This window comes from Chelonia mydas, chromosome 14, assembly GCF_015237465.2.
Source record: "Chelonia mydas isolate rCheMyd1 chromosome 14, rCheMyd1.pri.v2, whole genome shotgun sequence".
NCBI classification, from domain to species: Eukaryota; Metazoa; Chordata; order Testudines; family Cheloniidae; genus Chelonia; species Chelonia mydas.
Window position 1 is genome coordinate 12,914,114 of NC_051254.2, and position 288,358 is coordinate 13,202,471.

Consider the following 288,358-nt stretch of genomic DNA (forward strand, 5'->3'; position numbering starts at 1 on the left):
ACTTAGATTCCTTCATGTCAGAAAAGGCGATTCAGTCTGGAAAAAATATGTCAGACCTTATTTCCTGGCTGCCTGAAAAATGACAAACAAGCTGCAGTAATGTTGGTGAATGACACACAGCAGAATTACCTACAGTAGGTGAAGAACTCCAGTGGAATGCAAAGCATGAGAGACACTGGCATAGCCCAGCCCATAATACGATCATCACAAGGATGTATGTAAATGTTATTATGTTTTTATTGTAATTCTTCTTACATCCATTTAAGAAAGAGACAACAAAAATCATACAGTTATTGTGCTGGACAATGTGCTGCAGTAGAGACTAATAGCACACTTGGCTCTTTTAAAATTTGGTAGCTAAGAAGAGCTTTAATACTGACTTTGTTTTTTGAAACTCGTCTATCAGGCTTTGCTTAAAATGTGCTTGTTGATGAATTGTATCCCAGACCGGGGTAAAACGAAAGGGTTTGATTCTCACTTACACTAAAGCCCCTTTACACTGCTCAGAAGCCTTAAGGTGGGTGAATGGCATCTTTAAGGCATCTTCATATTGCCAGAGTAGTGTAAAGGAGCCTTGGTGTAAATGAGTCAGGGCCTATATTTAAAAGTTGCGTCAGGCCATATTTAAAACATTCTTATTGTCCATTAAATTTCATCCTTGAAGTCTTTGTTGCCACTTGCAAAATATACAATATATGTAGGCCTTAGGGATTAGGAGTCTCCAGTGAAGTGCTTAAACCCAGCATCTAGCCAGGTAAACTTTTTACATGGACTTCCCCATGTCTCATTCATAATCAGACCCAACATACACGTGTGTGTGTGCATGTCAGCACCTTTTACCATCTAGAATGCAAAGCTTTAGCTACCTCCTGCTGGCTCTTGGATTAGCCAGTAGATGGCACCACAGAGTAATATTAACAACACCCTCTTACCTTTAAGCTAAAACATTTCTCGACCCAGACCATTGCTTGAACTGGTCTTTGTGCAACAGTAGACATTATTGATGGAGCTCACTTAAACAATTGAACAGAGACTAGTAATAATGATAAGAATGACATCTGTAAGCATACACACTCATAATCTCAGCTCACTGACATTCCTTAACAGAGGCATGGTATTTCTGAGATCACCCTTTTTGTTATTTAAAAATTGTGGATATGCAAATTTTACTTTTTAGACACATAAGTATTAGTAATGATCAATATTGTTTATACACACATGCATATTTCTTTCTCTTGCTGTATGTGTATTTATACATACACGTATATATAGTGGCCACACTTAGAATGTTTTAACTGATTTGAGAGAGATTTCCTATATATATATAATGGGGAATACTGTTTAGAATGGGGGAAGTTCAGATTAATTGAAGCTTTTAAAGTGCACCTACTGTGTGTTTGTTTATGAATGTGTCTATAATGTGTGTATACTGCTCTGTTTTTCTCTGTGTGTATCACATAATGGTTAGAATGTGTATGGCACTTTTCTATCTTTAATTTTATTCTGACTGCTATAATTTTACTCTGTTACCTGGAAAATCAGGCATGTTAACAATTAAGCAATAGATCCCCACACATGCTCAGGTGCAATGGCCTTCCAAAACCAAGATAGCAGACATCCCACTTCCAAAGACTCTTCATGTTAGCTTTACACCACATTTATTTAAAACAAAAATAGGAACGTGCATTGAAATGAGTGGTGTTGATGTTGGACTCAAAACATTGTGAAATTGTGGTTTTGGCTTTGGACATGTATTTGTTTTTGTGGCTAATAGACCCAGAATGATTGCCTAGTTTACTTCAATGTCTTTTTCCCGTGAGTAAGGACTGCAGGGCTTGTATTCATTGTATTCAAAATTGGCACAATCCAGAGAAAATTCCTTTGTGGATTTCTATGAAAAGGTGAGCACATTCATAATGCATAGATTGACTTGACATGTATAATTATAGTCAATATAGACAATAATTTACAGTTTTGTCTCTTTTAATGTACTTAATGTTACCATGAGGAAACAAAAGTTTGTGACTTATTTTTAATGATTTATCATAACATTTCCATGCTGTAAGTGAGACAGATTAAATCGACAGTACGTGCAATTTAGCTATGTATCAATTAGCTACAAAAATGCTAAGAATTTGGTCCTTTATGTTGGAAACTACACAAGAATTATATAATTATTGCAGTAAATCAGCTAGTTAAATGGCAATTCTATATAAACAGGTTGATTTCAAAGTAAGATTAATAGCCATTCATTGATATTTTATGTGATTGCCAAAGAGCATACTACATTGTTGCTAAGAATCATTAATGGATTAAAATAAGGGTTCTGCATATTACATACAATGTATCTTCAGACAGTAGCTTGTCTTTAGTTTCCACACTAGCCTTGCTTTTGTTAGCCCTATACAATACACAGAGCTGAAAGGCTGACTCACGTGAGTAAGGTTAGTGTAGTCCTAAGAATTCTTTCAGAAGCTCACAGGTTTTCTTGTGGATGACTTCACGGAGCTTTCGTACACGCCGGACACTGGAGATGCCCACAAAGCTGTCTGGCTGCAGGACGGCCATCCCATTGTGGACATCACCCATGATGATAAGCTGACCATCCACTGTGGTCATATTGGGGCATGGGCAGCTCCAGTCCATATTTAAAAGGGTGATTTCTAGAGGTTCCTTCCCCAGGAATTTTAATCCCATTTTTTCATCTTTTAGAATCTCCTCCACTGTCACCAAGGCGTGTCCCGAGTCTTGGTCTTCGGTTAGTTCCGTTATATGGCCCAGGATAACAAAGTCGCTTTTGCAGAAGCTCGTCACCAGCTTTTGGCGAGGTTTGCAGGCTTTGCAGTGCGTGTTCTTAGGGAAAGGGCACATCTCTTCGCAGGCCTCTTTGCTCTCAAAGTTATTCTCATTGCCTCCACAGCCACCATAAATGAAAGATTGGCATTGCTTTGTCAAACTGTTGTATGCCCATCTGGGCTCATAGGCTTTGCAATGACTCTGAAGGGCTGGCAGGTTGCAGATGTTGATTGGGCCATTCATACACGTTAACATACAGTTCTCATAGGTCTCAAAGTGGTTCAGGTTGCTATTACAGTTCCCATAGATGAATGTAAAGCAGTTGTTTTTCTTTGCATCATAATACCACCTGGTCTGCTCTTCCCCACAGTCTTCACTGTCTGGCTGCTTCAGACATTCATCGGTTGGGAAATGGGTTTTGTTTTGGGACGCTTCTTTTGATGTAGGTTCTCCTTTGACGACTGACAATGGGAAATCAACCCTGAGAAGGCCACCGATGTTTTTTGCAGTGCATGTGTAAATGCCTGCATCTTGCAGCTGGGTGTTATAGATTACCAGCTGGGCAATGTTGGTAACCACGACATTCCCCCTGACGTGATTCGGCCTCATAATGATTTTTTCCTTACTGTCTATTTGCTTCTCCCAAGTAATTTCTGGTTTGGGTCTGCCTGTGACATCGCAAAGAAAGCTAACAGTCTCTCCCACATACACTGACTGATGGACTGGATTGTTAACTAGAGCAGGTGGCAGGATATCAGTGATGGTTGTCTCTGAATAGGCTGTGGTAGGGCGCACTGTAGTCTCTGGTGGGATGGGGCTGGTATTTGGCCAGGTCAGATGGTACCGACAAGTGACTACATTTAGAGTAATGCCTTTGGTGCAAGCTTCTGCATCCATATAACACTTATTGTAATAGGTGAGTCCATCGGAGGCACAGGTAAAGCTGGGCTCTTTTTCACACCTATCTTTGCATTTGCATACAGGCTGTCCATCCCAGATATCACACTCTGAGCCTTGCTGGATACACATGAAACGGTCACAAGTTGCCTCTTTGGGCATCCCGACGGGTCCTTTCTTCCCCTTGATGTCCATGTACCGAGCTGCCACACAACTCTTTGTCCCACAGACATTAGGACAGCACTTCTCAAAGGTCTCGCATTCCTAAGACAAAACAAAACAACCAAACTGTTATTGGGATGGTTTATCCTTTGAGAACTACAAACAGATGGAGAAATTCCTTCTTGTGGCGACAGGGTGCTCTACTGGTTAAATCAAAGGGCTAGGCGCCAGGGGACCTAGGTTCTATTCCCAGCTCTGCTGAAGACATCTTGTATGACCTACGGTAAGTCATTTCATTTATTTGAATGTCCACTTGCCCATCAGGAATATGGGAATAGCATCACTTCTCTATCTCAGTGGGGATGCTGTGAGACTACGTTAATTGGATTTGTCAAGTGTTTTGAGATCTTTGAATGGAAGGTGTGAGAAGGGCAATGTATCATTATTTCTAAGCACCTAAAGCCATAGTAAATCCTTCACAAAATCATATCAAACATTTGGTTATAGAAGTAACAACGAACCCAAATGAACCCTCTTTTAGTGCCAAAGGACAAGCCTCCTGAAGTAAGAGCAGATGGAAAGTCTTATCATATGGTTATAGTCATTAATCCCTTTTATTGTCCTCAGAAGTATGTAGAGTATTATTTGAATTCCCTGAGACTAGCAGCATACTCTTGGAGTGGAAACTGCCAAACATCTTTAATTGTTCACAACATATTATAAATGGAATAGCTCAGAACTAAGGCAAAACTAAGTTCTTGCTCCAAAATTATTTTGTTTTCCATGGAAAACAAAGTATCCACTTATGGGCTAGCCGTCACTTATGCGTCTCTGTCAGTCTTAGTTTTAAGTGCAGCATCCGTGTTAAATATAATATTGGTTATGGTCATTTTTAAATTGTGGTTAATTATAGTAGTTGTTTGCCTTTCTAAACAGAAAACATATTTTTGTGTGGTTTGCAGAACTGTAGACAATATGTGGTTCATGGATTATTGTAATGAAACATGAACATTGTTACCCTATACAGAATAGGACAAATTCTGCCCTTAGTTACACGATTTTGATCTAATTGAAGCCAGTTGGGCATCTCTGTAACTGATGGCAAAATTTAGTCATGCTGTCTTTTAATGCCATCAGACTAAACAGTGATATGGCCATTATTCATGTGCAATATCCTTTCATTAACGGGAACCAGAGGATCTACTATTTTAGCTCCTTACCCATTTCTAACTATGCAGCGCTGTGGTCCAAAAGCAAATCTGCAAAACATAATGGACTAAACATAAGTCTGGTGTAGCTCTAATAAAGCCATGAAAGCTCGGCGGATTTACACCTGTAGAGGATCTGGCCCAAAGGCTCAGACGCTGAATGGGACTATGGTCTGCCACTCTGCAAACCTGACTTTTTTTTCCAAGTGGTTTCTGGATTTTCACTGTTTGACCGGGAACCTGTGAAAGGAATGCCCGCAACCTTTGAAAGAGAGTAGTAGTCATTCTTTAGTGTACCTGAGAGTTGAATTTAAAAGGCAACTTTATATGCCATTGTAACCAGAAAAGTAATATAAAAATAACATCCCAACATATCAGCTCCTTTTTTGTCTTTAAACAATATCTGCTTAATTGACTGCCACACATAAGTTTTTGCTTCTTTTAGCACTGCAGAAATGATCCAGGTAGTGGAAAGAGAGCCGAATCTTTTCCTGCATCATGACTGTCAGCTTGGTTCCGACTGCAAAATCTTTCCTGCTGAGGAAGTTGTAAGAAGCAGAAAGAGCAAGCATGGATTTTCAGATGCCATTGAGTGGCTATGAGGGCAGTTTTAAAAATGACCTTTTGACTTGTAAGCTATGTGCATTTTGATCTGGGGGCATCATATGAGAGAGCATCTGCATGGTTATTTTTACCATGTTATTTTTTGAACTACAGTCAGACATTACATTTCAAATGTAGCAAAGGCTGGTGATGTGTATGCCAACCAATAGGCATCATACAGAAATCTCTCTTGGGAAGCATAGCACTTGATGATGCCAATGAAGAATGATGAGGTTGGTGAAAATGCTAAAATGCAGTGAGCTGGCCCAATAACATGTCAAATTCCCGAGTCTAAGCTGATGAGGTTCTCTTTGGTGAGGCAGTGAGTGAGAAGGATGAACTATGAAAGCCATGTAGTCACAAAGTCATAGGGTCAGTTAAAGAAGTGACTCCATTAAAATACCTCTTGACTTAATCAACAGGTCATCAAACATTTTTATAAACACAGTTTCAGTTAAACACATGAGTTGTCTGGTTTGGATCACGTACACATTATCAGTGCTCTTCCATTTATAATTGAAATAGACTGCAACATCATGGAGTAAACAAACAAACCAACCAACAAAAAATCCATTTCCCATGACGAAGCATACAAAAATGTGCATCACTTACCAGGTCTGTATCACACTCTCTCTTGCAGGTGCTTTGGGCATCTACCCACAGGTTGGGGTTCATCTCATTTGGACATATCCCAGCGTGAGAATACCGTATTGGAGGTAAAGCTTTACCCTCTAGAGGAAGCTTCAGAAGCAACAGGACAGCGGTCTTCCCCAGCAAGATCCACATCCACCGAGTGAATAATGCCAACAACATCTCAGAACTTCTCCAGAGAAATGTCAACAATTGGGTTGGGTTTCGGTTTTTTTTGTGTGCCTTATATTTTCAAAGAAGTCCAAATCCACCTGCCCTCTATCAAACTTCCGCAGGTTTCCTTTCTGTCTTTGTTGGTAGTGCAGTCTGGTCTAGACTGCACTGGATTAAAGGTCTTAGGAAGCAACCCCTTATTTTAAGAGAAATGCTAATAGTCCGTACAGAGTTAGCGGTATTTATACCCTGCCTCCGTTTAACAAGTCGGAAAAGGTAAACTTGATTTCTTTGACAGGCACACGTTTCCTATGTCCTGGTGGCAGTCAGGCAGATTTGTTGCAAGAAAAAAAAGCTGGAAAGAGTTTAAAAGGCTGGAACTGGCACGGTGGGACCCCTGCATGTTTCTGAATGCAAGGAGGCCTTCTTAACCCCTTTAGACCTAAAGTACTTCCCTACGCTAGGAATGGCATTTACTACTGAAAGAGTGCTTGTCTAAATAATATGAAGCCACAATCAGAGGGATTTCTGTACACTAAAGGAATACACAATCACGTGTTTAAAAGAACAACTAATAGGATTGAAGCAATTAAAGCTAGGATATCACATTTTAACAAAGGAAGCGGGAGGAAAAATAACATATTTAAACTTAGGATCTGCAAAACAATATGTCTTTGCAATTTGCCCCTGGACTCCTAGGCTGCTTTCTTCTTTGCAGCACTGGGATTTCCAGTGTGCTTTTTTTATACTTCACTCCAACCCCACCATCTAGCCATTAAAAGTTTCTCTGAATTCCTCCACATTTCATAAAAGTGAAATCGCATTGTACAGAGCTTTGCTGACCTCTTTAACGAAAGAAAAAAAAAAAGAGTAACAGTTCAACTCTATGGAAACCTACGTAAAGGAATGTACAGCATTTTTGCATAGGGGAAAAAATGCAATCCAGCCACGGTCATAGTTCCTTAATTATTACAGTAAGGGGCTGATCCTGCAAAATGCTGAACACCTGCCAAGAGCTAAAGGGGAATCATGGAAGTCCATGGGAGATGAGGTTGCTCAGCACTTTGTAGAATTAGACCCTTTTGGGGCAAGATTCTTGTCTCGCTTAGGACCTGATCCTGCAAGATCCTGAGCACTTGGGAGGCCCTTAACTCCCATTTGATTTCAGTGGCTGAGGAGGGCTCTCAGGACTATGCAAGATTGTACCCCTCTACCAGACTTACACTGTTGTAACCCCATTGACTTCAGTCACGTTACTCCTGCTTTATGTTGCTACTAATGAGAGCAGCATCAGGTCCTGTGTCAGTAGGTTTTCCTATGGGACTTACCACCTGGATGTAGTTTTTCAGTGTACAGTTGTGTCTGATTCTCCTCTTGCTTACACTGGTTTCACACCAATCTAACACGGTCTCTGTGGTGTTATTCCTGAATATAGGCAAGCTGCCCAATAAATACAAGGCCTGCTCTTCAGCTTTTGTACATCAGCAGAGCTCCGTTGTCTGGAACGGAGCAGTATCTGTTTGCACTAGTTGAGGAGCTGGCGTAATTTTTTTTTTTAAAAAAAGGGGAAGGAGGAAAAAGCAAATTGGAAAAAATAAAATAAGACACAGCTGTGAAATGCTTGTTCTTCCCCATTCCTAGTAAACAGTTCTATCTGTTATGGATTGTGCAAAGCCACTTGATGATATGCATAAGATTTGAATTTCTGAATATTCAGAAAGAAGTGTTTTTTTTTTCTAAATTAGATATTCACAAGTAACTAAGTCAACTGTCATGCAACATTTTACATTTGATTTATTCCCTCTGAAACTTTACAAACCTACATGATGTTTGTACAAAACGTGGCTGGGATCAAAATGTTTTGTTCACTAGTCGTTTACAAAGACTAGTACAACACCCTGTGATGTCTAGAAAAGCCAACTGAAAATGACACACTTCCAAGAGAAAAGTACCAAGCGGTACTTAAAATTCTTACAGCTCTATTAACAACAAAATCACTTGTATTAGTGCTTTTGTTGACTAAACAAAGACACTTTATATTGTAAAACTGAGTCAGGAAGGAAACTTGGTAAGCTTTGTTTCAGAGTAGCAGCCGTGTTAGTCTGTATCCGTAAAAAGAAAAGGAGTACTTGTGGCACCTTAGAGACTAACAAATTTATTAGAGCATAAGCTTTCGTGAGCTACAGCTCACTTCACGAAAGCTTATGCTCTAATAAATTTGTTAGTCTCTAAGGTGCCACAAGTACTCCTTTTAGTAAGCTTTGAGACTGATGTTTATATGCAGAACTAGAAAGCAGTATAATAATTATGAGTTCTATTACAGGGCCACCTAGATGACCCAAACAAGATTTGGCTCCCTTCTCACCTAGTCATACAAACAGGAGAGTTTAAACGGGATTTAAGAGCGATTTGAGGATAGGGCAATAGACTGGAAAACTTGAAGGTTCCTGGCTCTGCCCTGATGTATCACCTTGGGTAAGTTATCTCACCTTTCCATGCTCAGTTTCCGCTGCTACCCTTTGACTGCCTTGTCTGTTTAACCTGTAAACTCTCTGGGAAAAGGACTGTCTCTGACAATGTGTCTGTACCCTGCTTAGCACAATGGGGCTCCTGTAATACAAACAATGACAATAAGTGCCTAGACCTTGTGTTGGTCTTCTACACAGGAGTGAATTTCACCCTATGTTTGGAGATGCTATATTTAACTTTTATGGTGCCCAAGTGTCCCACTCCAAGGTACAAACTGATCACTTCCTGAGAGTAGGAAGGAATAAAATTTCTTCCATATACAGTCCTGCCCAAGGGCATAATCTGTGGTTTGGGGAGAGGCAGAAAGTGTACCGTCCTCTAAAGAATCAGGCATTGGCCAGTGGATGCCAGACTTGGTTGATCAATAGTCTGCTTCATTGTGGCAAATCCTATGTCTCCCACAGAGTTTCTGAAAATACTCTACTGCCATAATGAAATATATCTCTGGGAAATATTTCATTCTTCTTAGAGGTGCCCAGATACTACTAGTGTATTAAAAATGCATAAATGGACAGACTGAGCTATACAGCTAGAGAGATTAGGTGGAACTCTGTAATACACAGAAGAATTCTATGGAATGTTTTGGGAATGTCTTGAAAAAATTCTAAAGATCAATGACTCCATTTGATGTGGTGATTGTATCAAATATCCAACCCAGCTGACTTAGCTGATTGTCTGTTGCAAGTCTATTGAAATTTTCAAGGAAAGTCCATTAAAATGTCTACACTTGATGTATTTATACCCATGATCTTGTGGGCTGCAGCACTATGGTTGTAAATGAAATATAGGAAATAGGTGTTTGCTGAGAAATCAGCCTTTTTTTGGAAAGCTTTTATAAAGGGAACCTGTGAGAGAATCAACTCACAGCCTATTCCTCTAAGATGCTGAGCATCTTCTACTTAGACTTACATGAGCTGACAGCTCTTGGATCTGTATCTCAGCTGATTTTTCCCCTGCTGGACTGGAGCAATAATAGAGATGCACTAACAGAGTGACCCAAAGGCCATTGACATCAATGGTATGTCTCCTGTTGTCTGTCTTGGGCTTTGGATCAGGCCCTTAGGCTCGGTGGCAGAGTAGTGATGAGTTCTGTTGAGCAGGTGTGCACTACTTGGGCATCTATCCAGCACTGACTAAACCTCCTCATAGTCCCTTCCCAGCATACTCCAGGTGATGTGTAAAAAATTAGGATGGTCATATGCAGTCTCTTCATTTGTTGGTCATGAATCTAGAGGGGGATCTTTGCAAGACATTTCACGCTGGAACATCAAAACTCCCTACTCAACACTTGATTGCCGTAGGAACACCACCTTCCCGAGTGATGGTAGCTAGGTCAACGGAAGTGTTCTGCCATCCAGCTAGCTGTGTGTACTTCACAGGTTAGGTCGACATAGCTGTGGTGCTCAGTTGTGTGGATTTTTCATATCTCTGCACACTGTAGCTATGTTGACCTTAAATTTAAGGGTAGACTGGACCTGTAATACAATGGCTGTCAAAGACAGGACGGGGCAAAAAAGTGGAGGAAGGAGAACAGGCCGATCCTCAGGGGTCCATTACGATGCAAATCATTTCTCTGTGTTGTTTGGAAACAAGATCCCTAAGACGGCCCTTGTGGCTCTCCACTCGTGACCTCGTTCCAGCCAGAAAAGCTGCTTTCCTGCTCCTGATGTGGAGCCAGATTTATTCTGACCAAAATTCTAGGTTACTCCCAATTCCACGGCTTCTTACGTGAGCCAGTAATCCTCACCCCAGGGAGTGCGTTTGAAGCTCCATAGCTGTAATGTCAGCAGTTGCAATTATACCTTCCTCAATGCCCTCCAAATGTCCCCCACCTCCCTGAAAGCTTGAATACCCTCTTCCATATCCACAAAGTTTCTTCAATCCGCACCATTACTGGGGCATCCTAATACGGATTTTCTCCCTCTTTACATTCATGAAGTCGCCAGATAAATATTCCCTTCTTTAAGTGAGGAGGCACCAGCCCCCAGGTAATGATGGATGGGCTACGCAGGTAGTATCAAGAGAGCTTGACCTGTGTATCTGCTCCCGAGGACTCACATACAGTGAAAAGGGGCTGAGGACAGTGGAGAAGAACCTATGCAGCATGTCCTATGTATTTTGCTGTCCGTATACCTGCTTAGGGCAAAGATCTGGCCTGTTCCTCACTGATGCTCTGGAGAGTAGGGGAAGTGGGGCGGAAGAGGGCCCAGGTGAAACCTCCCTCTCTATCCCCATCTGGGCAAGAGCAGGGCAAGATGAGGAACTACCATTTTCTGGAATACTAGGTGAGGAGATGACGAATGAGCCGGATGGTCCCTGAGGGTATGCCCAGCCAGCCCAGCAGTGTGACTGGGCCTCCAGCCTTCCTGCACCTGCCTCATCAGCAGGCACTTCTTGGAGCAGTGATGAAGGGCTGTAGAACACATTTCCCTCTTGGCTCTGGGGAGCCATCCTCTCCTTGCACATGCAGAAGGCCCCACGCACCCCTCAGTTTTCCACCCCAGTGTGGATGCCTCCCAAGAGTTTGCCCTTTGGCAGTGGTCCAGTCTAGTGCACAGCAAGAATAGAGAGCAGATGAAAGTTTAAGGCCTAAAAAGACTCTGGAGAAAAAAATATTTAAAAAAAAACTCTCTTTAGCTCATTTAAAAATTAAACATGTTCTGTTTTATATGATCATTTTATTGCATGTTAATGTTGAATCTATTGCTCAGGCACTCATAGAAAATGACACTGCCAGAGACCTCCTGGAGCACAGAGATGGTGAGGGAGCTACCAATCACTTTAAATGAGAGATGAACTTCAGCTTTGTGGATGGTGACAGCCCTCCCATGTGTGTGGGGAAGCATGGGAGACTCATGAAGGTCCATGTTTGAAAATGTAACAAGTGGGCAATGAAGGCTGGCATGGTGGGCTGATCAGAGGTGAGCAGTGACAGTTTACTAGTAAATGAGAGATGATTGGTAGCATGGGGAGTGACTGTGAAGGGCCTTGAAAGTGAATATAACCCCATTGAAGTGGCACATTTGTAACCGAGGGCAGATTTGGGCCCAATATACACAATAGGAATAGTGTGTCTGGGCCATATTTATGAGGCTGTTTGCATGTATAATTAGTGACAGAAGCATATTTCAAAATCCCCACATTTCAGATTTTGCAAGTGTTCGCTGTTAGCGCCCATAGCTAATAATTATTTGTTTCTGAATTCTAAAATAACTAATCTCAGCAGATAATGGTGTGTGAGGACAAACGGTGGGAACGGGGACATGTTTTAGAGCTGCAATCGCTCACTGAAATGAGGCTGATGTTTGTGTGTGTTCTGATGCTCAGTAAGCAGAAGTTAATATAGTTAGACAACAGGGCTCAGTTTGGGGGAAAAATCAATAATGTCAGGGAATTTATTACAGGGTTATGGGCCACCTGCTAGAACTCAGCATTAGGCCTGTATTACGTTACACTTCAACAGGATCTATTAACATTGCAGTAAGTCCACGCTAGTGCTAGAATTGTTATTTTATGCTTCACCAGATGGCTTCTGCTCAGGGGGATTTATCTTTGAGTGCAGACATATGACTAATCATCACTTGCTTTCTCTTTCTTTACTAACGCAAGTGGAGCAGGAAGCAATTGCCACTCTGATGATGGTTCATTATTGCTGGGTTTATTCTGTCTGAAACAGCACAGCAAGAGGTGAAGAGAGTACAAAAGAAGATAATCAACCACTTATCAATGAGATATGCGGGGAAGCTGGGCTCAGAAGAAATTCCAAGTTACCAGGCCTGGACTAGATGACCTCCTGAGGTCCCTTCCAACCCTGATATTCTATGATTCTATGATTCTATATCTCTCTCTTTGTTTTGTTTACATCTGGCCCCACCCTCCCCCCCAAAAAAGGTGGGGGGGGGCGGTAATAGAAAATACAGTTTTGGGGTTGAATTCAGAGAATAGTTTTGACTGAAAAAAATGGGGAAAAAATTTTGACAAAGTCAAAACATTTCATTTCAATATTTTCGAAACAAAAATGTTTTGACTCTATTCAAAATGACATTCTGAGGAACTTAGAGTTAAATAAAAAAATGAAAGAAAAGAAAAAAGGTGCATGAAATACCCCAAATGATATGAATAAAAATGTTTTGTTTTTTGTGTGTTGGTGATTGTCATTTTAGGTTTCAGAGTAACAGCCGTGTTAGTCTGTATTGGCAAAAAGAAAAGGAGTACTTGTGGCACCTGTAAGGAGACTGGTCAGTTTGGATGAGCTATTACCAGCAGGAGAGTGAGTTTGTGTGTGTGGGGTGGGGGGTGAGAAAACCTGGATTTGTGCTGGAAATGGCCCACCTTGATTGTAGGGAGAGTGGTCACTTTGGATGAGCTATTACCAGCAGGAGAGTGAGTTTGTGTGTGTATGGGGGTGGGAGGGTGAGAAAACCTGGATTTGTGCTGGAAATGGCCCACCTTGATTGTAGGGAGAGTGGTCAGTTTGGATGGGCTATTACCAGCAGGAGAGTGAGTTTGTGTGTGTGGGGTGGGGAGTGAGAAAACCTGGATTTGTGCTGGAAATGGCCCAACTTGATTATCATACACATTGTAAATAGAGTGGTCACTTTGGATGGGCTATTACCAGCAGGAGAGTGAGTTTGTGTGTGTGGGGTGGGGGGTGAGAAAACCTGGATTTGTGCTGGAAATGGCCCACCTTGATTGTAGGGAGAGTGGTCAGTTTGGATGGGCTATTACCAGCAGGAGAGTGAGCTTGTGTGTGTGGGGTGGGGGGTGAGAAAACCTGGATTTGTGCTGGAAATGGCCCACCTTGATTGTAGGGAGAGTGGTCACTTTGGAGAGCTATTACCAGCAGGAGAGTGAGTTTGTGTGTGTATGGGGGTGGGAGGGTGAGAAAACCTGGATTTGTGCTGGAAATGGCCCACCTTGATTATCATGCACATTGTAGGGAGAGTGGTCACTTTGGATAAGCTATTACCAGCAGGAGAGTGAGTTTTTGTGTGTGTGTTTTTGGGGGGGGGGGTTGAGAAAACCTGGATTTGTGCTGGAAATGGCCCACCTTGATTTTCATACACATTGTAAGGAGAGTGGTCACTTTGGATAAGCTATTACCAGCAGGAGAGTGAGTTTGTGTGTGTGGTTTTTGGGAAAAAAAAAAGGGGGGGGGGTGAGAAAACCTGGATTTGTGCTGGAAATGGCCCAACTTGATTATCATACACATTGTAAAGAGAGTGGTCACTTTGGATGGGCTATTACCAGCAGGAGAGTGAGTTTGTGTGTGTGTGTGTGGGGGGGGGGGCAGAGGGTGAGAAAACCTGGATTTGTGCTGGAAATGGCCCAACTTGATTATCATACACATTGTAAGGAGAGTGATCACTTTAGATAAGCTATTACCAGCAGGAGAGTGGGGTGGGAGGAGGTATTGTTTCATGGTCTCTGTGTATATAACGTCTTCTGCAGTTTCCACAGTATGAATCCGATGAAGTGAGCTGTAGCTCACGAAAGCTTATGCTCAAATAAATTGGTTAGTCTCTAAGGTGCCACAAGTACTCCTTTTCTTTTTGTCATTTTAGTGGACTCAAAATGAATTTTGTTTTTCAATGTACCCCACAAAATGAAAACTCGGTTTTTTGCCCAGCTCTAGTTTTCATGCCAAAGCTTCTGTCAACCTCCATGGGAATTTCTCGCACCGACCAATGATGGGAAATGGCCCTTTGATTAGGTTTTTGGTGTTCAAGGAAAACGTAAGCACTCCAAAGTAGACCTGAAACGCCAGACTTGGAAAGGAGAACTATGGGGGCAATGGTGGTGAGAAGCAAAATTAATAGTGAAAGGTCAAACTGGTTCCTCCTAGGGAAAAACCTGCAGCAGAAGGACTGAGGGGTGTGGGAATTCCATAATGTTGGCTTGGCTTTGTAGCCTTTCTCCAGTGATTGTTGCTTCAGATGATGGGGGGACACAGCCTCACCTTGTAGGAAATCTGCAGGGAAGAGAGGCCTGCATCTCTGATGGCAGGTGCATCCATGCAGAAGGCAGGCTTCCCATCTGAACCCTCTTCCCACATCTCCTCTTCCCATTCCCCACCAGCAGCAAAGCTCTTTCTGCATGCTACCTATTTGCTGCACATTAGCTTCCCATTGGATTTCCACAGGGAAATCTATGAGCTGACCAAGGGATAATGCCATGGGGAATGTCTGGTCCCCTGACCCACTCCCTATCACCTCGCCCTTAAAATCCTACAGAACTCAAGTAGAGTGGTGGAGTTTCTGTGGAGGTAGCACTCTTCCCTTCTGCATCTCCTCTAAGGAAGGTCTCTTCAACTCCCAGTAGCTCAGGGAACAATCCAATGAACTTAATGTGTTTTAAATAACAATAATAATCAGAAAATTGCTTTTCTCCTTTAGATTTCAAAAGGCTTTACAAATAAATCTTCATTTAACTGATGGGAAAACTGAGTCACAGAGCCATGAAATGACTTGCCAAGGTCATCCAGCAAGTTAGTGGAGGAGCCAAGAATAGAATTAACATCTTCTACCTCTGGTCCAGTGTCCTAGCCATTAGACTATGCTGCCTTTGAGGAGTAAAGGGGTTTACTTTGCTTGGGTAAGTGCTAAGTATTATATTTGATTAGCTATAAGTGCTAAGTATTATTATTTGATTAAGAGAAAATTAATGCTGAGCAAATCATGGAAAATATGTTCAACAAATGCTTGGTTTGTACCTTCCCATGAATTTGTTTCAGTTTTGCCCCATCTGTGTTTCTCCGAATTAATTTTACTGGCAGAAATGCCAAATGTCAAGGTTTTATGTGCAAGTATTCAGGACAGCAATCTGACACTAGCACATATAGATATTTCCTCTGGAAGCACTTGCTCACTTGCCCAATCAGGAAACAGAGACAATACTATGTACCTAATGTGACCAATCACAACTAAGCAATACAGTACAAATTTCAAATGACCCCAATAAACCCATAAAGGAAAGTATTTTTGAAAAGATAGTAAAATTAAAATTGTATTAATAATTAAATCAGAGGAAAACACAACCAGTTTGTGAATGTTCTGTGGACGGAAAAAGAGACTGAATTTGCCTAAGAAATCATAAGTTGTGAATTTGTCATTCAGCTGTACAGGAAAAATAAAGAAAAAACATGAAAGAAAATTTTCTAGGCCCCTCTCACTGTTACACCCTATATATCATTACACAGCAATTACCACAATATAATTCCAGATACTTTTAGACTATCAACAACAAACATAATAATAATACACATTACTTGTTCTATAGTAGTGCCAATGATCCGTAATTGAGACAGGGCCCCATTGTGCTAGACACTCACAGTAGTTATTTACATACCGTACCAAGGTAAATGAAAAGAGTGTTGAGGTCTGTCTAAGACTTTGTCTACACTGGAACTTCGTCGGCAAAACTTTTGTCATTCAGGGGTGTTAAAAACACACACACCCCGAACGACAAACGTTTTATCAATGAAAAGCGCCAGTGTGAACAGTGCTTTGTCGGCAGGAGCGCTCTCCGGCCGACAAAGCTGCTGCTGCTAGTGGGGGGTGGAAGTTTTTTGTCGGCAGAAGAGCTCTCTCCTGCCGACAAACAGCAGCTACACTGCATGGCTTTTAGCAGCACGGCTATAGCGGCACAGCCGTGTCGCGAAAAGTTGCGTGGTGTAGACAAAGCCTGAAACACAGCAACGTATGGGAATTCAAGGTTAAATATCAGCCCTTCTGTATCAAAACACAACAGGGGATCAGCTACCGTAGATAATGTTAAGGATGCTACCTTGTTTTGAGCAATGATCTGGGGTTTGAATATGAGCTGTAGTGCTTTAGTGAACTTAAGCCAAAATGCATAATGTTATTTTAATGATTTTTTTAATGTAAATGTCCTTTGGTTATTTTAATGTGGTTTTTATTGCAATATGATCTGTAGCATTAGAACAGTGCCATGCACTTTTATAGCATCTTTCATCCAAGCAAATCAGGGCACTCTACAGATATGCATTAACTTAGTCTGAAGCAGAGCCGTGACTATTATTAAGCCCATTTTGCAGATCAGTCTGGATACTCAAATGGCCCTTATGGATGCAGTGAGCACTTCTGTCTATTTACAGGTACTCGCAGTGAGGGAAACTGACATGTTAAGTGACTTGTTCAGTGTCACATAATGGCAGCTTTAGAAAGACTCCTGCTTCTAAGCACTTGACACACTACTTTCCTTTTTCAGAGCTTATGAGTTGCAAATACAATTGCCATGCTGGTTATTTGTGATATGATATTATCTAATGCAAGTATCTATTCTTTAATCTCTCCATCTTTAAAACTCTCACCTTTTCTAATTAAAACCCAACAGTTTCACCTCATTTTGCTTTGTAACTGGGAATTTCATATAATTTAGATACAATAACTATAAATCATCCCAGATTCACTCCAGACTGGGCCCTCTTGTTCCCTTGAAAGGTTTCTGAACCTTTTAATGAATGTGGTCTGAGTTGTATGTTTGTAAAGAAAGACAACACCGGCAGATCTTTGCCTGGTTTTGTGTTTCACTGCAACCTCAGCTCCAGTGGGAACTAGAGACTGGCTTGTACCAAACCACTGGACCCAAACTCCCCTGAATTTTGGAAAAGTTGGGAACCAGATTTGGATTCAAACTTTGCAGCTTGGGCATATCACATGCATCATTCTGAGTGATTGGGCTTAGTACCAAAATATGAACAGTGAGCACATATTTTTATATAGCTAGGCTGGGGTTTTCAAAGCAGCCTAAGGGAGCTAGATACCCCAATCCAAGCCTTAAACAATAACTAGTTTGCATCAAAAGGAAATATTTCAATTTCTGCAAATGTCATGGGATCCTTTTAGACTACGTTCCATCCTCTCGGATTTAAATATAAATGTGGTCAAAATCTTTTTCACTAAAGAGTTATTACATTCCCTTAGGCTTTCCTCCTTGTTAGTATTTCTGTATCAGTTGCACAACAAACACACTCAGCTCTCTGCTTCTGATCATGCTCACAGTATGTACTCTGGGAGTAATGATCCCCATAACTGGTAAGTTGAACATACTCGTAGCCTTTCCAAGAGGTGTCTTCATCCTGTAAGCTATTTTGTTTCAGTTTGCAAGAACCCTGCATACCTTTTCGCCATCAGACACCAAGACTTCACATTCTCAGCATAACACAAACCCAGATGAAGGCTGTCAGAAACAGTTAGCAAATCTGTTCAGGCTCCGCAAGACCTGGAGAGCAATAATACACAAAGAGGACCAAATTCAGATCTGGTGTTTCTCCATTGACACCAGATCTGAAGGTGGCCTGGGGGTTTTACATGTATTGCCTACCAGTCAAGTTTGATCTATTTTGATTGACCACTACATTAGTGAGATAATCCTAAATGCTCTGGTTATAAGATATTTATCAGCAGTCGAGCATTTAAGGGCCCTTAACAAAGTTGCTGTTTTCAATTTTCAGATAATTAAACTAATCTTTTATTTTAATCGCTTATTATTTATAGCATGTCTAGTCAATTTTCAGAAAGTATCATTGCAGTTTTGAATGATCTGTTGCTTTCAGCACTTTCTTCTAACCTGGAAAGTTCCAAGAAATCAGACCTTGACATCATGATGGTCATAGTGTATGGAGAAGCTATTTTCAATAATATTTGAAAGGGTCTTACACTTTATTAGTTATAATTTTTCTCTGCCTCCAAGGTCTGTACAGTGGGCTGATGGTATTAATAATCTATCCAGGTGGTAGCCCTGTATTTTAATGATCAGAGCAGCAAATCTTTGTGAGTGGACAGGTACAAAAATAGTATAATCAGAGAGTGAGTTTTGCAAAAGTGCTCTGTATTGGCCTAATTTTGCCCCCATTCATGTCAAATGATAAGACTCCCATTGACTTGAACGGGAGTCCATACAGCTTTCAGAGTAACAGCTGTGTTAGTCTGTATTTGCAAAAAGAAAAGGAGTACTTGTGGCACCCAAACAAACCCACTCTCCTGTTGGTAATAGCTTATCTAAAGTGATCACTCTCCTTACAATGTGTATGATAATCACACGGGGGGGGGGGTATGATTATCATACACATTGTAAGGAGAGTGATCACTTTAGATAAGCTATTACCAACGGGAGAGTGGGTTTGTTTGGGGGGGGGTGGGGGGGGAGAAAACCTGGATTTGTGCTGGAAATGGCCCACCCTGATTATCATACACATTGTAAGGAGAGTGATCACTTTACATAAGCTATTACCAGCAGGAGAGTGGGGTGGGGGGAGAGAAAACCTTTTGTAGTGATAAACACCCATTTTTTCATGATTTGTGTGTATAAAAACAAACATCTTCTGTATTTTCCACAGTATGCATCCGATGAAGTGAGCTGTAGCTCACGAAAGCTTATGCTCAAATAAATTGGTTAGTCTCTAAGGTGCCACAAGTACTCCTATCCATACAGCTTGACTCTCATTTACACAAAGGCCTCGTTACAGTGCTCTGGTGATATAGAGAGGGCCTTAAAAGTGTCCTGTTACACTAGCAGAGTGGTCTTGATGTAAAATGAGAATCAGGCTCACACTGTGTTAAAATCTCTACTTTTCTGAATCCTGTGGATTGCATATAGAATACCTGATGGTGTGGTATAAACAACTCAGATGCCCTACATAAATCATTCCTGCCTTTGTCACACATCCTAAACTCCTGTCAATAAAACCCTATATGATACCATCATGTATTTGCTTTCTGTGTCTCACATACTTTAGGCTGTAATCATTCTTCCTTCCACTGTAAATCGTGAATTCAAACCACTTCTATCTCTATCAAATACAAACACACAGAGCAAACAAAAGTTTGGTTATTTTTTTCTAAAAAAAAACCAACCACATTTTATTTATGGAAATTTGACAGATTTTACTCACCAAATAATTTTTTTTTAAAATGATATATTATACTGAAAAATGACAATCTATGCCCCCAAAAAATCACGATCCTTGTAAACCACTATTAAGAGAAGGGATGCAGATGGGAGAGAGAACAAAAATAGCCGATGGGTCAAAATCAGTGTCAGACTACATCAATTTGTTCTGCATTTGCAGAGTGCCCAGCACACGGGGGTCCTGTGCTATGGCTCTTGGACGGTGTGGTGATATGGATAGTAATTTTATTAGTAGTAAAAAGAAAAGGAGTACTTGTGGCACCTTAGAGACTAACCAATTTATTTGAGCATAAGCTTTCGTGAGCTACAGCTCACTTCATCGGATGCATACTGTGGAAAGTGTAGAAGATCTTATTATATACACATAAAGCATGAAAAAATACCTCCTCCCACCCCACTCTCCTGCTGGTAATAGCTTATCTAAAGTGATCACTCTCCTTACAGTGTGTATGATAATCAAGTTGGGCCATTTCCAGCACAAATCCAGGTTTTCTCACCCCCCCCCCCACACCTGGATTTGTGCTGGAAATGGCCCAACTTGGTTATCATACACATTGTAAGGAGAGTGATCACTTTAGATAAGCTATTACCAACGGGAGAGTGGGTTTGTTTGGGGGGGGGTGGGGGGGGAGAAAACCTGGATTTGTGCTGGAAATGGCCCACCCTGATTATCATACACATTGTAAGGAGAGTGATCACTTTACATAAGCTATTACCAGCAGGAGAGTGGGGTGGGGGGAGAGAAAACCTTTTGTAGTGATAAACACCCATTTTTTCATGATTTGTGTGTATAAAAACAAACATCTTCTGTATTTTCCACAGTATGCATCCGATGAAGTGAGCTGTAGCTCACGAAAGCTTATGCTCAAATAAATTGGTTAGTCTCTAAGGTGCCACAAGTACTCCTATCCATACAGCTTGACTCTCATTTACACAAAGGCCTCGTTACAGTGCTCTGGTGATATAGAGAGGGCCTTAAAAGTGTCCTGTTACACTAGCAGAGTGGTCTTGATGTAAAATGAGAATCAGGCTCACACTGTGTTAAAATCTCTACTTTTCTGAATCCTGTGGATTGCATATAGAATACCTGATGGTGTGGTATAAACAACTCAGATGCCCTACATAAATCATTCCTGCCTTTGTCACACATCCTAAACTCCTGTCAATAAAACCCTATATGATACCATCATGTATTTGCTTTCTGTGTCTCACATACTTTAGGCTGTAATCATTCTTCCTTCCACTGTAAATCGTGAATTCAAACCACTTCTATCTCTATCAAATACAAACACACAGAGCAAACAAAAGTTTGGTTATTTTTTTCTAAAAAAAAACCAACCACATTTTATTTATGGAAATTTGACAGATTTTACTCACCAAATAATTTTTTTTTAAAATGATATATTATACTGAAAAATGACAATCTATGCCCCCAAAAAATCACGATCCTTGTAAACCACTATTAAGAGAAGGGATGCAGATGGGAGAGAGAACAAAAATAGCCGATGGGTCAAAATCAGTGTCAGACTACATCAATTTGTTCTGCATTTGCAGAGTGCCCAGCACACGGGGGTCCTGTGCTATGGCTCTTGGACGGTGTGGTGATATGGATAGTAATTTTATTAGTAGTAAAAAGAAAAGGAGTACTTGTGGCACCTTAGAGACTAACCAATTTATTTGAGCATAAGCTTTCGTGAGCTACAGCTCACTTCATCGGATGCATACTGTGGAAAGTGTAGAAGATCTTATTATATACACATAAAGCATGAAAAAATACCTCCTCCCACCCCACTCTCCTGCTGGTAATAGCTTATCTAAAGTGATCACTCTCCTTACAGTGTGTATGATAATCAAGTTGGGCCATTTCCAGCACAAATCCAGGTTTTCTCACCCCCCCCCACACACCTGGATTTGTGCTGGAAATGGCCCAACTTGGTTATCATACACATTGTAAGGAGAGTGATCACTTTAGATAAGCTATTACCAGCAGGAGAGTGGGGTGGGAGGAGGTATTTTTCATACTTTATGTGTATATAATAAGATCTTCTACACTTTCCACAGTATGCATCCGATGAAGTGAGCTGTAGCTCACGAAAGCTTATGCTCAAATAAATTGGTTAGTCTCTAAGGTGCCACAAGTCCTCCTTTTCTTTTTGCGAATACAGACTAACACGGCTGTTACTCTGAAACCTTTATTAGTAGTAGTATTAGTTATGGTGCCCAACTTGGTGGGAGGACTCCTGGGTTCCCTTCCTGTCTCTGCCACTGACTCAGTCTGTGACTTTGGGCAAGCCCCTTAGTCTCTGTGCTGCAGTTTCCTCCTCTCTATAATGGGGATGATACACTATCACATAAATTGTAAACATACAATGACTGGATTTAGTATTTTATATTCCTTCTTGTTGCTGTTCCAGAAATTCAGACAGTGGAAGCAAAAATATAAACAGTCTCTCACCTTCATCCCAAAAATTGTTTTTCATAATATCCATATCCATTGCTTTGCATTTCTTAAATATATATATATATTTTTATTGAGAGATTTGAACTGATTTTGGTTACCAATGGGTAGTTACACAGAAAGTATTTGCATTCCAAAGTTCCCAGCACCTTTACAATGGTTAGCATTACAGTCACAACCCTCCCTTCCCCATTATGTTTTTTAACTTAACCAATATTCCTCAAGCTCTGGGAACCTAATGGCGGTAGCATCTAAGGGTACATCTACACTGCAAGTAAATGCTGGTGGCTGGCCCATGTGTACTGGCTTTGGCTACAGGACTGTTTAATTACACTACAGTGTAGATGCTTGGGCTGGAGCAGGCTCCGGACCCCCACAAGATGGGTGGTGGATGGGAGGGGGTGTCCTAGAGTCCGGGCTCCAGCTCCAGCCTGAATGTCTTCACCATAATTAAACAGCCCCTTAGCCCAAGCCAGCTGACATGGGCCAGCTGCCTGTGTTCAATTGCAGTGTAGACATATGCTCAGAATGTACATTTGGTTTCTAAGTTCCCAGTTCCTTCCTGATTTTTTTGAGGAATTTCTGCTGTACCAATGGGGTGGCACATAAAACCAAGTTAATGCACAGTAGAAGCTTTCATGGTCTCTAATCTTGATGACAAAACTACTCGAACAAACACGTCTTGTGTCACCAATATATATTATGTAAAACCTTGTGACTTTGATTATGTGTCTATAATACAGATTAGTCTGTTTGGGTGTTTGGTGCTGACCTCCGATAAGCTCCTAAAGTATTAGCAAGAATTTGCAAGTGACAGGCAGGCAGAGGCGCTACTCTGTCTAATCCTATTCTAGGAACGCCAATCATATTGTTCTAAACAGTTTGTTTCCCTCCTCATGGCATTGGATTATTTCTACCCCTCTGCCTCCCCACACACAACTGCTTTGATGTATCACACATATTGAAAGATTTAGCTAACGTTATGGACTCAAGCCAGGGTGACAGCAAAAACAACTTTGAAATAGGACACAGGGACTGTACCCGCAGGAAGGTAATGCTGTCAATCACCAAGGAGAGTACAAGCTGCCCTTTAGTTACAGCTCTGCTGATTACTGTATTGAATGGTATAGGGTCTGATCCAAAGCCCAGTCTAGTCAATGGAAAGAGTCCTATTGATTTCATTGGCCATGTATCAGGAACATGGAGAGGAATATCAGACATAGAGGTATAGTCCATAAATTTAAAACACTGTGATTCACATTTGTGATAGTTTTGCACACTTGCCTGAAAAGGTGAAGTGCTCTTTGCTCTATGCAGACAAGTAAGGCTTACGTGGTGCATGAATCTCACCCTGACCTTCTGCACAGGGGGTCAGTTTCATGTAAAGAAAATAAACCAGTTGAATCAAATTTAGGCCTCACCTCAACAAAGTACTTAAGCAGTTGCTTAACTTTATGCATGTGCTGAAATGCATTGCTGAATTGAGGCCCTGTCCTTGTTATAAGCAGCTACAACTCCCGGTGTAATCATAAGAACAGCCATCAGACCAAAGGTTCATCTAGCCCAGAGTCCTGTCTTCTGACAGTGGCCAGTGCCAGTTGCCCCAGAGGGTATGAATGGAACAGGTAATCATCAAGTGATCCATTCCCTGTCACCCATTCCCAGCTTCTGGCAAACAGAGGCTAGGGACACCATCCCTGCCCATCCTGGCTAATAGCCATGGATGGATCTATCCTCCATGAACTTACCTAGTTCTTTTTTTAACCCTGTTATAGTCTTGGCCATCCACAACATCAAAAGGCAGGGATGGATTTAGCCCTTAGTCATTTGTTGCCGTGACGGCTGTCATATATGGCTTGAGAGAGTCCAATGAGGGAAGGCAGTCTGGGGGGGAGAGGGGGACAAAATAATGTCAGAACTAGCGATGGGTCTCTGCCAACCCCTCCCCCCATGAACTCATGGTCCATCTTTTTATTCTGTGTGCATACAGCACCTAGCATAAGGGGATACTGGTCCATAACTGGGGCTCCTAGGTGCTACTGAAATACAAATAAATAATAATAATAATTAATAATAACTCTGAGAGGGGTTGGGATCCATATATTGCAGCTGAGACTTGCTATGAGTCTGAGCCAACCCAGTTTTAGACATTAATCCACTGAACAATTTTCAGTTGTTATCCAAACTTTTTGGACTTCTTAACATGAGCCTCTGAGCTGATGTACCACTACCCTTGGGTTCCAAATTCCCTGCCTTGGTGGTTCAGAAATTTTCTGTGCACGTCCCAAGGAACAGCAGAGCTCAGTGACTCATTCCGCCGCACTTAGTACAAACATTTCAAAGTGTGCAGATTGAGCACTGATGTAGATAAGACAATAATAAAATCACAAGGCCAACTGAGAATATGATTGAATGATATACACATATATTCATAGTAGTCACTTGTGTGGTGATGTTCTTCCCAACACTGCAGTCCTTACATAAGCAAAATTCCCCTTAAAGTCAATGGGAATTATACCTCTGGAAGGAGTGTAGGACCTGGCTTCAACTACATGTCCCATTGCAAGATGTGTCAGTTTCATGAGTCTGATGTAATCAGAAATCTATTCTATACAGGTTCTTATGTTGTGCTCATCACAAGAGTATCTGGTTACATGCGGTGGCTGTGACATCATAGCTGTGAAATAAGACAGTTTTAAAGTGTAAAAAAATCTCGAACAGCTCTCACATTTTAGCCAGAGTTCTGTATACAAATGAATTAAGATCAACTGAATGTTGATTGGCTGAGTCACATATGATGTCACAATTCAACCACACAAAACTTTGGAAAAGAATATTGGAAAAAAATATAGAAAAAACAACTTTGTTTATTTAGAACACTTTGGAAGGAAAACAACTTTGAAATTTTGATTTCCCCATCGCTTCCCTAAAACAGGTTTTTGACCAGCTCTATTCAAAGTTTCTCTAAGCAATAGCAACTTATACTGTATCCGCAAAAAGAAAAGGAGTACTTGTGGCACCTTAGAGACTAACAAATTTATCTGAGCATAATAAGACCTAAAAGTGGCAATTCGTCAACAAAAAAACTTCAAAAACAGACTCCAACAAGAGACTGCTGAATTGGAATTAATTTGCAAACTGGATACAATTAACTTAGGCTTGAATAAAGACTGAGAGTGGATGTGTCATTACACAAAGTAAAACTATTCCCGCCCCCCACTGTTCCTCACATGTTCTTGTCAAATGCTGGAAATGGCCCAGCTTGATTATCACTACAAAAGGTGTTTCTCCCCACCCCCCGCTCTCCTGCTGGTAATAGCTTCACCTTACCTGATCACTCTCCTTACAGTATGTATGGTAATACCCATTGTTTCATGTTCTCTGTGTATATAAATCTCCCCACTGTATTTTCCACTGAATGCATCCGATGAAGTGAGCTGTAGCTCACGAAAGCTTATGCTCAAATAAATTTGTTAGCCTCTAAGGTGCCACAAGTACTCCTGTTCTTTTTGCAAATACAGACTAACACAGCTGCTACTCTGAAACCTGTCATTATACTGTATTGTTATTTAGGTTGAAAGGAGTCAGAGAACCATAGCATAGTGGAACGTGAGGCCATTAATCAATGCCAACTTAGAGCCTCCATATCTCAGCTTGTGTTTATGGTCTAATTGATAAACACTGTGTCACTACCAAGGCAAAACTCGGGGATTTACGGGTTTGTTTTAGACCAGATTGGAGCAGCTAGAGGTCACAGCAGGATTTATTTTCTTGGATTGGTTTGCATGCATGGATTAAAAAAGAATATCCAAAAAAATATGTGGTGAATGACCAGCACCCGCACCTCATGTTAGAAACGTTACCTCAAGTCAAAGTTCCTCTGAGAACAAGCAGGCAGGAGCAGCTTTTAGTGGAAAATAGCATGGCAGAAGGTATGGTGGGTTTACCACACTAAGTTAATGGGATGGAGTGAGACAGGATGGACATCCCCAAAAGTTTTAGAGTGGGAATTTTAAAAGCACTCATCACGGGCCTAACCCTGCTCTCATTGGTGCCATGGCAGAACTCTCATTATCTTGAGTGGGAGAAGAGGCAGGTCAATACCAGGCACTTGTGAAAATCCAAGTGAAATCCACCCTTGTGTAGAGAACTGGCACTGTTTAAACCAGGCATAAGTGGAACTGAAGTGGCACCTAAGCCTCATGTATTTGGACTTTCACTTGAGATGGAGATGAAGCAAACAGCAGAGGTGACTAAATTGAGCCAACATAACTCGTTAGAAGACTTTTGGCCCCCCCACCGGATAAACACAAAACTTGAAAAGTTTCAGACTGACAGTGACCTGTTTTGAAGATCAGTGGTTTGTCAATCATACTATTGGGTGATTCTACGTAGCGCTGCCATAGTGCATTCCAATTGAGAAACTTTAGATACAGGAAGGGAATCTTTGGTTTCAGTGAAGTGCTTTTATTTAACGATCACATAAATGACATCATAGATGAAAATGAATTAAATATTTTACTCAGAGAGCCCCTAAACTGACTGACTCCACTTTCTTTGTAGCCAACTTCCTGTTACATACCTTCATGGTCCACAAGATGGCCACACTCACACCTTCATTAATTAAGCTTCACAACACCCCAGGGAGGTATTATTATGATTAATACTTACATTAAGGTAGCAGCCACAGGTGCCAATCAGGATCAAAGGCCCATTGCATGAGGTGCTGTACAAAACACAAAGATAGACACAGCTCCAGCCCCGCTGAGCTAATGATCTAAGAAAAGTGACCCAGGAACAGTGGGAAGAGGGTACAACCGAAACATGCCTCCTTTTTACTGGTTTTAGGAATGGGCAAAATGGGGTGCAACGAGGATATAGCGACAATTTTCAAACCTGGCTGCCTAAAGATAGGCAGTAACATCCATATTTAGGCTGCAAAGTTAAGCACATGTGTAAATCTTTGCTGCTTACATTGACTCTGTCTCTGTCACTCATTAGATTTTTAACCGAACTCCCCAACAGAGTTTAGATTTTCCTGCAGAGAGCTTTCTAGAAAAACCACAGGAGTGATGGGGACAGGGAAGTACCCCATCTTCCTCTGACCCCTCTTTATTCAAACACTCAAGTTTCTTCAAACACTCAAACTGGGCAGCACCAATCAGGTTAAATGCATGTTTTAATCTGGGCATTGATTTTTAGCTCCTCCCCTCTTCTCCCCACCAGACCCTTCATCCCCCCAGCCTTAAAGCCATAAGAGCTTTAAAAATGTTTTTTAAAAGTATAAATTTTAAGGTCCCTGGCTTTACCTAAATCATATTTCTAATCGCCTTAACCAAGCCTGGGGCATGTTCAAATTGTTATAAACATCATTTTGGGTGGGTTGGGGGGATTATATGTTTCAAATGTGATTATACAGCGATATATACGTTCCCTGTGTAATCAGAAATAAAACAATTATAATCCTCAGAAAGACATTTAACAACTATTCTAAACTACTGAGGATTTGATTAAGGGTGTTGGGGAATTAGAATTGAGATGTGAAAAGGGGGAAGGGAAAAGACTTCAAATGCTATTTTCAAAACAATAGGTCATGGTTTTCCAAAAAGGCTTATACAAGGAACAGAAAATGATTCAGTGAGGCTGCTTCATTTTTAAAACAATTGATACAGAGTTTGAGTTACATTAAGTAGTTCGCAGAAGATGTGAAGGTAAGAAACAATCAAACAACAAATCACAGGAGCCTTGATCTCAGACCAGAAAAGGCAAAAAGTAAGGCCCTGATCCTGCAAATACTTACCCGTCTGTTTAAGTAGGTGAGTAGTCCTACTGATGTCAATGCAATTACTCACGTGCATAAAGTTAAGCACGTGGTTAAATGTTTGCAGGATCAGGGCCTGAATGTTGCTCCCAAGGGTATATAGAAGAGCTGTATTCTGTTTTATTAATGGAGTTGCCAACATTATATTTAAAAAATATGGACCAGACCTCAGATGCCTCCAAGTTTGACTTGAACCTCTGGGGGCAAGTCCCTTCTCCCCACCCCCATGCTTTCTAGGGGTTCTCTCTCTCCAGCTCTGGATGCTGCAGAGAACCCAGGGACTCAGGTGCTGGGCCAGCAGCCGCTGCAACTCCTGTTTAGGTTGTGCACAGGTGCCAGGAGGAGCCGAGCTGGAGGCTGCAGTTGCTGGTCTTTTTCTGCTGCGCCACTTGCATGTGTTGTCGGGACTTGGAACCAGAACCTTATGATTCATAGCACAGATCTCTACCACTTGAACCAAAGGAATATCACCATTAGCGTGTAACTGCAGTAGGCTTCTATCCTTTGTGCAGACTAGCCATTGGAGTGGGACACAAGGCACACGGTGCAAGTGTGTTACATATCCTCAAGTCCCAAAAGTTTCCAGGGGAGTGCAGGGTGTACAGAACTTTACACAGAGCCTGATTCTCTGCTACATTGTATTACCATTTATTCCTGTGACAAATGCTTTCAGACCAGACCTCTCCACTCCCAGCAATGGTAGAATTTTACATTCACCCTGCAGAAACCAGTGGAGAACCAGATCGTGGATGAGCTCAGCACTTGACAGGCTTGGGCTAAAAATGAATGTAATATAGGGGTAGGGGGGCTGGGGGAGCATGTGATTTGGTCTGGTTTTTGTGGCATACATTTTGTTAGTTCCAGTGTTTAGGGGTATTAGATAAGTCAGTGTTTAGGGGTATTAGATAATTCCAGAGTACATGGGGAAAAGAGGGAAAGCTAGCGGTGGCAGGCTGGAGGCAAATAAACCCTCAGCTAATCCTCTCTTACATAGACTTTCATGAGAGAACCAGTCTCACCACTCTAAAGAACACTGTGTAATTATGGAGTGGTGAACCCGCGTAGCATTTAAGTATAGACATAGTAATTTGGGCATAAGGATCAGAGGTGAGGGTTCTAGCTCCAGATTCTCAAAGGACTATTATAGGCACCTAACACCAATTGAAATCATTTGGAGTTAGGCACCTAAATACCATTGAGAGTCTAGGCTTTAGTCCCAGCTGGGAAACTGTCTTGCTGAGTGCCCCGCTGTCCTGAAGTGCTCAGATACCACGAATGATGTGATGGGTGTGGTATAAAACCTTGAGTAGAATGAAACAGAATTCTGAACTTGGGCAGCCAGGGAACTGCTCTGTGCCTCAATTTCCCCCATTTTTAAAACGTTGCATAATATGCTCTTTACTGAGAAGTGCTTTGAAATCTGCTCTATGAAAATGCTGAGGCTGTTGGGTTTTGTTTGTTTTTTGCATTAAAGGCATATGACAGAGTATTACAGTACATAAGTGCAAAACTGGGTTCTGAAGCTCTTATTGTTGTTCTACTGCGACCCCTAGTGTCACAATATATTTTTACTAATAAAGCTGTTGATTATTTGGGGCCCACTCACGCAAGCCTTCCGCACACAGAATCCCCCTTGATGTCAATGGGAGTAACACAGAGGGAGACCTTTTAGAATAGGACCTTCTGTCCTTTTTTCCTTTTGGATGGAGCAGTAATTCTGCCCTCATCTTTATGGATTTTCCAGGCCCATATATGTTCAGATTTCTTGCGTTTTCAGAGCGCCGCAGAAAGTATTTGATGTTAGGAATTAACATTTATTGCCACTATTGCCTTAAATTTTAAACTTCTTTTTGGGTACATGTGGTATCGAATGATGTCAGAAACATTGAGGGCCATCCACTCAGCTGTCTGAAAGGGTCTGACAATGTGTTGGAACTGTGGAATTGAATCACTAGGCCAATGTGAAAGTCAAATTTTAATGCACAAGCCTGTGAGCAAGACTTAACAGATACATATGGCAATGAAGTTCACTGCAAGGGGTACAGGAGTAGGTGACCAGGGTTCTGTTTCTGGACTGACTTGTTGTGTGGCCTTGGAAAAGTCACTTGACATTGAGATAATCAGAAAGTGAATAAAAAGAGCCTAAAGCTTTATTAATGATTATTAATTAACTTGAGGGAGAGATAGCTCCCTGGTTTGAACATTATTCTGCTAAACCCAGGGTTGTGAGTTCAAATCCTTGAGGGGGCCATTTAGGATCTGGGGCAAAAATGGGGGATTGATCCCGCTTTGAGCAGGGGGTTGGACTGGATGACCTCCTGAGGTCCCTTCCAACCGTGGTACTCTATTATTATTATTTAAATCTCATGATTTTAAGCCCAGCTCGTGATTTTGTTTTGGGGGCTGGGGAGCCGACATCTGAACGCTTGCTTGGGGTTGGCAACCCAGACAAAGGGTGGGAGCTGCAAACTGCCGGCTGAACACGATGCCCTCCCCAGGGCTGACTGAGCCTCTGCACCAGCCCGGGAGAGGGGGCGGCTCGCGATCCCCGTGTCCCTCCCCACAGCCAGGCCCAAGGCGGCCCAAGGCCCTGTGACGGGCTAGGAACGAAAGGGCGAGGCGCGGGGTGTCACTGGGAATAGGGCCCCTGCGAGGCGAGCTCCGGAGCGGCGGGCGGGCAGTCCGCTCCCGGGGGCGGGAAGGGCCCTGGGCCCGGGCGGAGGCGGCCAGGCCAGGGGGGCCCTGGTCCCCAGCGGGAGAGCGATGAGCGGCCCCCTGGAGGAGCGGGAGCTGCAGGAGAGGCTGCGGGAAGCGGCCGCTCTGGGGGACCTGGAGGAGGTGCGGCGCCTGCTGCGGAGCGGGGCGGACGTCAACTCCCCAAATGAGATCAACGGCTGGTAAGTGCCGCCCCCCGGCTGCCATGACCTCCTGCGCCTCTCCCCCCCCCGGCTGCTATAACCTCCTGCGTCCCCCCCCCCCCCGGCTGTTATAATCCGCTGCACCCCCCCCCCCCCGCTATAACCTCCTGCGCCCCTCCCCCCCGGCTGTTATAATTCCCTGCACCCCCCCCCCCCCCCCGGCTGCTATGACCTCCTGCGCCCCTCCCCCCCGGCTGCTATAACCACCTGTGCCCTTCCCCCCTCTCCCCCGGCTGCTATAACCTCCTGTGCCCTTCCCCCCCCCCCGCTGCTATAACCACCTGCGCCCTTCCCCTCCCCCCCCCCCCCCCCCGCTGCTATAACCACCTGTGCCCCTCCCCTCACTGGCTGGGACAGCTCAGTCGGTCACCCTCTGCCAAGGAGGTCTCTGCTGGGAGGGCTGGGGCGCGCTGCCTGAGGCAGGGCTGTGTGTGAGCAGGGCCTGGCAGCCCGAGGGGTGGGTGTGTGGATGGCCGGTCAGCCAGCCGGCCCCCATCCCTGTTGGTATCAGAGGAGGGGTTTGCGCTGGTGCCCTTGTTCTAAGTCTCTCTGGCCCGCCCTGCTCTCCCGCCCCAGAAGTGGCTGCATGACTCATGCTAACGTTTGTAAGGTGCCTTGGCCTCCTCGGGATGAAAGGCTCAGCTCTGTGTAAGGGAGGCAAGCGGGGCCTGTGGATAGCGCACTGGACTGGAACGAAGGAGACTTGGATTCTGTTCCTAGCTCGGCCAGTGGCCTGCTGGGTGATCTAGGGAACCTCACGTCGGCGCTCTGTGCCTTGATTTTCCCCTCTGTAAAATGGGATAATTATATTGATCTCCTTTGTAAAGTGCTTAGAGACCGAGCCATGAGAAATGTTATATAAGGCTAAGCATTATTATTAACAAAAGTGTGAATGCATGTAGCCTGTAAGGTTGGCACCACGCTTTATTCAGTGTGATTGCGTTAACATGGTAGTACTCTGATTTGTAGTATCAGGGCTCGGATTTATCTGTGTAGATGGGACCAAACTGAGTTATCTCATGTTACTGAACCATGATAAAGCCCTGGGTCAAAATTTTCAAAAGTATAACCCTAAAATGGGGGTTCCAGAGTTCTTATTTAGGTGTCTTAAGTCAGTAGCTGGATTTTTCAAAAGTGTTGAGTATCCTGCATCTCCCATTGACTTTATCAAGAGTGGCTTGATGCACTGTAGTACTGAAAAAATCGGACAGTTTTTAGTGGAGAAGGGCATAAGAAGACTCAATAGTTGGGAGCTGAAGTACAAATTTTTAACAGTGCAGGTGCTTTATTACTGAAACAAACTACCAAAGGCAGTGGTAGATTCTCCATCTATTGATGTCTTCAACTATGGATGCCTTTCTGGAAGATTTGCTTTAATCAAACACATTTTGGACTCAATACCTGGCTGAAATTGAATGGCCTGTGATACACAGAAGGTCAGACTTGGTGATTTATAGGCCCTTATGGTCCTAAAAATCTATGAATATATAAAATTGGACTGCTCGTTTATATGACTAAATGCGGACTTAGGAGGTCTAACTTTAGGCCCTCGTTTTTGAATTTTTAGTCCAAGTCTTTACAGGGGTCTACTATTGTCTGCTTTAATTTTTATTGCACTATATTATATAACAGTTAACATTGCTCAAGTACAGGGACTGCCATCACTGTATTTTATTAATAGCATGAAGCAGTGTTATTTTTGTTTGTTTAGCACTGACAATGTACTCAGTGCACACTGACTGATCGAGGTAAAGGAAGTCCCTGCCCCAAGGAATTTACAACTGAATCATGTTCAGTTTGAACGTGGAAGCGATTCTGGTGTCTCCCAAGTCACCCTTATTCTACATGCAACCTGAGGCAAATGGATTATTATTGTTGTTGGCACATAATGGTTTAGAACTCTGGATTTTGTGGTCGGGGTATAGTTCATTGGAACTACAAAGTCACCAATACATTTTTTTTACACACAGGACTTGTTTGCACTGGGCATGCAAACGGAACCATGCTGAAGTGGTCTCTTGCCTGATTGATGCAGGTGCTGATAAGGAGATTCTCACAGCTAAAGGAGAACTGGCAGCCCAGTTAACGTCAAAGAAAGAAATCAGGAAGATTATGGGAGGTACAATTTACATATTTTGACATTTATTCTAAAATAGTTGGTCTTAGTATTTAGTGGTTTTTCCCTAGTTCAATAGACTGACAGCATTTCTATTATAAAGAGAGGGTCCAGTCTTGTCCTTAAGTCACACCAGTAATGCTTACTCATACAAGTAGTTTCATTGACTTCACTGGCATAATTCATGCAAGGAAGGATTGCAGGTTTTTCTAGGGTTTATATCTTTGCTGTGAACATGTTTTGTGCCAAGATGAAACTTGTGTTAGATGAATTTTGTGGCAGTGAATTTTATGAGTTTACTTTTTTACTCACTTTCCAAAAAAGTTTTGCTCTTCCAATTCAGTTACCTGTTTTAAAAATTTTTTTAGATGGAGTGTGCCTTTCTATAATTGGTAATCCCTTATCTATGTATAGTTTAAAAGATTATACCCCATGTAGGTAAATATGTTAACGTCTTTTGATCTTCCATGTGCACGTACCTAGTGCCTTGCAGATATTTGTAAATGTATTCTAATATGTTGTAAGAAATTGTTGGAATCAGGACTCCCGAATTTTACTCCTGGTTCTGATACTGATTCACTCTGGGCAAGTTACTTTGGCCTCAGTCATGCTCCCGCGGAAATCAGTATAAATATAAGTGGAAGAATATTTTATGTCAAGCAAAGCCTGAGACAGAGCAGGTCAATATGGACCTTGCTATAGAGAGGAGACAGAGAGTAAGAGGGTGTATGCCGTTTGATTTGCATGACACATTCAGGTTTAAAGGTGATTGCTGATGTATTTCCTCATATGATTTTCAAATTTGTTCAGTGTGGTTATTATTTCACTAGTTAGATAAACCTATTTTACTTTTTTTAGTATGATACTATAGACTGATGATTGCCAACTGCAGTTCAAAAACTCCTCTTGCTAGGAAAGTGCTTTCTTAAGGCTTGTCTATATTGTCTTTACTACAATAATTATACCACTGTAGTGAAAGCGACATAAGCTAAACTGAAAAAAGGTACTCCTATTCGGGAATAAAGAGTGTGTGCACTATAGCAATATAATTATACCGGTATAACTTTATCAGTAAATTTCCCTGTGTAGATAAGCCCTTTGAGACCTCTTTTAGTTACAGAACTCAGAATGAAACTGCTTTTCCAACTCTCATTGAAGTGTTTCCATTGACTTAAATGGAGTTGAATCAAGCCTCAAGCCAAAGACTTTTCTGTATAAGCTCAAATAGACCTGGTCAAGCTGAACCAAAAGTCTTACAAGGCCATTGTATACAGAAGCAACTGCTACGTTTTAGGAGTGATGGCTTCCCAGAATGTCATAGCTGTGTTATGACTTCCTGGCAGTAAAATTTAACCTTCTCCATACACACGACAAAACACGTTGGTATATTTAAAAAGCTTATGCCACACACATGCAGAGAAGCAAGCCCAAAATTAGATATGTGACACTCTTAGAAATAGTGCAGATATGTCTGATTGAGTCCAGTGTTTCTGTACCATAGAAATTTCACCTTTTGTAACTTTCAGTGGGCATGCGTGTATATGTTAATGATATTTGTATGGGGAATAGGCCTCTTTTAAATTCAGGCTGGTAACTGACAATCCACAGAGTGTGTAATAGCTGCATGATTGCTGTGTAAATGCATATGCAGCTAAGTACAGGCTTCCATTACTATTTTCACAGTCATTTGTGTGATTGGTATAATCTTTGAAAACTGGTTTTTCCTTTGTCTGGGCAAAAATCTGTATCTGTTATACACACGCACAGCAGGACAACATGACTTGGGTTCTGACTTTTGAAAGTTTAGGCTGACATGTCCAAGGGAAATGAGCTCCCACATAATTCCTGCCTGATATGTTTGTCTGGTCACTAATAATTCATGCCCAGCTTTTTAAAGGAATTTAGGTGTCTAGCTCCCATTGATTTCAAAGGAAGTTAGGTATCTAAATACCTATAAAACCTGGGCCTCACTTACCAGGTATGGGATATGTGTCACTTTCACCCTCCTAAACAAATTTAGTTGTGCATCCCCAGGAAAACTGAGAGCATCTTGTTTGGGCTGCCTTGGCATTCTTATTGTTAATGGGCCTACGCCTGCAGTTCTTATTCAAGCCAAATTTGTTGCAATAGTTCAGCGAATGTGAGGACTGCAGGATTGGACCCTATGTTGAACACCTGCCAACTGAGAAAAATGTTCCACTTCCTTTGCTGGCATCTATGAAAACCAATTATTTTAAATAATGTCTTTAAAAAAATCATATCAAAACTAAGATTTAGCGAAGAAACTACTTCTCAATCTGATCCTTTCAGAGATGGTGAACAGGCATTGCTGTATTTAAAGGCATCGCTTGTATCTGCTTTGATGGTTTAATTATTTTTCTTTGGCTTTTTTTTTGGCTTCCCACTCAGAGTTTGTACAAAAATTTCTTCCCTCTTGATTTTTATTCTTTTCTTTCATTTCACACTGCCAACATTTTGCCATGTTTCCAAGTGCCCATAGGCTCAAGCTACATTGGTGCAATTCTTGTGATTTTTTGCAAGATGATGTAATTTTGTGAGACACAGTAGGAAAACTCTAATTTTAAATTTAAATTGGGGAATATGGTAATATTTAAATAACAAGTTTTTCTCTCTCTCTCCCCCGCCCTGAAGTGGAGGAAAATGAATTTCAAGAAGTGGAAGACTTAAACTTGCCAATTGTTGCAAACTATTTGGCCAATCCACCCTTCCCTTATGTTTACACTAAAGAAAGCAACAGCATTCCAGCCATCTCAACAGCATCCCAGAATGAAAGCACTTCCGTCTCTTCTGTTTCTCTGTGTGAAACTAGTCCTTGCTCATCAGCAACTCATGTCGAAAGCATATGCACATCCATGTCGTCACACAGCGAAGATCGTTTTCCTGTGGTACGCTCTAAGGAAGGCCAGCCCATCCCATCAGCACCCATCGTGGTGCCAGAATATCCAAAACCTAGAGTCCAGAATGGCCCCATTTGTCAGCCATCTATGTCTCATAATAGAGGCCTCTTTTCTCCAGTAGCATCTAAACAGCCTGTACCTCAGCAACAGAATGGCTCTCATACTGGGGCTGCACCGACATTTCAGCCACTTTTCTTCACCGGAACTTTTCCATATAATATGCAAGGTAACAAAGTGTAATTTTCCAAGATTGTGCATCCATGTTTGCATCTCTAGTTGGGAACTGAAGTGAGGGTGTGTTTCATGTTGCTCTTGATCTCTCTTTCCATCCTCTAGGAGGAGAGGTAGAAATGTTGCGGGAAATGTCAAAGGGACAGTATGGTGGCAGAAAGAGCGATCTAGTCCTGCTCTGTTTCAAATGCTCTCCCCATTCTGCTAACTAGAATAATTGTTGTATTATTTATACAGTACTATAAATGTGTTACAGACAATTACATCTGCTTTTCCACTTCTGGAGAGATTCCAGTCTAAAACCCAAACAATATAAAAATCACAAACTTTGCCAAATATGATACAAGGTGTAATAACTCTCTTGTAAACCAATACAACTTGTAATTTAGGGCTTGTCTATAGAGGGAGTTATTCTGGAATAGCTGGAATAAGAGTTAATCCACTTCAAATTCACACCCTGCTTTATTCCCGATTATTTTGTGTGTAGACAAGCCCTTAGTAACAAACTTAGCTTCTTTTTCTGAGTTTCCTTTACATCTCCTAATACTGTTTTCAAATGAATTTCATTGCTGTTGAAACCAAACCCTTCATTAGTCATACTGGGTCTGCTCTGTTACACTGATGTGAATTCAGAAAACCTTTCTTAAAGTCAGTGGAATTATTCGCAATTTACTCTAGTGTAACTGACCAGAATGTGGATAATTACATGCATCCTGTTTGCTCTCACAAGTGGAAGATCTCATATATCATTATAACATGATTATGAAGCTGTGCTGCTGTTTGTGTTTAATCAGAAAAATCTGTTTTAATTCCCATTTCAGCCATAAACTGAATTGTTAGAACCCCCAAAATAGAAATTGTATTCCAAACCAGTCATTTTGTCCTGTCTCCCGCCACCACCTCTTTATCAGGCCCCGCTGCTCACTGTAGACACAAATATACCACAAACTCCTAACATTGCCATCTCATAGAGCATGTGCAAACTGATTCAGCATTTCTGGTAGTTAAGAGGGCTCAGATGAAGAGAGATGCAGATTTTCTTCACTTGAGTTGCTGAGTCAGATCCAGCTTGAGCCCCTGAGCCTGCAGGCGACTCCATGCTGGAAGACCCCTGAACCTGTGCAAGCCCCAGATGTCAGTGAGGTTCCATGCAGTCACACGGGTGTGAGAATTTGAGATTGGAACCTCTGAAAATTTTTCTGTTAATCCTTCAGTTTAATCTTTGTGGGCTTTGCAACATTACTTTGTCTGGCTGATGGACAGGTGTCCATATCACAAAACTAGCACTATTGTCCCCCTTGATGAAAGAGCAAAGACTGACTAGACTATCAATTCTCAACTACTTTCTTGCTTCCTGAGGTGGTCCCTCCAGCTTAGAGTTGAGTGTTAATAAGTTTGCACCACACTTGTCTCTGCTGTATCTGATCTGTGTGGAAGGCTTCCAGAGACCATGGTACATATCTGGCCCCCATTACAGTAGTTAGTCCTGAGGGCATTCTCACCAAAAAATTCTGTGGACATTTTAAAATTCTGCAAGTTTTATTTGTCAATAAATAAATACAGAGGCTTCAGCATGGCAGTGGGGAGCACAGGCTACTGGCTGGCAGGAGGTCTGGGTGCAGGAGGGCTCCAGATGCAGGGGTTGAGGTTCAGTGGGGTAGGGTTCAGGTATGGAGGGCTAGGGGAGTTCTGGATGTACCTGGTGAGGCTTGGCAGGGGTGTCTGGGTATGGGAAGTCCAGATGCATGGGGGTTCGGTGGATGGGGGAGCAGCTCCCCACACAGTGACCCTTTCCTCCCCAGTTGAGGCGCGATGAGGGCAGGAGGATGCTGAGCTGGGGGAGGTTTCTGGGGGTGGTTCTGACACAGCCCCAGACACTTCTTGCACGGGAACTGGAAGTCCTGTCCTTTCCTGCCTCCAGCTCAGCCACGACAAGCAGCTGATCCCGGGCTCAGGGTAGGAGCCACTGGCTGGGGTGTTCCCAGCCCTGCAGTGATTTACCTCTCTGCCGGCTGCTTGAAACAATGTACCTGATCTGCTAGGGAGTGGTGTGTGACTGCTCTTGCAGCTTCCCTGTCAGAAAGTCATTTTTCTGCTGGAAAGCAAAGAAATCTGGGGGGGACATGAATTCAGTGCACACGCAGTGGTGCAGAATTCCCGTAGGAGTATACAGTAGTATCTGTGCTATCATGAGCACTAAATTCACAGGGGAGAAGAAAGAGGAATCCATTCTGATAGAGACTTTAGAATATTGTATAATTTTCTTTTAAATAAGCCCATATCATTTTAAGGTTTCCTCTGTAGTTTTGGGTTGTTTCCTTCATTGTGGATATGTGTTACTGGACTTTATATGGGTATCTCAGGTTTAAATCCTTGTAAGAGTGACTCTGGTGTTATGCCAACAAAATCTGAATTCAAATAATAAAATGTAAATTCTCCCTCAGTTTCAGTCAAGATTATATCAGACCTCTTCCCACACCATAATTATTATTATTATTATTTTTTTTACTAGAACTGGTGCTTAAGGTAAGAATTCAGAACCTTAGGGAAAATGACTTCATTGAGATTGAATTAGACAGACAAGAACTGACCTATCAGGATCTACTCAAAGTCAGTTGCTGTGAACTGGGTGTTAATCAAGAGCAAGTGGAGAAGATTAGGAAGTTACCAAATACGTTGGTAAGAAAGGTAAGAGGAACTTCCATATTTAATTGCTTATCGGATATTATTCATTTCATTTCTCTGTTACCTTGGACTTTGGAGTACAAAGATCAGCTACTGACTTTAGACTCCAAAGAATTGCACTCTCTTCACGAACTGACGACCACATAATTTTTTTTTAAGTATTCAGGCCCAAAGAAATATTTCATAGGAAGGAAATAATGCAGTTTCATCATGATCTAGTAAAAAAGTATTTCTTTTTATCAAAGTGGACAATAAACTCTCAAAGCAGGTGAAATCACAGGCACCTATAGTTGCCAGGTATTTGAAACATAAGACTGAAAGCACAATGTGCATGTTTCTCTCTTGAGCATGTCATTAGTATGTGGAAATGGAAGTATCTTTGTGTGTGTGGCGGTGGGGGGGGGAGAATACCCTACCTCAGCTTTTGTTGCAAATAATGTATAAGGGTACCCCATCAGCAATGTAAACATTCCTTTGTGTTCAGACAACACAGCTCTCGTGGGGCTGTGTCTGAAATCAACTGGCCTTGTCTGCATGACTTTCAGTTAATCTGACACATGCACTGACCTTAGCAATGTTCCGGTCAGATCCTTTTACTGCTTAATTCAGTAAGTACAAACAGTGGGTACTTGAAGAATGGAAAAGTCATCTTAACGGTATTGAGAGATTCCATCATGGAGCAAAACAAATAATGACACATCTGTTAACTAGAAAAAATAGTACTTGTACCTCGGGGTGGGGCAAACTTTTTGGCCTGAGGGCCACATCTGGGTGGGGAAATTGCTTGCAGGGCCGGGGCAGGGGGTTGGGGTGCAGGAGGGGGTGCAGTGTGCAGGAAGGGGCCAGGGGTTGGGGCAGAGGAGGGGTGCGCGGTGTATGAGGGGGCTCAGGGAAGGGGGTTAGGGTGCAGGAGGGGTGTGGAGTGCAGGAGGGGGCTCAGGGCAGGGGGTTGGGGTGCAGGGTGCAGGAGGGATTCAGGCTCCAGCCTGGTGCCGCTTACCTGGAGTGGCTCCTGGGGGCAGCGGCATGCACTGGGGCCAGGGAAGGCTCCCTACCTGCCTGCCCTGGCCCCACGCTGTACCACTCCGGGGAGCGGCTGACACCTGTGTGGCCCCTTGGCGGGGTGAGAGGGCGCGCAGAGGGCTCTGCATGTTTCCCTCGCCTGAGGGTACCTCCCCCAAAGCTCCCATTGGCCGTGGTAACCCGTTCCTGGCAGAGCTCTCTGCCTCCTCCCCCCCCCCAAAAGCCCTGAGGGGCCGGATCCGGCCCACGGGCCGTAGTTTGCCCACCCATGTTGTACCTGGCAGTTGGTTAATGCTTGCTTTCACAGGCTTGACCTTGTTTATACACATTTGTAGACATTTGCTTTTTTTGTTTTCATCCTTTTAAGGACAAAGATGTTGCAAGACTTCAAGATTTTCAAGAACTGGAGCTGGTTCTAATGAAAAGTGACAACTCTCGTTTTAGAAATGCTGCATCAACACTGACGGAGAGGTCTTGCTACAATAGTAAAGCATCAAAGCTGACTTACTGAACTTTCTAGGATGTGAGAATTATATGCTGCTGTCTTCTGAAGCAGTGGATTAACTGTGTATGAAACCTTAAGTTATTGTTAGGGTTAATATTTTAACTAATAATAGTGTATCTTTGATATTTACTATCCCCTTTGCTTTTTTTTAACTTAATATTGTATTCAGATGAAGGGTACCTCATTTGTCTATTAAGCTGACATGCTTCAGATACAAGTCAATAAAGTTTACTGGTTGTATCTGGCATAAGAAGACAGCTGGTCAACTGTTGGCATGAAAAGTAAAGACTTCTGGAAAAATCAATCAGGCACAGTTAGATAGCTGTATCTTTTCTGCATAAATTTGGGCTTCTATGGCTTGTGGCAAAACTGTTGCCCCCTGAAAATGTAAATACTGCCCTTATTTCTCAGACTCCTCTGGGTGCAGTCTCTTTCTGCTGTCACCAAAACTTTTAAGTGAACTGATGAAGATATAAGGGTTTGTATTAGAGAGAGAGACAGTCTTCAAGAATTTGGTTTTGTACTGCTTTCTCCTTCCTCAGTCTATGAAGAGTCTCAAATCCATGTTTGGGAGTGGAGTTTAGCCATCTGATTACTGTACACAGTACCTGGCTCACTGAGTCTCTTACAACTGCTCTAAGTGTGAAGTAGCATGCCATGATGTCTTTTAGAGGAGTGGTCTTACTGCTCAAAGTGAAAAGGAGGACTTGTGGCACCTTAGAGACTAACCAATTTATTTGAGCCTAAGCTTTCGTGAGCTACAGCTCACTTCATCGGTGCATCACGAAAGCTTAGGCTCAAATAAATTGGTTAGTCTCTAAGGTGCCACAAGTACTCCTTTTCTTTTTGTGAATACAGACTAACACGGCTGCTACTCTGAAACCTGCTCAAAATGGTCCACAGAACTCACCCATTGTAACAACCACACAGGGACAGCTTGCTAAAATCAGGTTCCCAGATGTCAAAATGCCATTGATGTTTAGTAAATACCTTTATTTCTCTTCCCCAAACTAATATGTGACCCAACTGAACAAAATGGGATAACTTTTAATATTTTGTTCTTAAAATATTGATTTTTTTTTTAAAAGTAAACCTTAGCTGCACTGTTGAACAAATGTATTAGATCGTCAAAGCAAATGAAAGTTACATATGTGGTTGTGTTTAAAAGGAAACTGCCCTGTTTGACTGTATATTTAAATTTTTTTTGTGGGTATCAATTTCTTTTAAAAACCTATATACTTGTCCACTTGGCAAGCATTAATTATGCCCTATGATTCAAATAGTGCTTTAATGCTTTTTAAAAAAATCTCTTCTAGGAACTAGTCTCATTGATACTCACAGTTCAGGGAAGCTGGGTTAAATTCAGCGGCCTTTGCAGTAGGAGCACAATACTAGAAAATATTTGTTGTTGAGAAGTATCAACTCCAGAGGGGAGAGTCTGCTCTTGCTTAGCCAAACCCAATTAAGGGAACATGTGAATGGAAAAAGAGGCACCATCAGAAGCAATTAACATATGCACCTGGAGCTGTTTCTAAACTGATTCTGTATGACACATTCGTCCCACAACTGTTGCATTACATTGCATGAGCTGGTGTCACTTAAAGCGTGTCAAAAGCTACAGCCAATTGAGTAATCCAATAGCTTAATGTTGCTGGACGCTTTATAGCACTATGTTAAAAACTTGAATCTAAGCTACTTAAGCTCTTAATTTTTCAGAGCAAGTCTATAGACTTAGCCTGGGCAGTGTAAATTTAAAACATATATCACATTTGCGATCAAATACTATATTTTCAAGTTGTTTTTTCTCCCAAGGAGACTGGGTTTACTTTTGTTGCTGGGCGTACTAATCTCTAGCAGTTCTGAAAACACTTGACTACCCTGACTCTGATGAAGGCTAGGTGGATGTGCAGAAAAACTAGAAATGGCAATTCCAGATTGAGTAGGAAAGCTGGCCTTTCTTAGACTTAAATAAACATCTCCTACCGGAGTGACTTTCAATTAAAAATGTAACCTAATTTATAAGAGATCTAATATTGATTCCATCTCCAACTCTATTTCTTTATTAAGCTATATTAGAGCAGCTGCATTTAAATAGCTGCTTCTTGCACTACTACCCCAAGAAGAACGTGATAAACCATAGGGATTTTTTTATGTGGATTGCAGCGTATAATATTGGAAATGATTTAGTGTAATACACTGCATAGGGGATAGCTTCCCCTTGCAGTAACTAATGCTCTGTTTGACTAACATGTTTTCACACGCCATACAACTGATGGCACATATTGGTTTATATTTATACATTTCTGAATTTGACTAGACAATAACAGAATGTGGCAAATGCAACACAGATAAAATCCAAAACATAAAGATGAGTTAAAGTTACTAGCACTTTCCTTTTGATCACTGAGCTTTTGCTTAACTGGCTCAAAAATACATTACTGCATTCTAGGTCCTTTCCCTATTCTAACACTCCACCAATGAAAGCCTCCAGCGATATGCACCTGTGGTCTAATCCTTCTGCCTTCTAATTCAGTCTGACAGTACTCTCCCCTGTTCTGTCCATACAGTGGTTGGACTGCTCGTGAGGCCTGATTCAACTCCTACTCAACTGAAGGCCCCATCAGTACTTAGTCCAACCTGATACTCCCTGTGGTGGGGATTTGGCCTATGTACTTGCCACTGTAGTGTCGGGGTTATTTCAAAGTGAATGCTAAACTGTTTGGAAACAACAGTAGCTATGTAGATCAAAATTAAGAGTATTCACAGCTAGTTTTGCCGATCCTATGGTTTAATGCGTGTAGGACATTCACTTTTACATAAACAATGTAACAGAATTGTCCAGCAACTAATAGAAGTGATTCTATTTTAATAAGCTTTATTTTCTCTAATTCATGACAACTAACCATCAACTTGATATGCAACACAACCTTTGCTAAAGAACTACTAACTGTAAAAATATAGTGCTGGTAACTGAGCAGATCTATGCATTCAGAGAAATATTTTTGTATGTTTTATGAAGTTTGATAAAATTTAAAGGACACTAACTATGTTAATGGTGAATTTATTTCTGTTCATTGAATAATAAAGATGTCAGTGTAAAAAAAGTTTAAACTTCCAGGGATGATGATGATGATTTTTTTTGCATTACCAACTTGTATTGAAATGACAGGGCTACTTTTAAAGCTTGCAGATTTCTTTTAAATTTGTTTTTAGTCCTAGACCTCAGTTCCTAAAAGTCAATTAATGAGTACTTAACACCAAGCATGTAAGGTCAGGTGTGAGACCGCTGAGGAAAGAGGCTTGAGGCTGTTTACAAATCTGTGCATCTTGTCTTTAGCATACTGTATCAGTTAGTCAAACAAACAGCAGCTGAGCGTAACACTGGCAGAGCTTTCTTGCTTTCTATAAGGGCGGATCTGTGCCCAGTTCAGCTAAGGGGGTGTAAAAATGCTGACTGCTAAACAAGTGACATTTGCCTTTGTAAAAGACAACAAGGCTTAATGTAGAAAAGGGGTCAGGAATGATAAAAAAGTTGCTAAAAGAATTGACAGCAAAGTCTTCAAAAATAGGATTAAAATGCCTTTAAGTACCTCAACTCAGCCTCCAGGCCCTAAGAATAGTGATGGTGGGTCAGACCAACGGTCCCTCTAGCCCAGTAGCCTGCTGTCCAAAAGTGGCCAATGCCAGGTATGTCAAAGAGAATGACCAGAACAGGCACCTACTGTGTGATCTAGTCCATTGGTCACTCCCAGCTTCTGGCAATCAGAGGCTAGGAACAGCCAGAGCATGGGCATTGCATGCTGACCATCTTAGCTCATAGCCATTGCTGGACCTATCTGCCTTGAACTGATCTAGTTCTTTTTGGCCTTCACAACATGTTTCGTTGTGTGAAGATGTCCTTCCTTTTAAACCTCCTGTCTATTAATTTCAGTGGCAAAAAGAAAAGGAGTACTTGTGATGACATACATCCCCTCCCCACCATCCTGGGTCTTGAAGGGGTAAATAACACTTTCTCCACACTGGTCATGATTTTATAGACCTTTGTCCCAGTCTTTTTAATCTCTCCTCATATGGAAGCTGTTCCACACCTTCATCATTTTTGTTTCCCTTTTCTAATTCCACACATCTTTTTTGAGATGGGGCAACCAAAACTGCAGGTAGTATTCAGGGTGTGGACATACCATGGACTTCTATCATGGCATTATGCTATTGTCTTATTTATCCCCTTCCTAATGATTCCTAAGATTGTTTTTTTTTTGACTGCTGTTGCACATTGTAGAGTCATTGGGGCTAGTTCTCTGAAAACATCCGCTCAATCTTTTTAAGTGGTAAGAGCTAAATTAGATCCCATTATTCTGTATGTATAGTTGGGATTCTATTTTCCAATGTGCATTACTTAACGCTGAATTTCACCAGCCATGTTGTTGCATAATCACTGTTTTGTGAGATCCCTTTGTATTTTTTCAGACTGCTTTGGTCTTGAGTAATTTTGTCACCTCACTGTTTTCCAGCTCATTGGTGAGTATGTTGAATTCTACAGGGCCCAGTAGTTGGGGGTGGGCAGGGTGAGCGGTCACTACTCTCCATTATGAAAACTGACCATTTATTCCTACCCTTTGTTTGCTGTCGTTTACTGATCCATGAGCACACCCTTCTTATCCCATGATTACTTACTTGGCTAAAGAACTTTTGGTGAGGGACCATCTCAAAGGCTTTCTGAATGTCCCACTACACTGTATCCACTAGATCAGTGGTTCTCAACCACAAGTACATGTACCCCAGAGGTACACAGAGGTTTTCCAGGCGGTGTATCACCTAATCTAGATACTTGCCTAGTTTTACAACAGGCTACATAAAAAGCACTAGCGAAGTCAGTACAAACTAAAATGTCATACAGACAAAATGAGAAAGTCAACAATTTTTCAGTAATAGCGTGCTATGAAATGTATTTTTATGTCTGATTTGGTAAGCAAGTAGTTTTTAAATGAGGTGAAATTTGGGAGTAAATAAGACAAATCTGACTCCTGAATGGGGTACAGTAGGCTCAGAACCATTGTGCTAGATCACCCATGTCCATGTTTATTACATTCTTTGTGGTGATTAACAGATTGTAAAGTGAAATCATGACTCAACAAACACCACACTGACTCTTCTGCCAACAAATCATGTTCATCTAATGTGTCAGATAATTCTGTTCCTTACTATCGTTTCAACCTATTTGGTTTGTACTGAAATTGAGTTTAGCGGCTTGTAAGTGGCAGGATCACCTCTGGAGCCCTTTTTAAAAAATGTGTCACTTTAGCTATCCTGCAGTCATCTGATTTAAATGATAGATTACATAACCTCAGAAGTTCTGAAGTCTTGGGGGGGGGCTGACTATCTTCTCCTTGCCTCTGCAGAGTTTACAGACCAGTTCTTCACAGAAACCCTTAAGAGCTTTTAAGTTATACACCTGAACTGAAAAAATGCCCAGCTTCTGCCTTGTTCTTTGGAGAACTGGATCTGTAGCATTTGGACTGCCTGTTTTGAAGTTTATCAGAATCTGAAAGAGATGTTGCAACTGAGAAAGCATGTTTTACTGTGCATTTTTCCTTAGTATAGATCATACTGACTTAGAAAAGCTACAACCCCTTTTCTACGTTTCATAGTTTGCCATTAATCAGGCATTCAGCAAACTATGTACTTTCAGTGACAGCCTCCAGAGCACTGAGTTTGTGTAGTGCAGTAGAATTCCTCACCTTTTATAAGAAAATAGTTTGAGTTTCTTGTTCTACTCAGAATAATGGCCTAACTGATGTGTCTTAACATGAACTTTAGCATGTTAAGCTGCCTTTTCTTGACTAGTGTTTTAGAAGATATTAGATCAAGCTAGCGAGCTCAATTTAATTTTAAATCTTAGGCAAAACAAGGCCTAAGCTCATCTAGGGGCTGAAGTTCCACTGCCTTGCCTCCAAAGCTTGTTTAATCATTTTATAAAAATGTGTAAAGTGCAAAATGCTACTATATAACAGTGAGGTCACGGGCACTGAATGGGCAGGACAGATTGGAGCATCATGTCTACAGTTTCAACTACAGTGGCCAAAACCTAGAGATCAGATATCAGAATGACATTTTCAACATCTCCAATTTCTAAGGACAGAGAAAGTCCATTTGACATGAATCCTAATTAGAGCCATTTAAATTTTAATGATCACTCCCCCAAACTGTTAAATTCTGTGTGTGCAACTGCATAGAGCACTCAAAATGTGAGAGATTCTTTCCGAAACAATGTTTACTATAGAAGACTCACTTATCTGTATGCACAAGGGCAAATATCAGTATGAAGAGACACTGCTTTAGTAAGATTTGATCCACAGAATCAAAATGCAGTGTACAAATCACATACAATCAGAATTCCACTGTTTATCATTTCACCAAAAAAGTATCATTTTTGTGAATTCTCCATTTTCAAGATGAGATGCAATATGCTTAAAAAGGTATGAAGTCAGCTGAAACTGCTGAAAGGAAAAGGCACCATATTAACTTCTCTCAAGCCACAGGTTTTAATAAAAACATTTATCATTCCTTCATAGATTGGTGTTCAAGTCCAGGATTCATACAAGTAACATGAAGGAAAAGTCTGACATGGCCACAGCCACCATATTACCTTCTTGTGACTTCATTTTGAAGAGTGTAATGCAGCAAAATGTTTCCTTTAAACACATTTCTTTCAAAAAGCACCCTTATTATTTAATCAGTTGAGCTACCCTTTAATACAATAAAAGTATCACAAAAAAGCTGAGGAGGAGAGGGGAATGAAATGAACACGTTTACAATTGCTTTAATATACAAATTACATGCACTTGCTAATTATAACCACTCTCTAATGACGAGATTTTTAACTGCTAGTAGGATGCAAGTCTGAAGTCAGTGTGGTGCCTTGTACTAGAACAAACATTTGCACCAACATCTCTATTTGACACTGCTCTAAAAATTTAAAGAAACTCTAGGATTTAACTTACCCAAAACAGGATGAGGGAAAGACAGATCCCAGCCTGAGTTCCTCACTGATCCTATTCCCTATCACCCAGTTTAGGTAAAATAAAACCTAGATTTGTGCTCTAATCTCCATTTTTTTATTATGAAGGGCTGGCATTAAGAATTGGTGCATTAAGAGAAAAATTCAAAGACTTTCCAAAAATACTGGATATGAACCTTATTAGAGAATTGCAGCAGTATCTTTGTTCTGTGATTCTGTGTTTGACTGCTAAGAAAAATACATTGTGGCAAAAATCATGCCACTTGTGATAATAATGTGCATCTGTTCAATAAAGGACCAGGAGTTTGATGAAGGTGATCAGCTCAGTTTTAAAACATGAGACTAACTGGAGGAATCAAAAGCAAACACCAGCTGAACAAACTAAACAAAATCCATAAAAGCCAAATTAATGGACTAAGCTTGAAGATATGAATAAATTTATTAGGAAAAAAGTGTATTAATACTAAATGTTTAATGACAGACAATCAAATCTGTAACAGAAATTCAAAGATACTTTATTTCCATTTCTGGTATATCAAGCAGCTAGATATATCCTAGTTGTAAAAATGGGATTCAACTTAGTTTAATTCACACAAATACTAAACATTTATTCTTGTGTTTCAAAGTCCAAGAATGAAATCTTGCAAATAAACACTGAGCAAGCCATGGGTTCATGTTATGTTTGTTTCTTATCTTAAAAAGTCTTAAAGAAAAAAAATGATACAGGACTTATATTCTCAGTGGCATGTATGTTATTAACTCATCCCTCTGCACTCTGGGAGGTAACAACAGTCCTGAATTAATTTTATAAAAAAAATTCTAACCGAACTTTATATTTTTCTATGCCACTACAGCTTTCTTTCACCTCATTTAAAGCAGATCTTCATTGCAAGCTGTCTTCCGGATTCTTCGCAGATTCTTCATGTGGTAGCCCTGTAATGCAAAATTTTGGGAAAGCAAACAATTAGACAACGTAAAGCAAGGTTAGTTTGCCACTTCTAAATATCGGCCCAGTTCTTAGCTGTCATCTTACTCTACTAAAACTTCAACATTGAAAATTAGGGGCTCCAGAAGCAATAATGCAATCTTAATGGTCTAATGATCAAACCTTAAGTGTTTAAGAGTTCATAGTGTAAACACTGAAACTATACTAATAGTTTATATTGCAAGTAGCTAATTTATCAGCTGTCTTCTCCAATGTTAGCTCCTTATTTTAGGAATACATCAAAAACCATTTATGTACGCTTAAGTTAGGTCAAAAATGGAAAAACTTTTAAAGTTTTTTTAATATCTATATATTTCCTAATGTTTAGTTTCTTCATAATAAATGAGAATTGTCAGCATACATCCTTGCCATGTAATATTAAAAATTTTAGGCATCAGCCTTTGTATTTACATTTGCTTTACAAGTCTGGGATCAGCCATTATACTGCTCTGTACTATGGCTGACTGCAAATTCTCCTACACAGTAGGAAATATTAAACACATACCTCTTAAAGACTTGAATTGCATTGAATGTAACAAGGCGATTATTATGTAGTATTTATTGCATTTAAAACTCTTAAAGATATCTAATTCTGGGCAGCACTGCATCCCTACACACAGTTGAAAGAAAATTCCATTCTGTTAACATCAGATTTATAGTTTTCACACAATACACAAAAAATCCTTTTCACTTTCTTGTAAATAAAAACACAACAGTAAGCTTAAAGATTACAGGCAACAGCATTCAAACATGGATGTGGGTAGAGAAAGGAGTACCTGGCATGAGTACCTGCTTAGTTTGACTGAATCCTTGATTTTTAATTTGGCTTTTCATGGGCCGCTCACAACACCAACGCTGTGTGAGGTATGGTAGTCAGCTGCAATAATTCATAAACCCTACACTTCCATCAATCCAATGCTACTGGCTCTCGAGTTACAGAACAAACTGCATTAGAATGCAAGGCAATAAAGCAAAAAAACTAGAAACATCCTTGACAAAGAAATACTAGCAGTTTATATAAAAACAAAGTAGTCCAACATGTGCCTCAGAAATATTAAGTATTAAAGCAAATGTTTCTGCTGATGTACCAACACAATATGGACTTAAATACAAAAACAGTTCAATTTTTTTAAAAAAAACGACAAAATCCCTAAAAATAAAAAAAGGATAATTAAATTTTCTATGGAGACTATATTACAAATATGTTCCAAAGAGGCACACTAATGGGGGCATGAGTCTGCTACAAAATAGCTGAGACAAAACAATGTACCTCAAAATGTTTTGCAGGACTACACTGTCTTTTCCTTCAGAAGGTGCTTTAGTATGTCTTCTTACTTGGCTTAGCTCCATCTTCATCTGTGCATACTTACGCTGCACTGTTAAACAGTAACAAAAAGCCCTAATCAAAGTTTGAAATAATGCACTTACCTCTGTCTGATCTGAGGTCATATCAGATCAGTTTTAATTGGACTGAGTGTCACCTTCAGATTTAATGTCTTCATTGGTCCCATTGACCTCATTCTTAGTATCACTGTCCTTCGAGTCTGTATTTCTGTCTTCACTCTGTTTTTCTCGACTACTGGACTTCATACTACTTTTTTTATCATCAGATGCCCTCTTTTCTGCCATGAAAGAAGACATTAACCATGGATTTCAAAGTAGAACACATTGCACATGTGAGGAGTGGAACACAGGAGGTGGGACAATCTCAAATTGGAAACAGTAACCAAGTCACAGTTATAGACATAGGCTTTAGAGTAACACATTGAAGAGGGAAAAAGAAGCAAAATTAGAAGTGGTGAAAAGGAGGAAGGACAGCATAATAGCATTGTGACGATTACTCAACTTTACCATGAGATATATAAATTGGGAAAAAGTGTAACGAACAATGTATGTGGATGTGCTTCACGACTGCTTTACCACTGGATTCAGTATTATCCTCTGAATAGATTTGTGTGTGTGAGAGAAATGTGCCGAGGGAGGCTATTCAGTCCGTAATTAACCATAGTTGCAGAGGGAAGAAAATAAATCAACATCCAGGAAAAACAAGCAACCATAACTTAGCTACGTTTAAAATAAGAATCAAAGGGAATATCAAAGTCAACTTCAACAGGACAAAATGTAATGGTGCTTGTCTGAGGTATGTTATTAATCCTTCACCTTTAAATGATAAAAGACTGGGGAAGAAAGACTGCTAGAGATATAAAGGCACTATTTTACAAAACAAATGAGCAACAGATTGATGGGACCCCAGTTTCTTCAAGAACTAGGAGGGTGAATGGTGAATAAAGAATTAGATATATTGCTGAAAAATTGGTATTTTCTTTTCCTCTACAATCATCAGGTAGAGTGAAGAAAATGTAACAGAAGCAACAAAGTTTTCCAGGGAAAGAAAAAAAAAAAATTCACACATTTACAGTTGAAGTTTAAAATCCATATTGTCCGGAAACTGAATAATTGCAAATTTAAAAACAAAAAATTAACCTGTATCACTTCAAACCACAGGGCCAACCTTCTGCCCAGTAGATGGAGACTGCAAAAACAAACTCTTGGAAGTCAGTATATAGACAAGAACATTGACTCTCTCTCAGATTGGCACAGCAATTCTACACTTTATAAGACAGAAGGGAAAAAGTTAAGTTTGAAGAGAGAAGTAGTATATCTACACAGAGAAAGTTTGCACAAGTTTTATTAGGACAGACCACCAAACAGCAAGGAAAAACAGCCAAAAGCAAACCCACAAGAGGCAGGACAACTGCCTAAAAAACACTGGAACTGAAGAAGCACATCCTGCCTATAGTGCTTGGAAAGAGCATTTAGTGATGTCCAAATAGCTAACTGGAGAAGTTTTTTGATAGTGTTGCATATCTGTCTGCCCTCAGTATTGCAGCTACTCAGATGGATTGCACTCTAACTGACCTTGTTGAAAAGTCTTCTCTTTGTGCCTTAAAGGTATCTCCGATGCACACATAGATCCACTGAGGAACAGAAGTCTTGTTTCCCTGCAGAGGACTAGTAGTCAGTCCAATAATCTGATCTTCTATCCTATGTAAATATGATAGGTCATAATAGCCCTATGGATGTGCAGAGTGTGCAGTTTTTTGGGTTTGGACAGATAGGAAAGAACTTTTTTGGAAGATATAAACATTAACCTGTGATACAAAAGATGAAGCTATACAAAGAACCCCCGTCTTTGAGGACCTGAAGAACAAGAAAATTACATCATAGCTCCTGGAGTTTGCTAATGAGAACTGAGCAAATATTTGTAACAATTAATCTGTAATGAATTTAGCTTCCTTCGGCACCAGTGATATCTGCAAGCAGATAGTAAAGTAAGTTCCTTCACAGTTATTCAAAATTATCTCACAAAATTTTATTTATTGTTGTGGATAGATCACAAATAGTTCTCTGTAGATTTTTGTAGGCTCCTGTATGATTTATGTTGATTAGTTATGATTCATCAGGTAAGATCACCTAATATTGGTTGTTTCTTGACTGAATGGATGCACAAATATTTCTGGATGAATATTTGCATTGGCAACTGAAGCTTGCTTTCCAATGTAAATTCTTACCATTAAAACTCAAGTTACCTGTTGTTCATGGAAAGCACGGTCTGAATGAAATGTGCTCATTAGTCAATTTTTTTGTAGTAAATAAATGAACTCTGTCGCTAAGCTTGAACATTGGACACATCACTATCAAGGATGAATTTTTTTTTAAAAAAAATTTGTGAACCAGACCAATGAAAGTAGTGAGCAAACGTTTCAATATCAATCCCTCCTGACAAAGGCTGGTCAGAGAACGGAAGAAGCTCACAAAAATGGAAACAATTTTGTGGAAACTTAAGTTTTTTGACCAACTCCATCTATAACTATTAATTAGCTTAATTTCTTCAATGCAAGTCATAGTTTGGAGGTAAAAAAACTCCTTTGCAAGTAGTTGCATATCAAGAGTTTAGATTAAGCTAACTGTCAACCCATGTTTATGGTAATGTCATGTATTTCAAAGGAACAAGGAAAGGTGTAACTCAGATTTGATTAACCAAGGAAGAACCAGTTGTCTCAAATTTTAAATATAACTTTTTTCAGAACCTTAGCAACTTCACAGTACAGGCATTAGGGAATTGGAAGTCAGGGCTTCTGGGTTCTAGTCCAAACTCTGGCACAGATTTACTTTAGAACACTGAGTAAAAGTCTGTCAACTTGTGCCTCGGTTTACCCAGCTTCAAAAACCATTAGTAGCATGGGGCCTTAATTCATGTTTGTAAAGCAATTTGAGATTTCGAGATGAAAGGCACTATGTAAGTATTATTTTCAGGCAACCTTTGCTGCTCACTTTAAAATCCTGACCCACAGTAACTATGAAAACTACTGTAAAGTCACAAAAAAGAGCAAGAATTCAAATGGCAGGAGTCTTAGCATCCAGAACACACACTGTGCATGCACACAAAGTAGACTAAAGTCATGTCTACACTGAAACCTTTGGTTGATGAAAGCTGTGTTGGCGTACAGCTGCTGAAGTTAGTATATCGCTCCTACGTGTGCATACTTAGTTGCTTGCATCAGTGCTGTGCGTACTCACCAGGAGTGCTTGTGTCAATACAAAGCGTGGTGCACCATCGGTAGGTATTCCACTGTGCCATGTGCCACCATCCAGCACAATGCCTTTTGGGAAATTTTCACAAGGTGTTGTGGAATGAGTCATGCAGGGATCTCTGGGAGCTAGGAGGTCAAGTTCCCAGCATGCAACATTTGCCATCCCATAATGCTATCCACATCCCTTAATTTTCACACCTTTAAAAAAAAAAGGGTCCCACAATCCAACATGGCACTTTTCAGAGTTCACCACCTCCGACAGAATCATCAAGACTGCATAGCTCTGCACTGTGCTCATGAATGTTGCAAATACAGGATGCATGATCCTCTTGTATTTGCAAACCCGCAGGAAGAAACACAACAACGACATGATGATTTCTTCAAGGACAGAGTGCTAAGGGACACAGCAAAAGGTGGCATTCATAGAGCAGCTGCAGACAATGGAGTGTTGCTTCTGGGACCAAGAAATGAGCACTGAGAGCTGGCATCACATGAACAGTGTCTCTCTTTTCTTGCAATTCTGTTGCTTGGACCTTCAAAGCTAAATACTGAAGTACCCTACCCATAATGCATAATGTAATGTAATGTAAGTTTTGCAAAACTGGGGGTGGAGTAGACTATAGAAACATTTTACCTCGCAGCAAAATAAACTTCCCTGCTCTCTGCAGTGAATGCAGAATTCATTCTAGATTTTAGAGTGCACGTATCCCTCTACTGGAAAAACACGCATCACAACCTTGTTCCACAGTCCTATTCTGTTTATTAATACTATGATGGTTTACTGAACAGATCATTTATTTCCCCAAATCTAGTATTACACCTCTAAGGTTACCAGGAGCTGAAAAGACTTTGTAGTGCTGGGGAGGAGCTGGTTGTCGTGGTACACGTAGGTACCAATCACTTAGGGAAGGCTAGGAGAGAGGTCCTGGAGGCCAAATTTAAGCTGCTAGGTAAGAGATTGAAGTCCAGGACCTCCATGGTAGCATTCTCTGAAATGCTTCCAGTTCCACATGCAGAGCCAGTTAGACAGGCAGAACTGCAGGGTCTCAATGAGTGGATGAGATGGTGTAGGGAGGAGGGGTTTAGATTTATTAGGAACTGGTGAAACTTTTGGGAAAGGGTGAACCTATACAGGAAGGATGGGCTCCACCTAAACCAAAACAGAACCAGATTGCTGGCACTTAAAATTAAAAAGGTCATAGAGCAGTTTTTAAACTAAAGGCTGGGGGAAAACCAACAGATGTGGAGAAGCATGCGGTTTGGACAGACACATCCCTTAGGGGAGGATCTACAAATGGAAATTCTCTATGTCCTAGTAAGGAGGAGAGGATGGAAGATGATAAAATAAAGGTAGGATCTGACGAGAAACAGTCAAATGAAAAAAAGTCCCATTCCATTACATTATGTAATGGCAGACAGCTAAAAAGTGACAAGTTTTTAAAGTGCTTATATATGAATGCTAGAAGTCTAAATAAGATGGGTGAACTAGAGTGCCTTGTATTAAATGAGGATATTGATATAATAGGCATCACAGAAACTTGGTGGAATGAGGATAATCAATGGGACATAGTAATACCAGGGTACAAAATATATCAGAAGGACAGAACAGGTCATGCTGGTGGGGGAGTGGGACTATATGTGAAAGAAAGCATAGAATCAAATGAAGTAAAAATAGTAAATGAACCATAGAGACTCTATGGATACTAATTCCATGCTCTAATAATAAGAATATAGCAGTAGGGCTATATTACCGACCACCTGACCAGGACAGTGATAGTGACTGTGAAATGCTCAGGGAAATTAGAGAGGCTATTAAAATAAAAAACTCAATAATAATGGGGGATTTCAACTATCCCCATATTGACTGGGTACATGTCACCTCAGGATGGGATGCAGAGATAAAGTTTCCTGACGCCTTAAAGGACTGCTTTTTGGAGCAGCTAGTCCTGAAACCCACAAGAGGAGAGCCAATTCTTGATTTAGTCCCTAAGTGCAGCACAGGATCTGGTCCAAGAGGTGAATACAGCTGGACCGCTTGGTAACAGTGACCATAATATAATTAAATTTAACATCCCTGTGGCAGGAAAAACACCACAGCAGCCCAACACTGTAGCATTTCATTTCAGAAACGAGAACTAAACAAAAATGAGGTTAAACAGAAATTAAAAGGTACAGCGCCAAAAGTGAAATCCCTGCAAGCTGCATGGAATCTTTTTAAAGACACCATGACAGAGGCTCAACTTAAACGTGTACCCCAAATTAAAAAAACATAGAGAACCAAAAAAGTGCCACCATGGCTAAACAACAAAGTAAAAAGCAGTGAGAGGCAAAAAGGTATCCTTTAAAAAGTGGAAGCTAAGTCCTAGTGAGGAAAATAGAAAGGAGCATAAACTCTGGCAAGTGAAGTGTAAAAAATATAATTAGGGAGGCCAAAAATGAATGTGAAGAACAGCTAGCCAAAGACTCAAAAAGTAACAGCAAAAAATTTTTAAATACATCAGAAATAGTAAGCCTGCTAAACAATCAGTGGGGCCACTGGATGATCGAGATGCTAAAGGAGCACTCAAGGATGATACGGCCATTGCGGAGAAATTAAATGAATTCTTTGCATCTGTCTTCACGGCTGAGCATGAGGAAGATTCCAAAACTTGAGCTATTCTTTTTAGGTGACAAATCTGAAGAACAGTCCCAGATTTAAGTGTCATTGGAACAAATCAATAAACTAAACAGTAATAAGTCACTAGGACCAGATGGTATTCACCCAAGAGTTCTGAAGGAACTCAAATGTGAAATTGCAGAACTACTAACTAGTTTGTAACCTATCATTTAAATCCACTTCTGTACCAAATGACTGGAGGATAGCTAATGTAACACCAATTTTTAAAAGGGCTCCAGAGGTGATCCCGGCAATTATAGGCTGGTACGCCTGACTTCAGTACTGGGCAAGCTGGTTGAAACTATAGTAAAGAATAAAACTGTCAGATAGATGAACATAATTTGTTAGGGAAGAGTCAACATGGTTTCTGTAAAGGGAAATCATGCCTCACCAACCTACTAGAATTCTTTGAGTGGGTCAACCAACATGTAGACAAGGGGGATCCAGTAGACATAGTATACTCAGATTTTCAGAAAGCCTTTGACAAGGGCCCTCACCAAAGGCTCTTAAGCAAAGTAAGCTGTCATGGGCTTTGAGAGAAGGTCCTCTCATGGATTGGTAACTGGTTAAAAAATAGGAAACAAAGGGTAGGAATAAAGGGTAAGTTTTCAGAATGGAGAAAGGTAAATAGTGGTGTCCCTCAGGGGTCTGTACTGGACCAGTCCTATTCAATATATTCATAAATGATCTGGAAAAAGGGGTAAACAGTGAGGTGGCAAAATTTGCAAATGATACAAAACTACTCAAGATAGTTAAGTCCCAAGCAGACTGCGAAGAGCTACAAAGGGATCTCTCAAAACTGGGTGACTGGGCAACAAAATGGCAGATGAAATTCAATGTTGATAAATACAGAGTAATGCACATTGGGAAAACATAATCCCAACTATACAGATAAAATTATGGGGTCTAAATTAGCTGTTAACACTCAAGAAAGAGATCTTGGAGTCACTGTGGATAGTTCTCTGAAAACATCCACTCAATGTGCAGTGGCAGTCAAAAAAGGGAATAGATTGTTGGGAATCATTAAGAAAGGGATAGATAAGATGACAGAAAATATCATATTGCCTCTATATAAATCCATGGTAGGCCCACATCTTGAATACTGTGTGCAGAAGTGGTTGCCCCATCTCAAAAAAGATATATTGGAATTGGAAGCTGCTTCCATATGAGAAGAAATTAATAAGACTGGGACTATTCAGCTTGGAAAAGAGACGACTAAGGGGGGATATGATAGAGGTCTATTAAAATCATGACTGGTGCGGAGAAAGTAAATAAGGAAGCGTTATTTACTCCTTCTCATAACACAAGAACTAGGAGTCCCCAAATTAAATTAATAGGCAACAGATTTAAAACAAACAAAAGGAAGTATTTCTTCACACAACGCTCAGTCAACCTGTGGAATTCTTTGCCAGAGGATGTTGTGAAGGCCAAGACTATACCGGGGTTCAAAAAAGAACTAGATAAATTCATGGAGGATCGGTCCATCAATGGCTATTAGCCAGGATGGGCAGGGATGGTGTCTCTAGCATCTGTTTGCCAGAAACTGGGAATAGACAACAGGGAATGGATCACTTGATGATTATCTGTTCCGTTCATTCCCTCTAGGGCACCTGGCATTGGCCACTGTTGGAAGACAGGATACTGGGCTAGATGGACCTTTGGTCTGACCCAGTATAGCCACCTTATGTTCTCATGTATGTTCTCAGTCCTGAGGGAAGGAGGTAGTAAATAGCAAACAAAACGATGACCAGAAGCAAAATTTAACTAAATGAAATCACTACACCCCTATTTATAAAACTATCAAGAAGAACTGTGAAGCTATAAACCTAATTGAGAGCTCAATAATGGAAACAATTTGAGCAACTACTGCATAAAGTTATAAGTATACATACATACACACACAGTATTAGTGAAGGATTAAAGAGGGCTCCTCCAACTGAATACCAAAAGTCTGCTTTATAATCTAGGTCAATGAAATAATAAACAGACATATTAGGTGGTAAGAAAGTTACAAGTGGGTATACATTACAGGCCTAGCATGAGATCTAACCACGTGCAACAGTGAACAAGCAAGCAGCAAAGCATACAAGCTTGCAGAGTGCTCACAACTACGCAGAACAGACTGGAGAGGAAACCAAATAATGAAATGCATCACAGTATACATCAGAAAAGTTATACTGGCCTAGAAAAAAAAGTCAGGCAAAAGAACATCTGACGTGTTATCCATATTTTGAGAACCAATCCACAGAGTCTACTGAAGAAATGGAAAAATTAGAGCAGGGCAAATAGGCTAACCTATAATCCACATTTATATAGCACCTTTCACCCCAGAGGATCTCCAAGTACTTATAGATATATAGGAATAATTTTACCCACCACTTAAATGAAGCCGTTTCTATTGTGAAACGTGCCAGCCGTTTGAAAGCACACAGCAACCCAAAACGGCTTAGATCAGGAAGCGTATCCAAATGAAGTTGCAGAGAAAATTAAAAATGGGAATTTAGCGAGGATATGGAATTAACAGCTTTGTACTATGAAAAGTACTATGGATCTTTCATATTCACAAGTGGTCACGACCCGTTTTACATCTTTTATGAATGATGGAACCTCCGGTAGCATAGCACAAACAGCAGACTGTGTTTGAGCACTGAATCAGTACCGATCCACAGGGAAGAGAGCCACCTTCTAAACATTAATTTTATCACTCGACATAGCATGTATTGCCACAAAACAATTCTGAGGAACAATCTGGTGTTTCTTCAAGATCCTCCATATACCAGATCTTGCTTCATTTATGAAACCTGATGGAATCACAACCTAAGATGGTATGGATGCAGGCCAGGATGCTGAAAGCTCTCAGAAGTTAGGGAAAACTAAGGTTATGTTTATTAGACAAAGAAGATTAAGAGGATATGATTGAAGTATACAAAAAATGAAGATGTCATAAGACTGTCCAGCTAAAAAACCCAAAACAAAATACATACCAACGAGAGAAGCTAGTTAAGATTTACAGAAGTGTCCAAGGGTAATAAGGAGAACTCACTTCTAAAGGCAGCAGTAGAAGATGCAATCAAATATATTTAGAGAGTCAGAGTGATGTGTGGGGTTTTCCAAAGCCAAACAGCCAGCAGGTGTCAACGGGCTAAAATCCTTGGGAACTGCACAGTAGTGTCCTTTTCTTTGAGGATTACAACACTAGGTAAGTAAGCGAAACACATTTTGCAAGGAGGCAGGAGGGTATAAAGGGAAAGGGAAGAGTGCCTCAAAGTCATGTAGCAACACATACAGGCTGCTTACGAATCTCTAAAGGGATCGTAAGAGATCTTTCAGTCCTTGACTGAAAGTATAGGTCTCGGGGATAACATCAGTTCTGCATGTCTTAAGATCTCACACAAACTAACCTTTTTCTTTAGATTTCCTGTCTTGTTCTCGATCTCTGCTTTTGCTTCTGTGCTTGTACGATTTCCGATCTCGACTTTTTGATCGTCTCCTGTCCCGACTGCGAGACCTATGTTTTCTTTCTGACCGATCATGGCTTCTGCTTCTTCGTCGATCTCGACTCCTTACATTTAGAAGTAGTTGAAAGAGATAGAAAATATCAGCTGTTGTTTACAACTCAAAATAAAAAATCTTCATTAGTTTGTCACTAGGTTACCATTTTGCTCTAATGCCGGTTTATAAGAAAAGGTTGAATATTTATGAGGAATACTAAGTCTTTCTTATAAACTCTTTCCTTCCAGGAACATTTGTCAGTACTTCACAAGCTCTCTGTCCACCCTTTTCTGCCTTCTTCCCTTATTCAAACATCCACAGCTATAAGAAATAATTCTCAGGAAAAGCTTTAAAACTGATTTTTAAATCAAAGCTTTAAAAATATGAATACTTAAAACTTGATGGAAGTGTATGTCAATTATCATGCTTACAGCATCAACATATATAAAATCATGGTCTTTTCATCCACTTCCAATATGGAGGTGAGTTTTAATACATAGCAGTTTCTCTTTTGATTCATCCTTTGAAACAGCAAGAATTGGCCATCTCTGGAGAGGTTATATGGGACCTGATAGACAAGCAGTTTGATCCAGAGTGATGATTCCTAGAGCTTCCTCTAACTCAGGCCTGCACAATTTGTAGAGCGGCGAGGGCCATATTACTCCAAAGAAAACAGCTGAGGGCTGAAACCCCCCCTCCCCGTGGAAACAACCCTCCCTTCCCCAGCGCCACCCGCTCCGTGGAAACAACCCCTGCCCCGTCGCCGGCTCACCTGCCTCCGCCGCCTCATCATCCCCCCTCCCGCCCGGCTCGCCTACTCACCCCCTGCGGGCCAGTGAGCCCACGCAGGCCAAATGCGGCCCATATGTTGTGCAGGTCTGCTCTAACTGATTTCATATTTTTAGATCAACTAAGTCATATTCTGTTCAATGGTTTGAATGCACCTCCTGTTCTGGCTCACTTATTGTTTAATTTTTAATGGTACAAAATTAGATTTTTATTTTTAAAATCTGTATTTTGTGTTGGATATGAATTATAATAAAGTATTTTCTGGGGTTGAATGAGATTGATATCAGCCTATTCCATTATAGGGTTAGCAGTTTCTGATCAACTGAGAGGAACATCAACTGAGATGTAAATCAGAAAGGAAGCATGGTTCAGTAGTTATGGTGTAGCCCAGGACTGGGGGTGGGGGGGGGGGGAATGGAGAGGGGGACTTAGGTTCTATGCTATGCTCTACTACAAACTTCCTGTATGACTGCAAGCAAGTCATGTATCTTCTGTGTACATCAGTTTCCCATCTGTAAAAGGGAGATAATGGTACTTCCTTATGTTCCAAAACTACGAATACAGAGAAACTTAAGTGTTTTCATAAATAAGGCTAAACGTTTTGCAGTTATATACCACTAAAGGGTTGCAAAACTTTAGGAATGTCTACACTTAAGTGGTATGTAGATTACACCTGCTGCATGCCCAGCTAGCATGGGTATAAACAGTAGTGTAGATAGTGAGGCATGGCTGAGTCAAGTAGAGCGCCCTACACATCTGAACCTGAGGGTGTGTGTGTGTATATATATATATATATCATACATGGTGGCTTTTTGCATGCCCAAGTAGTGCTTCCTACATCCACACTGCTATTTTTAGCAGTGTAGTCTCTCACTGCCAGAGGCTCTCTCTGCCGCAGCAAAAGGCTCTGGCAGGAGGGAGGCAGTGGAGAAAAGCTCCAGCACCCTTCCACTGCCACACAGCTACAAATCAGTGACAAGCGTGGACACAGCCTGCCTTTCACTTTGGTGTGTAGCGCCTGTAATCTTCACACCACCGTAAGTGTACATAAGGCTTTTGTACATCAGTAGGCTGAGTACATTACACACAAGGGGCTCTTTGTGTTTCTTCATTCTCTCTCACAAGCTCCCTTTGTGCTACTCTCTCATATCCCTCTATTTCAAACAGTCCATGCAACACAACCCTACGCCAGGAGCTCAGTACACCTCTCCCCCCACCAATTCCACTCTCCTCATACCTTTGTCCCACATTCTTTCCCCATACTAGGGCTTCTGTGTGCCCCCATTCTTCATACAATTCTTATTTCTTTTCTGTCGGTACAGGAGATGTCTAGAACATTCCCTGAATTTTTTGGATCAACTGGATATGGTATTCAAAAGTTGTTACATACAGCAAAACAGAGAAATGCAATCAAGTTAGCATAGGTCCTTGTCTTGATCAGCCAACAAAATTCTTGACAGCAACCATTCCTTTACAGGTGGAAGCCTGAAATCATATAGTTTAGAGGTTCTCATATGCACGGAATGCAATTATAAATTCACTTGAAAAGTCAATAGTCCCTAATTAAGGTACCTGCTTCGCCTTCTCTCTCTGCTTCTTGATCTTTTGTGGTCCCGTGACCGGCTGCATCTTCTGTCAGATGTTCTGCTTGAATGTCTGCTACGGGAACGACTCCTCTTACGTCTTTCTCTGTCACGTGCCCTCTCTTTTTCCTTTTCTTCTTCCTCACGTCGTCTCTTCCTTTCCCTCTCTTCTCTTTCACGCTCCCTCTCTTTTTCTCTCTCTTCTCGCTCTTGTTTCTCTTTTTTTAACTTGTCATCACGTTCAGGTTCTTCAGTTCTTTTTCTTAACTTTTCCTTACAAAAAATAAGTGTTTACAGCAAGGATTTAATGAAGATAAAATTTATTCAGAGGAAACTATTCGGCATCACTAAACCGCTATAAAAGGACGAGGAGGCATATTAGATTTCAATGGGTTACACGTGATTGTCAAACCAAAGCGCAACCTGCCTAGTAGCACTTAAGTCAACTGGACAAGTCCTTTATTCATCAGGGTGGTTCATTCACTTGGGCAGTACCTAATATTTAATATTAAAAAAAAAGACTTGGGGACCCCACAAAGTAGGCCTTGCAGAAAGAAAGAAAATTTTCTGAATTCCAAACAAAAATAAACTCTCAGCTAACTAAAGTTGGATACATCCCATATTTCAGGCTCCAGCTGAGTGGCACTTTTAAATTTCACCAGGATGATGCTAAACTCTGTTGGAGTTCATAAATTCAGAGTTCCGTTGCAGTAGAGTTTAGCTTCAGTTCTTAAAAAGAAAAGGAGTACTTGTGACACCTTAGAGATACATCCGATGAAGTGAGCTGTAGCTCACGAAAGCTTATGCTCAAATAAATTGGTTAGTCTCTAAGGTGCCACAAGTACTCCTTTTCTTTCTGCGAATACAGACTAACACGGCTGCTACTCTGAAACCTTCAGTTCTCAGGAGCCTAACACCAACTCAAGGCTACCATTCCACGGTGCATCCCCAATTGCTTGGCATAATATTGATTTCCAGTGTCTGATAACACCCTGCTAATGTCAGGAGTTCTATGTTCGTATGTGATTAGCATATTTCCATTAAAGTAAAAACACACAAACAGGTATCCTTGTACACTGGATATTGTACATAGAAAATTGTTAGGTATGAAAACTCCATTCTTGTAGTTATTTTATATCACTCCAAATGTTTCATTATAGTGCGTCCCTGAGTAGACGTAAGATATTTTTGCAGTGATATCTCATGTATTTAAAAAGAGCTTGCTGGTCACACTCTTCTGTTCTGTCTATAGGGAAGAACCATAGGCAACTGTCTGTGGGCTGTCATAAACGAATGAACATAGAATATTTTAATTAACTTATTCCAGCGAATACTTTAACCAATATATTTGTACTATTCAGGATACTGCACACTGGGATATACCAGTGTGAACCAGGAAATATACCAAGAGCATTTCACACACACAAAAAAAATCATAAAAAAGTTAATTGAAACCATGTTGTGTTGAATACCTTCAGCAGCCTGGTTAGCGGGGGAATTCAGCACAAAAATCCAGACTTAATTTGAATTTCATTTTTTGTTTTGTACTTTAGGTAAAATGTGCAAAAGCACGTAAGTGATGTAGGAGTCTGAGTCCCATTTTCAAAAGGGACATAGGCACTTTGGAGCCTAAGTGCCACTGCTAAAATTACCTTTCACCTTTAAATAATGCAAAGCTGTCAATGCTTGGCTGCCAAAAAATGGATTTTGAGAACCTGAGTTTATGTATGTAAGCATTCTGCTAATGATTTGGTTCTCAAATAGTTTATATAGAAAGAATTTCAGTTTACCGTTAATTACAAAAGTTATACTCACTTTTAATTCTTCTACAGTAGCTTTAATTTTGGCATAACCCATGTGCTGTTTTCCCATCAAGTGGTCATCCACCCTGGACTGTGCATCTCCTACTATTAAAAAGGCTCCACAGACTTCACAAACTTCCATTTGCTTTTCTTGAGCTGCAAAGCTCTCAATTGTCTGGAAGAGAAGGTAGTGGTTAGAGCAAAGAACAACAGAAAAGTTTTAACCTGGAGCCAGTTAAGACACTTACTACTTCTTACTGTATCAACTGTTCTTCAGTGTTGTGAAATTACGAATTTCAACTTTAAAAAAGAGCTTATAATTACTTGCTTTAACTTGGCACTATTATGAAGTAGCCTATACATTATGCCTGGTATGAAAAATAACTCAAAAGAAAACAAATTCTCACAGACTGCAAGACTAACCATGCTAACTCAATGCAGATGAGTATTCAGAATCATACTAGGTTTTGAAAAGACTTCCATAAACTCCTGAATTATAGCCTTCTTGAACTATGCTATGGTTTTATAGGATGGCAGCCTCTCTGACTTCTGCACACAAGACCATTAGAATTAAAGAAAGTGATTTAGGAACTAGTGTAAATGCAACATCATACAAGGAAGACTTAAGAAAAATTAACTGCTTTTGTTGTTTTCAAATACAAGCTGGAGGGAATATCTCCTCTAATTTCTTTCTGGTGCTAGAACTGCTTCTAATCAGGTCCAGCTTTAAACATGTGAGCTTCCAGGAATCAAGTAGTCTAGTAGCTCAGAAGATAATCTGTTGCTTTTCTCTGAAATTATCTATTGAGATAAACTCCCTGTCATGGGGGAGATTTAAAGAAGAGAAGCTGCTGACAGCCAGGAATCTAAAGATCCTTGAACAGACTCTGGTTTACTAATCGTTGCTAGCAAGAAAGTTCTCAGTTATGGAGAGTTAAGTGTCTTCACCACAATAAAGGTTGTAGCCACATTTCCATTTCAAGCAGGATTTCTGACTTCCTCAAAATCTTTAAAATGCTTTGTGTCCCATTGGAGGGGTGCAAAAGGACTAATGGGGTAAGGGAGGGTCAGAGGTGACAATGGACAGATGTCAAACTTCAATTACCGTGTATACTTGTTCATAAGCCAAATATTTTTGGTAAAAACATGACGCATCAAAGAGCGGGGGTCGGCTTATAAATGGGTCTACACCAAAATTTGATGATTTTAAACTCTATGAAATCACTGAATTGAATATCTAATACATTGTCGTTTTGTTTACCTAGAGCATCTGCAGGCATGGAGCCCCGCAGTTCCCTGTGGCCACGGTTTGCCATTCCCAGCCAATGGGAGCTGCGGGGCTCCGTGCCTACAAATACTCCAGGTAAACAAAACATCTTGACCTGCCAGCAGGTTACCCCGACAGGCCAGGAGCCGAAGTTTGCCAACTCCTGAAATATAGGGTCAGCTTATGAAAGGGTCATACAGCTTTTACCATTTTTACTTATCCATCTTGGGGGGGTCGTCTTATATATAAAAAAAAAACCCAAAGTCTCTAAACTTTTATGGTTGAGAAGAAACACTCTGGCCATGTTTTGATTCAGTGATGTCTGACTGACTTTTCACAGTGCCAGCACGATAGCTATGAAAGGTGAATTGCTTCATTCATTTCAGTGGGGGCCAACTCAAATGGCCAATGATAGTTTAAAATGTTTGTATTGTAAATTATTTCACCGTTCCTTGATTCATGCAGGAAACAAAGGAAGCATCACATTATGAAGATCTCAACTAGTGTTGCTTAAAATGTGTGATGCACCCCAACATGTAGGGGTACAGAAGAAGGTGACTAGCTCACTAGCCTATCAACAATACATGATCAAGTTGAAGACGGATGCAAGTATTTTCATTTTTCTGAAGAGGGCTTGAAAATATTCTCAAATTTAAGATGTTTTGGCTCAAGCAATGCTTAGATGGAGAGGTTTAAAAGTTAAGAAACTTTTTTAGAAACTTCTAGAAACTTGGCAAAAAAAATTTAACACTTCATTTTCTGAGGTCTTGCATTTTTACATTTTCCAATTTAGTTTTCGTTTCAGGTTTTTACATTAACTTAGAATAAGTTTCCTGACTTTCTAATTTTTTAGCTATATAAGCATCTTTGATGTTTCATCTTCTGTAAATTACCAACACATATTCATTAATTCCCAACTCCAATTTAGTTTTGGCAAAGAACAGTAATCTAAATGAGTTTACAATTTAAATCCAAGATTTATTTATCTCACAAAGTACATGATATTGAGTAAGACTAACTGGAGTTTTAAATTAATGAATGTATTGTGTGAAATACAGGCTGGCCTCTCATAAGGAGTAGTATTTAAGCCTGTTAAGTTTGAATGTGAGAAACAGAAATTTTACAAGAAAGCAGTAACTGGATTGTTGTAACTTTTAAATCCTCTGATTACATAAGTGGCAAGCCTATTTGGTCAGGTTCTGCTTTTGCACTGAGCCTTGAAATAACCCTAACAGAGCCCACACAGATTTTACTTACTGAAGTTGTAGATCTCAGCAACTCTCTCTCTTCTTTTAACTGTTCAACAAGTTTCATCATTCCTTGCGCCTCTTCCACCTTTCCTTCAGAACCCAATTCTTCAATCTAAAGGAGAATAAAAACCCTGTCAGGGTCTTTTAATCTGAGCATTTGATTAATAATGTGTTAGAAGGTGACTTTTACCTGTTGTAGAAGTACATCAATTTTGTCAGTTAAGACCTGAATCTTCTCTTCGTTTTTACCAGTAGGTCCAGCTGCCTGCTAAATATTAAAAAAAAAAAAAAAAAAAAAAATTTCAGTCACTAATCAAAGGATTAAGAATGGGTGTTTTTAAGAAACTACACACCTATTAATATTTTTCTCTAGAATTACATACTTGATATCAGATAAATAAGTAGATCCAAGTACAGAGTAGTCCAAGTGCTGCAACATGTTGTACTATCACTTTGTGGGAGGAAAAGGAAATTTATTCACCTTTAATCCTATTTCTCTGAAGGCATCACACACAATTGTAACTCCTGAGTTTTAATTTGATAGCACAAGAATGGCAGAATACCGCTTACTCTTAACATTTGACCCCTGAGAACAGCAACAGCAGGGTGGAGCACGAGCTAAGCCCCTGGCTGACAGCCATATACCACCCTCTGCAGAGAATGTCTTTCAAATGTTTCTGACTCTGCATATTTTTATTTGGGGGAATCTCATGAACAGTACAGCAGGGGTTCAGGATCCCTCAGGGCGTCATTAGGTTATTATAGGGAGAGGGGTTGTGAGCTGTCAGCCTCCACCCTAAGCCCCGCTTTGCATCCAGCATTTATAACAGTGTTAACTATATAAAAAAGTGTTTTTAATTTATAACCGGGGGGGGGGGGGGAGGTCGCACTCAGAGGCTTGCTGTGTGAAAGGGGTAACCAGTAAAAAAAGTTTGAGAACCACTGCAGTACAGCTTCCAGGAAGGTGGACTGAAGTTCTAACCAAACTATTCCCCCAAAATAAGCATCATATCTAGATGCCAGGTTCAGAGAACAGTGCTGAGTCAATGTGTGACCAGAACTCCAGTTAGCAGCCCTACACATTTCTTGTGGCATGCTACTGACACTGCCTTGAGCCTAGTAGAGAATGTCCCAAGCCACTTAGTTACTGTTAGCCTAGCTAATGTAAAACAAAAACAATGTAAAACAGAGGGTAATCCACTTAGACATAAGTTGAATGGCAATGGCATTCCCTTTACACTGATTCCCCAAAGCTATAAAAAAGCCTAAGGACATGTCTACAGAACAAAGGCTACAGCGAGACAGTGACAGTGCTCAGATACATCAGTCGCATAGATGCTTGCTACAGCAACAAAGGGGTTTCTCCATTGTTGTAGTAAATCTGTCCCCAAGAGGCAGCAGTTAGGTTGACAGAAAAATTCTACCTAGCTGCATCTACGGTGGAGGTTGGGTCAACCTAATGTTGCACAGGGCACAAATTTTTCAAAACCATGAGCAATGTAGCAAGGTCAACTAAGTTTTAGGTGTAGACCAGGCCTAACTGATTTTCTAAACGCCCTGTCCGAATAGGAATGCATATCTCTTCTGACACCCAGAGTACTGAATTTGGCTTCCCTTGGTTGAGAATAATATTTTGTGAAGAACATTAGGAAATTAACGGTCTTATCAAAGCAGAACTCAGACTTCACTTTTGGTATTAATTTAGAAGGATGCAGGATGACTGTCTCTCTGGAATACAGTGAAAGGAGGATCACCCATTAAAATCTGCAATTCACTCTTGTTGTTACAAGTGCAATTAAAAACAGGAAGAGCCTTCCATTAGGCAAGTCCATCATCCTTGTAAAGTAACAACTACCCTGCTAATTAGTTATTTAACTACATAGAAGAAACCAAAAGGAACAGAGGAAGAGTGTGTGTGCAGTGAACATCCCACATTCAGAGTTCACTGTGAAGAACAATTCTTTGCTTCAATATAGGCTTTTGTACTTACACCTGATGACTGCTGGTTCTGTGACAGTGCCAAACGAGCATGCCCTCTTCGAATCCTCCGTTCCACCTCTGCAAGTAAGCTCTGTAAATACCGCAGGAAGTCTCTTTCATAGCCCACTTTCATAAAACGAGAGCTCTTCTCATATCTGATAAAAATACACAAAGTTTTTTACTGAATGATCATGTGTCTTTCTGTAATATAGAGGTGTGACAAACATGTAAAAACTGCTACGCTTTAACAGCTCCAGCAAAAATTACAACTTTGCAAATTATACTGGGGCTGCCTCAGAGCAGGGGAATGGACTAGATGACCTCAAAGTCCCTTCAAGCCCTGCATTTCTATGATTAATTTTTGAATTACTTTGTGATTTTTTAAATTACTTTTCATAAAGAAACAGACAAAGAAAAGTACAAGGTAAATGATTTACAGCTTATATATGAAGCTGCTCTTAAATTATCTCCTTGTCTGGTTTTATGAACACCAATTTGAACAAATTTATAATTGTTGCATTAACTTAGGCTAAAACAACTTAAATACTCACTGTTTACGCAGATTTTCATCATGAATTTTTTCACATGGACCTAAAAATAAAGGAAGGCAAGGCTGAGTGCATGCTCTAGGAAGCCACACAAACTCCTGAAGAGTTAGTCAGCATGTTTTTGGGGCTAGGTTCACAAAAAGACTTAGGCACCTAACTGCCACTGTAGTACCTAAATCCCAGAATCAGACTCCACTGGAATTCACAAAACCCTTGCTCAGCTGCCACCAAAACCTGTAGGTGCCAAATTACTGGGCCAGAAAGAGACAGAAAAAGCGCACACAAGCATGAAAATGATTCCGTAGTCTGGTGGCTACAAAATTCACCTGGGAGGTGGGAAACCCAGGGTCCAGTCCTCCTGCTTCCATGAATTTCCTGTTTATCCACAGTGGAACAGTTTCACAGTACAGACTAAGAAATCACCACATTGGAATACCAGAGCTCAGTGGTTAGGCATTCACCTGAGAAGAGGCAGACCCCTTCTCCCACTCAGGGCCAAGGGAGGACGTGAAGCAAGGATCTCCCACATCCCAGGTAAGTGTCCTAAATGTTGGGCTAGAAGTATGAGGGAGGTCCTCCTGACCTTCTTGCAAAAACAGCATAGAAAGGGGTTTGTAGCTGAGAATCCCAAGCAGAGGGAGGCATCTCTCTCTAGCCTGGACTAAGGCATAGTACTCCTTGAGAGGGATAGATCTTAAGACACACCCTTTACCTTAAAAAGAAAAGGAGTACTTGTGGCACCTTAGAGACTAACAAATTTATTTGAGCATAAGCTTTCATGAGCTACAGCTCACTTCATCGGATGCATGCAATAGAAAATACAGTGGGGAGATTTTATATACGCAGAGAACATGAAACAAAGAGTGTTACCATACACACTGTAACGAGAGTGATCAGGTAAGGTCAGCTATTACCAGCAGGAGAGGGGAAAAACAAAACAAAAAAACCCACAACCTTTTGTAGTGATAATCAAAATGGGCCATTTCCAGCCGTTGACAAGAACGTGTGAGGAACGGGGGCGGGGGGGGGGGAGGGGGAGAGGGAGAGGGAGAGGGAGAGGGAGAGGGAGAGGGAGAGGGAGAGGGAGAGGGAGAGAGAGAAGGGGCGGAGAATAAACATGGGGAAATAGTTTTACTTTGTGTAATGAGACATCCACTCCACTTCCAGTCTTTATTCAAGCCTAAGTTAATTGTGTCCAGTTTGCAAATTAATTCCAATTCAGCAGTTCTTGACGTCTGATTTGTGTCCATTTATTCTTTTACGTAGAGACTGTCCAGTTGTTTCATGTTGTCTGCGTATATAAAATCTCCCCACTGTATTTTCTACTGCATGCATCCGATGAAGTGAGCTGTAGCTCGTGAAAGCTTATGCGCAAATAAATTTGTTAGTCTCTAAGGTGCCACAAGTACTCCTTTTCTTTTCTCGTTACAGTGTGTATGGTAACACCCACTGTTTCATGTTCTCTATGTATATAAATCTCCCCACTGTATTTTCCACTGAATGCATCCGATGAAGTGAGCTGTAGCTCACAAAAGCTTATGCTCAAATAAATTTGTTACTCTCTAAGGTGCCACAAGTACTCCTTTTCTTTCTGTTGTGGTGTGGCAATACTGGAGATTTGTAACCATTGTAGCCCATTCTGCATGATCCTCTGCTAATCTCTTTGTGGATGAATAGTCCTTTTGATCCACCCAGGACACCACATCATCCACCCAGGATCTTCTTTTTCTGCCATCCACTTTACTTTCCAGTGCCCATAAACATGCACTGCCCGCTGAACTTCTGAAAATGTACCCTGCAAATCTAATCTTTCTTTTCATAAAATCTGACTAGATTTTGCTGAGTTCCAATAATCTCCAATACTTTTTCGTTGGTTATGCAGTCTATCCATGATATTATATCAACATTGCTATTGCTGAAATCAAGTTACTGGCAGACCTGAAAAAACTAGTTTTACAATGTGTTGACAGAATATACACTAAAGAAAATGAATATCCCATGTCACAGAAAAAAGGTCAATTGTAACTACTAATCTGGAAGCAGAAGGGAGTTATCAGGTGACATATCTTAAATTTCATTTTAATGACAGTGAATGACACAGCCCCTGCACAAACGAACACTTACCTAAGTCAGAACGGGTATTTGTAAATAATTCAGCTGGACAAAACCCACAAAGGTAGTATTTACAAACCTAAGAGAGAGAGAAAACAAATTAACTATTTTTCTTCTTATTTGGCACTAGCTTAATAATCACATCATATGTTCATTCTAAGGTAAAAAGTGAAACTTCCTTCTATACTTATTTCTATGCAGTCTACAAAGTTTCTTGGAACACAGAACGCGCACACAGACACGTGCTACTTGGCTACAGCAGAGACTACCCCACGCACATGGATAAATCCTCTTTTCCATTGCAACACACGGTGTTCCTTTATATTGTTGTTAAATAGTATGTTCCTGCATCCCAAAATAGCTGTCATAAATAGCCAGCTGACCATACTGGCTACACGCTCCAGACATGCTCCGGCTTGGAGTAGACAGGAGATAGTGGATGTCCTGGGCCTGTGAGGAGAAGAGACTGCACAAGCACAGCTACAGTGCAGAAACATGGACATCTACGAGCAGATTGCATGGAGGATACAGAAGGGGTACACAAAAGGGACCAGCACCCATGTCAAGTGAAAGCAGAGGAACTGCGTCAAGTGTATCAGAATGCCAGGGAGGTTGACAGTCAATCTGATGCCAGTCTGCACACCTGATGCCTTTACGAAGAGCCGCATGCTATACTTGGTGAAGACCTCCACACCCCCACAGGCTCCTCTGAGAAGCCCAAGTCACAGGCCCCTGGCATGAACAGCAAAGACTAAGAGGATACGGGACATGTGACTGGAAGGGGTATGCCTATGCTGTGAGCCAGGACCTGTTTGAGGCTCCACCACTGTCCAGTCAGTCGAGCATGGGTGAGCCTGATGCAGGGGACGGAATCTCAGGTAAGTGTGTAAATTTATTTCCCATTAAAGTGATGTCTGAACCAACTTAACAGGACAGTTATTGACTTTTCATTAATTTACTTGTACTAGAAGAGGTAGCGGTACAACAAAGGAGGTAGCACTTATCTGCTTTTCCTTCCTCCGTAGAGTTAGGCAAGGGCAGGGAGGTGTCAGGAGAGGCAGTTTGTTTATGTATACAAGGACGTCCTTTGAAACCTTCTGAGAGATCTCAATGGGACTTTCATGGAGGTGCTCTGTAATCCTCTTCCAGAGGTTTCTAGGGATGGCAGACTTATTTCTTTCTCCAAAGTACAACATTTTCCCATGCCAGTCAGCGATAACTTCGGCGGGAACTATTGCAGTACCTAGGCTAGCAGCATACTTGACTAGGCGGCTTCAAGATGTCAGCAGCAGCTGTGCTCTCTCTGCCTTTGCTATCCTGAGAAGTGAGGTATCAGCTAAAATCACCATTGCCTGAAGGTGCCAATATATTCATTGTTGTTGCCCTATACTCAGTTTCAGGCAGCTGAGCAATTCCCGCCTCATTTCCCTCACCCCTGGTGGACTATACTCACCACAGCTGTTGTGAATGGCACTGTGCACAAGCACTCAGAAGCAGAAGTGCCAGTAAGCATATTTTGTTGAAAACTGTAGGGGAGCAAGGGAAGGGAGTTCTGAAGATTACATTTCACTTTTTGTTGTGACTATGTGGACATATGTGTTTTATTTGCAGCTGCTGCAGCAGCAGCCTTGAGGGATTTCCCCTTCACACCTGAGCGAAGTAAGGAGGAAAAAGAAGAGGAATCAGGATGACATGTCCAATAAGATCCTGCAAGCCAATGCTGCGTCAGACCATGAGCAAAAGGCCTGGAGGGTCAACGCAGCAGACAGCCTGGAGAGGGAAAGAGCAGACAGGAGAAAGGCCCAAGGGTCCCTGCAGGAAAAGAAGAGTGAGATGCACAGGACATAATGGGGCTTCTCCAGTAGCAAACACAGATACTGCAAACTCTTGTGGAATCTCAGTTCAACAATCACGGGCTCACCTCCCTTTGCAGTCCATGAAGAACTGCATTATAACACCTACCTACACCCCCCCCCCCCCCCCCCCAACACTCCACATGGCATCAGGGGGGCATTAAGGACAACCACAACTTCATCTACAGCAACCGTGGCTTTCACAGGTCAGTATATGTGCAGGTAAAATGTACATGAATGTTCTTTCTCCTCATTAAGTTCTGTTCCAGTAATATATTAGTTTATGTATTTGCTTTTAAGTTGCACAGATTTTTTTTGCATTGGTTTTGTTACTGAATAAAATTCTATTATCTCGAAAACAAGTAATGTTTTAGTTCACAACATATGCTGCAGAGCACCTAGCAGCTCTGAGCCCACGTGTTACTAAACTGTGACAACCCACAGGATCAGTGACAGTGTAATAATCATAAATGTGCAACAAGCACAGGAAAATTAATAGGTGCACTGACAGTGGTACAGTCAGATGTACAAGAACCACACAATTTCTTACAGGCCCAAAAACAACACAGCAAGGTAGACCATAGTACACCAGAATGCATTACTGTGGCTCGCTGTTGAAGTGCTCTTTCAAAGACTTCCTGAACCACCTAGCTCCTCACTGAGCTCTTCCAGTAATCCTTGTGTCTGGCTGATCAAACTCAGAAGACAGCCACTCCACCTCTGCCCTTCACCCTGACAGCAACTTTCCCCCTTTGCTTCACGGATATTATGCAGGACACAGCAGGCAGCTATAGCCATTGGGATGTTTTTTCACTGAGATTCAATCTTTGTGAATAAACAACACTAGTGTCCCTTCCATCTACCAAAAGCGCATTCAATGTCATTCTGCACCTGCTGAGCTGATAGCGGAATCCTTCCTTGGTGCTGCCAAGGTGGCGGGTGTATGGCTTCATAAGCCAGTGGGTGCAAGGGTAGGTTGGGTCACCCAGGATCCCTACTGACAGGTAAACAACGACAATAGTAATCTGCTGGTTGGGAAAGGAAGTCCCTGGCAGTAGCTTTCTGAACAGTCCTGTGTTCTTAAAGACGCAAGCATCCCTGACCAGCCAACACTGATGTTTGTGAAACATCCCCAGTGATCCACCAATGCTTGCATAACCATAGAAAAGTAGGTTTCAGAGTAGCAGTCGTGTTAGTCTGTATCCGCAAAAAGAAAAGGAGGACTTGTGGCACCTTAGAGACTAATCAATTTATTTGAGCATAAGCTTTGGTGAGCTACAGCTCACTTCACTGTAGCTCACGAAAGCTTATGTTCAAATAAATTTTTTAGTCTCTAAGGTGCCAAGAGGGGAGGAGGGATAGCTCAGTGGTTGGAGCATGGGCCTGCTAAGCCCAGGGTTGTGAGTTCAATCCTTGAGGGGGCCGTCTAGGGAACTGGGACAAAAATTGGGGATTGGTCCTGCTTTGAGCAGGGGGTTGGACTAGATGACCTCCTGAGGTCCCTTCCAACCCTGATATTCTATGATTCTATGAAATAAGTACTCCTTTTCTTTTCATAGAAAAGTAGCCCTTTCTGTTGATGTACTCTGTGGGGGATACGGATGCCATCTATTGCGACACCACACAGTTCAGAGACTCCATTACTGCCAATCCTTCCACTATGTCCTGCACATTGCTCAGAGTCACAGTCCTGCATAGCAGGAGACGACTAATGGCCCTGCACGCTTACATGACAACGACCCCCAGTGGATATTCCAACTCCAAAATGATTTCCCACTGACCGGTAGCAATCCAGCATTGCAATTTTCTACACTACAATCACCACTTGCTTTTCCACTATCAATGAAGCTCTCATTCTGGTGTCCCTGTCCTGGAGGGCTGGAGCAAACTTGGCACACAGATCCAGGAATGTGGTTTTTCATATGCAAAAGTTCTGCAGCCAACGCTAACCACCCCAAGCCTGCATTATTATAGAATCCCAACAGTCAGTGCTTGTTTCTCAAGCCCAGAGGCAGTGCTCTATATTGGCAGCTGCTCTGTGAACACCACCGACTTTGAATTGGTCCTTGCTATGTCCCACAGCAATCTGTCATCCAAAAAATAGTCATATTCCATACTGATTCAGTTCTTCTTATGGCTCTGCAAATACCACAGGACCGTGCGTCCTATGCTTGTGATGCTTATGACAATAGTGCAGAGCTGTGCAGGTTCCATGCTTCTGTCAGGGATGGTGGACGGTGAGGAAGTCTGTGCAGGTCTGTGGGATTTTTTTTTTAAAAGGTGCAAAAATTATCAGACATAGATGACATGATGAGATAGAGACAACTGCATGCTGGGAAGTTGACTCCCTGCTCCCACACACCCCGTGTGACGCATTTCTGTCCCACTGCCAAAACTTCCCAAAAGACAGTGCCAGTGGTGGGTCAAACATTGGGATACCTTTCAACGGTTCACCGCACTATGCATCGCCACATGGAATCCTGGTAAGCATGTACAGCACCAACGCAAGGAGCCAAGTGTGCATGCACACTAATGATATACTAACAGCGGCTTTATGCCGACATAACTTGTGTCGATCAAAGTCTGTAGTGTAGAAGTGGCTTATGTGTAAAGGATATATATATATAGTTACAAATTAACATGTTTTCATGGTTACCAACCAACAAGAATCAACCTTTCCTTAGGGAAATAACTAAAAAGTACAACTGGAAAAAATATTTAAATCAAGATCTCCTCCTTACTGATTTAAAGCACTTTGATCTAATCAACCCACACTGACTCAAATCCAGCCTACTCCTTTGTGGTAAGTGGATTTTGAGCTGTGGTGGGGGACACTAATATTCAAAAAGTTACCTAGTTTATTATCCAGTTGTTTTTCCAGGCCTCACAGTAATGCCTTTAAAACCTTTATTTAAAGGTGACCTGCAATAAAAAAAGAAAAAAGAAAAAGAAAAAAAAGTGGCCTTTTTTACTTTTTAATTATGGAAAAATTAAGGCTGCAAACATTTTTTCTACATCCTCTGACAACAAAAGGTGCTAATAAAAGCTTGTGTTTTAGATTGGAAATTCAGCTCTTGACTAGGCTGGAAAGTTCTATCTTCTTGCTCCTTGTATAAACTTAAGATTCCTGAAAACCCCTCTTATATTCCATTTCTCCCAGCAAAGAAAGACCAATCTTGACATTCTTGATATTTGTAACGTAAAAGACACAAAAACTTTCAGACTCTTTATACATCATAAAGCAGCAAACAAAAATATCAAGCTCACTCAAATCCTCCTACCCCCACAAAAAGCCCAAAGGTCACCTTAATTAGTTTTTCACTAGAGATTTTACCTCTATCAAAATGACTGCCAATTAACTTGAATTGTTAACACATTTTTAAAAGGCTAGTCTGGACACTCTCCAGATATCTGTTCCAACCTACAAAAATTGTAGTTTACCTGAGGGGTTATCATGGGTATTTACTAGGGAACACTAGAAAGTAGCCTTTACAATTTAATTACTTTGAATTAACTGAAAGTCAATTAATTAAAGGTTTCAGAGTAGCAGCCATGTTAGTCTGTAGTCGCAAAAAGAAAAGGAGTACCTGTGGCACCTTAGAGACTAACAAATATATTTAAGCATAAGCTTTCATGAGCTACAGCTCACTTCATCGGATGTATTCCAAAAGTTTGCTACAGTGGTTTGCAAGCAATGTAAATAATTAGCACTTATTCAATTGTCTTGCAACTTTTTACTGTTATAACATGTGAACCTTCTAAAATCCCCCAACAGAAAGGAAAAGGTCCATTATACTGCTGAATTCTCTCTCTCTTAAGTCTCACATTTGAATAGACTCTAGAATGGCAGAGTGCCACAAAGAAATACTTAACACTTTACATCCAATTATCTCAAACCCGTTCAGAAATCTTAATCCTTGAACACCTCTATGCAGTAGGCAAGTATTACTCCCCATTTTACAGATGAGAAAACTGAGGCAGAGAAGTACCTCACCCATGGCTCCCACAGCAATTCAAGGGCTTGCCTACATAAAGAAATTAAATTTACTGGCAGAACTATCCCAGTATAGCTCCCTGCATAGACAGTTATTCCAGAATAAGAGTGTCCACATGGGGAGTTATACCACGAAAACTACAGCCGTACAATTATACTGGTATAGTTCTGCCAGTAAACTGTCCCATGCAGACAGGCCCTAAATGGAAGGGCTCAGAATAAAACCCAGTAACTTGAATGTCTGTACTGAAAACATTAGAAAAAATTCTCTCATATGAGGAAGTGCCATGGGGACCTTAATGTTCATGTATGTCAGAGGGAATTGTTTAAAAGAATCTTATAAAAAATAAAATCCTTATCAACCCTAGCAACATCAAAATTCTATAACTCGCAAAGAATTAAATACATCTCCCTTTGAGGAACAAAAAAAAAAAAAGATTAAAATCTGTGGTTTCAAGGGTTCTAAGTGCATCAAACCTACTTAGATCCTAAAACATCCCTCGTTAGCCACTAAGAAGCAAAATAAATTTAATGTTTAAACAGCTAAGGCCTTTATCAAAACTAAGTTTTCAGTATAAAGAGAATTTATGGTTCAGCCATTTGAGAAGGCTTGCTCTCTCAGTCATTACTACTCACATTTATTTGGCCATGCCTGTCTCCATCCTGACCCCCCAAATAGCTACATTTTCCTCGAAGAACCCAAGATCACCTCATTAGATGTGCAACATTTTATTCACACTTGAGAACCACAGGTTTGAGTATCATTGCTCTATAGCAGAGGTTCCCAAACATTTTTTTGCTGAGCAAGCCTTAGGAGCTTCATGCCCCATGTGTGCCCCCAGCTCAAGTGAGTGTGACAAGAACCTTACCAGGAAGCAGGTGGGCCTGGAAAGTGAGCCCACCCTAAAGACCTGGAGAACCAGGTTCTCTCAATTTCATTTCATTTTTTAACACAGGGCTCTACCTAACAGCAGTCAGATCCTTGCACGCCACTGATAACCTCGCTGTGCACCTCTACACCAGAGCCATGTTTTGTAATCCAGTTCCATAGCCTCACCAGAGAGTACAAGTTACAAATATACTTTATATTTTTGGTACCCTGCCTTCATGGGAGGATCTATAGAAATAAAAAATACATTCTGATTCAATGATTACGCAACAAACACCCAATTAGAACAGAAAGTAGGATTCTATTTAATGCTGACCAGGTTAAGATGAAAATACCTTAATATATTTAAGCTCTCACTGAGTTTCATCTTACATACAAAATAAAAAACTGATAGTCTTAAACCTAGAACTAACCTTATCTCCTGCTATTTTGAAATATACTATAGATGGCAACAGGAATCTCAAAGTTTTACATCAGTGTGCACTTTACTCTTGTCAAAGTTAAACAAAGTAAAAACCATAACTGTCTGACAAAAACAAAGAGGTGAAATCTGTCCTTGAAATGTTTGAAGATAAGCATGTTTTTCCACTGGAGTTTCAAACCAAGATCCAATTACCACACACAATTCAGTTCTTACTACATTATTTCAAAATAGCTTGAACAAATTATAAAGACATAAAAATGAGTAACCTCATGAGAACTATTATCACAGCGTTTAATGTTTTGTATTGTAATGCTTTCACTTTGTTCCCAAGTACTAAAACCCAAATACTTTGCAATGTTTTCCAACTCCAGTGAAATCACACACATTTCAAAATGCTAACAGTAGCCTATGCTTCGGACATGGTTCTTTTCATCCTCCTCCTACCAAAAACCAAAGGACTCTTGGCAATTACAGGATAATGGTTCCAAACTTCCAGAAGACAAGAGTACACTATTATCTAATAACAGTTTGATTATTTTTTCACTAAGCTGGCACGAGAGAGAAAAATCAGCCTTCTAATGGGAGCCTTGCTTTAACCCTACCTGAACTATGCAGAGATGCTAGACCTACAGATTATTGAGATCCATTGTTGTAAACGTACTCCTCTTGCACTACCTAATACCTTTCATTTAGATTGAGTCCAAAGCTCTTTATTTATGTTTTTACAATCAGTGACATTCATAAATGCAACAGAATTTGTATGCATTGTTAGGCTATGTCTATACAACGCAGCTTTTGGCAACACGACTGCGCTGCTACAGCCTTGCCACTAAAAGGCGTGCAGTGTAGCTGATGTTTGTTGGCAGGAGAGAGCTCTCCTGCCAACAAAAAACTCCCACCCCCCAATGAGCGGTGTTAGTGGTGTCAGCAGGAGTGCTCTCACCGTTGTTCACATTGGTTCTTGTCGTTAGCAAAACTTTTATCTTTCGGTGTGTGTGTTTTAATGCCTCTAAACGACAAAAGTTTTGTCGTTCACTTGGTTGGCAGTGTAGACAAAGCCTTAATGCCACACAGCTAAAATTTAAAAAACAAGAAACACGAAGTTCAAGATTTCTACAGCAATGTTAACGCTTTCATGTTGCGCAAGGAATATTAAATATCAGGGGGTAGCCGTGTTAGTCTATATCCACAAAAACAATAAGGATGCAGGAAGTGATTTTTTACCCATGAAAGGTTATGCCCAAATAAATCTGTTAGTCTTTAAGGAATATTAAATTTATTTCTTGATTTTTTTTTTAATTTGAACTGTACAACGTTAGACCTGTATTAGCATAGGAAAACACAGTAAAGAACACCCTTGTATTCTAAAAGAAGTAAGAGAAATTATATGGGTAGGCAGCTTCCCGGAGGCACAGCTATGTTTCTGATAAGTACATTACAATTGACTGCGAAGCACATGCTCCCTTAACTGCACTAACCTACATTTCAAGGAGTGTGCATTTAATAAAGACATTAGAGTGGTGCTTACATGAATTGCACAAATGCTTCTATGAAAGCAGGAAGGAAGCAGATTTAATAATTTTATTAAGATGATGTTGAAGTAAAAAGAAAACAGTACAGAGTTTAAGCATATAAGTTTCTGGTTATCAGGGAATAAGGTACAGATTATCAAGGGGTGTGAAATTCGGTTTAGGAACGGGTGGCATAAGGAATACATAATCTGCAATCTCTCTGATTGGGGGTAAAAGTTTAATGGGTCAAAGTCCAGACATTGAGATATGGGAGTATGTTGTCCATATAATGGCTATGTTCAGGTGTGGCGTATAATGAGTGGATACGATGATGAGGATGGATTTACCCTCATTTGGTGGGATTTAATGTTCAGTGAATTTTACTAAACACATTTCCTACCAGACTGAAAGGGTTCAAACAGCAGTCTGTGAACTTCCCACTGGCCAGGGGAACGGCAGCAGACCCCCCACTGCTCTCTAAACAATAAAGTTAAGTAGCAGCCTGAGGGCTGATCTTCAAGACCTTGTCTATATAGGCAAAAGACCTATGTTTTTCAATAGCATCAGTTTAACTCAAGTGAAAGTTCCCAAAGACCTTCTGTACTTTCCACAGTATGCATCCGACGAAGTGAGCTGTAGCTCACGAAAGCTTATGCTCAAATAAATTGGTTAGTCTCTAAGGTGCCACAAGTACTCCTTTTCTTTTTGCAAATACAGACTAACACGGCTGTTAGTCTGAAACCTTACTTGAATGAAAACACATACACTTCATCCCCTCAAAACATGTTTTTTACCTGCATAGATATGGTCCAATTCATCTATTTCAAAGTACCAGGATCTAGTACCACCAGTGCATTCTGAGCTCAAAACCACAGGGAAATTTTGAACTGAATGCCTGGCTGAATTACATGTTCAAATAAAATAAGAATATTATGAAAAACATGCATACTTCTTGAGTTGTGAATCCTTCCTGTAATACATACCTCTAGATGTAACATTTTGCACAAGTAATTTGTAAACGGATATAAACTTTTCTAAATCAACATTTCACACAAAGATGGACTACAAGCCGTCAGGAACAGTATCCCCGATAATGTCACGGCAAACCTGGTGGCTGAACTTTGTGACTTTGTCCTCACCCATAACTATTTCACATTTGGGGACAATGTACACCTTCAAATCAGAGTAACTGCTATGGGTACCCACATGGCCCCACAGTATGCCAACATTTTTATGGCTGACTTAGAACAACGCTTCCTCATCTTCCTAATGCCCCTACTCTACTTGCGCTATATTGATGACATCTTCATCATCTGGACCCATGGAAAAGAAGCCCTTGAAGAATTCTACCATGATTTCAACAATTTCCATCCCACCATCAACCTCAGCCTGGACCAGTCCACACAAGAGATCCACTTCCTGGACACTACGGTGCTAATAAGCAATGGTCACATAAACACCACCCTATATCGGAAACCTACTGACCGCTATTCCTACCTACATGCCTCCAGCTTTCACCCAGACCACACCACACGATCCATTGTCTACAGCCAAGCTCTACGATACAACCACATTTGCTCCAACCCCTCAGACAAACACCTACAAGATCTCTATCAAGCATTCTTACAACTACAATACCCACCCGCTGAAGTGGGGGAGGAATAGCTCAGTGGTTTGAGCACTGGCCTGCTAAACCCAGGGTTGTGAGTTCAATCCTTGAGGGGGCCATTTGGGATCTGGGGCAAAAATTGGGGATTGGTCCTGCTTTGAGCAGGGGGTTGGACTAGATGACCTCCTGAGGTCCCTTCCAACCCTGGTATTCTATGATTCTATGAAGTGAAGAAATAAACTGACAGAGCCAGAAGAGTACCCAGAAGTCACCTACTACAGGAAAGGCCCAACAAAGATAACAACAGAACGCCATTAGCCATCACCTTCAGCCCCCAACTAAAACCTCTCCAACGCATCATCAAGGATCTACAACCTATCCTGAAGGACGACCCATCACTCTCACAAATCTTGGGAGACAGGCCAGTCTTTGCCTACAGACAGCCCCCCAACCTGAAGCAAATATTCACCAGCAACCACACACCAGAACCACTAACCCAGGAACCTATCCTTGCAACAAAGCCCGTTGCCAACTCTGTCCACATATCTATTCAGGGGACACCATCATAGGGCCTAATCACATCAGCCACACTATCAGAGGCTCGTTCACCTGCACATCTACCAATGTCATATATGCTATCATGTGCCAGCAATGCCCCTCTGCCATGTACATTGGTCAAACTGGACAGTCTCTACATAATAAATGGACAAAAATCAGATGTCAAGAATTATAACATTCATAAACCAGTCGGATAACACTTCAATCTCTCTGGTCACTCGATTACAGACCTAAAGGTCGCAATATTACAACAAAAAGACTTCAAAAACAGACTCCAAGGAGAGACTGCTGAATTGGAATTAATTTGCAAACTGGATACAATTAACTTAGGCTTGAATAGAGACTGGGAGTGGATGTGTCATTAAACAAAGTAAAACTATTTCCCCATGTTTATTCTCCCCCCCTCCCTCGCTCCTCAGACGTTCCTGTTACCTGTTGGCAATGGCCCACCTTGATTATCACTACAAAAGATTTTCTCCCCCCCCTCCCCTTGCTGGTAATAGCTCATCTTAAGTGATCACTCTCCTTACAACGTGTATGACAACACCCATTTTTTCACGTTCTGTGTGTATATAAATCTCCTCACTGTATTTTCCACTGAATGCATCCGATGAAGTAAGCTGTAGCTCACGAAAGCTTGTGCTCAAATAAATTTGTTAGTCTCTAAGGTGCCACTAGTACTCCTTCTCTTTTTGCGAATACAGACTAACATGGCTGCTACTCTGAAATTTGTCTATCAGGGTGTCAGTGTTGTGATCAATCCATTAAATCCTAACCTACAAAAAATGGAAAAACCCGATCTTAAGCAAAGTTTTGAGCTCAAAATGGGAGAAGTATCAGAGACTCCATGAAATCCACTATGAACTTTGCTATTGATTTTATGGGGAAGGAGCTGATTCAGTTGACTGTGATGGGTGACAGTAAAAACTCTTAAGGTAGATACCACTGAGTAAAACAAGAAAGTATCTGGGAGGGAAAAAAACTCCTGAGCAGTTTAGTACAGGAAATTAACATGTCACAGCCACATATAAAGGAAATATGAAAGTATATTGCTAAATAGTAACAATATTGTAAATGAAAAATCCAGAAGTTCCAAGACAAATTTGATTTGGGGAAATAAAACTCTCACATCAGCAAAATCTTCATTTCCAAAGGATCTCAAGTTCTTCATTATCCTCTGTTCTTTAGGTAGTTAGCATGTCCTCTATACCAGGGGTAGGGAACCTATGGCAACCAGGGGCTCTGCTGCTGACCTGGGGTACTGGCTGCAGGCCACAGGTCCTGGCCACCGGTCCGGGGGCTCTGCTACTGGCCTGGCGTCCTGGCTGCTGGCCTGGGGCTCTGCAGTTGCCCACAGCTGTGGCCCACTGGCCCCAGCCTGGGGCAGTGAGGGGTGCAGCTCAGCACTCCCACATTAAAAATTGTTCCAGCACCACTGTACTGGGATTTTTAAAGTCCTGCTTACATCACTATCACGCCACATGGAACAGTGCACTGCATCTGAAGTTGAGACTAGAATGTACATGCAAGAACTGGAATCAGAATTTTCTGACACATTTCAAGATTTCCAGCGATTTGGCCCAATGCTTTCTTTTCTAATTAAACCCGAAAAGTTCAACGAAAGCTACTTGGATTTGTCTGTATTTCAGTGGATAGGTGTTGAAGATTTCGAAATGCAGCTCATTCAGTTAAAAAAGCTCAGAATTGTGGGCATCAAAGTTTGGAGATCTGCAGAGTGCACCTGAAGCTCCCAAGACAGATCATGGGGCCTCTATTCTGACCTGCTGGACATCCCTGTTGGTGAAATTTAACTGTTTGAAGAAAATTGTGATTGCAATGCTTTCAGCATTTGGTTCCACATACCTGTGTGAACAGATATTTTCACACATGAAATCTGTCTTCTGTCCCTCTCGGAGCCAGTTAACAACTCATCACCCAGAAGCCTGTGTGCAGCTTAAAGTATCCAAATACGTGCCAGACATCGGAAAACTCAGCAAGGAAAAGCAAGGGCAAGGATCACACTAAACTGATAAGACCTGCATTTTGATTTAATTTTAAATGAAGCTTCTTAAACATTTTAAATACCTTATTTACTTTACATACAACAATATTTAGTTATATATTATAGACTTATAGAAAGAGACCTTATAAAAACATTAAAATGTATTACTGGCATGCAAAACCTTAAATTAGAGTGAATAAATGAAGACTCGGCACACCACTTCTGAAAGGCTGCCGACCCCTGCTCTATACTATTCATCTCCCACGGCAGCACAACCAAACTGCAGTAAGACCTACCCAGAGACTTCCTCCTCCTCAAACTCAGGAACGACCCCTTAAAAAACCCCTCCACATGCCATGCACAGACAGGCTTTAAGAAACTTTTCCTTCCATCCGATGCAAAACAACTCTCTCCCGCATAAAGAGCTAAACACAGACCCTCCCACCTTCCTTCCTCCCCTCGGACTCCCGCCATAAGCAGACCCCCGCCGCCCCAAACCCTACGACCGACTCATTTTTTTTAACTAGTTATTTCTTTACCGGCATAAATCGCCTCACACAGTTAGCAGAAATCCCTGCACTAAGTTCCGAGCAGAGTCACGAGAGAGCTCCCCCCACCCCCAATCCTGGTGTGAGCAGACCCGTCCCTTTCCAATACTCCTCAGTCAGGCTACTACGGATCCCCTCCCTCCTCCCAGGCGAGTCCTCATAAGGGCTCCGGCCCCCCATCCAAGCCTAGCCAGGCCCACCGCACTTTCCTTCCCAACCTCCCGCCTGCTCCTCATCCCCCAGGGCCATGAAGGGCCCCAGCCCGATGCAGAACCTTGGCCCCAGCCTACTCCTCCCAGCCAGAGCCCCGCAGAAAGCCCCCCGCCTAGCTCCCTCGTCTCTGCGGCCACAGTCCCCTCCCCGGGCCGGCGGGGCCCCTTCGGTCCTCCGCGGCGCGTGTGGGTGATTACGGCAAAACCAGGCCTTGGGGGCCGGGAGGAGGCGGCTCCGTTTCACTCACGCTCTCGTGGTCCCACCGCACGTTGCTGCGCTTCTCATCCGGGGCCAGATTCCTGTCCCGGCCCATGAGCTCGTCGAGGAGCTGGGCGGCCGATATCATCGTGTCCTGATACCCGAGTGGCCCCTTGCCAAGCACCGCCGCCGCCTTCGCCCCCCTGCCCCACGCTCCTTCCCCGACCGACCGCGCGCTCGCGCTGCCGCCAGAGTGACAGAGACAAAATGGCGGCGGCGGCGCTCCTAGCTCTTCCCACAATGCAACGCGCGCCCGCCGCGGTCTCGCTAACTGCCCGTGGGGCCTGTCAGGGCTTGGGCCTCTCAGTCACATAGGCCTCATCCCCGGCCTTGCTCGCTGGCGCGCGGTGCTGTCTTTGTGACGAGGGCCTCGCTAAGCTGTCTCTCTCCCATGCACCCCGATGCAGAGGGTGGCAGTAAATGTGCTCAGAGCCCCCTCCGCGTGCAGAGAGCCCTTCGCATTGCAGTGCCTCTCTCTGAGACAGGCCACCGCGTCGGCCGTCCATCCCGCTATGGAGAGACACCTCCTCCGCCATGCAGGCCGGGGCTTCGCGGCAGCAGGGGAGGTGCCCTCCGACAGCGAGATCGGTGCAGAGGTTGTATGGAACCTTGGTGGAGCTAGTCGATGCCAAGCCTACATCCCCCAGCTGGGAGCGGTTTACCTCAGCTAGCTGCATGGAGGTACCACTGCCTGTGCCTTGTCTCCACTCAGGTCTGGTCTACGCTAGGAACTTACATCGGCATAGCTACGTCACTCAGGGGTGTGAAAATCCACACCGGAGAGACGCAGCTGTACCGACCTAACCCCTGGGTAGACAGCGCTAGGTTGACCGCGTTGACCTAGCTACCACCACTCGGGTCTGGTCTACACTAGACTTACATCAGCATAACTACATCACTCAGGGGTGTGAAAAATCTAAACCCTGAGCGACATAGTTATACTGACCTAACCCCCGGTTTAGACAGTGCTATGTCGGCGGAGAGCTTGTCCCATCAACATAGCTGTCGCCTCTCAGGGAGATGGATTTACTACACTCACAGGAGAGCTCTCTCCCGTCGGCATAGAGTGTCTTCATTAAAGTGCTACAGTGGCAGAGTTGTGCCTATGCAGCATTGTAAGTGTAGACCTGCTCTCAGGGCGGTGAATTACCTATGCTGATGGGAGAAACCCTCCCGTTGGCGTAGGTAGGGTCTGTACTTAAGCACTCGAGCAGTGATGCAGCTGCACTGCTGTAGCATTTTAACTGTAGACATACCCTCACTCCTGTTAACTGTCTCAATGTCAAGTCACAGGTGGTTTTGCAGAAAAGGCACAGTCACGCTGTTGGGAGACATTGTTGCACCACCGCAACACAACTAGACTTGGCACCTCTGAGGTCACAAAAACAGGACATCCCTGAGCTGGATTTGGGAAGGGGAGCACAAAACGAGGGAAAGGAGATGGTTCCTGGGAGGGAGCGGGCCCTCCTGGGCAGGGTGAGGAATGGGCGTTGGGGAGCTGATGTCATGAGCTCTTTTTTCTGCTCTCAGCAGCTTGTTGGTCAGGTAGAAAACAGCAGCTGTGGCTTAAGGGCTCCTGCTGGGGAGCCAGCGGAGCAGCCTGGCGGGAGGAGGAGCAGCATTAGCACCATGGAGGAGGAAGAAGATGCAGCAGCCTCAGATGTGACTCAGATGGCAAAACCCAGGACTTTAAATGTCTTAGGAGGACTTACAGATTTCCTAGGACACCATCTGAAAAAAGGTTTCAGAGTAACAGCCGTGTTAGTCTGTATTCGTAAAAAGAAAAGGAGTACTTGTGGCACCTTAGAGACTAACCAGTTTATTTGAGCATGAGCTTTCGTGAGCTACAGCTCACTTCATCGGATGCATAGCATATCGTGGAAACTGCAGAAGACATTATATACACACAGAGACCATGAAACAAAACTTCCTCCCACCCCACTCCCCCGCTGGCAACAGCTTATCTAAAGTGATCATCAAGTAGAGCCATTTTCAGCACAAATCCAGGTTTTCTCACCCTTCCCCCCCCCACACACACACATACAAACTCACTCTCCTGCTGGCAACAGCCCATCCCCCTTTGAAACCCCTTGGTTAAACTTGGATTATTGCTGTGCACATTGTAAGATGAGCTGTTGCCAGCAGGAGAATGAGTTTGTGTGTGTGGTTTTTGGAGGGGGGGCTGTGTGGGGGGGGGGGTGAGAAAACCTGGATTAGTGCTGGAGGTGACCCACCTTGATTATCATGCGCATTATAAAGAGGGGTTTCAAAGGGGGATGGGCTGTTGCCAGCAGGAGAGTGAGTTTGTGTGTGTGTGTGGGCGGGGGGAAAGGGTGAGAAAACCTGGATTTGTGCTGGAAATGGCTCTACTTGATGATCACTTTAGATAAGCTGTTGCCAGCGGGGGAGTGGGGCGGGAGGAAGTTTTGTTTCATGGTCTCTGTGTGTATATAATGTCTTCTGCAGTTTCCACGATATGCTATGCATCCGATGAAGTGAGCTGTAGCTCACGAAAGCTCATGCTCAAATAAACTGGTTAGTCTCTAAGGTGCCACAAGTACTCTTCATCTGAAAAAAAGGTCTGATCCTAGGAAAACCTGAACAGGTAGCAACCCTAACCAGAACACAGTGAAGAGATGTGTCACTGCAGAGCAATGAGGTGCCGTGGTCTCATGCGAGGCCACAGTGACATGGCACAGCATTGAGAGATGTCACTGACTTCAGATATCATTGTCTCTTAGACATATCCATCACTGTGATGTTGATTATTTATAATTATTACATTGATTATTGAGCATCAATATTATGTTCATCGTTGCATCAACACATCTGTCCTGATCAATGGTTAAAATAGATCAAATCAGGAAGAGGTTCTTTCATCAAGGAGGAAGGGGGAGATACGGAGGGAGTGCTGTGTACAAAAATCAGGGGGAGGAAGAGATTCTCCTCTCTAGTTTTAGGAAAGGAGGGGGAGTTGTGCTGTCCTCCACTACTTCTTTCTTTAAACCCTAGTCCTGACCTTGCCCTCAGAGCCACATTAATGCTGCCTTGTCCCATAGGAGAACTGGACAAGAACTGTCTCATTGATTACAGAGGCCTGGCATAACTCTACAACTGTTGGACTGTGTCAGGTACTGTATGTCTGGAGTGTAATAGAAGTTTGCTTATATATTTTTAAAATTACTTTTTGTTTTGCTTTCAAAATTCCCTTATAGTGTTTGCAATCCAAACATTGCAGCCTGATGCTAATGCGTGAGAACCAAAAAGTGACACTGAGAAACATGTAAAAAATGACTGTAGTCTATTTTAATGTTTCAAGTTGGATGAAGTGCAAAAAGTAAATACACATAATAAATGATGTAATGTGAGATAGACAATTACTATTATTTAATTAAATCTAAAATATTAGGTGTGATTCTGCTCTCGTGCTAGTGTATGCCGGGAGCACCTCCTCTAAAGTCAGTGTACTTACCAATATGAACTTAATGTAAAATCATAAGAATTAGGTCCATTACTCAAAACAGTGGTAAAAAAAGTTGTTTTTTAAAAATAAGATTTTTACGTGGATTGTGTCTCCATGTTTTGTAAAAAAGGTGGCTCTACTGATTTAATTAATTATTGGTCACATAGGCCCTGATTCTCTAAAGAGAATTACATCAGTAGACCCCCTGCACTTGCACAAAACCCTGTTGAAGTCACTGGGGTGTGTACAGGCCCAGGGCTCTGTCCCCACAGTTCTTCTTTCAGGATCAGGGCCATAGACGCTTTATTTTTACACTATCAGACATTACAGAACAAGTTATTTTAAATAGCTCTAAGTAATTGTTACAATCATGTAATTACTTACTTGAATAATTCTTACTAATGTTGAGATCCCATTACTTCAGTGAAACTATTTGCATGAGTAAGGATTAGGTCATTAAGTCTTTGAGTTTATTTTAGACTAAAGGCCAGATTCTGGCCCCCAATACAGCACCTTTGTGCTGGTCCTGTGGCCCAAAATTGCTTTAAAGGTGCTCTAGCTCAGCGTAGCTGTTATGAATTTTACCGGCATGTAGGACTCCCCAGATGCCATGATACAGCTGGTGCAGGTCAGCTGGATCTGAAGATGGAGTCCTAAGTGTTTATTTTAACTTGTGTTCTATAATAAGATAGTTGTGAAATAGTGTTTTTCTCACCCATATCTCTCATTATTTGACTTAGAATGAATAAAGAAAATTAGCACAATAGTAAAAACAATGTGAATTGGTGGAATCAATTGTGGCCCCAATCCTACAAATTGCTTTGCTGGATGGACCCATGTTCCCCACATGGAGACTTCACTTGATTTCAATGGGGTTACACATATGGTGCTGAGCTACCTAGGCAGAACAACTTGCACTTTGGGGTTGTAGGAATAAATAATGTTTGGTAGAAGATATTGTACATTCGAAATTCTTTGTATATTAAGCAATAATTCATTTTAGTTGAATAAAAATAGTCAAGTAGGAGCCTGAATATATCTGATGAATCATACAGCAAACAGGACAGCTACAGCCAGGAATTGCATGCAAGGCTGTTGGTAGGAACTAAATATCTAGGTCAGAGAGTTGTCACAGATAATAGAGTCCCCCTGAGAAGAGTTTAGGAAACAGCAACAATCTAGAGATACTGTACTATGCAGTTGTCTTTAATGTTCTTCTGAAACGTGTGACTCTATCTGATTTAAACGTAACAGACAGAAAGTAATCAATATATGAATTTAAAATTAAAAGAATAAGAGACACCTCTTGTTATGCAGGGTTAATTTTATCTTTGACTTGCTGCTCAGTATGTTAGCTTTATAAAATGTTAAATCACCTTCAGTTGGCAGCTGCTTAACAATAAAGTGACCTTAGAGAGATGACAACTTTTATAGAGGAGAAAGAACTCCAGGAGAGACTGAGAGAAGCAGCTGCTTTGGGAGACATTGGGGAGGTCCAAAGACTGGTGGAATTCGGAGTGAATGTCAACTCTCAAAATGAAATCAACGGCTGGTAAGCCTTTAACAGGAATGAATTACGTGTATTTTTAAAGGTTAATAAAACTGACAATTTCAGATACCGAGAAGAACATTTTAAGAGCCTTTTATTCTTTGTCTGCTAATGATATGGTGGATGTTATATATGTTTTTCATATGAAATATATTAATGCAAGGCTATCCAGTTTTGACAGTTTGAATTCAGAGTGTAATTTAAATGTCCTATTTAAACCCATTGCCTAATCCTCCCTCACTAGAGATGCTTTAAAATTATTCTAAAAGGAGGAAGTAATGGTACTGTTGATAATTGTTGTTCTGAGCTTACGTTATTTTGTTTCAGAAGTTTTGATCCTTGGTTTCTGATTTTCTATTAGTTCAACGTGTTGCCACCTTCTATTACGTATATTGATGGAATTAGGAAAGCTGGCTGAACAAACACAGCACAGTAAAATAACATTCAGAAGGTAAACCTCAGACTGGCCAAGCTCGCTCATTTTTAGAGAAGCTTATTCTGGATTACTTTTAAGGCAGCTTTTAAAATAACTTCCTGTTATGAGAAAAGATCTTGCAATGTGTTTCAGTGAGATACATAAAGCCTCACAGATTTTTTTGTTTTGACATTTCATTCAAATACCACTTGACAACCCTAAATCCTGAAACTCTTCTATGATGAACCATACTCAGACTAGTCATAAAAAATGTTGTTTTTTAAACATGATTTTAACAATTCAGGCATTCTTGAAGATTGTTTTACCTGGATTAGATTCAGTTTATATCTTTATGTGAATTACTGCGCTGTGCTTACATGAGTGAAAATAGGAAGTATGAAACAGAAAGGACAATAAACTAGAATTTTAAAAACTAAGGGCCTAATTTTCAGAAGTGCCAAGTTCCCACGACAGCTGTTACAGTCAGTGGGGGCTGTGGCTGTTCAGCACTTGTGATAATCAGGCCTTCTATGATTTGCTTTCTTTCTTTGTTAAAGAGTAGAATTATGTAGTGATTTTTCTCCCATTTCACTTTCTCATTATTTCCATATGCATAATAAACTGCTGCTCATTACCAAATCAGTTTGTTCAAAAAACTGGCATTAAGACAATAAACCAAAATCTGGCATAAAATATATTTTCAAAAAATTGCTTCTTGTTCTGTACTTTGGCTATAATCGTGTCTTCCATATCTTTGAGTCTGTGTGCAGAAGCTGCATCTCTGGAATGGGTCTCATGTATAGGTCTGATCCTGAGAAGTGCTGAATACTTGCAGCTGCTATTGACATAAATGGGATTTGTGGGTGCGCAATATCTCTCTGCTCTGTATTAGACTGCATGAAATCCTCGTGAAATGTTCAGAATAAAACCCTAAATTAGGCCAGAGTTGCTGAGGTTTACATACAATTGGAGAAAATAGTGGTTGCAATTGTGCACCGAGAACCATGTGGCTGTATCCATGCACTTGTGCAGAGCTCTGATGTTGTCATTGGGGCTCAGCATGGGCACAAGAGTGTATCTGTGGAGTTCTCAGTACAGGCTCATAATTTAAAGTGGAAGCTGTGTGAATCTAAGCATTTATATCAAACATCTCCTTAGTACCTGATGCTTTGTATTGGTACCTATTTTTTGGCCCAAACCCATCATAGGGCCTAATCACATCAGCCACACTATCAGAGGCTCGTTCACCTGCACATCTACCAATGTGATATATGCCATCATGTGCCAGCAGTGCCCCTCTGCCATGTACATTGGCCAAACTGGACACTCTCTACATAAAAGAATAAATGGACGCAAATCAGATGTCAAGAATTATAACATTAAAAAACCAGTCGGAGAACACTTCAATCACTTTGTCACTCGATTACAGACCTAAAAGTGGCAATTCTTCAACAAAAAAACTTCAAAAACAGACTCCAATGAGAGACTGCTGAATTGGAATTAATTTGCAAACTGGACACAATTAACTTAGGCTTGAATAAAGACTGGGAGTGGATAGGTCATTACACAAAGTAAAACTATTTTCCCATGTTTATTCCCTCCACCCCTACTGTTCCTCAGACGTTCTTGTCAACTGCTGGAAATGACCCACCTTTTGATTATCACTACAAAAGGTCCCCTCCCCCCCGACCTCCTGCTGGTAATAGCTCACCTTACCTGATCACTCTCCTTACAGTGTGTATGGTAACACCCATTGTTCCATGTTCTCTGTGTATATAAATCTCCCCACTGTATTTTCCACCGAATGCATCTGATGAAGTGAGCTGTAGCTCACGAGAGCTTATGCTCAAATAAATTTGTTAGTCTCTAAGGTGCCACAAGTACTTCTTTTCTTTTTGGATACAGACTAACATGGCTGCTACTCTGAAACCACAAAGCCTGGTGACTTGGTCAGAATTTTACTTCTGAACTCAAAGTGACATGCAGGGGACTTGAATTCAAACTAAGAAAAGGTTTTGCACCAAGTCCAAAGAAACAAAACAGCCAGAGCTTCACAGACCTCTTCTCAGATGCCATGGGATTTTTGTTGTAAATAATATAGGAGTTATAACAATTATTTCAGCACTCTTAAAAATAGTAGCTTTTACCTCAAATGCATAGTCCAGTTGTGGAATACAGTACTTTACAGTAACTGTCATGTCTTATGGCATTGTCTCCAGCTGAAAGCAGATGATTTGCAGTTAAATTCCTGTGAAAAGAAGGAAGTTATGGTGGGGGACATATCTTAGTCTTATCTAACTATCTTGAAAACTCCTATCTGTGCTGCTTTTATGTTTTTCCATCTTGTACCCATTCAGAGCAACCCCCCTCCCACCCCAAACATTAGTATATTAACACATTCTGGATATGAAGTTAAGCACACAAAATCAGGAAATTTTAAAATGATGGTCCTTGCATTGTAATATACATATCTATGTAACTTTTATGATTCTTTACATTAAATATATATATTGAGGCATACATCTAACAACATATGCTTAACATTGGGGCTATGGTAATACAAATAATAAATAATAATAACGTAGATACAAGGGAGCTGAGTCACAGACACTTGTTGTGCAACCTCCCCTTTCTGGCTTATCCATTGGGTTTTTTGATTGTTTGTTTTTTTAAAAAATGCCAGGTATTTCACAACCCTGACTCAGACACCTTTATGGGAAAGCAGCAGCAGCTGTTCAATGCAGCAGGGATGGAGGGATTAAAATTAAAAGTCCAAATCCCCAAAATTCTGCTTTTGAAAATATGACTGCTTCTTTCTAGATCTCTAAAAGGGAGCTGAACTCTTTTGAAAATCTTGTCCCAGTTGTGGACGGTGAGCATTTTTGAAAATCTGGCTCTTAACATTTCATATGGAGACTTATTCCGATCGCAGACAACACTGTAACATTTTGATTTTCACTCTCGGAATTTTTGTACAGGAACTAATTTCTGTACAGGATTTCCATTTCTAAGTGAGTTATCCATCAATTTAATCACATTTCTGTCTGCAATTTTTTCGTTTATCTACTATTGTTACAAGTAGCTCCTAAAATTACTACAACTAAAAGAGATTAAAAGGGGGGAAATTCTCTATTTCGTTTTCAGTTTACATTGTGCTTTTGTCATCACTTTGTGTTTAGTCATCTTTGACGGTTGTTTTTCTGGGACTTTGAAACAGCAATAGGATAAAAAATGTTTTAAAAATGGGAAAATAGTATAAAATTACTAAAATTGGCAAGTGATAAGTGTAGTTCTAGCAACCGTCTGTAACACAATTTTGAATTGAAAAAATATTAAAAATAGGTGAACCTCCTCAGGAACAAAAATTTGAGAATATTGTGTGGTTTTATAAAATATACACCAAAGATAACCAAATGATACTTGTTAAGACAGGCCCTAACTTGCTTCTATATAACCTTTGATAGGGACTAATTTTTGATATAATTAAAAAAAAACCCCACATTTGTTTTAACAGCTGTTATTTCTCCTAAAAAGAAACATTGCAAAGCACATCTGAATGACAAATGATCATTGAAAAATACTCATCAAGAGAGGTAGTGTGGGCTAATGAATAGGCAATCGGCTGGGAGACAAGAAATCAAGGTTTTGTTCCTGGCTCTACGACTGCTTGTGACCTTGCGCAACTCATTTCACCCCTCTGGGTTTCCATTTCTTTTCCCATCCTTTGATTGTCTTTTCTGTTTAGATTGTAAACCTTTTGAAGGAGGGACCTTTTGTCTCTTATTATGTATATTGTCTAGCACAATCAGGCCCCAGTCTCATCTGGGGACGCTAGGCACTACTATAATATATATATATATATATATTATTACAGTAGTGGGTTTTTTAATCAGGGCCCCAATTCTACACAACAGCACTTACTACAGTGAGTAATCCTATTGCCTTGTATTCTGTGGGGCTTCTTCCACAAAGAAATACTAAACCCAGTGATAAGAATTTGCACAATTAGGCCCTTTGTTTCTTGCAGGATAGTCTTAATCATACTGGCATATAAACAAGCAAGATTCTGTGTGTACTTTGCTTTCTCTTGCTTTAATTAGTCTGATTCTCACATGCATGCATCAGGTTTTATAGCTACTCTACTATTTCCTCCCATCAGACTCTTCTTCAGGAGTAAACAAAACCAACCAACCAAACAAAAAAACCAACAAGAGCAAAAACTCTTGATGTGTCAGAGGTGGTGCTGTTGGGCAGAACACAACGTGTTCTAAATTTTAAAGTCAGACAGGTGTGACCACACCTTTTCCTTAAAAAACAAATGCTTCCTGGAGAAGGACTTTGGACTGAAGTGAATCTTTTTAACCACATAAGTTTTCTAAGAGATTTTATACCACTTCTTTCTCACTCTTCTTGTATGTAACTCTAAACTCCTAAGATTCAACATCTTTTCCTCTCCTTGTTATTAGTCTGGGGAAGGATTAAGGGTTTTCATGCAGTTTAAAGAACAGCATTGGGAAGGATGGTGGAGAAACAGCATTAGAAAATCTTTGAAACTAGGGTACTGCTTTTAAGCTGTGAGATAGTGCTTTGTGGGGAAAATGGGATGGCCATACAGTTTTTGCATATTATAACATGCAGACACATTGTAAAATCTTATAAACATCAGGGAGACTGACCCTCCCCTACATTTCTTCAGGGGATCAACTCTGGGGAATTCCTCTAAAGAACAACCACTATCCAGGAAAATGTGCCTTTTGCCTGAACCAAAACCACAGACCTTCTCTGTGGGTGAATTCTTTCCTTCACCAAAATCTCTGTCTGTATGAAGTAGGGGTATGTTTTTTGGAGTATATTTTTTCTCCCTTGCCAGTATCTGAGAATTTCTTTCTTGCAGTTGTTATGCTGACAAATCCTATATTCCTTACTAGGGGTTTTGCCTGAGTAAGAATGCCAGGATCAGATCTGACTCTAATTGCATTATTCATTGTATCTCTGTAAAGCCACTAGGACTACAGTTTATATGAAAGTTGTAATGGAGAAAAGTGTTGAAATTGATCCACTAAAAAGTTAGAGTTCTGCAAAGCTATTTATTGGGAATTTACCAGTGTTTGTGTCAGTGTGATAATTTGGTGAAAACCAGTGTAATACGAAAGCTCAGTTCTTCTTTTGGTTGTAAGGTACCGCAAAATGTCCTGGTGAGGAGTTATTTCAGAAAATAAAAATTATTCTAGTCAGCTCTGTTTTGAGATTTAATCAAATTGAAATCAGTTTGGTTTTCTAAAGATCTTTGCTCAGGAACTAGTCTGTTTCATTTTGGTTGGAGTGGTGCAGAAAAAAAAATTCTTTTTCTTTTGATTAACAAAATTAAAACTATTTCTATGAATTTAAATGATCACTTGAAATATGGTTCTGCTGTTAAGCTTATAATATATTCTGTCATCTTCTTTTGAAAAAACAAATGTAAAAAGATACAGAAGGGTGACAGCTATTTTATATTTTTGAAATTAGTTTTAGTTTTTAAAAGCTAAAAGTGAGAGATTTAGTTAAACTTTAAAGCAAAAACCATCTGCTGTTGTCAAAAATAGTAACGTTGGTGGTAAAAGCATTACTGCAGGGAAAGACTATCAGCAGGTGTCACTGCAGACTACAAGAAATGTTCAAAGAATATATCTCAGCTTGGTAATGTATATTAGAAATGAATGTTGTTCTTTTTGGGGAAAGCTAGGCCTTGGCTTTTTTATACACAGTGGTATGAATAAAACTAATCTCCTGTAGCATGGTTATTTCATATAACACCAACATTTTCCTTGTGCAGGACTTGTTTGCACTGGGCATGCAAACGGAACCATGCTCAAGTGGTGTCTTATCTGATAGAGTCTGGTGCTGATAAGGAGATTCTCACAAGTAAAGGAGAAATGCCAGCCCAGTTAACCTCAAAGAGAGAGATTAGGAAAACATTGGGAGGTAAGTTGATTAGTTAATATAATAACTTTGAAGACTCTGGTAATGACCAATTCTAATAATTATGGTCATGTTCTGTTGTGCTTTTGCGCGGGTGCTGAATCTGTATTTAAAAGCTTACAATTCTGTGGCAAAAAGAAAAGGAGTACTTGTGGCACAACCTTCATCGGATGAAGTGAGCTGTAGCTCTCGAAAGCTTATGCTCAAATAAATTTGTTAGCCTCTAAGGTGCCACAAGTCCTCCTTTTCTTTTTGCGGATACAGACTAACACGGCTGCTACTCTGAATTCTGTGGCAGTAATTCCCATTTGGCCTTCAGAGTCTTTACTGAGAAAGAAACCACAACTTCAGGAATGTTGATTCCATGGGCTTTTATGGTGACAATTTTTTTTTGTATGTGGGAGGGAAAAAAGCTTAATTTTGAAAAATTAAACTGTCACAGAACATGTTCACTACAAACATTTGCGGCTTGATACATATTTTCAAATGGAGATAAGGGGAGGGAAATCTTGCTTTTATATATATAAAAAGTGTATATGTATGTGTATATGACTGATAATTCCATAAAATATCAGGAAGCTTATTTAAGGGGTTAACTGCATTGATCTCAATTGAAGATTAGTATTTTATTCCATAAAAGTATGGTGATAGAGTAGCAGCCCCAAGGGATCCGTTGGTATATTGTGCTTGTAACTGTCAAAGTAAGAATGTTGCTACTAAACATGAGAATTAGTTTGCAGCCTGTTCAGAATCTTTAAGTTTTTCCTACCTTTTGCACTCCTTTCTTTCTGATTTCTGCCTTTGTTAATATCTATCTGCTGTTGAGTCAGTAGTTCTTTCAGTTCTAAATATATTGTATACTTCCCGCCCCCCCCCCCACTCTTTTGGTATCCACAGCAAACCCGAAAATTTACTGCCCTCCATTTATTCCTCTGGTTTATGTCCATTATGAAGACAATGAAGTTATGCCAGCTGAGAATATGGCACAAAATATTGGCCACAGGACATTTTTCTTAAAAGATGGCAGATTCTATATCAAGTCCAAGTGTGTAGGGGGAAAGTAGAGGTGTTTGTGGAGTATCTTAGTCACACAAGCTTTGTTTTTATGGAACCCCTTAGCACAGTTATGTGTACTGTACATAGAGCTTTAGAGCTCTTTGTTTTGTTTCATATCCTCTGTGTGGGTGTGTGTAAATAGTCTGAATCTAAAAACCACGATGTACTAGGACAATTTTAAGTTCTCCTTAACCAGTTATAACTAATTTTGTTCACTGGACATTTTTTCCTTTCCTCTATAGTGGAAGACGAACTTGCAGATTTGAAGCAAGACTCAGACTTGCCAATTGTCCCGAATTATTTGGCTAATCCACCTTTCCCTTATGTTTATAACACAATGAGTAACAGCATTCCAGACCCTTCCACTGGCTCGCTGAATGGAAACTTCCCCATATCCTTAGAATTGCAAGCTGTAGATTATCCCACTTCATTACCTCGAGTCAAAGCATGCACTTCTGCAACATCACAACATGCAAATGCTGCTTCTGCAGTGGCTGATAATGAAGATATGTCGACATCCCCTGGAGCCTGTACCATGCCAGAATGCCCAAAGCCTGTAGTCCAGAATGGTCCCTTTCACCAGGCATCTGTGCCTGAGAGCAGAAGTTTCCCTTCTCCAGCTGCATCTAAACAGCCTGTATCTCAGCAACAGAATGGCTCATGTATGGGGCCTATGCCAACATTTCAGCCATTTTTCTTCCCTGGAGCTTTCCCATTTAATATGCAAGGTAACATTAAATTATTATTACAAATTTTAAAAATTAATTTTACTATTCCTTTTTTGCTCTGTTCTTCCTAGAAGCGGTCGTGTTCGAGAATGAAAATAGACTAGTCAATGTTATTCATGTCTATAGTACTTCTCTAGTCTTTCACTTTCATGTTCTTATGCATGAGGTATGATTCCATGTTTGTGTCTCAGGCATTTCAGGGAATGTTTAAAAAAATTGTATCCACTGGAATTTTTAATACAAATATCAATGAAAACATTTCTTACTCATCTAAGGTTTTGTAAAAACATACAGATGCGAGGGTAGTCTAACACCATAACTGTGGTACAGAACTCTAGACTCTAATACAAAACACAGGCCTATGTCTAATTAATTTGAAAGAGAAGCTTTGTTAGCTCAACCTGTACAGGTAGCTGACCACTTAAATGTACAGAGAGGAAGTATTATTTATCATTCCTTGGGGTTAATAGTATATATATTTAGTAAAATCACCCCATCAGTTCAGTGTAGCCAGTTCTGGAATTGCAGTTAAAAGGTCCAGACCTCTATTTGAATGGGAGCTGTGAGAAGATCCATATGAATTTTAATGTGCGATCACCAAAAACAGAGCACTGAGTTATGCAATATTGGATTGCTCAGAAAATTGGTAATAGAAGATAAAAATGTTGCCAGATGAAATTCAGTTCAGAGCAGTAGGAAGTGGGTTTTTTACCCATGAAAGCTTATGCCCAAATAAATCTGTTAGTCTTTAAGGTGCCACCGGACTCCCCGTTGTTCAGAGCAGTAGAAACTCAATTATACTATAATTTTATAAGTAATATTGTCTGTATTTGATTATTATGGGTGTCAGTCAAGTTTATTTTATATAGGCCAACAATCTCAGATCAGTTCCTAATGGGACTCCACAGAAACAGCTACAAATGGCACCTTTGCAGTAGCTTCTCTGTGAAGGAATGAAAAACATGGAGGCTGAGCTACCTCCTCTCCTCTAGAAGTTGTCCTTTCAGACATGGTGGTTGTGGGAAGTTGATGAGTTATGTGGAAGCTTACATGGCCAGTGCCTGTGCTGTTCTTGTCCTGAATAGGATTCCAGTCTCCAGAGCTCAGAATTCAGCTCTTTTCACCTACCTTTGCATTAAATAAAAATAAATCAAAAGTAATGAATGAAATGATTTTAGGGTAACATTTTGAGATTTATTATTATTACTGATGTAATGAAGTCACATTTATTTTTTTCCAGTTCTTATTTAGATGATCGTGCATACTTATATGTATATAGGTATTAATGTCTGTATGTTTATCTTTTACTAGAACTGGTGCTTAAGGTGAGAATTCAGAACCTTACTCTTAGAGAGAATGACTTCATTGAAATTGAACTGGACAGACAAGAACTAACATATAAGGAACTGCTCAGAGTGAGTTGCAGTGAACTGGGTATTAATCCAGAACATGTAGAGAAGATTCGAAAATTACCAAATACAGTATTAAGAAAGGTAAGAACCTTCAGCTTTAAGCAAAAGTTATTTTTATTGCTGTTGTGGGCATCATTAAAAATGCATCATTCATCCTTCAAGCAACCTGCAATATTCCTTATGTCTTTGAATATGAGATTTGGCTTACTGCTATTGTTGCAAAGTGGCAAACATCGTGTTTTTAACGGTGTTCCTTGTCTTAGAGAAATATAGTAGATCCATAACCAGTAATTAACTTTCTTATAATCCCCTGGCCATGGAATAAGTGGGCTGTTATTGAATGTTTCAGAATCTATAGAAGAAGAATAAAACTTCTCAGTCAGATGCATACAAGACTGGTGGGAGTACATCTGATGGTCAGATCAGCCAATCATGCATAGCTATGGCATAGTTTAGGCCTGCAGCACTGAAGAAAGAAGCAGAGTTTGGATGGAGGATAAGAGACCATCCAAGGGGCTGGGACAAGGGAGGCACTTGGCTATAACTGTACTGTCAGTTACTCTACTGTTTAACATCATGTAAAAGACATTAAGGAGAAGTCTTTGTATTTTATATGCCTTTCTTCCTCCTTTCCCTCCATCGACAAGTTAGGTCTAGGGGACAGAGCAGAAGAGTGGAAATCAGATCTGCATTCTGGTTCCCCGTCTGACTCCTTGTGTGACCTTGGGCAAGTCAATGAACTTTTCTGTGCATCAAGATAAGAGGGGGATTGTAGTAGTTGGGTAATTCAGAGGGTTGTGGTGTTTGTAAAGTGCTCGGAGATCCTCATATGACACCCTAAAATCAAGATATTCAACTTTACAGAATTACCTAATTTTCCCTCTTGCCTTCCAATCTTCAATTCATGTTTCCTAAACTAAAGGGTTGTTTCGACTGCAAAGCATCACAGATCCTGAATCCTACAGTTAATGATCCCCATCAGCGTATTTCTCAGTTTGGGATTGATCCATGATCAACCCTTGCACTCACTGATAACACTATATTGCAAATATTGTGTTGAACAGTATTCTTTCATATTGGGAGGTTACAGTCAGAGCATCAACTATAGCTGAATTGCCTTGTTTTATTGACATCACCTTACTTCTGTGCTTTGAAAGACCTGCACTGATTTTAGCTATACAATACTTGTAAGCCACTGAGAGTTGTGTGGTTAAATAAATCCTCAAGCAACTCTTTAAACCTTTATTTATACTGGATTTTTTTTTTTGGAAATAGGTTCCTCTCTGTAAATTGTACAGTGGAACATCTTATTAAATGAGAGTGCTTTGTTTGGGCTGCTGCCATTTTTCCTATTTAATAAAATAAGCTCTAAACCCTTAACTTCTTGATGGCTTTCCTGCACTGACATTCTGTACTGTGTGACTTATATTTAACTATGTTCAGAAATTCAGTGTAATAACATACTCCATGACGTACTGTCATGAATGGTTGAAAGGTTTATGATACTGAGGTGAGCCTTACTAATCTAATTAAACTTTAAACATTCCTTTTAAAAAGCAACTAAATTATAGGGAAAACGTTCTCAATTAGGAACAGTTTGTGCAGTCCTTACACAGGCCAATGTCCCATTGAAGGCAATGGGACGTGCCTGCATAATACATGGAAGACTTGGACTTTTTGTATCTGTTTTCCTAGTTCACTAGTGACCCTTCCTTCACCCTCAAATCCTTAGGACATTGTTGGCGTCAAATGGTGGAGCTAATCTGATTAGTGCTAGATTAACAGACTTCAGTGGACCGTACCTGCACCCAATATAAGAAGACATTCTGACTCTTTTCTTTTAAAGATTCATTTCTTGGGTTGCAAAGGAATAAGTAGTTCCAAAATATGCTAGCTAAGTCTGATTGTTCAAAGTGTCCTCTGTAAGAGTGTCGCTAATTCTTAGAGATTTTTGTCAGTAAAACTGGAGGACGCTTGTTTTCTGAGATTTCAAAAAATTTAATTCTTAATGCTTAATTCTAGTGACAAAGTATGGCCACTCAGGGGATCAGAGCCTGATCGCTTACTTACTGTTTGCGACTGCCTTCTTTTACTCTCTCTGACTTGCTTCAGCTAGGTCAGAAATGGGGGTGGTTGGTGTGCTGCTCCAGAAGAAGCTGGCTTCAGGGCCCCTTGGAGAGGAAGCATGGATCAATGTGAGAGGTTTTTAATGGGTTGGGGAGAAAGAAAGAAAGATTATTGGGGTGAGGGGTCCTAGAGGACCCTCTTCCAAGCTGTTTATAGATAGTATGCAATAGATCTTTAAAGCACATAATACAAGCTTTAATTCCACTAATAATTTTCATTGCCTGTCAGTAATATTGAAGAACTCCCTTGAACTATAAATCTTCCCTTCATCTATTGGTAACCTTAATTTTTTGTACTTGCTTGGCACATTAGTCTACAGTTGATACTGCATGTTGGAAACAAAAAGAATTAGAATTCCCGAAGAAGGATTCGGCCAAACCCAAATCACACGACAGTGAAGCCAAACAGACTGATCACATAGGGGTCAACTGAGCTTATTAATACTGTGAACTTGTCTGAGGATTTCATGCCCATTTGTATACATTTAGTTAACTAAGGGCTCGTCTACACTGGCACTTCACAGCGCTGCAACTTTCTTGCTCAGAGGTGTTAAAAACACCTAAAAACTTGAGCGCAGCAAGTTTCAGTGCTGTAAAGTGCTCGTGTAGACAGTGCACCAGTACTGGGAGCTGCACCCCTTGTGGAGGTGGTTTTTTTAGAGTGCTGGAAGAGCTCTTTCCTAGCGTTCTGCTGCGACTCCACAAGCCACCTTAAAACACTGCCACAGCAGCGCTTTAACGTTGCCAGTGTAGACTAGCCCTAGGCTCACGGCACTCCTGTGAGAGCCAAGATCTGCATCCATTTAACAGATCAGAACACAGAGGCAGAGAGCAGTAAAATGACTTTTTCAGAGTTACACAGTAGCAGAGCCAGGAGTCTCCAACTAGGAAACTTTCTCCCACTTAAAATAACTACATTTAAAAAAAAAAAGAAATCTAAAGTAAATAGAATGCTAAAGTAATGCAACATGCAATAGGAGTGCCTGCTTGATAGCTAGATAAGCAAAACGGAGTCAAACTGCTGGGTAAATACTTGCCCCCTGCTAGCATTCATCTGTTTTTTCCTCCTTAAATCTGCCTAACTGAACTCCTGTATAATATTTATTGTGGATGCTACTAACACACTGCATTTTTAATTTATTTATTTAAGGACAAAGATGTTGCAAGACTTCAGGATTTCCAAGAACTGGAGCTGGTCCTAATAATCAACGACAATAACTTTCTGTTTAGAAATGCTGCATCTACATTGACTGAAAGGCCTTGTTACAACAAGAAAGCATCAAAGCTGACTTATTAACTATTTAAAGCAGCATCAAACAAAATATTTGTATCTTGTGCTTTAAGCAATGGATTCAATGTTCAAGCATTGAACTTATAAGGGCTAATATCCTGAAAAAATCTATTTTATTACTTTTGAGATAAAGTAATTGACATGTTCTGCACAGTTACAGCCTACAGCTCATGTCAGACTAACTTGCTCTGATATGAAACTGTGCTTACGAAAAGAAAGCAATGGTAGAATTCTCAGTCTATTCATGTAGCTAGCATTCTGTTCCTTACCCAAAATAATCCCTGACTTCAATCACTGTAGAGTTAGAAGCTCTCAAGGAAAGGCTTAAATTGTTCTAATAATTGTTAGCTATGAAATAGCAGAAGCACTTATGCTAAAGGACAGAACATGAATCCCATTTAGTGTTTGTACCAAATTACTTAATGTGCACAGACATCCCACTGTCATTAATAGGAGATACATGCGTGACGTGACAAGCAAACACACCCCTTGTTTAGGAGGAAAATGGAAGGATTTAAGTCTGTGGAAGAAGCACAAAACTCCATTTGTCTCATTTCAGTATTAAAAAGTTACTAATTAGATGTGGTTTCTTAAACTGCATTTATAAATATTTCTCAGGTTGAAGATAAAATATTACAGTTGTTACCCAAATTGTAAATATACCATTGACCAAAATAGCTAGGGTTTTTTAAATCTCATGGTTGCTTGTCAACATACGGTATTGAAATGTTTGATAACAAAAGGTCCACTCCCTCTCTCTTTTGTTGCTTTATGATCAAGAAGTTTCTCTAATGCTTCTTTAAAATGGCAGTTATTTTTCACTCCATAGACAAGTCAATGTCATTTCCATATGAGAAAGGAGCACAAATATTGCAGTTCCATTTTCCTCCAACTCATCCTTTCATGAACAAGATCAATCCTTGAAACCGTAAATTTATTATGTAAAAAGGAAACTAATCAAATGCTTAGCATTTTAAAAACTGGGATGACATTTGAATCTTGGGCTTTCTAGGCATTTTTTTTCCTTTTTCAAAGACAACTATTTATGTTTCTGATTGCATGGTCACCTTTTCACATTCCTGCTAACTTAAATTCAGTATTATGCTCCTCTGAAATCCTGGAATAAATACATTGGAAAACATTAAAGTTGAGTAATCTGTTAAGGATTTTTTTATCCAGTTTATTCACTCTTTTTTTAATTTACAAAACCATCCTCTTTAGAAGAAAGGATCTAATCTGTTTACCTAGCTATAGAAGTATGTACTGTACTGAGAATTAGATGGATTAAAGCTCTAGATAACAGGGAGAACATAGTTGATTGCTGATTTGAACTCCCCACTATTAAGATTTTTTCTTAGTGCCTTTCTTTTCCAAAGAACCTAACTTCCTAACTCTTAGTTAATTGGATTTAAGCAGTACACATTAGCTTAGGGTTTATAAAATGGATAATATCAGTAGAACAGACTGTAACAAGATAAGTCTCTTCTCATGGCATAAATGTTAAAGTAGAGATGCAATGCAGCCTGATCCAGTGACAATCTATTTCTTTTATACCAGCTTACTGATGTTGATCTAACCACTGTGATGGAAGTTTATATAGTAGAACAATTGCTCACCATACAATTACTGACCTGCATTCTTACTCACTGACAGAAGAGACTATTTTAGGCTTTTGCCATTCAGAAGCCATTTTTTCTGTAAAAGTACTGTAGTTTTTATGAATAAACTGGTATGCTGTACCAGTGAAAAGATCAGCCATTGGATTGACTGAATTCATTTGCTATACTGATGATTATATTACGCAGTTGCTGGTAGCTATCTATGCATTCAAAGGAATATTTTTATACTTTATATCTTATGCAGTTTATAACTGAGCATATTAGCTTTGCTAACTGAATTAATTGGATAACTGTATCATGTGAACATTTTTGTGTATGACCATCAAGGATTCATTACCTTTGTGCATTGCTACATGAAAACGTTTAAGTATTATTTAAGTATTAAATGAATTGCTTGGCTCTAGATTCTTGTTTCTATTTAAGTTGTATTCTTTTTATAATTAATAAATTATTATTTTTATGTTCTCAAAGATGGACATAGAATTTTTCTTTAGAAAAAAATATTGCAACTTTTCTACTACATAAACTGCTTTCTGGGGTGGTTGGTGTAGTTGCATGAGTTAACTGTGATGAATCGACAGCCCTAGTACAGATTCCTACAGACTTCACCAGGCTTTCAATTGTTTGGTTCTATAAGTACAACTATTTGCAGGCCTTAGATTGGTGGAAGTAGAAAGGAATGTTACAGACCCTGATTCTGCACGTTGTTCTGGCCTGCTGGCCCAATGAAGCTCCACCAAGGCACTGGAACAGGCTGCAGTGTTGGGACTGCAGCGTCCAATGCTCTTGCCCCAGGGATATTTACTTACACAGGTGAAATATTCCTTGATTACTTTATTTTTAATGGCGTCATCACAGAACATTGTCAGTCTTCCCATTTTAAAACTGTGTTTCTGTACAGAAGACAGACACAGGTGTATTTTATATCACTGGTTTTACTTTACTAATGATAAACCAGAAAACAATACATGTTGGCTTGCGATACATACATTTCCTTGGCAGGATATTTGGCATTCTTTTAAGAAAAAATAAAAGCAGTTAATAAAATACTTTATGTATATATAAAATATTTTAAAAAATATAAAATTCATTTTCTCATCATTACGAGTGTGTAACAATTCACGTATCACAAGTTTAGTCTATTACAAAGACTGTTCTGTAAAATACAGTACATTCATGAGTCACTTTTTGGGATGAGTCAGTCATTCAATGGTATAAAAGTCTTGCTAAGCTAGTCCAGCATCTTTAGCCATACTGTAGAAGACACCCCGGGATTCTATAAGGCTTGAAGGTGTATCAAATTCAGCTACTGTTCCTTTGTCTAGAACGAGAACCCTGTAAAAAACAAAAGCAGAAAACTGATATTGCAGAAGCTTTCCTTATAGGGAACTCAGTTCCTTCAACCACAAAAATCAGGCATTTTTCCAAATCTTCTCTCCTTATGCTGAATCATTTTCACATGCTGCAACGCAACAGGCAAGACAGAATACCTCCGTGTGAGTTTATGCCTAATTTACAGAAGCACCAAACACCCACAGCCTCCAGAAAAGCCAGTCAGTACCTCAGCAATTAAGGCCATTAATTCCATGGTTTTACCAGTCTCCCAGTAGTAATAATCCATTTAAAAAACCTTTAACATGCAATAAATCTATCAGAGAACATTACACCCATTGCTGGTCACAACAGATCCATACAGGAGCTGGAGATGCATCAAAGGGGTTGTGAGACTTGTGCAGTGGTAAGTTAACTAACACAGGACCTGCTCCTAATTAAGTCAATGGAAGCAGAATCAGGCCCACCTATTCAGTTATACTGTTCATAACCTGATTTGTAGGTCTAGAAGCATAACAGTGTGACAGTGAGAATTTCTGGTAATATTTTGATGTTCCTATGCATGCCTCAGTTTTCCTCTGTGCTTAGCATTGTTATCCAGTGTCGGCTCACATAGCTATCTGGGGTGAAATGAATGGATTAAAGGACTGGCTGAAACTGACCCATATAAATGGAGAAGCTGGAAGACAATGGGGAATCCCAATGGCTAAGATGTTCACAACTAGCAACTAAACAAGAGGAAGGAGGTTTCTCTCCACCTCTTAGGAAAGCAGAACAAAGGGGAAAGGCGTCAGCTGGCTCGGATAAGAGTCACATCTGCTCTTCCTTTTGACTGACAAAAAGCCAGAAGGGATTCCATGGCAACTTGGCAAGGTAGAACGCTGGTGGCCAGAACGGACTGTGTCTGAACCATTATTGCTCTATACTAACCTAAAGCACAAGGTAAGCAGTGTGTCAGAGGATTAATAAATCCTACTCTGTTTTGAAAAGGCTGGCTGGTGTCACTGCAAATACTTGCCGAGGTGCACCGGTCTCTCAAGACAGCATCCCTTGAGGCTGCGTGGCCTACCCTTAAGGAGCAGTGGGATCCCTTGGGCATCTGGCATGCTGAAGGGGTTCCTTGGAGGGACTGTTTAAAAGCCGGGGCATAGCACAGATCCTGTAGATTTGTGATAACAGGATCATACAAATTCACTGAGAGGCAAACTGGGGCCCTTTTGAGTGTTTCTTCCTCCTCCAATTATATGTAGGGTGATCATATTTCTCAAAGTAAAAATGGGAGGGCCTGGGGCTGGCCCGGCCTGCCCCAACCTCCCCACAGGACTCATAAGAGCCGCCCTCCCTGTGCCACCCGTGGCTGGGGCTGACCCACCGAGCCCCGTGTCAGGTAGCAGCCACCGCGCTCCACTCTCCTGCTGGCAGTCAACGCTGCCTTCAGCTGACCTGCTCTCTGCTCTGCCTTACTGCTGGGACAATGCGCAGTTTTTGTGAAAAAGCAGGGACAGAGCTGAAAAAGGGGACTGTCCTGGCCAAAACAGGGATGTATGGTAACCCTAATTATATGTTAACATAGGAACATCATGTTCCACTCTGCATCATGAACAGACAGGAACACAGAGTGCACCCTTCAACTTCATGCAAGCCTGCTTTTATTTTTAAGAGGCGGAAGAGAAGAAAAGTTGGAGATCGACTTACAGAGAAGGGAAATAGTATAGAAGTTTCAGAGGTTTCCCAGCACTCAATACTCTTATCATTCCTATCTGCGTGCAGGGTTACTCTGAAACCTATCTTGTCAGTGTAACAGCCGTGTTAGTCTGTATTCACAAAAAGAAAAGGAGTACTTGTGGCACCTTAGAGACTAACCAATTTATTTGAGCATAAGCTTTCGTGAGCTACAGCTCACTTCATCGGATGCATCCATGAAGTGAGCTGTAGCTCACGAAAGCTTATGCTCAAATAAATTGGTTAGTCTCTAAGGTGCCACAAGTACTCCTTTTCTTTTTACTGACAAGATAACTCTTGGGAGAGATGGGCGGCACTGAATTTGAATTCTGGCACATTGCAGAGCAGGAAACAACCTATACCACATAGTTAATGCACGCTAAGGCTAACGCCTCTGCTGTGTGAAACAGTTCTGAGATAAGCCATCTGTTAATTCTGTTTGATACTGACTACTGAGCTTTTGATGAAATTACAAGTTTAGTTGATAGAATGAATAGCAACTTTGGTGATAATTTGCTTGATAAAGATAATAATGTTGATGTAATATAGTTATGCTTCTGTAAGGTACTTGGTACTAAAACACATTTTGATTAAACTTGAATGATACAAAAACCAACATGGCTAAAACCTGACTGACAGGTCTCAAAACATAATTGCAAATCATCATTGAGCAAGTGTATTTCACTTGGGGTCCGAAAGAAATCGGTTCTTGGCCCTACATTATTTAATCTTTTTATTTGTGATCTGTATGACAGCGTGCTAGCTAGGAAACCCTGAGCCAGCCCTCTGTCACACCAGCTCCAATCACGAAAGGAGAATTGGAGTAAGCCCAGGCCTAAGGGGCAAATAGGGAACAGCTGCCGGCCTTGTTAGCTGGGGCTATATAAAAGCTGACAGGAAGGAAGTCAGGGGGAGAGGAAAGGGAGAAGCCAGAGGCCACTCTCCCCTTTTGGCTGCAAGCCTGATACTGTCTGTAGCTACAAGGTGGTGGGAACTGGTACTGTAAATAAAGAGCATGGGTGATTGCACCAAAGCAGAGGTCTCTGGCTGGTTTGTGGGTGCAGAAGTGGCAGGAGATAGAGGGGTGCACGTGTGCCCTGTTACAATCTGGAAGAAGACATAAAATAATTACTGATCAAGTTTGCAAATGATACAAAGATTCAGGAAGTGGTAAATAAAGAGGACAGGTCACTGGTACAGAGTGATCTGGATCACTTGGTAAGAGTTGCAAGCAAACAATATGTGGCCAAATGTAAAATCAACAAAGAATGTAGGATAGAGGACTTTATCATGGGAAGCAAAGTCTCGAAAAGGACTTAGAGATGATGGTGGATAATCAACTAGACATGCGCTCTCAGTGTGACGTTGTGGCTAAAAGAGCTAATGCAGTCTTTGGACGTATAAATGGGAATATTCAGTAGGAGTAAGGAGGTTACATTCTCTCAGTATTGTCACTGGTACAACCGTTAATGGAATACTGTGTTATGGCAGGGGTGGGCAAACTTTTTGGCCCAATGGCCACACTGGGGTGCGAAACTGTATGGAGGGTTGGGTAGGGAAGGCTGTGCCCCCGAAACAGCCTGGACCCCGCCCCCTATTCGCCCCCTCCCACTGTCCCCCTCAGAACCCCTGACCCATCCAATCCCCCCTGCTTCTTGTCCCCAAACCGCCCCCCTGGGATCCCACCCCCTATCCAAACCCCCCTGCTCCCTGTCCCGTGACTGCCCTGACCTATCCACACCCCTGCCCCCTGACAGGCCCCCCCAGGACTCCCATACCCTATCCAACCCCCCCATCCTACCGCCCCCTGCTCCCTGTCCCCTGACTGCCCCCCGGGACCCCCCTACCCAACCTTCTCACTGCCGTGTGCGCGTGCCACCGCCACTCCCTTACCATGCCACTCAGAGCGGCAGGAGCTTGCAGTCCTGCTGCCCGCGTGGCGACACAGCTGCATGGGAGGGGGAACAGTAGGGGAGGGGCCGGGGGCGAGCCTCCTGCGCCAGGAGCTCAGGGGCTGGGCAGGATGGTCCCGCGGGCCAGATGTGGCCCATGGGCTGTAGTTTGCCCACCTCTGAGTTATGGTATCCCACTTCAAGAAAGATGTTGCAAAACTGGAGAGGGTTCAGAGAAGAACCAGGAGAATGACTAAAGGATCAGAAAACATACCTTATAGCTAGACACTCAAGGAGCTCAATCTATCTAGCTTACCAAAGAGAAGGCTACAGAGTGATTTAATCACAGTCTGTAAGTACCTACATGGGGAATTGTAATTTAATAATAGAGGGCTCTTCAATTTAGCAGAGAAAGGTATAATATAATCCAATAGCTGGAAGCTGAAGCTAGATAAGTTCAGAATAGAAATAAGACACACATTTTTAACAGTAAGAGTCATTAACCCCACACTGGAACAATTTACCAAGGGTTGTGGATTCTCCATCACTTGAATTTTTTAAATCAAAATTGAATGTTTTTCTAAAAGATCTGCTCTAGCTATTGGATTTGAGGCAGGAATTAATTCAGGGAAGTCCTATGGCCTGTGTTATACAAGGTCAGACTAGATGATCACAATGGTCCCTTCTGGCCTTAAAATCACTAATCAATCTACAAATTCCAAGGGAAAGCCGGTATTGGTGTTTAGAAATATGGATTGCAGAAATAAATATTCCTGATACAGGTCAGAAGACTTTATGACTTTCTTACGGATTTCAAAGAGGTGTTGATTAAAAGCTCTCTCTTAGATTTGTCAAAAATTTCTGCAGGGTGATCAGAAAAGTAACAATTTTTTCCCCCCAGAATTATGATGTTCATTCTATATATTTGCCATGAATCGCTCTGCTTTTAAATTTACCTTGTATAATCCATAATTGTGTTCAGCCGATGTGCTATTGTTAGTACAGTGCAATCTTCAAACTGAGTTCTTATCGTCATCTGAATGAGATCATCTGTCTCGAGATCAATAGCTGCGGTGGCTTCATCCAACACTAGGATTCTTGTTTTGCGAAGAAGGGCTCTTGCCAAACAGACAAGCTGCCTTTGACCGACACTGAAAGCAAAGACACAAGGTTTTTCACAGACAGGCTCTTTAATACGCATATTAGAGCTGGTTGCTGACCAGATAAAGTTATTAGAGAAATAATGTATTTGTCCAATATTATTCAACTATCTGTAGAGCTAATACAAAAAGTGAAAAATAAAAGAAAATTCATCAGAGAAATAAACAGCATTATTCAACCAGCTCTAAAACATACATTTACTTACCAAATACCATACTACAAATAGTAATAAGCATCATTTCCTTCATGGCTCTGAATGACTATAGCTAGCAAAGGCTTGTTATGCAAAGGGCCAAGAGCGGATTTGAAGAGGCGTATCATACTGTAGTTGCTATCCTACTGTATGTTCCCAGAGGCACTTTCATCAAGTCCAGCATTAGCAAAATAGCAGACAAGTCAGACTGGCAAAATTAAAATTTAGAGTTGTGAGGTTTTTTTTTGTTTGTTTGTTTTTTTTTACAGTGAATCAAGTGCTTATAAAAGGAGCTAGGCTGGCATCTCTTACTTATCCAGGAAACAGGTATAGTAAGGGCAACACAAACTTTCCCCACATGCCCCACCAATGGGTCTCAACCTTACCCCGGAGACAATACCTCTGGGGTATATAAGGGAGTGGAGTCTCCACCACCCATTTAGTCACTGGCTGAAACAGTGCTTTGTCATGAGAAAATGGTGTGGCATTACAACATGTTTTATCTTTCCTGGTCGTATTTGTACCTTACCGAGTTCTCTTTTGTACATTTTAATTGAACGGAGCCCTTGAAGATAAGGTGCTGACTTAGAAAAGCATCCTTGTTCAGTCCATCCTGAGTAGGGGGCTCAATAGAGCCTGGAGAAGAGAACTGATATTCCTTATGACACCAAAACCCCCATGGTGTCTCAGGACATTCATTACCTGAGATTTTCTCCTCCTTCTGAACATTCGTACTCCAGCGTAGCGGACTGACTGCTGACAAACCTCTTCAAGTGCGACAGCTCAAGAGCTTTCCATATTTCATCCTCGGAATATTTATTAAATGGATCCAAATTCATTCTCAGAGTTCCAGAAAAAAGAACGGGGTCCTGTATAAATAACCCATTTTCTTTAGACAAGAACTTTAAATGTTTTACATATACCAATGATAACATTTCAGTTATCTGCTTTAGGATATCCCAGTTCATTAGCCGCGGCATTGTGGTAGCACCTACAGGCCTCAATCTAGGATCAGGGCCCCTTTATGCTAGGCATGGAACAAACAACGAATTCGTACCCCAAAGGTCTTACAATCTACAATATGATGAGGGACAATAGGTGGATAAAACTAACAGAGAGATGACAAGATAGCAGTGAAGAAGTTATGACTAGCATAAGCAGCTGTGGTCTTAGCACACTAAAACCTGATCCAAAGCCCATTGAAATCAATAGCTGTATTTTCATTGATTTCAGTGGGCATTGGACCACATCCCAAAGACCTAGCAAGCTTCAGTTTCAGCTCTAAAAGCATCATAAATATAACCTGTTATGGATTTGGCCACAATAAGCCAAACATCAAAATGAGCCTCAACATTTGTGCTCTCATAGCAAAGGATATAGGTTAGCTTATTATTATCCTATCTGTGTGCCACAGAAACACTAAGATACATTGAAATACAAGGTCCCAGCTCAGCAACAACATATTCTAAATAGAGAAGGGTGAATTTTTTTCAGCTAACAGTTTATTTGCCAAAAAATGCCATTTTGGGATGTTCAGAACTGTTCATGAATTTGGGTGGAAGCTGGCAAATAGTTTCAGCTGGAAAAAAGAAATTTTTTTTTTTAAAAAGTCTAAATGTTTCATGTTGACATTTTAGAAATAAAATGTTCTGACATTTTCTTTTGAAATGTTTTGTTATGAAATTTAGCTACATTTAACTAAAAACAAGGCTCCCCCCACCTCCCAAAAATTTAAAAGGGTAAAAAACACCCAAAGATGAAGCAAAATGTTTAGTTTTTGGGCAAGTGAAACATTTTGTGCAACCTGAAATTTTTTTATTTGGTTTTGTTTTTCCTTTCAGTGAGAAAAGCCACCAAAAAAAGGTCAATTTGAGTGGACCCGAAACAGGAGTTTTTTGTGGATTTATCAGGTCGGCAACTGAACTGAAAATATCAATTATTTGCCCACCTCTAAATTGTAAGCTCTTTGGGGCAGGGACTGATGCTTATTATATATTGTCCAGTGTCTTGTGCAACGGGGCCCTGACCTGCTTGCGGCCTTTAGAAATGACCACAATATAAATGTTAAATAATAATTTTTTCATGCTCACAAACACTCCCCTTAGAAAAGGATATTGACTTTCAAAGGCTATAGCATGGCTCCATAGGCCTGATGAGGATTCCTTGAATGTCAGAACAATATTCATTTCCTAACAACAAGGCACAGCACCCATTCCACATGGGTAACTTTATTCGTGGGAGCTGTGCCATTAATTGAGTCCAATAGGACTTCTTTTCTGAGTCAAGCAACTCACGCAAGAAAGTGTTTGGAGGGTGAGGCCCACACCCCAAACTGATCTTTCTGACACTTAAAGACTTTAGGGCATGCCTTTGCAAGTAGGATATTTTCCCCTGCTATATTTTAGCCTGTAAAAATCCAATAAAATGTTTAAACTATACAAAAAATAAGTCACCCCCAATAATTACACAGTGTTAATAGAATGTGTAAACTTTAAAACAATGTAGCTATTAGAAGGGTCAAATTAAATGGGACATAGTTCAGGCCACTAACTTACCCTTCCACTGTTCTTTCTGCTGAGCTTAAGAACCCCAATCATAGGGTGAGGTTAGAACTAGTTGCCTTGTTTACTTTTTGCAAAGTCCAGTAGGGAACAGTTACCTACACTATGGTCCTCTTTCACAGCTTGATTAAATCCTTTTCCTTGAATTTCAATTTACATCTGAAGCATCCTCAACTGGGAGTGTTATAAAACAGAGTCATGGAAAAACAACTTTGTTCTACCATAGATGTGTACACATATGTAATGATCAATTACTGATTTTGTGGATACATTACGTGGTAATTTGCTGTTTGCTAAGTTACTAGAATTCAGACCCTTTACCACAGGTGCCCATAGGAAAAATCGGTGAGCGCTCTGCACCAACGGGCAGCTCCCCGCCCCCAGCTCACCTCCACTCCTCCCCTGAGCGTGCCGCGTGCCTGCTTTTCCCCCCTAGCTCCCAGCGCTTGCGCTGCGAAACAGCTGTTTCGCGCGGCTGGGAGGAGGGGGAACGCAGTGTGCTCTGGGAAGAGGCAGGGCCGGGGCGGAATTGGGGCAGGGACTTTGGGGAAGGCGTTGGAATGAGGGCAGGGCGGGGCAGGGAAGGGGTGGAGTCGGGGCGGGGCTGGGGGGCGCGAGCACCCACCGGCGCCGGGGAAAAGTTGGCGCCTATGACCTTTACTATGAGACACACAGAGAGGCACTGACTTACCTGAGGAATAATTGTTATCTTGGATCGTAAGTTGTGAAGACCAATCTCTGAAATTCTCACACCATCTATTTTAATTTCTCCCTTTGCAGCTTCCAAAATCCTAAAGAGGCAGAGGGTCATGGAGGACTTCCCAGCTCCAGTTCTTCCAACAATTCCAATCTAAAACACGCATTGGAGAATTAGGAACAGAGCACATTTATAAATGGGGTATTAGCTTTACTGAAGGAGCAATTATACAAGATCTGATGCTAAGAAGAGAGACTAGAACCTTACTGTGATCTTGCTTACTTCCTAATTGTCCTTATGTCAAATGTGTCTGAAATTATTCCCAGAATTTGAGCAATATCAAGTATAAATAGGTACATAATGTATGAATTTGATGTCGTCATTATGCAAAATATACATTCTCACATCTAGAAGGTGGCTCCCATTCTGGATGCTTAGCTCAAGGGCTATTCTCCCTCTTTTTTAACCACAGCTTCCTAACTGGGGGAATCTCCCAGGAGAAACAAAATAGGGTTGTTGGGGAACATCATGCAAGGCCCAGCACTTTCAAATATACTCAGAAGGAGCAAAGCCCACAAGATAAAGCCTTTGCTGGATGCTTGGGTAAGAAGAACGGAGGCATTTGGGCCAACAGGATCACCTCCACCCATGCTAAGAGTTGTCAGACACCGAAACTGACTGGAATCTCTCTTTATTCAGGAATGGACTATCCCTCATTCACTCAGCACAGACAGCGGTGATAGCAACTTCACGGAATGTTTCTAAGGCATTGTGAACACATCAGGCCAGATTATCAGTTGGTGTAAATGGACATAGACCTCAATGGAGCTGTACCCATTTAGCCTAGCTGAGGATCCAGCCCATCCACTTTTGTTATTGCAAATCCCACATGTACCATCAGCAACAGATTCACATATGATAAATGGCTGTACTCTACCTTTTCTCCACCTTTCACTCTGAGGCTGAGGCCTTTCAGCACCAGATCCAGGCCTTTCCTATATCTTACTGAGTAATCAACAAACTCCACCTCCCCGTGTGTTGGCCAGTCTTCCGGTGGCCTCTTGTCTTCAATTATCCAGGGAGCCTAAAGGAGAACAGTAGCTAGAAATTATTCCCTTAAGTTTTTAAAAGTTGCAGGCTGCGATTTAAAATATTAAACTTTTAGGGTTACTAAAATCTCACCAGGAGACTAATTCCCTTCTGTCTGCTTATTATTTGATATGGTGGAATAAGCAGCCAGAAAAACAGATTCCTTAAGCAGAGCTGTGCCATTTTACACCAGATGAGGATCTGGTCCATAGTGCACTCTTGTGTATCTTGTCTGGCTTCCTCCTCTCTGCTACCATATCAAGTTCAAGCACCTTCTCTCGTCCTGTATACCCTAATCCTTACATTCCCCTGAACTACAACTAATCAAGTCCGAAACGTCGACAGAGCAGCCTATTTCCAGGCATAACCATTTATCTACCAAGCTGCACAACTATGTTTATGTCAGTGTGCTTTGAGAAAAGCTGGGAAACAATCGCATACTGCCTCAGCTGCTAGCACCGGGGGACTGAGGTGTGCTTCTGAATAAAAATGTGGGAGACAGGAGAACCGGCTAAGGAGGTTAAGAGAAGAACCTATATAGAGCCGGAGAATTGGGTTACAACCCTGCTCATGAGCAAAGTCAAAACCCATGGTTATGAACAACATGTTAACAATATTATACGCAGACATGGACTGTGGGCCAAGTTTTCTGTTGATGAAAAATGTTCCACTGACTTCCATGGAGTTGCTCCCACTTACAACTGCAGAGAATTTGGGCTCATGTTTAGCATCAACTATGTTACAATCTGTTAATAAAGACAGTAAAACTGAGTAGTACAGACAAACCCAAACTAGTGTCTAGAACATCATATTTGTCTAGGTTACGCTGTCAGGTCCTCAGAGTAGGGTCCTCCTCCGTCTAAGCGTTGAGAGAAACAAATGGAAATTATGGATTTCTGAGAATAAACATGTTAATTGTGAACAGTTCAGTAGCTGACCTCCGTCTCAGTTTCTGAATACTCTTTCACTCTCTCGACAGCCACAATGTTGGATTCTAGGTCCGAAGTCATCCGCACCATCCAATTCAGAGACATTGTCACCTGGACAATATAAAGAGTAAAATATTACCCCTTGAAGAACAGCAAAAGTATGCTTTATAAAAATGCTGTTTCTAATATCGGTCTGTTATATATTGTTCCTACAGCTACTTCTTGAACTACAATATACATAATTAACTTTATGTTAAGAATGATACAGACCACAGGGCAAGAAGTTTACAGAGAGGAATTATGGGACTTGGAAGACATGGGTTAAATTTCCACCTCTGCCATAGCCTTGCTCTGTGACCTTGGTTAAATCATTCCTTATGGTGGAATCCACAAAGTTACTTTCGTTCCCAACTTCTATTTAGGCTCCTAATTTCAACTGAAATCAACAGAATTTAGGAGGCTAAACAGAAGTTAGAAACTTAAGTTGCTTCGTAGATTCTACCCTTGTCTCTCTGTCCCTCAGATCCCTATCCCTAACATGGGAATACTACTACTTCATTTCTCCCTCCTACTGTCTGTCTATGTATTTAGACTGCAAGCTTTTGGGGGCAGGGACTGTCCCTTACTGTGCATACCCTAGCACAACGGGGCCCCAATCTTAACTGGGAGCTCTAAGTGGTATCACAATGCAAGTAATAATTACAGTAAAGTATACTGATCTTGGCTAGTCTTCCACTGGAAGTGACCAGGATGGACTATGTTTTCAAGCAGTAGGGTCAAACCTACAGATCACCATATCACTTTGCCTTTGCCAGTTAAATCTGTAGAATTTTGAGGAGCCTTGTATGCAAACGTCTAACCTACTGCAAATTCTCATGAGGCATTCGGAATGGAGAGGTCTTGTAAACTACGATTATCGGCAGGTTCTTGAAGGCCTTTCCCTGACTGTTTTAGCATCTGGATTGTCCCTTTTTAAAGAAAAAAAGATTTGGTCTAATTTTTTTGGAAATCTTTGACTGATCCCCAGATGATGGAAACCAAGATGGCTCTCTCTTTGCCCCCCACCATCCTTTCTTTCCCTTCATTTTTTTGTTCATTTGTCTTTTTTTCTGCTCTCCTCTTATTTTCAAGAAAAACATTCAATGAAATATAAATTAAGAGACAAAAGATTACAAGGGATAAGTATTTATTGGAGAGTAAGGCTGGTGCAGTGGTCAGGTGTTAGCTTGTGGTCAGTTCTCTGCTCTACCACGGACTCCTTGTGTGACCTTAGGTGAGTCACTTTGCTTCTCTGTGCCTCAGTTTCCCATCTGTAAAACAGGGACAATAGCACTGCCCTGCCTTATGGGGCACTGTGAGGATAAATACATTAAAGACTATGCGGCACTCAGATACTACAGTAATAGGACCTACATAAGTACCTAAAATAGATAGAGACAAGCAGTAATTATTGGTGTGTGTGTATATTATATATATATATATATATATATATATATATATATATATATATATTCAGGGTGTTTGATCCAAATGGTACTGTCACAGCACCTAGAGCTGTAATTCCATCATATCCATGCTGGTGATTCAGTAAGTGGCCCCCTTTCTTCTGAATCAGTATTGAACCAGTGCTCCAGCAGTATTAGTTTGCAGATGAGGCCTAAAAGTCCTGACCACTCATGGTCACTATAGAGCCTATAGCAAGAACAGTGTGGGTGGTGGTGACAGGGGATTAAAGAGGGGCAGAGGGGAACAATTAAATTGTCTTGAGTCAATAAGTCAGCCTCTGAGTCAGCAGTGTTCAGCCTGGAAAGACCTCCAGGGAGCCCCACACAAAAAAGCAACCATTCAGCACGTGCACTGCACCTTCCACAACATCACAGATGCAGTGGGCTGTCCTGGATGCCTCAAGCAAGGTTGGGCTGGGCACAAGAAACCACACCACACCTGAAACTGTTAAGCTTGTCACTCCAGAGGTGGGTTCATCTGGTCTGGTGATAATGTGGGAGTTCCTGGTAGTGGCAGAGGCTCTCTCCCATTCTGCTGCAGTGAGCTGATGATGTTATCAGCTGGATGGAGAACATGCAGTACTGCCCAGAGAGGATTTCTGCTACATAGTCAGTGGTGGGGCACATCCCATATATCCCTGAACAGTGGCAGGTTTGGAATTTGCTGTATCTTGGTGATCAGATTGTTGGCTGCATTCTGACATCCGATATTAGGTGGAGGAATATTGACTAGGACTGGTAACAAGTTTTGTTGGCTTCAGTGTGCTTCTGATAACTCTTATGATATGATTAAGCTCCATGTCCACTAGGCTAGCATGGGCCGAGTTTATTCAAACTGGGACACGATATTTGCCAACTGAGTAGCAGAGAACAAGCCCCAAATTATGCAGTGTTTGCCTACTGACTTGCCAGGTGAACCCTAGCAGTTTGTTCAGGAGACAGCTTCTGCTCTTGATCTTTTTTTAAACTACATTTGTGAGGTGGTATTTGGAGGTCAGTGCATGATCTAGAGTGACCCTAGGTACAGTGGCTTTAGATTGATGTTAAGCTCAAGTTGGCTCGGACCATGGTGTACATGAAAACAAGTTGATACAGTTTTTGATGTGCTTGGTTTCAGTCTCCATTTCTTGCAATAGTCACCTGTGGCAGTCACATGACTGTTCAGGTTTTCTTCTACCTTTTGGAAGTCATGGACCCTTGAGGCCAAGCAGATACAGTCAGTGTCCTTGAGCTGCCCAGAGATGGTGTTCAGTAGGTCACCGGTGAATACATTAAATACAGTTGGTGCCAGCACTAAGCCTGGCAGGATTCTGCCTTTCTGGAATCTCCAGATGCTGATTTTGTGGCCCAGAGCCAGCTAAAAATGTCTGGCTCAGAGCCCTCAGCTCAGTTGCCATGACAACTTGTCCAGGAAGAACTCCTGACATCTTGTACAGCAGACCAGTGTGCCAGATGGTGTCATAAGTTGCTGTAAGATCAAAAAAGACAGTTCCAGTTTTCTTCTTCTCTTGAAAAGCATGTCGTGGATGAAGATGGACAACCAGTGCTGACTTATTTTCCCAAGATGTTGCAGTAGTTCTTGTGATATCACTGTCAAAGCTGCATGCTTTTCCTATTTTCACTGATTTCAGTGCTTTTCTGTTTCTTCCCTCGAGACTGCCTGGAGTTTTCATCTTGGGTTTGAGCTGTGGAGATTGCCTGTATTGATGCCACTCTTTTTTGATTTACCCTTTGAATATTTTGTCTTTGGTCTGTTTTAGTGATGTTGGTCAGGTGTCTGGCAACACTGTTTGGAGAGGCCTTCTACTGCCATGTATCTGGTGGGTTTTATGCCTGCCCCTCCCCTACCATCACTCCAGCATCTTTCCATCTATGACGGAAACTTTAATAACCACCATACCAGACGGACCTACAGAGAATCTCATCAAAGTGAAATAGACCTTGCAAATTGGGCCTCCTGCAACAAGTTACACCTTCTTCATGACCTTAAGCAACCAGCAACTTTTCACTCTGCCCGCTGGAACCAGGACTACTCCACATATCTCAGTTGGGTTGCTTCTGCTGGGCCTGCCCTCTACCAGCCACCTGCAGGGTCCTTGAAAATTTCATCCACAGCCAGCATTCTCATCCAAATGAGGCTTATCATACCTATAGTGACCACTTGCCCAAGGCTACAGTGGAACTACAGAAAGGCAGACAGGGACAATTACACTAAGCTCATTGCTCAATATATCATTTGTATCCCGCATAATATTTCAATAGATCAAGCATACTCAAGAATTAGCAAAGCAAATCTTTAAGGCCACCACCAAATCCATCACACGTGGCTGTCAAAAAACCTTTACGCCATGTCTGGACAAGGAATGTGCAAGTCTCCTTAAACAGTACCAAAATAATAATAATAAAAAAAAAAAATCTAGTGATCCAGAAATAGCCCACCCCCCGAAGAGCCTGAATGCAGCCTGACGAGCACGCTGGGAAAACGCAGTCTCGGAAACAGGCATGTAAAGACCTAGGAGGAGAGCCTGGATACTCACTAGGAAGTTTGGGAAGTACAGTATATCCTGCCTACCTAACTCCCTATGGACCGTCATTGGAATAAGACAATTTTCTTCCCTTCCTGTCTTAAACCATTGTGCAACGTTGCTGTGGGCTATTAAAGAACAACTGTGATCAATCTTAAAGGTGACCACATTTCACTGGTGGGGGAAGCAAGTCCTATATACTGTATGCATTTGTGTAGCACGTGGGCATGTTTTAAGTACTATATATGTGTATGTAAGCTATTACTATTATAACCCTGAACAGCACTACTCACCTATTAACTCCGGCTTTTAGGAGTGCTTATTTAACCTCCGTCATATAATAATGCCCTGTATGAGTTAATATTCAGCAACATCCCACAGCAATGTTATACACACCTGTAATGCGTAGGATACCGACAGTCCTACCAGGCCAGCATTCAGGCTGTTTTTACTTAACACAGCAAAGAGGGCAGCAAACAGGACAACACAATTTCCTATTAATTCAATTCGAATGCCCAGCCACCTGTTAAATAAGCAAACAGAGGGGTAAATGATCACTTGAAGGATTATGGAAAGATATGCTCGCTTCAGCAAGGATGACATACCGCTCTGTGCTGGTTTTACCTGTTGGAAACAATGCTAGGAAAATAACACTTCTGATTTTCATCCACTTTCACGTCACTCAGGTGTACAAAGGAATTTTCTCTCCCGTAGGCTCGGATGACACTGGCCCCTGTGATTGTTTCCGAAAAATGGGAATATATGGGGGATCTGCTGACAGATTCCAGGCGCTTTAACTGGCGAGAGGTAGCCACATAGAACCGCTGCCATAGTTAAACACAAACACACAAAAGAAATATTAGTAATTTATGCGAATGAAGAAAATAAAATTATACCTGAAATAGTCCAGACGTTAACACTAACGGTAAAGAACAACAGTGATTAACCACGGCTACTTAAATAATAGTAACAAGGCCACTCTCTAAAGGTTTTCCATTGGTTTCAGTGGCCTTTGGATCAGGCCCTAGTTGCATCCACATGCAATCAAGGAAAATGGCATCTCACTGCCAAAAAGTTGTGAACCTACCAAAAAATTCAGAATTGTACCCACAGATACAGCTTACAATGGCAATGCAGGCCTGCCCCAATGCCCACTTAACGTGACTTTAGCATGACTTAGAGGCCCTGCATGTAGGAGTCAGAAGGGAATTCAGTCTCCATGGCCCATTCATACATCCTAAGGCCAGATGGGACCTTTGTGATCATCTAGCCTGACCTCCTGTATAACACAGGCCAGAGAATTTCACCTAATCACCCCTGTAACAAAGTCCAATCATTTGTATGCAGTATCGCTGTAGCCATGTTGGTCCCAGGTTATTAGAGAGAAGGCGGTGAGGTAATATTTGGTATTGGACCACCTTCTGTGGGTGAAAGAGACAAGCTTTCAAGCTTACCCAGAGCTTTTCTTCCATCATTTATGTTAGACTAAATCATATCTTTCAGAAATGCATCCAGTCCTGATCTGAAGACATCAAAAGAAGCAAAACCCAGCACCTGCCTCGACAGTTCATTGCAGTGGTTAATCAGTCACACAGTTAAAAATTTGTGCCTTATTTCTAACTTGAATTTGTCTTGTTTCACATTCCAGCCATTGGTTCTTCTTATGCCTTTTTCCACTAGATTAGCCCTTTAATGCCTGGTATTTTCTCCCCATGAAGGTACTTACAACACCATAATCAAGTCACCTCCTGATCTTTTTTATAAGCTAAACAAAAGATTTAAAAAGACGAGTCTCCTACCACTGCCCAGGGGAGGCCATTACCAGTAATATCAGTGCAGAGATAATATGTTCCAAGCTCCTAAATTAAGTGCTCTAAACTAAAAAGAGTAGGAACAGTACCATAATGATCATCAGGTTGGCAGTCAGACATAGTTACCTGTACAAAGAAATATACAATTGCTAGAGGTATTATAACCACAGCGAAGAGCGGAGTGCTCGATATGATTACAATCATAGTTGACACAGAGGTGAAGAAGGTTCCTAGGAACATCAGGATAGTGGGTGGTATCACTTCATCAATCACATATACGTCCTTAGAGAAGCGGTTGATGATTCGGCCTGTGGGAGTTGTGTCGAAGAAAGACTGTGGGGTGTGAAACTTGTTCTCCAGCAGTGCAGCATGGAGTGTTCGAGCTGCATTGATGCCACCCATTGCCAGGGTGAAGGAAGAGATCAGCACTAGCAGGCCTGTTAAACAAAGAAGAAATTTGCAGAGGTTTGTGAATACGCCATTCGCAAGATGCAGCTTTTGACTTTTACTGATCCAGCAGCTTTTATTGTGCCAGCAGACTTTCCTCGTTACTACATCAGGGCCCTGTAGTCTTCAAGTACATTCTGGGTGATTTAACCATTGACTTCAGTGAGATTACTTATAGGATCCAGACAGCCAACCCTTATTGTCTATAAATATAGTTTCCCTCACCCTTTTACAAGTCCTCCACACAGCGCGCCTCAATCCTGACCTCTGCATCAACTCTACCATCCAGGAATTCACACCTTCCTGTACTTCTCAGCCTCTTTCCCTTCTCCCCTCCTTCTCAGTTTCCATCATTCTCCAGCCTTCTAATCCTTCCTTCACTTCCACCATGCAGTCTTCGAAGTGTGGATTCAGCCAAATTCTACCAGTTTTGTGGTGTCCTACTGCCCTTGCTCAGGTTACAGAGTTTATGAAGCTCAGAGCCCCCTGTGGCTATTGTTATGCTTTTCCCAGTATTCTCCTCTTTGCTCAGCAAGGGTGCAGCTAAATATTTTAACTGTATTAACTGGAGAAACGCTCTTACCTTGCAAGAGTCCCAAAGCAGCATATACTCCGACTCGCATGCTTGTATTATGCTGAGTGCCGTTTATGACAGGTTCATTGGTCCAGTCACTGAGCCATACATTGGCCCCAATCGCAGCAGCATTCTGACAGCCATACAGGAAGCATATAACTAAAGAAGTCACGAGGCCAACAGCCTTCATGTACTGCCAGAACACTGTCAGCTTTACCTGTAAGTTTGTAAAGCACAATATATTTACAAAGTACATTCAATTGCTGTCTGGAGTTCACAGAAATAGCAAGAGTGACCAGAGAGGAAATTTCTCCAGTAGATGGCCCAGTAAACTGGAAATTGCCAAAAATACTACAATATTGTAGTGCAGGGAGTGCAACTTATCTGACTGAGCTCAACATCCAGGTCGCTGCTTTAAAACAGGTAGTTCTGTTGCATCTCTACTGAGAGTCAATGGTGATTGCTGTGAAATATTCAGATCTCTTTTCTCTTTTCCAACTAACTGTATTTTATTACAATGTTTAAAGATATAGGGTGAAAGGTAGCAGAGCAGAGCTGAGGACTATAGAAGGCAAAGGTCAAGATTATCAGGAGTGAGTAGTGATTTGGGGTGATTTACAGAAAGTGCTGAGCACCCCTTGAAAAAATCTTTACCACATCTCAGGTTGGGCACCCAACATTCCTGAGTCACTTTTGAAAGTCTTGGCCAAAAGCTGGGGCGGGGGGGGGATCACACAAAAGCACTTGAACAAAAGAAACTTGTGAAGCAAAGTAACAGGGTAAAACTTCTATCTCCAAGTTAACAACTCTGGCTCAAAAAGTCATTACTGTGGTAAGGGACAGAGGGGCCCCAATGAAATCTCAAAGAATACAAGGGGAGATTATTAGATACACAAATCCCATTGATTTAGGTGCTTTTCAAAAGCTGATAAAGACAAATCGACACCACCAACAAATAATGCTTAACCAACAGCTCCCCTGATGTCTGTGACACTGAGCATCTACAGCATTTAACATGTAGAAAATACTCGCACTGTTGCTCAGTTGTGTGACATTCTAAGAGCCTTCTTTGGTGACACAAACTCCCTGGTTATTTTCATTATATTTTCTTTCTTTCCTGTGCTCAGTCTTCTCAATCCCCTCCACCCCCAATTTAACCTGTCATCCTTCAATATATCATAGTTCCCAATCCAATATGGCAAACAGGCTGCAATACGTACTTGTCTCAACATTTGTGTGAAACAAAAATCTCTCTCAAATGGTAACCAAAGCTAAAATTTAAATTAAAATAAACATGTATTCACATGGCATGAAGTTGGCCCATAGAATTTGCTACTGCAGGTGGTGAGAATCAAATCCCACAGCTGGATTTAAAAAGGGATTTGATCACTTTGAAACGAACAACATTTAGAGCTAAGCCGAGTGAAGATGGAGTGATCAAACATCATGCTTCAGGGCATAAGATGCTCACAGCAGGACCAGGAAGAAATTCTCTCCCCTAAATATATAGTACAGGCCAGGTGCAGAAGTTGCTGGAAGGACCCTAGATTTAAAGAAGCAACAGCCTACTCCAGTAGGACAAATGCAATAGTCTTTTTGGCTTTTGCAATGCCAATGTCTCTATATGTTAAATGAAACATTTAATAGAATAGCTTTTTATATATGTAATAAAAAGTGACCTTTTATAATTGGAGAAAAATAAGGGGAAAAAAAACCAACAGCCCCCTACCGTTCCTGTTTCAGAGGTTTCTGCCTGAATGAGCTTGTCAGTGAGAATTTTTTGTGGCGGAGACAGCTCTGCAGACTTCTTGTCACACACTCTTTTTCTCGTGGACATTTTCTTGGGACATTCTCCCTCTGACGAGATCACACTAATTTGCCTAGTCGAAACAATGGATTTATTAGCGGAGCGAAGGCATAGCATAGCAGTTCAAACACAGGACTGGGGCACAGCTCCCAGCTCTGCCCGACTCCCTCTGAGACTTGTGGGCAAGTCACAGGTGTATACATGGGTGGCCGAAAGTCAGACACACAAATCCATCGCTAGACACCTACTTACTTGGTCTGATTTTCAGAGATGTTGAGAAGACAATTCCTATCGAAGTCGATGGAAGTTGCAAGTGCTCAGCACATCTGAAAATCAGGTGGCATATTTAGGTGCCTAATTTGAAGGCCAGCATTTTGAAACTCGGGTGCCTAATCTCGCTCTTCTTCTGTTTCCACACTTGTAAAATGGAGTTAACAAGGCTCACAGCACCTATAGTATCTCCCAGGGGCGTTGCCAGGCTCCATCCATTAATGCTTTTATAGAGTTCCGAGATACTCAGATGAAAGGTGCTACTGCAAAGGCATATTATCAATCTAATCAGCAGCAGATCGAAGCTGTGTGTGTGCAAATATTCATGGCGGCACCGTCTGAAAACTACAAAATTGCTCATATTAATACACTTCTCATTAATGGGTTCATAGGAGTACAGGTTTTGTCCCCTGTGCTATATGTTATAATTTAAATTAAAAGGACACAGGAGGCTTTAATACAAAGAGGAAACTAAAGTCTATGTTGAAAGATGCAGAGTACAGTGGGGTCAGACTGGAGAGCAACATTAATTAGCTGCTTGTGTTAAAGACGGGCTCCTTAAAACGTGCTTCAGCTCAGCTGAGGGCTTCATTCACAAGGGGACATCAGGCCTACCTAAGGAACTGCTTGCGGACCTCGTTTGTCACAGGCTCGTTATCTGCCAGATCAGTGTGGTTGCTGAGTGTATCTTCAGCGAGCAAGACCTCTTCATCCTCCAGCACTGCAATAGAAGATTGTATTTTAGATTTCTGCTGAGGGCAGCTTATAGGAAACTGGTGTCAAAATCCAGAGGCAAATATGCTAGCTGAAGGATAAGCGTTATGAAGCTGACAGTGGCTTCAGAAGTCTGTTTGAGACTGCAGTGCTGCGTAACTGCAGGGAGCTAGTGCGTTTGGTAACTTTTGCAATTCTGGAGAAAAGTGTGATCCGAACACAGAACTAGCAGCAAGGAGCTCCTGATTTCTAAAGCTAATTCTGACACCAGCTCCCTCTGCAACTTGGCTGATTCACAACCCCTCTATGCCTCTCTCTCTCTCCCCACAACGCTCCCATCTCACAGAGCTGTTGTGAAGATTAATGTGGGTAAAGCACTTTGGAACCTATGTGCTGTAAGAGCTAAGTTGCAGTAGTATTGTAATTAGTTTTAACCAAACTCATGAGCAGAACCTGCCCTGATGTCCCATTATCTTGGGATGAAGGACTGAGAGTCTAGGAAGCTGCTATAAATGTCTATTATTGCTAGAAGAGGTTGTGTACAGCCTCTGGCATCTTGTTTGTCAGGACATACACTTCTGCTGCCAAACATTATGGGAATACAGCCATACATAGGAAACATTTGCCAAAATACTTTCATCTTCCACCATCTAATCAGGGACAAATTAGGCCTAGAAGAAATCCTAATTAAAATGACATTTGTGTCCTGCTATGTAACAGAAATACTGTGCTCTGGGTACCCCTTTGGAAAAATAGAGTCCAAAGGGCACTTCGTTTTCCCACTGATCCTGTCTTTGCCAACTGTAAAAAGGATTTCTCTGTATTAAAAACACAGAGGGAAAGTAATTTCTTACATTATCTTAGAATACAAGTACTTAGCCTCAGGCAGATTGGGTAAGTCCTTTTGCAAGAGGAAAGAAATAGGTTTGCTTACTTAAACGTCAGTATTACCAACTTGCATTCAATACACGGGATGGGTTAATTTACACCATGACAGCTTAGTAAGCATAAAAAAAACTCCTCATGGTACATAACATTTTCATTACTAGCAAGAAAAATAAAGGAATCTAAGGCTGGATTATTACATTTCCCTACAGGCATGTATCGCAGGAGCAGGTAACATTTATATGTAGGGAAATTCATGACCTGACTGATACAAAAGCTATGATTTAAGATGAATAAGAACTGCTGTACTTGTTAGCTCATCCTCTTCTATGTCTTCATCAGGTGCATAATTTCGAAGAAATTCTGCAAAAGCCCCATTTTGCTTCAAAAGCTCTTGGTAGGATCCCATTTCAGAGATTTTGCCATCCACAAGGACCACAATATGGTCCACCTGAGGCAGAAAGGTGATGCCATGGGTCACTAGCATTCGGGTCTGTATGGGAGAATGAAACAAGTCAGTGCTACCAAGCCACCTCTGGGGTGGAACGCTGCAGCTGTTTAACAACATGCAGCCAATCACTATGTAACATTTTTAGGATAAAGAATGAATATCAGGTATGGTTGAAATATCAGGAGGAATTTAGACAGAACGTAGTGGAATTTGGCTAAGACACTAGGTGTAAAACCCCTGACTCTTGTGAAGAGAATTAAGAAATATTTACTGGCGACAGGACCTTGGCTTTAAAAGAGGTAGCAGCCCACTAACACCACAGTGGGAAACTAGCTCAGTGCGGACTCAGCGGCGAATGACAATTGCTGAATCATCAAGACTGCTTCCTGTAAGACTGTTTTTCTTGTGGTCTCTCCTCTGAGCTCTGACATAGCGTGATGCTGCATAGGAGATCTGACAAGACCCTGAATCAGCGGAGGGTGAGAAAACCTGGATTTGTGCTGGAAATGGCCCAACTTGATGATCACTTTAGATAAGCTATTACCAGCAGGAGAGTGGGGTGGGAGGAGGTATTGTTTCATGGTGTCTGTGTATATAATGTCTTCTGCAATTTCCACAGTATGCATCCGATGAAGTGAGCTGTAGCTCACGAAAGCTCATGCTCAAATAAATTGGTTAGTCTCTAAGGTGCCACAAGTCCTCCTTTTCTTTTTGCGAATACAGACTAACACGGCTGTTACTCTGAAACCTGTCTTTAGGCAACAGAATACCACAGAGCTCTGTAGACATGCTAAGTGGTGCAGAACATTCCCCACCTCCCACCCCGGGCTGCCCCAGGACAGTGACCAGCAACACTAAGGACAGGACTGCTCTAAATTCCTCCATATATTTTGTTTTCAGCGGTGTCAGTGTCAGGGGAGAGCAAGTTTCCACAGGACTTGAAGAAACACTATCCAAGCTTAAGAGCTTTTCACATCCCCACCCTTGGGCATGTCAAAACAATAGCTCTCGACTGAGAATCTGGCAATGGGCACCTTTTCCAAAAGTTCAATGAAATGAAGAAATCAGGGAGATATTCAGAACTCAACTCCCAGTGTTAAAATAGCAGGCCAGTTCATCCCCCTGATAGTTCTGGGGTGGGGGGGGAGGGGAAGAGTGTGTGTGTGTGTGTGTGTGTGTGTGTGTGTGTGTGTGTGTGTGTGTGTGTGTGTGTGTGTGTGTGTGTGTGTGTGTGTGTGTGTGTGTGTGTAAAAGAGAATCCAAGCACAGGCATACTTTTCCTTTAAGTGCCCCTTCTGGTCCAATAACATTGTCAAAGATGTGCTTAGCAACGTGGGAATCCACAGCTGAAAGAGGGTCATCTAACAGGTACACATCGGCGTCACTAAACACAGCGCGAGCAAGGCTGACTCTCTGCCTTTGGCCACCCGAGAGGTTGATGCCCTGCAAGGTGGAAGGAGAAGACAAAATACATCACCTACAACACAATTTAATCCAAGCAATAGCAGGGATACCCTTACAGCTCACAGGCACTCAGATGCTATGGTAATGGGCACAGTAGAAGGGCCTGAATAGAATAGCACAGGTAGAGTTGAAGTGGGAAATGGAACTCTAAGAAAGCTGCGTGTGCATGCACTGCTATCGGAATGGAAAGAATTTGGCAACTTACAAATGGAAAATTCTTTGTAGCAACTTACAAGAGCCCTGGAACCAAATGAATTCTTAAATGGGGCTGCTAAAAACCAAAACCAAAACCTGCCAGACAAGACACAAAACACAAATTCAAAGCAAGATGCAGCTGAAACGGCAACGTTTTGCCACATTGTTCCTGCTTTCCATGTGATTCACTATATCCACTCACGTTCGCGCAACACTGCCCACGCTGGCATGAAACCTGTGAGCCTCCGCAAAACCATCTTTAGTTTGGGAAACAGTTGTGTAACAAGCTGATTTCTATTTTGAATAGACTTAGGAGAGGATCCTATGCCAAGCTTGGTGTGAGTTGTATCACATTCCCTTCATGTGAAGGAGCCTGGATTCTGAAACTGCCATGGACAGAACTCCTTATCACACTCAGAACTTAACTGGGAGTGGAGGATGCGCCGTCTCTCACAAGATCAGGTCTATGATCCCCAGTCAGCAAAGCACTTCCACATACACTTAAAGTTAAGCTCATACTTAAGAGCTTTGTTTAACAGGATGGACTTACACATAGGCTTAAAGTTAAGCATCTGCTTAAAAGCTTTGCTGGATCAGGGTCTAAATATAAAGCATTATTTCTATCGCACAGACAGAGCAGCCATCATCATGCATGTTTGCCGTTAAGGGCCCTACCTTCTCTCCTATCTCAGTATGATCTCCCCCTGGAAGTACTTCAAGGTCAGTTTTTAAAGCACAGGCCTCCAGGACATTTTGGTACTTCTGTTCATTTTGTTGTTGGCCAAACAAAATATTATCTTTCAGGGTGGCATTCTGAATCCAAGCTTGTTGTGGAACATAAGCAACAGATCCCTAAAATGAAAAAACCAAACCTCTGTGATTTACTATTCATTGTGGAATTGATTTACCTTTAATGAGCTGTGATTTACAATTACAGAGCTAATTCAAATCTATATGTAATATGCACATACACAGTCACACACTACAGTACATACGAATTGTACATACACATGCACTAATTGCTGACGTACAGTAGAAATCTCAGGAAAAACCACTACAGTTGATTAAATTAAACAGTTATGAGCAAGCATGCAGAGAAGTTGGTAAAATTACAGACAGCCCTGAATTCTCTGTCCAGGCGGACATACACTAATACACTATGTGCATGTATACAATATGCTAGGTGTGTTAATACATTATTTTGAAGCACCATCGTAACTAGAACCCACCTTCACTGCCACTTGTCCTTCTAGCTTTTCCATTTCACCAAGAAGAGCTGATACCAGTGAAGACTTCCCACAGCCAACATGGCCAACAACAGCAACCAAAGAACCACTGGGGACCAACAAATTTATACTGTGGAGGAAACAGGCTGAAAATTAATTAAACGTTCATTTACTAAAGACATTACAGCTCCTTTCGTCAGGTCTGATGTACGCACTGACAATCCCCCTACCTCAGTAAATGCACATAAAATGATACAGTAAATGTAGCTGGGTTGTTGGTCCCCCCCCCCCCCCGATTTCTTTTTAAGCATGCTTATTATAATTATTATTTTTACTGCGGTAGCACATAGGAGCCCCTGTTATGATTCAGGACAATTTCCTCATTACCCTTGCAGTATGTGTAACTCACACGCCTCCGGGATGTGGTGTTCTGTCCCATCTAGTGGCACCGAGACCACTTAGAGAGATTAATGAGTTTGCTCTACAGTCAGTTGGCTTTTAGCTCTTGCAGTAGAGGCTCATGCACTAAGCTCCAGAGATTCCAGGTTCGATCCCGCCCGCTGATGATTGGGGTCTGTCAGCGTTACATATGCACCAAATTCATTGAGAGTATCAGGAGAGCTGGTAGCAATGCCTATAGATAAGACTGACCTACACTTTCCATTATAAGACCCTGTTTTCAAATTATATCAGTTTATTGGGTTACAAAGGGTTAATAACCTTTTTGGAAGGATTCAGCTGATTTCAGGGCCTTTCTCAGTAAGAACACCTGCCTGGAAATGTTGAGGGATTAAGTGCCTTGTTTAAAGACATTTAAGCCATTTAACTAAAATATTTATAGTGCTAGTAAACAGAATGGTCAATGACATGACAGGGGAAAGCAAAACGCTTACAAATATAATTTTCTTTTTTTTTTAAAATGGTCTAAAGTCTTGACTCCCGCCCTAATCCTCCAGCAGATCTGTATGATCGGACCCCTCTACCTTTACATAGCCCCTCTGAAGTCAAAGCCAGCCCCATATGCACAGAACTAGACGGAGAATTGGGACCAGAGCCATTCCTCAGATTCCTTTCATTACCTACAGGAGTTTTTCATATGTAGCCAGACTTTCAAAAAAGCATTCAAAGCAGGATTGACCACCAAAATTCAAAACCTTTCCTCACTATCTTCCATATCCAGTAGCATATTCCCCTCACCAGCATTTTAAGGGACAGTAATTTTGGTGGCTAATAATTCTAGTTACAGCTGCATGGATCTTTCAGAATGAAACCCCAGAAGAAGGAAGTTCCCCTGGTTTCAGATTTTGTTACAAAACACAGGCTGGCTCAGTTGAGCTTTTTGCAAAACCTGAGCTTTTCAAGCAGGTCTGAGCCACATCACAGTTTCTCCTTAAGCATTTATAACATGCTCAGCACACTGTAGCATGAGTGCCTTTGATTTTGACCTGAAACTAGGCAAAATGTGCAACTTTTTAGCCACAATTAGATTTGACTTTGTTCAAGCAGGGAATGAAACCAAAACTGGGAGGCTGGGGGAGAAAGCTGCAACGAGATTCTCAAAAAGACCTGAGATATCACAGTGATGGGTCTGACACAAAATCCTTAACAGAACAGAAAAAGTGTTCTCATGTCCATGAACTAAAGTCTTTACGTCCCAACATGTACATCCCAACTCTCTTAATAGCACTACCAGCAGCCCATCAGATAATCTGATTTGCCTAGTCAACAGATTGGGCCAGTAAATATGTATTATCTATATTAGAAATTAATTTACTCCATCTGTCCCTTAATCTACCTATGATATGCCAGTCACTGCAGTTTCTAGGCTCTGTAATATTTAGGCTTTGTATAGCATAATAATATGGGACAAGCAAACTGCTCTGATGTTTATAAAACAAAGACATGTGCAGGAGATCGGATAATATAACTTTGTAACAATGAAATCGAACACACTACTGGTTTAAAATTAAACAACCCTGAAACGGATCTCGCTAGAGACAACAAACAGAGGGAAGCAGGTTGATGCTGTATTGGAATTGTATAAAGAAATCTTACTCTTTCAGAGATGGCTTGAGCTCCTTTGCCCAGCTGAATGTCCCATTTGTTACAGTGATGGTGTAGCCTGTGCAACAGAACAGAAGAGAGACGGTGGAAAAAGTTTTGCGCATAATGGTGCTGAGTGAGGCTTTTGTCCTGAGAAGGGAGAACAGTTGGAGGGCATTTATTTCTACGGAAGTTTTGCGTCCCTTTTCTCTGGGCATGGGAAGTAACATTTGTGATCTGCTCAGTCACAAGGGAACACTGTTCAGAGTAAGTGAAATCACAGAACTGTAGAACTGAGACATGAGAAAGCTGTTTATCTCCCTCCCAGGCAGGACTGGTCCCTAGAGCAGCTTATCACCTGAATCGTCCAGTACAGCTTTCAATATCCCTCTGTGATAATTACATCACATCATACCACTCAAGGGACGATTCCATAGTCAGTAAAAGGCTGACAGTTTGCTGGGGAGGTCGATGTAGAAGTTTAGGCCTGCCTGCCTCTGAACGGCTCTACATTGCCAACCTAACAAGTTAGGGATGGGCAGGTTTTATTCACCTCCTTGTGGAATGGTAGGTATGTAATAGTAATCATACGACAGCTGCCTTGCATCTCTTGCCCCCTTAGAATCTTGAAGACAAAATAACTTTTGATCTTTTGTCTTTAAATCAAAGAACAACAAGGGTGTGTTACAAGAGAACACATTGTGAATCTTATGAGATCAGACTGTTCTCCCACTGAATCTGGGATCCTGTGCCTCTGGCAGTGGCCAACAGAAGCAAGCGACCCCCTTCTTCCCCGCCCCCCAAAACCTCCATATCATCCCTATGCATTTATGCAATGCCAAACATGGCCCTGCCTGGCCCCTGATGATCAGCTGATGCCCCGAAGCATGAACCATTACATTACAAATACAGACTCAAATACAGAGCATTTTAAAGGAACATCTCATGCCTCGCAAATACAGCCCAGAAACCTTGGTAGTTTCCACATTGTCTCGAGGGCAAACAAGCATTTTCCAGGAAAGGACTTCCTTTCTGAATTCAGTGACTTTATCATTAACTGATTCTTTTGTAATCCAAGTAGCCTAATGATAAATATTGCAAGTTTAGGGTTTTCTATGCACTCTCCCTCTCCAAATCCACACAGACACACACATGCACACCCCCATCATCCACATCATCTCCTCTTTACCTGGAGTAACCACCTTGGTTTCCACACAATTTGGATCAAGCTCATCGTGACTCAGGAACTGCTGAATTCTCTTCAGGGAAACACTTGTCTAACAAAAAAAGGGAGGCATCATTTCACAGTCTTTAAAACGAGAAACCAGTCGCCTTCCTGTCGGAAGGGAAGCAGGCTCATGCTTTTACTGTGTGGAGTTCGTGAACCATGACTCATTCCTTCCCTGGGATGGGTTGTATCCCAAACGTCAAGATCTGAGCTATGTCATTTTTGAGATAAAGTAAATTTGCTTAAGTGAAGCAAAACTCACACGAAATGCCACAAAACACAGGCTCACTCACAGCAATGAGGCTGCTAATAGTGCAGTGCTAATAAAAGAACATTAAAAAGAGTACGGGAGACACCTGGAATTGTCATATTTCACAGTTCAGTTTAAAATCAAGAGAGATCATTGTTTTTTGCATTTGAAGCAAATAATGAACAAGACCTTCCTTACCTGTGCAAGGTTGCTAATGACCTGGGGAAGCATGTTGAGTGGAAACCTTAAGATATTAAACAAGGAGAGGGAGACAAAGGCTTTCTCTGCATCCAGAATATTATTTTCATCCACACTGACATATACTGCAAATGTGGTCAGCGCAACCTGAAAGCCAGAAAGTGTGTTTGATAAAAAAAACCTCTTGATTTGTTAAGAGCATTCAGGCCTAACTGCTAATGTTAGAAATAAAATCATCGGAGTCAGAACTGGACCAATTCACTACTGCTTTTTATCTTTTCATATATCAAATCCCAATGTGCTTTAAAAGATAAGCCATCGTACCACACAAATGACGCTAATGATTACCAAAGTCTACAGAACAAGACTATCTGCTGATTACTGTTGATTACATTTCATTGACAGCTGAGATTTAAAGGTGAACTGCAAGGCTCTTGTGAGTACATAAAAGTTTAAGGTGTATTTATTAGGGTGTGGTTTGTGTTCTGGGGAAAGTTCAGGCCACTTTCTTGTTCCTTCCACTCCAATTTGCCCACTGTTAACTTCAGTATCATTGGCCATTGGAGGCTAACCACAAAAATGTAAACTAAGGAGTCTTGGCAGAAAAGCAAAGGAGAAACTCATTTTCTAGTAAGTCAAGAAGGCATTTCTTAGCATTTACTGCACAGCCAATACTTGGCTTCTATTCCCAACTATGCCACTGACTCTGTGTAACCTGGTGCACCCCTCCATAAAATAGGGCCAATAATATTTACCACTCACAACATAGCTGCAATCACACGCAACAAGTGAGTGGGGATCAGTGATAAGAATGCATGAGATCCACAGCTAAATCAAAGGGAATTTAACAGGAAAGTCTGAGAGGGAGGAGAGAACGTGGCTAGCTCTTCATCTGCCCCCAGTGTTTGTGTCTATGTCATACGTCATACAAGGGCATAGTAAGGAGAACTGCTCAGGAACTTGGAAACAAAATATTTTTTCATCAGAAAAATGCCAATTCAAAACCAACCTTTTCCCCCACAAACAATTTCAGTTTTGATGACAAAGTTTCCTGTTAAATTTCAGAATTACTGACACTTCCCATTTTGACATTTCCAGAATGAAAAAAGTTCAGTTTTTAAGGTCAAAATGACTTTTCATTTAAAAATTTAAGTTCAAGTAAAAATAAATAAATACATACAATGAGGCTGAAATCTATACAAGACATTTTGATTAACCCAATACAAAATTCCACACCTCCCCCCGATTTTTGGTGCACAATATTTTTCAAGATTTCGACTTTCTGTCTTGATTTGGGACGGGAACATTTTTTGAAATCTCAAAAATTTCCACAGGATCGGAAAGCTATTTTGTGCCCAGCTCTAACTGTGAGACTTCACTGAAAAATATTTTGATACCCTCTAATGAACAGTGTCATAGAATAGTAAAGTATTCAATTGTTTTAAAGCGTATGTATGATTTTTAAATATACACATTTATTCCAATACCCATTTGATATGCAGACAGTCTATTTAAGGGCTTTGTATTTCACCTTCTATTTTATGCTTTGATAGCTTTCAGACCTATTTGTGTAAGCAATACAAATGATGTTTACCAGAAATGGTGCGCTGACCCACGCAAAGGTGGACAAAGAATTTAGATATGCTGCTTTCTTCAGAACACGGAGCTCATTCTTTCGTATCTCCAGCACTTTCTCCTGGAAGGATGGTTCCCACGCGTAAAGCTTCAGTACCTTTATGCCACTCAGAATCTCATTCATTAGTTTAATGCGGGAATCTTTATACCGCATCTGTTCCACCTAAATTATTCCAAATAACATTGTTTAAAAAAAAATCTGTCTGTATTTTTAGGCAGACACAAAAGGCAGACAGTGTATTACATAATTTGTTAGAAATACAAGTGCATTCTAATCAACTTTACTGTCTAGAGGTAAAATTTTCAAATGTGTTGGGACTTGGGCACTATTGAAAATGCTACCCTAATTCTTGCCTTTCTTTAGTTAGATTTTTACTGATGTACAATTTTAAAAGTGCTTATTTATATGTCTGGGTGCCCTTCATTTCTTTAAAATACACTGATGAAACAAACAGTCTCCACTCCATTACCCCCCAGATCAAATCCCCAGGATAGAACGTGGATATAATGAAAAATTAAATGTAACACCTCACCTGCTTGGAATCCACACACACTGCTACTCAACCCTAACCATCTCCTTATAGGTCAAGGGAGAAAAGAAATGCTAATATTTATTAGGTAGTGATTAACTGGCAGATCTGTTGGCTGTCCCAAGGTTTTGTGGAATGTAACTATATTGTTCTGTTACTAAAGCTGAAGCTATTATCACTATTTATCTTTACTTTTAAATTCTGACACTATTTAACCTCAAGGGTTGGGCTCTTTACCGCAAAAAAAAGTTCCAAACAGTCACTAAGAGATTACGACATCCCATTACTCAGCATAATCTTGTAGCTGGAAAAATCCAGCTAAGAAGCCAAAGGACTTTGTTGCATTAGCATTGCACTACTCATGGAGTGTGAATGACCACGCAGATTGCTAATGGAATAAAGGTTCCTTTCAGCTTAAAGTCAGCAGTTCAAATTTGGCCAGGGTTGGCACTGATGAAAGGCATCATCATCTGCTGACTGTCCAATGGTCTACAAGAAATGAGCGGGCAGTTTTAATTTCTACCACAGAGGATAGAAATCCATAGCACAAGTACACCAACACCTCTGCCCTCTTTCTAGGCACTCTCAGTAGAGGCCACCAAGTGAATGGGTATAGAGATGAGGGAATTATCCTCTTGTCCCAGTAGAAGTCCCCATCAGACTGGAGGTTGCTTGGAAGAGCACCTGGCATCATTCTGCACATCTTTCGCTTGAACAGTGAATTGTTCAAGTTCTCAATTTTCTTGCTTGCCTAGGGAAGGCCTGTGAGGAGAACTGGCTATTTGAATTATTAGTGCAATCTCCATTAGTATTAAAATCGTTAGCACTAACTAAAATGAAACTTGTTCAGTTTAGCTCATGCATGGTAGGAGATGAGAACCTGCAGAGAATGTGTAACAATTTAATCTGGACCCAGTCTGGATCACAGCCTCTGTCTGTCACTAAGAATAGCTCTTATATTTGCTCTTATGTACTCAAAGCAAACAAAACAATAGCCTAATCTTCTGTATACATTTGTCCTTTTTGTGGCCCTGATCCCACAGAGGGATCCAGCCTTGGAGACCTGGCTCATTAATTACTTGACCAAGCTTTCTTCAGGGCCCCTTTCATTTAATCTATGGCTTTGATCTAAAGTCAAATCAAAGAGCCTCTTACAAGGGATTCTCTCAAGCAGCTGAGGCCTGTTGTTTTAAAAAAAAAAAAAAAAAAAAAAGAGAAAGTTTTGTCTTTACGTTTCAATGACTTCTTTTAAAAAACTCCCCTGCAGTGCTTGCAACTCAAACATAATAGCATTTGGCTTGTGTCAGAGAATGTAATAAAAAATGACCTGTCCAGCTTCAATATTCAAGCATAGTGAAATGCAAAACAGGACCCAAGCAACATCAGTGGAGAAATGTAACATCAGATTTTAAAGATTCATGAAGTTGAATCACTGAGTTATTTGTAGTAACACAGAGAAGGAATGTAAAAAGAAAAATATGGAGTGGGATTTTCAAAAGCGTTGGCCGCACTCTGCTCCTATGGAAATCAGTGGTAAAACTGTCATTGACTTCAATGGGAGCAACAGAGTTAAGCCAACATTGGATGATACTGAAAAGTCCCATTCATGATTCTTTTGACTGACAGCATCTCATCCAACGTACACAAACACATTGCACTTTCGATGTAGGAACTAAAAAGACTGTGACTCCTTCCACTTTTCTAGAAGAGCCACCACCTTGGGTTATGGATAATCCTTAACGTTACCTACCTGGAACGCTCTGGTTTTTATAGCAATTGCAGCATTCAATGGGATTAGTAAGATCATCACTGCAACCCCTGCCAACACAGAAGGCCCTAAAGTCTTGATAGGAAAAGAGACCATGTAAGTTATTGCTCTCCATGAAATGAGGTCAACTCCGTTAGATAGCACTGAAAGAAGCTGGGTTTGGTAAAAGAGTAAGGCTTGGCTTCACTAACACGTAGTTGAAGTGACAGTATGAATTTCCACCCCCCACTGGGGAGTTCTGACTCAGCTTCCCCTCTTCTTGTTGTGTAGTCTAGATCACAGTATTGATCTAGAGCTACCAGTACTAAACTAGCATCGATGACATCTGAGAGCTCCTGCAATTTATTTGCGAAATTGCTCCTGGCGGAAGGGGAATACAGCAGTGGACTAATGCAAATAGAGCATCTTAACAGATGTAGAAAACACCACCACAAACCTCATAAAAAAGAAAATACAGTCCACATATGAAAAGATACCAAATATTTACAGGCAGGGAATGGAGAACCTAGAGGGGGGGCATTTCCCCTGACTTCTCTCTGATATAAGGAACAGCAATTGACAAAAAACCTCAATCACCCTGAATGTTAATACATGAGGGATTGCATCCTCAGCCTGAGTCACAGGATCTGTCTCTGTATTTGGTCATAAAATGCTACGAAGTCACTAGTGGCTCATTATGTCGCTATGTACCCCAAAGGTAGATTATTTTACAGCACTAAGAAAGAGAAAACCTCTAAAGCAGTGGTCTCCAACATTTTTACCCAAGATCACTTTGCCCCAGCCCGGAGCCCCCTTCTACACCTCCCCACACCGCTCCCGGAAGGGGCCAATGCACCCCTGTGGCCCCAGGGGGGAGGGAGGGCGCAAGGGGCACGTGGCTCCGTGCGCTGCCCCTCTCTGCAAGCACCACCCCTGCAGCTCTCCCGGCCAATGGGAGCTGTGCACAAAGGACACAAAAGCAGTGCACAAAAGGACACCTCTGCCCCCCCACCACCGGGGCCACACTAGCTGCTTCCGGAAGCAGTGTGGGGCCGGGGTAGGGAGTCTGCCTTAGCGGCAGCCATGCTGGAAATCGCAATGGACTGGGAGATCTTCTAGGATCGACCAGTCAATCGCGATCAACCAGTTGGTGACCACTGCTCTAAAGGGTGTAACAGCCCGAAGTCCACGCATCCGGGGCACATTTAGTCAATCAAATGCAGGAAAAATGAATTTCTTTCAGAGCCGACATCTGCACATACTCCATGCTGCTCAAATTGCACATAACCACCGGCCACAAAACATCCGCTCTCCATACCCTGCCACTGATTTCCATGCAGAATTCCTATTCATTTCAATGGTGGTACACTGCAGTTTTACGTGGGCAGAAGATGCAGCATTAGAGAGGAAGGATAGTCTTGTGAGTATGGCACAGAACTGGGACTCGGGAGTCCTGGATTGTATTCCTGCCTCTGCCCCAAACGTCCTCTGTTAATGAATCACTTAATCGCTCTGTGCCTCAGTTGCCCCATGTGTAAAGTTGGACTAATAATCCTTCAGTTTCCCTACCCTTTATCTGTCTTGTCTCTTTAGACTGTAAGTATGTGTTTGTACAGCACCTGGCACAAGGGGTCCTGATCTCAGATGGGGCATTCGGCTTGGAGCCACTGTCTTACAAATTAAAAACATTCAATTAGCATGAAAACATTTCAAGCGGATGGAAGTCAATGCTTTATACACACAGAAGGATAGTTTCCACCTTGGTTGAAGTGGATGCAACTTCACTGAAGCAAATGGCGTGGTATTTATACTATTTATACTAGGGTGGAATTTGGTCCATACTTAGTGTTTTGCACATTTCCTTAGGAACCATAATATTGACTGTCTACTGTAGGATAGCTGTACAGATTTCATTTCCTCAGTAATGTTTGTACCATATGTATTCACCCTCACTAATACATATAGAAAGTCATTTGCATCAGCTGCTGGGAACTCTGTTATGAACCATAGGTTGTACACGACAAACCACAGTATGTGGCAGTAATTAAGAGATTAATTAATTTGGTAAGTTGGTGTCAATCAGTCTATGCCAAAACAAGACAGAATGAGAGGAGGTTTCTGAAAATGGTGGAGAATTCAACAAACAAAAAAACCAGTCTGCGTGTCACTGAAATAAAAACTCGGACAAATGTGATGGTTCCTGTACCTGCCAGAGGAAGTATAAAGCTAGACAAATCTGAAGCGGCGCCGACCATAACATGTTCAGGAAAGTCACCAAATCCATGAACCGCTGGGCATCCACTGACATCAAGTTGACAATTTCTCCAACAGTAGAGGAGCGCTTTGCTGAGTTTGTGATGACCAAGGACTGAAAAGTGAGAGACCCTGACGATTATCAATCTTAGACACATGCGGAGAAATGCAGATAATAAATCCTCAGGGAATAGGAAAGCCAGATAGCCTCAGTAGATACTTCTTCAGTAGGAATAAAACAATTAAGTCAATCCTAAATCATCTTTAATTCATTTGGAGAATAACATTTCATGAGCTATATTTTGTTTTGAGCTCCTCCATCTTGATCAGTACATGATGCCTCTTTACTAGATACAATTATTTTCTGAGATAGTCAAAACACATTAAGGATGCACCCCTTGATTTTGAATATTTAAATAAAACCAGTCTTTGACTGTGCCATGTTTGGTGATCCAACAACGCACACTCAGCTGCTACTTTCTTTGAAAGTACTTTAAGGTGCAGTGAGGCATGTTAGAACACTGAGCATTCATTTTATTTTCCAGGAGACTGCTTTCTCCCCATAATCATGGTCCGGTTCTCTCCTCATTGTCTAATGGCTAAGATCACTCCTCTTTGGCTATATATAGTTACACTGACCAATTACATGCTTCCAGTCTTACCTTTCTGTATATCATCCCAATGATGCCAGTTCTCAGCCTCATCCCAGTAACAAAGCAGTACTGGAAATGCTGGTGAAGAATTATAGTCTGCAGCACGGCAGAGAAAAACATCAACGCTGCAATCAAAAATCCCCACCAGGATGGGGCATCTTTATTCTTAATGAAGCCAATTAATATGCTGTTTTTAAGAAAGTTGGGGAAGAAAAACAAAACAAGGAGAGAGATTAATGGGACATAACATAACACACAGCTTCTCTTATTTATAGCAGGCTGCCACATACTCCCTTTTCTCTCAAATGACAAAAAAATTCTCCTGGTTACAAGCTAGGTTATGGCTTTATTCAAATAACATTAGATACAACAGCTAAACATTAGGTCTTGCCAGGGAGAAAGCCCAGTTGTGAACTAACTAGTCAGAGAGGGAATACAAGGCAGAACATCAGGCTCTGCTGAGCTCCAGCCTCTATAATGCACTGTTCCCTATCTGGCCTGTCTATCTAAGTAGCTCCATGTAGTCATGAGCTGAGTGATGCATGCAGTGGGACACCAGCCTGTCTACTACATAAGGCAGGTGTAGGAGACTGTACTCACCCTAAGAGCACTCCCTAGTGCCAGGTTAAGGCATTACAGGGACACATCTCTAATGCCCCCATTAGCGGCCACTTCCATGGCCCCACAATAGCGTGTCTCCATCTGGCCTTCTGTGGCCTGGCCCTTGGGAAGTTCAGTCCCCTTCTGAGGCTTTGAAGTCCAATCAAACAGTCCACACCAACATTCCAACACAAACCCAGTTACTGTCTTTTTGAGCTAATTGTGCTGCTACCCGCTGCTTCTTCTCAGGATTTTCTCACTGCATTCCTTCCACAGAGATGCCAGCAGCTTCCCCCAGCAATCTCCCCATTTCTTCCAAGTCCTACCTCAAGGCCTTCACAGACAAGAGTCTATTTCACTCACTGTGACTCCATCTCTGCTGGAGAGCCCTGGTTCTCCGGCAGCTCTCTCCCAGCTGAGCTCCCTCAGCCTACTTACAAATGCCAAGGGGCGAATGGATCCCCAGCTAACTCTGCCCCTCTGGCAGAAGACAATCATTCAATTACCCCACAGGTCTGGAGCGTGTCTCTAATTTTTTTTTCTTCATCTCCTCCAAAACTCCATCACAGCAGATCATAGTCAAACCATCACCTCATCTTAACCTTCTTCAAACTCCTGGACCACCAGTGCCTTGGGCTGGCTTTTCCCCTCAGGGAAATAGGCTCCAAACCCCATTCTCCTAGATGTATCCATAAAGAACTGACGTTCACGTCTACCTTTTAGCTAAATGGTGGTGCCATTAAACTAGCCATTTATCTTCATTAATAACCCTTGACTTCTACTACACACAATTGCTTTCCCAGTGAGGCCTGCATGGTAAAGATATGGCTAATAAGCAGAAAATATCAAGTAATGCACAATAACCCCAGTAACTGCATTTCCAATTTCAGGTTACTAGCCACGTAAAGTGGATCTGGCACTATGAATCAGATAATTAAGCTCTGCCACAATAATTCTGCCTTTTCTTATCAGAGGAAAGTGGGACCTAAGATTTCATTCAAAGGGCCAGAGCACCAGCTGCTGTGAACTGGCATAGCTCCAGGGACTTCAGTGATGATTTGCAAAAGCTAAGGATCAGGCCCCAAATCACTTGTTGCAAAAGAATGGAGGCCAGGGTTAACATTCCTTTTTGGCCCCAAACCCACCTTCCCCTGAGCAGCTCCAGGCAGCATCAGCGGACTGAGACATACTAGGTGGGGAGCTCTGTAAAGGCTCTTCCTGATGAGCCCAGCATATGACCTAGTGATCTTTCTGGAAATACAAAACTATTGTTTTGCATGCATCAAAACTTGCCAAACAGCCCTACTTTTTCCAGGTGCTAGAAACAAATTTCCTGAGGCTGCTCACAAGAGTTTAGATGCTTACACGAATGCACGGCAATGTGCCTTGAGATATCATCGACCAGGACATTAAACTTGTCTCTGAATTGATACAAGTTTGAGAAGCTCCCAGGATATAATGACATTTAACCCACTTTCCCCTTAAAAGCCTGCCAGCGCTCTCCTCTTCCCCCAAGGCTTGGAAAGGAGATATGTTGTAAACTACAACATGCAGATATGGTGGGTTGGGTCCTCCTCCGTGTAACAAGTTTTTGTGCGTTATACAAAGCACTCACATATCAGCAGGATCTCAGAAGACAGCTCCACACCAAGCATTATTTTAACAGAGGTTTTTATACCACATGACCCAGTCCTTTTCCACCCCACCCCCTACCTGCATTTAAAACCTTAATCCATTCTCCACTATTCTTTCCAAAAGCATTTAAAATGTCGGTGCGCCTTTTAAAGATCGAGAGCGAAAAATGACTGCTTGATGGAACGCAACTGTTATTCCCTGCAATTCTGGTATTTCCTTCACGATATTCTTCCTAGTTAATGAGCTGGTGGGCTTTGTGCCACATGAACAAATCAACACAGAAAGAGAAGTGAGATACCGCTTTACAAAGACGCACAGCCCTTTCATGACTTGGGCTGGGAGAGCCAATCTCCCAGGGAGACAAACAGCAAAGTATTTTTAGGAGCCTTCCTCCGTGTAAGGAGAGTGCAAGAGAAGGTGGGAAAGGTGCTACTGATGCCGCTTCTCGGCAAGGACCTTCCTTCTTGTATCCGATCATTTCCTTCTTCTGGAAAATGTATTCACCCCACCCCATGTTCTCACCACTGCAACACCTTTGAGAATACCCAAGGCCTTGGCTCTGACTAGAATAAATCTAGATATAAGGCAGGAACTCCCAAACCTGTCCCAGCCAAGAGCTACACTGGCCACCTGCCAGGTGTCTAAGGGCCACACTTCATTTGTATACAATGAAGTATATTGCAGCTGCCTTCATCATTGATATAGGCATCAGACATGCAAAAACTACTGGTCCCAGCATGCAGTGCTCTGCCTGCCTGGCTGCGGATGCTCCTCAGCAGTAAAGAATAAACTACTTTAGGCTGCAACTCAGAAGGCAACAGGCCATTTTTTAGCCCAAGGCAGTGCTTTGGCCATGCCCAATTTATGGGTCTTTTATTTGTAGGTGTCCTAGTCAAGACTGTCCGATTTCCCTTTTAGTACACAAGGAAGAACGGCCACCTTTTGCCATTTCACGACGAAAGCTGCAGGGTGTGCATACGCAACACTGTGTGGGGAAAATAGTGCACTTCAAGAAGCATGCTCATCTCTGAAGCGGAGAGTTCATGAGGACTGAGGGTAAAAACAACTGATAGGAGAAACCAACCTTAACAACTGAGGGTTGACGAAAGAAAGCAGATCTTGGAGCAGCTTGTAGAAAGAGCCGATCAAGAAGTATGAGCCAAAGGTTCTTAGCAATGCTTTGAGGAAGGAAGGCTCTTTATGCTGCCTCTTATCCTGGATCAGAACTTCTGCCTCCTCTGGGCCATCATCAACATGGTTCAGCATATGGTTAGATGTCTTCACGTATGCCACCTCTTCTTTCCTAAGGGTATGAAACAAACGATTACGGCAAAAACTCAGGAGCACTATGGTGGCTGTGCGACCTAGTGAATAGAGCCCCAAGCTAGAACACAAGAGATTTGGGTTCTATTCCTGGCTCTGCCACTGGCCTGTTGGGTAACCTTGTGCAAGTCACCTCACCAGTCTGTGCCTCAGTTCCCCCCATCTGTAAAACTGGGAATGATGATACTCCCTTTGCAAAACACTGAGAGCTACTGATGAAACATGTGATACATTTATTATGATAGTACTATTTGAGACTCTGGGTCGGATTTTCAGAAGCCCCTAAGGGAGTCAGGCATCCAACACGCACTGACTTTCAATGAGAGTTGGGTGCCTAATTCCCCTAGGTGCTGTTGGAAATCCCATCTTCTGTGATACTCTCACTCAACTCTCTCAGAACAGGCTGGCAGGATTTTTTGCTGCCCACCCTCTCTCAGCAGGTGTTGGAACCGTGTTGTCTCACTGAGGCAATTCTGTCTTATCAAACTCCACCCTGAATGTAACGCAGGTGGGTGAAGCCTCCTGGATGTTAGGATCAGCTACAAGGAAGGACAGGAAAAGAACCCTGGGAGCAGCCAGGACTGAGACGTTAGTTTTGAATTAACCTCTTTTGTTAATAACATCAGGACCGGGGCTTTTTGACTTTTTCCAACGACTGAGTAGTTTTTTTGGAGCTAGCTGAGGTCTGAAATTTGAACAGGCCACAGATTCTCAAAGTGACAAAGAGTCCAGAGGCAGAAATGTGTTCACATACATCACTCCTTGAACAAAACTGTGGAAATTCTGATGTGTTCACAGACCATTTGTGAACAGAAAATAAAGGCTAAATCAGACAAATAAATTGTTTGCTGAAAATAGTTCACTGGGTTTCACAGTTCATTCTCTCGCTCAGTATCTGCCAGGTTCGATTTGCTCAGTTTGCAATCAACACACTTGGTTTTTTTTCGGGGAGAGAGGGCTACCAGCACTGTAAACTCAGCAAAAGGATCTGAAAAGCCATGATGAGTTCTCTCTGGCTTCCCCTTCACTGCCTGAAAAGGCAGTGGAAAGGGTTTTAAAGCAAGATAAACAAACGTGCAATAGTTATCTTGCTGTAAAATATTAAGTTGAGACAATGCACTTGTGGTGTTTACCAGGAAGGAGCTAGGTGAGATCAGCATTATCTTCCCACCTAGGGTGGACTGCACTTATTTAACGCTGCAGTGAAACTCCTGGGCTTTTCTTGACTGTGTTTTTACAGCAAGATAGCTAATATACATTAGTTACTCCACAGGAAAACACACACCTTTAATGGTCAGTGCAGACACGCCCTCTATTTCTGACATCATCCCTCCCCAGTTGGAAAGATCCTGCAATTAGATCATAAGAACTAATGATTTTGCTGACACGAGGTTGAATAGATGCGAGCTCCGTCTCCCACAGCCAGATTGGCTCTGTAGCTTGGATAGGAGCAAAACTGTATTTTTGTCAGTAAAGCAAGCAGGCAGGACTTGAAGCACACCCAGGGAGCACATACGCAAATTATAATACCCTATTTTCAATTCTTTTTATTATTATTATAGCTAAAACTTAAATCGTCATTCCTCTCTTATAGTCCATTTACAGAGCTGGTTAACAGCTATGGTTCTCAAACTTTTGTACTGGTGACCCCTTTCACATAGCAAGCCTCTGAGTGTGACCCCTCCTTATAAATTAAAAACACTTTTTATATACTTACCACCATTATAAATGCTGGAGGCAAAGCGGGGTTTGGGGTGGAGGCTGACAACCCCCCTGTAAGAACCTTGTGACCCCCTGTGGGGTCCCGACCCCCAGTTTGAGAACCCCTCAGTTAGACTCATTGAGGAGAAAGCCATGACCCAAAATGCAAAAGTTTCACACCCCGATGGACAGGAACAATAGGAATGTGAGAAACAAACACAGTTCTCTATAAAGTTGAGGCTCTGCCTATGCCAGCCACACACAATTTGTTTGATTTATAATGCAGCCCTGTGTATGGTAGGGACATTTCCAGCCCCCCTTCAGCTCCCCGAGTGTGGCACTCTAGTGTAGACATACCCCTGTCTGCCATATCATTTTTAATACAGTGTCATATAACCCTTCTCAGAGCAGGTCCAATTGACACAGCATTAAAAACACAGATGGCAGCCACCGGTCTGTCTATACATGGGCTCCCAATGCTGTTAACATCGGTGGAGCTGGATACAGAGCAACTAGGAGCATCTGCTAATCCCTATAAGGTAAGTGTAGCCACCCCACTTTAGCTGTTTTAGAGCTATGTGAAACTCAGTGAGTTTGGGCAGGGGGAGGTTCCTGGAAGGTTCTCTTTTGCTTTAGTTCACTTGCACTCCCTCTGAGGGTATGTCTATACAGTAGCTGGGAGGTAATTCCCAGCTAGGGAAGAGAGACCTGGGCTAGCCGCCTAAAATAGCTGCATGGCCATGGTGATGCAGATGGCAGCTGGGGCTAGCTACCTGAGTACATATCCAGGGAGTCAGGCAGGACTAGACTCAGGCACCTAGCCCATGCTGCTGTCTGTGCTGCTGTGGCCATCCTATTTTTAGCCACTAGCTTGAGCAGAACTAGTATGTGTATGTCTGCCCCAACTGGAATTATATTTCCCAGCTGCTGTGCAGACGTACCCTGCATTTCAGAATCACTAGTGCCTTCACCACCAAGTTTTACCAGTTGGTAACACAGACCAGAAATTCCATCCAAGTTCACAGCAAACTGGCCTGGGTTTGCTTGAAAGAATCTCAAACCATAATGAACTTTTTGACAAAACCCCAGGCATGGTTTCAGAATGGAAGTGCTGCTGGGCCCTAGACGTCTCTGTAAACTGTTTTCCCTCATTACACAAATCTCATTAGGGCGAAGTTGGGTTTATGTCCGTGCACCAAGAGGCCAGATCCCACATAATGCACGTTACACCCTTCCATAAAAATAGACAAGTTATTAAAAGAACTGAACAGCCAGTGGTGTTAGTACTGGAAGCTCTTCAAATCGCAGCTGCAAAGCAAAAACTCCCCCATCACATTTAACCCTGCCAAAAATACTATTATGAGCATTAATACTATTAACCCATAATGGGGGCTTTCCAACTTGGCATGATTGCATGGAACAGGGAAACAGAGGAAAACCTCTGTCCGGAGAAGAAATAGATCCACAATTAGAGGAAATGGAAATGAAGAACCCACTCATTGACGTTTCTGACTATAAGCACATCCTCAGTGAGATCTATTTATTTAGAAGTGCTTTCTGACACCAGTCAGTGGGTGAGAGAGACAATAGTCACAACAAATAATTGTCCTTTTAGATCAGATTAGGACAGAATGTGAGATTGGAAGGACACCTCATCTAGTGTGCGAACTACATGCAAAGGCCAAGCCGGATGCTATCTGCCCGTGAAGACAAGGGGAATTCTGCCCCTAACTTCGCTAGGAGCAGGGGCCTCTTTCATAAGCAATGCTGGTCATTTTTAAAAAACTTGTTATTACTAGTTGAAAGTGAGAAGCTGTACTAAGCATCTCATCCCTAGTTCCCTATTCCTCACCCCAGGAGCTTATTCAAAGGCTGAAGGTGGTGTGAGATGTGAAAGCCTCATGCATGTGCGTGTGGGGATTCCTTTTGTTTCTTAAGATGCACATAAAGTCTATTCTGAAAATTGATTCAGAATGAGATCGTCAGGCTCCAGCTCTATTGTCTCTCAGAGATTCCAGATGAAGTCTGCTCAGTTTCGAGTAAGGAGATCTTCCCCCACCCAAACTGCCACCCTTGCAAACTCAGCCTGGTCTTTTTGGCTCACACACCACCAGTGTTGGAGATTCTGCACTTATACCTAACTTAGCAATTCTACAGGTGATGTCTGAGCCAGAGAAGACCCCAGCTCACTTTCTCATAAGCGTGTTGGTTCTGCAGTGCTAACAGGAGTAAAAGTGTATTAAAGCAAGCACACGTGACTTAATACTTCTGGAAAACAGATTGGTTGAGTTACTAGGTGGCCGTTTTACATAGGTCTTGTCTACACTACAAAATTAAGTCAACCCAAGTTAGATTGTCATTACCACGGTGGTTCACGTCCACACACGCCCCGTCTGTCGGGGGTGCACATCCTCACCAGGAGAGCTTCCACCAACTTAACTGTGTGGGGCACTGTGGAACGCTGACAGCTGGAGCGTCCCCCGCCCTGGGGCCAACAGTCCTAGCTGTCAGCCCCAGGGTAGAGGGGCTCCAGCTGTGTTAGTCTCTACGGTGCCACAAGTCCTCCTTTTCTTTTTGCGAATACAGACTAACACGGCTGCTACTCTGAAACCATGAGGGGCTGACAGCCAACAGGAAATGTAAGTAATGCAGTGTCTACACAAACACTGAGTCATCCTAACTACATTGACCTAAGTCCTGCACCTCTCATGGAGGGGGAAGCTATTAGATCTGTGTAGTGAGCAACTTACATCAGCAGGAGCAACACTGTAGTATAGACCAGACCTTTGCCCCTTTTCAGAGCAGGACTCATTTTTAACGTATAGACAACTTAGAGACCAATCTCGGTTTGCTAAAATGTGGAAGTACTTACTGTTTCCGTTCGTCTTTTTGTTTATCCCACTCTTTATGCAGCTGTTGTACAATTATACTGGAGGTATCTTCTTTATTCAGAGACCATAAGTCTTTATCTTCCAGAGGCCTCTTATAACCAAGAATTGCCATGCTGTATGAATATAAAAATAATAGTTCCAAATCCATTTGGCTGATAAAATTAAAGACATTTATTAACATTGGAAACTTCAATACCACTTAGCTAACAAAAGTAAGAGAAATCTCTCTCTAAACCAAAAGTGATAATTAGACCCGAAAGCAAAAACTGAGTTACAAACGCAGGGAAAGGAGGTCAGATAGTTTAGCTTCCACGTTTAGGTTTAGTTAATAAACAACATTTTAAAAACCCAATATATTATAGAAATATTGTTGTGATTTTTTTTAAAAGTCAACAAAAACAATTTAAAGAATTGTGATGAATAATGAATAATGAAACCATCTCCAGAAGTGTTTGAGTTGAATTGTACTACTGCATGAGAATGGTGAAGTGTTAGGAAGTTAAAATAACTAAACTAGTCGAGAGTCACTGTCTGAGCTGAATGACGTATAAAAATCAAGAGACCATAAACCACCAAAGGAAAATGGGATTTTTTCCCCACATATATCTGAAAATTATTATTCCTCAATGGCATATTTAGGGTGAAGTTTTCAAAGCTGCCTAGGGGATATGAACAGCTAATGCCCTTTAATTTGTAATAGGAGTTGAGCATTCAAATCCCTTAGAAGCATTGCAAATATGACACACTTTATTAGAAATGGTCTTACTGGGTTTACACATAGGATAATAAGAGGACATTGCCAAAGACAGTGTAACTATTATCACTGAAGCCAAAGCAAAAATCCCAGATGCCACCACCCTCAAAGAAAGTTTGAGTCTGGATGTGAATTTTGCAGTTGGCCCATCTCTCTATCAGGGATGGGCCAAAACTTTGGATCTGAATCCTGATCTGAACTTTGCACCTTGAACCCATGTGTAACACCAACAATTCTATTGTTGAAAGTTGTCATGTTACATATATGACTCGATTTTCTTTCCTTATGCTACAGAAAATCCCCTTACGAACACAGTACATGAAAACTTCCACAGGAAAGTAAAGACATCCCCCTCCCCGGAGTATAAGGGTAGCAGTATTATCCCTGTTGTGCAACAATGTTCTTATGACTCACCAACTCTCTTGCTGTATGTTAGCACTCCAGTGCATAGTAAGCAAATTGTATATATTGTTTATTAGGCTACTCTTCAGTTTCACCTCTACAGTTCTGAAAGGTATTATGAATCTTCTTGGCACTTTATGGACAGATTTTTAAATCTCTTTCACTGCTACCACTGGTGTCCTGACACCTCTCAGGGGAAACATTACACAAGAATGAACAGGAAGCAAGTAACTTTATCCAGTAGATACTACAAGGGAAATTTTTGGTTGTCAGTAGTCCCGTATTTTTGCCAACAAAAATGGAGGTTATCCTTGGGGTTATAAAAGCCTTAGAAGGACATAAAATGAAAAGGAGGACTTGTGGCACCTTAGAGACTAACAAATTTATTTGAGCATAAGCTTTCGTGAGCTACAGCTCACTTCATCGGATGCATGCACTGAAGGACATGCTCACCTTGTAAACCACCAAAATGTCATCTTTGAAAGAAAGCCTGAATTTAACTCTGGACATGGATTCTACAAGAAAGTTAAATTAAAAACAAATTAAGAAGTTTAAAATAACATTGTTTCAAAAAGGACAAAACACATTTTAATCATTTTTGATCTATCATGGAGTATAACTTATGCACTATGTGCTAATAATGACATAAAATTATCTCTTTCATTCTCCATTTCATACAGGACTCCTTTCATTCCTTAACAACCACACCTCATACTGCTTTTTAATCACACTTGTACAAAATGAAATGTCATTCTTTGGTTTCAGAAATGTTCATTTCAGAAATTAATTCAATAATTCAGCACTCTCTCCCAGCTTGGTTCAAACATAAATCCAATTATGAAAACAGCTTAAAGAGAGAGAGAAGCAATTTAACCTCTAGACAGCACTATTGTCTTATCGTAAGGTTATTCCTTATTCATCCTCAAGTCCTATAGGAATGGCTCATTTATTAATAAATTAAAATCCCAATGGCTTCACATATCATTAAGAGGACATCCATCAAACTGAAGTCCATCTCTCCAGAGATAATCCTTGGAACAATTAATATCACATTTTAATTCTCATAAATATACTTGCTGCTGCATAACAATTTAATAAATGAGGTGCGGTATTCTCAGTATTTCTGTCTTCAGCAACCAACTGCTCTGAGCTGGATTTGAACCAGTGATCTAGTGGTGAAAGGCTCCGTGTATCATTACCAATCTCCTAAACCAGTGTTTCTCAACTGGGGGATCATGACGTGTTGAAAATTTTATTATAATATAAAGCAAAGAAAATCTTGCTCCCCCACTCCCTGCACACAATTCCCCTTCAAGGGCAAGCATTCTCTGTCAACCTCTTGAAACACACATATGAACCAATTACACAGGATTATGACTGTTACTACTGCGCATTTTTAATCTTAGTACATATAATGGGGGGGAGGCATGTTGTGAAAATTTTTGACTTCATGTAATGGGTTGCCAACCTAAAAGGTTGAGACACACTGCCCTAAGCCACCCGAACACTCCTCCCAGTAGAGACTATCTCCCTTACATGTCACCTAAGAAATTCTATAAAATACAATCAGAGGAATATAACAGTACTTACAGGATCTGAATTAACAGGGGAGAAAAATGGAGGGTTTTCTTTAAAACACGAAAGGATCAGCTCAATGAGTATCAGTGCAAAGTAGCTGTAAAATGTGGTAAATCTGAACCTGTCTTTTATTTGGCCCTAGAAGGAGAAAAAACAGTAAAGGGTTATTTTCATTAGACTTAATTCTTGTAGAAGCTACTAATTTATTGAGCTTCTTTCTGGCAGTGCATTTTCTCCCCTAGGGCTCTATCCTGCAAATGTCTTACTATGTGGAATAATGGTTATAAATGTGGGTCCCTATTCATTAAGGCATCTAAATATGTGCTTAAAGTTAAGCATGTGCTTAAGCTTCATTGACTTCAATGGGACTTAAAGTATGTGCTTAAACGCCTTTCCTGAATAAGGATACTTTTCTGAATTAGAACCACCTGAAATCTTTTTCGGAGATCGTGGTGATGATATGTGCAGGATCATGCCTTTAATATACAGTCATAGGAACTGCCACACCAGATCAAAAGAGGAATCCATTTAGGCTAGTATCCTGTCTCTGACAGGGGCCAGTACCAGATGCCTTCAGAGGAAGGGGCAAGAAACTTCGTAATAGACAATTACTGTACACTCTTCCCTTAGGGTAAGTTTCTTTCCAGCTCCTCTCAGTTAGTGGTTGACTTACTCTTCATAGCAGAACTGTATAATCCCTTATACAGTTTTTGTTTATATCCTGTCTGATGTAATTGTGCACGCTCTCATTAACCATATAAAATCTGTAATCCTTACAGTCAGAGAGGGGGAGTTTCTGGCCACTGATGGTTGCAAAGACAATAGAAGAGACGTTGCCTATGGGTTTGCTTTAATGGTCCAGGTCTGTAGGCCATCCAACCTCTTGATTTAGATTTACTACAGAATTAGCCATTGATAAAGCCTTTCCCCCTCGAAAAAAGCTTTTGGTGCTGCATCATGATGTAGTTCAACATTTTAACTTATTTATATTAGCCAGATGGAATTTTGATTACGTTTGAGTTTTAGCCTCACAGTTACACTGTGAGAGCGAGAGGGGCCATAACAAGGAAATTCATTATTACTGTACTTGTTAAATTTACACCAGTTAATTCACAAGGGCATCCCACTCTGGCATGTAGTATTTTCTAAATGAATATTGCACAGACTATCATTTATAGTTCAATTCAAACTCCATGTTTTGTGCAGCCCAGTATATCAAGATCTCTCCTATAGAAATGATATTAAATGAATAAATAATCATTTAAATCACCAAATAGTGCAGAACTCCCATTGACTTTTATTGGACCAGGATTTTATGCTTAGTGTTCTTAACATGCTGCTTTTCTTGCCAGGCCTTCAATTATCTAATCACTAAATCCATAGGACTTATTCAATAGTCAAATGGAAATTTGCTCGGATCAGGGATATGGCAGTCCCTCTCTCACTGTGGCAGAACTAGCTATGTTTTTAAACATGATCATATCAGCACAGCTTTCTTTTCTCTCCCTCTAACTTTCTGATCTTTGCTCACAACCACAGTAAGAGTGAAATCCGGTTCCCATCACATCAAGAGTTGACTGTGCAGCCCATGGAGTTATACAGTGCAGCCAAACTGTATGATCCAAGCAGGAGTACTGGATATTAAGACATATTGTCTCTGCTACCACTGTTCCTTATTTAAAAGGTGGCTGCGATCTGCTCCACCGTATGTGAAACTGGTGCAGCCCTCAGATTCCTGCCAGGTGTCCAATGCATCCTTTGATTGAGCATAGTCTGGGCATTCCCTTGGCATGCAATGATATGTCTCAAAAGTTCCCTTTAAATTACAATCAGATTGAATTCCATCTTTGGAGCCAAACTTCCCCTTTATCTGGTAAAGTTCAGGTTCAGATATGAAATCTAAACTGGGTGACTCATTCCCATCTATCCTTCCAAGTCATGGTAATGCTATACCAGCTGTCCCCTACACAAGCACAGTATGTTTACCTGAGCTGTTGCAGCCATGATCTTGGACCGGAAAGGACCCACAGCACAGAGAACAGACAAAAACCAGAATATTATGAGCACTCCTGAGGACTGAACCCCTTGCAGCCTCTCGTACTGAATGAGTACTGTGGCTAACACCTGTGAAAAGTAAACACAGGAACACATAAATACATGCCTGACACTGCTTTCCCCATTCATGCTTTCAGTGGGTGCCCATCATAACGCTCCCCCCCACAGCAGCAACACCACTAAAATTACAGGATTACAAAAATGGTTTCTTGTGCACTTAAGGTTCGGTCGTGCTCCCATGGAAGTCAATCGCAAACTTTCACTTGCCTAATGAAAGCAGGACAGGGCCCTTATGAAATAATTTCTCTCCCTGTTTTCATGGGCTCTGATTCAGAAATTTGTTTTTTCTTTTAACCGACATTTCTCTTGTTTGTGCCAAATTAACATTAAGGGTGAACGTATTTTTAAACTTCATTGGTTCTTCACCAAAAAGTTTACTGCTTCCATCTAGATAGGTGGAATTATAACCTGTCTGTGAACGTTTTCATCCCACATAAGGAAGCAAAAGCTTAATGGATAAGGATTAGCATTTCATCTTCCAGTTTGAGTTCTTAAGCAAAATGCTTTTGGTTTCTGTCCAATAAAGAACCAACAATAATATAAATCAGAAGCACAGTCTGACACAGGGTAGAACAATACACAAATAGGGCTCCAATACATTGCTTTGCTCAGGAGAGGTCAAAACAAGCCCAACATAAAAGACAAGTCACTTATCTCTACACAACAATCACAAGTAAGGTAGCATGGAGAATTTTACATTAGGAAATAAATGATGCAAAACAAAGCCTTCCATTAAACTGACATTACTCACAATCTCTTCAATGCAGACTGTTTGCACTAGGGGCTTTTTTCAGGAAGCAACATTTTTCATACATAAACTCAAAAAATATTAATAATTCATTCAGCAACTTTTTAAAAAAAAATAGAGAGAACATTTAACGGCGGTGAAAGGTGTCAGATTGACAATCCTCCCAAAGTTCTGTTTGACCATCAGAGAGATAGAACATGATGAAGCTAGCCATTCTGCTTCACCCCACAGCTCCCTGCCATCCTGCCCCAACCAATAAAAGCATCAACTTGAGAGCTGGGAAGGTAGTTCAGTTTCCATGGCCCAATTACTCCTCAACCTCTCTGCTAAGTCTGTCAACATTGGACCAATTCCAGGGTTTTGGTGATCAGTAGAATCCTGTGGAGAATGCACAGAAAGGTTTTTCTACCCCATTAGTCCACAAAGGGTTACTTCATGCCAGCGAAAGCTACTCCCATTAATAGTCACTGATAGAAATGCATACTAACCATTGTGATGCCAACAATTAGGGGAGTGACAAAATAGACAGGGAATGGGGTTCTGTTTTGTAGGAGTTCATGGAAGGAGAAGAATAGGTCTGCCCAGCACACACACCACAGCAGAACACCTAAGATCTAAAAAGAAGAATAAGTGTTAAACGGGGAAGGCATATGATAAATTTGCCTCCAGGTGCAGATCTGCAGAAGTAGTTATATTTGGATCAACGAGAAGCTGATTTAAAATAAAACAGTGGCATTACTTCACCCAGGTGAAGAAAACCATGAGCTAGGTCAATGGAGGGTACATACACTGATTTATACCAATTGGGAATCTGGCCTCATACTTTTTTGGGGGGGTGGGGGTGGGGGGGTGAATGTGATATGGACACAGACATACATATCTGCCTATTTTCACTATATTAATCAGTTTTAATTGGAAATCCAGTGGCACAAATGAGAGAGAGAGAAAGAGATGGATCTAGTGACAAGTGCTCTGGACTGGGAGCCACGAGTTTTACTCCTGGATTGAACCTGATTCTCTTGTGGCCTTGCAAAAGCTATTGACCCTTTTCACATCGTTCTCTCCTTGGTAAGATGTGGACACTGAATGACACTGAACCACCTCACAGGGATGTAATGGGGCCTCTATAATGTTTGTAAAGTTCCTGAAATAGAGAAAGATCTCAATATAAATGCTAAATATTATTAGGCATTTATAGCTGCTTGGAAAATCCTTGATTCTGTTTTACACACATAGGGTGAAATTTACTCCTGAGCAGAGGCCCAGCACAAGAGCTATGTACCACTTAAACCCTCAAAATAGGTCTTAAGTGAGGATTAAGTGATCTCATTCTGGCCCTTTCCACAGGGGTGAGTTCCAGCAAGCCCTTCTCTCAGGTCTGTGCATCTATCTCCAACATCAAGAGCATTAACATCCTTTACATTGCCGAGGTGTGTACAAGCCTTAATCTCATTATTTTAACCCTTGCCTACTCTCCCTTTCCCCTCCTTTTGTTTACTCCCCTTACTTGCCTCATCCCATTGGCAGGTAGATTCTAAGCCAAGGAGGTTCAATTCAGGGTGGTAAGGCATGAAGTGATTCAACACGTACCTACCTTGTGTACACAGTGGCTGGCTTAATGGATTTTACGGGTCCTCAGTGTTCAGCTCCCCATACTCTCTCGCAAAGCATTTCATTGTGCTCTATAAGATTAGCTAATTAATATATTTACAGTGTGCAAAGGGAGCTTTTATAGCTACCTGCCTTAGCTCTTGAGCTGGCCATTAGGGTTTCTATTGCCGTTTCAGTTTATGAAGTTATAAACTAATGAGATGACCTCTGTGTGTGTGTGTGTGACAATTTAAAGTAAATTTACCCCCGTGGGTTGTGTTCCATTCATCTGGAGCTAGTACACAGGGCAAGATGACGCAGCGATGTTATATTCTCAAGGTTACAATTCTTGTCAGCATATACACCTGTGTCAAAAACTACCCAAAGACATCGGGGCATAGCAAATCTGTTTGGAGTTCAACCAGCCCAACAACAAGAGGAAGGCTTTGGGAGGTATGCAGATGGGTTCCACGTGACAGGAATTAAATCTCCCAAGCGAGAGATGGCTCACAGTGATGCATGAACTGAGAATGCGAATGGAGAGAAAGGTGGCAGCATCTGCAGAGTACTTCCAGTGTTATTATTCACTAGCTGGAGGGAGTGTGGGAGATATGTCACAAACTGAAGAGGATGGAGATAATTAGAAAAATTTTAGTGAGCATCCTGTGAAGGGCAGTGTGCGAGCCTCCATCGAGAGGACACCTGACCCAGTTGTCACGGTACGGTGACTTGGGAGACCTAGGTCAATTCCCCATTCCACCACAGACAACCCTGTGGGACCGTGGGCAAGTCACAGTGGGCTTGGCTATAGGGTGGGGTAATGCGCTCTACAGGGGTGTGATTTTTAAAATGCACTAACATGTTGCACATTAATTGGTCCTTGTAGACCCTGCTGGTGTGCACTAAATATTCCCTGGTGTGCTTTAAAGCAGTATTGTTTCATACAGTACTATGGAACCTTTACTGCACACTAATGCAGCACTTTAGTGTGCTTCAGAAATTACACCACCGTAGTGCGTATTTCCCCACCGTGTAGACAAGCCCTCAGTCTCTCTCTGTAAAATGGGGATACTTACCTCACCACCGTGTTGCGATGATACATACACTGAAGATTTTGAAGTGCTCAGATATAGGGGTCATATGAGCGCGACTGATTGATCCATAGATGGATCGACAGATTGCTGTACTAAGGAGATCATTGGGATGATAAGTAAATTGACACTGGAGAGCGAACTTTCACCGCACCACCCAAGGAGCAGGAGCTCTGCTTATCCAAGCCAGGGAGAGGGGTAGCTTGTAACCTCTAGCGACAATGCCTAGGTATTTCAGGGATCTCTGTGCATATTGTTACCTACCATGAGCCCGATCCAGCTGCCCTTACTTGCACCCAGACCTCACTGAAACCAGTGAGAGTGGCATCAGCCTAATGCTTTGATCCTGAACCCAGACTTGGCCAGGGCAGAGACTGCCCTTCATTATCAAACATTTGTAAAGCTGTATTGATTTGCTAACTTTAATCTAGAGGCAGATAAAGCCATTGATCTTCCACCTGGTACTGGGTTTCCCTTTTATGTGCCATTTGCCTGGAACTTGCATGTCTCTGCTTCCACTCCCACATGTGACCTCAAGGATACACATTTGTGCAGCGAGTTACAGAAAGATCTTACCGTCTTGAACCTGCTCAGCATGGAGAGTACGATGTATCCTCTTTTGTAATGTTTTAGATAAAGGAGATAAAAGGGTAAGACAGCCCAGAGGTAAATGCTAGGGATCCATGCTAAGATGGTATTCTGAAAACATGGTGTTAGGTCCGGATTGTTGGTGTGCACCGAAATGTTGGGCTCCTGAAGAAAAGATGCATAGACATGAATTAATGGGGAGCCTTGCTGGCTACAATGGCTGTTGAAAGGAGCTACTTCTGGACTCTGCTAGAGGGTGTAGGGGGCATTGAGCTGTTATTCAAAGGAGATGCAAACCCAAGATCCTGACTGTGATGGATTTGGAGCTGCTCTGTAATAATTGATGAACACTGCATGTTGGCCTTGTTATTGGGGTGTTTAGTGTATGAATATAAGGGGTTAATACAGTAGAGGGCTGCCTAGAGAAACAGGTGGCAAGGAAAAGAATGGCACAAGATAGCCAACCTATAAAACTGGTTTGGATGAGAAAGGGTCAAAGCCCAGGAACACAAAAGAACAAAAACAATCCCCCTGCCAACCTATAACGGGGTTTAAAATGGGATTCTCTCTCAAGAAAGCGTAGTTTTTTGGGGGAACTAGATGGAGACTCAGGGACGTGCTAGGAGCTTCTGGAGAAGCTACGCCTACCTAGGTCACTATCACAGCATGGTAATGCGTTCGGCTAGACACACATCCATGTAGATAGTTTGTTGTTTTAAAATCCATTTTTCTCTAAAAGCTTTGTTCCCGCTGGTAAAAAAAAACAATACTCCTGTTTTAAGGCGGCCACCTGATCGCTGTACACCACTGGTCCTATAATCCCAACCACAGTTGCTCAAACTCAGTCGGAGCTACTGGATAAGCACCATGGATACACAAACTGCGATAGCCCAGGGCCCCATATAAGAGTGGGAGAACTGCGGAATTGCACCCCAGCAGAGGTAAACACACAAGGCCTGGCCCCGCTGGGGGTGCACTCAGGGACAAGTGAAGGGACAGAGGTGCAGAGAACCCTGCAACTGTGACACTGACCATTTGTGGTCATTAAAGATCTTGTGACCTTTGTCCCAACAGAAGGGCTAGGAGTAGTAGTTGTAAATGTTGTGTAATCCCATACAGTAAATTCCCCCAGCTAAGCCCAACCTGTCTATTACAATGGTGACTTCTGGCTTTGTAACTTAGAACAAAAATGAACAAAAATTGTATTATGCAAAACCATTACATTTACTTGTATTTGTTAGGGCTTAGTTGGTTCTATTTAAAAAAAGGTCACCGTAATCTATAGTTAGTGACATTACAGCATTTGTTAGGCTATTCGGAGTCTAGGGCACCCCAGTGTGCATTTCACAGCACTCCCAATTTGCAATACGACTTTAAAATGACACTTTCAAGGTAAAATCTTAAATCTGAGTGCCCATCTAACACAAGCATCTGGTATTAAGGGAGACCATCAGGTTTAAACAAACTATTTGTTGAGAGTAACTTTGAGAATCTGGAAAAAGGCTGCATTTATGGCCAAAATCTTGACCTTATTACTAATACTCCCGGAACAATAAGTAAATCCCTACTGTAAACAGAACTCAATAAAATACAGATTGTGTGAAAGAAGGAAAATCTGCTTCCTTGCAAACATCTTTGCTTGCTAGCTTCCTTCCTACACTTTTCATCTGCAACTCCAGATGTTGAGATTCTTGTTCCCAGTTTGTACCTATTGGTTTGAGAGCAACTTCTGCAAATAAAGAAGTTAAGAGGGTGAATAATTTAACTTGTCAAAACTAAGAACCAGACATTTCACTGTAGTTAGTGGGAACTTGTTTTCTGTCTTATCTAAGTTAGCTGATAACACTTATATCTTAAATGCAATAGATAATGTTAAGTTTCCTGTAAAAACTTATCAAGCTGTAGAAGATTTTAATGGGGAGATAACAACTTTTATCTGTGCTTAAACCTCTTGCTATGTTTGACTCTCTCTGTGTTTTTTGGACTTCCAGTTATCAATAAAATTGCAAACTTCCAATTAATCCAACTTCCCTTGTAAACTGATAACTTCTCCAAATGGGAGGTTTCTTCAAAAGTGCTTCCAGACTATTACATTTGTTTTTCTTCCAAATTAAAAAAAGAGACTCTGAAAGCAACAGCTTCTGTTTAAGTGAATTAAACAGCTGCAGTCTCCTGATAAGGCTTAGAGTAACCATGGTTTCAGAGTGGTACCGTATTAGTCTGTATCAGCAAAAACAACGAGGCGTTCTTGTGGCACCTTAGAGACTAACAAATTTATTTGGGCATAAGCTTTTGTGGGCTAAAACCCACTTTATCAGATTCATGGAGTGAAAAATACAGTAAACAGTATATATACATTACAGCACATGAAAAGATGGGAGTTGTCACACTATCAGGGGCTTGTTCACCTGCACATCTACCAATGTGATATATTCCATCATGTGCCAACAATGCCTCTCTGCCATGTACAGACAGTCTCTATGCAAAAGAATAAATGGACACAAATCAGACATCAAGAATTATAACATTCAAAAACCAATAGGAGAGCACTTCAATCTCCCTGGACACTCAACAACAGACTTAAAAGTGGCAATTCTTCAACAAAAAAACTTGAAAAACAGACTTAAACGAGAAACGGCATAACTGGAATTAATTTGCAAACTGGACACCACCATATTAGGCCTGAATAAAGACTGGGAGTGGATGGGTCACTACAAAAAGTAATTTTCCCTCTGCTGATACTCACACCTTCTTGTCCACTGCTGGGAATGGGCCACTTCCACCTTAATTGAATTGGCCTCATTAGCACTGACCCCCCCACTTGGTAAGCAACTCCCATCTTTTTATGTGCTGTAATATAAATACTGATTACTGTATTTTTCACTCCATGATCTGATGAAGTGGATTTTAGCCCATGAAAACTTATGCCAAAATAAATGTGTTAGTCTCTAAGGTGCCACAAGGACTCCTCGTTTTTTTCATAGTAGTATATGGTCACACTGATGAACTGCTAGAGATTAGGAAGTGCTGTGTCAGTTTATGTGATATACAAGGTAGCCCCTTTGACAAACATAACTACAAGATCAGACAGACAAATTTCTAGCAGGGTTGTCTGAATCCTGGTTATCACAAAGCTTAATACTGCAGCTTTGGCAAAGATGAAACAAAGACACTGGGCTACACTCTTAACTGGTATAAGAAGGAACATGTCCTCTGACTTCAAAGGAGTTGTACCCTTTTATGCCACGGTCAGAATCCAACCAGCTGGGAAAACGGTTTGGTTTCAAGTATTATGCAAAGATTTGGTGTGAGGGAGGAGGGGCTTAGAAGGATTTCTATTTTACCCAAACTGTTCTGTCCATCCCTACAAGCAACCTCTGTAATGCATAAAGGCAGTGAGAATCATAAAATCATAGAATATCAGGGTTGGAAGGGACCTCAGGAGGTCATCTAGTCCAACCCCCTGCTCAAAGCAGGGCCAATCCCCAATTAAATCATCGCAGCCAGGGCTTTGTCAAGCCTGACCTTAAAAACTTCTAAGGAAGGAGATTCCACCACCTCCCTAGGTAACGCATTCCAGTGTTTCACCACCCTACTAGTGAAAAAGTTTTTCCTAATATCCAACCTAAATCTCCCCCACTGCAACTTGAGACCATTACTCCTTGTTCTGTCATCCGCTACCACTGAGAACAGTCTAGAGCCATCCTCTTTGGAACCCCCTTTCAGGTAGTTGAAAGCAGCTATCAAATCCCCCCTCATTCTTCTCTTCCGTAGACTAAACATCCCCAGTTCCCTCAGCCTCTCCTCATAATTCATGTGTTCCAGTCCCCTAATCATTTTTGTAGCCCTCCGCTGGACTCTCTCCAATTTTTCCACATCCTTCTTGTAGTGTGGGGCCCAAAACTGGACACAGTACTCCAGACTGAGGCCTCACCAGTGTCGAGTAGAGGGAAACAATCACGTCCCTCTATCTGCTGGCAATGCCCCTACTTATACATCCCAAAATGCCATTGGCCTTCTTGGCAACAAGGGCACACTGTTGACTCATATCCAGCTTCTCGTCCACTGTAACCCCTAGGTCCTTTTCTGCAGAACTGCTAGTGAGCCATTCGGTTCCTAGTCTGTAGCGGTGCATGGGATTCTTCCGTCCTAAGTGCAGGACTCTGCACTTGTCCTTGTTGAACTTCATCAGATTTCTTTTGGCCGAATCCTCCAATTTGTCTAGGTCCCTCTGTATCCTATCCCTACCCTCCAGCATATCTACCTCTCCTCCCAGTTTAGTGTCATCTGCAAACTTGCTGAGGGTGCAATCCACACCATCCTCCAGATCATTAATGAAGATATTGAACAAAACGGGCCCGAGGACCGACCCTTGGGGCACTCCACTTGATACCGGCTGCCTACTAGACATGGAGCCATTGATCACTACCCGTTGAGCCCGATGATCTAGCCAGCTTTCTATCCACCTTATAGTCCATTCATCCAGCCCATACTTCTTTAACTTACTGGCAAGAATACTGTGGGAGACTGTGTCAAAAGCTTTGCTAAAGTCAAGGAACAAAACGTCCACTGCTTTCCCTTCATCCACAGAACCAGTTATCTCGTCATAGAAGGCAATTAGATTAGTTAGGCATGACTTGCCCTTGGTGAATCCATGCTGACTGTTCCTGATCACTTTCCTCTCCTCTAAGTGCTTCAGAATTGATTCCTGGAGGACCTGCTCTATGATTTTTCCAGGGACTGAGGTGAGGCGGACTGGCCTGTAGTTCCCAGGATCCTCCTTCTTCCCTTTTTTAAAGATGGGCACTATATTAGCCTTTTTCCAGTCGTCCGGGACTTCCCCTGATCGCCATGAGTTTTCAAAGATAATGGCCAATGGCTCTGCAATCACATCCGCCAACTCCCTTAGCACTCTCGGATGCAACACATCCGGCCCCATGGACTTGTGCATGTCCAGCTTTCCTAAATAGTCCCGAACCACTTCTTTCTCCACAGAGGGCTGGTCACCTCCTCCCCATGCTGTGCAAAGCTGAGGGCAGTCATAGCAGTATACTGTAATTCCCTAAAAAAAAAAAATCACTCACCTCTCTCTCTCTCTTCTTCTTCTCCTCCTCCCTATGGGAAGGTTTCCTGCAGCTAGGAGGAAAGTAGCAACACTCGCACTTTAAGAGACTCATAAGCAAACCTGTTCCCTGCTCCAAGCTTACCATGCTTTCAGCTTCCACCCACTCAACCTAACAGGATCACGAGACACCCTAACAAAGTGGCCAGCCACAAACCTCCTTCATAGCAGGAACGTGTCTCTTGACATTTATTTAGTCAGGATCCTTGTTTCCAATTTGAATTGCTAAACCAACTATCCTCTACCTTGTGCTTTGTTTTTGCCTCCGCTAGTAATTTTGTTCACTGGAGAGAGCATGGAGGAGGGATGAGCATTTGAAAGGGAGAAGAATCTCATGAGACCAGCATACAACAAAACAAGACTCAGACATCATTTAATTTATTCAAGGTACATAGAAAGGAAAAAAGCAAGGTCCCTAAACTTGCCCTTTTTTATGACCATGACCATGATGAAATGGGTCTCCCTACAATCTGGGTGAGCCACCTATTGGAAGCACAGACTTACCCAGAAATCTGCTCCATCCCTCCATTCACTTTGATCTTTAAACAAAGCCAGTTTATTCTATTGCCTTTGAAAAGCAGACTGTATGGCTGTAAAGCCCATTCTGGGTATGTCTACACTGGAATTAGACACTTGCAGCTGGCCTATGCCAGCTGACTCAGGCTCACGGGAGCCCAGGCTATGGGGCTGTTTAACTGGGCTCAGGTTGCAGCCCGAGCTCGGGGACCCTCCCATCGCACAGGGTCCTAGTCCAGACTCCAGGCCAAGCCCAAATGTCTACACCGCAGTTAAACAGCCCCTTAGCCCTAGTTCCGTGAGCCCGAGTCAGCTGGCAGGGGCCAGCCATGGGTTTTTAATTGCAATGTAGACATACCCTTTGTAGCAAGATGAGGTCCTGAAACGTAAGTCCTTTTATCAGAGGCCTGGTATGAGGCCTATGGCCTGCGCTAAAGTAATGGTCAAGACTATGCCAATATAAAACAAAGGGTTGTTTTGATCGAACCAACATGTACAAGGTTACAGGCAGCACCTTACTATGTAGAGGAGTTGTACCTCAATATGTCAGTAGTGAGGTGTAACTTGTTTGTACCTGTGTATGAGAATGCACCCCTGAGGGGTTGTCTTTGTCTGGCTGAGGGGGCAGTGGTAAATCCCTCCACTGACTGAGCCGGTCCATTGTCAGGAAGCGCATATGTACTAGCAAAACTGTAGACATCTGATCTGGGGAGCTAGAGATTGTTTCATTTGGCAATAAACCTGGCCGGGTGCCTTCGTACCTTATCGGAGTCGGTGGTCACTGTGGTTTCTCTCGGGGTCTGCTGTGCCAGCTTTCTGCGCAGAGCCGGGGCAGCACACAGAGGGAACACAAGCACACAGCCGACTGTTATCAACATTGAATAGAGCAGAGCACCACACTGGTGACATCTGATGATACCCTCAAAGGTCTGCATTAGCTCTTATTTAAACAAGGCAAAAGAAATTGCACAGCTACATTCAAACACCAAGGGAAGAATACTCACTGAAAGTCAATGGGGCTTATGTGCCAAAATCCCATTGTTGCTTTGGAGAATCTCCCCCCTAAAACGAAGCCTTTGCTGATAACAAAAGAGATGCTGATCCAGCATGAACAGTGCAGAGAGTAAGTGATGAAAATGAACAAGTTCTTTACAGCAAGGCTGAACTAATGGGGCACGTTTCTGAATAGCAAAGGCTAATCTGATCTTGCTTCCCTTATGCACATGAGCAGCCCCATGACTTCAAGTCACCTCTTTTCCAGTATCTATATACCATAGTATCTATGCATCTGTAGATAGATGGGGGACTTCAAAATTTTCCACTCACCAGAGACTGATAGAAAAGATGGAGACCCCTTAGCAAGAACCATGAACAGCACCTTGCTAAGAATCCAGAGCACCTTCCTCCTTTAGCAACTATGGGTGGTTGCTGAGCTTTCTGGCAGATAATTGGCCACAGAGCTCACTACTGCGCTTCTGTCATAAACATACAGCTAAGGGTAGCATAAAATCCCTCCGTTACCTGTAAAGGGTTAATCAGTTCCAGTAACCTAGTTGGCACCTGACCAGAAGGACCAATGGGGAAAGATGATACTTTCAAATCTGGGGAGGGGAAAGGGATTTTTTTGTGCTCTTTGTTGTTCTCTCCAAGACAAAGAGAGAGACCAAGCACGTAATCCAGCTCCTACTGAATGATACAACTAAAATTACAGAAATAGTAAGTAATAGCAAGGAAATGCGTTAGAGTATCTTTTGCTTTAGCTTGTGAATTTTCCATATGCTAAGAAGAACGTTTATTCCTGTTTTTTGTAACTTTAAAGTTCTGCCTAGAGGGGAATCCTCTGTGTTTAAAATCTTATTACCCTATAAAATTACCTTCCATCCTGATTTTACAGAGGTGCTTCTTTTACTTTTTTTCTTTTACTTTTTTTCTTTATAATAAAGTTCTGTTTTTAAGAATCTGGTTGGGGTTTTTAGTGTCCTAAAAACCCAAGGGTCAGGTCTGTGCTCACCTTGTTTACTCTCAAGCCTCCCCAGGAAAAGGGGTGAAGGGGACTGAGGGGATATTTTGGGGAAACAGGAACTCCAAGTGGTCCTTTTCCTAAACCTTTGTCTAACTCACTTGGTGATGGCAGTGATACCATCCAAGGATGAGGAAGAATTTGTGCCTTGGTGAAGTTTTTAACATAAGCTGGTAAAAATAAGCTTAGGGGATCTTTTATGCTGGTCCCCATATCTGTACCCTAGAGTTCAGAGTGGGGAGGGAACCCTGACAGCTTTCCACTCAGCTTTCATATTGACTCCATAAGAACATAAGAACGGCCATACTGGGTCAGACCAAAGGTCCATCCAGACCAGTATCCTGTCTGCTGACTGTGGTCAATGCCAGATGCCCCAGATGGAGTGAACCTAACAGGTAATGATCAAATGATCTCTCTCTTGCCATCCACCTCCACCCTCTGACAAACAGAGACTAGGGACACCATTCCTTACTCCCAACTAGTAGGTTTACTCCTCTGGCTACTGTGTGTCTGATAGAAGTCAAGGCTTGAAAATGTTATCAATCTCAGTGTCTATCAGGTTGCCCACCATTGTAGTGTTTCAGCAACTTACAGGGGATGAAATAGTTAATAAAACCTAAATATTTATGGCCAATAAAAGATAATGAACATAGGTGGAACGATCTATAAAGCACAGAAAGTATCTAAATAACTGACAATGTTCCAGGGATAACCTAATTTTTTCTTGATGATTAGCTATTTCAGGAGCGGGGAGGGAAATGCTGACATTCTATTTTGCCCTGAATCAATGAGTTAGGTATGAATTTTGTATCAGCAGGGACACTGGGATCCCTTTAAAATCTGTCATCAGACTAAAGCAATTTTCAGGGAGCAGCCAGTTACACTTTACTGGTGAATTATAACCCATCACGCTAGTGACAACACCTCCAACACGCGCACTACCACTAAATCTCAGTGCAGAGCATCACATCTAAGCCATCGCTGTCACTAAAGAGCCATCAAGCCTATGCGATCCAGAAAAACACAAGTGCAAAGATACTCCTTGCATCGCACCTCTCAAGCTCCCAGATACCCTGGCCCTATTCGCCCATCTCCTAAACCCTGCTCTGCTTGGCTTAGAGGCTCGATGCATCTCATTCCAATTGAAGGTGAGCTCAGACCCACAACATTCAGGAGGAGGACCTAAAAGCTCAGGGGTGTTCGCATCCGGAGTTTTGCTTCGGCCCATTACAGACAGAAGAGTGATTTGCTAAATTCGGATACAAGCTCTGTTTCAGATTTCAAGCCCCAATCCCCACCCCCAGTTTTGGGGATGTCTGCAGTGTGCTGCTCTGCCTTCCTAAAAGTCCTGTGCATTTAGGGGGACGTGGGAGTTGCACATAAGGGTCCCTTTCAATAACAACGATCGTCACATCTGCCGGCAGCTCGCTCACCCTACAGAAGATAGAGCAGAATCTGAGGAAAGTCACTGAGGGACCACCTCTCCCCCTCAACTGGAGCCACCCGGGGGGAAGGCCAGGGATATTGCTGATTGCCACCTTTTCTCAGAACAGGATCTTCACAAAGAGACTGAGGCAGCCTGCATCTCTCAGCAGAGCTGTAGAGAAACTGCTTGTGGCTTGCTTCCGCACAAGCGGCAAAGGCTAAAATAGGATAACTGGCAGCCCACTTCTTCAAAGGAGCTGTTGAGAAGGCTCTGGCACCTCTCCCTACCCCAGACTGCTGGAGTTCCACAGTGTCCCACAGCTCCTACAGCCTGCAGAAGGCAATTTGGCAGCAATGTTCTTTAAGCCTCACCACTTCTGCTGCAGTGATACTGTGCAACCATCTGGATGGCTATGCTGTCAAGACGCAGACTTCTCAGAGCACTAACTTGCCATACTTTTATATTGTTCTGATATTAACTCACTGGCTATGGAATTTATTTACTCTGTAACTGTACTTGGCTATAAAAGACAACAGAAGAGAGACTAGCAATGTTTGCTATCGCATTATGACAGAGAAGGCCTCTCCTTGATATTGCATGCAGGTTGTGAACTTGTGGTTAGTCTGCTAATCAGTCACGAATAGCATCAAGAACACCCTTCCTCACTGTGGACTTGAATCACCTCTCTTATTCTAGCCTTGGTCCTTTGTGTTTATCAAACCTCCAGTCAGTACTCCGCCAAGTCAGGATCAGGATTTTGATTACCAAGTTCATTTCACTTGACCTAGATTCAAATGGGAGCCAGATTTCAGGCAGGCCATCGAAAAGGTAGAAGCTGTGAGCTGCATTAATTCGCTGCAGTGCATGGTACTCTCCCACCACCCTTTCCTCTTGCGGGGGGAGTGAAATTTCCCTTGAAAAGGTCACTCTTAAATCGGACAGCCCCATGACGCACACCGCAATACATTTTACTCTACACTGAGCTACTCACCCAGGGTCCCATAGTGCTTTATGGCAAGAGAAGGAGCATAACAGTGAGCACAAAGCTTGGCTGAAAAAAATTAAGAAGGGGAAGGGGATTCTGACCCGTACACGCGGTTGTGTGGGAACTTTCAAGACCACGAATGGTCCTGACCTCTGCTTTAAATCTTACCTATCCTCTGTGCTATGATCCAGATATCAGGCTAATGGACATTACAAAGGAATCCCTCATGCTGGCTTTCAAATGTTGGCTTCACCGTATGTGAAGTACAGATGTTACTGAAATAATACTCCACCATACACCTGCAAAGCAAGCTTCCTATAGCTCAGAACTAGGGGTAATTTAATAATATTTGTTGGGATTTGGGCAATTATTTTCACTGAATTCATTCATTAATATGTTATTTTCTCACTTTTAAAAACAATAATCTTGAAATCTTGGTGGCGGCATGAGAGTCAAAAGGAAGCATACACACGAATTCACTCAAACCATTGGAAAGGTGAAGGCCATGGGCACAAGCAGAAGATAACCAACATTCACACAACGGACAAGGTTAATATCTACCACACTATTGACTTGTGTTGGTTATCACTATTTGGTGCATTATTTAAGGTTAAAGTCAGAGTGGCAGGAGGCTGACACAAGAGGAGAGCAGCAGAGGAGAAAAAGTTAGAAGAAGGGGAGAAAAGAGGAAAGATGCTAGACAGGTGGTGGATCTATGGCTCAATAGGTGATATTTAGATCCCATGATAGATCTGGTAGAATTCATCCATGATACTTTTAAGTGATGAGGAGACCATTTGCTTAGCTCTGTTGATGGGTGAATAATATTCTGAAAAGAGCATTTATTGCAAATCCTGGCAATTTTTTTTGTGTTGCAGTATTTCCCTCTGATATCATCTCACCTCCTCTAAAACAGGAAATGTGGCCTTGTGGTCAGGCATTAGACTGGGACTCAGGAGACCCAGGTTCAAGTTCAGGCTCTGCCACAGACTTCCTCTCGCACTCTCTCCATTTCACATTTCTTCGCCTGTAAAGCAGGGCTAGTAATGCTTCCTTTCTCCCACCTTCTGTCTATTTAAACTGTAAATGCTGCAGGACGGGGCCTCTCCCTCTCCCTATGCGTTTATACATCACCTAGCACAACGGTACAGTGGTACCCAATTTCAGTGGAGCCTGTGGGCATTACCATAATACAAACGGTGACAATAATTCTGCTCAAGGTCTCTAGTGAGCCGCTGAGTTCCAGAAGCCCTTTCACCTTTGGGAACAAAATCATTTGCATTCCTAAAAAAAAAAAAAAGTTATTTCTCCCTTCTATATGGAAACCACAACGTGCTTCACTGATCCCAAGATGATTGCTATCCAACTGACTTGCTGCACCGAATTCCACAAATTAAAATTTTACCAGGGCAAGGGACTGACATTATCTACTGCTTGCAACTGTATCCTAGCAACTTTGCTTATCAAAGGTGGGGTCAAAAGGAAACAAGAGTTTATATTACCACAAGGCTCAGAGCCTGTTACTCTTTCGTGTGTGCGTGCGTGCACCAGATCTTAGTTTACAAAATATAATGCCAAGTTTGTTGTCTGTGCTAGTGAAGGACAAACATTGAAAACGTTGAGTTTTCATTTCTAGAGGTAAAAATATAAGGATTTCCTTAACGGTTTATTTTACAGTGTCGAACTGATCTTAACATTCGTAATCCACCAGAGAGAGGACACAATGATGAACCAAATTCTGTCATCAAGAGTCCCACACAGAGTATTGCCAACTCTATGCATTCAACAATCATGGCTCAGACCCCTAAACAATCTTGAGATTGGCTTAAACATCATGTTTAAAAAACCCCATAATATTTGTGTTCTTTCTCTTTGCCTTCTGGCGCTGGACCATTAGGTTACACTGGGGTTGCATTTTCAAGCTTTTCTCTGCAATCGTGAGGGTAGGAACTTTACTCTTTTTTTTTTAAATGAAAGCTGAGATTCTGCTGTAATCACAGGCATGAACTTTAAGAGAAGCATAAAGTATCATGAAGCATGTGATAAAACCGTGAGAGCTCGCAAAACTGCCCATGTGCATTGGGCCAAACTGCCCTTGGATGCAAAAGGGCAAAGACCCAAGGACACAGGGACACATACTCAGAGTAATTATTCTAATAGAATCAGCAGCAGCACTATTGTGGTTTTGAATCACAGGATATTATTGCCTTGGATAGAGGGCAGTATGGAGCAAATAAAGTGATGTAAGATCTTGTGAATGAAAGTCAAGAGCAAAAGCAAAGGGAGTTGGGATCATTCTTTCCAGAAAAAAGAGTCAAATCCAAGAGACCTCATAAAAATTGTTGAAGTTACACAAGGCGGAACGAAGAGAAAGACCTCTGTCAACTGTCCTAACCAGCAACCTGCCCTCGGATACCGTTCTTGCGGGGGGCAACTGTGCAGGCTGCTCTGCTTTGCTGAATAGAGCATTTGAAGGAGGGGTGTCTCAAACTGAAAAACTTCCCATCATCCTTCAGCTAAGAGGGGGGCAATCTTGACAGTCAGAACAAGAGTAGCTTGGTTAGAAATGGGACTGAAGAGCTAAAATTACAAATGTGGCAGTTTCTGCTCCTCTTTATACCCCCTTTCCGACTCCATTGTGCACTGGCACACCAGCTGGACAGAAGGGAGACAGACTCACGCTCAAGCACGAGATGAAAGGGGACTGTTGGCAAGAAAGTTTCTTAATGCTGCTTGGATTGTAGCAGAAGAGGGAACAGTCAGGCTAACAGATTCACTGCAGTGCTGATGAGACTCAGGCTGTCTTCAATATCACACTAATACGGGTGTTCACTGATGTAGTATCCAAAGGCCACATGCCACTTAAAGTGACTAAGGATGCTCATATTCCTTAGTTGCAGTGACAATGTTCAGATGAATGTCAAGTCTTGGGGGCAACATCTGAAGCAATCAAATCTAGTGGCAGGTTAGAGGTAGAAGATGAAACAGTTTGGCTAAGAGTTTATACACTGAGGTTAAGGCACATGGGATGCCTACAGAACAGCTTGAACTAGCTAACTCCGACTGGTATCGCAGCACAAATCATATGCTCTAAAGGCTAGATTGCAATGCTGATACTCATAAAAATAGGCCCATTTCATTGAAATGTAGTGAAAAGGAGCTTACAAAATATGATTTCAAAAGTCAGGATATGACCCCCTCCCTGACCTGAAAAGTCTTTTCATCTATTTTTTTTTCCCAAGTGGAATTGGCTGCCCTGTCAGACAGGGCAGCCAAAACAAGGAAGGAGGAAAGATGGGATCAGACTATGACCATGAAAGAAAGCGATAATCCTGGAATGGAAACGAGAGCAAAAGAAGAACTGGTCTGTGAACACTGTCACATTGTTCTGTCACTGGTTGCGTTCACGTTATAATTCTTGTGCAATATAAATCCATCAGCTTGAATGGGACTCTGTTAAATAGTAACCAACTTTTAGTGTAGAAGAAATACACTAGATTTTTTGTGGGGGTTGTAATTTAGAATTGATGTCTATAAACCAGATTGACACCCTTCATTGACAATGCCTTGCCTTTCCCTTATCTCTTGTAGGATGCTTTCTCCATACTGGAACAGTATGGTATTAATAGCACACAGAAGTATAAAGAGACCCATCATTGAGTCCATCTCCCTGTGAAAATAAAGGATGTATCAGACATTAGACAAACATGATGCCTGAAGTCCAATGCTGAAGTCCTCATCAGCCAACATTACCTAAATAAGAAAAATTTAAAAAGCAGCTAAGTGACTTAGTCCCACTGAAAGATACAAGTGTCTAAATCACTTAGGTACTTTTGAAAATGTATCCAATGTTCCCTAACACTGGTATAGCAATTTTCAACTTCAAAGTGCTTTAAAAATACTAATTATATATAGGTTTCAGAGTAACAGCCGTGTTAGTCTGTATTCGTAAAAAGAAAAGGAGTACTTGTGGCACCTTAGAGACTAACCAGTTTATTTGAGCATGAGCTTTCGTGAGCTACAGCTCACTTCATCGGATGCATAGCATATCGTGGAAACTGCAGAAGACATTATATACACACAGAGACCATGAAACAAAACTTCCTCCCACCCCACTCCCCCGCTGGCAACAGCTTATCTAAAGTGATCATCAAGTAGAGCCATTTCCAGCACAAATCCAGGTTTTCTCACCCTTCCCCCCCCCCCCACACACACACATACAAACTCACTCTCCTGCTGGCAACAGCCCATCCCCCTTTGAAACTCCTCTTTATAATGCGCATGATAATCAAGGTGGGTCACCTCCAGCACTAATCCAGGTTTTCTCACCCCCCCACAAACACCCCCCCCTTCCAAAAACCACACACACAAACTCATTCTCCTGCTGGCAACAGCTCATCTTACAATGTGCACAGCAATAATCCAAGTTTAACCAGAACGTCTTGGGGGGGGTTTGCAGGAAAAAAACAAGGGGAGACAGGCTACCTTGCATAATGACTTAGCCACTCCCAGTCTCTATTCAAGCCCAAATTAATAGTATCCAATTTGCAAATGAATTCCAATTCAGCAGTTTCTCGCTGGAGTCTGGATTTGAAGTTTTTTTGCTTTAAGATAGCGACCCTCATGTCTGTGATTGCGTGACCAGAGAGATTGAAGTGTTCTCCGATTGGTTTATGAATGTTATAATTCTTGACATCTGATTTGTGTCCATTTATTCTTTTACGTAGAGACTGTCCAGTTTGACCAATGTACATGGCAGAGGGGCATTGCTGGCACATGATGGCATATATCACATTGGTGGATGTGCAGGTGAACGAGCCTCTGATAGTGTGGCTGATGTTGTTAGGCCCTGTGATGGTGTCCCCTGAATAGATATGTGGGCACAGTTGGCAACGGGCTTTGTTGCAAGGATAGGTTCCTGGGCTAGTGGTTCTGTTGCGTGGTATGTGGTTGTTGGTGAGTATTCGCTTCAGGTTGGGGGGCTGTCTGTAGGCAAGGACTGGCCTTTCTCCCAAGATTTGTGAGAGTGTTGGGTCATCCTTCAGGATAGGTTGTAGATCCTTAATAATGCGTTGGAGGGGTTTTAGTTGGGGGCTGAAGGTGACGGCTAGTGGCGTTCTGTTATTTTCTTTGTTAGGCCTGTCCTGTAGTAGGTGACTTCTGGGAACTCTTCTGGCTCTATCAATCTGTTTCTTCACTTCCGCAGGTGGGTATTGTAGTTGTAAGAATGTTTGATAGAGATCTTGTAGGTGTTTGTCTCTGTCTGAGGGGTTGGAGCAAATGCGGTTGTATCGCAGAGCTTGGCTGTAGACGATGGATCGTGTGGTGTGGTCAGGGTGAAAGCTGGAGGCATGTAGGTAGGAATAGCGGTCAGTAGGTTTCCGGTATAGGGTGGTGTTGATGTGACCATCGTTTATTAGCACTGTAGTGTCCAGGAAGTGGATCTCTTGTGTGGACTGGACCAGGCTGAGGTTGATGGTGGGATGGAAATTGTTGAAATCATGGTGGAATTCCTCAAGGGCTTCTTTTCCATGGGTCCAGACGTTCTGGTTAAACTTGGATTATTGCTGTGCACATTGTAAGATGAGCTGTTGCCAGCAGGAGAATGAGTTTGTGTGTGTGGTTTTTGGAAGGGGGGGGGGGTGTTTGGGGTGTGTGTGAGAAAACCTGGATTAGTGCTGGAGGTGACCCACCTTGATTATCATGCGCATTATAAAGAGGGGTTTCAAAGGGGGATGGGCTGTTGCCAGCAGGAGAGTGAGTTTGTGTGTGTGTGGGGGGGGGGGGAAGGGTGAGAAAACCTGGATTTGTGCTGGAAATGGCTCTACTTGATGATCACTTTAGATAAGCTGTTGCCAGCGGGGGAGTGGGGTGGGAGGAAGTTTTGTTTCATGGTCTCTGTGTGTATATAATGTCTTCTGCAGTTTCCACGATATGCTATGCATCCGATGAAGTGAGCTGTAGCTCACGAAAGCTCATGCTCAAATAAACTGGTTAGTCTCTAAGGTGCCACAAGTACTCCTTTTAATTATATATAATAAATAAGACAGAAGATTTTTTGTAAACAATAAGATGTAGAGATTTTTTGCAGAACAGTATTTTAAAAGGTCTACAGAAAGAGCAGGCATATCTCTGCAGATTACTGATTACAGAGCACTGGGAACTGTGTTACTAGAAAAACTAGTTAACAAGGTTAGCAGAAAGAGATGGTGTTAGGATATCAAAGTACAAGCTAAGGGTCTGATCCTGAAGTTGGATCTACACAGCAGACCCTGGTGCGCATACAGAGTTCCCTGGCTCCAGTGAGGTTCTACATGAGAGCAACTGTTCAATTGTGTGATGGGAACATAAAAATTAGCCGCTCTTGAAATATTTGAATTATATGATGCTTTTTGTATTTCACTGAAGAGGAGATACTTTGTTCAAAGTGAAATACTGCAGGTCACTAATCAATTCACAATTTTGACCAGTTTGTTTACCGAGACAAAAATCAGGAAAGGCATATAAAAAAGGAAATGCTACATATTAAAATGGAAGCTGATTGCAATTTTTATTTGAACCTTTTTTCAACCAAAAAATGGCCTTTTTGCAAAACTAAACTTTTTTTATTAAAAGATTTGATTATTTTCAATATTCTCAATCAAAACCCAGAATGTCAACATTTTAAATTTGTTTGTGTTTTCTCCATCTTCTTTCCCCTTCTGTACTGAATACAACACAATAGGCGATAACCAGGGTTTGGAGGGTTTTTTTCCCCATTTCACTCTCTCATTTTCTTTCTCTCACACATTCCCCCATTTTTCCTTTCCCTGCTCTAACTTTTCAGCAGTTTAGGATGTTTGGAAAATTTACAAAATGGCAAAGAATACAAAAGAGCCCAATCATTCATTCATTCAGTTGCATGGGGGTGGCGAGGATGCAGGTGAAACAAGTAGACATTTTTAATTTCAAAAGTTTCCATTTTTTATTTTTGAAAAAAGATTTTGCAAAAATTTTGGAAAAAATGAAAAAAAAACATTACTTTTTGAAACAAAAATGACTTCAACATTTGAAAAAAAATCATGTAAACAGTTTTTCCCCTGTTCCAACCAATTCTAATAAAAATGCTATCGGGTATAAATGGCTGAAAATGGCATGAATCTTGTTAAGTTGACCTCAGCTCTGATCCTGCAATGAGATCAGTGAGGGGTCAGGTGTCTGCCCATATGGTCCTTGCTGCAGGATCAAGGCCATGACATTCATTAAAAAAAAAAAGATAACTATAAAGATGTCTGGCAGCTGTGACTGCTGCTGTTTCCTTTAGCTCAGCCAAGTGAAGTGTAATTGGACATAGGCCCACCCTGGACAGCTATAATATCAAGCTAGGAGGGGACAGATTTATAGCCATGAGTAAAACTCAGCTTTACTGTATTGAGAAATTAAAGATCCCTCTTTCACAGACTGCCCAGGGGAATTTATTTAAGTTTTTAAAAACTGAGGTCTTTTGATTGAATTTTAATATGTCACACGAATAGCAAATGGGAAAAAGAGAGAAGTCTCAAATTTTTGTACTGGTGACCCCTTTCACACAGCAAGCCTTTGAGTGCGACCCCCCGCCCCCATAAATAAAAAACACTTTTTAATATATTTAACACCATTATAAATGCTGGAGGCAAAGCGGAGTTTGGGGTAGAGACTGACAGCTCGTGACCCCGCATGTAATAACCTCGCGACCACTTCAGTGGTCCCGACCCCAGTTTGAGAACCCCTGTTTTATACTCTTCTCTGTGGCCATGTAATGAGAAAGTAATCAATTGCTCTGTACACCCACTTCTCAAGTGATTCATGGTTTCATCTCAGATATTGTTTCCATAGGAGAGAAAATTTATGGAATTCATATCTTTCAGACGGTTGGGTGTTTACATACATTCTCAGCATTGCTTAAGCTGAAAAGGTCATAGCTAGAGTTGGATAAAACTTCATGTCAAAACCTGAAGGAATTCACCTGGGCTTTGAATTTCACTGTGCAAGTCAACTTCCCTGATTGCCTTTAAACCTCAGAGAAAAGTCAGATAGGCCTGGGACCATTACTCTCTCCACGTAGACCCTCCCTCACGTAGACCCCCTGTTTCCAGAATCTCCGTTTCCCTCTTTAGGTGTCCAGTGGGGCTTCTTGTACTATTAACACTTCCCCAAGAAGATTTTTGGGGGCGGGGGGACAATTAGGTCAACCGCCCTCAATTCATTGTAAGAGCCTTCAAGGGAATAAGCTACCCGATATCTCCCCCCCGTGAGTAGCATCATATCTGCTATGATTAGATGGCTTCCCAGTAGGAGGTACTATAGTATTTAGGAATTCTCCTTTCAGGATGTGTCTGATGGGAGAGTACAGTGTATGAGGAGAAAGGAACAAAGCCTGAATGCTGCACTGTCTTGGTTCCCTCTTCTTATGCTTGAACACTGAACAGCATCCTAGAATCTCTCCTCTGCTCCTACTTATACCCTTGCTCATTCCTTTTACCACAGCCTGGCACTCAAGATGGCCCTAGGCCGTCCAGCAGTAAGGGATGGGTGGTAAAAGTTAGACTAGAATGGGCCCTGTTCTCTTGCACTAAGAATTGTGACATTTTCAAAGATGGTGTCAAATTGATGCCCACACATTTCTCAGTTTAACCAGACCCGGAGGTGGTGTTTTTCCTTACAAAATACAAACAGCAATACCAGAGCAAGATTATCCTTGTCATGATTTAAAAAAACCAAAAACCCTACATTATAATGAAGTGTCGTCTTCATGGGGTCCATTAACTGCCACAGTCAACCAGGGAGTGTCACAAATTCTCATACACTGGAACATTTCTCTGTGCTACATTTTACTTCTGAATCTCTTCTTCTACAGATGTGAAAATAAGCATCAGTCCACTCTCTTGACTGCACACAGGAGGATGCTGATGGGTGCAAGTCATTCTAGATCTACTGGTGCATTTATACTATGCTCATCATCATATTATCGGAGTGCTTAATTGGCATTAGTTGCGTTCAGGATATTGAGAACACAACTATCCTTTTAGGGAAGCAAAATATAATAGATTCCAAGGCCTGAAGAAACTATTATGATCATGTAGTTTGATCTCCTGCATAAAATAAGCCACAATAATATAGTTTACGGTGATTCTTTACTAACAGCATCCACTTTTAAATAAATGAAATCTCCTTTTGTCATCTTTGTTGACATAGTAAACATGGGGATACAAGGATCTTAAGCTGCTTTATAAACATTAAACACCTCTCTGATGTCCTATTTGATACATGGGGTAATTGAAGTGCAGAGACCATGTAGTCTAGCCAACATCACAGCAGAAGTCTGTCCCTAAAAGTTGTCCTGCGTTAGCCACTAGACTCCCTCGGTTGGAACTAATGTTACAGTAAAAGTGCAATGGAATAACTTGAAACTTCACAACTTTATTTGGGCTTTAAATAAAAAACTTTTCCACCAGGGACTTTTACATTGAATTTTTATTTGTTTAAAATAAACTGACTATAGATGTATTGAACTATATCGGCGCTGACTCTGCCAGTACAAAAAGACTCACCCCGTTCTTGAAATAGCCCACTTCCTCCCCTCACAGCCCCCTGCATTGTTTTGAACTGAAAACGAGGTTAAACGCAACACATAAGTGGCTAAGAGGGGAAATTACTCACATTTGAGAGGGACGCTTTGTGCAAAATGACCCATTAGGTTTGTTTCTGGAATGACAGAATGAATGAAAGTCACTTGACCCAACTCTGCCCAGTTACACAGCATGCCTGACTCAGAAAGAAGGGATATCATGCCAGCCTGCAGATCATGGAAAGCTTCCATTCTGGTGCCTGGAGCTATGCTAAAGACAAGCACAGACATCTTGCTCATTTTCACATGAATTCAGCATTGCCACTGGTTATGTCTTTCTTGAAACTGCATCACTTGAGAGTCCCTGGATAAAATAAGATTAGCTTCAAGTGGGATGGGAAAAATGAGGCATTTGTCAAATGTCAAGGCACAGATTAATCTGGGAGCAGAGAATCGTGGGTTAAACAAGGGTATCAAGAGAGAGGAATAAGCCCTGATCTGATCTCCAAAATGACTAATTAGTTGTTCTCTCATTTGAAACACATCATTTGCATATCTATTTATTTATAAAAACAGGCAGCTTCTCCTCCAGTCTCCTGGTGCAATTACATTCTATCTATTTTAGGTACTTATATGGTCCCCCAATGCCATAGTATCTGAGCGCCTCACAACATCCTTGTCGTGAAATGGGGATCGGAGGCACAGAAAGACAAAGTGACTTATCCAAACTCGCACAGGGAATTGAACTCAGCTTCCCAAAGCCCAGGTTTGTACTCTATCCACTGGACCATCTTTCCTCAGCTAAGAAAGAATTATAAGAAACAACTCACTGTCTGTGATGGGCAGCATCCCTGGACAGCTCTCCCCACACTTGTTAAAACACCCTCGGTGACCCACCCATCAGCAAGGACTCCATCACTCCACTGACCCTCAAGCCAATGCTTGAATAAACGGAAGGCCTCTTGTGCTCTGAAGGTTCAACTCAGTCAAACCAGTAAGTCATGACCAACCGACAGGAAGGTATGTCCAAGAGCCCTTAGGAAGGGTAGGCGATGATCACCGTACCCCTCTGGGGTCTCTCTGAAAGAAATGATCACAGGCACCTAAAAGCACCCTCATCCACTAGGTTCCATCTCATTATCCACACTCACAAAAGCTGGTTACATAGCTAGTAATGTCAGAATGAGCATCTGCCCTGAGCTGACCATGAGCCAAAAAGCCCACTGCCGACTCCTGAGTATGCAGGTCCAAAACCTGACTAACTGAGGACCATGAGTTACAGAGTTGAAGGCTTTCCTCCAAAAATACCTAGCTTACGCAGAGCTGAAGTAGAGGGACTGCCATAGGAGATGTTCTCTACAATGGGCCAAGATCAGGAACATAGAGGACTTAACAGATTCAAATCAAATCAAAATCTACAGTTATACGCTGAAGCGTCCATGTAACATGCCCGTCCCAGCTTGCGCCATTAACACAACAGGGACAAGTTCTGCTCTTAGTTAGTTGTATGCAACTCCTGCTGACCTGGAAAATACTGCCAACCATTAAAGCACCACACTACTATAAACTTCCTTACGAAAGACAATGCCATTGGTTCAATACAAACTCCACAGATATAAAAACCGTCCTTGCCTGGGCAGACACACTGAACAGAGACAGGGATTGATTATGATGTATTTGTATTACAGAAGCAATCCGAGGCCTCAGTAAAGATAAGAGACTCAAGTACGGTACAAAAAAATAATCACATGAACACAAGGTCTTAACAGTGAAGATAATTAACTACTGGAACAGCTTATCAAGGGATGTTGTGGATTCTCCATCATGTGCAGTCCTTAAATCAAGATTGGAAGTGGAAACCCACGATTGTTTTCACTGAAATTCAGGAAGACAGATAAGGAAACAGTTGTAACACAAATGTAAAAACACCGAGGGTGATTTTCAGAAGCTCCTTAGGGATCTAGGGTAAAATTTTCAAAAGCACTCAGGGGATTTAGGCTCCTAAATCCCACGGGCTTTCAATGAGAATGGGGCACCTATGTCCTTTAGGTGCTTTTGCGAACTCTACTCTTAGTGAATGGGACTTGTACTTCTAAAGCCCTTAGATGCTTTTGAAAATCTTACCCAACATTGTTATCGCATGATTTCTGCTAACCTGGTCATGCTAGATCTAAATGAGCACACAACTCAAGGAGGAGAACAATGACGACTTCGAATCTCATATGCAAACCCCCCCCCCCCAGTCTGGATCTGGCTGTGCACCAGTCCACTCCCCCAGTGTATGCAAGAGCAACTGGAAGACTGCTCTATCTTATGCTAGGGGATCCCTAACCGTAACCCCTCTTGCTGCCCAGAAGAGATGTGTCAAAGGAACTCTGCACCACTGGATGATCTCTGTATGGCTGATCACACTGGCGTTATGGCACTGTGTGCTAGGTTCAGCATAAAGCAACTGCAGGACAGCCGAGGATCAGGGCCATAATTGTCAAAGATGTGTGCCGACCAAACAAAATAGAAATCTGACAGACAGACAAAACAATGTAACAGAGTCAGGAAAATAATCCTAATTAATTAGAAAAGATTCACAGATTTTAAGGCCAGAACGGACCACTGCATTCCTCAAATCTGATCTCCTGCATAACCCAGGTCAGAGAATTCCACCCAATAATTCAAGCATCAAACCAGACACGTTGTTGAGCTGCACACAGCATCTTTCAGAAGACATCCAGATCGTAATTTAAGGATTACAGGTAATAAAGAATCCATCACGTCCCTAGGTAAGCAGCTCCAATAGTTACTCTTGAAATAGTTAACTACTCTCAAAAGCAAAACTCCATGTGATTATAAAACTTCTACCCCAGCTCCCGTACTTGTGAGTGCACTTATGTGTAACAGTACTGCATAAAGTATTAACACCACACCTACAACCTGCATCATTGCCGGTACATTTTACACGTAAATATTGCGCGCCCTCCCTCCCTGCACTGTTTTGTTAACAAATATTGCTACTGCAGTTTAGTGCTGTGGACCAGTGTTCTCCCGGGAATTGTTAAACAAGAGAATATTTCTTTTATATGTAATCAACATTTTGATCTGTGTGGTGAATAATTGCCAAGACATATTATACTGTTTTCACTTGTACTTGTTTATAAGGGATTACACTAGTAGTAATTGGAAATCTTGATTGAACAGGTATTCTCTGTTACTAGCAAGACATAATCCCCCGTATCGAGAAATGATATATTTGATAGTGAATTGAACACAGACAAAAGCATATAAATCTCAGTTTCAAAGTGACTTAGGGGCAGATTTTAAAGACAGCACAGATAGGCACTTACTGAGATTTTCAAAAGCACCTAAATTCCACTGATTTTGGGGAGGTTAGGTGCTCAAGTACTTTTGAGAATTCCACTCGGCCCCAGATTTTTAAACGTATTTAGGCATTGGTGCACTCAGAATTGCAAAGCCTAACTGATTTAGGAGTCTAAATCTCTTTCAAAAGGGATTTAGACATTTAGGAGCCAAAATGGGATTGTCGATCATAAGTGCCTAAATCCCGTTTTAAAATGAAATGTAAGCATTGCAATGCTAAGCACAGCAAAGCCTGAATACCTTTAAAAATCTGGGCCAACGTACCTGTCTGCATCTTTAGACTCCTAAATACCCGTACAAATCTATCCTTAGGCCCCTAAATGCCAAAGTCACTTTTAAAATTAGGACTGAGGGCATGTCCACACGGCACAGCAATGCACATTACAGGAGTGTAATTTCTATGTTAAAGTGCACTGCGGAACTTTTAATGTGCATCAGTAGGGTCTACATGGACCAGTTAGTGCATTTTAGAAATCACACCCTGGAGTGAGCATCGCTGCTGCATGTAGACAAGCCCTTAGGCGGGTTTGAAAAATCTTATCCTTGCTATTGTATGCACATTAATGAAATAAATACTTTACTGTTCTACAATAAAAGACTAGGGCCACAGTTCAGCAAAGCACTTACGTCCATCCCCATTGAAATAGCAATGGACATGCTGTCAAAGTTCCAGGCTAGCCATACCTCTCTCCACGCTGTGGTCTCTCTCACTGTACCCCACAGGCTTTAGGCCTTGTGGCTTTACCTCTCCCAAACTGGAATTCTCCCACTCTTACACTGGGCTGCAGCATCTTGTGCATCAACTGAGCTTACCCAGCAGGTCCGACAGCTTCTGACACCCATGGCTTTTCCTTTTGGAGCCTGTGACCAACGGTGAATATACTGACCAGACAGCCTTCTTAAAACCAAAGTATTGTCTATTTTACAGCAGGAACAAAGCTTTTAGAGAAAAAAAGATTTTAAAACAGTCTCTGTGCGTGTCTGTCTTACCCTTACCTGATGGTAATCTCCATGCCTAAATTCTTCAGAGAGCCCCCACAGGTGCCTGTATCGCAGCCTAACCGCTCTGAACAACTCTCTCCTCTCTTCAGAGAGTGTCCCATTTTAAAGTCCCAAGATTATTTTGTTCTTCTGCATTCCTGGGCTTTGGCCCTTCTGGTTAAAACCACTCCTGCAGGCTCAGCAGGAGGTGAAGCCAGAGTCCTCAGAGCCCAGGGCTCTGCCATTGTCCTGTAACAGCCCTCAATTTTTTCTGGAAAGCGGCTTAGCTTGAGTAGAGCTGGGTGGAATTTTTCAGATGAATAATTTATTGGATGAAAAATGCAGTTTCAGTCAACCCAAACCTTTTCCTGTATTTAATACAAATACTTTCGGCCTTTCACAAATCAACTAGAAGGCAGAGACAGTGTTTGTAATGGTGCTACTGTCCCTCTCCTTTTAACCTTTAGCCCACTTCTACAGCACTTTCCATCTCAGGGTCTCAAAAAACAACAATACCCAGCTTCCATAGAGTCCTTTTCATCAGATCTCAAGGAGGTTTAAGTACATTAAAAATCATTTAAGATGAGGAAACTGAACCAATGAAGTGACTCGCCCCAGGTCACCCAGCAGGCTAGTGACAGGGCTGGGAGTAGGACCCACGCCTTCTGAGTCCCAGCCCGGTGCTCTATCACTAGGCTGGGCTGCATTTTGCCAACAGGAGTGAGCTGAGCCTTCCACACCCCCTTTGTGGTATCTTATTACTCCCATATTTTAAGGCAGGAAAATTAAGGCACAGGGAGGCGAAGCAATTTGTCCAAGGCCAGGGTAGAACTTCGGTGGGAGCCAGAGCTTGATTTGCAGAGGACTCCCAGCTACAGCTGAAGTCAGTGAGAGCTGCAGGCACTAGGCACCTCTGAAAAAGCCAGCCCAGGTCTAACACCATCCAGCCCCAAGAGCACCCTGTAACAGGGCACCAACCACCCATCCTGATCAACCCTGGTGGGTTCATTGGGGGCTGATGCTCTGGGGTGACCGACGAGATGCTGCTGCCTGCTCTCTCAGCCACCCACGTGGACCAAACCTCCCCAGCCTCTTTGGGACTGCTCTGAAGTCAACACAGCAGGCTGGAAAAGCTCTATGGTGCCAACGGGGGGTCTTTAAACCCCTCCTTATACCGCTCTGCACCCCTACCAGCCTATAGCAGTGAGCAGACACCAGCCTGGGAGCCGCCTCTCCCCCAGGGTCCCAGACTTTCTGGGTTCTTTTCAAGCAGTAGTTTTCAACCTGTGATCTGGGGACCCCCGGAGGGGCCGCAGACTCCATCTAAAATTTTCAACGGGGTCTGCGCCCCCATTCGAAATGCTTTAGGGGCCTGCAAATGAGAAAAGGGGAAGAAGGCGGAAAAAAAAAAAAAAAGGTCGAAAACTCCTGCTTTAAGCCCAAGACACATGGCAAATCCCCTCCATCGCTGGGACAGAGCCCACGGGGGGCCTCCAGCGCATCTCCAGGGGCCGGACCGCTGCTTGCTCCCGGGAGCTGTTTTCAGGGACGCTCTCCCGCCCCCACCGCTGCCAAACCCCCAAGCGGTGGGGCTCGCCCCCCACCCCGAGCGCCCTAGCAGGGGGTTCATCCCCCTTGAGCTCCCCCCCCCCCGCCGCCCATCAGTACGTCCCCCTTGACCGGCTGGGAGGGGGCCGATGAGCCGGCGGGGGGCTCTGTCTGTCCCCGGGGCAGCTCGCCTGGGACCGCAGCGCCCCTACCCCTGGCTGGCGGGGTGGGGGGGAGAACGGGACCCGGGCGCTGCTCCCGCCGGGGGATGCCCCGGCCCGCGGGGCGCCGCCGCTTACCCAAAAGCGGGAGCCGCAGAAAGCCTCCATGGTGCGGGGCCGAGCCGAGCGGCAGGGACAGACCGGGCAGCGCTCGGAGAGGCGGCTCCTTCCCCAGCCGCCGGGCGGTGAGCGCAGCGCAGCCCGGCCCTCTTCCGCCACGCTGGGGCGGGCGCTCGGCTCGCACGGCAGGGAGGTGGGGGCGGGGAGCCGGGCCCTTCGCCTGGGTGGCCGCCGCGGGGGCGGGGGGGGGGGGCTTAGCCGGCTTGGGCTGGCCCCCGCGGCCCGGGGAAGGTTCCAAAGCCGGGGAGTCCCTCATTCGGGAGCGGCTGGATCGGTTACAGGTTTCAGAGGAGCAGCCCTGTTAGTCTGTAGTCGCCAAAAGAAAAGGAGGACTGGTGGCACCTTGGAGACTAACCAATTTATCTGAGCCTAAGCTTTCGTGAGCTACAGCCCACTTCATCGGATGCATTCAATGAAGTGAGCTGTAGCTCAGGAAAGCTTAGGCTCAAATAAATTGGTTAGTCTCTAAGGTGCCACGAGTACGCCTTTTGGATCGGTTACCTGGGTTTAACCAGGGTGGCGGAAATGGTGCTGAACACAGTTTTGTTCTCTTCTGCCCTTTCGGGTAAAGTGGCCAGCACCAGTTCAGCGGCATCTGTTGCGGACGCCCCTTTATCAGCAAGGGATCGTTTTCCTAGCGTACGCAAGGCTTACGAGTAAGGGCTGACCCGACTTCTAAATTCTAGGTGCTACGGTGGGTGCTTAACTATTTTCAGAGCAAGTTAGGCAAGTAACCCCCTTCAGAAGGCCAAAGCCCTAATTAAAGCACTTTCCCCACTCCTCCTACCAGCACACCTCAGGGCCAGCTTTGCACTCCCCTGCCTCCTTTGGCAACAGACTTGAGTCCTGCGTCCAGTGGCTCCTCGCTTTAGGCTGGGGGAGGGGCCTTTAGATGGGGGTGGGCTTGCATTCCCCCAGCCCTGGACCCTGGAAACTCAGTAGGTGCCTTTTGGAAACAGGTATCAGAGGGGCAGCCGTGTTAGTCTGGATCTGTAAAAGCAGCAAAGAGTCCCGTATTCACCCACGAAAGCTTGTGCTCCAATATGTCTGTTAGTCTATAAGGGGCCCCGGGACTCTTTGCTGCTTTTGGAAACAGAGCACTATATTGGTGTCTCTGGCACTGAACACAACAAATATCCACCCATCCACCCACCCCTACCTAACTACCTACCTCTTGGAGTGATTAATGTGGGGGAAAATTACCATACTATTAGCAAGACCAAGGCAGAATTTGAATCTCAGATGCTTTTTATGTAATTAGGTAAGTAAAAAACTGGAAATAATTATAGCAGCAGCTACTAGCTGTGCTGCTTCTGGCCTCTTGGCCATGCCTTGACTTCTTATACAGCCTTTCATCCCAGACAGTATGTCTGCAAAAACAGGGCAACTCCCTACTCTAACCAAAGCATTATGGCCTCTTTAATATGTACTCAGAAGAGAAGGGATATCTGAGTTCTTGTCTGACTAGTCCCCTTCCACACCATAAACTCCATGACAAAATGTAGAGCTGTGCATGGCAACTCAAAGAAGAGAGATGGTCTCCCAGGAATATCAAGTACTTGAGTATATGGTGGAGGACAGTTCCATATGGGGATGAGATTTTGTTCACTCTCTGGGATCCCTGAAACCTAATTTCAGGAAATTCTCTAAGCTGCACTAAACCTGGCCACATATCCAAGTATCTAAGTAAGTTGAGTAAGTCAGAACCATGTCTCTTATTCATCCACGGCCTCCCCTTCTCTCTATTTTCTTCTCATATAGTCTTTTTTGCACAGACCATTAGTGCTGACATCTTTCTAAGGCTGCCATTTAATACAATACATGCCTAATCAATGCACCTTTTGGTGTAGTATGGTGAACACAACGTTAGCACCACAACCACACAACACTTGTTTACCTTCCATTTCAACAGGTTCACTCCTACAGCATTATTTGCTTTCCAGCACACACTGTTTGGCCAGCTGGTGCTATCGCACCAGATGATACAGCAATATCACTCAACCTTCCCAGACCACTGTACTGCTTTCAGGGGTCTGATTTGTCTTGCGTATCCCAAGTTTCACCTCACTTAAAAAATGCTTGCTTACAAAATCAGACATAACAATACAAAAGGGACACAGCACATTTCCTGAAAAATTGCTGACTGTCTCATTTTTTACCATCTAATTATAAAGGAAATCAATTGAAATATAAATATTGTACTTCCATTTCAGTGTATAGTATATAGAGCAGTATAAACAAGTCATAGTATGAAATTTTAGTCTGTACTGACTTCGCTAGTGCTTTGTATGCAGCCTGTTGTAAAACTAGACAACTATCTAGAGGAGTTGACGTACCCCATGGATGACCCCGGGGTACTCTGTCAATTTTTTGCAGGGAGAAGTGAGGTTGGAGTTGAGTTAATTAGTTTGCATCCTGTTCCCCACAGCTGCTGCAGGACAAAGGTGCTTTTCACTTATTACCCGCAGGACAGGTGTTCCATGTTAGCATAAGAAGAGGCATGCTGAGATAAAACACAGTGCATGCCCTGTGACAGTCAAGCAAAAGCGAGTCCAAGTTGGTTTAGAGGTACTGTATGCAAATGATGGTGAAAGGTACCAGGCTGCTGCCCTAGGAGGAGACTCAAGATTTTTTATTTAGCCACAGAACCAGGTACAATTTGGGCAGCAGCAGTGCAAGCTTCTCCAACCCCTGGATGTGCCTCTGATTTGATCTGGAGGCACAGATAGCAGAATGTATTTCCAGCAGAGAAGCAGGGCTTACTCCCAAAGCAAATCATTTTAAAGAAGGGTCATCCAAATAGAGACCACCTATGAACTTTCTAGGCATCAGGACTTGGGACAGCACCTCTTGGATAGTTCCCAGTGTCAGGGAAGTCCTTAGTATGATCCGCACACGCCCGGGATAGCAGGCAGAACTCTTTGTCCTTCACCAAGCCTTCTCAGCCCATGTTCACTGAGCAAACTTTATAGTCACTATGGTGTATTACATTTCCTCCATTCCTATTTCTCTAGTCAAGGGCTGTGTAACCTGGGAAGAGTTAATTATCCTGCTGAAACTTTCCTCGGTCATATAAGTCAACAGAGCACACACAATCACAGCGATTCATAGATTCCAAGGCCCCAGGGGACCACTGTGCTCATCTAGTCTAACCTCCAGTATAACACAGGTCATGGGACTTCCCTGCAATAAGTCCTGTTTGAACGAGAGCAGAGATTTTAGAAAGACAGCCCGTCTTGATTTAAAAATGGCCAATAATGGTCAATCCACCACAACACTTGATAAGTCGTTCCAATGATCAGTTACCCTCACTGTGAAAAATTATTTCCAGTCTGAATTTGTCTAGCTTCAGCTTCCAGCCAGTGGGTCTCAGTAGACCTGTCTACTCGTTCAGGAACATGGCCTGCATCCCCCTCACCTAAGAGGCTGCTCTGAACTCCGACCCACTGTGCCAGCAGGAGCACAGGCAAAACAGGTGGGTGTGGAAGGCCAGGCCTACCTAGTTGCAATGCCTTGCCTCTGGAATGTGTTCCTGTTGGAAATAGGACTGACCCCAACTTGGCTGCATTTAGATTGCATTCATTGCAAGATACAGGCTTTGTCTTGGCCTCCTATTGCCTCTGAGTGCTGGGATCCCTGGCAGCTAGCGTAGTGGCGGGGTTTTTTTTTGTCTAGCTGTGAAAGTTGCTTTAATTGCTTTCTCATTCTTTAGGTATTCAGGTTCCACATTAGCACTTAAAGGCCCTTCACGGGGAATGTAAGAGTTTGTATTTGCTGGTAATATGCTTCATAAGGCACAAAAACAGAGACAGCCCCGGCTCCAAAGAGTTTACAATCTTAAAACTAGATATACATGGCCCAGACCCCTGTGCTGCCCCTTCTGCTGGCACTTAAACCTGTGCACCAGGGGAATAAAATGTTACCACACTAGAATTCTTCATGTACTTTGCAGGTAGCGGTTTAGTTCTAGTTTGTACAGGTGTAAATGAGCACATGGGGTGCCAGGCAGCAGAGACTAAGGCCCCCTGAAGACAGGACACACTGGAAAATACAGGTGGTGGGGATAAATTAGCTCTGCTTCTGCCCATCTCTGGGACCTATAGTTTTAGTGTTTGCCAGCTCTAGATATCAGGATTTTAGTGGCTGCATTGTTCTTTGATGTAAAAACAGTTACTGGAGAAATGTGGCTCAGCACAAGAATATAGTAATTTGGGGAAACAGAAAGACTAAGTGTGGAATCCTGGCCCCATTGTGGTCAATGGCAAAACTCTCATTGACTTTGAGAGGCTCTGGATGTCTTCCTTAGTGCCTACTTTACATTAACTCCAGGAGAGGAAAGATGGACCAAATGGGAGGTTCTGACTGTCTTTTCAGTGCAGCTCCATACAGTACCGAAAGCCTCTATAGGGGCTACCACAAAACAAATAAACATTGATATAACATTTACAGCACTAGCCTGTACTCTCACCCTGTTTTGCTTCAACTGAATACTGGTGGGTACGGGACCCTCCTTACTTTGGCCTGTATATAAAGCATAGCCGGTCAACAATTCTTCTTACATTTAATACAACATTAGTAGCAGAATATTGCAAGAAGCATATTATAGACTCACGGGTTCAACTTATCTCAAAGCTTAAAATGTACAGTTTTTCTAGTAATTTCTTTAATTGATTTTTCTCTTGTTTTATGTTCAGTGTTTTCATACTCATAAGAAGAGCTTTACTCATTTGCAGTACAGTCAGTAACTGATTCCCAGAATTTCCCTTAATATTTTGGGTACAGAAGGGCCCAACCCAGACCCCTGTACCTTAAGACCCATAAATTCCATGAGCATGCAGTGGGGTGCACTCAGATCCACATTTGGCAGGTGACCCCTATTTGTGTCTTACAATGGGCTGATCAAAACTCCACGTCTGAAGTTTGCCATGTTCAACATTGGAATCCAGATCTGAATTTTGACATTCCCACAACATGCAACTTTCTTCATGTTGTTACTTCCTAGTTAATAACAGCAATCATAATTGTCTCCATTTCCCCCCACCTCAAACTCTGTTGGGTGCCAGTAGGCAAGGGAAATTATTTTTCCTGAATTAACTCCATTTTAGAATCCTAGCAGACTTATGACCATCCACACACATGACCAATTTTTAGTACTAAGACATGTATTCTTCTCTACTCCACTCCCAATTTGTCTCAGCATTTCTTTGGCTGTATCTGTTCCTCAGCTAGTCATTATGAATTAATGCAACATTGTGTTTTGATGTTTGGAATATTTCTGAATAATTCTTTCTTGTTGGTTTTTGGGATGTCACTTACACTACGGCTGTTAATCGAGTTGCATTAGTTAGCTGTAAATAATTCCAGGGCAATGGTTTGCTGCTATCATTTTGTTAGTGCTACAATTAGCAGGAGTTGTTCCTTTTGAAGTAGCTGGTTTATTTTAAGCTCTCTCTTTTGTAAGACACATCAGGCAGTTTGGAAGGGGCAAGTTACAAAAGATGGGGCACCAAACTGAGTGAGAGATCAGGAAACTGGGGTTTTACTCAAACCTCTGCCCTTGACTTGCTGTTGGACCTTGGGCCAATCATGTAGGGTTATTTCGTGCCACAATTCAAGGGCAAATGCACCTGTATTACTCCTCCATTGTCCATCAAGGGCACAAATTTAGGGTTCTGGCTCCTCAGCTGTCTCCTCTCTTAGATAGAGATCTGCATCTCTCTCCTTCCTGATTGGGGCTTTTCTAGTCTGCTCACATCCCTGCCTACACTGTGACAATCCCAACAAGCTGGACAGGCCAGCATCTGCACATTGCTTTCTCTTTGAAGGCTATGAACAGCTGTGATTGCCAGCAGTTACAAGTTACCACACAGCTCTTTGTAATCAAGCACATTTATTCTTAAGGTGAAAGCATTACAGAGAAAACATAAAACAATAAAAGTTCCTAGACATGTGCTATCGCCCGTCAGTCTTATGGGGCCTTGGGAGGCCAAAGTCCTTCCAACCCTTCTCAGGAAAGTCCTGACAGAAAGTCCTGCCTGTTTGCTGAATCAGAAGAAAGGCCCTGAGTCAGTTTAGACTCATGCTATTTATCCAGGAGTCCTTTCTCTGTCTGCTGGTCTCTGGAGAATCTGATTTGAACTAATATACGTGATCTCCCCAAGAGGTGATACCTCTCGGGGTGGGAAGGGGAAGATTACAGCCTGGTGAATTTTCTGTAATCACTACCCACTGTTTTTAATCCTTGCAAGAGCTGTGGTAGCCCTCTGTCATGGAATAGAGCAGTGGTCCTCAACCAGGGGTCCAAGCCCCCTGGGGAGCCACGAGCAGGTTTCAGGGGGTCCGGTAAGCGGGACCAGCGTTAGACTTGCTGGCGCGCAGGGCAGAAAGCCAAAGCCCGGGGCTCTGAGCCCTGCCACCTGGGGCTGAAGCAGAAGCCTGAGCAACTTAGCTTTGCAGTGCCCCTTGTGGCGTGGGACCCCAGGCAATTGTCCTGCTTGCTACCCCTTAATGCCAGCCAAGGCTTTTATATGCAGAAAACCATGTGGCACAGGTGGGCCATGAAGTTTTTATAGCATGTCTGGGGGGCTTCAGAAAGAAGGTTGAGAACCCCTGGAGTAGAGCACAACCCTGCATAAACCATTAAATTTAAAACCAAGGGACCCGAAAGATACTGCATGGGGTTGCAATATTTGTCACAACTCCTCCATAAAGAAGTTACACACAATCCTGACCCTCCATAATACATACATTTCATACTTAAGGGCTTTCAAGGATATTGCAGGAAATTGACATATCTGTCACAGAATCATAGACATGTAGGGCTGGACAGGGACCTCAAGAGGTCACATACTCAATTCTGCCTCATTGTGAGGGATGGACTATACCTAGATTATCCCTGACTGATGTTTGTCTAACCTGTTCTTAAAAATATCCAGTGACAGGAATTCCACAACACCCCTAGGTAGCCTATTCCAGAGCTTTACTATCCATATAGTTGGATACTAGGAAAAACTTTCTAACTTAAATCTCCCTTGCTGCAAACTAAGCCAATTACTCCTTGTCCTGTCCTTGGTGGACTTGGAGAACAATTGATCACCATCCTCATTATAACAGACCTTTTACTTATTTGAAGACTTGTCAGGAACCCCCCCACCAGCCTTCTCTTTTCTAAACATGCCCAATTCTGTCAACCTTTCCTCCCGGGTCCTCCCTCAATCATATTTGTTGCTCTCCTCTGGACTCTGTTCAACTTGTCCACATCTTAAAGTGTGATGTCCAAAACTGGACACAGTCCTCCAGCTGAGGCCATATGGCTACGCATAGTGGGAGCAGAAAGTAAGGACTTCCTCTCACCACAGGTAACAGAGGAGGCGCAGGGGCTGTTACCAAGTTGCTCCCCTTGGTACCAACTCACTGGAAAGGAAATGGGAGGTGGGGGGGAGGAGACAGTGTGCTTCAGCTCCACTCTCTCAGGTTCTAGAATGCTCACTACACCAGGAGAGGGCGGGTAACCCTGGTAGCTCGGTGCTGGCTAGGGAACCCCCTTTTGGGGGAGGTGTCCCCGGGGGCTGTTTCTATCCCAGATCTGCATCAAGGTGACACAAAGCAAGAGAGAATCAGGCCCCCTGACTTTATAAATATGAGTCCTCTACCACGCTGCATATAGCAGTGATTTCCCATAATGTGTGTTTGCTGCTACATTTCATATTGAAAGTGACAAACAGGATAAGTAATAAAAATGATCTAGCCATAGCTGAGGGCTGGCCAGAGTGTCCTGCAGAAGCCACTGCAGCAGCACCAGCTGCCAGCAGAGCCGAGACCAGCGGCACAAACTCCCAAATGCTTGTAGCATTTCACTGTCACTCAATAGATTAATTCTGTGAACATGCTTGTAAGTGTCTTAAGAGGTTAATTAAACCCCTGGCAGGTGTAACATACCTCTGCTCATAAGAGGTTTATCTGTGAAGGGAGCTTAGCTGCATGCACGAACAACTGCAGAGAAATAGGATATATCACTAGAGTGTACTGAGTGTCAAAGACCCAAACCCCCTATGCTCAGCCCACCTGCCATATTGACCTCCTGGTACAGTTGTTCCCTATTCCCTGACCAGCTGCCCAACAAATTACCTTCCCTCTCTAATGGGCTGTAACAGATCCGTGGCTACTTAACCTTTTATGGTTATCACAAAACAGCTAGCTGGAATTCCATGACAGCAGCAGGAATCCTGCTCCAAGTGCAGAGTTCCCTGTCCCTTGAGTTAATGGACAATCTCCCTTAGCTGTATTGAGACTATGACTCACAGATAAGCAGTTCTGCTTCCACCCAGTAGGGGGCAGCAGCAGCACGTTCTCTCACTCTCTAGCCAGTTCATTGCAAGTATCCTTTATCATTTCATATCACTGAGTTAGTGACTCTGTTATATTAACTCCTTTCTGGTAGCTTATGAATGACTGGAATTGTTGTACCTGTATAAAGGAACTGAAAACACAAGTAGTAATTAAATGGTTTAGCCATCCTTTTCATTCTCCTGCTGGATCTCTGGAGGATTTCTATACAGTATTTAATGTATTAGATAGTTAGAGAAATCTTCCATTATTGAATGCAGTGTTCTAGCTGTGTTGGTCCCAAGGATATGAGCGAGACAAGCTGGGTGAGAAGAAAAGGAGTACTTGTGGCACCTTAGAGACTAACAAATTTATCTGAGCATAAGCTTTCGTGAGCTATAGCTCACTTCATCAGATGCATCCAATGAAGTGAGCTGTAGCTCACGAAAGCTTATACTCAAATAAATTTGTTAGTCTCTAAGGTGCCACAAGTACTCCTTTTCTTTTTGCGAATAAAGACTAACACGGCTGCTACTCAAAGTTGGGTGAGGTAATAGTGGGTGAGCTAATATATCTTTTATTAGACCAACTTCTGTTGGTGAGAGAGACAAGCTTTTGAGCTCCATTAAGCTTGTCTCTCTCCCCAGAAGTTGGTCCCATAAAAGATATTACCTCATCCACCTTGTCTCTATAATTAGAGAAAGACAGTCCATTCAAGACCTTTGAACTCTTGCCAGTTACAGCATCCACTGACTCAAGCAATAATACAAAATGTCAGGGTACATTAAATATATTATCCTGCAAACACATGCAAAGAATGTAAAATGTTTTACCCAATATAGAAATAACCTTCAATTCCAGTGACTGAAATACCAGAACACCAGTAAGTTCATGTCTTTAAATGAGGAAAAAATTGAATAAATAAAAGCAACTCCTCCAATAAATGTAAAGTTCAACTCAAAAATTTCAGCTAAAATGCTGTACTCTGAGTAGCTCCCTCTAAATTACACTAAGTAGCATTGCCATCTAGTGACCAGCACATAAGCTGAACATGAGCAAATTTGTCCATTTGTCTTTTTTAATCTATAAAGAACACTGCTCTAGCTCCCTTCTCCGAGGATCTCAAAGCATCGTCAAGCCATGTAACACCTGCGAGATACAAATCATTATTCTTATTATACACCTGGGTGAACTGAAACACAGCACAGTTAAATGATTAATCCAACATCACAGTGAGTCAGCAGCAGAAGTGGAAATAGAACCCAGGAGTCCTAGCACCAGTCCCCTAGACCCACCACTGCATTTTATTCCTATAACCTAGTCTTGCAGTGCAGGGTTAAGGTTTAAGGTAATTATTTTAGGGTTGTGTTTAGGGTTTTGAGTTAGTATTAGGGCTTTGGGGTAGGGTTTGGGTTAGTGTTTAAGATCGGGTAAGTAGTGCTAAGGTAAACTGTGCTGGGGTAAAGTATAAGCGTTACGTTTATGCACAAAAGATTTTTTAAAGACATTTGTATGTAAAGTATTAAGCAGATCCTAGGGGGGGAAAAAAACATTCCTCCTATAGCTAAGGAGGACAAGTAATTGAGGCTAGTCATACAACATGTTCCAGTAAGATGCGGTGACACTTAGTACATCTCACACACAAAAACAAGAGCAGATACAGTTAAAGGTGGCAAATTCAAAACTGATAAAACACTTTGTCACATAAATTGTGGAACTCATTGCCACAGGACATCACGGAGGCCAAGAAATTAGCAAGATTCAGAAAGGAATGAATATTTATATAAACAAGAGTATCCAGAGTCATAATTAATGACAGACATTTTGGAAGGGACATTAAATCTCACGCTTCAGGACTTAAGCAAATCTTTACCAGCAATCAGGACGACAGTGTGTGTGTGGGAGGTGTATTTCCCATCTGCCTATTGTGGGGTTCTTACAACCTTCCTCTGAAACCATCAGATACAGGCCACTGTCAGATATAGGATATGGGTCTGATCCAGTCTGGCAATGCCTGCCTACCTACCTCCACAACCCGGGAATGAACCCTAGTCTAACATCACAGAAATAAAATAATGGTGCATTTAATTGTAAAGTGTGTCAGGTTCCGAGCTGGGTTCTGCTCCCGTGGCTTAACTGGAATTAAAGGCTGGGGGGGGGGGGAACTGATATTGAAGATGGAGGGCCTGATTTTGCTCTCAACGTGCTGTGAATCTGGGTAACTCTACTGAAGACAGTGGAGTTACACTACTGTTAAAATAGTGTGAGTGAGAGGACATTCAAGCCCATATATAGTGTTATCAGTTAGGCTTAGTATCAAATTCTGTTCTCATTTATGCTGCTTTAAGGATTAGATCCAAAGGCCATTAAAGTCCATGGAAAGATTCCCAGTGACTGTAATGCTCTTTGGATGAGGCCCTACATCGTGAGTAATAATAATAAATGATATCTAGCTCTTATATAGCAGTTTTCATCCATAGATCTCAAAGCACTTAACAAAGGAGGGAAATCACATGAAATCCACTGACTTCAATGTAAGCGAAGCAAATATGTCCCCTAATGTGTCAGGTGGTTAGAGGAAAAGGATTAAAGGGGACCATTGAGGGAGAAAGTTGCAGTTTATACATTAAGGTTTTATGGTTACCTAGAAAGATTCAAGGTTAGTTTATCATTTCTTATAATTATCCCCAAATATTTGACTGTTGCTTTAACGCTGAAGTGTTAAGACAAAACGGATACATCTGAAAAGTTTGAGTATTAAAAAAGCCCTTCATCACCCAATTTATAAATAAAATACAAGTTAGTCCTTGTACAGTCAGCAGCTCTCAGTGCATATTACCTTGCTGTGGGGCGACCCCTCTGACTTCAGTGAAGTTCTATGTCATCTCGTTGCAGAATCGGGGTCTAAAACATACAGTCACACTGGATATCAAGGGTCTATTTATAAATAGCTTATATAAGGCTAATAAGTGATTAATAGATGTGATAAGCATGGTAATGAGCAGCATGTGTATACATGGTTACAAGCAACACCAAAAGAAGGTGTTAGAGATGGCCATAAGCCATGGTTATAAGCAAACAGTTAACCTTTTATAACCCATTTATAAATGTATTCTTAATATAGAGTATGACTGATATATCAGACACTTTGTTAAATCATATTCCATAGAGCCCAGCTCTGGTCTGCCTAAACACATCTGCACACTCACTAAGATATAATTAGCAGGTTTTACTTTCTGAAGCAGGAATGCTTCATTTTGAGCAAGAAACCGCCATCAACAAGCACAGCGATTTTACAGCAGTAAAGGGAAGCAAGATCAACTGTTTTGTAACAGAGGCAGCAAATAGGAAGGCTCGTGAGGGGAAGGATGCTCCAGGGGTTAGGGCACTGGCATGGACCTGGGTTCAAGTCCCTCCTCTGCCACAGACTTCCTGTGTGACCTTGGGCAAGTCACTAAGGGCTTGCCTACACAAACATTTAGTTCACAGCAAGCCGGAGTGTGAATCTAACCTGCCACGCACTAACTGTCCACGTGGATCCTGCTGAAGCGCACAAACAGTTTGTTAGTTTGCTTTAATCTACTCCCACTTCAAAGTGAAGTAGATCAAAGCACACTAATGAAGTGTTCGTGCGTTTCAGCAGGATCCACATGGACAGTTAGCCTGCAGCAGGCTGGTGGGTGGGGGAGGAGAAAGGAGGTTTTAGCCGCCTTGTGCCTCAGTTTCCCTACTGTAAAATGGGGATAATAGCCCTGTCCTATTGCATAAGGGTGTTGTGAGGATAAATAAATTCAAGCATGTGAGGTGCACAGTTACTATGGTTATGGGGACCATGTAAGTACCAGAGAGAGAGTCTGGACTGGTTTCATCACCTAGTCAAACATGACCTGAAATAATGTCTTTGGTTTGTTTCCACTGAAATTGGAGCATGAGCTGTCTCTTCTTGTAGAATGACTAGATCAGAGGAAACACTGCAACCTAAAGCTCCTTTCAGTCAATGCTAGAAACTCAGAAGAGCTTTTAAATCAGGGTTAAAAGCTGATTTTTACTCAGCTGAAAATAGTTACTCACATCAATGAAGCATTGCATTAGTTAATTATATCCAGTATCCAATTAACCCAGTGCACTCATTTGCTTCTTTCTACCAACCCAAATGTTTGGGTGAGCTGAGAATTAAAGAAAATTGCCAATTAATTTTCCCAGCCATTTTGAGAAAAGTGATGCATTCAGTCATTAAATAAGTGACAAAGGGTAGACACAGAACAAAGTAATCAAAACTAAGTATGTAGATTAACCTGATATCAGCATATTGCAGAGAAAATTTCAGAAGCAGAGGGAGGTTGACAGGGTCTGTTCAAATTAACCCTGGCTTGTTTATGAGATTCTATTTACTTTAATTATAAAACCAATTTGTTAGCACCGGAGGATCTCAAAGCACTAACAATTAATTAAGACTCATAACACCTTTGGGAGTCGGTAAGAGAGGGGGGGGATCACCTCGCTTAGCAGTGAAATACAGCCACTTCTGGGAAGGAATGCAACAGCAATTTGACAGTACACAGCAACACTGTATACAACAGCATAGGACAGGAAGTGAAGAATGCCATTTCAGAGATGCAGGCTACAGTTAGCCGAGTTTAAAATCAGGACAGGAGGCCAGGTTTAAACCTTTTGCTCATCTTTATAATCAACCATGTATGTTTAATTTCACTGTTCTTGCATGTACATTTCACGCATTCAAATAAGTGTACTGCAATGGCTTTGAAATCAAGGTAGGTGTGTATGGCTGGGTGACTGCTGGCTCTGCAGGCATCAGTCAGTGCAATGAAGGGTCAGACACCTCCATGGTTGTATAGGGTATTCCCGTCCCCCTCTCCCCACGGGAAGACTGCTCTAAGTATCTGGAGTTCTTGGTGGGGCAAAGGCAAGTCAAATGGGTGTGTGTGCGCCTGCACATTGTTTCTTCACCACCCTTACGTATTATCTTTGTGTGTGTGTGACTTCACACCACCAATGCTGGGGAGACCTCTTGAAGGTCCTTGGGACAGCTACCTTCTGCAGAAGCCCTAGCACTGCAGCCGTGCTGCTAGGGAGAAAGGGAGCTGCCAGAAGCCCAGAACTGGTACAGGTGCTTAGGGCAGCTGCTTGGATGTCCTCCTGGCTTTGCGCAGATCTGGAGAGGATTGACAAAGTTTGTGGGCTGGCCCAGCAGCCTGTTCCATGGGTCAGCATACATCATGCCCACGGTCAGATAAATCTCCCCTTTTTCTATGGGTTTTCCCATTGGAGGAGTCCATGGGACTTGTTTCTAACATTCAACTTGTTTAAAGAGAGACTGTGTAAGTGAAGCCCTTTGCATCATTATAGTGCTGCCTCTGGGACGCTGAACTAAAAGCCAAGTCACTCCATAAATAGTTTGACTGAGTATCAGCCAGAATCTTTCTTTCAAAGATGATTTTCCCTGTACCCAGTCAGCAAGAACGCGAGTCAGTTCACACAACCTTTTATTCCCATACATCAGAAGGAGCTTGTAAAAGATACCACCAAATCCTCTAGGTGGCAGCAAAAGTTTCCTACAGTCTTATTCCAAAATCAGGATTATTTATGTTGATTTTAGGAGTTTACCCACTAGTAGAGGACTGTAGTCAGGAACATAGCACACGAGACAGGGATGCAGGAGACCCACATTCTAGCCCCAGCACTTCTACTGTCCTGGGGCAAACCACTTCACCTCTGTACCTGTTTCTCCAACAGCAGTGTGAAAAATTGATTTTTGGGTTAAAAATTGGTTTCAGGTCAACACAAAACTGATTTGATGAAATGAAAATTCTGGAAAAAACTGATTTGATTAAAAAACCTTTATAAAAATAAAAGCAAAGGAAATATGGGAAAAAGAGCTAGCTCCCCAAGGAACAAAACAGAGGAGGTGGCAGCATTATCCCTCCTCCCAGTCGTCCCAACTCTTACTCCTTCCAGCTGTGTGCTCCAATCACCTGATGAGAGAGCGTGTCTCTCTCTGGCCCAGTGACAATGCCAGTATTAGTACAAAGAGGAACAGCTTCAAAAGGAGAGGCTGAGAGAGCCCTACCCACTATACCTAACAGCCTGGTGGTTAGGTCCCCTCATTTGTGAGGGGGAAAATGTGAGTTCAGGTTCCTGCCCCAGGTAAATGACCTGCCCAATGGGCTAATGCACAGGAAGGGGGAGGCAGCACCTCTTCCCCCTCAGTTTGGTGGATGCCCCTTGTGTCTCTAGCCTGGAAAATGAAAATGCTTCATTTCAACATTTCTGAAAATTTTTCCCCCTTCCCCTGACCAAAACAATTTGGCAAAATCCACGCTCACTTGGTAAGCATTTCGGTTGTCCCTGTAGAAGGGTGGGTTCACCGCTGGGACACCCCCTCATGGCACAGCCGACTCTTTTCATCTAGCACCCCTGCAGAGGAGCTGCTCCAGCCCTGCAGTGGTCTGCTTCTTCTTGTGACTCAGCCCTCCAGCTAGGTCACTTATAGTCCCCCCAACCCGCACCCCTTCTGGGGTAACAAAGCCTTCTCCAGCAAGCAATTCCCAGACCTTATGCCAGGTCTCCAGCCTCTGGGACCAATGGTCCTTCCATGCCTTGGCTTGGGGCTTCACGACCTTGCCTTCTTTCTAGGGTGCAGAGCCACTCAAGGCTCACCCTTTGTTCAGGGCAGCGCCTCGCAGGGCTCCCTTCTGGAGTCCCCTAGTAAATCTCAATGGAAAATATGAGCAAACCACCATGGCCCTCCTCAGGCTTGAGCTTTCATCCCTCCCATGTTCCCCAGCTGAATGCCTCCCAGGGATTTCTCCCCACAGATCCAGATCCTGCCCCTTAATCAGAGCTCACAGCCAGAGCTTGCTCTACCCTGGTAGCAACCCTGCTGACATCTTGCCACATTTCTCTACTCAGGAAAGGATCCCAGGGTCAATACTCACCTAGGTTTCTTCTTGGACTCCCCTGGTCTCTCCACTACCAAGAGGAAGGATGCAGAGATTGGTCTGTCTCTCCCCCCTATGCCGCTTCCTCTTTTTACAGCAACCACCCTGCTAGGCCTCATCTTTAACTGGGCCTGGGCCAACCCCCAGGTGACAGTAAGTGCTCTAATTTAGTGCTCCAGCGCCAGTTAACTCTTTCAGAGCCAGTGTGGCGTATACACCCCGGCACAGACACGAAGCAGCATTTTTCAGTGAACAAAAAAAACGTGGCCAAAATTTTTTGCTCAGCTTGATTCCAACCTTTCGTCTCTCTTGTCTGTTTGGGCCAAGACTTTCTCACTCTGGGCCTAGCGCAGTGGGACCCTCCAGGAGTGCTACAGTCATAAAGAAAAGCAGAATGCCTTCGGTTTTTCAGATTCCTTTTTCTCACCGTGTTTTCTGAATGACAGCAGCAGAGACTGCAGTGAAGATTTTTTTTTTTAAAAAAGCAACATTTGCTTTGCCTCCACTAAATAGCAGCATCATATTCTCTTGCTTTGTGTCATTAGAATACATGGTATGCCAATAATTATTATAAAACCACCGGTAGGATTTAGTGCACCAGGCATGTCGTTCTTCTTGCAATGGATCCCTCCTGTTGGAAAAACATGACAGTTAGCTGAGCCCGCTTTCATTGTCTTGACTGAGCTGAGAAAAAGTTGTGTTCAAAACACAGAAGCCCCTGGACCTAGCAAACCAAGCCAGTTTGTTGTGGCATCCAAATTACTTAGCTAATGATACCAAAATACTAAGGGGGACAGGAAGATACAAAGAAACAGGGAGCGTTCCCTCAACCACCAGTCTGGATGGGAGCCTTCCAAAAAAAAAAAAAAAAAAGGCCCAAACAAAAACAAAGTTGGAAGGGTTCTCCTGGAAGCGCTCACAAAACAACTTCCTGCCCAGTTCAAAAGCAGTTCTCCCATGAGGATGGTCTCTGAACCCCAGTTTCTGGGCGCACATTGCCTCAAATCCCTTTCCAAATGGAAACATCCTAAGGGATAAATCCGCCCCTGTGTGGAGAGATCCTGCCAGCAGCTCTGCACTCTTATCCCGATCCAGCAGAGCACTTAAGCACATGCTTAATTTGAAGTCAATGGGATTGTCATATGTGTAATGTTAGGCTTGTGTCTAAATGCTTTGCTAGATCATGGCACCTCGCAGGGTTGAACCCTCAGCCTGCAGAAGGCATATGCACCAGGGAGCCCAGCCGAAGCTGTATTGTGAGGGCTTCAGTGGGCCTCTGGGGGTGCATAGCCTTGCCCCAGTCCTTTACACAGGGTGACATTCACCCTATAGGAATATTATAAAATCAGCTGTTATCTGTTTGATCATCATTTTCAGTGTGGAGATGAACCTGAACCAAAGCCCTGGATCCAAACACCCTGTGATGGGCAGATACTCAGCTGGAGCAGGCCCCATTTTAGGTTTGAGTGCACCTACCTCGATGATGCCAGCCAAGTAAATCAAACACAAGAAATACACTTGACTAAGTATAACACAGTGATCAAGTTTGCTGTGTACCCTCTCCACTAGATGGTATTCAAAAGATAAGCAGCTACGACTCCTAGCCACTAAATTGGTGGAGATATGGGCTGAACAGGTACAGGTTTCAAATCCTGCTTGCTGATGACCCATAAAAAAAAACAGTTTAACCTATAAGTGCTGATTCTCCATTGCTTTGCAAGTAGTACAGTCATTTTCACTGGGTGCAAAAGGCTACTACAAAATCAGAACGGTAGCACTTTATACCCCAATTGCACTCAGTGTGCACTGGTGTAAATGACTGGATGAGTTGCAGGGCAGCAGAGAATGCTTCAGGTACCAAACCAGCGGTAGTAACTCGGAGAGAATTCTAAAGCTTCCTTCTTAACAGCAAAAGAAGATTTCAGGGCACAGATCAACTCCGTCCCTCCTAGCCCCTTTCTCCTGTGTGCCACTGTCAGCCTTCACTGAAGTGCTTATTACCAGAAAGCTCCAGAAAAAGTCCTTTCCCTTTCCTTGCGGATTTTTTATTATACAGCCGCTAGCCAAACTGCATTCAGTCCCAGTATAATGCAACTGCTAACGTACAACTGACTACCTGGTTTATAGCAAAGCAACATACACCTGGTAACATGCTGGGCCAAAGTCATCTTTGGTGTAATGCCAATCACTTCACAAAGGATTGACATTTGCTAACCATCCTTTAACCCTGCCAGTCTGTTTCAGCTGAGTTATACAATGTCCCCTCCGTCATGTTTACAATTAGAACTTGGGCAGACCAAAGATCTGAGCAGCCTGAACGGTAAATAGATTAGCATCATCAACAGCAAAAGAAGTGAAGTGCGCATTTTTCTTTTCAAAAGCTTTTAATAGGACATTTTTTTTTTGTCATTTGTAAAGATTTACACTCTTTTTTTTTTTAAAAGAACATTTTAACCCAATTTTCCCCTTTAATACCATCTTTTGTTGCCCTGATCAAAGACCGAGTTTTTGGTCTATATACCTGATACAGTATAACAATATATTAAGTATTAAATACAAAGTTCTATCATATATGCTAGATTGTTACGGACATTGCAATGGTACTGTGCCTACTCTAGTCATCTCGTGTAATAGTGTACATGGATTATTATAGTCAAGGGGGCAGAAAAGGGGGACCAGGGCATAGCCTAATTTACAACAATAAATCTTTTTTATTTCTTTGTGCCTTACACCAAACCTTGTGTTGAGTGCAATCTATAGAAGCCAAAAACAGTGTTCCCCCCCCCTCCAAATTATCTACAGTTTAAATAACCTGTACTCTGTCTATGAATAGTTATGTGCAATGGCTGCAACTATGGAATTTACATTTTTCCAGACACGATCACCATCTCTTTTCCTCTCACACATAAGACTGGTAATGGCAGAATATTCTATTCCCATCTGTTTACAGTAAATCCACAATATTAAAGTGCTGGTGTGCTTCGAATGAACTGGAGCGCCATGTTACTGTGTATTAGCGTCAGGGCTGGCTGATTTCTCAGGGTGGACATGGTTTATACCAGTACAGTTCTTTAACAGTGTAGCACTGCAATATCCTAGAACTTTAGCTGAGCTACTCACTTCTAACCATTACCTTTATGCAGTCTTTGGAACTAGGTTATAAATCTTGGAATACACTAGGTCTGGCCCCAAATTTAGTAAAAGAAAATATTAGACCTAGCTGCTTCTCTTGCCAAGATGCTATGCACACTTTTAACAATTTCTCTACAGATTTCTACAAAAATATAAAAATTCAATCAACATAACCATTCTACAGAATTCCTGTGGATTTTGTAGATTTTTATTTAAAAAAAGGCAACTTCTATAAAACCCCCCAAAGGTATTTAAAATTATTTTAAGATTATTGCACACTCTGTAGTACATATATTTGTTTTTCAAAAGGGCAGCTAGAAAAAAAACTCTTATCAGTTAGAAAACAAATGATTTTACATGCATTTTTTTCCTGAATGCATCTTCGTACAGTATGTTTCTACTGATTGGTCTTTATTGAACATGAATGTATGATGTAAACTTTGTTTTATTGTTATTCACACAATCCTTGTCAGTAGGCAAAACCCCGAGTACTAAAAATGGAACAGTTTTTAAGTTAAACAGTTGTTAGGCTTCCTGTTACAGTTGGAGCTCTGAGCATGGATTGACATTACCTCACCTTCTTGCACCATGATTTCATGCTAACATATTGCATGTTATATCACAAGGAAGGTACTGTGTTGTGTAGACCTCTTATTATGCAGCTCCACTCCAGCTACAGAAACACATTGCTAGTCATTTAGCAAATTTGGGTACAGTAATTTTCGTGGACCAACCATTTTGCTGGGTTGTTTGGTATGCTCAAAAGGAAAGTCTAAAGCTCATTAAGAGTGTAAAACCAAAAAAGGGATTAAGAATATTTCTCAGGCTTAATGCACTGTAATTTTATTATTTCCTTAAATGGGATCAGGGTGAAGCACTAATGAAAGGTTTGTTTGTAACAATTGCTTTAATTGGGTTTAGTTTTGGATTTGGACTCGGATTATGAGAGAGAATGCTTTATGTGAGGGCACCCATTAGGACTCTCGAGCAGGGTAAAAAAAAAAAAAAAAAAAAGCAAGCCCACCATTCTAGCCAAGAAATAATCTATTTGGAAGAAACAGTAGAGAATGTTAATCTTTAAAATAAACTGATTACTTCCTGCTGTATAATCCCTGGGTTTTGTACAAGATTTGCAAAATCAATGGTGATTGTTTAGGAAAGTAAACTTCCTCAAGTGAAAATAAAAGTAACTTAAATCTTCATATAGATCTATTAAATATAGGGCATCTTCCTTGTCTATATTTATTTGACGCTAATCTCTATACAAAAAGGAACACTGGGAGAATCTCTGAGCCCACCAAAGGGCTTGGAACCAAGGTCTCCTAGGAGTTTGAAAAAAATCAGTGGAGCTCAAAGGATTTCAATCTCCTCAATGAGAGAACTAGTCATCTTGAATTAAAGTACCTCAGATCCTTCTCTTAATTACATTGGTGTAAGGCTAAATCTGCAAAGTCCTGTAAAGACTTATGCATGTGCTTGACTTTAAGCATGTTAGTAGTCTCATAAATTTAATTGGGACTATTCCCCATGCTTGAAATTAAGTGTGGATTTGTCTTTTAAGGAGCCTCAATCTGAAGTCGACTCTACTGAGGCTCAATGAAGTTCACTTCAGATTCACATCAGAGTAGCTGAGAGCAGGATTAGGCCTATTGGGCCAAATTCTGCAGTGCTTTATATTCTGCGTTCTCTCTCTGACTTCGATTTTACAAACAGAGATTTGCACGGGGCGTTAGCACAGACTTTAGCCCATGAATTTTGGAGATGATTGACATTAAGGACATGTTATAAACATTTGGTAAAAATTCTATCTTAATTTCTTCTCATACCACAATTGGAAAGAATTTCTGGTTAAAGCCTTTCCAGCTTGGAAGTAAATTGAAACTAGGGCCTTACAAATTAGCTCCCAGTGGTGGCACTGAAAAACTTCCCTGTTTTACTTAAGATAAATAGTTGTTGTACTGCAGGTTTCCCTACTCCTTTTGGTAATGACCTTCAGCTAGGCTCTGATTTTGCAAAGCATTCTTATTCAGGAAAGCATGTAAGCATATGCTTATCTTTAAGCACCTAAATCCTATTGATTTAAATGAGACAAATACATGCTTAAAATTAAGCTCATGCTTCAGGCCCAGATTTTTAAAGGTGTTTAGGCATTGCTGTGCACAGCACTGCAATGCCTAACTGATTTAGGAGCCAACACCTAATTTTAAAAGGGGTTTGGGCACTTAGGAGCCAAAATCTCCTGGGCAGTTGACGGTATTTAGCTCCTAAGTGTCTAAATCACTTTGAAAATGAAATGTAGGCTCTTAAATCAGTTAGGTGTTGCAGTGCAACAATTCCTAAATAATTTGAAAAATCTAGGTTTAAGTGCTTTGCTGGACAGGGATGGTCATAAGAACATGTTTAAATGCTTTCCTGAATCAGGGCTATATGGAGTTTAGCTAACCGCAGATCTTACTTAGGGGTTTGATTCTCCTCTCTCACAGGTGCAAGTAGGAGTAACTCCATTGAACTCAGTGGACTTAGACTAGTGTACAACTGCTGACATGAGAGCTCGGGACTCGGTTCTACATATCTAAAGATATTGGGTAAAATTTTAAAAAGTGCCCATGGGATTAGGTGTCTAAATCACTTGGGTGCTTTTGAAAACTGCATCCATTGACAAGTTTTTAAGAACCACCATTGTCCTCAGTGGCAATATATTTAATACCTTTTTATAAACCAATATTGTGTCACGCTAGTATGGAGTTAAATTCTCTTTGCATTAGAAATCTTCGTGCATCTGTCAACATACTGTACATTCCTGGTCTAGTGCACCTGGTTTGACTCTGATGGGTGATTTAACTTGAGTTTGGAAAATTATTCGATTATTAAAAAAATTCCATTGCACTTGTAAAATATTCAAATGACTATTTTCCACAGAAAGCTGTTGAGTTTAAAGGGGGGAGGTTACATTACAGTTCAAAATTATTCTCCTTCCTTGTTGACTGTGGGATATATTTCCTCTGTAATGCACTAATTGGCTCTACCCTGTGCTTTGCAAAAAAACCAAACCAAACCAAAACAAAAAAGGATTAAATATGTATTTTTATGTTAAAATGTCCATAAAACCCAAACTTTATCTCAGAAATATTCTGAGATACATAAAATAGAAGAAAATTAAACAAGATTTTAGTCACAAAATGTACTACATCCCGCAATACTAGAGTCAATTAATTTAATAAAATATAATATACATATAGATTCTGCACAATGTATTGCTTTTACCTAAGCAGAACATATGCTTAAGTAAGCATGATATAGGTTAACCACTCTTTAACCAGCTGGTTCTTTCAACTTTCTTTGGAAATTTTTACCCAGTGCCATTTGAGAATACAGAGGGTTTTTTGTTAGTTTTTAATTTGTATTTTTTTTTTATTACACGAAAAGAAGAAAATATTTGGCACCAACAGAAATATAATTCAGGGGTCCATTTCTGTTTGATCAAAGGAAAAACTAGGAAGTGTCAACAAGTCTGTCTTTGGGGTAGGAGATGTTGACATACTGTCTGGAAGCAGCGAATCTCCTATATCCATTGAGTCCTTGGAATCACAAGATGGAGCACGCCTTCGCAGGCAAATGTCTGCACTGGGAGGTGAGATACCATGAGATCCTCTAGGTAACAAACTTTGTCCATCTGGTGGATCTATAGATATACACGGGGGGCTCAGTTTTTTCTTCTGCCGTGCTCCTTGCAAGCCTTCCATTTCACTTAAGACCTGACTTATGAAGCCAGAAGAGCTAGATGTGGAATGGTGCTGAGGGCTGTTTTGCATGGAACAAATTTCTATGGAATGTCTCCTTTGATCATCTAACCAAGATGATGGTTTTCTGAGAAGACCCTGGGTATCTACACTGTAGTATTTCTTCAGGTCCTTCAAAGTAACATTGCTGCTATTGCCTAGGTTCCTCTTAGGAGTTAGAGGTGGAACCACTGAACAGGCACTCAAGGCTGTACAAGTTCCTGAAGTGAAAGGCTCCAAAGAGCTGTTTATTTCAGATACTTCTTGGTCCATCGAGTCTCTAAGTGTCTCTTGATATGAGCCTGTACATGCACACAAAGCTGGTGTGTGCTTGGATATATTATACCAATTGTGGGAATGCTGAGTGCGAACACTTGATCGGCCCCAGCAGGCCGATTCGCTTGCTTCTGATGGGGTCTCTGTGGATACAGCTGCCACATTTGTATCAGAGAGTTCATTCACCTCAGCAGGCAAATTGTCTTTGCTTTCAGAGCAATACATGTCCAAGGAGTCATTCCTTATTGCCACCTGTAGCAGAGTGCCACGGAATTGGGGAGGAGGATAGTTGTCGGATAAAGAGAGACACACCAAACAAAGGTTAGTACAAGGAAGGCACAAAATTAACAAGGCAGGTTGTCATGCCTGGGGCCTAACTCTGCTTTGAAAAAACACTAACACAAATGCAGAGAAAATCCAATGACTCCTATATTCTAACACAGAATACATATTATAGTAACTCCATGACTTCATTGGAGTTGCTCTGGGGTTACACCAGTACAAGTTAGAGTAGAATTTGGACTTGAATGCTTTAAGAATATCAGCTCTCAGGTTGTATCTCTAAAGTATATAGGATTAGATAATCCAAACCAAAAAACTCATCAAAACTTTTTCCAGGATTTGGCTTTATTTTCACTTCTGCAAATGAGGAAGGGGTTAATTCAAAGCTCATGGAAGTCAATGGGAGGTCCTCCATGGACTTCATTAGGCACTGGATCAGGGTTTACTTTAAGCACACAAATTGTCCTGCTGAAATCAATGGGATTACACATATGCTTGAAGTTAACTTTGTGCTCAAGTGCTTTGCTGGGCAATGAGCTGAAGTCCTAAAAAAAGGGAGTTTGGAACACTGTTAATGAAATATAAACACCCCTCCCCCCCCATGCACTAAGCCCTGCTCCTGCCAGCCCATACTCACGTGTGTAGTCAGAGTCCAATAGAGCTACCCCCAGCATACCCATCTGCGTTTGCCATATCTGGGCTTAGTTATCCTACCTCTGCATTCCCAGTGTGCCCTATCCTCTATGCATTCATCTTTTTTAGCATGCAAATCTAAACAGTACTAGAACAGTGCATATCTTTGGCCCTATCTAGGGACTGGTTTGCGTAAGAACGCAGTCAGTTACTACTGCCAGCCACTGCTCTCGCTCAAGCTGGCAAGGCACATGCTTTTAGCACTCACACGCCAATGGTCAAAACCCACTTGAGACTGAAGAAGGGAGAGGGGGAAATTTTATATAAGATCTTCAGGGCAAGGACTGTTTATTATGTGGCTGAAGACATTGTTGGTGCTAAATAAATATGGGCCCAATCCTTGATCCTAAACATGCTAAGTGTCCCCAAATCTCAAATAATTGTCTGGTATTGAATACCTTTATGTGATAAAGAATTACTTGAAAATTCTTGTTGGTAATATGATTTTTATTAAAGTGAAATGGATACCTCTACAGTGATGCATCCATAATTATTTCCACCTATTATAAGTGTGAGTTCAGGTTCCTCAAGGGAGGTTTTGCCTACACTGTTTGGAGTCAGATACAGGCTTATTTTCCCCATGGCTGCAAATTGGCTCTGAGCAGCACCTTTACATGGCAGTTTTACCTCCCCATTTTCAGCAGTCATTGTGTTCCATAGTGCTACGTGCCCCTTTGCTAAAGGATTTATACATCATTTTAATAGCTCTTCATGCAAATGTCTCATCTTGGGGAGATTGCTTATTTTCCTCTTTACAATATTTGAAAAAAAAAATGCAGGTGGCCCCACTTTAATATACCAGGATGAAGAGATGGGCTATTAATTGTAATAACACTTTTGTCATCTAGCAGCTCAAAATTACTTTTTTAAAATGAAAGTTTATGAACTAGTCCATAAATATCAACCAGTTCATTTTTTTTCTAGGAAAATCTCCCATAGACTACAGGACATACACCGACCCTGATCAATGTTCCCTCTAATTTTTGACAGGCCGTGTACGCAAAAAATTTCTTCTGTGCAAATTGTTGTGCTCCTGTGCAAATTTTTGTGCGCGTGGTATTTCGCTGTGTGCGCGGGGTTTAGGATCTGTGTGCGCACGCACAGCTTAGAGGGAACAGTGACCCTGATCCTCCAAAGGTTTATGCAACACACACACACACCTCCCCTGCAAAGATGTAAGCATGAGCCGTCCCTTTGAGTTTAATAAGTCTTCCCCTATACTTCAAATTAAGCATGTGCAAGTATTTGCAGGAAAGTTTACATACACAAATATATATATGCACACATATACATAATAATATAAAAATACGTTCGTGTGGGTATATGTTCTCACACTCAAATATTTGTGTGTGTTTATATTACTAATATGTATCTGGAATCTTGATAGAGTTTGCATGCTCACCTCTCTTATTTGTACCACAAATTAGAAATTCTGTATTAATGTGCTTAAATGATAGACTGCAATGTTTATTTGACAGCCTGGAGTTAAACTCAAGCTGCTAACCTGAGTTAAAAGCCAAGCTGCCATTTCTTCACTGCTATTTTAACCTGAATTAGCTGGTCCGAGTTAAGTACATCTTTTGCTGCAACGTAGGCGTACTCTGGTCTGTGTTCCCATTGAATAGAATGGTAGACTTCACATTGATTTCAATGGGAGCAGATTAGGCCAATTCTCAACCCTTTTGAAAATCCCACATGTTGTGACATAGGATAGACTATTGGGAACATTCTGGGTCAGATTACACGCTCGTACATGTTTGCATCTCCCACTGGTTTTACCTGGAGTTCTGTGTGTTAAATTTAAGGCATTAAGGCCTGATCCTCAGCTGGTGTAAATTGGCATAGCTCTTGAAATCAATTGAGCCATGCTGATTTATAGCAGCTGCGGTTCTTGCTCTTGAAGTGCAAACCAACATTCTATTAAGAATTATCCTGTAGTCTTATTCAGCAGTAACCACTATGGGAAATGTGAAGAAAATGGAGTTAAAGAAGATGGCTAACATGGTAATTTATATTAGAAATACCAGCCAAAAGGTTGGAGCTGTTACCCATCAGAAGCTGAGGGAGGATATTCATGAACTGGAAACATTAAATCAATTAGTTTCCCCATTAGTGTCGACTGGGCTGCCTGGCTGGCCTGGTGCAGTCTAATACACATTGGGAATTTAACTTGTCAGTTTAATATTACAGATTAATGTAACTGCTAACCTTAGTGCCTCAGATTCATTTTTAGGGCTCAATAAATTAACTGTCTTATTTTCTCAGCGTAAAAAAGGAAGATCATTTGAATAAATGAGGATATATTTTATTCAAGTAATACGTTATTTGGGGAAAAATAAAAATGATCCACTCTGCATTTTATTTATTTACACACACACTATATATATATATATATATATATATATATATATATATATATATATATATATATATAAATAAAAAATCAGACACAGGAAACTAACTATTGGGTAAAGATGAGCTACAAAATTAGCCAAATATATGGCTCTGATTCAGCAAAACACTTTTAACATGTATTTAATATTTAATTTTATAATGTGAGAGTTAAGCTTATGCTTAAGTGTTTTACTGAACAGGTACAGACTTAAACATATGCTTAAAGTTAAGCACATGTTTAAGTACTTGGCTGAATCAGGGCCTATATCATTGGCAATTAGACAACTGATATGCGGCCAAGAATAAGTGTCCTCAAAACCCAATAGGGTTTGGTTAAGGCATACATTTGTTAGAAAACAGAAGAAATTAAACTAAAGGCAAATTTTCCGAAAGTTCTTAAATGACTTAGGAGCCTCAGGCCCATTTTCAAAAGCGACTCAGCACTTCGGTGTCTGTCTCACTGAGTTTCAGCATCAGCCACATCTACACTCCAAGCTGGGGTGGGATTCCCCTGCTCACCTGCACATACTCCCGCTGGCTCTCATTGAGCTTGCACGAGTATAAATTGAGCTTGCACTAGTGGCCACGGCAGCATGGGTCGCGGCAGCAGAGGCATTCCATACCCGTTGGTTGCAGGTGGATTTGTATTCTGCATGGCTCAGCCACGCCTCCACTGCTGCTAATCATCCTACCACGGCTACCTTGCTATTTATACTTGGGCTAGCACGACTACGTGTACACGAGCAGGGCAATCACACCCCTATCTTGTAGTGTAGATGGAGCTTTGGGCTCCTAAATCACTTAGGCACATTTGACTCCCCCCCCCAATCTAATAAGGAAAATACTCTTAGTTTAGGTAAAAACAAAAGTAGCTCAACTTCATATCCCTGCTCTAGAAAAGGTACATTTCCCACTTCTGCTTGTTCAGACATAAAAGGTCTGGCTTCCTTAAAGCAAAACACGTTTCCTTGTCAAAAGCGATAGCTCTTCCCTATGAGAGGAAATTACAGCAGTCATTGAGTTGATTGGGGAGAGTTGTCTGCAATCACTGTGCACTCTCAAATGTTGGGGACAGCATTGCGTAGCGGTTCGGAACTAGTTCAGTGAACTCCAGTGACCCCTAAGGAACATTTGGCTATATCAATGAAAATGCTAGGAAGGACAAAGTATTAATCAAATGGAGAACGTTTAGGCCTATTGCCAAAGGAGTTGTAAGCCATCACGTGGCTCTTTAGAGAACACTGAATGGGTTTCTCTTCAAAAAAAGATCAACCAATCTTTTTGGGATTATTCCTAAATGAGGGTTACAGAGCTCATGAAATTGCGATATAAAGGTTAGTAACCCATCAGTTAACTTAGTAAGCCACCAGTCTTGAACTACAGCAGGTTCACAGTCACAGCTCTGCTTACCTGCCTACGAAGTAATCTTTCTGCAGAGGGAGAATGCAAAGGTGGGGGGATCTTGGATTTGCTTTCCCAGTCCAAATTGCCATGTGGTCTTAGGTGGTGGAAATGATCTTTTGGGATTTGCAGGAGAGAACTGGTGTCAGCAGGCTGCGACTGCACGGAGGCTGTTGAACCTTGAGAAAGGGACAGGAAACAGGAATGTGACACACATTCATCTGTAGATATCTCCCATAGCTTAATAACCTTTCAGTGAAAACTCTCCCATTGGACCAGACAGGCATTGCACAATGAATACTTTTTAACATCCTGATTATCACTTCAAAAGTTTTTTTTCTCCTGCTGATAATAGCTCACCTTAATTGATTAGTCTCATTATAGTTGGTATGGCAACACCCATTGTTTCATGTTCTGTGTGTATCTATATCTTCCTACTATATTTTCCACTGCATGCACCTGATGAAGTGGGTTTTAGCCCATGAAAGCTTATGCCCAAATAAATTTTAGTCTCTAAGGTGCCACAAGGACTCCTCGTTCTTTTTGCTGATACAGACTAACACGGCTCCCTCTCTGAAACAGGTAGGAGTTCACTTCACTCAGCACTGAAATACAGCCACTTTTTAGATGGAATAGGGCAACCATTTAAAGGGTACCAGCAACACTATACAGCATCTCAGAACAGGGTGTGTAGAATACTTTGTCCAGTTAAAGCAATGGGAATTTTGCCAGGACACCGAGGCAGATGTAAAACATAAGGTATTTAATTGGTTATAACATGGTTATGAATAGGACATTAGTTTTCTCTGATCAGAAAACAGTACAGACCGCCCCCCCATGCTGGGTCACTGGCTGAGGGCTGTCTCAGAGGGAGGATGAATGGCTAGGATCATTTCTTGGAACATCTCCGGTTTTCCTCAGAGGTCTCCAATCCAAATCCTGACTAGGTCAGACCATTCTTAGCTTCTAAACCCTAGATGATCATAGCCAGAAAAAAAAACAAAACACATTTACCCTAAACACTCCTACTTCCTATACCTTGTTTAATCTGAGCTACTTAACAAGTGATCAAAACACAGTGCATCAATGGCCAGCACAAACTTCAGGGTCCAACGTGGCTTTGAAGAATCATGCAAGAGCTTTTCTTAAATATCTGCCCTACTTCCAAATGGGACTATTTATCCAGGATTCCCTAGGGAGTAATACAGGCTCCTCAGATTCAACTGGTGTCAGCCAGTGCTATTCATTTTACCAAGATGGGAACTGAACAGTGCAAGTTCAAGGTAAACAAAGGACTAGGAAGAAGCCCGGGTTTGGCTTGCAAGCTAGCTCAACGTAGGAACAAAGACACCTGGAATAAGCAGCAACATGCACAGCAGCAGAAACTCCCTCCACAGCAACATGAGGATCTTTTTAAAAGCCAAGGAAGTTTCAGTGACCTTGGGCTACACTGACACTAATCCTGGTCCCATTGAAGTCAAAGTGAGTTTTGCCATTGATTTTAACGGGCTAAGATTTCACCCCAAGTCTTTCCATTGATGTGAATGAATCCTTTAAAGGGACAGTATTTGTCCCTAAGTCTTTCATATTATGCCAATGCCTTTTTCCAACCCCAGGTTCATCTTGCTCTGTTGTCTCCATATTTTATTTCTGCTGTTAAACTATAGCTGTGCATTTGAATTCCTATTACTCTGCAAATTTCAACATCCCATTTCTAATCTGTTCAAATCTTGTATCATTCTGAACAGCTCTATGAAATTATGCCCCTGTTAGAAGCTTGCAAATGGTAATGCTCGGGAAAATCTTTTCTGCCTTACCTAGGACAAGAGCCTACAAACTGTTGTCTATTAAGAGCAGGTGCAGATAAATTAAAGGAAACTATATTAACTGACCAGCAGAAGGTATTGCATAGCCTACTGTGCAACACAAGAATTTCTGCCAATTGCATCCCCAAAATATTGACCATCACAACAACAGTGAAATCCTGATGGACAATACGGTCCAGGGGTAGCACCTGAAAAAAATGCAAATGTAAACCTAAGAAAATACCTGCACTAAGGGTCCCTTAAACATACACTTACCCATTTTGCACAGATAGATGCTACTGTAGCTGCAATTTGTGGCACCAGTCTATGGAAACCTGGCCCTATATTTTAATTGAGAACTCTTCTTGTCCAACCCAGTCCACTCCATCAAACAACCTTTGAATGGGAAAACCCATCTTTGAACTGTAATTTACATTTTAAACACAAACTCTACCCGGTTATTTCTCTAAACCAGCCTGTCAGTGTTTTGTCACTGCACAATAACACAACTTAGCATTCCCTGGTGTGTTCCATCCCAGGATTTCAAAGTGCATTACAAACAATAAGTCTCACAAGCTCCCTCTGTAAAGAGGCATCTGAGGCACAGAGAGGTTAAGTGACTTGCTCAAGGCCACCTGAAGTATTAGTGGCAGAGCTGAGAATAGACTACATATTTCCTGACTCCCACTCTGTTTAGCCACAAGACTGTGCTTCTCTCCCAAGCATGATACACATTTAACCTATTAGTACTTCCTTGGAGACTCTAAGAAACATACAGAAAAGGACTTCAAAATTCTCCTGAGGGAAGAATGACCATTATTTTGGATTTCATTTTGATGTCATGGTTGGTTTTACAACAGGGATAATGTGTACTACTTTGTAATGAGCTCCCAGTAAACACTTTGGAGACTGATTACAGATATCAGCTTTGCTCCAATGCTTTGGTCAATCTTAGGCCACACTCATTGCTTCATATGCTATGAAGAAGGAAAGACTGCCCCAATACTCCAGTTTATTGTTCTCTCTAAAGAATAGAATTCATTATCTCTCTTCAGTCTCACAGGAGGAACCACGACCCTGTCAATCCAGGGAGGGGTGAGCTAACCTGAAAATGTTCTGAATTGGGGATCCATTTGGGAGAACGTGTCTGTGACCAGGTATATTTGCCCTGCCCTGGGCCAGAAGGGGTTAACCCTGTACTTTGGACTAAGGAAGCCTCGCCCCCTCTCCCTGCTGGGCATGCTCCAACTGGAACCACACTATAAGAGGGAGCAGTTCAACTCAGTCTGGGGAGGAGAGAGGACGGGTGTTGCATGCTTCTGTCCGGAAACTGTGGGAGCCCCAGACCGCAGAGGCCATGTACACTGAGACCCAGGTAAAATCAGTGGAAGCCCACGAGGAAAAGGAGCCACTGGGAACATTGCCTGCTGAATACCCTGGAGAACCAGAGGACCTGTAGACTACGTAGCAGGAAGACAGAGTTGGAAGTAGCCCATGGGAACCAGACATTGATCCGGTTGTGGTACCAGGAACAGAGTCAGCATGTTTCAGTGGGATCCGCGCTGCCCCTGGGCTAGGACCCGGTGGAGTAGGGAGGGCCCAGGTTCCTCTACCTTGGCCACCAACCTACCCCTGGGTGGTGGCCTACTTCCCTTTTGGCCAGTAGGCCATACTGCCTGGTGCAGGAGGGCTGTCCTATAACTCTGACTGGTAGGCCATATTGCCATGTGCTGAAGGAGGGTTCTATTGACGCTGGCCGCTAGGCCTTGCTGCCCTAAATCTAAGGACAGCCCCACTGACTCTGACCATTGGGCCACCCTGTCCTAAGAAGAAGAGCGGTTATTTGGACAGCAGGACAGGCTGTCACAATATTTCAGAAACAAGAAGTGAGGAGACACTCCTCTAAAGATAACTTCTGCTGGGATTTTCATTCATGGGTCTTAGTTTGCTGGGGTGAGACTGGTGGAGCTTCCACAGTTCTTAAGAATTCTGACCCCTGAAGGCAGCGAAAGGAGGGTAGAATGTAAGACGGGTCCACTGCTGCCAACCACCTGCCCTCCCAACAGTCCAGTCACTTCCTTTTTTCTGAACCCTTTAAAAAGTTTTGGTTCTAAAATGGGTGTAAGGTTCAGATGGAGGAAGTTTTTATTCTAGACTGGCCAAATTTGTTAGTCTATACCTGATAGATGGGCTTTTCAAAGCCATTTTAGGCATCTAGAGACCTAATTGCCATCAGAACTGATACATAGCTGTATAGGTAGCTTTGATACAAATAATATGTAGCGACATAGGTAGTTCCGTAGCTACACTTTGAAACCCCCAGGCCTGATATGGTCAGCGTGGAGAGATTTGTACCTGACCGTGATTTCTGATGAGATGTGTTCCTCTCAGCCTGGGAGTTGGCACAGGAGCCAGAGTATGGAGGCTGGAACATATAGCTGTCATTTGGCAAAGAGTGGGTGCGACCTACGGAAGGCTTTCTCACACTCAGCAAGTCCTGGCTGGGGGACAGTGTCAGAGTGTCATCTTTGGAGAGGCGATCAGTCTACGAAAGAAGAGAGAGAAAACATCACAGAGTTGGAAGACCCGGAGAACCTGGGACCCCTAGCAACAGCCATTGCAATAAATATGGGGCATGATGGTGCATGCAAATTGTCGATATGTACAAGGTCGACTGAAACAAAATGAAACTTACACAAATGGATCTACTAGGAAGCTATTCCCCTAATTTTATAGTGTCACTAAACCATCACACAGAATGAACCAAATAAAATACTGGGAAACAGAGGAAAGCAACACTGCAGTAATAAACCATGACTATTTCAGGAATAGTTGAAACAGGCATCATGCCTCAAGGCCCAGCAATGCACACATGCTTTTTGCATAACTCTGATCATATCAAAAGATAATCAAGCCTCCCATATGTGCCCTCCCAAGTCAGTTAGACTTTTGCAAAGGTAAGTACGTAACAGTCACCCGTCTTCTAAGAATGGAGAAACAATATAGTTCGCAGAAGATGTACCCTGCTTTGACTTCCACTGTCATTTTATTGCTTTTTCTTTCCTTTTCTAGTAATAATTATTAATGACGCTTTTTTGGCAGGACATTAAATTTGATTCTTCAGGGCATAAACCAATCTCTATTAGAGATATAGATAAGACCTAACGTGGGGGGCTGATTATCCCACATCTGCTAGTGCAGGCTTCTTCCAAGCTTTCTCTGAAGCATTTGGCACTGGCCACCATCAGAGACAGATACTAGATAGACTTTGGGTCCGATTCAGTAGGGCAATTCCTATGTTCTTGCATTCTAAAGAAAATTATAAGGTGTTATCAAACATGGAAATAATGTAAGCCCAGTGATGTATTTCTAACAAAAGAACTACCTCCTTTATAAAGGACTCCATAAGAAATCATAGAAAACAGAGAAACATGCCAATGTAGTTCAGTAAAGTACATCTCTGATCCCCTTCTTTCAGAGTAGTTTAAAAATTATCTACTGGCAAATTTATCTTCCACTTACTCTGAGCATTACTATTTTTCTGAAATAGATATTCTGAGGTTTTTTCTAATTTAGTCCTCTAACAGAAGCAAAATTTCATTAGTGTGTTTTGTGTACACAGTAAAACAGGACAAGATTAAATGGAATTTACAACAAAAAAAAAAAAAGAAGAAGAAGAAGAAAAGGAGGGGGATCACTGTTGTAAAACTGGCCAACTAAATCCAAGTTCACTGCCATAAAAAATTGTTTTCAGTCTTCATGAATTTGCTGATTTAGATATAAATGATATTCATTAGGGACTGCAGTCTCCTGCTATAACTCAAATGAGCAGGGCAAGCTCAATTCTGGTAATGCTGACACTTCTGGTTTGAAATCCTCCTCACCAACCTGCATGCACACACCTTTCTCTACACATCATTCTGCTTAATACAAGAGATGGTCCAAAAACTGGAATTTCACATTCAAATCCATTTGGATTTGAGAGCAGATCCAAATCCACTCTCCTTGTCTAGGTTTCCAAGCAAGATCCAACTCAGAAGGGGCTTATTTTCCAGTTCAGATGCAGCCAAACTCTTCTGAGATTTCAGCCTCAAATAGGAGAAATCTTGAGAGAACAGCTAATTTCATGAAAGCCATTTAAAAGCCTGAAAGGTGATCCCATGAGAAACAGCTCACACAGACTTCAGTGCTGTCAGATTCCTAATCTCTACCCAATCTGGATCCAGACTGGAACACTGCGCTCCTCAGCCCACCTCCACTAGATATCTTATTTTGAAACAAAATGTTCCATACAAAATGTTAAATGTAGTTTACAAAATCTTTTGTACATGATACCATGAAGCATGATGGGAAATATTGTCACGGTTTAAAGAAGGTGTAGCCCAAATAAATATTAATTAGGATGATAGAAAATTTATCAACAACACAAACATCCAGAGATAGGTATATGGACGACATATAAAACAAGAATGGATCCAAAAATGTTGGAAGAGAAGTTATGTCTGTTGTACAGCAGAAAAAAAGCACTTGATCGCTACACATCAGCTAAAAATGTCTAATGTTTCAAAAAGAAGATGGTTAAAGCAGGGCTCAAAATACTGGTAATTTTTTACAAAAAAGAGAAAGGAATCCAATATTGGTTGCTAATGGGAGTTCACAAAACAAGCAGCATCTCTGAGAGATCCGCAGCGGGTATATTTCAAAAAAGTGTATCTGGCGCCCATCCCCAAAGCACTGAGGGCACCTATGTTCACAAAATCTAGTCACTTACAAACCAAGGGGATGTAGATAATCCTTCTGCATCAGGCACATGAGCTATTTGCTCATGGGTGTGTCTTTTATGCACACAAACATTGATTTGTTTCAGATGCAGAGAAAGTTTCAAGATTCACACCATCCATTTTTTGTGGGTGGGTATTTATTTTTTTTTTTGAAGATAATGTAATGTTTTTACATATGATGCAAAAAATAAAAATAAACTGCCCTCTTCAGATAAAAGATTAGGTGCTATTTGGAGATAGAGTTGGACCGAAAACACCATTGTGATTAACCATGGGACAGCAGTATTTAGAACCCTGTAAACATCAGAATATATAGTGACCAGTGTATGTACATTGCTTTCCAGAGCATTAAGTAAGAGTGTGTTAGTATCATCAGGAAAAGAGTCATCCGTCAGAGCTAAGGACCAGGACTTTTCAGAGAGAATATCTGACGTCAGAGACAGAGCCTCCATCTCAGCTAGAGGGATCTAAACAAGGGAGAGATGATTAAGCATAAGAAACCAGGACACAAATCTTTTGAAAAAAAGCATCATCGTCTAAATACTGAAGCATTATCCCTAAAATAAGAGCATCTATGTCACGCATGTCATTGCGGTAGATAAAACCGTAAGGAAATGGAGTAAGAAAACCCATTACATTCAGCCTTAAATACTTACAAATAACTCACAATAGATTTTACAATTGTACACTAAAGGTGCTGTGAGAAACACTGGTTTCTATGTGACAAATCGAGGAATAATAAGAGTAATAATACCTGGCTCTTATATAATGCTTTTCATCAGTAGATTTCAAAGCGCTTCACAAGTTTTAATGTATTTATCCTCACAACACCAACAGGAAGTGAAAGTAACAGTAGCTTAGGTAGTATGTAGATAAATATGTATTTTTATTATTCTAATGACATCTAACTATTAGAGGCATTGAGAACCTCCAAACTTCGCTGATATCTCCTATCCTTAAATGCTATGGCGATGTTGCAGTTGTGTTTGACTCTAGCCTATCTTGTTTGGATCCTCATGGGATACCCTCGACACCAAAATCATCTGATTAGGATGCAATCAGCTGTTCATGTATGCATCTTTAATGCAGTGTAAAGAATGACACCTATCTAGGGAGACTTTCATTATAGGATCTCAATCTACTTTCCAAATGTGAATTGAGTCTCTGCCATGTGAGGCAGGTAGCATAACTTGTTTACAGATGGGTAAACTGAGGCATAAAGTCTTGATCCGCGGTCGGCTGCAGTCAGTGAGATTCTTCCCAGTCACTTCAATGGTCTTTGGATCAGGTACTAATGGGCTTTGAATCATTTATGGGATTTAGTTAACCCACTTAGGTGCTTTTGAAAACCCCATTGGGCATCTATATGCATCTTTAGACACCTAAATATATTTGAAAATCTGCCCTCTGTGACTTCCCCAGGGCCACAGCAAGTCAGTGACAGGGTTAGTCCTTTCTAAAAAAAAAAAAAATCAAGCAAAACATGCAGCCTTCAGTGGAGGGCGCTCTCTCTTGAGGCACACACGACCATCTAATGGGAAGCACAATGTGTCATTGCTTTGTGCTTTGAGGTGGCTGTCTAGACTGCCCAAAAGAAAGGGCAGTGTTCTCCTAACAAAGCAGAGTCACTGTTGTCAGCAGCCTCAAAGCCAGATGCTGGATTTAAAGCGTAGGTTTGACTTTCTATGCACTCTCTCTCAAACCGGATATGTGTTTTACCGATTGTCACGTACTTCTCTATGGGTGTGTGGTTAGCGAAGGGAGTGTTTTATAGGCCTTATATAAAACTGATTCATGCACAACTACAGCTTCTACATCAAGACATAGGTCCACAGTGCTGCCTCTAGGGCTCCCGGTATGTCAGCATTTCCTCTCTTAATTCAAAGGATTAGCACTTTTATCTTAAGCGTTCAAACAGTCTGTTTCCACAGCAATGCGTCTTTCAAGAGAAGCTGTGGAGACCGAAGCCTGCCATATCCAACCTCGCAAAGAGTTGGTTTCTCCCACACGCCTGCTTTTGGAAATGGTATCATACTATTTCACCTGGGGCTGATTAAATCTAGTGATGGATGAACCTCAGAGATTTGGCTGAGATAATCATGAGACTGATTGTTCTTTTGAACTCTATCCAAACCCTCTCACCCTCTGAATCTGTGACACAGGGCTGGCTAGCAATCTTACTGGACAGGCTTTCTGGTGGGATTTCCAGTGTGTCCTTTGGAGTCAGGAATACAATGAACTGCCAGCGGCAGAGCTGTTCTAGCATCAGTCACGGTATCCCAGAGCTTCTGTCTCTGGTTGTGGATGGAACCAGGAAATGTAGATCAGAGGCACTTGCAGCTCTTGCACACCTGAGTCCACTAGAACCCAGCTGCCACTGAGGCAGCACAAACGAGCCAGAGAGACGCCCTAATAGGGCCATTGAGAACTCCCCCAGCATGGCAGATGGATTCCTAGCTGGCACAGGACTGATATTAGTAGATCTATGCCAGCCTCTATGGGCCCTCCTCCACAGTCTAAGGTCATGGTGAGGAAAAAGGGGATGTGGCCAGTATGTGTTGGATGCAGGTAATTCCTGGCTGGTGTAATGGACCTTTGGGGGCCATTATTAGTTGGGATAGTTTAGAGCAGCCCCGAAGCTGCTCTAAGTTATGTGGACAGCCATACAAGCTCTCAGCAGTCCCCAGGACTGAGGAAACAGAAAAGGTAACAAAGCTAGCTTGTCCCTTCCATCACAGGTTTTAAGGGAGACCTCTGTCTGTTGGTTAATAATCCCCAGCATAATGAAAGTGATAATTAACAACTAGGGGGTAAAAAGTTATCCCAATATTGTGAAATCTATAAAGGTACAGTTCTCATGGTATCCAAACTTGTTCTCCCTGCCTAATGAAAAGAAAAGTTGAATAATTTATAGTACTCAATGAGCTGGTAAATAAATATACTAATAATTTAATAAGAAATCTTCAGATATTTTTATCTGATAAAATAAAGATAAGATATTTTTAGCAAAAATTACAGCACTATTGGATTTCGCTCAGTCAAAATGAAAACAATAAAAAATGAGGGTATTTGAATTAGCCTATGTCATACGAAAAAGTGTTTGCCCTAAGGAGTAATGGATAGGAGAAAGCAGGAATTTTATTTCAACTACATTAATTTAAAAAAATTGAGTGGTATTATTTTAACAGTTTAAGGCCCCAGTTCAGGAAAGCACTTACACACATGCTTAAGTCCACTCCTACTGAAGACAGCACTTAAGTACCTGATTAACTTTAAGCATATACCCAAGCTTCACTGACTTCTTTGGGATATAAGCACTTGCTAAAGTGCTGTCTTGCTTTCTCGAATTGGGTTCAGATTGGAGATCAGGACCCACTCGCAAGAGGCCTATTTAGAGAGACATATGGGGCTGGAGTGTAAATGGGCATTGCTGCAGAATGGAGAGATGCCCCTTCACACTACCCTCTGATCCGGTCCGTGAGCTCCCATCCTACAATCCAGTCTGCGCGGTTGGATCCCGGCACCTGTGCAGTTGCAACGCATGAATCCAATCTCAGGATCTGGGCTACATTTGGTCATCATCCTAAGGCCACTCATATATAGAGAAATTTAGCTTTGGATTTAGTACATTAAGGAGGGGAGATTAAATCCTGCACACTTGTTCTAGCATGGATATATAATATCTTAAACAGAGATAAGTTAACTTGCCCTCCCATAAAATAGCCCTGATGACTTAGGCTTCAAAATCCCTATGGCTAGTATCGATTAAACCCCACCCCCAACTTTATCTTTTCAATACAGGTCTCAGTCAAATTGCCTTGGACAGAGACTGTGCAGGAAATTAGGAATATTAACCTGTTTCTCAGAGTTGTAATATTCAGGAGCTGGAAGGGCATAATGATGGCACACAGAGCCTGACAGGTTGTCCATCAGCTTCAACTCTCCTTCCAGAGATTCCTGGATCAGCAGTGATATGGTATCAAACAAGTGTCTTTCCTGGGAGGGGTGCCGTATAGCATGCAGAAGGATAAGGCAAGCCAAAGAGAGAGAAAGAGAGAGAAAGTGAGGGACAGAGACAGAGGGAGAGAGTAAAAGGACAGGGGAAAACAGGAAGAAGAAAACCATAGTTTTCAGAGAGAGATTAGCAGTAATAGAAATGATCAGGAAGGAAAAGGATGAGATAGAGGAGGAAAGAGAACAGTGCAGTAATTTCACAGTCAGAAGCTTTCTCAGACATCACTAGAGACAGGACTGAAGCCAGATGCCCCGGGGAACTGTGGGACATTTCAGGCTTGGGCCCATCTTCAGACATTACTCCCACCCTGAACGACCATTACTAGTTATTCTGAGTTGCAGGAGTCTGGCAGGGCCATTGTAACAGACTCCAATTGCTTGTTACTGGGAACTTCTAAAGGAAACTATTGATGTAAGACGTCTATGAAACACTTAACGGCAACATTTTCAAACATGGGAGTCTAGCGTTAGGCCCCTAAATCCATACCTGGGCACCACAGAAATGAAAGCAGCCTGACTGTTGGAGGTGCCATGCATTCTCCAATCTCACTGACTTCCATGGAGGTTGTGGATGGTCAGCACCGGTGACTATCAGGCCACTAATTTAGGTGGGTTGGGTTAGGTAAATATGGGTTTAGGTTCCTAACTTCAAGTTCCCACCTTTAAAAATGTTGGCCTTCGTGCATACAGCAGAAATATTATATATGATAACATATAATTTTCACAAACAGCACAGGGGTCATTTAAAAGTTGTCCCTTTTGTGCAGGGAAGAGCCAATATGTACAATGAAATGAGGACCTTTGTTACAGTCAAATGGCACGCAATACAAATATTCTAGGGAATATGCAAGCAAAGGCGCATGCTGACCACATGACCTTGCAGAAGCGCATTCTGAGAACTGTATTCCTCTACCACCATGTATTCAAACACCAGATTCTTTGTGGAGATTTTGATGGGAAAGAAAGAAAATCATCCCAGTTATTTCAGAATAAAACCGTCCTGAGGTTTTCAAAGCATCTGTTTTGGTGGAAAGAGCAATGAATAGAGTCTGGAAAATATACAAGAGGGTGGAATAAACATCCTCCATGGCCACTCCAAATAGAAGACAGGCCAAATGAAATTTGTAAAGCCTCTCAAACAGCTGATGGTATAATTCTGATTGTTTCGCTTCTCCACCTACTTGTTTGCTTAGCTTGGTTACTGATCTGTGACTATGCTGAAGATGACTGTTTGGCCATACTAGCTGTAATATTATATATATATATTTATTTTATATTAGAGGATGCAGAATAAGATCAATGTAGGATAATCCTAGAACAGACTGAACCAAACAGACTGAAAAGATAAAGGAGAAAATCTTGCCGTCTGCTGCAGGGATGCTCAAGTGTGGAGGAAAGGATGTGGTCTATACGCTTGCTCACCACACAGCAGCAGGGCAGGATTGCAGCTCTCTGCTTGAGAGAGAACGTTAGGTTCTGAGACTACGTACTGCACTGGTCAGTGTCACCCAAACAGGGCACAATCAAGCCCACCGCTCCCCAAGCACAAAAGCTGCGGTGTGCAGTATGTGCTCAGAGGGTGTGGCTGTGTCTGTCTATGGGGGCGTGGCGGGGACTAAGGGGGGTGAAGGCACAGTGTTTCTTTGTAAGTAAGCAGTAAGATGTAATTTACCAATGAGGTCCCCCTCATTACCCTGAATCACGTTGCCTTGTGCTGTCAGGACAGCTCTGGGATCCATCTCACACCTCAGTGATTTTTAATAGCGAGAGACATTTTCCAAAGGCTTAGAAACTGAACGTGAGTTTAGAGTTTACTCTGTCTTCATTCCTAAAGATCACAAATGAGTTTTTCAGCCATAAGAATACTCATTACATTTGTTTGCCTTGTAAACAGGGCAAATAGATGTCTTTTCATTCACTCATGTGAAACTCAAGGTTTTCTATTTTATATGTAAAAAGAGCTAGATAGGTGGGTGTAAACATGAAACACAATTACAGATCTTGCAGCTATCTGGGCATCTGAATAAAGACTGGACCATTCTTATGTTTATGTAATTGTGCTTCACGACCCCACTAACTAAATATGGAGAAGTCTGGATCCCCTCACTAACCCAGTCCCCATTCAGAAACTTTTTTTGAGAGACCAGTGGAACTCATTTATAGCTCAAAAATATAAGCAGTGTAGTACCATCAGCTACAGCACTGTGGCCCAGAGCCTGCACCATTAAAGTCAATAGGAACTGTGCCATTGAATTCAATGGGAGTAGGATCAAGCCCTCAGAGGATTCTCCTATTATTGAAGTAATCTTTTCCCTGGGAGCACTGGTTCCGAGAGGGGATAAATATTAAACTTAGTTTATATAAAATATACATTTTATTTAGCATTTAAAAGAAAAAAAAAACTCAGCAAAATTTTATTTCCCCCCCCGCCCCGACAAGCCAAAACCCTGGATTAGAACATCCCCCAAATTTGGAGCCAGATCTGAACTTTGTGGCTTGGGCCCATCACTAGAACAGACACAGAGCTCTTTGCACCTGAGCAGAAGTGACAATCTGGTGCGAAGACTGGGTCAGGATCTTTACATTGTAGCATAGATTATCAAAACATGCAGCAATTCAGTCAACAGATAGTGAGGAATACAACTCCCCAATGCACTGTACACTCACTCCTTCACTGGAATTCGTGCATATCCTCCCTTAGCAAATATGCAGGCCAACCTGCTCTTCACCCTCCACCTGAGATTCTCACCATAGGATAAAATAATGAGAGCTGAGAATCCACCTTGAATTGCATAGGATTGGTACATCCTCTGGGGCTCTCAGGCCTTTCTCCACCATTACCGCCTGTCCATGCAAAGAGGTCCGAAGTAGGGATTGGGCCTGGGGTGATAGTCTTCATTTCCATCTCCAGCTCCGCTTCCAGCTCTGCTTCCTCTTTGGCTTCCTTGTTGCTCTCTTCCAGGTGCTTCATGAGCACTGCAATTACCACGTTCACCAGGACGAACTGGGCCGTCAACACAAAGGAGACAAAGTAGATGGGCGAGATGACTGTGTTGTAACAGGTGGACTCCTGGTCGCAGTCGCGCAACGTGTCCTGGTGATAGGGGGAAAATGATTATGGAAACTGAGGAAGCTCCAGTTAACCGAAGAAGGCCTGATCCTGCCATCCGATCACTCAGTGCTCCCGCATAAGGCCCAAATGGATTAACCGTCTATTGAGCACACACAGATGATCAGACTAGTTTCACGGACGATTTTCAGATCTGTCTAGATGAGCAAATGACCCCCCAGCAAAACCTCACTCATTGGAGTCAGGTGTGACACTGGAGGGGAATACTGCCTTGCACACAGGCTCAGAGAAAACACCAACTAGTCTCACTGCATTCCAACAGGTGGCGCCTGTCTGCTCCTTTATACTCCCAGAGGACTGGCTTATCCTAGATTCTCCATTCTGAAAGGCCATTTTGCAAGGCTAAAGTGCAACTATCCTAACCTACCCAGACCTCATCAGTCGCACAGTTGTGTTATTTGCTCCAGCGAAAAATAACGAGCCTACTGGAGACTCTAGTTCCCTGTACAAAACAAGCTACTCAGTTGAACTAATGTCATAGAAAACTCCCTGTATTGCCCTCCTTGTCCTCAAGCCACCACCTCAGGAAAAGCCTGGGAACTTACAATGCATCTGAAGGCCAGCAAACCCAGGCGCTGTCAGGCAAGAGGAAAAAGAATTGCTTTGAGAAAATGCCCAGGCCCCGAATCAACAAGTGCAGGGGCTGTCCCAGCTTGAGTGCCCCAGCTGATCCCTGTTATTGGTTTGAAACAGTGACAGACAGCCTGTAAGATTAGAAATGATCATCAATATTCCTTCTCCAGGGATCTCTTACCTTCATTATCCCATTCCAGTTGTCTCCTGTTGAGACCCGGAAGAGAGTTAAAAAGGCCATCCCAAAGTTTCTAAAAGTGGCGTGCCGCCCTAGCCCCTCGCAGTGGTGAGTGTCATCGCATTCTGTGATCAATCAGAAGAATCTCATTTAGACAAGAGCTCGCTCACATTCCCCCTCTATGTAACTATTTCCTCCTGCTTCCGGCAATGCTATGTCTGTGGAGAACTTACCAAGGTCGCCAAATAGCTCCACTCCAAGAGCTGCAAATATGAAAAACAACAACATGAAGAGAAGACCGAGATTCCCCACCTGGAAAGAGAAAAAGAAATGGTGGTGGAGGGGAACAACAACATTAGTTGATTTTTTTCCAGACCTGCTTCTCCCCGTATTCTTTCATACAAAAGTTAAGCCGCCCGAGGGGAGATACGACCTGGATAGCATCTGAGACTGAGTTTCTAATGGGAAATGCAATTTTCCAATGACAAGAGGAAGACAAAAATAAGGGGGACGGTCCATGAGCAGCCTTCTGCAATAAGAATGTAGCTCTGGTCCTGATGAGATTTTTCTGGGAAGGCAATGAATTACCTGAGGCAGTGCTTGCATGACTGTGTCCAGCAGGGCTCGCATCCCTACAGCCATCTTCAGTAACTTTAACACTGCAGAAAATGATAGGTTCATAACATTACTGCTGCAGCATTACTGTGGAGACACAGATTTTTAGAGAGAGGAAGATCCCTCAAGCATGAAATCACGTCACATGCTCTCCATTAGCAACTAAAGCTCAAGGCCTCGTTATAGAGCTCTAGATTGTCCAGATGCTTGTTAGGATCCTGTGACTAGCAGCATCGGGTGCCTTGAGGCTTCGGGAAAGAATCACCATTCTCTCGCTCTCTCTGAATTGGGTAATGTTGACACAATGCTAGGAATGTAAGAATGACCTTTTCTCCTGACAGTCTCTTCTGCTGAGGGAAGTAAACAGTTTTAGAAAGGTCAAGATACTACCAGATGTACATTCCTTTAGAATTCTGCTTACAGCTAAACAAATAGGAAGCCAAATTCATCCCTATTGTCTTCAGTGGGGCCTATACCAGGGATGAAATTTGGCCCGTTAGGGTTTTCTCCTATTTGGGTCTTGAATCCAGTACTAAATATACAACCCTGAAAATATCCTTCTGAGTTACCATCCCTGGATCTCTTTTTCCTTCCTCTTGGTTTGGACTAACTACCTTCTGAGTTCCGCGGCTGCCTACCTTCATGTTTGATTTACGCAGGCATTGCTTTGCATGCCCTTGTCTGTAAGATTGAGTTTCCAGGTGGAAATTGCATATGCTTTTCCTTTTGAAATGTACCTAATGTGACAGACGTTTCCCTTTCTTCTGAGGCTTCCTTTCTGGCTTCAACTACATTTCATCTATTTCCATTCTTTCTTTGTTCCAATTAGAATAAATAATAATAATGATAATAACTTGGCATGACAATAATGAAGCTCTCAAAGCACTTTACAAACTTTGGAGCCTGATTTCCAAAGGTGTTGAGCAGGGCCGTCCCTAGATATTGTGGTGCCCTACACAGCCCTCCTGGCTCCAGCCCTCTCTGCTCTGCTCCGCTCCCCAGCTCGTCTGGTGAGTGTGGGGCACGCCCGACCCCTGCTGCAGTCCCCTGGGACGTAGCTCAGGGGAAGGGGTGGAGTGGGGGCGGGGCTGGGGCGGAGCAGGGTTGGGGGCTTTGGGAAGAGGTGGAGAGGGGGCAGCTTTCCTGGCTGGCTCAGCTGGCCCGGGGATGGGGCTGGCTGCTGGAGCAGCACGCAGCCGTGTAGTTTGCGTATGGGTAAGGACGGCCCTGGTGTTGAGCACTTGCAGCTTACACTGACATCAGTTGGGGCTCCTGGTGTTCAGCTCTTCTGAAAATTAGACCCTAACTAAGTAAGCCTCAGAGATGCAGTAGGTATTACCATCATCATCATCGCTAGGGTACATCTGGATACAAAGCAAAGTAGACACGTTGTCTCACACAATACCAAGAGGTCACGTGAAAAGGGAAATGAAATTTATTAACCATCTTGGGGTTTCTTTTTAAATCAATTGCCAACTCTCTAGCTTATGGCTGTGTTGCGCCCTGAAACCCCTATCTAGTTTCCAGATCCTTGAGACATACTTGATTTCACGAGCATGCCAAAGTTTGCTTTTCCAGGTTCACCCATCAATGAAATTCACAGTGGATTCTCTTTTCTAAGAAGATCTAGATCTGCAAGTGCTCTTAAGAAATGCATGGCCAGTTGGCTCAGCTCCTTGGCTCTTCTGCGATGTTTCCCCTTCTTTTGTTCTCTTATTTGTTTACAGTTTGTGGATGCCAGAACAAAGTGCACTAAGGAGGGCATGTGGCATGCAGTGGTTTCCCAGTCATGTCCTGGACAGAACTGCTCACTGCACCTCAAATAAAAATGATTTTCACATTGGCTCCGTCTTACCTCGAGCAATCCTTAGCACCCTCATTATCCGGATAATGGTGGGGTTAATGGGCAATGACGCATTCACCTCAATCTCTTCCAAAGTGATACCCATGATAGACAGCAGCACTATTGCCAGGTCTAATTGGTTCCATCTGAAGACAACACAAAATCACATCTACTGAAGTATTTGCAGTGTGCGTTGGTTTGTTTTAAACAAATTCCAGTCATGTCAGTGGTGCTAACGCTCACAGACACAAACTTTTGAAACTTTTTTGAGGGGAGTTGCACAAAAACCATTATTTTTAGATTATGGAGTCAGCCAACGCCAAAGAAAATATAAAACCATGACTGGGCTTATACCCGATGATTCAGACATTAGGCCAAATCCTACAAACTTTATTCAGCCTTTTGTTTGGCAAGGCTCTCACTGAACTCAACAGGAGTTGTGTCCAAGTAAGAACTGCAGGCTTTGATCCAATGTCCAGTCACTGTAACACAGTCACATTGGGCAGAAGGAAACATACCAAGATTATATCACGGTGAAAGGCCCTCTAGAAAGTCTTGAGTTAGATAGATAGGATGAGCACAACAGAGATGTCAGACTAGCTAGAAGTTGGGGAGGAATGATTTTCTCTAGGGAAGAAGTCTGGCATGAATCCAATGCTCTTGACATTTGACTTGAGGAAGATGAAAAATGCGAGGTCAGAGGTTTGAAGGGGGCCAATATTAAATGTATAAATATCTTAACTCAGTTACAGCTCATCCTAAGCCAACAGAGGCCAATGTCTGCAGTTCCTCCTGGTCTGTTGATCTCACCAGGACAACTCTATCCAGTCCACAGTGGGAAGAAAGATCAGACTTGCCAGCTGTCTGGTAAGGCGAGAATTCATTTCATGATATAACAAGAACTCAGGGTTAGATTTAGACCCTATGCAACTCCTAAGGAAGTCTCAAGGCCAAATTCACTAGTGACGTAAGTTACACATCAGGCGCAAGAATGTCAGCAAGAGGCATATAAAGCAGTAGCTTGCCCTGATTTGCATCACCCCTGAATTTGGCCCATTATCTATTGAGTCCCTGCTGCTGTCACAGACGTGCAGGATTTAAGCTTTGTTACCTGTCTTGAAAGAACCGGCGAAACCCAAAGGCAATCAGCTTGAAAACAGATTCCAAGACAAAGATGACAGTGAAGATGTAATTGCAAATCTTCAGTGCTTCATCAAGAACCTGGAACATGGATACAAAGCTGAGGTTAGTTGCTGACTTGGCTGGACAGTTTTGCTGCCATCCTGTTTTCACCAGAATTATGCATTTAATAAAAAATAACTGATGACTGACGAAGGAGAGGGGATCAGGGTTATGGCCCCTCTTTCTCTCTGCTCCCTTCAGTCCCAGGAGGAACTAGTAAGGAGAAGTCCCTGCATTTAAGTGAGTGCAGAGACTGCAATTGTGCACAGCCCCTGCACAATTCACCCCTGTGCAGAGGGCCTGCACAAAGCCTATGCACTACTCAGGTCCCTCTTGAGACTGCTCGACGCTGGGAACAATGCCGTCTGTAGTCTGCAAAACACTTAAGGACCATTTAGATGAGAGTGATTCACCAAGGAACTGTTGCATCCGTGGGCCTAAGTGGTGCAAAGGCCTTGTGCGCTAGCGCTCTGCATGTTCAAGGCCAGGGGAAGGCACTTTGCACCATACCTGCCCTCGTGCACCAGTGTGAGAGCCGCAGTCTGGCCCTAGGTTTGTACAAATCCTGGCACAAGCAACAGGAAATTAGCCTCATGGCTAGTGCCTCACCTTGCGCTCACAGCAAGGCACAAGATAGGGATAAAACATCAGACAATATCGAATTCCCGAGTTCTTTCCCCTTGCTTGTGTCACAACCTTGCCACTAATGATAGTCATCACTGCCAGCAGGGCACTTATTACACAGGTGATTGCTAACTAATGGTGGAAGTGGTTTTATTCCAAAGGTCATACTGGTAAAAGAGGGCAGCGGTAATAGCATCTTAGATTTCCTTTGTAAGCAATGTGCATCATTTTTCTCGTTGCTGAAAGGTGTGACAGCAATAGCTGGGTATGGGCCATTGGGAGGTGATGTGGGGGAGGGTAATATTACACAGATCCCGAGCTAGGGCGTGAAAGATTGTGTCATTAAAGTTCGGTGAGAAAGCTGCTAGTGAGGTCATGGCATCCCGTGGTTTATTGCTAAGTAATTCAAGAGGTGATGATAGAATTGAATGTGTTTCCAAGGGGTATGTAAGGCCAGGTGGGTCATGGCAGTTCCTTTTAAAGGATCATCAGACGTTTCACAAGCTAATGCCATGATTGCGAGCCATCGCTGGGCAGGAAAGGGATGATGGGGAAAGAGCAAGGCCCTTTCTCCCACATTTTGCCCCTGTACCAGGGCTGAGCACTGCCATAGTTCCATTGTCCTGTGATTCTATGGTGCTGTGGCTTTCAGTGCTGCAATCCTCCGCAGTCTAACTGGCCAAAAAGGATTGTCCAAGTCCAGCACCATTGCTGGTCCCACGCTCTCATGTGAAGCAGAGCTAGCTCCGTGGTGACAGAGAGCGCACCTGCTCCAAAGGCAGCAGCTGCGCTCCCCAGGAGGCACTGCGTCTACCAAGAGCTTCTCATGCATCTCAGTCAGATTGTGGCTTCATGGCACAATTTACCCCAAATATCGATCAAGAGAAATCACTTCACCTGTCACTGAAATGCAGCCACATCTGGGGAAGAAAGCCACAGCTATTAAATAGCTTACTGCAACACTGCAGAAGAGTTTAACTCTGCCCAGCCAAAACTGCACTGGTAGAATGTAATTAGCCAATGCAGAATTTGACCAATAGTTGTTCAAACTGTGTATGCCTCTATCTGTACTGCAGCATTGCTTGTAAAGTGGCCATTACTCAGCAGCAATATGTACTGGATTTTGACTGGTGTCCTGATGACAAAAGTCCTTTCCCATCCATATCCCATTACCAATCCCGTTCACCATCCTGGTGAATTATGATGTTGGATATAAAGCTCTTAAGCACATTTATCTGTCTAAACATCTCCAGGATAATAATCAAACTCCAGATTGGATTTAGCCACCTGTGCCCTGATTCAGCAAAGTACGTAAGCACATGCATGACTTTAATCAGGCAGGTAATCCCATTCACCTCCGTGTGACTATTCTCATTCTTACATTATTATGTACATGTAGGACATTGGGGTCTTAGATAAAGAATTTTACTTTCCTTAAGGGAAAAATATGAATGTTTTTATAATACAAGTAAAAATGTTGCTGTGAAATGACTTTAATAAGCACAGGCCCTAGAGTAATTCTAATACAAGCTTCTTAGCTAATGACTGATTTAATCAGAAAGTGACTGAATCTCATAATGTGCTTCCCAGTGTATTTAAAGGTGACCTGCAAAGGAAAAAGACATTGGGCTTGTGCCCTTTTACTCTTTGGCTAGCTTATGATGGATGGATGGATGGAAGGATGGAGTGTGTGTGTGTGTGCGCGTGTGTGCGCGTCTTTTTTCCCCTTTACTTGTTATTTACATTAGTCATGCAGGTCCTGTCTAGCCTCAAAGAATATTTCACCCTTATTGTGATTTGCATGTATTCATTTTGAAAGGAGCTAATAAAAAGAATTACAATTTATACAGCAGTGGCAGCCATTTCCATCTCTTTCTTCGGCACAAGGCAGTCATCTTCCCAGTACAGGTTGTTCTTATTATCATCGGAACAGGCCCAAGATACAGGAGCCTGGCACACTTAATTGATTAAGAGTCTGATTTTCAGAAATGCAGGGTAGCCATAACTCCAACTGAAGGCAATGGTATTCAGTACCTTTGAAAATCAGGCCCTACATGTATCTGCTTGCTGAATGTACTGGGTAGGCACTGAGGCAAATCTCCCATTGGCCATGTCTCCATGAGGAAAGGTGCATTTTTAATAAGTGTTAGATAAGGTGTTAAAATCCTAGCATAGGCAAGGTGGTTGTAGTTATAACGTGTATGTTCAAATATACCTCTTTTCTAGTGTAGACATGAGCAGCGGGAGATTTGCATGGGTAAAGATTTCAGGAATTGACCCAGAAAGATTACAGTCTTCTTACTAACTGTTACCATAGAAACACTTAGTCAAAGAGAAGATTTCAAGAAAAAAAAATCACTGGCAACTGGCTAGAGGAATTTTCATCCCAACTTTTACTGCTATGGTAGGTGTTTTGTTTTGTTTGGTTTTTTTAATGTTCTTAGAGTATTTATAAAGGGTGGATAAGAGATGGGGAAGCTGAGGTACAGAGGGAAGTTACCTCATCAGCTCAAGTAACAATAGCAGGGAAGCATGGGCTAGAGGCACCCTTCTGGGACCCTGGGCACATACTCAAGCATCTGGCCCAGGCCGCCACAGCTTTACTGCTATTTGATACCTGCGCTAGTTTTGATCTGTGTTTACGTGTGTTGCAGTCACACCACCGGATGGTTGTAGAGACCTACCCTATGTGACTAGTTAAGGACTCAAGCAGTAAAACTGGGAACAGAGGCCAGAACTTCCAACTCCCACTCCTCTGCTCCCATCACATTGCCTCACTGGCTAAGGCATGCAATGCTGATCATGCAAAACCATCACCCAATAGATGAAGTTCTGTAAAACTAAACCAGCCCTGGTTCTGCCCATCTCTAGCATTCAGTGAAAGCTGAGACCATTTCTTTTCCCCATTCCATCACTGGCTATTGCCAGCTGCCTTGTCTCCCGGTACCTTCGGCTGCTGGTAGTGCTCCATGGCCATGGTGATCACATTGAGGCCGATCACTCCAGTGATGAACAAATCCAGGTAATGGCTCGTGCACATCTGGTGGATCAGGAGCCGGAAGCGAGAGTAATCGGAATAGTAGGGTTTACACTGTGCTTCTGAAATGGGGGGCGGGAAGAGTGGAGAGGCAGATCAGCTCATTACTCTGTGTCTCTTAAACATGAGTTCACCTTCCCTTTGCAAACTCCAAAATTGAGGCTTTCCACATTGATCACAATAAGGCTTTGGGTTTTGTTCCTGGGTGGTATGTTACCAGCCTTAATATGTAGCAAGGCTACCAACAACATGGATCCATTTAAACATCTTTAATGTAACATGCACAATACTCAGCCTTTTAGTATTAGAGATGAGGTGAGTACAGCTGGGACTATTGTGGGCTCCAGGAACTCTTTCATTGTAAAGAAATTAAAAAGCCCTACTTTTTTTTAACTTAATGTGGAAACAAAAACAATAAATAGACAAAAACAGCAGCCGAAGAGCCCGTTCAATAATCAAATACTGCACAAAATTGGTATTGACAATGGCTTTGAGAACACAGGCCCTTCATTTATTGGTCTTATTTGAAGAGACAGCAATAAACTCATCTCATCTCCTTCGCAGTGAATTATGGGGTTAGACAAAATTTGACACTTCAGCTGTCAGAACTCTGAAAAACATTGAATAAATACTGTGGAAAACTGATCAGTCTACTTTAATGTCTAGAAAAATAATTCTCCATTTATATACAATTACCGAATTGTAGATTTCACTGTTAGATTTACTTCCATACTCTGTTGCACTGGGAATGACACATGCTTTTCAGACCCTAAATGTTCCAGGAGATAAACTAATTTACTCACCTAATCTCTAATGAGGAAATGCCAAGGCTGAGTATATAATTCAGCACAATTTTCAAGGAGGCATTATAAGGCAGATTGAAGTGGAAAGGACTGTCTTGAATACGTCAGTGTATAATATTATTCTCATAATTAGATAATCAACTGGTTATAAAAATTATTGAGTCGAGAGAATTACATGGCTTGAGATTTAGCACTGCTGAACAAATGCGGGGTTTGATACATTACTCCAAATAGAAATTTGGGCACAATGAAGCCATGAACTATAGGTATCAGTTACCCCGAGGGAAAACTAATTTAAAGTTTTGCTGGGGATATAATTTGGTGTGTAAATAGCCAATGATTCTGCAACCAAAGCCACAGGTTTATCACCACTGTATGCTCATTGCTTCATGACATGGGTTCCTAAAAAATCACAGAATTTTTGTTTTTTCACTGAGACAGACTTTTCCCCTAAAGCTTAAGAACCAGAGACAAACCATTTAGCAGCTTATATGGTAAGGGTTTGGAACTCCCAAAATTCTGCTCAAGTGTCATAAAATAAAAGGCAGTATTAATATTCACTTTTGGATGTGCAATATGCGGAAGGTGATCTGTACTGGAGGGCAAAAGCATAACAGCAGTGAAAAGGTCTATAAAATACATTTTAATGCTGAATCTATTGAGCACTTAACAAAAGCCAAACCGGTGGCTTTGCTGACTCACACGACTTTTTGTCAGGGATCTCAAATCCCTGCATAAATCTCCATAAAGCCACGATATCTTGATCACATTATGCTAAATTATGAGTAAGAAATTAACTAAAATGTTTGAATACAATTAAGTTAGCAATAGGGCCTAGTTATGAACCAGGTTATAATTGCAAAAAGAAACACCATCATAATTTGATCACTGATTTCTTTTAGGTTTCTGCATAATTCAGATTCAAAAAAGGAAAATGTCAACATTTCTGCCTCTTCTTGCAGTGGATTTACATATGAATAATTATACTGGAATTCAAATGTTTTAGCTTTGATTGGCAGGTCATTCCAAATCCCACAGAATAGCACTGCAGCTCTTAGAATATAGCAGGGATTTACAGAGAGGTTGTAAAATGTTACTTGTGCAGAGATCCTGCATCTGGACTAGTAACAGCATGGTCTTATAAACAGGGTTGCCAAACCTTCCCCAAAATATTCCCTTTTTTTAACCTTTCAGTGAGTATGGCCCTGGACTTTGCAATGTCAAATGCTTTTCCTGATTGAATTTGAAAGTCAGTGTCACTGACACATCTGGAACACTACTAATTTACAGACTGTAAATATTTTATCCCCCGCCTGTAAGGTTATTAATAGGCGTTTTCTCAACCCGGTTTATAAATCATACTACCACTTGCTTTCCCTTTCTCAACATGCTGGTCATGCATATTAGCGGAACACAGATATTACCTTGAAATGAACCACAAACAAATATACCATGCTGCCTGTGGGCTACAAATTAATAGCTACTGTACTGAGGTAGGCAGGGAACTTTTTGAACATAGCAGTTGCTTCTTTATGTCATCAGCAAGAAAAGCCATATTTAAGATGGTTTGCACAGATTGGCACTCTCCAGGTGTAAATTCCATGCCCCCTATCAAACAGCAGTATACATATTTATTGCAGAAAAAAAAAATCTAAACAATACCAACATCTTGGGAAATACAGACATCTGTTAAGCTCCAGGTGGTGAATCTCACAACTAACACAACACCACATTACTGTACTGTTACAATACACTGTGTCAAGAACAACAAGAGCTCCAGATTAGTCTAGGTTATTACTGGAAAGGTTAGATCACTTCCTGACACACAGAGAATTAAAGAAAAAGAAAAAAAAATGGCAGAATAAGACTGCAAGAGGATGCGAGATGCAGCAAAAGCCCACGACAAATCTGGCAGGTAAACAGGTTCTAAATCAAGCTGCTTTGCTGTGGCTGGGTGAAAAGTGGGATAGGAGAAGGAATGAACTCTAATATTTAGATACAATTAAATTGGAAAGATCAGCTAACACAATGAAGGTCGGGCAATCTACTCATAAGTCTCATTTCCCTACTAATCCTGGGAAATGATGCTCTAGCCTGATGGGCAGCTGAGTCCATTGTCACAGCTGCCCAACATTATGGGTACTTGTTTTTAGTTGGTCATGTCCAGTGGCCCTCATCCAAACAGCTTCCTGAAGAGAGGTCCTATGATGATATATGCGCCATGCAGTGGGGTCGTTATTACAAAGGATTGCCTTAACAAGTGCCAGGAAGTGGAACCGATGAGTCTAATGGGGGTCGGTTCCCTCATAATCTTGGATATTAGTTAAACCGTGCTTGTAACAAGTAACTATTAAAGTGTGGCTTCCCTCTGGAAAGTGACTCCATAATTCACTGATTCTTACTATCAGTGACTCACTTGCTCCGTGTATGAATAAAAGTGATTTTTCTAACTGCCAGTATCGTAACTGAAAGTCAAGCTCCATTCTTTCTGGCTTGCATAGCTCCAACAATTAAGACTGTGTGCTTGGAATTCAGCAAACGCTACTGTTGAGGATGCTGGAGCCAGAAGAGAATCCAGCTCCCTTTCTAATAGCTGTGTTCACTCAATAGGGCTAGTGGGAATAGAACACAGCAAGAGACCAGGTTGGACTCTGAATTCATCCCTGAAGAGTAGGAAGTTGCCATTTTTCCATAGTCGCTTTTCAGAGTAGAACAGTGCTGAACTGCACCACCAGTGGAAACTGGAATTCACAAGAGTGGTATAGTTCCATGAAGGAATGCATTTCTTTGTAAAGGTCTACATTTATTTTGGGGATATAAGCAGGAAAACAATGAACTTTGAACACATTAAGCAGCTGGATTTACAAACTGTACTGAGAGAATTAGGTTTAAAATGTTTTGCACTGAAGGAACTTCTACATTTAAACACATTGTTTTATTCAGCTTTTATCACATCAAGTGGCATTTTTAAAGCAAAATGGAAATGATAAATTATTCCCACTGAGAAGTTTCCAGCTGTGATAGATCCAAAATAATAACAGTAATCTCCACTACACACCAGTAAACAGCACAGACACACAGTACTCCATCTCATCTTCACATAAAGATAAAGGAAGCCTTTTGTAAAATACAAAGACATATGGAAGTTCTGGGTCCTCAGCTTAGGATTTCTCATCATGCTACAGAAGGTTTGACTGGTACAACATCAATATTGATTCCCTAGCATCACACAACGATTCTGAAAGAGAACTTTCTATTCTTTCACTTTGATGACTGAAGACCAGCACAAGCACATTCAATAATACTGGTTCCAATAAAAGACAACAAAGGAAATACAAAAGCACAGATCTGACAATCACACAGTTTTAAAGGTAAACTATACGTTTCTTTCTGAGTCTGCATTGGATAATGGCCAGTTTTGGAATGAGATCAAAGCATTAAACAAAACAAAATAAAACAAAAAAAACCAAACAAAATGCTAGATGAAGCTCTTGTCGACCGGAAGAGGTCTTATGTGGTGAAGATGCTCACAACCAAATTAAAAAACAAACAAAAAAACAAAAATAAAAAACCTAGGGCCTGCTTCTTCAATCCTTCCCCAGGCACTGATGTCTGATTAAGGGGTGGAGGATTGGACTCCTAGCAATAACAGAAAGGATGAAGGCAAGGAAATTAAAACACAAGGAGTGGCAATGGTGAGGAGATTCAGGTTCATTAAAGCATGTTGGGTCATTTTCAGGCAGGACTTTATAAGAAGATCAGGATGCTCCTTTTGCCTGAGTTATTTCTCACCAATGAACGAGCAACATTGATTTTCCATCGGAGTTTTGCCTGACTGAGAACAGCAGGATCAGGGCTCATTGTCTCAAACGGGGCTGTCCTTTCACTGGAACGGTTTTATGGACACGTAATTTTCCTTGAATGCACTTACGCATTTATTTCAATATTAACAAACCTTTAATTATTCAGACTAAAATTCTCAACAATTCATGATTTTAAAAAAGAACTACTGCTCAGATCAAAGCTGCTGCTTCTTAAAAAAAACTAAAAACAAAAATAAAACCAGAGAAAAGATCTGTAGCCTGAAGCACCTTCTGGTGAGTAATGAATGAAAGGAGGAGAAGTGAGTTAAGTAGATAGGAGAGGGTGAGATTAGATTCTCAGCAAGTCTAATTGAAGTTCGCCCGTCTTCTTCAGGACTCTGAAGTTTGTTTCACCTGACTTACAAGATCTGATGTACTACGGCTTGTAGCAACTAATGAAACTTAAACATTCTTTCTGCAGACAGGGCTGTGGTGTGAATCGAACTGGTTAGAAATCAAGAAAATGTTTTTTCCCAATTGAAATCTGAAAATTTGGTTAAAAATCATTACAATTTGAAAAGTTTCCACTAGCTCTAGTAGGGAAATAACAGTGAGAATAAAAGGTTTCAGAGTAGCAGCCGTGTTAGTCTGTATTCGCAAAAAGAAAAGGAGTACTTGTGGCACCTTAGAGACTAATCAATTTATTTGAGCATAAGCTTTCGTGAGCTACAGCTCACTTCTGCTAACCTCATATTTCCTTCCCCAGCTCATCAGGGGTTAACGGCTAACCTTCCATTGACTCAGGATCCCATTAGCATAGAAATAAGGCCATTCAGTGGGGCCCGTAGCCAAAACCCAGAATTCAGTGAGTGACCTCCCTACAACTTACTTCATACAGCTGTGCTCTGCCAGATGGGGGAAGGTCCTTGAGACCCACAACAGAGAATTTGTCCATATATGGCACATGTACACCTCCCCAAAGTGTTCAAGGTATCTGCACAGAGCTCTCAGCTGGTGTGAAGGAACTTGTGCCCTACCCAAGGCTGTTATCTTCTCTACTGGTCCCTCATTGAGCTGGATCCAGTAAACTGGGGACTTCCTGTGGCTGCAAGTTTGACAGCATGGAGAATGAAATCTACCCCTGATTTAGATTTCCCACTTCCAGATTTAGGTCTATGCACTACCTTTATGCACAGGGGCTGGGTTTCACTCAGGTTAGCTGGTTTTCTCTTACTGGAATACTAGGAATGCAACAAGGTAGTTCTGGAAAAATACCCTACTCTAGCTAGGTCATTTGGCTTCCAGAGATACCGCTGCGGAATGTTCAGAATCTCCTAATGGTTTATGGTTAGAAAGTGAGTGTGGACAACACAGGACCCATTTCAAAATCCAGTCACTAGTCTCAAAAACAAAAACAAAAAGTCCGACAATGTTTGGATGAGGACCGGAAAAATGATTTTAAAAAACAAACAGAAAAAAAAAAACCCTGATAAAAGGTGTAAATTAAGATTTGCAAGTGCCTGGCCTGAGTCAAGTCTGCAGACCTGCCACTTAAAAATGATATGCCTGAGCCATGAAGTAAGCAAACAAGACTTCCACCACACGCACAGTTTAGTGGGATGCCTCACAGCAGCACTGGCCAGCCGTTAGTTACACAGCACTGCCATTCACGTGAGACGAGACGTTAAGATTTCCCAGTACCTTGCACTGCACTGGCTGAGCTCTCCATTATTACATCATCCAGCATTAGATCTAAAAGAATGAAACGACATTAATCATCTGGCAGGACGCGCGGCAAGAGTTTCATTCCCCTTCAACCGTTTCTACAGTTCTCCCGTCAACTAGACAGGTCTGTAATGGCTGTAGCCCGAAAAGTTCTAATAATGTTCTCTCCTAGATATCTTTTATGGTGAGTGGAATCTGCTATCCCTGCCCCTTCTGATACAGTGGGGTAAAACTAAGGGCCAGATGCTCCTCCCACTTACGCCAGTGCTACTGCAATGGACTCCATGAGGTTGCAGCGTTTAACTGACAGAACTTTGTCCCCTTAAAAATTTAGGGCCAATTCACCCCCGCATAAGACCTATATACCAGTTAGTTCGTCCTCAAGACAGGGTTTGAGTAGGATTTACGCAAAAGCCTTGGCAGAGGATGAATTTCACCCTAGCAGAGGAATAGCACAATATGCTGCTTGCAATCCTGCATACTACACAACTAGGTTCTGCATCTGTCATGTAAGCACTGTATTGGTATGCCCACATGTTTCTCTTTTTCAGATGCAGCAGTTTGTCCTGATATAGGAATAGACTAGCATTTAAAAAAACCGACCATGCAGTCAGTTAAACTAATTCCAACTATTAGCTACAACAAAAAAATCAGTGACAAGGCCAGCTTCGGCATAAAGGAAACCCCAATGACTGCAATGGAATTGCTATCGTGGATCTGAGGGTAGAAGTGAGCCCCTTATAACAAAATGGCATACCAGTTACAACTACAGATGGAAAAGCAAAGCAATGACACCTACTTGTCATTGAGAGCAAAACTGGACATATCCAGTCAAAACCAACATTTTCATTGAATGTGAACTGAGAAAAGCTTTGTTCTAAAGCTCTTTGGAAGGCTTCATGTCTTTCTTTTTTAAGGAAGTTTAGCACTCAGCAGTATTCTGTTCCTCGGTAGACGATCTGGCGATTGCCTCTTTAATTAGGCATTTTACAGAACTGAATGCAAATATCCACATCTCCAGGGATGCTTTGTGATTCCTTCCCAGACCAGCCTTATGTCTGATTCATCTTTTTTCTCCTAGCATTATAAATAAGGTCATTCATAATATCTATATATATTTATTCTAATGACCTTTAGAATGTTTTCATTCCAAAACCAAACTATACAAAAGGGACATTGGCATCCAGCGTGTAGCTGTATGTTCTAAAGAAGCAGCTGTCACTCAGCAATTGTGTATGGGAATTCAGACTACCCTAAAGCGCTTTCTATACATATTAATTGTTTGGAGGGAAAAAATCCTTTGATATATCAGCTGTATCCCATTTAACTGAGACTGACTGATAAGATCCACAGCTATGAGCTTTATTTATTGCGTCCACACTGGGTGAAGAGCCACACAGTACTGGTTACATCTCCCAAAGTTCACTGGGCTCATTGTAACACCCAGAAAGGAACTGGTCACAGTCTCTTCTTTGCTTGATCCACAGTTCTGAGCAGGAATCTGGAGATGCTATAATGTACCCAGGATATTAGAATATTCCTTCTTTAGGGCCAGATCCTGCAGTGCAAGCAATAGGGTGCTGTGCAGTTGCAGAGCTCTGGCCATGCCATTCTCACTGCAGGATCAGGGCGTTAAGCCCTGATTCGGAAAAGCACCATATTTGAGACAACACATATGCATTGTGCTTAGCTACCATAGAAATCAATGGGACTTAAGCACATGCTTAAGAGCCATGCTGCAAAGGGATGGACTTAAGCATGTGCTTAAGTGCTTTCTGAATGGGAGCCTTAGTTAGCGATATTTGTGCAGCAGTAGTATAACTAAGCTCATCGCAACTTTATTAACCTTTCAGAGTTAACATGACCAGCTTTCAGACTGCTAGCACAAGCTCCTGATCAGAGACAGACTCTTAAACGTCACTGACGTGCGTCGAAGATAGAAAATGAAATGTGAAAGAAGTGGAGACAAGTAGTAAGGAGACAGAACGGGAGAGAGTAACAAGAGAGAGATACCATGAAGAGATGGGCACTTGAAAAAAATGCAACTAGAACAGAAAGCATGCAAGATGGAGAAGAGTACCTCTGGCCTTTGACCTCTGACCTGAATGTTATTTCCTGCTTTTTCAACCAAACCAAAACTGAAGTAAAAAGAAAAAGGTCAGGTTTTTAGATTTTTGACAGAGTGTGTAGGTCTAGCATCCTTCCATCACGCTAACAGAATTTTTAAAGCTACATTATTCTAAGAGGGCCACAAGTTTGTGTCAAGCTTTATCGTTCAATTTATCTCACATCAATGACAGTTCATCTGGTTAATTTGTCTTATTGAATTCTTTTTCAATCTGTATTTCTCAAGCAAACTCATTGATATGTATCTATAGGGTGTTTTTTAAAAGCATTTCTAGAATAAGATGGCTTCATTATTTTATTACATCCTTGAATAGCCCTAGAGCTACTTTGCCAACAAATAAACCTGCCTGATAAATGAGACAGGTAATGTTGCTGTGGCATTACAAGGCTGTAATAAACCAAATAGTGAATCCAGTTATCAGCAACAGTGCTCAAGACTTGGAGGATTTATGGCCTAGTCTGACACTGCTGATCTTTACATTTGTCACTATTTGTGTACGCTGAGTTGTGCTATCCACGAAGCTCCAGGTTTGGGTTTTTGGGTTTTAAATAACCTTGTATGAAAAGGTCATTGCAAATCATGCAGGCATTGAAAGGTTTCCATGGCTTCCTGCTCAGCCTAACATGGCGCTGTTTCCTTCATGCAAATTTCATAGCTTGGACATGCTTTTTTTTGGAGGAGAATGATCATCAGATGCTAGGCAGGGGTTAGGGGATTGTGTCAAAGGTCAAGCAGGACTCAGAAAGATGTGGAAAGACTACCGACCAGCCATCTGTTTCTCCTTACTCCTTCTCTTTTTCTCCAGCCGGCGAAGTCTCTTCTCCTCCCGTCTCTTGGCTTCTTCCTCCTCCTGGTGCTGCCGACACTTGTGGAAATTCTCCACCACGACCCCCACGAACATGTTGAGGACGAAGAAGGCCACAATCAGCAGGAAGGAGATGAAGTAGAGGAGCATCCAAGGGTTATAGTTCATAACTGGCTACAGGATGGAGGGAGATTAGATGCCAGTTGAATTACAACAGGCAGAGTATGGAGCAAACTGAGGGTAGACAGATTCTTGCTAGTCAGGGTTGAGCTGGGATGTTAACGAAAGCAATGTGGAAGTTGCACATCTGGCTGCAGTTTGGGGGTTGGATGGGCCTGAGCTGCAGCCTGAGCCGCAACATCCACATGGCTATTTTTAGCACACTAGCTCGAGCCCCACTAGCGCAAGTCTGTCTATGGAGGCTGGGAGGCTTGCTTCCAGCTGCAGTGCAGTGTAGACATACCCTGAGGAGGTAGATGGAGCAGAACAGCAAGGCCCGCTTTCTCAAAAGCAGCTAGAGATGTTGAGTGCTCAACTTAAGACACCTTAAAGGTGACTTTCAGACGGCAGGTGCTCAGCAAAATCAGGCTCCTTTGAGGTGTCACGAGTTGGGTACCCAAAGTCACTTGAACACTGAAGAATCATGAATGGTCTGTTGTGCCAAAGAGTGAGGCAACAGAATCCTTTGCAACTATCCCAGGCCAGCAATAATAGTAATCTGTACATATACAAAGTAGCAGCTTTCTCCGGAGCTGCTCAAAGACTCTTCAGGCTCACAAAACCCCGCTCAGATAGGTAGTGTTCCCCATTTTACAGCTACGCAGGACATTTCTTTAAGCACCGTAAGTGGGTACAATGAGCTATTGACACTTACGTCATAGCATGGTTTTGTTGCAGCATATAACTAGTAGACATGGGTCCCAGTTGGAACCTTTCATCTGATCTCCGTCATGCTCCCGCCCTGGTTTGGATAAAATGGAACCCAGATCCAAACCACCCCCAAAGTTTCACTTTTGCAAGACGAACAACGTTTTGCAAAATGAAAACCAAACCATAGCCTCTTTGGCGGCTTCTCTCTACTAGGCGTTCATCTAGAAAACATACCTGCTGGTCGACTCCTACAGCATCGAGGCCATCATACATGATGTCCACCCACCCATCTTTGGAGGCCAGAACAAACAGAGACATCAGGGCCTAGAAAAGTAAGGGAAAAAGTTACGTTTAGTTGGAACCCAGCTAATTAGATGCTCTCTTTTACTTGTCACATTCAACTCTCCTTTGCCCTTCTCCATTTTGGGATTTGCATTTGTGCTACTATTTTACCTTGCCAATAACAGGAAACTTTTGATGTCCAAGGTTTCCTGGCAGCAAAAACCTGTCAATGTCAGACACCGGTCCAGCAAAGAGGGCTAATTCGAAAACCACAAAGTCAAACACAAAGGCAGCTTCATTTTCACCCTCCAGGTCTCCACTGCTCACTACTAATTAGGTCCTACCATGCTGCTAAAATAAGGATGTGCTCCATTGGCAGTTGTAAATGAATGGGATGTTGAGATGCACTGGGTACAGGATGTCCAGCCACATTAGTCAAGCCCTGCTGCTAGATGTATTTAGTTTATTATGCAGCAGTGAAGCAATTAAATACACCGTGAAGCTACTTGTGCTTGTCTTATTCCAAAAGGAAGTGTGTGAGTGCTTGGAAGCATTGCATTTGGGATTTACAAATGCAGGGTGGGTGTATATGAAGTGAATAGTGACTGTGGCTGCTTAGACCCCTGTAAGAAAATCCTATAAGTAATTATGCATAGATTTTTAAATCAAGGAGGTAAAGGAGCAAAGAAGCAGATTACCATTCCAGTAATACCTGGCCGAGATTATCAAAATTATACTTGTGCCGGACCCATTTGTAGCTGGCTTCTGCACAGTCTGATTTGTTTGTGATGTTCCTGGTATCCTCCCCTTGGCAGACAAAAAACTTCCCTTTGAAAAGCTGTAAAACAGAAGAATAAGAGGAGGGGTAAATCCACTTCATCTACCTGCACAGAATGGACAGCTCACTCAGGACCTGCTGTGCAGCCCACACAATCAAATCAAGTTAAAGATAAAAGCTTTGTTAGTGCATGGCACTCAAAGAGTGAAGCCTGGCATAACAACAGTGACAGTTTAGTTCAAAGGTACCTACTGAGAGAAAGCTTGAACGCCTCCTCTAACATAATTTAGGATACTGATCTTGAAGGTCTCCTTGCAGGGGGCTGGGTAGCTCTTAGGACTAGGACTATCCTCTACAGCCTTTTGCTTCTAGGGCACTGGGTTCAAATCCAGCCCAGGCTTGTAGGTGTTACCATCTGATGGCTGGTTAGTGATATATAAGAAATGGTGGTCTCAATCCAGTTGCCAGCAAAACGTCTTACAAGAGTGGCTAACAAAATTAGCCCTAATTCGTCCCTTTTGACCGTCTTTGTTGGCAGAGAAAAAGGAATGAATGTGCCAGAGAAATGGAAAACGCTCTTATTCACAAAGATCAAAGTGAGGAGTGGTGTGGGTGGAGCCTTGTTCTCCTGCTGGACCTGTGGGGTGGATCAATGAGACTTCTATTTCTAGGGCTGTTAACCCAGCAACTTTCAACGGCACTAAATCCCCTTGCATGAGAGCTGTTCTCCATCAATCATTAGACTGCACTTCAGGAAAGTCTCTGCAAATATTTTTATAACCAGAATTTAAGAATGAACTCATATTGCACCCTGAAGCCAGATCCTGATCTCCCTTACACTGGCATAAAACCATGGACTCCAGTGCGGTTACTCCTGATTTACACCTATGAGAGAAGCATCAGGTGCTTAATTCTAGACTTGTTGCATTCTGCAAAGCGGCACAGAAAATGGCAGTGCATGATTACTCTTTGGGACGTGGCAATTGATGGTGAAATCTGAGCGAGCGAGACATATCGGAAATCCTGTTCTACTGAGTGACAGTATCTTGTCTTGCGTCCCTGGGGCAGAGCATCCTTCTATTCAACATCTACTTTAGCCATAAAACTTTTAGATCTAGGACGGCTATAGCTCCCTTCAGGATCCCCATGTTCTGCCTACAATGGAGATAGCTTCTTCCAAATTAAACAGGAAGGGGAACATGGATTTTATTACATTGCCTATGAGTGTAATAGGTTCATGACTAGGGGTGTAATACTATTCAGATGGGCCCCATTACACAACCATAAACTGGAGAGGAACATACAAGGGTCTGATCTGCAAACACACTGAGCACTGGCTCACGCTTACTGGCAGCTCATGCTGAAGGTGCAGATTCTCAGCACTTCTGAAACTCGAAGGCCCAAAGTTTCAGAGTGACTCTGTCTTTTCTTCTTCCTACTCCTGGCAGTTAGATTAATGACTATCCACATGCCACCTTGGTGCATGCTTCAGTAATCTATGTAATACAATCAATAAATAGCAGGCATGCCAATACAATCCAGTGGGCAGGAGCCTAGACTGGGGCTTAGGAGACCTGCGTTCTATTCTAGGTTCTTTCACTTACCTCCTGTGTGACACTAGGCAAATCACAAACTCCCTGTGCTTGTGTTTCCTATTCTGTCTGGTCTATTCAGACTGTAATCTCTCTGGGGCAGGGACTGCCTTCCTGTTAACTCTAGAAGATTGAGTCTTACTATCTATCTCTATTTTATACTTACACGGGGAAAAAAACAGGCTAATACTGAGCAATCTAAGATTTGGTTTCTTTTATATAAATGATGGCCTTGCTTTTACAGTTATTCAGCATGCAGCACTCCCACTGACATCACTGGGAATTTTGCATGCTGAATGCAGGATCAGTTCTAATGTTTGTATGTAGTGCTGTAAATGTGTCAATGTGTAATTGTGACAACTGAATAGAAGACTGGGAGAGGCACTGGGGAAAGCGATCACAATTAGCAGAAAGGAAATTCAAACAGCTCAGTGTGACAGATTTTTTTCCCCGTTATAAACTCTTTTGGATCTGATTATTTTGTTTCATGGGATGTGCTTAGTTTTATGGTCCTGTTTAGGGCAATGGATTTGAAGTGTAATGGATGGATATTGCGCTGTACCTATACATCAATCTAGATGCACAAAATGTCATGAATGGGATGATTCTTCCCTTTTGTTCTGTCGGGTTTGAATGTTATATTTATTAGTTATTTAAAGTACATTCATTAATTCAAAATGTTACGGAAGCCCTCCTGTCCACACTGGGAGCTGGTTTCCAAGCCAGCTTTGACAGATCAAATAAACTTCACCTGGAAAAGGGGAAACTGTGCTGAAATATCCATCAAATAGAATCTCTTTCTTTTTCAGATGATTAGAAATTATTACAAGGAGATGGAAACTTTTCTCCAGTCTCTTCCCTTGGGCTCCTGCACTCCAAGGACTGGCGATGACGACAGCAGATTGTATCCAGATTGCCTGATGCTGCAGAAGGCTCAGAAATCAATATTTTCACCAACTTCTAACTATGTGAACCTTTCAGAACCCTGTACTGAGTCTACTGGGACAAGTTTTCCTTTCAGCTTAGAAGCCAGCGGATTCCCAGCTATGAAAGTTAGTTTCTATTTTCCGTGAGTTAAAGCTGGGGAAAAAAGGGGACATTGTCTCTCCAACTTTAACACCACAGACAGGAGACAGAATTGAATTGAATAGTTTCCTTGGACTGGGATTTCCTAGTGGGACATGTTAGGGATCTGATTATATTAACTATAGACCCAAATTCTGCTCTGGTTGGTCCTGGGGGAAGGACAACTGAGGTGTAGCTCAGTTCATGTTCTGCTACAGGAATTCTGCCAGCCAGAGCATAAGTCCTCATGGTGGGGATGGAGGGGACATGGTGAGGAGGACTCTTGGCTGACACTCTGAGCGGGAGCAGCATGCCCCCGCGGTCAGTGCTTGTTTTCAAGTATGTTTACCTCGCAAATTAAGTTGTACTCATAGTGCCAGTAAACCTGCACTAGCTTTAATCAAGTTAACACAGGTAACAAGAGCAATGAAGACGTGGCAGTCCAGACATCAGTACAAGCCCACTAGGAACTCTGGCTACATACTCAGGGTGCTAGCCCACATCAGGGTTCATGCAGCCACATCTTCACTGCTAGAGTTATCTGCTCTAGCTAAAGTTAGTGCGGGCATGGTCTACCCATGCTACAATTAATCTGTGGTGTAGATGTGTCCTTAGAGAGCAGTATTACTGTATTACTGGTCAGCTTGAAGGGGGTTAGACCCACCCACTAACCCACAGATCTCACCACCCCGACAGAACCAGGAAAAAGGTTGAAGTCATACCGCCATAATTTTTCATACTCATTGTAGTGCCCACTGGTACTAAGGTGCACGTGTGTGGAGTCTAGCCTACGATTCATTTGAAAAGCCAGTGAAAAGTGAAAAGACTCAGTGATCCATGGCTAGGGCTGGAATAATGTGGCTCTTGCTCTTGTCATGCTATTTCAGTTCCTGCATAGGGAGTTACTCCAGAAAGAAACTCACCTTAATCTGTGCCCCTCAAAGACCTGTAGCCCGCACACAGTGGCAAAAATACCAAGATATTCCTCTCTATTTGGGCTTGCCTTTATTTCCAGCTTTGCCTGGATTCCAGTGGAACCAGGCAAAGAGCCCTGCAGGGAACCCACCTGGACGCCCAAGATTCCAAAGATGATGAAGAAAGCGCAACAGATGACCACAATGTTCCCAATGGGCTTCAGGGATGACATCAGGGTTTCCACCACCAGCTTCAGTCCTTGTGCTCGACTAATGACCCTGAGGGGAAAAAGCAGGCACAAGAAGCAGGTTAGACACTGTCCTTGCAACGTTTCTCTGAATCCTTCCATGCTCTGAGGCACAGGCATAAGTGTGGACTAGGGAAGCAGCTGTTTGAAATGGGGAGTGGCTGAAAAACAAGAGCACACAAGATGCTATGAAGGGACTGAGATGTAAGGGAGGTTGGGGAAACTTCATATGTACTCAGGGATCCTTGTGTGTGGAATGGAGAAGACGAGAAGGTGCAGGTGGGAATGCATACGTATTAAGAGATAGGTACCCAGATCTTGATCTAAAGCCCATTGAAGTTAGTGGAAAGGCTTCTGTTAACTGCACTGGGCTTTCGACCAGGCTCACAGAAAGGGAAAATTACAGAGTACCCCCATGTCTTCTTCTCCCACTCCATTACCTACACCTCCCCAGTCATGTCCTTTTTAACGACCTTATTACAAAATGAATACAGATCTAATTTTAGTGACCTCTCCATGTAAAGCACATCTCCTGCCTCCAGGCCTGAGAAATTCTACTGTCTTCTGTTTGACCCCTTATGCAGCGCTCTCAGTTCTTGTATCTTTCTTGTAAAGAGCTTTGGCACCATATTCCAATCTAATACAAAGTAGAACTTCAGAGTTACGGACACCTTGGGAAGGGAGGTTGTGTCTGTAACGCCGAAATGTTCGTAACTCTGAACAAAGTGCAGTGCGGGCACCAGCTCCAGCAGCTGACACTCCAGGCCAGGCTCCAGCGGCAGCTGAGCTCCCTCCTCAGCACCTGCAGCTTTCTTGCCGGCAGCTTCTTTCCCTGGGTCCGACTGAGTTTGCAAGCTTGTCCCTCTCCCAGCCGGGGGAGGGGGGTGCGCGAAAACAGTGCGTTCCCCCCCGGCTGGCGGAGGGAGGGTGAGACCAGTGTGTCCGCCTCCCAGCCGAGGGAGGGGCGAAAGCGGCGCAGACCCCAGCACTGGTCCTGCTCCGCTGGCTCCGGCTGCCTTGGACTGGCAGCCCCAGCATCTTCACTTCCTAGCTGTAAGTGGCTGCCCCCATGTGGGGGTGAGGACAGGCAGCCCAGATGTGCCGACCTGTAAGCTACAATACAGGCACAGTACAGTACTTTCTTTTTTGGTCTCTGCTGCTGCCTGATCGGTTGCTTACGGTTTCACCTGGTGTCCCATTGACTGGTCAGTCGTAACTCTGGTGTTTGCATCTTTGAGGTTCTACTGTATGTCAGATGCGGTCCCTCTGGCCTCTTGTACTGCCGGAGATGGAGCTGATGGTTTTAATCTAACCCACTGTCACTCCCAGATCCATTTCCGGATTAGCACCTTCTAGAGCACATAGCCAGTTAGGATGTCCTCTCTCCCCCGACCCGTTGTTCATCAAAGCCCCATCACTTTGTATTTTTCTATAATGCAGTTTGACAAGAACCTCTCGGTTCTGGTCTGGATCCCATCTCCCTTTGGATCCAGCCTCTAGTTTTGTGTCATTCACAAACTCATGCACTTGGTCCCACTTTCTCTCTTCCTGGTCACTAATACATCATTTGAACAGGACTGGGTCCAACACAGATTCCTGAGCCACTCAATTTCCTACCTTCATCCTATTTTACGTCTACCATTCACTGCTGTGACATCAGATATTCAACCACTTTTCTTACTCAGTTGAGAACTTCCCCACAGGAGCATAAGCAGTAACCTTCAATGCTACAGGATCTCTCCCTATCTCTCTGGCATTACCTGGAATTTCATAACTGTAGATTAGATTTTACTGTAGGGCTAAGGGAGAAGGCACAAGCAATCAATGGCAAAATAGAAACAAGCAGGAAAACAAAGGAGTTGAAGATGAACTACACCATTATATCAAGGGCAATATTTTAATAAGAGGACTAAGCTTGTGTATATTAAAAAAGCCATCAAGTCATTTACGGACAGATTCACAAAGGTATTTAGGGGCAAATAGGATTCTAGTGAGGTTTACAAAAGTACCATTGACATCAATGGGAGTTAGAGGCCTCACTCACTTTGTAAATCTAGTCTTTATGGCCAAGCTGCTTACAAATATAGGCATGGAAAGTCAGGCATTTATGCACAAAAAATGTTGCACCCATAAATTGGTGTGTGTGCGCATGTGTGTGTTTGTGTTTTTTGGACATCGGTTTGAAGGCTCCTTTGAAAACTTGGCACTCAAAATGTAAAGCACCTGTTCACTTATGGGACAAGGATGTCTTACACTGATCCTATCACAGGCTCCCCAATGTCTCTCCCTGCTCAGCTCAGTGTCCCTCTGCATTTTCACACCTCCCTCTTGTATCTTTGCTTTCCTATCTCAATAACCTGCCTCTTGCCATCTTAAACCTACCTCCCAGTCTGAGTGCTAGTCTAATCTGCATCTGCCCCAGACTGTGTCATTCTCCCAGCAGGGGTCACTGTGGACTCGGCCATGTGACAGTGATGTTTGGCTTTAATAAGGTGCATGAAGGATAAGCCTCATGCTCTCTGAAAGTTTGCATTATTCCTTGTGTGTCTCGGTGCCTATAGAGTTAAACTGCAGAGCTACATGCACAGCCATAAAATAATGGTGGTTTTTTGTTTTCCTTTTTTTTCCCCCTAGGAATTGTTGGCTTTAAACAATAGCCTGAAAAACTTAAAAAAAAAAAATTCCTTCTTTCTGGTAAAATATTTACTCTAAATGTCAAGGGTAGCTTGTCAATTCCCCTTGTTAAAAAGAAACAGATGGTGATATTTTTATCCACTCCCTACCAACACAACACAAAAGGCAGATGCTTCTGTTTTTCTGGCTGTTGTGCTCAGGTAACGGTTGTTGTTACTTACTACACTCCCTGGCTCTCTGTCTGCTCTGCGCTGTTTTCCTGAGTTTGGAGAGGACTGGATGGCTCAGGGAATGTAAGGAGTTATGAAGTCTTTAACCTTTAAGGCTGTGAATCAAATCTAAGCCAGGCTGGCAGCGACCAAAACAAATCATTACCCTCAAATGGCAGCTTAGCACGCTATGTTAAATATGTTTGTTGATCTCAGATCACTTCTGGGCAGGCAGGGTTCCACATCACAAACAACGAACACTGTCCTCATTAGCACCCTTTTTGAGCGTCTCAGCTGACAGGCTAAAGCACATGAAGACTGAAATACACCCAGATCAGGGCTTAAGCATGTTAGGGGAAAGTTTGCATGGTCTCAATCAGTTTGATGCCTATTCTGTATATGAATCCGAGGTACTTTTATGCCTCTCCATAACTGTAGTATCTGAGCACTTCACTATCATACACATTACTCACAACGGCCCCACAAAAAGTGCAATTATCCCCATTTTATAGATGGGAAAACAGGGGCACAAAGATTAAGTGGTGAGCCCAAGATCACTCAGGAAGTCTGTGGTACAATAGGAAACTGAACCCAGGTCTCTTGCATCCTGAGCAAGCAGCTCTCCAATGGACCATCCTTCCTCTCGTGAGGAAACTCTATTCTGTGGATACAATGAAGAAATTCAGTCTCCAGGGCCTGGCAACTTTCACCAGCACCAACACCAAATTAAAGATGGAACAAAGTGATTTTCCTGATACGACATCATCTGCGATCCAACACAGGGTAAAGGAATAGGAGGTCACTCTTCTGTCTTGGCCAACAGTCATTGTTGCTGTGTTTTCCCAAAGTAATGCTGCGTCCCCTCAATAAAAGTTTGCTTTTCGTTATACACAGACTCGGTGCTTGCAAGGCGGGACGTACTGACTATTAAAGACGCCCAGGAGAGGTATTTAGTTTTCCCAAATTTCTGGGTGGGGGCTCAAGATGGTTTTATTCTGTAATTTTAAGAGGAACCTCTGGATATTGAGCTGGCACTTGCTGCTGCTGCCAGCACCGGTCAGAAAGTTAAACACTAATTAATGAAAAACATCACAGTCCTCATGCTTACAGGCACTGAAGCTAAGATCCACCAGGTCAATGGGAAGACTCCCGTGAGAGCCGGATAAGGCCCTAGACAGAACCGCAAAGTAACGCAACCTCAGCATTTCCGAGATATTAGTGTCAGCTCCATTATGATGGCTTTAACCATCCCAGCGCCTCGTCAATATTGCCCAAGATCCTGCTGATATTATTGCCTGCAAACCCATGCTATCCAATCCACTGCTCCTGCAATTTAATGCTGAACGATCCAGCTGATTCGAGCCCTCCGGACATTGTGACACGGTAGCCAGCCAAGATTGCATTAAGGACAATTTCAGCCTGCGTCAGGCATCTGACAAATGAGGAAATTAGAGTCATAGAAGTTCTTCAGCATGAAAAAAATGCTAATCCCTTGAGTTCCTCTTGGTTCTGCTGGCCTCAGCAGTCACAATGCTGCTAAACTCCAAGCATGCAGATGCTCCAAGACTGCTGTCAATCTCATCCCAGCTGGAACATATTTACTAACTTTAAGCCTGCTAGTCTGCTCAGCCCATTTGTATAAAGAAGTGGCAGCTCAGTGTTAATGCAGACTTTCCTCCACAGGGAAAAAAACCCAGCAAAGGTGATAATATGATAAAGAGGAGCGAACCTATGAAATGACTATTTCATACTGCGATGGGAGGAAGAGTGAATAATTTACACATCTGCTTTGGAAGCTGTAGCCAAAGCGCTAAAGAGAGTAAAATAGCATTGAAACCTATCCAAATTAATTCTGAATCCATTTTTAATTTGGATTTCTCTTGTATCTTGAGCTGTAGCACTTGATCCTGACAACAGCAGGTTGAACGCATTAGGAAGGAACTTTATTGGATCAGCAATTCTTCTACAGGCTGGTACATCAGAGAGAGCAGTGGAAATGCCTTGGAATGCCCCTTCTTTGTGAATGCATTTTCAAACTTCTGTGCCTATAGTGGGGCTTGAATACCCCTTTGTATAGTTTTAGGCCTGATATTCAATGACTGGCATGTGTAATTATGTCCACACAATTGCATGTACATGATTTGCACATATGCAGATTGGATATTTGTTCATGCTTATGGCCAGCTGTACACTTTGCTGGTCAGGTGTACAAGCAAATACTTGATTTTCATATGCATATGTGATTTTGCATACACAACTGTATGTACTGTATAAGGCAGTGGGGTATTTCTACAGCAAAATAAGACAAAGTAGTAATCGGCAAGGTCTTTTATAAGTAGCAAACCTCTAGGGCCATAAATCAAGGCAAGCTGCCATAAGCCAAAGGAAACTTAACAAAACACCTTCACTTTCCTCAAGTTCAATGCTGTGAGGTGTAGAGCGGTGGCTTCTCACAGGGATTTTTCTCCTGATGTCTCCCTGTCCCGGGACGCTATACTCACCACTGGAGCGCCTCCTTCTGGTCGCATCTGGGGATTAGCTCTGCCATGTTGACGTCCCTTCCTGACATTGCTCACTCCATCTCTCTCCCTGTCTCGCTTGCTTGAGACTCAACTGCTCCCGCTTTGTGGCTTGGCCCTCTGGCCAGGTCACTGTAGCCCTCCCCTTCTGGGGGGCATATATCAAAGTCTCTCGGAACCCCCTGTCCCAGGCAGTCTTCCCATTCATTGCCCCATAACAGTGCCACTTCCCCAGCAGCTGGTAGGGGAACCCAGGCCCACCCTCTACACTGGTTTCCAGTTCAGGGAGCCTACAACAAGCACTCAAGATCTGTACAAGGTCTATCCCTTTTTGCTGTATCCCTGGGTTGCTTCCTACCCTACCTTCCCCCACCTTGACAATGACAGCAGTTTCCGTCTCTGCCGCCCCCTTCTACTTTCAACTACGGGGCATTATACAGGCCCCTCCTGATGAGCTTCATCTCTAATTAGCCCTGGCTTCTCCTCTAGGTGCAGCCCCAGGTGGTTAACTGGCCCACCTAGCCACGTTCCCCCCTTCAGGCCTTGTGTGGGGTGGACACCCCATCACACTCCCCAGTAGCCATTCTTGCAATTCCACCCCTTGTGCCTATACAGGGAGTTGGCAAATGGCAGCCAGATGTGACACTTGCTGACCTTGAGCTGAGTGACTAACTAATTTTTTTCAGTTCGGTGGCTGATAATTTTGGGTTGACCTGAAATGGAAATATTTTGGTTTTCTTGTCAAAATGAACCCCCCCCCAATTTGTTTCAAGACAAATGAAACGTTTCATTTGACTGGAAATGAATATGTGTGAGTGTGTATTTGTTTCATTTTTGGGAGTTTAACTTTTTAAAAAATACATTTAGTTAAATTTGGAAACAAAACACCAATTCTGAAATGAAAAGCGGAAACGTTTCATCTTGAAAATGTTGTAGCGAAAAGCTGCGGCTTAAAAAATTTGGTCCCCCCCAATTATTGCGTCAGACTATTTGCTAAATTCAGCCCCAACTCATGAAAAGTTTGGGCTGGCTCAAGCATCACAAAGGGCCTTGTGCAGGGTCCAGGCTCCGAAGTGAACTTCATACAATGAATTGCCATTCCCACATTAATGGCAGCTAATTTCCCAGACAATATGGGCGTCATTTTGATTAAAACAAGAGGAGGCGGAGTTGTGCACCCAATTACACTTGCACATACACAGCCGTCCCAACAGGTGGAGCTAAAGAATGCAACATTTATTGTTCTTAAATGAGACAGCAAAGTAAGTTGCCTGGCCTTGGGCAGGGAGGTCATGGTCAGCTGAGTCCATACGTACACGTGCACAACAGCAGATGGATTTCCACATGTGGAGATTTATGAATGACTGAAAAGCCCCTACTTTAACGGTTGGCTTTTCATTTCCTACAAATCTAATGACAGAGGAACAGAATCGACTGTGAACATATTTAGGAAACAAATGGTTCATGGTTATCGTTTAAAAACTTCCTTTGCATTATGAAATGTTTGTGCCGTTTAGTCAGTCACAAACATTCATGTACCCTCTTGAGAAAATACATCCTACGCCAACGGAACAAAATAATGTAAGGGCCTGATCCTGAAAATACCCTTTCAGACTGGAAGTTTATACTCATACAAATAATCCCATTGAGGTGAATGGGATAATTCACATGAACAAGGACAGCTCATGTGAATTAAGGCCCCAATCCTGAGCAGGCTGACCCATACACAGATATGGAGTCTCACTGACAACAGGATCAAAGCCTTAAATTGAAGAAAAAAAAAACCCCTAGGAAACACGATAGATCAATGTAAAGCTCACTCAAAACATCTTATCTAGATGTGATCTAACAACACGGGCTCATTGAGAAAACCAATAACCTTCACGGGAGGAGATTCTCCAAATGTGATGTGCATCTCTCAGTTGAAGCTGCTGTGAAATAGATACTAATTTTACCTGTAGAAATTCCAATTATCTTATACTTTTTCTGTGAATGTATTAGAAAGGGGAGAGAAGAGCTTGGTAGATACTGTAAACAATTTTCTGTGAATGTGCATTCGAACCTTTAACCTGGTGGTTCTCAATCTTTTTAATCCCAACATGCCCTTTTCCATACTGGGACTTCTCGGGGCCACCTCTTTCAATCTAGCCAGGATCCCCATTCCATTTAGCAGTATGGGAAAGGCAGGGTGGCCATGAGCCCCTGTGACCTTTCTGGGTCCAAGCCCCAGTTTGAGAATCTTTGCTTTAAACGGATCTGTTTTAATGGTGCTTGTGCCCTTTTTGCCCTGTGGCTTTCTGTGGAAAAGTCTAACAAACAAGCATGCTGTCAGGAATGTTCACAGAATCCGCCAACGATAAGGGAACACCAGGAAACACCTGAAGAAAGCCAAACCTGAACCCGCAATCACAAGTATTCATCTTGGAAACTTGATTGTCAGGGTTGCGATCACCCAATCAGGGAACAGACATATATCATGCAACATATCTGTTCAATCAAAACTCAGCAGTAGAGTTCAAAATCTGAATATTTTATGCTTGCCATGAACTGTGTGTGCACCATCTGGGGACTTCTGAGCACATAAATGGCAAAAGGTGTAAAAGCCATGCAATTTGGGACAGATATGGCAAAAATATTAGCAGTTGCTAATTTGCTCATCTCTTGTTTTTTACCCACTAAAGGGCTGATCCAAAGCCTACTGAAGGCAATGGAAAAGCTTTAAAGGATTTTTGATCCAGCTCTAACAGGGCATGTGGACAAAGCCTATGTTTTGATTCTTTCAGAGGAGCGTATGTCAGAAATATACAGATGGTGTGACCTTTATTATTATTATTAATTATTATTATTATTATACATATTGCAGTAGCAAACAGATGGCCCAGTCAGAATGAGGCCCTGTTTTGCCAGGCCCTGCATAAACACACAGAAAGAAAGAGATACACCCCTACCCCAAGAGAAAAAACACCAGATGAAGGGAGGGGGAGTGCGATACAATGTATGTGTAAAGAGACTGTGGGGATGATACACTTGTTAGTTCCAGCATAACAAGAACATCCCCAATTATATTAGATAGGTTATCATATTTATTAAGGATATAAACCTTCATATGCCAAGCACTGTCTGCTTGGAGTCAGGAAGAAACTTCCTCCATGGGCAGGTTATTGCTCAATTGTCCATTAAAAGATATCTTGTTCCTGTCCGTGAAGCATCCAATACTGGCCACTGTCCGAAAGGAAACCCGATTAGAGGGACCAGTGGTCTCATCTCATCTGGCCATTCTTACAATTAGTATCAGAGTGAAATTAATGGAGATTTTGGAGGAAAAAAAATCTTCACATTTTAGGTTAAGCAACAGTTTGGTCTCTGAATCTTCAAAAATTCGCTGCCACCTGCTACTAATTTTATTCTTGGTTGCAAAAACCATTGATTGCCTGAAGGGAGAGGGGAAAGGAGCTGTTAAGGAACACTTCACGCAGAGTGAATGAGAGCACAAATAGCAGGGGATGTGTGTCTTAATGAGCAAAGGGGGCACTGATCAGTTTGCTACACAGTGAAGCCTGACCCCGAGATGTGTTGAGTGCCTGGAGCTCCCCTTGACTCCAACAGGACCCGAGGATGTCATGTCTCAGAATCAGGCTGGCAGTTTGTTGTAAAGGCAACGACAGGTTGAGCACAGAACTGAGCAGCAAATCCCTCATTTTCGATCTCACTGGACCCTTCCATCGCACTCCAGAAAACAGTTCCGTTTCTTTGCATGGAGAGATTCAGGGAACCATCCCCAACCAGAAGCTTGCACAGCCAACCTGCTCCCCTTTTCTATCTTATCTAGCCCCAAATCGCTGCTTACCTTAATGGCCTGAGTGTTCGCAGCAGCCTCAAGACCCTCAGCATTCCAAGAATTTTAGTGCTGCTGTCCGATACCATTGAAACCAGGATGTCAATGACCGAGATGAGAACCAGCACCCCATCGAGCACATTCCAACTGCTCTTCAGGTAGGCCTTCTCCCCAAAGCACAAGCCGAGCGCCACCACCTGCCCAAATGGCAACAAGTTATGACTAATTCAGCCAGTATGTTTCTTCCAGTTAGCGACTTGCAGCTAATACATTATTCACAGATAAGTGATTGCGAGTCCATTTGCTTCCCAGTATAGAAACCTAATTAGACAATTTTGTAAAGTGTTATACCGTAAGGACTATAAAAATAACTGCAAAAAACACCGCAGATTGTCCCTTAACAGCTGATATATTTTTAATGCAACTAAACCTAGTTGTGCAAAAGTGATTCTATTAACGTATAGCTGTTGCACAGAAGATTTGATCACGATTATTTGGGCTACTGGGGGAGAGAAGTGGTTTAGAGGTCCTGATTATAGGCTATTGCTTTCCACCGGATTTGCAAATACAGAAGACAGGGGAAGTTTCCAAATGAGAAGAGAATAGTTCTGAGATGCTATGAATTATATGAGAGCGACATACAGGAAAAAGTCTTGCCAATCTTTGGGCCTGATTTTGGCTCTAATTCAGCAAAGCATTTACGCATACATTTAATAAAACAACAACAAACCACCACCACCACGTCGCTCTAACACAGCACTTGTCATTAGTGGATCTCAATGCACTTCACCAAGGGGTCAGTATTATTATCCACATTTTACAGATGGGAAAATTGAGGCACAGGGAGGTGAAATGACATGCCCAAGGTCACCCAACAGCCAGAGGCAGGCAGAGATAGGAATAGAGTCTCAGTCCAGTACATTAGCCACTATGTCACACTGCTTCTTCAGCAAAGCACTTAAGCGTAAACTTATCTTTAGGTCATGGAAGTCAATGGGACTTACCCACATGGCTGAAGTAAAGCATGCGCTTAAGTGCTCTATTGAAAAGGGATGGACTGCTGATTTGAGGCCTCTCATCTCATCTATACTACTGTAAATCAGGAATAACTTCAGTGGAACGATGGTGGTGCAAAATGCATGGAGAATAAAGTGCCTGGTATTTATTGGGTTACTTCTCCTTCCCAAATAGCAGAGCAGATTAAGACATGATGATCTCTGGAAAAATGGGCACAGGGGCTTTAGAAATCCAAAGTAATAAAATGGTGCTAATGCAGCACAGCCAGGCTTATGCTTTGGCTTCATTTACCTTAACTGTCATCTCAGCCAGGAAGATTACTGTGAAGATGTAGTTGGACAGCGTTAGGAAAATTCGTTCCTATAAAAAATAAAAAAAGAAAACGAGAGACAAGGTTTTATAGTCTGCTCTCCAAATCTCTCTCTTGAGATATATATTTGGGTGGTTGCTTAATGTTCTCCTGATTTTATGCTGAAATAAGTCTTGGAATGTTTGCTCCTGAAGATGATGTCCAAACATTTACATGATAACATTTCACTTGTTTATAGAGCTCTTTTCCTATGTTACTTTGTGTATGTCAGTACCATGGACAGCTGCCAGCTTTCTCTATAGGCTTCTGCTTTCTTCACCACAGGTGATGGGTGAAATAAGCGAAGGGTGCAATTGAAATTCACATGCCTTCTCTCTCAAATCTAAGCCATTCTTTCTATGTATCCTTTGGCCATTCCACACTTTCCCAGGTTCTATGCCATTCCTTTACCCACCCCAAGTACTCTGGGATGCATGGGGGTGCTTGACAGATGTAAGGAGAGTTTCCTTATGAATGATACATAGCGGGTGTCTTACAACCCTTCACCTGTGGATCTCAGAGAACTTCACATGGTTGTTGTGGGGCTTAATGATTCTTGTAAAGTAAGCTGAATACCCACTCTACAGAAAGGCAATCTGAGGCACAGAGAAACCATGCCTCAGCTGGTGTAAACTGCCATAGAATCATAGAACTGGAAGGGACCTCGAGAGGTCATCTAGTCTAGTCCTGCCTTGAGTGCAGGGGACTAAGTATTATCTAGACCATCTCTGACAGATGTTTGTCTAACCGACTCCACAATAATGGAGATTCCACAACCTCCCTAGACAATTTATTCCAGTGCTTAACCACTCTGACAGGAAGTTTTTCCTAACTTCCAACTTAAACCGCCCTTACTGCAATTTAAGCCCATTGCTTCTTGTCCTATCCTCAGAGGTTAAGAACAATTTTTCTCCCTCCTCCTTGTAACAACCTTTTATGTACTTGAAAACTGTTATCATGTCCCCTCTCAGCCTTCTCTTCTCCAGACTAAACAAACCCAATTTTTTCAATCTTCCCTCATAGGTCATGTTTTCTAGACCTTTAATCATTTTTGTCGCTCTTCTCTGGACTTTCTCCAATTTGTCCACATATTTCCTGAAATGTTGCACCCAGAACTGGACACAGTACTTCAGTTGAGGCCTAATCAGCATGGAGTAGAGTGGAAGAATTACTTCTCGTGTCTTGCTTATAATACTCCTGCTAATACATGCCAAAACGATGTTTGCTTTTTTTGCAACAGTGTTACACTGTTGACTCATATTTAGTTTGTGATCCACTATGACCCCCAGATCCCTTTCCGCAGAACTCCTTCCAAGGCAGTCATTTCCCATTTTGTATGTGTGCATCTGATTGTTCCTTCCTAAGTGGAATACTTCGTACTTGTCCTTATTGAATTTCATCCTATTTACTTCAGACCATTTCTCCAGTTTGTCCAGATCATTTTGAATTTTAATCCTATCCTACAAGGCACATGTGGCCCCTCCCAGCTTGGTATCATCCGCAAACTTTATAAGTGTGCTCTCTATGCCATTATCTAAATCATTGATGAAGATATTGAACAGAACCAGACCAAGAACCAGTCCCTGCAGGACCCCACTCGTTATGCCCTTCCAGCATGACTACTCTCTGGGAATGATTTTCCAACCAGTTATGCACCCACCTTATAGTATCTCCATCTAGGTTGCATTTCCCTAGTTTGTTCATGAGAAGGTCATGCGAGACAGTATCAAAAGCCTTACTAAAGTCAAGATATACCACATCTACCGCTTCTCCCCTATCCACAGGGCTTGTTACCCTGTCAAAGAAAGCTATCAGGTTGGTTTGACACAATTTGTTCTTGACAAATCCATGCTGACTGTTACTTATCATCTCATTATCTTCTAGGTGTTTGCAAATTGATTTCTTAATTATTTGCTACATTATCTTTCCAGGTACAGAAGTTAAGCTGACTGGTCTGTAATTCCCCAGGTTTTCCTTATTTCCCTTTTTATAGATGGGCACTATATTTGCCCTTTTCCAGTCTTCTGGAATGTCTCCATGTTTTCATTGAAGTCAAAGAAACTATGGCAATTTATGCCAGCTGAGGATCTGCCTCCAAGAAGTTTAAATCACTTGCCCAAGACCACGAGAGAACTGGGAACAGAACCCAGCAGTGTTCCCATGCTCTAACCCAGTCCTATCGTCTAACCACTAAACCATGCTTTCCTTCTGTGTAAGTAACTAGTGATTACAGATGAGAGCCATGGCCTAATTCCCTATCTATAAGCAGCAGAAACCTTTCTTTTTAATGATGATCATTAAATAAATTACATTTTCCCCTAATCCCTATACAATCTCTGATTGCTTGCACTGTGAGATGGAGAGTTGGAAGGGGGGAGTAAGACAGAAACACAGAGTGTGTGTGTGTGTGTGTGTGTGTGCATGCGTGTACGCACTCTCACGCAGGGACTAAAACATCTCACTGTAATATTATGGTAACGTTACTAGGGATGCTGGATTTATTTCCACTGCTCCCGAAAGAGCAGTTCTCTAAGAAATGCAGCTCTCTAAAAACCAGCTGCAATTTAACTACGAGAAAACACCATGGAAACTCTCACTTGCCAGGCCATGATTTACTGAGAGTGACACAAGAATCACTAAAAGTAGCTTGTTTCCATCCTGGTGTCCATAATTAATCACGTCGTAAAGACCCCTGCTGTGACTGCACGAGCCATGATAGAAAACATCCCTGGTCTTCAAGAGAGTGCGGCACAAAAGGTCGGCAAGTGTGCGGTGGGGATGAGCATCTGCAGGAGCGGATAAGCACCTGCTTTAGGCAGTGCAGATAAAATGGTAATAGCAGGTATAAAAGACTCAGAATATTACACTTCTCTTTGGCAAGTGTGCAGCGATTTGGAAGTGCAGTCTCCATGCACGGCATCCCCTACTCTCCGGAACAGGAAGGCCTGCCTCCCCTGCTCTGACTGGCCAGCTCTAATTGGGAGAGGTAGAGAACTGACTCTAGGCAGTGAGAAAATCCATGGCTCTGGAAGGCAAAGTACAATTATTTGAAACAAGTGAAGCTAAAATAACTATTTGTGTTTCCAGGCAAGAGCTCTGTCAGCTGGAACGGGGCTGTGTGCCCATGCCTGCCCTGCCTCGCTCTTGCCATTCCTTCAGCATCTCCTGCGGTGCCTCCTTTGGGTGTTCCCCGCTTCTGCTTTCCATCTTCTGTCCAGCTCATCTTGATCCCTGGGTGACCTCACTGGCTCCCATGGTTACCATACCCAGGCTGATGGTTCTCACACCTACCTCCTGCCCCTGGGCTCTCTCTCCTCTGTCCACTTCTGCATCTCAGAAATCTCCTCCGAGTCCTGGCAAGACCAGAGTGCCTCATTCTCCCCTCACCACTGGCAGTACCACTGTCCTCCTCATCTCCCACGCGCCGCACCGTTGGCTCCTCCACATCCAGACTCCCAACCAATCCTCTCACTTCTCCCGTTTCAAACAGCATGAGACACCCCACCTTTCCTCCCCATCTTTGCTGCTCCCCCTCTTGTCCTCACCCAGGGCCATCCCGCACCTTGACTGGTGCAATGTCCCAGAGGCCCAGGTCAGACGGCTTTGAAACTGGAGAACAACAAATAGCACGGAGGGGAAAACGAATACCCGTATTTGCGTGTGAATCCAGGTCACCATAAAAACAAACAAACACACACACACCAGCCTTTCCCCGAACATCCATGCAAACAAAATACCCCTCTGTGCAAGGGTTTCTGGACAGGGCTCTAAGGGGACCCAACATGGGACCAAAGAGCCATTCAGAATGTGAAGGAATGCTCCTAAATGTGTGGGCCAGATTCTCAGCTGCTATAACTTCAGTGGAGTTATGCTGATTTACACCAGCTGAGGATCTGGCCCTATTTCTGCAATATTCAGCAGGTGAGTCCAGACAGCAGCATGTAATACCTCCCAAGAAAGTTGGGACAGCAAAGAAATTCTTTGTTCTAGCTTTCTAAGAGTCTCCACAATACCAAGAGCTACAACGGGATTTCCAAAGCTGCCTAGAGGATATAGACACCCAGCTCTCACTCATTTCAATGGGAACAGGGCCTCCAGATCCCTTCACCAGCTTTGGAAAAATCTCAGCCTCCATCAGCTGCATGAAACCCACTAAAGTCACTAGAAGTAACCCATGTGAAATGCCAGGACAACTTCCCCCAATGGACTGGATGGGGAGGGAGCCCAGCATCCAAAGCAGTTCATCTGTTCCCGCACTCAAAGAGCGAGCTCATGTGAGCAGCATGCCCATCCCACCCAAGCCAGCCTTTTACATGTGCAGCAGCTGTCCGAGCAGCCCGCCTGACAATGTCTAATGGGGAACAGAAGTCGAAAAAAGGCATCTGTAAGTTAAACAATGGCTGAGAGCTCCAAATAAGCTCCAGCAGCATCCAAATTCACCATGTCAAATTCATTAAAAAAAAGTGAGTTAACGGAGAGCAGCATCAATGGACTCTCATTAAAAGGGTGTTTTTGTTTTAATAGTTTCAAGGGGATCCAAACCTTGTTTCACAAAACTCCCAGGCTGAATGACAAGCCTGTTTCATTAACATGTTTGGAAAAATATGAGTGTTTAGTGAAAACAGAATCCTGATCTGCAGGAACCCTGCTCCATACTATAGGCCCCATTCATAAGGACCAAGGTCAGGAAGGACCCCTGTGATCATCTTGTCGGACCTCCAGTATCACACCAGCCACGGAACTTCCTTCCCCGCCCCGCCAAAAAAAAATTACTACAGAAGAACTTTTAGAAACACAGCCAATCTTGATTTAAAGATTGCCAGTGATGGAGAAGAATCCATCATGACCACTGGTAAACTGTTCCAATGGCTAACTACCCTCACTGCTAAAAAGGTACACCATTTCCAGCCTGAATTTGTCTTGCTTCAACTTCTAGCCATTGGATCGTGTTTATATCTTTGTCTCCTGGATTAAAGGCTTGTTATCAAATATTTGTTCCCCATCTCGGTACTTATAAATTGTGATCAAGTCACCCCTTAACATTCTCTTGGTTAAACTAAATAGATTGAGCTTCTTGAGCCTTCTGTGGCATGCTAGAGCCTTTGTCATAACATTGCGCCCAAAAATCGGTCATGCTTCCCCGTCTAAGTTCATTGTTTCGGATCCAGCCCAGGCTGGAAGTGACTAAGAGTTGTTACCATCTGCTGGCTGGTTGGTGGCTAAAGTCCAGTTCCCAGGGGATCACAAAAGCCATCACCACTCCTGGCATTAACTGGCAACCTTGCAAGACTCAGAAGAGATCAAGGACCGAATGGGTTGTGAAGACTGATCACCACTCACCCTAATGGTGGGCCCTTCCCGGGCAGGGCTAGGGAACTGTGAGGAAGTCTGCATTGGAGCTACTATCCATGCTGCACATATTCTGGGGATACAGAGGCTTCACTATCCAGGGCTATCAACCCAGCATCTTTCCCCAGCTATATCCTCAGAAAACCCACTGGACTCACATATTGACAGATGACAAAATGATAATGAGAGTTTACATTTATATAGAAAGACTCCAAAGCACTTTGCTACTGTATACATGCAATGAAATGCAGCCATCTCTGGGGTGGAGGACAGTCACTTATTGCACAACAGTGAAGGAAAGAAATTTGGCTTAAGGAGATTGGGGCATGCTTATTCTCTGAGGAGGAGCGCTAGGGGGATCTTTAATGTACACAAAGAACCTTAGTTTTAAGATCTCGGCCTAAAGATCCACAGACAATAAACAGCAAGGCACTCATGCACTGAGGGAACAGGGATTTATATTGTTGCAATATGAACAGTCTTTTGCAATATGTCAGAGGCAGCCTAGTGTACCTCTCAGCCGCAATCAATACAAAAATAAAAGAGCAAGTGGATGATTCTGCCCATCTGACTGATAGGAGTTGATGTTATGAGGGTCTGGTTTGAAAAATCATTATGCAATTTATTAAAGCAAATGGTTCAGGGAAATGGAATTACAGTGCTTGTATCCATTCAATTTGCTTATGTCATAACAAAGATGATCGACAAAGAAGCCAGAAAAGTACAAAATGAACAGCTTCCCCCTATCCCTTCCCACCACCCATACGCCAATGCAGAACAGATGGAAGGAGCTAACATTGCGCAGAGAGAGTAAAAGTGTTTGAATGTTTATCAGAGAAGAAAATGGAGACAGATGTCCTAGTTATATCATGTATTAAAACAGTCTGATTGTGGCTGGGGAGATGGGATATTAAAAGTGGAAGCCTTGATGTCTTTCCCAGCACATGAGTGCTGTTCTTGTACGTTTCAGAATCAGATTAAAGAAACTTTGGTGAGGGCAGAGGATTGAATGCCTGAAAGAATCCCTGTCTGTTGGCAGCATCATGGAAAGTCCACTTCAGCATGTGCTGTAAAGGTACGTTTAGTGCTGAAGTTAACGCCGCATAGGCAGGATTGATTTTCTTTTAAATAAACCATGAACGGCAAATTATAAACAGCTGGGGCAAGAGCCCTGGATACAGCCATGATGTTCAGAGCACAAGGCACGAGCAGCACGCAGAGATGGCTTAAAGCCCTCCCATGCACTGTCCTGATGATCGTGATGCTCTGTGCCTGGCTGTTTCCACTGTGCTGTGTTGGAGCCTGAGGGCTGCCCTTACTTACGCTGGCGTGTAATGATCACAAAGAGCTAAAACATCCTGCTGGACCAGGGCAGTGCAGGGGACGTCCCTACGTGTGGTGCTCCCTTTTATCTAGCCATCTGCACGTCCCACACACCACGAGCAGCAGGAAGCGTGGATGGTATATAGCCCCCAAGTTGGCTCTATACCACTGCATGCTCATCTCTCACTGGCAGATCCTCTCTGGGCCAGACAGACAGGGTTTGTGGTCCAAGCACTGTGTCAGTGTTGTACAAAGCAGCCACATGGCCCCTAAGGATCTGAGTCCTGATCTGGAATTCGGGGCCAGATCCTCAGCGGGTGTAAATCAGCATAGCCCCAATGACTTCAATATAGCTATGCAGATACGTACTAGCTGAGGATCTGGCCTCTTCTTTCTCAATAGTATGAAGGAGAGAGAGAGAGAGTCCAGTGTGACTTGAGCTTTGGTGGCTCCACAATGAATGCACAACTCTGATACTCACAGCACTGTGGGGCTCAATTTTGGGCCGTTCCATGGCAATGGTAATGCAGTTCAGGAAGATAATAACCAAGACGATGTGATCAAACATCTTGTGAGTGATGATTTTATTGCACATCAGACGGAATCTGTCCAGAAAAGACAAAAAAGACACATAATGAGCTGTTAACACCTAACTGGTCTGAAAAACTTTTGTCAAAGCGTCAGCCTTATGCACGGCGTGAGAACTGAACAGTCGGCTTGAAAAGCAGGTGCGTTGCTGACTCCCAACTCCTTCTCTAGGGTGGCCATGTGTTAGCAAATTTTTCTCAGTATAAACAGAAAAGGGTTCAAGCCACAAAATCTGAACACAGTTTGCAACCACCACAAAGTTTAGGGGTGCTTGGTTGGATTTGGGGTTTGGTTCATTGTAAAGAGAGCAGCCGCTTGCAACTTACACCTATTGCCAGGTTCAGATTTCAAGCTCTCCTTTACTCCGAGGGTCAGAGACACGTTTGGATTCAAGGCTCTAATTTCACTCCATCTCTAGCTCGAAAATAGCCCAGTTTGAGTGTGTTGGCTAAAGAATGCTATGCTGAACAAAGGAACAAGAGCTATTTAGCATGACAGATGGCTGTACGTTGATGCAGGATTTATAATATGGTATTACATTTCCCAAAGTCTGTTTCTAAAAGTCTATGTAATCATTGTATGAATGAATTGTAATGCTGCTTTGGGCCTCCAGCTTAAAAACACAAGGCGTCCCCTAGGACAAGCCATGACATTGCTGCATGAACGTGTATCAGGGCACTGATTCCAGATGGCCATATAGCAGCTGACCCTTGGAAAGAACAAAAGACTCTTGCTCCTTTATGTAAGCAACAAGCCTTTCCTGGAGGGGTGTGACTAGGCGATGGGAGAAAGGGAACACAAAGGCCCAAATTCAGAGGCAAGTCTAAGTCTAGAGACTAAGTTGGTGTAATACTTTCTTTTGGTCCCCTCAATGCATATGTGACACCAATTTAGATGCTATTGGATCTACCTAGCTACTGTACCCAGCTGTTTTTCCCACCTACTGTGTAGAGTCAAAAGCTCACCCTGGGTGCTTGGCTTTATTAAGAAAGAAATTAACAACAGCATAATAAAGATCTGTTCAAGCCTTCTCTCTCAAGCGTGGCTGTGCCTGGGGTTCCTCCCTTAGGACTTCTCAGCCCACAGCCTAGATCCTCCCACCTCCCAGTGGGCTCCTGCTGGAAGCGTCATGGAACGGAGTAACCAGTTGCCTGCCCCAGTGAGTCAAGCAGGACCAACTTAACTCTGCCAGCAGGCTCAACACCTGCTAAAAGGGTGAAGTGTTCCAGGCAGGCATTGCCAGCCTCTTATAGACTTCCATAGACTCGCAGGGCCAGATTTAAGGGTGATGTGCAATTTAGATCCCCTGACACTAGCTTCAATTCCTTTACACTAAGTTAGACTCCCCTGGAGCTACTTACAGCCCCACCCCTAACTACACACTGAGGAGCTGGAAGAAGGGGATCAGTTAAAGTGGCTCCCAGCTTAATTGAACACACACCTCTTTGCAGCTCCTTGTGAAGTCAAGAAGAACTGGTGAGAGTAGTTCAACGAGAATCTGCCTGAAGGGGACTGTAATTTACACACCATCTCTGACCACCACCACAAACGACTGGGCAAACAACTGGTCGCTGCTACCTCCAGCAGCTATTCTGACCCCTTGACCTTTAGGTCCTAGCTTTCCCAGCCTGGAGCAGCATGGCTTCCCCTGGTACTCACCTCCACCAGGGCAAAGGCTCTCATCGGGTTCTGCTCTCTTTCTTTAACGAACAGTGTGTGCCCATGAAGCAATGTCTGGAACCTGTCTATTGATATGGGGGTAACAGCTGGTGTCCACAAGTCCTTAGGACCAAAGGACCACCTATCCTAAGGGAGGAAGCAGAGTTCCTCAGGTACTCCAGGTGAATAAACAGGGGCTCAGATTCCGTGCCGCACCTCCAGGAGGCACAGGGCACGGGTGAGGGCAAAGATGGCTTTAAACCATCTTTTCATGCTCCATATTGTGGGCTGTTCTGGGAGCTGAACCTGATCCTGGTGTAAGTTAAAGCAGTGAGGGGCTGCTCCTTTTGCTGGCTATGATCTACAGTGCAGCCTCTGATCCCAGAGATACTATAAGCGAAGAGCCCACACCCATGATCTGCCCACAGCTCATCCTTACATTAGGGCTTACAGTAACCCTAGAATTTATCTGCACCAGGGGAATGCTCTCCAGCCAGTTGCAGCAACCCGTATTGCTACTATATGTCAATGGAGTGGTACATAGGGAGTGGAACGGGGAAAGAATCTGTCTCCAAGATTTAGATAGGGCTGTGGGCTTTACCCTCATCGATGCACCAGCTAGGAGATGGGCAGGCTGGCATACAATGAAGGCTCTGATCTTCACGGTGCTGGGGCAGCGTAATCCACTGTAACACTTTCATTCAATTCTACCCATAGCTATCACATTATTATGGAAGTTGCCTTACTTAGAGTGAGGAGCAAAGATGTAGATAGACCAGGAATCCCTTTCTTTGCACCAGGAAGGTAGGTGTGCCCTTATCCAAGCCTTCATACGCTCACTTTTGCTCTAAAAGAAAAATGACAACTGTACAGTGAGTTGTAATCAGTTATTCTGAGCAACTACAGCAAGCATCAGCCATGGAGTGAAACCCAGACAAAGCAAACAACCCAGCGTGAAACCCTTGTGATGCTTTAATTTCTCCTCCTCTCTGTCAACCTGGAAGTTACATGGCAGTACTGCAGGCCTGCAAGCTGGGGTCATTTCTGAATGACATTTCTTGTGTATAATACAAAACTAAAATAATGAAATTGACAGCATGAGTACACATGACCTGCTGTGCACCTCAGGGATGGATTGATGATACCTAAGAGTACATGCATGCAACTCCACTTACAGAAATGTCTTAAGCACAGCTGTGTAAAGGAAGTGGGAGGCCATACATTTAAAGATATCTACAGTGTGAACAAGCACTGCTGCACATGATATCTGCTCACAGTCACCACTCTAACATGGAGACGGCGTTTTAAAAGTTATCATAAAGAAAAAAACAGAGAAAGCTGTTTTTTTTAAAAAAAGGGTCTTCCAAACCTAATAAGTCACAAAACTAAGATGCCACATTTTTTCCTATAGCAGCAATGTCACTCACCATTCAGCAAAGCAGCTGATTATGAGCTGAAAAAAAATCAAAGACCCCACTGTGCACGGCACTGCCATCAAAAACTGGGGCTTAGTCCAGCAGAGCCCAGGTCTGCGCTGATTAGTGACAGGACTCGCTAAACATCTGAAAACTCTGTTACCATTATTTTTATAGCATCATGAATACACTAATAGGACAAGTGTATTGGTTAAAATCTCTGCTCTGTGGTCAGTCTCAGGCATTCTGGATACTTAACAGATGTTTGCCCGAATCTTCCGAGCTTTAATTCGAAGTAAAAGAGGAACATATAGGGCTTATGTTAGAGACAATAAAAAGGGCAGAGGGTCAGACATCTGCCTACCACTTGTGGACTCCTGTGTTGGTGGAACTTCGGTCGAATTCCGGCTGCTGGACTTGGTGTGCAGCTGGCTGGGTGGTGTACAGCGGCCTGTGATATACATGAGCTCAGACTCGATGACCAGGTTCATTCCTGCCTCGAACTTTATGACTGGCATATTTGTGCACCACTGTGATATTGGAGGAGTCACCAGTGATTTCCACTTTGGTCCATTAACAGAATGTCAAGTGTGCACTTTCCTTACCGTTTTAATAGATTACTTATACCACGGTGGCTTAAGACAGGAGGGCAGATTTTAGGGCTTTGATCCAAAGTCTGTTAGCGTCACCAGGAATCTTTCTATTAACTTCAATGGGCTTTGGATGAGGCCCATAGAGTACAGCTGTATCCGATATTAGATTTGTTCTTTCCATAGTACCATAAACCACGTAGCAATGTGCCAACCCCTCAGGGCAGAGAGCTACCCTTACTTGCACTGAATACTAGCTTATAACATGTGCCGACTTTTTGAAATCAATGGAGTTACTTGTGCAGCAAAGTGCTACTGGACATCAATAAGGGTAGCACAATCTAGTCCTTGATGAATCTCCAACCGGGGAGAGGTCTAAAGCAGAGCCATTTGGCTGAAACCCCCTCCCATAACATTAGGAGAGGATCAGACAAAGGGGGAATGGGCAAAAAATCAACATGGATTGGATTGGATTTTGCAAAACTAAAACCTGATTTCCCCAAAACAAAACTAGCCACAGGTTCTACCCATCTTCCTCCAACATGCTAGAATTTCAGACTTCAGATATTGCCTTTAGTTGGAAATCCACTATATTCTGAAGGGTTTCAGAGTAGCAGCCGTGGTAGTTTGTATCCGCAAAAAGAACAGGAGTACTTGTGGCACCTTAGAGACTAACAAATTTATTTGAGCATAAGCTTTCGTGAAATGGGCTGTAGCACACGAAAGCTTATGCTCAAATAAATTTGTTAGTCTCTAAGGTGCCGCGAGTACTCCTGTTCTTATAGTCTGAAGGTTAACTTTTAAGAGATTATCATTTATAACCAATCAACTGTTGGATTTATATACTCATTATTATCCCAATTGCTGGGCTATATGTCAATATTTAGAGCTTTACTGAATTACCTCAAACTTCTTATAGTTTAAGCTGTAATTGATATCGACACATTGGACCAAATTGCACACATACATTGCTTGCAAACCTACTGATGCCAATAGAGTCGCATGGGGTGAAAGCAGAAGCAGAATTTTGCACACTGCATACAGAGGATCCATCTAGCACCTCCAAGGACCAAAAGGACAATCGAATGGCACTAAGGGTGTAAGTGAATTATAAGGCCCAAGTTTTCATCATGGGTCTGATGTGAAAATGATGACCACTTTCCAGGTTACAGTCTTGCCTTCTCATGACAAATAACTTGAAACAATTTGCCCTGACTAAATAATCCATAGGTCTCTTAATTTCCTGTATCCTCATTGTACACTCCTCTTTCCCCACACACTCCATATTTTTAATTCTGGATAATGCCATTACATAGCTCTTATAGGGACAGGTACAAAAGTCCAAGAAGTCGATGGGAATTATTCGATTGACTTTAATGGGCTTTGGATCAAGCCCAATGGCACTTTTTATCCACAAAGAAGATCAGTGTCTTTATCCCTATTTGTAAAATGGAGAAACAGAGGCACAGAGATGTGCAGGGACTTGCTTGTGGTCACTCAGCAGAGTAGTAGCTAAACCTGTGATACTTGATTTCCAAGTCCAGTGCCCTACCCAGTAGACTGCTAGTCAAAACAGGCACCTTGGGAGTGCATAAAATGATAGAGTTTAAACACAACCCCGCGCATTCCCCCTAGGAGCTGAGCAATTAGCAGTTTGAGCTGGTTTGGACTGTAAAAACTGGAGCTGTCAGTGTAATTGAGTGGAATGGGTGAAATGCTTTCTGTGCTTATATGCACTTAGCCAGGAGTCTCATTAGCAAGTGTTAATAGCTAGTACAGTGTCCATTTTAATGAAAATGCTTGGTGACAAACTGAACCCTTTGGAAAACGAAAGCCACCTTTCGAAGTTCTAGATAGAACCCTGATAGCTACCCCAGCCCTTGAACATGTAGTAAGAGCTGTGACTTGGTCCAGTTAATATTGTATGCTGGACGGGTTCCAAAGGGATCTATTATTCAAAGCATTTCTGGTATTTATCTTGGGGATTTGAAGTGAATGGTAATGCGTCAGCAGCACAGAATGCCTCTTTATGTTCCTTTTGTCCAGTTTTAATGCCTAAGATATTTTGGGTTTTGTCTAATTGTTGCAGCTAGCAGTTCAAAGGCTACATCAGATAATAAAGGGGAAAAGTGAACTTCCATCATGTCCCTCTATTCAACATGTATGGGAAAGGCTTGGGACATGGATCCATCAGTCATTACTGAAGCTTTGGCTTCCTTATACTAGGCCAAGTTCTGTTCTCTGTTATATCCATGGAAATCTGGAGTCAAAGGAGTTACTCCAGATTTACACCAGTGTAACAGAGCACAGTTTGGCCCACGATCATCTGAGCCAAAGCTCTGTGAAATAAAAAATGAGTATTTCCAGCCGACCCCCATCAGATGCTTTCTCTGCAAAGTCCAGATACACAGCATTGCTTACAATCAGCCTGATTGCTGCTGGAGTTTCCATTATGTTCAAAGAGATATATCAATTATGTTATTTAAATCATATCTATTTGTTCATAAGACACACCTGGCCAGGATGAATAAAGATGTGGAAGAACAAGAAGAAAAACAACCACCACCAACCCTTTAATTCAGTTGCTCGTTTCTTAGACAGAATGTTATGGGCATGATCTTGCTGGCCTATTGAAGCTAAATTCCCTCTGTACTCAGTGCCTCTACCCAGTTGACAAAGAGAGACATGCCCCTGGGGTCTATCCGGTGGACAAAACACGTGCATAACTCCCATTGATATTAACCAGTGTTATGTTCAAACATCAAAGGGGGAATAGAGAACCCTGTAGAGACTACATTAATGAGATCTATTGAAAAATAGTTTCCTGGTTAGGAATTTCAGATATTATTAATGTGCTTCTAAGGGCAGAAGGGAAGAATGCTGACATTAAAAGATGACTGATATACGTCTTTGAGCAGAGCGACATTGATCTATTAAAATTTTATTATAGGAAAAAAAATCTGCTAATAAACCATCCATGCTTAACAAGTCAACTGAATGCAAGCTAGAAGATGTATTGTGAATCTCAGGACTGGATTATTTCATTCTAAACACTGAGCAGGGGAAGACTGAGATAGTAAAATAGATGATTCCCTTATTGTTGATCTGCTTGTTACAAAACTAGTGAAAAACAGCCAAAGGTGAAAGCAGATGAAAAAGCGCAAACAGAATTATTTGCACTTTGCGTACGGGGGATTGTGTTTGAAGGGTCTTTTGGTTTGAGACTACGTAGCTTCCCCACTTTCCACTCCTATTTCTCACTAGCTTGGTTCTATGTTACAATGGACCTTTTGCAGAATGTGGAAATTTCACTGAGTGTGAGTGTGAGAGAGAACAATCAAAAACTGGACCAGCATATATGAACATCAAAGATCTCAGGTCAGAGTCCGATTGCAGTTACACCTGTATAAATACGGATTTGTATTGGGCCATTATTTCAGTGGAGTTCCTCCAGATTTACACCTGTACAACCAAGAGCAGAATTTGATCCCTTAATTTTATTTTGTGAAGAAGAGTTAATGGGCCTGATTCTGGTCTCACTTATACCAGTGTTAATTGGGCGTGAATTCACTGAAGTCAATAGAGTGACACTAATGTAAACTGGGGCTGGGGCGATCAGAATCTGGCCCTTGTTCTAGTTTTTAGTTCAGTGCAGAAAACATCAAGTACATCCAATAAAGACAGCTTTTTGGGCGTTGCTCCATAAGGGCACATTTAGTCCTCTAGGATCACGTTGATCTAAATAAGAGTCCAGCTTGTTTATTTTCTTTGGAAAAGAACTTGAAATTTCCTCTCATTCTACCCAGGTTAAATTGGGGGCAAAGACCCCAAAAAGTGACAGGAGGAAATCAGAGCAGGAAGCTCAAAATACGGAGGGAACAAATTCTTTAATCTACACAATAATTTCTAGTAACCGCTGTTTCATTATTTGTTTGAAAAAGGAGAAAACACATGGTCTCTGCGTAAGAATTCAGGAGAACCCTCACAATGAGGATGATCCAAGAAACATGAACCTTATTTTGCCATAATATAGGACTTTCCATCTCAAAAGTGCACCAAGTGGTTTACAAACTCTTATCAACAGAACCATTGAAACACTGGGAGGGCACTGGTCTAGCAAACAATCCACTTCATTGCACAGCACAATAAAATAGGGATGAGAAGTTTGGCAAAGTACACCAGAGCAAACCCAGATCTTAGAACATTACTACAGGGACTTTAGTCTGTTTACAGTAAATATTTATACTGTGTCCATGGAAAGCAGAGAAGACTAAAGTCTTTAAAACTAAGAGATACTGCATGCAGTATGTTCTGATGTGCCACTTAGGTGTTTGGTTCAGGTAAGCTGGAAAGAAATCTGGCCTTGAGACGGAAGATAAAATGTCTCCAGCTAGCAATAAGATCATGATCTTTTGATAATTTTAATAATTATTCTTCTGAGAATAATTACAGGCCCTTTTCTTAGAAATTCCATCTCCAGGGTGACCAAAGTGGTTTGCAGAACTTCTAGGAGGTTAAGAACCAGGTTAAAGCAATCAGTTAAAATTATAGCCTGAGAGTCCACATCTGAGACATAGTGGAATAAATGTATTATAAAAAAGGAGATTTGTGGCTAGCAACTATATCTTGGTCAAAAGAACCTCGGTTTCTCGTCAGTATGTACTTTGCAATTATGGTAGTCTTTAGCATCCATTAACATTCTCAAAGTTCAATTTTCATTCTCCAATGCCAGTGAACTGTACTAAGATATTTCCACAACCTGCTTCTTTCACAGTCTCAGTATTGCCCCAGCTGCTTCTACAATAATGACTGTTCGCAGACACTTGCCCAGACTAACACTACAATGGAGAATGATGCCTATTTCTGACCCACGCGGGTTGCTCATTGCATCTGAAATGCTCACTAAGATAGACTAGCCAGTGTTTGTGCTGTGCTGTGTTCTCCAGGCCCAGTCAATTTACAACTGACAATTTACAGCATTTCAGAGGCTGGCGGGTGCCTGCCTTTTTCTGCCCACGTATGGATGGCTAATATCCATTTATCTCCTTTCTGGGACAGTAACCGGAGTCATTGCCCAATCTATTGGGGTCACTGGTCTAAGCAGACTAAGGGCTTCTCTACACGTAAAGCACTGAACCTGCGTTGCTGTAGCACTTTAGTGAAGACACTAGCTACACCGATGGGACGGTGTCTCCTGTCAGAGTCGATAATCCACCTCCGCAAGAGGCGGTAGCTAGATCAATGGGAGAATTCTCCTGTCAACCTAGTGGCGTCTACACCAGGGCTTACGTTGGTTCAACTGTGTCATTCAGGGGTGTGGCTTTTTAACACTCCACAGCAACGTAGCTATACCAACCTAATTTCCTAGAGTAGACAGGCCTAACACACACCACAAATCAAGAAGCTCAAGTTGCAGTGGGAGAGGTTTAGGTTGGATATTAGGAAAAACTTTTTCACTAGGAGGGTGGTGAAGCACTGGAATGCATTACCTAGGGAGGTGGTGGAATCTCCTTCCTTAGAGGTTTTTAAGGTCAGGCTTGACAAAGCCCTGGCTGGGATGATTTAGTTGGGGATTGGTCCTGCTTTGAGCATGGGGTTGGACTAGATGACCTCCTGAGGTCCCTTCCAAACCTGGTATTCTATGGTTCTATGAAGTTCCCCCCCTACCCCCACAACCCTGGCTTCCTCCTGGTTCAGCAATTAATTCCACACAGTCTTGTGTGCCCAAGTGACATAATCAAATAAAGAAAAGAAATCCTCCCCTACTGGCAGGATGTCCCCACAGCCCCGGTCCTCCCCTTGCCCGGGGAGTGAAGGAAAAAGGCGGCCAGAGCCTTCCCCCAGCCTCCAGTCCTTTCCTCCTTCTAAGGGGCATTCCACCCCATAAGAAACCTCTGGCTTTTCATGATTCCTAGTTCACAAGGCACAGCAGTTAGCAACACTATCCATCTGCCCAGTGGGCCACAACTCCTCACTCCTAGCCTGATGCAGTCCCTACAAGCTGCACTTTTCTTTCCAGGGCAATAAATGGGGTTTAAGCCTTTCCTTGTTCAGCATGGATTAAAGTTCACCAACCCTACCATAGTCCCCAGTCGTGCTCCCTGCAAACTGAAGGGGAGCAGGACTGGTGGGTCTTTCATGGACATCAGTTTGTGACAAGAACATGGAGACCATTATCCTAAATATCATCAGATTTTGCTGCCACAGTGTCAGTTGCTATATGCTTAGAGTTTGATTTTAGCTAGTTGTCAAGCCAGCTGCTCGAGAGCTAGGGCAGGCTCACAACTCAGAATAAGCCTAGACCCTTGGTTGAGCCTTATAAGTTTTTAGATTCTCCCTTTATTAGCAATTTGCTATCACCTGTTATTGTCTCATCCTGTTTGTAACTCTCCAGATAGGGAGCGAAATTCTCCTGCTGTAACTTATGGAAGATGTTTTAAGGTCTCGTTAGCCTTTGCAACATCCCCATGCAGGTTTTGCTAGCATAATAGAAGAAGGTCAGGGATGAATGAAAGATCTCAGTAAAATGAGATGTTCATGTCACATTTATGCTTGCACGCACAAGGAGATAAAGTTCCAGGAGACCTCCAGTCGCTGAGATATGTGGGGAAGGCGGTCAGGAGGTCTTTATTTGATAAGTCACATTCTATGTTCCTTATTGCCTGAAGGCCAAGTTTGGTGCTAACCTCCAACCCACACCCACACAATCCCCCTGATTTCCCTTAATGGGGCTGGACAGGGTGGATGACAGCTCTCAGCTTGGTTCTTTGTATTTAGATGCATCTCTAGTGCGGTTGCAGTGACTCTAACTCTGAAACTGCTCTGGCATTTACACAAATTGGGCGCGGTGTCACAGTACAAATTACACACATTCATTTGAAAGCAGAGATCCAGGGAAAATGTAAAATGGGAAATGCCTCTTAACCACCTCGCATCTCTAATCAGTGCAAAATTACAGCTGATTTTCTCCCCCTGCCATGCTTTTAGCAAACGTTTTCTAAATGGCACTTCTCAGACCTCTGAAAGAGACATACATATTGGACTAATGCCTCTTCACATTGAAATTAATGCAAAGGCTAATGCTGCCTCTATGAGTCTATTAAGTCAATGAGATTAATGGGCCAAATTTGCCCTTGGATATACATCTGCTTTTCCTGTTTACATCAATAGAAATTGCCCGCTCGCATCTGAGGGCAGAATTCGACCTTATAGTTGGAGAAAGAGAAACGTACTATTCTCTGTTTCAAAGATAGATTTTTTTTCTTAAATAACCAGAGACGGGCAATGCATTTGTGCTGCGTCTACTGCTGGATACTAGCATGTACAGGAGACCTGACCCCAATCTGTCTGGACATCCCCTCTGGGACCAGGGAGTAACACTAGGCTCCTTTGCTGCTGTACTAATGGGAGGGTGTAGACTCATTATACCCTGGTCTCCTCCCATCCCCCCCGCAACCCACATCCAGTGCACCTACACAGACTAGCCAAGTGTTACTCAGATAATGCACAGATAGCCAGGCTATGTCCACTGCATGACTTATATCACTTGAAAAACAGAAGTAGAAACCAAATGACACAGCCTTCCTAACAGCTGCACATCCCAGATAGACCACATCAGCCCTCTCCCCTGTATGTTGCCATTTATGGTTCTGCAGAGAAAGCATGTGAGATTTGAGCATGGAACCAGTTCGAACTTGGTGGTTTCATTGAGTTTGCTTGAAGATTTTGGCACTCATTCTAACCCAAAACTGAAAGCAAAAGTTGCAAAGGTGGGGGGGGGGGGGGAGAAACAGAAAGATGGGAACAACATCAAAGAATAGCTTTGCATGATCTCCTACAAAGTACATCTAAAGCGCTAAGAACAGAACGGGCACCACGCTCAGGTCCAAGAGCTAAGATCATCTGGGGCTCCATTCAAAGCCATTCTATTGTGCCTCCTGCTGCAAAGCCCACGTCTCATTTTGTAACCTTCACCCTCCCTGACACCACCCTCCCCAACACCACCCGCTGCAAACTGATAGGCCACGGGGGCTCAGTCCCTTCGAGGGACACAGGTTATGCATCCAGAATGGGTGCTTGTGTCTATCCAGGCTGATAATGGGTGGAGGTTTCTTGTGGAACAGGAGGAGTGGAAAATGTGTGTTCCAGCCAGGGCTGCAGTGAAACCTAGCTGGAGAAACCTCCAGGGGAAGGAACATAGGCGCTGACTCTGTGGGTTCTCCGGGGCTGGAGCACCCAAAGAAAACAAAATAGTGGGTGCTCAACACCCACCGGCAGCCCCATCGATCAGCTCCTCCACCTCCCCTCCAGCGCCTCCTGCCCGCCGGTGGTCAGCTGTTCAGCAGCGTGCAGGAGGTGGGCTCTCATAACCCATGCACCCCCTTGGCTTTTATGCGGGATTTACATGGTGTTCCTAAGTCTGCTGCTAGAGAGCAGGAGAGATGCACCCAGCTGCAGTGGACTATTGCCTGGCGCTCAGCAGCGTTGTTCTGCTAAGGGAACGGGTGTCAGTTAAACACAGGAAAGCCAAGAAGCTTCAGCAGCCACCGGCTGTTGATTTGTCTTACCAGGTTGCCTTCATCATCACCGTCATCGTCGTCCAAATGGAGCTGATGTAACAAGACTCCCGGGGAGGTTTTCCCATTGCAGTCTTGATGCTCTGATGCAGCGGTCCGGCTGCTGTGCATGCTGCTGGTTCGGTACAGGGAAGGCACCTGCAAGGTATCTTGGAGATCGAACGAGCCTTTAGTTTCCAGCGACGCCATGCGGTGAGGTAAAGAGCCATTAACGCTCCCAGTCCGGCTGGACCTCTCCTCGTCTGAGCTTTCCCCTTCCTCCGAACTCTCCTTTCCATTCCCAGACAAGAGGGATTTGCGCTCCCCACTCTGGCTCCGACGTTTCAGGCTGGGAGCCCGCCCCAGGCTATTCCAGCTTGACCTGCGACTATTCCAGCTGCTGGCTGCGCTCCAAGGGCTGTGGGGGGAGCTCTGTATGCTGGACTGAGGAAGGGACAAGAACATGAAGAGTCAACCCAGCATCACTGCCACCATCTCATGCTTGTTCCCAATGGGCAGGCCTAGAAATACCAAGGCAGCAAGCGCAGTATAAACACCTAGACAGACAGAGCACACACAGCTGGAAACAGCCGCACAAACCAAACAGAAACAAAGCAGCCACAAAGGGTGATCAAGAAGATGAGCTGCATACCGGTGATTTGAGTTCATAGGCATTGGGATCCATGGAGACACTGCTGGCCCTGCGAGATTCATAGCCCTGAGCTGCATCTCCAAACATGGCACTTTTTGGCATTGGCATTGGGGTGGCAGCTGTGTGGATGATAAGGGGTGGGGTCAGGCTCTTCTTCAGCTCCGGGAGGTCCCTCAGTACCATCACTGGAAGAAACAAGGAGTTTTTAAAGATACTGCAGCTCTAGGAACATGCAATAAACCATCATTCTCCATCACCCTTCAGGTTGCATCCAAAATCAGGGTGACAAAGGACGCGATGGCCCTAAAGGAGCCAGCTCTAATCAGAACATGGGCCAATAACACAATTTCACAAAAAGGAAAGAAGTCTTCAATTAATAGGACAAAGGAGATTTTTAATGAGTGAGTGGGAGCTTGGGTTTTTGTTTTAAAACCAGAAATTGCATGGCACAGGGGCTCAAATAAACTTGTTTACAAGATCAGCAGCCAAGAACAGACATTGGTTTGTCATCTGCTGCTTCAGGAGCGCCAGCAATCTGCCAACCATGCCTCCCCAACTTCCCCCTTCCATTAATTTCTTTCATCTCCCCCCACGCTTTGCTCCCCACAATGTCCCACCCTCTCTTCCTGTAAGCTCTTTCCCTGCTTCCTCTCCCTATGCTCTTCTTCCCCAGTTCTCTTTCCCTTCTGTACTCCTTCCTCCACATTCTTTCAACTGAAGTCCTACAACACTGCTGAGGGTGCTCTGTGGCCCCACACTCTCCCTCTTTCCCCCTGAGCTTCGACGCCCCCAGTTTCTCCTCTTCCAACCTCCCCAAATCTTCTACCTCGTGGACAATACATATGTCTCCCGGCAAAGCCCACCCTGACCTTTCCCTGTGCCTGCTCTCCAAGCATTAGTGCATCACAGCTCTGCTGCCTGTCAAAGTCCCTGCTGATTCCTTCCCCGGTTATAAACCCCATATCCATAGTATATGGGCTGGTTCTTGGGCTTTACTGGGAGATAACAGACTAACACCATTACATATATTTGCCTTCGTGTCATGTTCCATGACTTATATTTAAAATCAGTTATACCTTGACAGAGTTTGCAATGGCCCGAGATACTGCTTAAACACTCCCCCAAGAAGGGCTTTCCTCCTTTGGACACATTGTGTCTCCTATCAAGTGAAGTTGCCCTAGAAGGACTAATTTCCAGTGTGGTTACTTACAGGCTGGGTTTGACAAGTTTTTCTTAAGTCCACCCTCTTCTTCCAGGCTATGAGGGAAAAGATCCCCCTCAGAATCAGACTTAGAAGCATCTCCCTAGAGCAAAACAGAGCAGCTTAGCAACCAGGATAATTGGCTATGGGTATGGAAATACCTTCTGAACAATGGGTCCCATCTCCGAAAACACACCTACTGATCTACTGAAATTAGTACCACAATGGGACATCACCTTCCACACAATGAGGCATGCACATATTTATACCACATACTGTTAACTATACTCCCAACAGGCAGAGCTACCCGAAAAGCAGCCAAAGGCTGGGATCAGAAGACAACCACTTGACCTCCTCTGCTGGAGTTGCACACTGGGCAGACACTAGGGAAAGGACATAAACCTGGTGAATGTTCTTTGGATGAAAAACTGACCCTCCTTGTCCTTGACCATTAATCCAGGGATTGGATTAGAACTGTTTACATACAAGCACTGAACACAGCTCTTTCCAGTGAAGCTTAGAGGAAATAATCCAAACTTCAGCAAGTGGCATAAACACTGGACTGTAGGTTTCAGCTGATAACTGGGATCTGTCTCTGAAAAGTTACATAAAGTGCCATAAGAGCACTTGGTATGTAATAGAGCAGATTCCAAAGGGAGACAACGCAGTAACAGCGAATTAGGCTTCCCCAAGGTGTCCATTTCACCCAATACTAAGTGGTATAACCATCCTATTTATTTAGGGGGGGTTGTGTCCTGTTGTACAATTTAGAATGCCAGGAGTTGACGAGGGGTTTCCCCTTTTGATCTTGGTCTGTCATCAGAAACCTATCCAGGAAACCAACTCGAGTCCCCCTTGAATGGTGTGTTAAATAATTTACCATTGCTCAAGGCTTCCATTGCTTATTGTGCTCTGCCAATGCCTAGCTCAGACAATGCTGACATCTGACACAGACCAAATCAAAGCCTTCCCAGCTCAGCCCTTTTTGATTCTGTCCATTGGCACTGAGGAAAAATACTTAGGGTGTGGTATAATCACAATACATCAGCCAGGAATGGAGCTTGCCAGAATTATTTCCTCATGAAAGGGGGTGACTTACTGCTGAAACCATTATTCTGGCAAAATGGCCCCCTCCCTTAGTATGATGTATCTTGGGGAGGGGAAGGGGGAAGAGTGGAAATGCAATGACAAGAAAGAAGCCAAGCAGAATCTTACTTTAGCTCTAGGAGAATCTAGGTGCACAAGAGAACCCAGCACCTACAGTGAAGACTAAGCTGCACCACTAGCCCTGGTCCACCCTAATGAAGTTTGGTGCTTGGGTACATGTTTGATTTTAAAAGCCAGAACAGGCTCCAGCTAGGAAAGTGCTAGAGTGGCAGACTGAAGGAGATGACATTCAATACAAGACCCAGGCCTGCACTCCTTACTCAGGCAAAGCCCACCTAGAAACTCAATGAGAGTTTTGTTTGACTAAAGAGTCCAGGGTTGGGCCCACATTCTCAAAGGAAAACACCCTTTCTTTGGTTCAGCCAAACAGTTATGTTTTCTCCAATCACACCATGGACTCTCTCAGAGAGGTGTCATCACAAAAACAGAGAGCGTGAAAGGAAGTCCTTGCCTTTTAAAATTTCTTCCTGTCCTGCAGGATCACCCTGTTATTTGAAGAAACTCACCCTGCAGGGCCGGTAGTATTTTAAAGGGCCAGGACTGCCACTTTCAAGAAGGAATATTAAATTAACATTGGCTTGAATTTAGATGAATTTTTAAATTCTCTGCCTCTTTATTGGAATGTGGACTTCAAGTATTCTCTCCCAGAAAGCCTGCCACTTCATTTCTCCTTAATGGGTCATTAAAAACTAATGAGCAATGCAAATAGGTTTCATTACTTAATTTGCGTTCCTCAAATATTCTGTCACTGACAAGGGGTGCACTCTCGGGTGCGGTAAGAGATGCACATTAATAAGGAGGAGCAGGAGCACGTGGGGATTGCAAACTTCCGTCCCCACAGCACCAAACCCCATCATTTTGAAGCATCCCACTCTAGCTGTAACAGAATATACCATCACCCCCTTTAATACAGCGTGTGACATATTAAGTGCGGCTGCAGGCAAGCATCTCACCGCAGGGCCTCGTGGTCATTACCTGTTCTTTTGCTCCCAGTTTGCCTTTCTGGATGGAAAAGGGTTTATGAGAGAACATGGAGTTAAAATCCCTTTGAAATATGAGAGAATGTTGAGATGGACCATATGGCACAGTGGCTATATCAGCATGTACGAAAGAGGGCAGAATGTACCTGAACACAATAGAAAGTGCCTTTGTGCTAAAGTAAAAGCCAGAGCTTCCAGGACAGAAAAGAAGTGAAAAAGGAAAGATGCATGAGAAGGGAAGGGTCAGGTGGGTAAAGGGCAGGGGAGACAGGGTTTGGTTTGTGCTCGGTTTCATAGCTTCATAAATTTTAAGGCCAGAAGGGATCATTATGATCATCTAACCTGACCTCCTGCATAACACAGGCCAGAGAATGTCACCCAGCGATTCCAGCATCCAGCCCATAAATGCCTGGTGGAGCTAGAGCATTTCTTCCACCAGTGACTACCGCAGCTGCCTCAATGCTAATATTGACTTCTCCAGAGCACAGCGCTCTGACACACAAGTGTCCACAGACAGCCTTGATTCTAGGTCCTTTCAGTCTTTGGCAGTTCTCGCCACTCCACCACATGCAGCTAGAGGGGCTGGGGCAGACGTGCATGAGGTGGGTGAGGTTTTGTCCAGAAGCAGGGAGCAGCGTGCGTGATCAGGGAGGTGTTTGACAAGCAGGCCTGGGAAACAGCATCATCCATGCCTCAGGTTTACAAGGGGCAGGCGGAAGGGGAGGGGGGTTAAAAGAGGCATCGAGGCCTGTACAGAAAAGATGCAGGAAGCCAGAACAGTTTCAGGTGATACTGGGGAGTCTGTGTTGACCTGTCTGACTCCACAAAGAAGAAAGAGACTTAAAATCAAGGCTCGCTTGACAATGACGACAAAAGGAACGACAGCTACTACAATGAGAACAGCGTCATGGTGTGTGACCAGTCACCACAGAGAGAGACAACTACCAAACGGCGCGTTTGGGTGGGTTCATGCTGAGTTCTTACGTACCACCGACGAGTCGACAGGCAGCTGAATACAGCTTAACTGCCCACTCGCGTCTTCTCGCTTGGTGATTTCCTGAAGTAAAAATGGGGGAAGGGGAGGGAGGGGGGGTTGATTTTTTTACAATTTCAGCATCAAAATTGAGAGTGGATCAAAAAGAGAGAGAGAGAAAGAGAAAAGGAAGCAAAGTAAAAAGAAAAAAGGGTAGAGAAGGGTAATGTGTACCCATCAGCGACAATTTCATACCACGATTAAAAAGCAGAATAGGTCACAACACACTGGACTAGTCAGACGTGGCTGACTTTGTTCAGTGCAAGGAAAGGATGAAAGATAGCGCAGCCCTTAGAAGAGATCATCCTTACCTTTAAAATAAGCGTTTCAAAAGGAGTATTTGATTTAGCTCCAACGTGAGAGCTGTTCATGTTAATGAAATACCGTCAGATTATTAAAACTATGTATGCTCAGGTTTTTTGTGGCTGCAAAATGAGATCTGTATTTATTATGCTGTCATTAGGCAGCAATGCATGTTTTTAATTAACACATAATACTGATCCTGTTAAAGCCAAATGAAACAGCTAGTTCAAGGGAAGCCATCAGAAACTTTTATAGATTAGATATGTTGTTACTCTGACTGGGCCCAATCAAATCTCATTGAAATCAGTGGGCACTTGATCTATTGACTTCAGTGGGTTTTGGATCAGGCCCTGTGGGTTGTGTCTGAGTAATGACTCTGGGATTGGGCCCCCAATACCTCAAAAACAACATTTTCGTACCTACTTTATCCTTTTCCACTTGGAAAACACTTATCAGTACTCCTCTTTGCATTTGCCCTTCCATAGGGAAAGTTGACTTGACAAACTTGTGTTTACTTCTCAGCATATTCAAGCATGTTTGGAGACGTGCAGCTTTGGGAATAGCATTTTTAAATTCAGCTGCACACTACAGAGGCAGTAAGAGGAGTTTGTATATTATTTTTCGTGTATCTCTCACCTATCACACTGAGATCTTGGCGCAGGTTATGAGCTGAGTAAAATTTTTCAATCAACATTTTGCTGTGAAAAATGCAGATTCAGGTCAACCAAAAAAAACAAACCAATATTGTGTATATTCTGTAGGTTTTGGTGAAATTGTTTCAGTCAAATAAAAAAACCCACAACTCTAATTTTTTTTTAAAAAGCAAAATGTTTTGTTTCAACATTTTCTAAACAAAACATTTTGACTTTTCCTTTTGAAATGACTTTTTATTTCAAAATTACCTTTAATTTTAAAAAGGGAAAGAAATCTCAATCTAAGCACAAGGTTTATTTGACCCAAAACATTTTTTTTTATTTTTTGATTCACCAAACAATTCAAAAAAATGTTATTTCTGTTGAACCCAAATCAATTTTTCCCTGATTTTTTGAAATTGCCAATGAATTGAAAAATCCATTATTTGCACAGCTCTTGCTATGACAACTGGGTTAATTTCTTGGCAATGAGGTACTGGATTTTGCATCCCTCTATACATTAGAACAATATTTAAGAACAGTAAGTTAAAATTTGGATCCAAACAGGGATAGCAATGTCTTTCCAAGCATATATTGTACATATAATTTAAAGTATTATCAAATTTGATTCTAATAAAAAGACACATGAATAACCCAGCAAAAGATTAAACACACAATTATCCTTCATACGGATAATCACAATGAAACTGACTAGAGTGTAAAAAGTAAAGGACGTGACAAAAATACAGTACAAAATCTAAATAATTGATGAGTGAAAATTGATTGTTTTCTTCTGTTTGAGTCCCAGGAGAAGTCAAGGTTCTGTTGTCTCAGACTGTTTAGCCATGGTCTGGTACTACACCACAGACTCTGGGTTTTTATCTTTGTTAATGTATAAAGCACACAAGTGCTCTGCATGCATACACTACCCCGTCCTCACTGAACCTTGGTTGCCTTGTGATGGGAAAGGTGGAATTAAAGAACAACAGGCACAAAGAAGGGAGATGAGACAAACTAGCAACTGAGGATTGCCAGAGACAAGAAAAGAAACCAAGGGGAACATGAAATTGAGAGGATTACCAATGGAAGAATATGCTTCAGAGATAACATTATCATGAAGTCCCTCAGGAGAGGAGCTTTATGTCTGACAAAAAGCTCTCTTACCAGGAGTCATTGTTTGTTTCAGAGATAAATCCCCAGGGCAGAGACTGGATAGTTCACTCAAGTAATATCGTGTTAGCAGCTCTATCAAATGGAGTCACACAGCTCATCTTTCACACCTTAGAGCTGCTGTGGTTTCAGGCACAAATTCTGAATCTAAGTAATTCACAGAATGTACATTAAAGAAACCCCAGGTTGCAGAAAATCCTGTGTGTGCCCTTTGCGTGCAATAGCCAGGTTACAACGAAATACAGGGATCTCTGTTGAAAGTTTGGAATGGGTTCTTTTTCGTTCTTAACCACATATGTACATCTGCTGCTTAGCAACCAAAAGGCCTGCAAAGGCATGCACTAACATTAACAAGGTGTTTGCAGCTGGAGGAAAGGCACTCAAGGATTGGAGAGATAAAGGCAGGAGCAACACACTCTGTGAAGAAATCTGAAGGACAAGGAAATAAAAAAAAAACCCCCAAATAAACCAGGAATAGAGGGTCAAGGACCCAGGAATGATCACCTGAGATAAAAGCTTGGTGTTATTTTCAACAGGAGATGATCTCATCTAATTTCACTTAGGAGATGGCCCCCTGGTATGCGTGGTAGCAAGAAATGGAAACATTTTTGGTTGTAAAGCTGAATAAAATAGTCAGGAGCAGATCCTCAGCTGATGTAAGGAGATGTAGCTCTACTGAAGTCAATAGAGTAATGCCGGTTTACACCAGCTGAGGATCTGTCTCACCATATCCAGCAAACATCCACTCTACCTACCCGCCTGCCTAAGAAAAACTGCTGTTGAACTGAGGTTTGTGCACAAGATTTCATTTTACGAGAAGACTACAGGGAACGTCTTACCATTCGCATGAGGAGGGGGGAGATGACCATATATTACAAAAGTCAGACACAAAAGGGCCAAATTCCAATCATAGTGACACTGGTGTAAATCTGGAGTAACTTCATCAGTATCAATGAATAGGAATGACACAAACATAACAGATATCAGAATTTGGAACTAAGACCCGAGGCCAGGTTTTGGCCTCAGTTACACCAGTGCAAGACTCTGATTAAGGGATGCACTTAAGCACATGCTTAACTTTAGGTATGTGTATACATACCATTGACTTCAAGTTAAGCATGTGTGTTAGTGCTTTCCGGAATTGGGGCCTAAATCAGGCGTAACTCCCATCTTTAATGGAGTCACTTCGGATTTACAGTAATGGTTTTAAGATCAGAATCTGATCCCTCCATTCCAATGTCTAGAGGCAAACTAATTTCCTCAAAAAAGAACTGGGTTTGCACTCTCAGTGAAATGCTGTTATGCTGTTTTTAATAAGTTAGGTCCTTTTCTTTACTGGTAGTTGCAGCAAGTGATATTTCAATCAGGTGGCCATTCTAGAATCCGTGAACAAGACTGATCAGAGAGAGGTTGAGTTTCAAGTCAGACATCACTGCACAAGAGGACAAGTTGTTGGGTTTTTTTGTTTTTCTTACCCGTGCTTACTTTTACTTAGGCAAAGTACATGCCAGCTCCTGAAAAGAAATCTTTTGTTCAGAAGAACCTGACAGTGACCTTAACTCCATTTTCCATAACAGAGTAGACAACTTCCAGAGAGAGATGGATATAATAATAGGCAATTCAAAACAACACACTAACCCGGTGTGAGATGACAACACACATACCTACAGCCTCATTCCAGAACTATATAACAAATTATCCCCTTAAACGGCACTTGGAAAATATCAAAACAATCAGGTTGTATAAATAGCTAGTTATGGTGTGATGGATTATTATGGCACAGGGAACTGACAAACTTTAATGTTTATTATTTCCTCAACACACGTATCCATCAGCTGAGACATCGCTCTAAATTACAACCTGTACTAGATACTGATGAATAGTGCTGGCTTGTACTTCCTTATCTAAGCCCTTCTGCAAAGTGTAAAGTTCTCTCTTCTCCTTCCTCATGAACATTTTTATTTTTATTTTTTTTGCTTCTGTTAGCCTGTAGGGACCTGGGTCATAGGCAGCCCTGGTTGTCTGCTAGTTTCAGGGAGTCTGTTATATATTCATTCACCATGAACTGCATAGTTAGAAAGACACAGGGGTCAAGTTCAATTCAGATCTAAGACCTCTTTGCTGACTTCCCATAGATGCTTATGGAAGGTGGAGGATATTTAACAGAGGCTCCCAGCCCTGAGACTCAATTGACAGCCTAGGAACAATGAAGTGTGAAAATGTGCTAAAGTGTTACTGAGCCGCAAGCAGGAAGAGATCCACAACACAGACCATCCAAAGAGATAATAATGTCACTAATCTCACCAGCCTGCATAACTTTACAGGGATGGCTTTTAATCTGACTCCCAAACACAATGAAGCCCCTTTCAAAGACATTCTTAGAGCATTTTATTCCATCAGCACTGACTGACTCACAGCTGAATCCTTGCAATTATATTAATGCTAACATAGCTTTTCATTTAAGCTCAGTTAAACAGCCTGGTTTATTGCACTTGGTCCTAGCTAAGAAACAGAAAAAATAAGAGCTAATTTTTTCTCCCTCTCTCTCTCTATTTAAGTTAATCAGTTTCCCTTTTGTAAATCTAAATTCCAGATGGATGTTGGTTCTAGACCCTCCCTCGCTCTGAAAACAAAGAGATAAAGAGGGGAGTCTCCAAAAGGTTTTACCTCAGTCTGGAAACCTTCCACCAGGATGGCCACCAATAGATTGAAGAGAACGTAATTCCCAAACGTCATGAGGGCGATGAAGTAGAGAGCAGCCCAGGAAGAGGTAGATGCCATGCCGTTGTAGAGGACCTTGTTCCAGTCTTCTTGAGTCAGGATCTATAGAGAAGGGACACCGTGAGCATGAAGGGACATCACAACAGTCCAACATTCACTAGTAACCCAGTGTTTGGGTTATTGACTAGGGACACTCATCTTTCCTACATGCTCTTACTTATGCTCCAGGTTGGCAGAGCTGTAGGTCTTCAGCCTTAAACAGGCAAACACCCTACTCTTGGGGAAACCAGCACGCTGGTAATATGTAATACTAATGCTGTAAAATTGCTGCTTCTCAACAGCCCTGTAAGGGAGAGACGTGCATTCACGTTCCAGATGGGCACAGAAGGATTGTTACTTAGCTCAGGTCACCCAATGAATCACAGCAAAGGCAGGGATAGCACCTGATTTCCCGCCCTCCCCCTCCCCCTTCCCCACACGCTAACCCCAAGGGCCGCAAGCTGCCCTAACTCTGTGCATGGAACTCCAGTTGATATCAAGGTCCATACAGAGCTTTAAATGATTGCCATGTAGCATGCACTGGCATTTTTCTTCTCTCTGTAAAGACAGATGAAGATCCACCTAAGACTCTGAATACACAGTCCAGATTTGCCAACAGCAATACATTACACAGTACGAATTATTGCCATAAAGCAGATTCTCCTCACTATGGAGAATCCAGGCTGGCTGTCTTGCTTTGAAGCTCTCACTGGACTTGTGTCAGCCTTGCTCGCAGACCCGTCCTTTTACTCATACTAATTACCCCTCTGTCACTCCTCACAATCTTACAACTGCTCCTGCAAGAGCCTTCTCTTCTGCAGCTTTTGGCATCTCCTGGAGTTCCCCTTTCATCCGATCTCCATTTATTGTCTCGTATCATCAGAAAACGTTTCCTCCTCCCCGCCCGCATTGATACATTTTGGTTTCTCTCCCCCGCAGCTATGAGTTTTATTGAGCTCTGTAGGGCATTGTGGAAAGCAAACCTAAACTCTTCCCCCCACCCCCCCTTACAGACCCAAAGTGTGTGCTTGGTAAGGAGTGCTTGCTGTTGTACCTGGAAAACAGTGACAATGGCCCACAGCAAGGAGTCAAAGTTCTTCCTGTCTGGCAGGGTGTCTCCATCTCGCTCTGAAGCAAACTTACAGCCAAAGAGATGCATCCCCAGGATACTGAGCACAAGAAGAAGAAGGCAAGACAGGGTTGAAGATGATGGTAAGAAAGCAGCATAAAGTGGTGGACCTCTGTGTCTCAGGATACTGTCTGCCTAGCAAACAGATATGGGGAGCAAAACTTCCCTCCATGGAAGAAAGAGAGCCTTAA

General features: G+C 42.3%; 6 protein-coding genes and 1 long non-coding RNA gene across 23 annotated transcripts in view; 3 read left to right on the forward strand and 4 right to left on the reverse strand.

The window, feature by feature from the left end:
- Positions 1–356: 356 nt before the first annotated feature.
- On the reverse strand, positions 357–7,681 carry WFIKKN2 (WAP, follistatin/kazal, immunoglobulin, kunitz and netrin domain containing 2). The gene is made up of 2 exons (XM_007062772.3): positions 6,279–7,681; positions 357–3,957 (listed from the first exon to the last, which is right to left on the reverse strand). The coding sequence occupies exons 1-2, from the start codon at positions 6,477–6,479 to the stop codon at positions 2,446–2,448; spliced, it is 1,713 nt and encodes a 570-aa protein (XP_007062834.1). The 5' UTR covers positions 6,480–7,681; the 3' UTR covers positions 357–2,445.
- Positions 7,682–11,129: 3,448 nt separating this feature from the next.
- On the forward strand, positions 11,130–16,128 carry LOC122462918. Its single transcript, XR_006285823.1, has 2 exons — positions 11,130–12,797; positions 15,395–16,128. It is a non-coding gene; the product is annotated as an uncharacterized LOC122462918 (long non-coding RNA).
- A 14,703-nt stretch (positions 16,129–30,831) lies between these two features.
- Positions 30,832–43,710, forward strand: LOC102929328 (ankyrin repeat domain-containing protein 40). Of its 2 annotated transcripts, XM_037915151.2 has the most exons (5): positions 30,840–31,107; positions 33,099–33,247; positions 35,897–36,388; positions 38,906–39,081; positions 40,469–43,710. In XM_037915151.2, the coding sequence occupies exons 1-5, from the start codon at positions 30,974–30,976 to the stop codon at positions 40,610–40,612; spliced, it is 1,095 nt and encodes a 364-aa protein (XP_037771079.1). In that variant the 5' UTR covers positions 30,840–30,973; the 3' UTR covers positions 40,613–43,710. The 2 variants fall into 2 exon arrangements, with proteins under 2 accessions (XP_043384305.1, XP_037771079.1); XM_043528370.1 differs by lacking the exon at positions 35,897–36,388 and having other exon boundaries at positions 30,832–31,107.
- A 4,408-nt stretch (positions 43,711–48,118) lies between these two features.
- LUC7L3 (LUC7 like 3 pre-mRNA splicing factor) lies at positions 48,119–84,779 on the reverse strand. 6 transcript variants are annotated; one of them, XM_027825196.3, is made up of 12 exons: positions 84,532–84,779; positions 70,696–70,762; positions 68,575–68,614; positions 68,034–68,178; positions 66,234–66,311; positions 66,051–66,155; positions 63,540–63,701; positions 61,714–61,997; positions 59,262–59,422; positions 50,091–50,231; positions 49,880–49,985; positions 48,119–48,557 (listed from the first exon to the last, which is right to left on the reverse strand). In XM_027825196.3, exons 1-12 carry the CDS (start codon positions 84,628–84,630, stop codon positions 48,545–48,547), a joined length of 1,401 nt encoding a protein of 466 aa, XP_027680997.1. In that variant the 5' UTR covers positions 84,631–84,779; the 3' UTR covers positions 48,119–48,544. The 6 variants fall into 6 exon arrangements, 5 of the variants coding, with proteins under 5 accessions (XP_027680997.1, XP_037771074.1, XP_007062830.1 ...); XR_003565047.3 differs by having other exon boundaries at positions 49,880–50,231; XM_037915146.2 differs by lacking the exon at positions 50,091–50,231.
- A 56-nt stretch (positions 84,780–84,835) lies between these two features.
- LOC102947680 (ankyrin repeat domain-containing protein 40) lies at positions 84,836–104,632 on the forward strand. 4 transcript variants are annotated; one of them, XM_037915150.2, is made up of 8 exons: positions 84,836–85,223; positions 87,602–87,673; positions 89,388–89,557; positions 89,916–90,005; positions 95,785–95,933; positions 97,229–97,714; positions 99,026–99,207; positions 102,403–104,632. In XM_037915150.2, the coding sequence occupies exons 3-8, from the start codon at positions 89,424–89,426 to the stop codon at positions 102,547–102,549; spliced, it is 1,188 nt and encodes a 395-aa protein (XP_037771078.1). In that variant the 5' UTR covers positions 84,836–85,223; positions 87,602–87,673; positions 89,388–89,423; the 3' UTR covers positions 102,550–104,632. The 4 variants fall into 4 exon arrangements, with proteins under 4 accessions (XP_037771078.1, XP_037771077.1, XP_043384304.1 ...); XM_037915149.1 differs by lacking the exon at positions 84,836–85,223 and having other exon boundaries at positions 87,125–87,673; XM_043528369.1 differs by lacking the exons at positions 84,836–85,223; positions 89,916–90,005 and having other exon boundaries at positions 87,127–87,673.
- Positions 104,633–105,081: 449 nt separating this feature from the next.
- ABCC3 (ATP binding cassette subfamily C member 3) lies at positions 105,082–183,171 on the reverse strand. Of its 6 annotated transcripts, XM_037915139.2 has the most exons (31): positions 183,021–183,171; positions 157,154–157,330; positions 154,385–154,510; positions 153,020–153,157; positions 151,046–151,171; positions 149,909–149,970; positions 148,281–148,412; positions 143,469–143,687; positions 140,159–140,336; positions 139,450–139,611; positions 137,247–137,339; positions 134,926–135,129; positions 133,332–133,478; positions 132,845–132,932; positions 131,668–131,734; positions 129,616–129,742; positions 129,062–129,238; positions 128,003–128,170; positions 126,586–126,769; positions 125,293–125,398; positions 124,330–124,480; positions 122,610–122,817; positions 121,706–122,016; positions 120,393–120,592; positions 120,165–120,291; positions 115,748–115,849; positions 114,658–114,804; positions 113,715–113,873; positions 111,165–111,331; positions 110,065–110,259; positions 105,082–105,497 (listed from the first exon to the last, which is right to left on the reverse strand). In XM_037915139.2, exons 1-31 carry the CDS (start codon positions 183,048–183,050, stop codon positions 105,389–105,391), a joined length of 4,587 nt encoding a protein of 1,528 aa, XP_037771067.1. In that variant the 5' UTR covers positions 183,051–183,171; the 3' UTR covers positions 105,082–105,388. The 6 variants fall into 6 exon arrangements, with proteins under 6 accessions (XP_037771067.1, XP_037771068.1, XP_037771069.1 ...); XM_037915140.2 differs by lacking the exon at positions 157,154–157,330 and having other exon boundaries at positions 183,021–183,122; XM_037915141.2 differs by lacking the exons at positions 157,154–157,330; positions 183,021–183,171 and adding an exon at positions 153,900–154,274 and having other exon boundaries at positions 154,385–154,516.
- Positions 183,172–203,608: 20,437 nt separating this feature from the next.
- Positions 203,609–288,358, reverse strand: part of CACNA1G (calcium voltage-gated channel subunit alpha1 G) — a 146,883-nt gene continuing 62,133 nt past the window's right edge. Inside the window, exons 11-36 of one of the 3 annotated variants that reach the window (XM_037914245.2) lie at positions 288,093–288,207; positions 286,946–287,101; positions 282,129–282,197; positions 279,003–279,096; positions 277,793–277,977; positions 277,153–277,584; positions 267,327–267,427; positions 264,815–264,938; positions 257,604–257,672; positions 256,308–256,492; positions 247,003–247,129; positions 243,214–243,339; positions 242,454–242,543; positions 241,331–241,523; positions 231,996–232,147; positions 228,354–228,463; positions 227,255–227,388; positions 225,373–225,443; positions 225,018–225,096; positions 224,788–224,909; positions 223,653–223,997; positions 220,745–220,885; positions 217,222–217,356; positions 214,464–214,653; positions 210,313–210,482; positions 203,609–205,785 (exon numbers count right to left, since the gene is read on the reverse strand). In XM_037914245.2, the coding sequence (XP_037770173.2) occupies positions 204,937–205,785; positions 210,313–210,482; positions 214,464–214,653; positions 217,222–217,356; positions 220,745–220,885; positions 223,653–223,997; positions 224,788–224,909; positions 225,018–225,096; positions 225,373–225,443; positions 227,255–227,388; positions 228,354–228,463; positions 231,996–232,147; positions 241,331–241,523; positions 242,454–242,543; positions 243,214–243,339; positions 247,003–247,129; positions 256,308–256,492; positions 257,604–257,672; positions 264,815–264,938; positions 267,327–267,427; positions 277,153–277,584; positions 277,793–277,977; positions 279,003–279,096; positions 282,129–282,197; positions 286,946–287,101; positions 288,093–288,207 (4,564 nt within the window). In that variant the 3' untranslated portion in view covers positions 203,609–204,936. The remainder of the gene's footprint in view (positions 205,786–210,312; positions 210,483–214,463; positions 214,654–217,221; positions 217,357–220,744; positions 220,886–223,652; positions 223,998–224,787; positions 224,910–225,017; positions 225,097–225,372; positions 225,444–227,254; positions 227,389–228,353; positions 228,464–231,995; positions 232,148–241,330; positions 241,524–242,453; positions 242,544–243,213; positions 243,340–247,002; positions 247,130–256,307; positions 256,493–257,603; positions 257,673–264,814; positions 264,939–267,326; positions 267,428–277,152; positions 277,585–277,792; positions 277,978–279,002; positions 279,097–282,128; positions 282,198–286,945; positions 287,102–288,092; positions 288,208–288,358) is intronic. The other 2 variants (XM_043528379.1, XM_043528378.1) reach the window with 2 other exon arrangements.

Coding starts and splice junctions, on each gene's coding strand:
- LOC102947680 (XM_037915150.2), top strand. CDS start 89,424: ATGACAACTTTTATAGAGGAGAAAGAACTCCAGGAGAGACTGAGAGAA. Junction 95,934..97,228: donor GATTAGGAAAACATTGGGAG/GTAAGTTGATTA, acceptor TTTCCTCTATAG/TGGAAGACGAACTTGCAGAT. Junction 97,715..99,025: donor TTTCCCATTTAATATGCAAG/GTAACATTAAAT, acceptor ATCTTTTACTAG/AACTGGTGCTTAAGGTGAGA.
- LOC102929328 (XM_037915151.2), top strand. CDS start 30,974: ATGAGCGGCCCCCTGGAGGAGCGGGAGCTGCAGGAGAGGCTGCGGGAA. Junction 36,389..38,905: donor TTTTCCATATAATATGCAAG/GTAACAAAGTGT, acceptor TTTTTTTACTAG/AACTGGTGCTTAAGGTAAGA. Junction 39,082..40,468: donor CAAATACGTTGGTAAGAAAG/GTAAGAGGAACT, acceptor CATCCTTTTAAG/GACAAAGATGTTGCAAGACT.
- WFIKKN2 (XM_007062772.3), bottom strand. CDS start 6,479: ATGTTGTTGGCATTATTCACTCGGTGGATGTGGATCTTGCTGGGGAAG. Junction 3,958..6,278: donor GAGAGTGTGATACAGACCTG/GTAAGTGATGCA, acceptor GTTTTGTCTTAG/GAATGCGAGACCTTTGAGAA.
- ABCC3 (XM_037915139.2), bottom strand. CDS start 183,050: ATGGAGGCTTTCTGCGGCTCCCGCTTTTGG. Junction 140,337..143,468: donor GTCAACCCTCAGTTGTTAAG/GTTGGTTTCTCC, acceptor TCTTAAAAACAG/CATATTAATTGGCTTCATTA. Junction 110,260..111,164: donor GAAGGAGGAGAAAATCTCAG/GTAATGAATGTC, acceptor CTTTGCTTTCAG/TGTCGGTCAAAGGCAGCTTG.
- LUC7L3 (XM_007062768.4), bottom strand. CDS start 84,630: ATGATATCGGCCGCCCAGCTCCTCGACGAGCTCATGGGCCGGGACAGG. Junction 68,179..68,574: donor GATGAAAATCTGCGTAAACA/GTGAGTATTTAA, acceptor TATTTTTATCAG/ATATGAGAAGAGCTCTCGTT. Junction 50,232..59,261: donor CAGGAAATCTAAAGAAAAAG/GTTAGTTTGTGT, acceptor CTTTCATGGCAG/AAAAGAGGGCATCTGATGAT.